Source organism: Chlorocebus sabaeus, chromosome 12 (genome assembly GCF_047675955.1).
Source record: "Chlorocebus sabaeus isolate Y175 chromosome 12, mChlSab1.0.hap1, whole genome shotgun sequence".
Classification (NCBI taxonomy): domain Eukaryota; kingdom Metazoa; phylum Chordata; class Mammalia; order Primates; family Cercopithecidae; genus Chlorocebus; species Chlorocebus sabaeus.
In genome coordinates, this window is record NC_132915.1 from 8,478,430 (window position 1) to 8,722,222 (window position 243,793).

The window sequence follows — 243,793 nt, forward strand, 5'->3', positions numbered from 1 at the left end:
GCCCACACCTTGTGTCATTCCCTTCCCTTCCATGTCAGCAGGACCTGCAGCTCACTTGTAACTGGTAAAGCTGTGCAGAGGGGACAGGCTGTCCCTCTGAGATTAGGTGCGGGGTGTGGAAGGCTCTCTCCGGCTTGCATCATCAGGAAGCTCCTCCAGGTGGCCTTTCAGAATGAGCTGTGCAGTGAACTATCTGCGGAGAAGACCACCTGGCAGAGCGGCCTCCAGCCCACAACCAGTGAGAAGTTGATTAAAAAAAGATGTTTCAAACAGTTTTATTCCCATGAATTTGAAGTAATAGATAAAAGACACAGTCCTGGCCGGGCGCAGTGGCTCATACCTGTAATCCCAGCACTTTGGGAGGCTGAGGGAGGTGGATCACAAGGTCAGGAGTTCAAGACCAGCCTGGCCAAGATGGTAAAACCCCATCTCTACTAAAAACGCAAAAAAAAAAAAAAAAAAAAAAATTAGCTGGACATGGTGGCAAGTACCTGTAATCCCAGCTACTCAGGAGGCTGAGGCAGAGAACTGCTTAAACCCCAGAGGCAGAGGTTGCAGTGAGCTGAGATCACGCCACTGCACTCCAGCCTGGGCGACACAGCAAGATTCTGTCTCAAAAAAAAAAAAAAAAAAAAGACAGTCCTAGGAGAAACAAAATCTGCCAGAGCTCACCCACGCACACCACAAATAGAATCTATGAATAGCCCTATACCTTACAGAGAGATGAAATATATAATTTGAAACCTTCCCACAAAGATTACTCCTTAAGAGAGAAATTCTTCCAGAAAGTGGCAATAGAGGAAACAGTTCCCACTCAGCTCATATGGCCTGCGTGATTGTGATCCCTGAAGCCAACGAGAACGTGAAAGGAAAATTGCAGGCTGATCTGTCTTACAAATAAAGGCACAAAGTCCCCAACAACATATTAGCAACCTGAATCCAGCAATTTATAAAACAGGGATAACAGATCATAACTAAATTGAACTTATTCCAAGAATGCAAAGTTAGTTGAATATTGAAAAATCAAAGTATATTGTCATATTAAAAAGATAAAGAATTTTTAATTATATAAAATCATTTTAATAAAGGCAGAAAAGTATTTGATAAAGTTCCAGCTATTGATAAAGTTCCAGCTATTCACTGAGAAATAAAAATAAAATCCTAAGTCCCGCAACTGAGTGAATGGACCCCTTCTTGGCCAAGGGGACCCCAGGGTTAAAAACTTCAATGTTATAAAGATGTCAATTATCTAGAAGTTGATCTGTAAATTCAATGTGATTCCAGTCAAATTTCCTGTGTGTGCATGGGGTGGGGGGTGGGGGGAATGGGTTGTGTGTGTGTGTGTGTGTGTGTGTGTGTGTGTAAAAACTGAGTTTCCAGACTGGGCACGGTGGTTCACGCCTGTAATCCCAGCACTTTGGGAGGCCGAGGCGAGCGGATCACGAGGTCAGGAGATCGAGACCATCCTAGCTAACACGGTGAAACTCTGTCTCTACTAAAAACACAAAAAATTAGCCGGGCACGGCGGCAGGCGCCTGTAGTCCCAGCTACTCGGGAAGCTGAGGCAGGAGAATGGCGTGAACCCGGGAGGCGGAGCTTGCAGTGAGCTGAGATCCCACCACTGTACTCCAGCCTGGGCGACAGAGCAAGACTCCGTCTCAAAACAAACACACAAACAAACAAACAAACAAAAAAACCTGAGTGTCCAGCCATGACAGGATAAGAGGTCAGACCCACCTCAGTATGCCCCCTTCCTTATTAATCTTTAACCAGCATTATTTCCTAAGGAATAAGCAGAAACCAGCTCTGGAAAACGAGAAACAGACAATCATTAGCCAATCACCTGAGGCCTCAACCAAATGATCTCTTCCTTTTGTGCTTTCCACACAGCTGACAAACGTCCCTTCCTGAAAACCGACCTCCATCTCTTGACTAATTTGGGTCAATTTACGGAGAATTCGCAGTGAGGGTTTTTTTGTTCTCCATTTCACCTTTAGATGTCAGAGGACCTGAAACTCCACCCCTGGACGGCGCTAACACTGCCCATTTTAAATATGTGACCTGTGAAGAGGTGTGAAGCTCCACTGTGTATGTTTCACCTTTCATGAATATTTGTGACTCCTCCCACAGCGTGTTGAATATGCACACTTAGCCAGCCTGTTCAGCATGAATTCCCGACTCACTCTTCCCTCCCTCTAAGCGCTTGCTCTCGGTGTGAAGGCTGTGCTTCCCAGCCTGCAGGACGGCCGATCTACGGGCTGCAACCCTTTATGGAAATAAAGCTCTCCTTCCCAGATTGATGAACCTTGTGATTCTCTTCAGTACACATTCATTATTTTTTTTTTTTTAGAAAATACAGAAAAGTGGAAGTAGAACAGGTTCTTTAACTGATAAAGGGTAGCCATAAATGTTTCTTTAATGGTAAAATGTTGAAATCCCTTCCTCTGGGATTGGGAGGAAGACGGATGCCGCCCTTGGCACTGCGGATCAGCACTGTGCAGAAGCCCATAGCCAGAGAAGGGCAAGAAAAGGAATAAAGGGTGCAAGGATTGGAAAAGAAGAAATGAAACTATCAGTAACATGAATAGTGCAATTGCCTAGGATGAAAATCCAAGAGGGTCGATGGGAAAATTGTTGGAATTAAAAAGTATGTGTAGCAAGTTTTCCAGATAAAGATCAAAATTCAGAAATCAGTTATACATCTGCATACTAGCAACAGACAACTATTTTTAAATATATCATTTATGACTATATCAAAAATATCAAATGCTTGGGAATAAATTTGATGAAAGATGTGCAAGAGTCTATATAGCAAAACATAAAACAACACTGAGAAATTTTTAAAAGACCTAAATAAACGAAGACCTATACCGTGTCTGTGGATGAAAAACTTCAATGTCATAAACATGTCAATTCTCTAGAAGTTCATTCATAAATTCAGTGTGATTCCAGTTAAATTTCAAGTGTGTGTGTGTGTGTGTGTATGTGTGTGAAACTTGACAAGCGGATTTTAATAAAATACATGAAAATGAAAGAGCCAGGACATTCAACAAGATTGGAGGACTTATTCCAGTGGACATCGATTTATGATAAAGGCTCAAGAATTAAGCCAATGTGATATTGGCTCAAGGATAAAAAAGAAAATCAACCAATGGAACAGACTAGAACACTCAGAATGACATCACAAAAACATGCTAGCTGATTTCCGAGGAAGGTAATCCCACAAAGCGGTGGGATCTTTCCAAGGAGTCCTGTGGAAACGTTGAGATCAGACATGACCCTTGGCCACTGCCTCCCACAATTCCAGGTACGCTGAGAATCTATTTGCAAAAGGCAAAACCCTAGAGCTTTGGGGCACTTTTAGAAAGTAATGTAAAATGTCTTTGAGACCTTGGGGTCGGCAAAGACTTCTTAAACTGGATGTAAAAAATTCTAACCATCAAAGAAAATACTGAGATATAAATATTTCTGATAAATACTACATTGAAATGAAAAGCTGTATGCCTCAAAAGAGACTATGAAGAAAGCAAAATGGGCAAAACTAAATGGTAGTGTTTAGAGATGGTGCTGAGAGGGTAGGGTGATAAGGGAAGTGGGGGGGTGACCATGACCAGCTGAGCAGCTGGAGGGCGATGAGGAGCTCGACAGGCAGGGGGCACCGGAGAGCAGGAGAGGTCTCCAGGCTGGCCACTCATTTCTTGAACTGAGTGGTGTTTATATGAAGGTTTGGTTTATAACATTAAGCCATAACTCATATGTTTTCTGAGCTTTTCTAAATAGGTAGCATATTTCACGACAGAAAGAAGTAAAAATACATACATAAATATTTAATTATTTCAAAAATCCACTTGGATAGTTTAAGTGGGTTGGTTTTTTGAAATGGATGGTAATGATATGTGAGCTGTGTATTTTTTATTTATCATTTTTTGTGAGGAGACAGGATTTCACTCTGTCACCCAGGCTGGAGGGCAATGCCATGATCTCGGCCCAATGCAACCTCCACCTGCTGGGTTCAAGTGATTCTTCTGCCTCAGCCTCCGAGTAGCCGGGACTATAAGCATGTGCCACCCCACACCAGTTAATTTTTCTGCTTTTAGTAGAGACAAGGTTTTGCCATGTTGGCCAGGCTGGTCTCGAACTCCTGGCCTCAAGTGGTCTGCCCACCTCAGCTTCCCAAAGTGCAGGGATTATAGGCATGAGCCACTGTGCCTGGCCTGTGAGCTGTATTTCTTTAAAAAGAAAAGGCTCTGCAGAAGCTCACAGAGGAGAATGTGCTGTTTCTCCAGGCTACCCTATTACACTCAGGAAAGGTGCTCACGCAGCAACTCAGATTCAGCACCTGCAGTTAAAATCCTCTTGCCTCATTTATGTCTGTCTGCCTGGTCTCTGCAATGACTTTGCCGAAATAAACGTCAGCTCATAAAGTCAAACATGCCTATTCATGACTGCTCCACCCTGCGCTGTGCAGACTACGATGAGACACCCATGTGTCCTGGAGACACAGCTCAGCAAGACACAGTGACAGGGAAAGTCATCGGACCAGGGGAGTTCTTTTCCTTCATGTCTAATTATTCCAGTCAGGTGGCAAAATAGTCAGTGAAGAGGAACAACACAAAATGAAAAATTCCATTCTGCACAGTGGAAAAACCCAGTGTTTTCAAGGACACTGTGACCAAGCAGGCCAAAGGGTGCTTAGCAGAAGCAGAAGAGCCCGTGGGAGCTGGGAATAGCCAGGTTGGTGAACCAGTGGACACCCACGTCTCTGCATGGAGACCAGCCTTCTAGGAACTGGTCCAGTTGTTTACCGTTTGTGATAGTCAGATGTCCTTGAAAGTAGCTCTAAAGCTGAGATAAAAGTCCCAGAGCAAAGTACTCCGTGAAGAACCCCCTGAAAAATTAACATGGAGAACAGCCTTGCTCAGCCCGCTATGTGCAAAATGACTTGGTGAGCTTCAAGAGCAAGGGGTTGCAAGGACTCAGCTGATGGTTCCATGATACTTTCATCATCTCCAAAAGCCCAATGGCACACACAACCACAATGCTCAAAGAACAAAGCCAACATTTACTTGGCTCTGAGTTCAAATTATTTTCCAAGCATTGGGCAGGGGATGGAAAATAAATATTTAATTTTCCTTTATATTTTAAGGGAAATAAGCATTCATGAAAATTACTAGAACTTGAGATAAGAATGCATTATGGGCCATGTGCGGTCATTTCTGCCTGTAATCTCAGCACTTTGGGAGGCCAAGGCAGGTGGATCACCTGAGATCAAGAGTTTGAGACCAGCCTGACCAACATGGTAAAACCCCATATCTACTAAAAATACAAAAAATTATTTCGTGGTGGCAGGTGCCTGTAATCCCAGCTACTCAGGAGGCCGAGGCAGGAGAATCACTTGAACCTGGGAGGTGGAGGTTGCAGTGAGCCGAGATTGCGCCATTGCACTCCAGCCTGAGCAACAAGAGCAAAACTCCAACTCAAAAAAATAAAAATAAAAAGATTGCATTATGTAGGGAAATCATTGTTTAGATTTCCCTTGCTATAGAAGAAATTTACATCATAGTTCCTTTTAAAGTGTAACCCTGAAAAAGACTGGCATCTGTAACAATTTAAAATATAAAAAAGAAGCACGTGTAACTTTTTTTAAAAGACATACAATAACAAGTGTTGGTGAGGATACAGGGCAACTAGAAACATCATACATTGCTGATGAGAATGCAAACTGGTGCAGCCACTTTGGAAACCCGTTTGGTAGTTTCTCTAAAAAGTTAAATATAAACTTACCATATGAGCCAGGAATTTCACTCCAGGGACTCTATCCCCAAAAAATAAAAACATTCATCCACACAAATATTTGTACATGAATATTCATGGCTTCATTATTCATAATATTATTCATAATACCCAAAAGGTAGAAACAATCCAATGTCCATCAGCTGATGAATGGATAAATAAAATCTGGTATATCCATAACACAGAACATTGTTCAGCAATAAAAAAGAATAAGACTACTGAACACATGCTGCACCATAGCTGAAGCTGAAAAACATGCTCAGTGAAAGAAGCTGGAGACAAAAGAACATGCATGGTGTGATTGCATTAATACAAAATGCCCAGAAAGATCAAATCCATAGAGACAGAAGCAGATCAGTGGTTGCCCAGGTCTGGGGGACAGGGAAGCAGTGAGGATTGAGGGCAAATGCTCCAAAGTTGTTTTGGGGGGTGATGAAAATATTCTAAAACTGGATTGTAGTGATGGTTGCATAACCCCATGTATTTACTGAAATTTATTGAATTGTACACTTAAAGTGGGTGAATTTTATGGCATGTAAAGTAAAACTCAATAAAGCTGTATTTTGGGGAAAAAGAAGCAGAATACACAAATGAATAAGGAATGGATTATTCAGCAAGAAGTGTTGGGAATATTGACTAAGTGTTTGGGGGAAAAAATCAATTTACATGCTGACTCATACTGCACACACTAAAATAAGCCAAGTTTGATATTAGCCAAACCATAAAAAATGATTAAATGAGAAATATGGCTAATAGGTGACTAATTCCAGTGTGGGGAAGTCTCTTTAAGTATAAAAGCAGTGGAAAAAAAACATGAAGGAAAAGATATGCTGATAGTTGTGAAAAAGCCAAATATCAGCATATCTGTATAAAAATATATATAATATAAATATATATAAGAAATATATATTTATATATTATATATAATTTATATATAACAAATATATAATAAAGTTACAAGATAAAGAATGAACCAAAAATATATGTTTGCTACAAATATGACAGGGTTCAGGTCTTTGATATTCACATACAGAAATTAAAAAGAAAAATACTGGCCAGGCACGGTGGTTCACACCTGAAGTCCCAGCACTTTGGGAGGCCAAGGCGGGCAGATAATGAGATCAGGCGAGCGAGACTATCCTGGCTAACGCGGTGAAACCCCGTCTCTACTAAAAAAAAAAAAAAAAAATACAAAAAATCCAAAATTTAGCCAGGCGTGGTGGCAGGTGCCTGTGGTCCCAGCTACTCTGGAGGCTGAGGCAGGAGAATGGCGTGAACCCGGGAGATGGAGCTTGCAGTGAACTGAGATCGCGCCACTGCACTCCAGCCTGGATGAAAGAGCGAGACTCTGTCTCAAAAGAAAAAAGAAAAGAAAAGAAAAGAAAAGAAAAGAAAAATACTAACATTGATGATTCCCAGAAGAAAGCTTCCCAATGCAGACTCATGCCCAGAGAGCAAGCTCACTTCTCCAGCTCAACATCTCTGTCTTCTCGGCGACTTGCAAACTGTACGCACACATACTTGTTCTGACCCAGCCTCATGGGAAGACAGAGCTGGCAGGGCATAAGGGCTCTGAACACACCAAATACTCGGTTGCACACAGCTGGTCGGCGCTGTGTCCTCCAAGCTCTGACTTGGCTGGTGGCACCACCCTCGACTTCTCTTCCCACAGACCACCTCCTCCCAAGGAAGGGTTCTGCCCACAACATGCAGAAACCACCCCTTGGTAAAAGAGCTGTCTCGAGCCAGGCACGGTGGCTCACGCCTGTAATCCCAGCACTTTGGGAGGCCAAGGTGGGCGGATCATGAGGTCAGGAGATCAAGACCATCCTGGATAACACGGTGCAACCCCGTCTCTACTAAAAAATACAAAAGAAACTAGCCGGGCGAGGTGGCGGGCGCCTGTAGTCCCAGCTACTCGGGAGGCTGAGGCAGGAGAATGGCGTGAACACAGGAGGCGGAGCTTGCAGTGAGCCCAGATCGCGCCACCCCACTCCAGCCTGGGCGACAAAGCAAGACTCCGTCTCAAAAAAAAAAAAAAGAGCTGTCTCCCTGAAAGAGGAAAGTTTCAAGCAGTTATTGGTTCTCATATTAGCTGGAACGTGTCTATAATATTCTTCCTATCTAAAAGCAGGGAGAAAGCAATGCAAGGTGCTGGGCACTCACCCAGGATTCCTCATTTGGGTGGAGAGAAGCAAGGATCATCTGGTGTGGCTAATGAGGAAGGCAGGAGGCCTGAGACAGCAACTTGGGCTGGCATAAAGTCTGTGTTCACTGTTTCAGATATGCAAGAAAGCTCAGATTCCTTTGTTTTCTCCAGATTACCTTCAATGTGACTGTGAGGGAATTCAGTCTTCCTCCCCCTGCCACACTGGGAGTGCGGAAGTCTCAGTGACTCACAGGCATGGTGTCCCTACAGCAGCACCCGAGACCCTGCCCCAGGGGCCAGCATCCTGTGAGACAGAAGCCATTTCTTGCTGCGGCACCTGGCCGTCATTCCCCTCAGAGACCTTGTCACGCCCCAGGGTTCTGTAGGGCCCTGGTCATAGTCCCCACTAACCCGTGGCACCCTAAATTCTCCCGACCCCTTTCCTTCCTGGAATTGCTCTCCTCCTATCAGTACACCCAGCATCATGTCTTCAATGAGCTCAGGACTGAAAACACGCACACCACACACACACACCACACGCACCGTGGACATATCACACACACAACACAGCACACACACATACACATACACTACACACACACACATACAGCATACACCTGCACACCACACGCACACATACCACACACACCACATGCACCATGGACACACCACACATGCCACACAGCACACACACATACACACACCACACACACACAGCATACACATACACACCACACACACACATATACCACACACACACCACACGCACCATGGACACATCACACATGCCACACAGCACACACACATACACACCACACACACCATGGACACATCACACACACCACACAGCACACACACATACACATACACCACACACACACATACAGCATACACCTGCACACCACACACACACACCACACACACACCACATGCACCGTGGACATATCACACATGCCACACAGCACACATACATACACACACACCACCCACACATACAGCATACACATACACATCATACACACACATATACCACACGCACCATGGACAAATCACACACACCACACAGCACACACACACACACATACAGTATACACCTGCACACCACACACTCATATACCACACACACACCACATGCACCGTGGACACATCACACACGCCAAACAGCACACACACATACACACCACACACACATACAGCATACACATACACACCACACACACACATATACCACACACACACCACACACACATACACATACACCACACACACACATACAGCATACACCTGCACACCACACACACTCATATACCACACACACACCACACACACCATGGACACATCACACATATCACACAGCACACACACATACACATACACCACAGACACATACACCGTACACATACACACCACACACACACATATACCACACACACCATGGACACATCACTCACGCCACACAGCACACACACACATATACACCACACACACACATATAACATACACATACACACCACACAGCACACACATATACACACACCACACACACATACAGCATACATATACACACCACACAGCACACACACATACACACACTACACACACACATACAGCGTAAACATACACACCACACAGCACACACACATACACATACACACGCCACACACACACACAGCATACACATACACACCACGCACACCACATGCACCATGGACACACCACACATGCTACACAGCACACACACATACACACACCACACATACACAGCATACACACACCACACACACACATATACCACACACATACCACATGCACAGCACACACATACACACACACCACACACACACATACAGCATACACCTGCACACCACACACACATATACCACACACACACCACACACACTGTGGACACATCACACACACCACACAGCACACACATACACACACACCACACACACACATACAGCATACACCTGCACACCACACACACATATACCACACACACACCACACACACTGTGGACACATCACACACACCACACAGCACACACACGTACACCACACACACATACAGCATACACATACACACCATACACACACATATACTACACACACCATGGACAGATCACACACACCTACACCACACACATACATACAGCATACACATACACACCACACACACACATATACCACACACACACCACATGCACCATGGACACATCACACATACCACACAGCACACACACATACATATATACCACAGACACAACACCATACACATACACACCACACACACTACACACATATATATGACACACACACACACACCATATACATACACAACACGTATATATATGCCATACACACACACCGTGGACACATCACACATGCCACATAGCACATACACATACACATACACACCACTCATACACACCACACACACACACCACACACACAAACATACCACACACACACACCACACACACTGTGGACACATCACAAACACCACACAGCACACACACATATACATACACCACATACACCCCACACACGTCACACACCACACTATGCACCCCCCCCCCACACACACACACACACACATGCTAACCCATTGACGTAGCAGTGCCTGCTTTCCATCTCACAAAAGCTGATAAGGAAGCACACGGACTTGGTGCTCCGTTTAGAACCCGGGGAGGGAAGCATGGAATGAATGAAAATGAAGCTCTGTGCACGGTGGCTCACGCCTGTAATTCCAGCACTTTGGGAAGCCAAGGCAGGAGGACCACCTGAGGTCAGGAGTTCAACACCAGCCTGGCCAACATGGCGAAACCCTGTCTCTACTAAAAGTACACTGCTGGACGCGGTGGCGGGCACCTGTAATCCCAGGTACTTAGGAGGCTGAGGCAGGAGAATCACTGGAACCCAGGAGGCGGATGTTGCCGTGACCCCAGATCGCCCCCCGCTGCACTCCAGCCTGGGCAACAGAGCGAGACTCCAAAAAAAAAAAAAAAAGAAAGGAAGGAAGGAAGGGAGGGGAGGGAAAGGAGGGGAGGGGAGGGGAGGGGGAGGGGAGGGGGAGGGGAGGGGGGGGAGGGGAGGGGGAGGGGAGGGGGAGGGGAGGGGGAGGGGAGGGGAGGGGGGGGAGGGGGGGGGAGGGGAGGGAAGGGAAGGGAAGGGAAGGGAAGGGAAGGGAAGGGAAGGGAAGGGAAGGGAAGGGAAGGGAAGGGAAGGGAAGGGAAGGGAAAGGAAGGGAAGGGAAAAAACGAAGCTGAACTCGATGATCCTGGCACCTCTACTGCCGTTACTCATGGCAGATTTCAGCCACGGAGCTCCAATTCCCAAACCTAGAGAGGAGACAGTGCATGTGTTTGATGACTCCATCCTGGACTGTATGAATTTATGTATGTATGTATTTCTTTATTTATTTATCTGTTTGTTTATTTTGAGACGGACTCTTACTCTGTCGTCTAGGCTGAGTGCAATGGCGCGGTCTTGGCTCACTGCAACCTCTGCCTCCCAGGTTCAAGCAATTCTCCTGCCTCAGCCTCCTAAGTAGCTGGGATTACAGGTGCAAACCCCACAGGTGCGTGCCACCACACCCAGCTAATTTTTTGTATTTTTAGTAGAGACAGGGTTTCACCATGTTGGTCAGGCTGGTGTTGGAACTCCTGACCTCGTGATCCGCCCGCCTCAGCCTCCCAAAGTGCTGGGATTACAGGTGTAAGCCACTGTGCCGGCCTCGTCCTGGACTTTAAAACAGAAAGGAAGACGGAAGGGCTGGAGAACAAAGGTTTAGGAAAGCTCCAGACAACTGTTGGCAGACTCCTTAAGGTCCAAAATATTTGCTCATTGAAAAAAATGCCCAGGAATCTGGAACTTTGTCTAATATTCAATTTCCTTAAGTGATTAAGATTCCCCCTAGAGAGCACTGGTTCTCAAATAAGCACTCTTGGGAACCTCTGGGGCAGTTCATTAAGACACATTCGCTGGCCAGACACGGTGGCTCACGCCTGTAATCCCAGTACTTTGGGAGGCAGAGGCGGGTGGATCACGAGATCAGGAGATTGAGACCATCCTGGCTAACATGGTGAAATCCCGTCTCTACTAAAAATACAAAAAATTAGCCAGACGTGGTGGCACACACCTGTAGTCCCAGCTACTCAGGAGGCTGAGGCAGAAGAATTGCTCGAACCTGGGAGGCAGAGGTTGCAGTGAGCCAAGATCACACCACTGCACTCCAGCCTGGGTAACAGAGCGGGACTCTGTCTCAAAACAAACAAAAAAAAAACCACACTTTTGCTGGGCCCACCCCTAGAGTTCCTGCTCAGCAGGTCTGGGGTAGAACCTGAGAATGTGCATTTCTAATGAGTCCCCAGGCTGTGCTGCTGTGCGAGCCAGAGTGAGAACCGCTGCTGTAATCACACACTACTCTCATAGCTGGTAAATCAAAAATGTTCGAAATTCAACCAGATGCCCTTACGTTGAAACACTGATTGCCAACTCAAAACTCTTCTAAAGATTTCATTAAAATTATGAGACTAATAGATCAGTTGTTCTTGAATGTTTTAAACACTTTAAACAGCAGGTGAACACTTGCACACATTATAATTATTACAAATATTATCGGTACATGCAAAGTAAACATTTACAGAAGTGGCAACATTGTGGATCTTAAATGGCTTTTTCAAGATCTCTATTTCAATTCTGATTTCTGTTTCTGTTACCTTCATTCCCCATGTTCTCCCAGGGGCACAATGTCACTCCCCTAATTAGAGAGACGGGTCACGGTCTCAAGAGGCGGGAGCCGACAGAGTTTTCAGTTATTGCCTGAAACTCAGTGACTCACGACCAGGGACATACGCCTTGGGTGCACCTTCCTGGACGATTCCCCCTGCATCATTTCCCAGCTGGGCAAGCCTGTTTTAGTAGTTCTACTTCCTGTGTTACAGTAGAAACTATCCAAATGACAAGCCTTCACCAGCTGGATTGGCGTAGGATTTTGTAACATAGTCTTTTATTCAGCATCTACTTAGTTTGAGCAACTCGTCCAACTGTGTGCTGGAACAAACACATACTGGTTTACGGGAGTCAATTGTTGAATTTTTAAGAATCTCACAAGCTGATTATTAAACACAGCCATTATTAAACGTTAAATTATATAAACTTAGAATTAATGTGTTATATTAAGAACAAAGGGGCTGGGCGTGGTGACTCACACCTGTAATCCCTGCACTTTGGGAGGCTGAGGCAGGTGGATCCCCTGAGGTCAGGAGTTTGAGACCAGCCTGGCCAAGATGGCAAAACCCCATCTCTACTATAAATACAAAATTAGCCAGGCATGGTGGCGTTCACCTGTAGTCCCAGCTACTCGGGAGGCTGAGGCAGGAGAATCACTTGAACCTGGGAGGTGGAGGTTGCAGTGAGCCGAGATCGCACCGCTGTGCTCCAGTCTGGAAGGCAGAGCGAGACTCCATCTAAAAAAAAAAAAAAGAACAAAAGAACAAAGGTAATAAATACTCAAAACTTGTCACTTCCTATTTATTTTACTAACATCTATGCCCTTGACAATATTTACATCTAATATATCCGCATGATAGAAACACTATACAATAACCGGTTCCTGTGCGTCTCCTCCCAACTCCAGGAATGTTCAGTGATGGTAGCCTGGCATCAGCCACGGTGGGAGTTTTCGTTCCACAGAAATCAGCATGCCCTACAAATCGGTGCCCCCCGACCCAGGCAATTATTAAACAACTGACATTGATGCCACCTTCACAAAAGAATGTGGCCGTAAGCGTACTTTAAAACTACACATCCTGAGAGTCTTTTGTGCAAAACATCGACAAGTATCAAGCTCTAGATGGGAACTGCCTTGTTCTGGATGGGTCAGTTACAGTTATAGCCTGGGATCAGTCTGATTCACTGAAACTTGGACTTCTTCCTCATCAACCGTAAAGACCTGTAGGAGAGACAGACAAGAGATGCAGAGCCTTCCATCCCATGCCACCACTGAGCCGCGGGGCAGCCCTGAGCACAGCCTCTTCCTATCTATAAACCCCAACTTTCTCAACTGTACAATAGAGATAATGACACCTATCTCATAATGTACTTGTCAAGTCCAAGCAAAGGAAGTCATGTGTAAATTATAAGATGATTATAATTATAAATTATAAAGTGATTATGATCTATTCAAAATGTAATTTTTAACAAGGATACAAACATGGAAAGGGAAACTGGCCATTGATTATAACTGAAGTGATGCCCAAGAAGGAGGTCCTCCGTGAATACAGATGGCAAAATCATATTTAGGAATGCCAAAATGTGATTTAGAAAATCAGACAGGAAATATACCGGAGAAGAGTTAAAATAAGTAAGCAACCACCTCTCTGGGGATAAATAATCTGAAAGCTGATATTTCATGGAAATGCTTGGGAACTTCTCTGGCCAATAAAATCTTGAGACAGCAATGACCGTGGTGACATGACTGGCTATGTTTCCTAGGAAAGAAAGAAGAGTAGACTGACATATTAGGAAGGGAGAAGGAGTAAAGGAGGCAAGACAAAGAAAGAAAGAAAAGACAGGTTTAAAAAGAGAGAAAGAAAGAAAAGACAGGTTTAAAAAGAGAGAAAGAAAGAAAAGACAGGTTTAAAAAGAGAGAAAGAAAGAAAAGACAGGTTTAAAAAGAGAGAAAGAAAGAAAAGACAGGTTTGAAAAGAGAGAAAGAAAGAAAAGACAGGTTTGAAAAGAGAGAAAGAAGGATAAAGGAGAGGAATGGGAGCAGTGAGTCACACCTATAATCTCAGGACTTTGGGGGACTGAGGCAGGAGGATCACTTGAGGCCAGGAGTCCGAGACCACTTTGGACAAAAGGACAAGACCCCATCTCTTCAAAAATAAAATAAAATAGCCAGGAGTAATGGAGTGTGCCTGTGGTGCCAGCTACTCTGGAGGCTAAGGCAAGAGAACTGCTTAAGGCCAGAAGTTTGAGGCTGCAGTGAACTGCCTCCGCTATTCACTGTGATTGCACCACTGCACTCTAGCCTGGGCAACGAAGCAAGACCCTGTCTCTTAAAAAAAATAAATAAGGAGCAGAAGGGGAAAATGTAAAAAGAAAAATAAACCCTCTACAGAAGTTTCCAGCAGCAAAATAAGTGATTGCAATAGCACAAGAGACAGCAGGGTTAAGGTAGATGGAATGAGACTATATTCACGTCTTATACTTTATGTGACATGGCACACCATCACTTTATGTGGACTGTCTCTCCAGGATGCCATGTACAGGCACACGAAGCCCTTGGTTGAAGGTGAAGATGTGTATACTAATTATAATGTCTGTATCCCCTGCAGGTCTATTTCTGTTTTGGGTTGTTTCTGCTTGTTCTGATTAATGTTACCTTGTCTCCTCCTGTGTTTGACTAAATTTCTTTACCAGACATTGTATTTGAAGTTATTTGTAGAAATACTTTGAGGCCTAAAAAATTTTCATGACTTCTGTAAGGCTCCTGGCCACCAAGCAATCTATCTAACTTTTTTTTTTTTTTTTTTCAGAATGATAGTTTCTGAGTTTCCAGATGTCTCAACACCAGGCCACAGTCTATCAAAGCAGGCTTTGGTTTTTTGTTTTGTTTTATCTTTACCTCTGATTCACTGTTACTCCAACAGTGTAGCCTTTTGGGATTCTAATCCACAGCACAGGAGACCACCATGGGCACCCCTAGGCTCTGGCACTCCAAATTCCCCCCACATTCTTCTAGCATGTCAAATGCATTGCTGGGCCACTCAGCCATTTCCATAGCAAAAGTGACCCAAGTTCCAGGCTCATGTCTCTGAACTTCTGTCTTCTTTTGCATCTCAGTCTTGGAATTCTTCACATCCTGGCTAGCTTTCTGATGCTTTCAAGCAAACTTTAAAACATGCCTTTTCGGGCTTTCTACTTGCCTTCAGCAGAAGACTTGGGTTGAATTACTTAGTGGAACATTGTCAGAAAGTCTCCAAATCAAATCTTAATGTTTTAAATATTGGGGGTCTGTTATGGCGGAAAAACACCCACATGAGGAGATCATAGAATTTAATTAGTAAATATAAATTAATAATGTGTTTAAATACATATAAGTGTAAGTTACTAAATATGTAAAATCTAGGCTGATGGTGCAGATGTATTTATTCATTGATTCATTCATTTATTCAGCCCCTCACTATGAGCCAGGTAGTGTTCAAGGGTTTTTGAGCATATATCAGTGAGCAAAGCAGTTGAGGACCCTCTCAGGACTGCATGTCACTGGGACAGGACATAACCTGAACAATCACCTTTAAAATGTACTTTGGATATGTTCTCCAAGACACAGACTCACATGCATGCTTCCTAAGGTGCACTAAAGCTATGACCAGAGCGCAGGTGTTTCCAGCTGTGGGATCTGGAGAGGGAGGCAGATAGGGAGGGGGCAGGGCTGAGGGCAGGCTGGGCTCTATCCCTGCAGCTGTGGCAATCCCTTCTGCACTGGCGAGGAGCAGCCTGGCCCTGTTTCTTTTTCCTCCTTGGTTAATATGCTAATGTGTCCCCGTGTGCGGGAGCCTGACTGGCTCAGGAGATTGGCAAACCCCGTCGAATGCCCGCCCTCACAGGCTCCATGAGAACGCTCGGCGCTTTCAGCAGGAAGTGTTACCCTACACTCACATGCCAAGGGGCCACCCTCTCTGACTCAACTATCTCTCCCAAGTGTTTTCTGGAACACAGGCACTGCCTTCAGCAGCAACCCTGAGCTTTCTCCATCTTGAAAATGCCTTCAAATGTTCATAGGCTGCAGCAGTTCCGTTGTTCATGTTCTCCTCAGTGAGAGCAAAGGGCATGTGATTGGCCGGAAGTGGGGAAAGAAGCTCTCAGTCCATGAGGAGCTCCAGGTGGCTGACTGCCCTCAGTGTCCCCATGTGCCACGGCCCAGCCAACAGCATGTTCTCCTGGTGATATCAGTTGAGTCCAAGGGCAGGCCGCCGGCTGCCTCCTCTGCAGCCCCCTCCCATCCTGTCCTCCAAGAATCTTCCCCTCAGTCCTGCCTGCTGTGCCTGGGTATCTTTAACTGTGCACTGGGTATTATTTGAAAACCTGCTTGTAGACATGCTCAGAGCCGAAGATAATAACACTTTCCTGAAGAGGGGACTTATGTTTGCCTCTGTGCTGGCCTCGGTTCAGTTCAGAGACTGCAATGTTTGGGCCGTGCAGGCGATGGAGAGCTGGGCTGCAGGTGTGGAGGGGGCCCTTGACTTAGTGAAGTTTTGGAGTTCCTTTTCTGCACCCACCAGCCTTTAACCAGGTCTGGTTACTGCTGACTCCAGGAGTCAAGGCCACAGTGGAAAAGCAGATCCAAGGGCTACATGAGCTTTCTGGGTTCCAACCTTCTTCCAGACCTTGGCTGGGTAATTTTCACCAACCTGTTCACTTCCTCATGCCCTTGAGCAGCACACTGTATTTTATATTGTGTGAGCTTTTCTAGTTCTCCTCTGTAGGACGGTTGATCTAAATTACTGCATCCACCACTATCAGAGGCAGAAGCTGTTCTTTATGGATAAAGCTTTCAAATAATGCAGAAGTGTGCCTACAGGAAAAGTGAACATGGGCCCTTCCGGCTCACTGCCAACCCATTTCTATGGGGAGCGGCTGCTGCAGTTGGTGTGGAGTCCGTGTGTGTGCATACATGCATAGGTTTTTGTTCCTCGACCGCCCGATCTTCTCACCATGGGAGGAGCAGGGGGCTTGACGGTTCCGCTCTGGGAGTTGCCACTCCCTGATGATCATGAGCACTCCCAGCCTCTCTCACGACCGTCCCCGTCCCGTGTGGCTCGCCATCCCGGGTGGCCATGCCCCCGCCCCTTCTCCAGAGGGTCTGGCAGCTGTATTTTCGTTCCAAGGTACCCGACCTAGAAGTGCATTGGCCGCATGTTGGCATCTGTCCTGACACAAGGAAGTCTGTTGGGGGAGAAACAGACTTGTCCACACTGCGTGATCATCCTCTGTGTTGTTCCATTTTGGTTGCTGAGGACAGGAAGGCAGGCAGACGTGCCACCTCCACAGGGATTTCTTACCGCAAGGCCTGAGGGCTCCAGCGCCTCTTCGGCTGGCTGAGGCATGCAGAGGGATTTCCAGGCACAGCGTGTTTTCCAGTGCGTGAACAGGAGCAAACGCTGCCTCAGATGGGCGGCCAGCGATGGGGGGAGCCTGTCATGCCCTGTGCACCTGCCTCCTGTCTGGCCCCATTTAACAAGCACAGGTATTAATGGCTTGGCCTTAGCAGGTGCCCTGGGAGGCTGGGGCAAGTTGAGGTCTGGGCAGTGCAGCCAGCCTGTCACCTGACTCAACTCACAGCCCCCATCAGCTCTGCTTTCAGAGCAGGGACAGTGGCTGTCACACACATTGCAGAGCACAGGCCAGCACTGTCTTGCTCTTGGGACGCTTAAGGCTTACACCAACAGTAGAATTGTCTCTTCACTTGGGATGGATTTGTGCCCATTTCTCTCTCCATCGTCAGACACGCTGGAAACACACACATCAAACAGGGCCAACTGAGCCGTCTGTCCCCATCTTCACTACTGAAAGAGCTTTTTGGCTTATTTTTTAAAAATTCTTCACTATCACACACATGCATTCACACATTTTTTGTGGATCTGGGAAGTGTTGGCCGTATGTAGCTGTAATTTGAGAGAAGGATATCAAAACACAAGTCCGTGGTTTTCTCCATATTGCCTCATGAAAAATTATGTGTTACACATATTTTGTGAACTTCCTTAAATCCTTCCTGGAATGAAGCAGGTGTCTTAATCTGCACTCCTCCAAAAGCAGGCCTGATGCAGGTAGCTTTTTGGAAGGTGGGTCCAAGAAGCACAAGTGAGAGATTAGGGGGCTGAGCCAGGGAGAGGTGAATGGCTTCCGGGATGCATTCACGGGCAGGGGACTTTGGGCGATTGGACTCAGTCCCACCACAGATACTCTGAGGACTTGCACGGAGCACTCCACTGAATTGTCCCTGTGGGTGACAAGGCAGCCTGCCCAGGGTCGCCAACTGCCCTGCACTTCTCTGTCACACCAGCCTGCATGGGATGTCCCCGGGGACCAGGAAAGCTCTCAAGCAAAGAGGCTGCTGCAGTGCTGAGATGCAATGCTGCCCAGCTGCTGCAGCTGCAGAACCCAGGCAGGTTGCAGGGATTTGGGGAGGGGCACCAGCAACATTGGCGTGCTGGGTTTTATAGAAAGAAATGAGACCACAAATCAATGATCCTTTGAAATGACCTGTTTGTTTAAGTATGTGAGTAATTGATGCCAGTCTTGTCTCTGGGGCACAATAAGGGCATTCAGGAAGTCCCTCCTCACATTCGCACTACCAGGTGAGAAGGAGGCAGGGCTCACCTCCAGCAGGGTCTGCTGTCAAGCAGGGAGTCTTCAGGTGTCTGGGAAGATGGGCTCCAAGAGCAAAGGCAGCAGCCACCCCCTACACAGTGAGAGATGGGAAAGGGTAAGATGACCTTCCGCGAGAAAAGCAAGACAACTCCAGCCAAGAAAGGAAGCCACAGCTTCTCCCTTCTGTGGTGTCAAGGTTGGCAGGTGTGAAGCGGGGCTCTCAAAATCTTAGCATGTTAAGATAGACTTCCAGTTAAAAGTCGTAGGATAACCATTGGCTCCCTCTCCAAATGTCCCTAAAATAAGCACACAAGATGAAAAGATAAAAACCTACCTATACCCAACCAAGGACGTGGATTCCAATATGTGAAGAACTCCTGCAAGTCAGTAAGAAAAGGGCAGACGTGCTGATAGAAAAATGGGCAAAATATTTGGATAGTGCAATGGGTTTTTTTGTTTGTTTGTTTGGTTGGTTGATTTTTTGAGATGGAGTCTCACTCTGTCACCCAGGCTGGAGTGCAGTGGCACTATCTCGGCTCATTGCAACCTCTGCCTCGTGGGTTCAAGAGATTCTCCTGCCTCAGCCTCCCAAGTAGCTGGGACTACAGGCGCCCGCCACCACGCCCAGCTAATTTTTTGTATTTTTAGTAGAGACAGAGTTTCACCATGTTAGCCAGGATGGTCTTGATCTCCTGACCTCGTGATCCACCTGCCTCGGCCTCCCAAAGTGCTGGGATTACAGGTGTGAGCCACCACGCCTGGCCTGCAATGGGTATTTTTATGGCTCCACTTGACTGAACCTCGGGGTACCCAGATATGTGGTCAGGCATTATTTCCAGGTGTGTCTGTGAGGGTATCTGGAAGAGTATTTAAACTGATGGACTGAGGAAGGCAAGTGCCCCCCCCCCGCCAGTGTGGGTGGGCAGCACCCAATCCATTGAAAGCATTGAAAGCCCAAATGGAACAAAAAGGTGGAGGAGGGTTGAATTTACTCTGCCCGTTTGAGCTGGAATATTGATCTTCTCCTGCTCTCAGTGCTCCTGGCTCTCAGGCATTCAGTATCTTCTGAAATTCTTCTGAAATTCCTTCTGGAATCTACACCATCAACTCCCAGGCCCTCAAACCGTACCATCAGTTTTCCTGGGTCACCAGCTTGCAGATGACAGATTGTGGGATTTATCAACCCCTATAATCGTGCAAGCCAGTTCCTCATAATAAATTTCTTGTAAAAGACTTGTGTGAGGCTGTGCAGAGTACCACTGTGCATAATGGCTACAAACTGAAGCAATTCAAATTCCACCCTCAGTAGAATAGATAAGATATATTGAAATACATAATTAAATATAATCACATATTAGATAAATTATATACTATTAATTATATATAAACCATGTATACAAATTATGAACAATATATGCATGAATAAATTATACATTATATAGAATATATGATATATCACACAGCTACATCATTACATTGTGTTGTACAGTACATAAATACATTATTATACATATCTATATATATTTAAGTGACACTTACATCATGCACATGGCATATTACACAATGGAATCCAATGTGGCAATAAGAATGGATGGACCATGCTCACGAGCACCTGGGCAAATCTCACAGTGTGATCATAGCATGGTGCTGGGGGTGAGTCAGACACAGAAGGGACACTTTGATCCAGGGACAGAATCAGAGACCGTCCACACTAAGCTCGGGGGCCACACTCTGCCACCCTGAGGGTGTCTTCAGGCTCATTCTCAGGAGGAGTTAAACTGCAGGAGTGGGCCAGGGCCTGCTTGTTCTCCTCGCAAGTCTCTGGTTCCATTTGGCTTTTTCAGCTCTGTGCATCCATTACCTTGATGAAAACAAACATTAGTTTAAAAAAAAAAAAAAAACTAAGCGAATCAACTCAGGGAGTGCAGGACACCCAGGAGTATTTGAGCAGAGCTGTCTGCATGTCAAGCAGCCCCAGGGAAGACCCAGGGAAGGCAGCCCTCAGGGGCAGGGATGGGGCAGAGAACACCCTCCCAGGCACCCACACTGCAGGGGTGCTGCCACTGCCCTCATGTGGGTCCCATCCTTTAAACCTCATTTTCACAGTTCAAATGAGGGAGCCTGGCAACACATACTTGAGATGCACGTGTCAGCCAAGGGGCCACTCTGGGAAATCCATCTCCTGGGAGGCTTGAGGACATGAAGTTTATGTTTTCACAGAAAAAGGAGAATCAAGCTCTTCCCCAACAAACACAGGCACACATATGCAAGCATATATACCCACAGACATGCACACACACACATGCAGAGGCATGTGCACACATGTGTATGCATACATGTGAGCACACATGCACACGGGCCCACAGTGTGCACGCTCATACACACATGCACAAATGAGAACAGGCACACAGCACATGCAGGCACACACACATGCCCATGTGCACACATGCTGGCTGCATCATGCATGTACTCTAAAGGGCAACGTGGTGGTGAGGCACTGCAGTGACCATGGCAGAGCAAAGAGGAGGGAGAGAAACTGGTGACCCAGGTCCTGAGCAGGGCGTGGTGCTGTGGCACTGCCCTTCCTTCTAAGACATCATCCTTTCTGGTTACTGAGGGGGCAATGGAGGCCCCTTAAAGTGACCTCAGGCCTTACCTCAACCCCAACAGCTAAGAGGACTGGGGACCAACACGGCACTTTCTCATTTTTCTCCCCCAGCACGCTGTCTAACCAGCCTCTGCCCGCCCCGACACCAGCTCCTGCATGCTGACGCCCACCCCTGTGGTCCACCAGAGCCAGGAGAGGCAGCCAGGGAAGCAAGGGGGGTAGGTGACAAGGACAGGCAGCTGCCTGGCGTTGACAGGCAAGACAGGGGAAGGAGCCACCCTGCCCCACCCACCTGGCTTTCAGGACCAGGTAAACATCTGCCTCGCTTGACAACCCCCTTCAACCCCAGCCGCTGTGAGGCACTGAGAACGTTAGAAAGCCAGGGCCCTGCCAACACAAAGGGCTTGTGACTATGGAGCCCCTCCCTCTGCTGGAGACCTGCAGACACTGGGTAGTCCCTGCACCTTCCCTGCTTGCTTGGGGAAGCCCTCACCCCCATGCCCATCACCCCCGCTGCACACACTGAGGCTCAGGCTCCCCAACATTCAGGCGAGGGGGCACCCCAGTTGGTGGAACCGAGCCTAAAATCGTCCCCACCCGGTCACTCAGCCATCTCTGACCACAGCTCTCCACAGGACCCCATCCCCTAAGGCTTTCCCTGGCACCAGGCCCTGCTCTTCTCGGGTCCCCACACTCACCCTTTAGAGTGTAGAAGGGACCAGCAGGGAGAGTCTGCACAGAGGGAGCCCCACTGGACACAGGTCCACATATGCACTTGGACGTAGGCCCACTTATGCGTCTGGACAGAGGCCCGCGTATGCGTCTGGAAACAGGCCTACGTATGCACCTGGACAGAGGCCCACCTATGCGTCTGGACAGAGGCCCACATATGCACCTGAACACAGGCCCACGTACGCACCTGAACACAGGCCCACGTATGCACCTGAACACAGGCCCATGTACGCACCTGGACATAGGCCCATGCATGCATCTGGGCCCTCCATGCGGCAAATATAGCATCGTTGCCATTTAAGGATGCGAGAACTGGAAATGACAATTGTTCAGGAATTTGCCAAGAGACTGGAAAGGAGACCAAGGCTCAGCTCTGCCTGCAAAGCGCATTACCCCAGGGACGAGGAGGGCAGTGCTCCTGGCTTGCCGGTGAGTCTCAGGACAGTTTTCCTTTATTTTACAGGTGACTACTCCTCAGGAGGCTACTGCCAGACACTCAGTGTTACATCAATGTGTCATAATAATATTAAGTCAGGAGAGACCGGACTTACTGTGCCTGCAGCCTGGGCACAACAAACAGGCTCGCAGGGCCGTGGAGCGGGGACTGCTTTAAAAGGAGCAGTGTGTACAGGCAGCGGGGATGCTGAGGGTGTTTTTGCACACCTACTACACTCAGGAAAGCGTCTTGTGGGATAAGACAGGAAAATCTAAGACCTCTGCCTCCGAAGAGCTTCATGTCTAGAAGAAGGTAAGGAAGGCCCTCAGGCAACAGCAGCAGCTACCTGGGCCCAACCTGGTTGCTCCTGGTTACTTGAGGAGTCCCAGCTCCCTTGGGCTCACAATGGCTGCAGGTGAGGGGCTGCTCCTGTCAGGTCACTGCAGCTACCTGCGCAAGGTCCTGTGCATCTTGGTGCTTGGTGCTGACTGAATTTAGCAAGATGGTCTCACTTGGTTCCAAATGGCCCACCCCTGTTAATGACCACTCCCCAGAGGGCTCTGAGACGCCTCTACTAACTATGAAATTCATAGTTCAAGGGCAAAAACAGGTGTCCATGTGGAATGCTCTGAGCACGAAGGTTGAGAGCCAGTTTTCATCTTGGTCATGAGCCACTGCAATGTTAGGGACCAAGTAAAAAGGTATGCCCAAGTTATTTTTCCTGCCATAGGTGATAAATGACATCAGGGCATGAAAACACACTGTGTGCTTTTAGGAGAGCAGGAATTGCATTTTCCACCCCCTCAACATGATGAATCCCATAATAAAGAACAGCCGGCCCTGAGAACAGCCTGGAGGAATTTGGTTGCCAGGCACAACCCAACGACATGTGTCTTTCTGGTCTTGATCAAATGTCACTTATTTACAACGAAAGTACCTGGGCTCCTCCTGGGCTCTGAAGACAGGAGTGCCTGGATTATGGCTCAGCACTCTGCAAAAGCCTGTCCTGCCCTTGACATAGCAGCACCTCTAGAGAGCTTTCTCCCGGTTGGGGACCTCACCGGGAACAGTCCCCAGACGCCCTTCCAGCAGGCATACTGAGCCAAGGCAAAGGCCCAGCGGCCATCAGCGTCACCTTCCTGCATCGAAGGTCTTGCTAGTCACTTGCTGATGTTCTCTACAGAGACTCCATGAGTCTTCTGAAACCCACATGGGGAGGCACAGCCTGCAGGGCACTTGGCTTCCAGATTAACTGGATAATCAGGCAGTCCAGGGCACAGAAATGTTCACAGAACTGAGATGAGCTCTCCCCACTGACCTGGGCCAGGGCGGAAAGGCTGCCAGGCCGCGCCCTGCCTTCATGGTGGAGGGGCAGTGAAACCAACGCAACCCGACCAGGAGAGGAGGCCCGCCACCTACACGCTGGTTGCCTGGGCACAGACAGCTCAAGCCTCTGAGCCTGGGGAGAGACCTCTCAAACCTCTGAGCCTGGGGCCTACACACTGATAAGAATAGTTACCAGTTTTCAGAGAACTGTTGAACACGTTAGATAAGGTAACTGATACGGCCCTGGACCATGCGTAAGTCAACATACAGTAGACATTTCTCAAACGTCTTTTCTTATGTTGCTTTCCTTATTTACAACATGCACATACACATATGTATATATGTGTTGTTTTACATAGTTTTACATATATATATTCATTGTAAAAAAAAAAAAAAAGCAAAAGGCAAACACAGAGAAGCAAAACCAAAAGAAAAAGAACAGAGAGGAAAAAAAGGAGGCCACTTTGTGTTCCTGCCTCCCACATCTAATCGTTTCTAGCAAGTTTGCCCACTTCCTTCCTGTCTTTTTTCTGCACGTAGACACACCTACATATGTGAAGGGCGATGTGGGCTCCACCTTCCATATTTTCATGTAGTATTATGCCACGGATACCTTCTGATGCCATTATGTCTTACCATCCAGTATTATGTTAAATGCCTGTATTTTAAAATCCATTTGCTACAGATGCACCCAAGCAACTTAGTTCACACCAGTGCCGGGATCTCCTTTTCTTTTCCTGTTTGTTCACTCTGAAACCCATCTTTCAAAATCACCTTCTCTCTGATGAAATCACACCATGCACTGAGGACTTTACTCAGATGATTGAGTAGTTTGTTTTATTTTGCTTGCGATTTTTTAATTCCTTCTTCTGAATTGTAACACCAAATGGGATAAATAACAATGTCTTCAAAATTGTATGTGGATTCCTCCACAACTGAGAGCCCTCTCCTTCCTGCACGCTCGTCAGGCCTGCATCGTGGGGCCCCAACGTTATCTCCCAGACCTGCTATCTCCCACCCTCTACCCCTTCCTCTCGGCCCCACTTGGGACTTCAGACCTCCTCAAGACCCTGCACCTGTCTTTGGGCTCTTTGAAGTCAACCACTTTATGACATCTTCAGCCCCTGGAGGTGGTGCCCTGCTTCAAGGACTTTCTTTTCTGGCAGCTGAGGGACAATTGGTGCCTCTCCTCACCTGCTGGCCATTTGTGATCCCCTGGCAGGTGTGGGTGTCCACAGGGCTGGGACAACAAGGGGTCCCTAGGGGCTCATAGGGTGCGAAGCAGGGCAGGGTCTCCTCGCTGCCATGGGGCACCATGAGCACATCCTATACCTGAGGGCAAGGTAAGGCAAGGCCAGAATGCCAGTGCAGCCCCAAGTATGCCAGGTGGAACTTGACAGCTGTCAACAGAAAAACAGATGCACGGAAACTGGGACATTTATCACATTTCCACTTGCCTGACAAGGTAAAGATTGCAATTTTTCATCTAAAAAGGAAATTAGAACTCACTGCCTTGATTAAATATTCTGCACTTATTTCCACCCACAATCCCAATAAAACTCAGACACGCACAGGGTCCTACACACACACACAGTCTTACACACGTGTACACTCAGCCCTAAACACACAGGCCTACACACATGCACACACACACACAACTCTACACACACACACACACCCCGCCCTACACACATACACACACAGCCCTACACACACACACACACACAAACCTACACACACACAGGCCTACACACACACACAGCCCTAAACACACACCAAGCACACAACCCTACACACACACACACACACAACCCTACATACACACACATAGGCCTACACACATACACACACAGTTCTATACACACACACACACACACACTGCCCTACACACATACACACACACACACTGCCCTACACACATACACACACACAGTCCTACACAAACACAGCCCTACACACGCACACACACAGCCCTACACATACACACACACAGCCCTAAATACACGTACACACAGTCTCACACACAGCTCTCCATGTGCGTGTATGCACATACACCCTGGAACTATGTAAGCGGGAGTGTGGCATGCAAAAGGCAATGGTTTTTCCATCTCCCATGTCCTTTTTAGTGCTGTCCATTTCAGCTGTCATAAATTACGACCTGAGCTAACACATGCAAAGTTATTAGGTTACCATGTGTTCATATATGTCCTGTGAGAGCCGGAGCCATCCAGCCCCCACCACACAGACACCTCCACACCCTCGTCTGCAGGCAGGGCTGGCTCTCCGCCCCCTGCTGTTGGCATCACAGCTCCTTCCGCAGACTCTGGTGCAAGCAAGCAGCTTAATTATTTATGACAGGAACTTCCCGAAAGAGTCATCAACCCTTCCATGGAAAACTTCCACAGACGACTGGCCCCTGGGAGGCTGCACATCCCTCACTTCAACTCTTCACCTGGCTGCCCCATCAACCCAGACTGTGACCCCATCCTCGCTAAGCCCCACCTCAAATCAGACATAAGCCCCTCATAGACTCTGCCCTTGCTGGCCCCTCCCCACATACTCTGGGTCCCCCTTCCCACGTGAGCAGAAAACACAGCTTTCAGCATCCCGGCGGTGGAGGGTAGAGCGGGGCAAGATCTGGGGCCTGGCGTTCGACACCTGGATGGAAATCATGAGTGATTCTGAATATTCCTCTATGAGTTTCTTATTTTCTAGTTTAGAAATATTATTTTTAAAATTATTAAACTACAATGGGTAAACATTACAAAACAGAGACCAATGTAGCTATGGCACCAAAAATAAGGACCCAGTTAACTAGTAGAAGGCATTTCTTTCTTTTTTCTTTTTTTTCAGTGAGATGGAGATTTCATTCTTGTTGCCCAGGCTGGAGTGCAGTGGTGCGATCTCGGCTCACTGCATCCTCCGCCGCCCAGGTTCAAGCAGTTCTCCTGCCTCAGCTTCCTGAGTAGCTGGGATTACAGGCATGTGCCACCACGCCTAACTAATTTTGTATTTTTAGTAGAGACGGGATTTCACCGTATTGCCCAGGCTGATCTCGAACTCCTGACCTCAGGTGATCTGACCGCCTCTGCCTCCCACAGTGCTAGGATTACAGACGTGAGCCACTGTGCCCAGCAGCATTTCTTACAAGTAGCTCCAAATGCACATTGCACAGGTGGGCACGTGGCAGCTGGTAAGACTCTCACTGGACTGGGTCACTCCCAAGGCCCATGTTGTCCTCTAAGGCAATTTACGTTTCTCTCCATCATCAGCCATGTGGATTTTTCATTAAAACAATGGCTGCTGTTCCTGGATGACCTGTTACAAACCATAATAAATCAACCTCCTGCCTAATGTCACAAACTGCCACTCAGCAGCGTCACTGCCATGGCATTACACACACCAGGAGAGATGCCAGGTTTAACTGGCACAGTTCCAGGCAAAGCTGTCTGCTTGGCCCAGGAGAATCCTCTCCAACCCTGCATGATCCTCTCCTCAAGCCCACCCTTCCCAGCACCAAGCCACAGACACTGAATCAGAGGGACATCAGCCTGCAGCATGCTGTCCCAGATTCTGTGTCTTGCCAACCACCTGAAATATCACCATGATTTTGACTGTCACCATAGCAACTGGAAAGTTCCAGGGAAGTTGGCCCGAAGGCATCTCCCAGGATGCACCCCCAGCCTCCTGATGTGCAGCGCTGTCTCCTGTGTCTGTTCAGGCTGAGGACTGGGTGCAGGGCTAAGGATGCCCATGCTGGACTGGAGTCCACCAGCCTCGTGGGAAACAGTGTGCCCTCCTGCCATGAAGCCGTGGGTGAGTTTCCCTAGGGGTGAAGACTAGATGATGTCCCTATGTCAGGAGTGAGGAGCATGCCTGGGAGACTATAAGAAAGGCTTTGTATTAGTTGGAGTTCTCCAGAGGGACAGAACCAATATGAGATATATATATATATATATATACATATGGGAGTTTATTAGGGAGAATTGGCTCACACAGTTACAAAGGCCAAGTCCTACGCTGGACCATCTGCAGGCTGGGTTATGAAAAAAGTCAGTCCAAGTCTGAAAGGCTCAAAACCAGGGAAGCCAATAGTGCAGCCCCCAGTCCTAGGTCAAAGGTCTGAGAGCAACCGGGAGGCTGCTGATGCAAATCCCAGAGTCCAAAGGCCAAAGAACCTGGAGTCTGATGTCCAAGGACAGGAAGAGAAAGTCTCCTGCTCGAGAAGGGTGACAGGGAGAGAGAGAGAGGGAGAGTTCTGGATATCTATCCTCCTTCTTCCACCTGCCTTGTCCACCTGTCCACCCCCAGCTGACAGGAGGGTGCCCATCCACATTGAGAGGGGGTCTTCCTCTCAGTCCTCTGACTCACAGACACACCCAGCAACTGCTTCACCAGTCATCCAGGCATTCCTCAATCCAGTCAAGTTGACCCCTTTTAACCATCAAAGTCTTCATGCCATCATTGTGAACTGCTGGGCCTGGAGCCATAGTCCGCCCAACACCATGGTGACTCCATCCCTATGCAGTATGGTGAGAGACAGAGTGACCTGGGAGTGATAAAGCAGCTCTCATCAAACGGTAACTATTGATTCACTGGCGCTCCCAGGGTCTTTCAAGCCAGAGAGCCGATGGTGGCAATGACAGAGTGTGGACTGCACCCAGCACTTATGAAGGGACTATTGTGTGCTGAATGGAAACCTCGGTCAGGAATTCCAATTATAAACGGCAGCCTTTGTCATGAGCATCATTACAAGCCATCCTTGTTCCACTGGAGTTCTCCTCGCACATGGAGCTGGGCAGCTGCATTCCCCTGCACAACATAAGAGATAGGTGGGCCAAGACCCCAGCCACTCAGCTGGAAGGTTCTCTCCCATCTCGCATATTGCCACATGGATAGCTCAGAGAGGTGGCATTGTCCTTCCCATTCTACAGACTACAAAACTAAGACTCAGAGAGCTCAGGCAGCTCTCCGGTCACTAAATAGGAGAACTCAGATTCAAAGCCCTTGTCATTAGCGTTGTTGAATAAAATACAGATGGCCCAGTTAAGTTTGCATTTCAGATAAACAGCAAATAAACTTTAGTATAACTATATCCCCAATATTGCATAGGACAGTATTTTTGTTGACTAAGCCTGGCAACCCTATTGCAACTGATGTGTGCTCCCATCACACTGAAAGCAGGTGGCCACTCATAGGCTAGGATGCCCGTGCTGGTTGCTGATTGGGGCCCAGCCATGGAGATGTGGAGGCCCCAAATCCTGGCCATTTTCAGGCCATCTGCACCACCATGGAAAATCTGCCAGCTCTGGGAAGAGATGGCACTCAGCAGAGGGGCTGTGAGGCTGTGAGCCTGCCACATGAATGGCTACCCCTTCTGGGCACCAGGTCCTGCTGCACCCCAAGCGGGGACCATGGAAGCAGTTCACGATGCCTGTAGGGACTCCAGGCCCCAGAGGGATGCAGGCTGACTCTCACCACTCAGGAACAGTGCTGTTCTCGTAGCTAAATTGAAGGATGATTCTTCTTCTGACTCAAGTCTGGTCCAAGTACATTCAGACACCTAAGCCCACCATGTCCAGCAGAAAGCATGGCCCCAGAGATAAACAGGATTGAACCCCCGGCTCTGTGTGCACCCATTTTTGTCCTTCAAGCCCTGAAAGTAGAAGCTTCCTGGATGCATGAGGGAAGGATGGCTCCCAGCTAGGAGCAGAGATCCACCCAGGGGCCCCCAGAGTTGCTTTTCTTGTTTCATGGATTCCTGGTTCAGTTCCATTCCTGGCAGGATAAAGTGATTTTTTCTTTTTCTTTTTCTTTTTTTTTTTTTTTTTTTTTGAGTGGAGTCTTGCTCAGTCACTCAGACTGGAGTGCAATGGCGCAATCTCAGCTCACTGCAACCTCCTCTCCTGGGTTCAAGCCATTCTCCTGTCTCAGTCTCCCGAGTAGCTGGGATTACAGGCACCCGCCATCATGCCCAGCTAATTTTTTGTATTTTTTTACAGACGGGGTTTTACCATGTTTAGGAGGTTGGTTAGAGTGATGAGAGAAACTACAGGGAAAGGAGCAGGCCTTCTGAAAGGTCAGAAGGCTCTGCATAGTTTCAGGGGAGAATAGCTGAAGACAGTTGTTCTCTAACCCTGAGACAGAGGGCAAGGAGTAGGTACAAGGGAGTATAGGGGAATTTATCTTAAACAGGCTTGTTTACGTATGTTGACCAGGAGCTGACCTTTGATCATCTGCCATAAGTTCCATAAGTTCCCTGAAAGAGGAACAATATATGTTAATTACCCACAGATTGTGTATTGCTTCAGGCTTTTAGCATTGTGCCTGCACTTAATAAAAGCAAGCAGCTCCAGCTTCTCGAGGCTGCTGCACTTTGGCCATTAAAGCCTGGCAGTCCCCCAGCTGCTCTTCCACTGCATACCTGTGTCTGAGTACCCCATTCATCCATTGGTTGGCCAGGGTCTGTGGGACAGACCTGGCAAGTATGCTGACCATGCTGGTCTTGAACTCCTGACCTCAGGTGATCTACCTGCCTCAGCCTCCCAAAGTGTTGGGATTACAGGCATGAGCCACTGTGCCCGGCCCAGATAACATTTTTAAGGTCTGTTACTAGGAAGTTTTTCACTGTGTTGCCTGCTAATGAGAAAACTTCCATTCCACAAAGACCTCCAAGCATAGAGATTAGCAGATAAAAAACAAACTCTCCAGGACAATCTATTCAGCACAGAAAAGAGCATAAAGCTGGCTTTCAGGGTCAGTGATACAGGAATGGCCTTACCGGCTGCATCTCAAGCACTATGTCACTGCAGCTGCCTTCGACCTGTGCTCTGGAGGAGGTGATGAGGGGCAGTTGTCTCAGTGGGCCAGCAAGAAATTAGACAGTTATCCACCTGGTCATTCAACCTAACACCTGAGACAGAACAGTCACCCAAACAGGGCATCTCATTTTCTGAACTACATCACTGTTAAATGTAAAAAGTCAACATACATATATCTGTGTGTGTTTACTATATACACATAACTACTGTATTTATGTATTATACACATCACAAAACTTATACACCAAAACTTTTAAAAGATAAGATAAACCTGAAAGACTATTTCCAAATGTTCTGCTAAAAATGCTAGCTTAACTATTTGCAATAGCCAAGAGATGAAATCAACTTGTGTCCATCAAGGACACATAGGATAAAGAAAATGTGGTACATATCCACAATGGGATACTATTCAGCCATGAAAAAAGAATGAAATCCTGTCATTTGCAGCAACATGGATGAACCTGGAGGATGTTATATAAAGCAAAATAAGCCAGGCACAGAAAAGAAATACCACATGATCTCACTCATATGTGGGAGTTAAAAGAAAGTTGAGCTCATAGAAGTAGAGAGTAGAATTGTGGTTACCAGAGGACAGGAAGGCTAGTGGGGAGAGGAAGATGGGGAGATGTTGGTTAACGGGTACAGAGATACAGTTAAAAGGAAGAATAAGCTCTGGTGTCTACTGCACAGTAGGGTGACTGTAGCTAACAATAAGTTCTTGTATATCTCCAAATAGATAGAAGAGAGGCATTGTGAATGTTCCCACCACAAAGAAGTAATGAGGTTGTAATGGTTATGCTAATTACCCTGATTTGATCATTACATAATATATACATGTAATGAAATATCACATTGTATCCCATAAATACATACAACTATTATGTGTCAATTAAAATAAAAAGATAAGTTTTTTAAAATGCTGGCTTAATACTGCATTAGCTAACACTCCATGAGCAGCATATTCAGGGCATAGTTTGTGTTGACAGTGCTGGTGTCAGGCTCTCTTTCAAACAGTTTCTTGCTCTTGTCATGTGCATGGGGCTCCAGTGAGATCTACAGTGTTGGCTCTGCCAGCTCTGCTGTTGTCCCATTGCCAGAGAAATGATTAATAGAATCTTTATTCTGCAGTCTCTTGGCGGGAGTCTTATTAAGCTATCTGTCCCTTACGTGATGGGGAGAGTAGTTGCAGGACTTGGGAAGAAAACAGGGGCTGCTGGAGAGCAGGTGCACACTCAGTGTCAGCACAGGGCAGGGTTTCTGGTTTTTAGAGAGAAAATGGAAATGCTGACGTTTTCTCCTGCACATCACTTCCCAACCCGGGGATCATGAACCCTTCACTTGGGGGGTCCTCGAACCCAGCAGGTAGCAGGTACCTGAATCTCCAAAGCCTAGAGGAGGACTCACTCAGACATGAGTGCAAGTCTAAAGAAGCAGCAGCCTCTTTCTCCTTCCACATGATACCTGAGAGTGAGACCCACCATCCACATCACAAATACACCATTGGTTTCTGCTCCAGCTCCCTGGAGATAAAGGGAGGATCATTCCCAAATCACTCAGCGGGCTTGCTGTCCTGGTCATCTCCGTGCTAGGCTCCTGCTTCTGCAGTGCCATCTCTGGCCTTCACTGAGCAGCCCTGAGACTCACTCTGTCACCGTGTCCACAGATGTCCACCACAGCCTTGCTGACCTCTGCAACCCTCCTTGTGGTTCCTCTCCCTGTGTGACTTCACTCAGTGGACAAAAGCCTGCATCGCCACTCCCGTCAAGAGCAGTTGAGCCTGTTCTTCACTTTGTTTATTTTGCTTAAACCTTTCAGTTTCCATGCCCCACCCTGAGATTCTGATCAAGGTGTTTTTCTATTGTGACCTCCCTATGGTAGCCAGCCTCTCCCTCTTCATGTTCTGTGTAGTCCTGTCCCGCATTGAATAGAGCTGACCTGTATCATCAACAGACATCACAAACATGATTGTGCCTGACTTCCAAGGCTAGCTCATAAAACATTGAGTCTTCTGCTTTACTCTCTCTGGGATTGCTCACTCTAGAGGAAGCCAGCTGCCATGCCGTAAGGATGCTCAAGCAGCCCTGCGGAGAGGTCTGCATGCCTCCCACACACAAGCAGCACCAACTGCCCAGCTGTATAAGGAGTTGCTTGGGAGGTGGAACCTCCAGCCCCATTCATACCTTCAGATGAGACAGCAACCCCAACCACCCAGCTAATTGCTTTCAAATTCCTGACCCACAGCAACTGTGAGAGATCAGAAATGCTTATTATTTATGATTCTAAGTTTTGATATAGTTTGTTATGCAGACACATTGAAGAATTCTGACTACCCAATTAAGAGATTGAAAAGTACATATGGCAACATATATCTATAACTGCATACACTCATACGCAGATTTTTGAACCAGATTATACTAAACCATACATACTATTGAAGGTATACTAGCTACTGTGATAACTAAATCCTAGCCTGCACAGCTAAACAAAACAAAAGTTTATCTCTTGTACGTATCTCCATCCATGTGGGTGCTCCTGTTTGGGTGATTCACTTCCCAGCAGGGATTCCTGGACCCACTCACTAGGCAGCTCCACATCTTCAATGGTGACTCTCTTCAATTCAATGAGCAGATGGCAAAAGAGACTGTGGGGAGTCACATCCACTTCTTAATCCTCTGGACCAGAAGTGACACTCGCCCCATCCACTCATGTTCCATTGGTGAGAACCAGACACTTGGTCCTCCCTAGATCACAGTCCATGGGTGCTGAGGAATGGGGTCCTGGCTGGGAGCCACTCCCAGCATTAACTCAATGCTGTAAAATCTTTGGTAGTTAGCTACCCATCCCTTCGATGACCTGATTCATTTGCCTTTTATTAATTAAAAATATATTCTGGATACATTATGGACAACCTTTATGATGGTCACCTTTCCCATGATCTCTGCCTCCTAATATGCACTCCCTTGCATAATCTCTTCCCCTTCTAATCCATAGAAAATGACAAAGGTGATGCAATGTACATGATTATGCTCCATAAGATGATCACATCAGTCTTCTTAGGAGACATACTCCCTAGTTACCTTGGAGGAAGCAAGTGGCCACTTGAAGAGGGCCCCTGTGACAAGGAGTTGAGGGCAGCCTCTGGGCAACAGCCAGCAGGAAATAAGGCCCTCAGTCCCACAGCACACAAGGAATTGAATGTTGCTGACAACCATGTGAGTGAGGAAGCAGGTCCTTCCTCAGTCAAGCCTCAGATATGACTGCAGCCCCAGCCCACACCTTGGTTGTGAAGGGCTAGTTAAGTTGTACCTGAACTCCTGACCCACAGAAACTGGGAGACAATAAATGCTGGTCGTTTCAAGTTGCTTAGCTTACAGTGATACTGTTATATAGCATTCAATTACTCATTTAGGCATCTTCCCATGTCTGGGCATACTTACCTACTTCTCTTTAAAGCTACATGTATCCCAGAGTGGCTGGGTCACACTGTATTTAACTTGGGACATGTAGATGGCCTCCTTTATTTTCTACCATTGTATACAACATGAAGGCACATTCGTGGATCTTGCACTCCTGTAAATATAGAAATGACTCATAAATGTTCTCAGCTACTGGGGCTGCACCTGTAAAATTGTGACACACCTATTGCCAAATTGCCCCCCAAAAGGAATATCATGGTGGTAGGTTGAGTTTTAACCAGAAAAAAATGCTGAGCAGAACATTCCAGTTGGAGGAGGGTGACTGGGCCCAGGCAGATGCCTGAAAAGACCCAGGGCCCCTCTGGGAGAACAAACCGCTCAGGCTGCCTCAGAGAGAGAGCAAAGAGGAGGCAAAAGGCCTAAATGGTTTCACTCAGGAGCCCTTGAAAACAGGCTGAGAAGTTGGAAAATAAAAGTGGGGGCCGTGAGGGACTGGTGAAAGATTTCCTCAAAGTTGGAAAATTAAAAGTTGATGCCTTTGCCCCTCTCTCTCACCAGGTACAGATTCCTGTCCCTGGAGCTGGTAATGAGGGTAGAAGCTCTCCACTGGACCTTCTGATTTATTTTCCTTTTATACTCTCTCTGGGGGAATCATCTAGGTGTAGAAAGATGAAACTATTGGGTCAAAAATCATGTAAAATGCAAGTAGCACATCCATACAAATATATTCAAGGAGTTTCGTGGAAGGCTTTGGAATCGCAAAATTCCAGTTTTTCTTCTTGGTCGAATCCTCCCGCGAAGCCAGCCAGTCCTGGGTCGTGCACTTTGAAACTCAGGGCAAACCAGCAGCATTGGAAGCAGGCCCTCATCTCCCGCCCTTGTGCTTCCCACCCCAGCTGGGTGAGGCACCGCCTGGGGCTCCGGCCCGGCTAGTCTCCTTCACCATGCGTCCGGCTTTGCCCTCCCTGCTGCACAGCCCGGGGACCTACTGTCTTGCCATCTCCTCCATGTCCTCTCCTCTGCCTCATGGCTCATGAAGTCATGAACACTGAGAAATGGAAGAAATGGTTAAATCTTTGGAACCAACTACTTCTGCTTTTATTTTTGTCTCCTCAGAAATGACAGATAACAATTCATAAGGCAAATGTGTCATTAAAGGAAATGGCCACGGGAACCCAAACCGCTGTGAACTTGAGTCACCAGTCACAATTACACTGCCTGGGGCTTAATGGCCCCACTTTCCACAGGGACTTTCACACCTAAGCTTTGAAGTCACCCCTCCACCTGGACAAATGGGAAGGCGCCTGTTTGTCCAACACCCTGTGCCCTGGAAGGCGTGTTAAGAGCAGGCCTTCTGAAGAGAGCCATTTTTCAAAAACACAAGTGACTGTGTGCCTCCAGCAGCGCTCCTCCTCCAGTCTTCACACCTGCATCCCCACCTTCTCCACTTTCCGGTGTCTCTTATGGCTTTCTCCTTCCATCTGTCCTTAGCCTTCCTGTCAGTCCTACAGCAGCGAAACCCAGGCTCAGGAGGGAAGGCACTGAATGTTAGGAGGCTGCAGCATTTTCCCCCCAAAGCAAAAAGACAGCCTAGCTTCCTGGATGCATCCCAGCCTTTTGCTGATGTTAAGGGGATTGCTTGAGTCTTCAATATCTTAAAACATCAGTAGCTGGAGTGGAGATTTTGGGGACACAAATGGAAAGGCCAAACACACAGCAGCAGTGCGTGTCACACACGCAGTCAGAGTTGGATGGCCAGACTCTGAATCCCACTCAAATGAGGCTGTCTTTCTCCCTCTAGTGACTCCAGGTAACCATGGAGACATCAGCAACCCAATCAGCCTGAGCTCTTCCATTCCCAGAACGAATCTGACCCTGCCAGAGTCTCCATCCAATCAGGCGGAGCTCAGCCAGGCATTCTCTCAGGGGGCTGCAGCAAAGACTGGGGCCGGGTGGGGGCCATCTCAGTGACCTCTTCACTCACAGGTCCAGCCCCAGGCGGTGGGGACAGGACAGCTGAGCCAGCTCCCTCTCTCTCGCCTTTCTCTCTCTCTCTGTCTCTCTTTTCTCTCTGTCTGTGTCTGTCTCTGTCTCTTTTTCTATCACTTTCTGTCTCTCTCTGCCTCACTTTGTATCTCTCTGTCTCTAACTCTCAATCTTTCCTTTCTCTGTGTCTCTGTCTCTGTTTCTCCCTCTCCACTCTCCCTCGTCTCTCTCTACAACTCTGTCTCTCCTTTCTCTCTGTGTGTATCTCTGTTTCACTGTCTCTCTCTTCCCTCTCCTCCTGTCCGTCTCTCTCTTCTCCCTCTCTCTGTCTCTCTCTCTGGGTATGTCTGTCTTTCTCTCCTCTGCCTATCTGTCTATCTGTCCGCCTCTCTCTCTGGTCTTTCCATGTGGTTTCTCCACTTGGAGTCCTCTGAATTCTGACTTTTTACATGGAGGCTCCTAGAGCAAGTGTTCCAAGGGCATTGAACACAGAAGTGTGGGCTCTTTTATCTGAGCCTCAGAACTCACACAAAGACCCATCCAGGTTCAAGGACAGGGAGCACAGGCTACACTTCTTGGCCAGAGGACTGTCAAAGAATTTGCAAACATGTTTTAAAAGCACCACGCTGCCCACCCTCCCAGCGAGCCTGAGGAGTAGTGGGAGTCCCCAGAGAGGAGGTATCTTTCTGAGACCCAAGATGCTGACTGTCCAAAAGCCTCCCCACCCTTTGCTCTTGGCTGACACGGAAAGACCCTCGGCCCAGGATGCAGCCCAGAAGGGGAGGGCAGAACAAGCTGCTTCCCCACATCCTTCCTCCCAGCACACCTCCCTCCACAACCCACAGAGCCCAACGGGCGGCTTTCAACCTCCAATCTGTCTGTCTGCGACCTATGTGGAGGTGACACCCTCCAGCTGCCCTTCCTGTCTCTGCTGACAGATGAGATCATCAGTGAAAGGAATGAAAACAGGGGTTTAGGTTGGTTGAAAAGGAATCAATATGTCTGTGTAAAGTATCACTGAGGCTGATTTTTGTAAAAATATTTCCAAAATCACTTTTATGGTTTTGGCAACAAATATGAGAATACCCATCTCGGAGGGGCTTAAATAATTGTGACACTTACGGATGTCACAGAAGTGGCCTGGACATGGAAAATCAGAGCTGGTGCCATTGCTCAGTGATGTCCTGCAAGCCAGGCATGGCCTGTCCTTCAGTTTTCACTCTCAGCACAAGAGCTTTAGGCCACGCACTGCTCACCTCCTAGTTACAAAATAGCTACGAGAGCTCCAGGCATCATATGAGCATCCCAAACCAGAAGGAAGCCATAAAGAAAAAGACCTGGAGGCTTTATCTGACTTCTATTTACCTCTCCATGTGCGGAATAGGGTTCTGTGCCACCCCATAACAGTCGGTAGCAAAGGAAAGGGGGGTGCTGCAGTTAAATTGCTTAAACCAAAGGGACTGCAGGAAGCCTAGTTTCTCTGAGATTTAGGGCTCTTTGCCTGCAACTTTAATGCAAAATTGGATTCTTTTGGCAAGAAAGGAAAGGAGGAAATTCCATTAAGTAGGAAAAGGACAGTGTCTTCCATGAGTATAATCAGAGGGTTCCAGATGTTAGACTGGCTTCCTATTTCAGGCAGGGTCTGTGTTTGGAGTTCTAAATAAAGTCAAGTCACTATTATCTTTGGAATTAGACAAAGAAAGAGCATGAATAAAAGACTGGTAAAGCTAATTGTACCCCAACATTCCAACCCCTTATCCCATTATTCCACTGACATCTCCATCCCTTATCACATTTTTTAAAAAATCTAATAACAAAGAAAAATGATCTGATGAATATCTACCCAGGAGCTACTAACAGAATCCTGCTGAGTCACTGACCACCTCCACGTCCTCACCTGCTATCATGCTAGAGTGAGGACGATCAGGTGGATGGACTTGAGGCCAGCAGCAGGACGAGGAGTGAGCAAGCCAAGGCCTGAGTGATCAACTAGCTACACTAAGAGCTCCAGCAGTTCAGAGAAGTAGCTCGAGTCACTGCAGGTGGTCAAAAGTTTTCCTCACTGAGTCTATGGGTTTCACAGGCCTTGGATTTCTTTTGACATCGGGGAGAATTGCACATCATCCGTAGGCTGCAGACTTTCTTCCTATTCTTGCGTGACCATCCTGTGAAAGCTTGCTGGTCTGCACAGCACTTCTCAGATGGCCCTGTGGTGAGGTGTCTGTGTCCATGTCCCGCTAAACACTGAGCCCCTGGGGAAGGCCTGCACACATCAGTGTGCTCCACACACCGGACATGAACAGAACACACGTCTACCCCTCTGAAGCCACTCCGTTAACTGGCTCGAAGCCTGCAGACTTTGTTTCCAAGCCATATGGTTTTACTCCAGGTGCAGGATGAGTAGTTCTTGCAGGCCTCTGATTCTTCTACAAAGAGGAAGTGCCTAAGCTGGGGCAAAGGCAAACCACTTCCTGCACCTGAAAAGCACTGCCACAAAACAGCACTGAGGTCACCAGAGAAGTCACCAAGTCTAAAACACTCTTTTCTGCTCCCACCCTGTAAACGTCTCCATTATTCCTGCCACACCCCTCCTCTCTCTCCGACCCCTTCAACCTCAGGATTCAACAAAGACAACTGAGTGCCTGCCACGCATAAGACACTGAATTCAGTCTGAGCAGGAGGCAGAGGAGGGTGAGAAACACCCGTCTGTCTCCCGTGGGTCACACCCCCTGCAGACTGAGGCATCATTTTGTACTCAGTCTCAGCCACTTTTTATTTGAAAATGTTGTTATTTTCCAGATCGTTGTTCCTTTTATCCCCAGTAGTTAAAATCATGGAACATCTTTCAGCCAAAATATTGGACACCTCAGCAACACATCCAGAATTTCTATAAGGTTTTTTTTTTTTTTTTTTTGAGGTGGAGTCTTGCTCTGTTGTCCAGGCTGGAGTGTGATGGCACAATTACAGCACACTGCAACCTCTACCTCCCAGGTTCAAGTGATTCTCCTGCCTCAACCTTCCGAGTAGCTGGGATTACAAGCATGCACCACCATGCCCGGCTACTTTTGTATTTTAGTAGAGACAGGGCTTCACCAGGTTGGTCAGGCTGGTCTCGAACTCCTGACCTCAGGTGATCCACCTGTCTCGGCCTCCCAAAGCGCTGGGATTACAGGCGTGAGCCACCACACTTGGCCTATAAGTTTCTTTTTTATAATTTCTATTTCTTTATTGATAGCCTCCATTCAGTGAAACATTATTTTATACTTTGCTTTGGTTCTTTAAACATATATATGTGTGTGTGTGTGTGTGTATATATATGGTATTTTATTTTGTTTTTTAGTTTTTGAGATAGGGTCTTGCTCTGTCACCCAGGCTAGAGTGCTGTGGTGTGATCATAGCTCACTGCAGCCTCAAAGTCTTGGGCGCAAGCAATCACAAAATTCAGGGCCTGCCTCAGCCTTCTGAGTAGTTGGGACTATAGGCACACACCATGCCCAGCTCATTTTTAAGAATTTTGTAGAGATGGGGTCTTGCTGTGTTGCCTAGGCATATCTTGAACTCCTGGGCTCAAGCAATCCTCCTGACTGAGCCTCCCAAAGTGCTGGGACTACAGTAAACGTATTTTAAATAGCTGACCTAAAATATTCGTCCACTAAGTTTGGCCAATACTTGGGCTTCCCCAGGACCATTTCTACTGTCTGCTTTTTTCCCTGTGTCTGACAACAGTCATCCTTTCTTGTTTCTTTGCATATTTCTTAACTTTTTGCTGAAAACTGGCATTTTAAATAATGAAATGTGGCAACTTTGGAAATCAGATTCTCCCCGCTGCCCAGGGTTTTTTGTTGTTGTTGTTATTTGTTCAGAGACTTTTCTGAGCTGATTGTGTGAAGCCTGCACTCTTTGTCAGGTGTGGTCACTGAAGTTTCTGCTCAATTAGCATAGTGGTCAGCTAGCAATTGGACAGAGATGTCCTTGAATGCCTGTGTGATGGTTAATTTTCAGTACAACTTGACCAGGCTAAGGGATGCCCAAAAAGCTGGTAAAACATTATTTCTGGGTGTGTCTATGAGAACATTTCCGGGAGAAATTCGCATTTGAATCAGTAGACTGGGTAAAGAAGTTCAACCTTGCTGTGGTTTAAATGTGTCCCCCCAAAATGCATATGTCAGACATTTAAGCCCTAGTGCAACAGTGTTGAGAGGTGGGCTCTTCACAGGGTGATTAGGCCATGAGGACTCTGTTTTCATGGATGGATTAATTTGGTTATCATGGGAGCGAGGTCCTGATAAAAGGATGAGTGTAGCCATCTTCCCTCTCTCTCGCCCACTCTTGCCATTCTGTGCTCTGACATGGGATGACACAGCAGGAAGACCCTCACCAGAGATGGATCCCTTGACCCTGAACTTCCCAGTCTCCAGAACCGTAGGAAGTAAATGTCTGTTCTTTATTAATTACTCAGTTGCAGGTATTCTCTTGTATAGCAGCACAAAACAGACTAAGACAACCCCTCATCAATGTGTGTGGGCACCATCTAATCCACTGATGGTGAATTTTGTCCAGATAGAACAAAAAAGTGAGGAAGCGTAAATTTGCTCCCTCTGCATGAGCTGAGACATCCATCTCTTCCTGCCCGCGAACATCAGCACTCCCCGTTCTTGGAGCTATAGACTTGGAGTGAGACTGACGGCACTGGCTCCCTGGGTTCTCAGGCCTTTGGATTTGGACTGAATGATTCTGTGGGATTACACCAATGGCTGGTTCTCCAGCTCGCAGACAGTAGATCATGGAACTTTTTAGCTTCCATAATTGGGTGAAACAATCCATCCTATAAATATCTATCTATCTGTCTATCCATCTATCTATCTATCTATCTATCTATCTATCTATCTATCTATCTACCTATCTATCCTATTGGTTCTGTTTCTCTAGAAAATCCTGACTAATGCAGCCTGAAGCCAGTATGTCCCCTGATCTTTGCCACGGGGCTCTGTGTATGTGTGTCTGGCATGCCTTCAACACTCAGCCAGCCAGTGAATTGACAACTCTGCTTTGGCCTTCACTTCCTGCTGGCACAGGGCCTCAAGGTCAGCCAGAAGTAACAGCTCTGGGCCTTCTTAGGTCTTTCTTAAGCCTGCACACACCTCTTAGCATGTGCACAACCTTATGAATGCATTGTAAATCACCCAAAGCTAGTAGCTTAAGATGATACCATTGTATCATATGACATCTCACAATTGTAGGGTCAAGAATATGGGGAGGACTCGGCTGTGTGAGTTGTTGTGTAGGGTCTTTCATGTGGTAATAGTCAGATATCAGCAGGGCTGGAGTCATTAGAAGGCTTGACTGGGCCAGCAATCCAGGTGACTCACCTACCTGGCTGGACACTGATGCTGGCTGCCAGCTGGCAGCCCAGGGTTGCTGAATGGATCCTCTCCATGTAGCCTCTTGCTGCAGCCTGGGCTTCCCATGGCATGGTGGGCTGAGGCGGCTCAGACTTCTTATTTGGTGGCTCAGATCTGCAAGAATGAGGGCTTCAGCAAGCCCAGCAGGAGGCAGCTCTCAGCCTTTGATGACCTGGCCTTAGAAGTCACAGATACCATTTGGTTGTACTCTTTGTTGGTTCATACTCCTGGTTAAAGCAGTCTGAAAACCTCCTTTTGCTTCTCATACCACCCTGGGGGCTTTTCTGGGACATGCCCTGGCTGCATGAGGACTGGACCATCCACTCGTGAGAAGAGAAGTGAAGATTTCAGTCCAGGAGGGCAGGGCCTTCTAGAGTTTGCTTCTTGACCTGCTGCAGACCACACAGCTGAGCCCTCCCAGGTCTGGTGAAGGGAACGAAGCTCACTCCTTGCCCAGGTTCCTGTTCTGACCTAGTTTCTCTGCATCCCTGAGGCTACAGTTTCCAAGAAGGCCAATTTCTTCCAAAACCAGACTCAAGGCTGCATTTAATGCCACGGACTTTCAGTTATTTCTGTGCATCTGACAATCTGGGGACCCCTTCCTTCCCCGTCCCCAGGAAGGACTTGGGTTAAGATTTGCCAAGACTCAACAAAGCACAAAAAGGAAGTGATTCCTCTGTGAAAGGTCCCACTCAGGTGCTGGGGTGTGCCATCTCCCAGCTCCAGCCCCACTCTCATGTACAGACCATCAGGGCCGGGAGAGTGGCTGTGCCTCGCACTGGGGACAGATGTGCTGGGGCCTCATTTGTCACCCTCCTGGCAGGGGTCACCGGGTTTTCTTGAAGTCCCCTCAAGCTGAGATTCAGACTCATTTTCCAAAGGTCTAGCAGCAGATATGCAAAGATCGACTACATGCTTGTCAGGAACAGGCAGCATTTTCTGCTGTTAAGGGCAAAGAGATACTATCCCGTGGGCTGGTATCCGGGAGGCAGAGGATCCAGGATACGTCCATCTCTCCTTCCTCCAAGCCCGTGACAGGTGGCTTGCTGTGTGCAGCGCCCTTACCTGGGTGGCACAGAGGCAGTCTCTGACCTCCCCTACCCTCTCTGTCCCTTTTCAGGCTTCTTTCCTAGGCACCTGACCACAGCCATGGAGGCTAAAGGCCCTTGATGGACATCAGTGAGCCTTCAGCACCTTGAACACAGTCTGTTAGCATAGTGATGCATCTGCAGCCCCGCCGGGGTGTCAAGGGCACCAGGGCCACAAACAGAAGGCCTGCAAGGTGTGTAGGCTGCTGTTCCTGCCCCGGACAAAGAGACAACCTCCAGGCCCCCAACCTTCTGTTCATGGAGATGGTCTACTTTGCTTGTGTTAGATGTTGGGAAACACATATGCTTTTGTTTGTTTAAAAAAAAAAAAAAAGACTGGCTAAAAAAGGCTTAAAGACATACACGTGGCCCATAAGCATATGAAAAGATGCTCAATATCACTAATCATTAAGAAAATGCAAATCAAAACCACAACGAGATACCATCTCACACCAGTCAGAATGGTTATTATTAAAAAGTCAGAAAATAACAGATACTGGTGAGGTTGTGGAGAAAAGGAAAGGCTTACACACTGCTGTCAGGAATGTAGATTCGTTCAGCCACTGTGGAAAGCAGTCTGGAGCATTCTCAAAGAACCTACAATAGAAGCATGATTTGACCCAGCAATTCCACTACTGAGTGCATACCTAAAGGACCATAAATGGTTTACCAGGAAGACACATGCACCTGTATGCTCATTGCAGCACTATTCACAATAACAAAGACGTGGAATCAACCTAGATGCTCATCAGTGGTAGACTGGATAAAGCAGATGTGACACATACACATAATACTACACAGCTATTAAAACAAACAAAAAAAACGAGATCATGGCTTTTGCAGCAACATAGATAGAACCGGAGGCCATCATCCAAAGCGAATTAACACAAGAGAAAATCAAATACCGCATGTTCTCACTTATAAGCAAGGGCAGGCGCATCAGCTCACACCTGTAATCTCAGCACTTCCATAGGCCAAGGTAGGCAGATCGCTTGAGCTCAGAAGTTCAAGACAAGCCTGGGCAACATGGAAAAATGCTGTCTCTACAAAAATTATGAAAATTAGCCAGGCTGGATGGCCTGCTCCTGTAGTTCTAGCAACTTGGGAAGCTGCTGTGGGAGGATGGCTTGAACCTGGGAGGTGGAGGTTGCAGTGAGTCGAGATTGTGCCACTGCATTTCAGCCTGGGCAACAGAGCCAGACCCTGTCTCAATAAATAAATAAATGGAAGATAAACTTTGAGTACACATGGACACAAAGAAGGGAACAATAGACACTGAGGCCTATTTGAGGGTGGAGGGTGGAAGGAGGGTGAGGACTGAAAAACCACCTATCTGGTACTCTGCTTATGACCTGGGTGGCAAAATAATCCATGCACCAAACTCTCATGACATGTAATTTACCCATGTCACCAACCCACGCATGTACCCCCTGAACCTAAAATAAAAATTGGAAAGAAACAAATTAAAACTTAAAAAAAATAGAATTAAAAATTTAAAAAATAGAAAGAAAAATATATCCCAGATAACAAGCATGCATCCTAGTGGACCCCCAGGGGCACGATTCCTTAACCAAGGCTTGGCCTCCCTGAGCAGGCTTTCTTTCTTCCAGTGCTCGAGGTTCCTGTGGGGAAGACAGTTGTAGGTGAGGGCTCATACCCACCCCTGCAGTCAGCTCTGGACATACTCCCTGGACCTTTTCAAGGCCCCTTCTCCACTACCACAGCCTTTCTCTCCTCTCCTCATCCCACTCTTTCATCCCCGAAAGTGTCAAAGCCTCTTAGGGCATTTGATCCAGAGAAGCCGAGAGCAGCCCAAGGGCTGGGATGAGGGTGGAGATGAAGACCCAGAGCTGAGTGGGAGCCCTAGGCCAGGCCACCTAGAGCCCCATCTCTCCTGCTCCTTCCTCACTGACTGGTGAGATGCAAAGATGCTCACCTCCCTCTGTCCAGCCATCCCCCGCCCCTGATGCTCCTAGAACATCTGTCAGCCCTACTCTGTTCCCAAACATCCTTCTTCTCTCATTTGGCCACCACCTACATCCAAAGACAGTGGTAGTAAGATTCAAGCTCAGATACTCTTAGAAGGACCAGCACTATTGAAGACCTGAGCCCTAAAGAAATTAGAAATTCTCACGGTGGAGTGGCAGACACTGTGGTGGGGAAGAGGCCTTCCTGGTGCCCCTAAAATTTGCTGCTCCAAAGCCAGTTCTATCATTGAGACCAATTGCTACTCCATGGGCTCACTGGCGCTGAGCCACCTGGGCAGAAGGTTCCCTGGCAGCCTCCCGCCAAGGTTTCTCAGCCCCAGTCGGCGCTGAGGATGAAGGGGAAATGTTTTTCCAGATCAAGGATTTTGTATTATGATATTAGAAAGAGTAAGTCACCAGCTTGGTGACCTATAACCCCAGTGATTTTGGAGGCCAAGGCAGATGGATCGCTTGAACCCGGAAGTTCAAGATCAGCCTGGGCAACATAGCAAGACCTCATCATTACAGAAAAATTTAAAAATTAGCCAGGTCTACTGGCGTATGCCTGTAGTCCCAGCTACTTGGGATGCTGAGGTGGGAGGATCACCTGAGCCCAGGAGGTGGAGGCTGTAATAAGCTGTGGTCATGCCACTGCACTGCAGCCCGGGTGACAGAGTGTCTCTAAAAACAAAAACAAAAAGAAAGAGTAAGTCACAAGCAGCACAAGCAGTGGGCCATTTACAGGGCAGCCACGGTCCTTCATCACGGTCTGTCATTCATCCAGCCTTTTAGGAACAGCAGATGCCTTTGGATATCCAAGGGGGAGGGGCAGGGAGAACCAAGAGACGTGATTGTAATGTGGGCTAGCTGCCGTTTCACACAATTTAATGAAAGTGAGAGTCGATAATTGCACAAGGAAAATAAAAGCGTAAAACATATGAATAAGTTCACAAAAAAGCATGCTTTTTACAAACCAACAATGAATCTGTTATCTGTTCTGAAAGGCAAAGTAATAAATTACTTCAAGTTGATACTGACAAAGGGGACCAGCACCACATGTGGTAGCATCATGGGGATCCTCTCTGCCTCAGGGCTGAAGTCAGGTTGTGGCGGCGGGCGGCACGAAAACATGACCCCAATATGGGGGCATCCTGGAGTGGGGCCAGTATGCAATCCCACAACGGAGGCTCACCCTTTGTCTCTCCTGGAAAATACATTTCGACTGATGGTTTCTGTCTTTCTCTCTCAACTGGGTTTTCCCGGTACAATGTTTTGCTGCATTCTGTGTCTGCTGCAGTGAATAGAGACACCATTGCATCCCTAATATAAAAAAAAAATACCAGTAGGCTTTGTCAAGGCCCCCTTTTTCCTGGGCTTCACTTCAGTCTCCAACCTTGAGCTGCCAATGGCCCCTCGGTCCTAATACCATTAGCACATGGCTATGATGCTGGAGCTTTGCAAACCACTTTACTTAATGAAGAAGGAACCACAGCTTTCTGCTTCACAGGAGCAGCGTAGCAAGGAATGAGTCCACTCTGCCCACGTGAAATGCTTTCAAGAAGAGGACTTTTTCCTTCCAATTCACTTAGAGCCTTTGAAATAAAAGATAGGGGCTTCAATTTTCCCTCTGAGTTGAGAGTATTTGTAGTTGAAGAGGAACGGGCTGGGCCTGGAGCACTTCTTTATTAAATATTGTTACATTACGGGGCAAGAATATTGTGAGAGTTTCTGCTTATGTCTCAGCACTGCTTTTGTGTTACTGCTGGCACCAGAGAAAATAGCAATTTTCAAGAAGATTTCAAATATCGTATTCCACACCAAAACCCTGTCCATATTAAGTCTGGCTGAAGCACATTGATTTCTCTTTTGGCTGATACAATTTCCTGCAGGTTCACCGAGAGTGATGGTTTGAACAGATTGTGGCAACAGATGGAAAAAATAACCATCTGATTCTGACATAATGCTGAGAAATAGATTTGATGAGCAATAATTAGAAGAAGCCATACACAGTCAGAGAAGACAATGTCAAAACAGTGAGATTTGCTATAGGTCAGAAGAGGTTTGAACACAGAATGGGAAGGAAAAAAACTCCTATAAGAGAGTGTGGAAAATGAATTATGAAATAGAGAAAACACCTATTTCCAAGGCTGTGCTGTATTTCTAGGAGGTCAGTGCTCATTTGTAACCCTCTGGCTCCCAAGAAATCCTTGAGCTAGGCATATTAACCGTTTTCATAAAGTTAAAGTCTGTAAAATGAGGCAGGGAAATGCCTCACGGTACATACATGTGTGGTTACAATGACGACACAGCAGCACAGGAGACTAAGAAACACCGACCTCTGTGCGGCACCTGTCAGGGCGAGCGGAGGCTGAGCTGGCGGGGGCTGCAGGAGGCTGCTCTGCGCTGGTCATCTCCGTCCTTCAGACTGGTGTTCGCTGCATTTATTTTCAGTTCTTTTCAACACACCATGAAAAAGTTTCAACATTTAAATACAGTGTTGAACCCAATGTAGGGCCCACAGTAAGCACTTAGTCGGGACACCGTATCTTTAGACATCGTTAAGTGTCTGCGGTGAGATGATTGTCCTGGTAACCTGTAAATGAATGGATATCCGAAGCCTCCTAAACTCTTCCAGACTCTTAAGAAGACCTTGTTTCAGTGTCCATGACTCCAGGCTCTGGACTGAGCCTGGACAGAGCCAAGCCAGGAGGAGGAAGGAGCTGAGATGCACAGAGAAATAATGTCTCCATGTACAGGAGTCTCTTGACTTGTATGAGCTTGGAGCCCAAGACTCCTATTTTTTAAGTATGATGGAGGGTGATAACTATTATAACTAAACAAACAGATCTCCATTTTCACCTGGCAGGCAAATGCTTCCAGTCATTAAACAGTACTAGGTATATTTAATTTAATTATAAACACAATGACACCATCTATATTATGTCTAAAGAAGAATACGCTGAAACCATGAACATAAATACAAGTACCCCCATTTTTAAAATTTTTAAACTTCCTAAGTGGTCCAGTTGCTCTAGTGGGCACGTGGGGCTAGCGCGAGTTCCATCGGGGATGCAGAACCATGAGGTGTGACGCCCACCACAGTTCCCAGCCTGTGGAAGGCTGTTGTTTCAGAAGCCCGGGGCAGTGTTGGGAAGGGGACATAGGTATAAAGAGGAGTAAGGACAAGTCACATCCCCAAGGTGGGCTGGCTTGCAGCGTGTGCTCCTTAGCTCTGGGCCACCAACCTCGATGATGATCTGTGTGGCCTGGGGGAGAAGGGGACATCCTTATCACAGAGTGAATTATGCACCTGGCCCAGGGGAAGGAGAAGCTTGGGGTGGAGGGATCTGGCTATTTCTGGAGCAGCCACAGGCCCAGCCACTGCCCACCCCAGCCTGTGCAACAGCAGACCAGCCAAGACATGTGAACTGCAGCAGCATCTAGTGGACCTGGCCCCACCTTCAAAGCATAAAAGAAACGTTTCTATGTTTCCCTTCTGCCTTCCAAAAAGCATGGTCCACGCTAACTCTGAACAACGTGGGGAAGCTTCACTAAGGTGACTCCATAGCAGTCCACCAAATTGCTCCATTCCACAGTTTGCCGATGCCCAGCCTAAGAGCCATCTCTCCCGACCCCCATACCTGCACCCAACCCGCAGCCCTCAACCTGCACCACACGCCTTCATAAACCTAGGTGTAGGAGCCGTTTCTGATGGCGAGCAGACCTACAAGCCCAAAGGCCGAGGGAGGCTATCTTGGACCATTCCTGCCACCATAATAAAACACCTGAGACCAGGGAATGTATAAAGAATAGAAATTTATTTCTCAAAGTTCTGGAGGCTGGGAAGTCCCAGATCAAGGTGCTGGCAGGCTGGGCATCTGTGAGGGTTGTTCTCTGCTTTCCAGAGGGCACTTCATTGCTGCATCCTCACAAAGGCAAAAGGGAGGAATGCTCGTCCTCACATGGCAGAGAGATAGAAGAGGGCAAACCCACTCCCTCAAGCCGTTTTAGAAGGGCCCTGGTCCCATCTAAGCAGGCTGGGTCCTCATGACTTCATCACCTTGTAAAAGATCCACTTCTCAACACCACAATATTGGCAGTAAAATTTCAACATACGAATTTGGGGACACATTTTCAGACCACAGCATAGGCCAACCCAGTCACCCAAATCAGCCAACCCAGGTCTTTAATCTTAAACATCAACAGATAACCAAGAATTACTGGACACTTGGGAAAACTCACAAGGAGAGAGAGGAACTTGCCAAAGAAGCAGAATAGCCGACCAGGAAGAAACTCTTGATAACTGCAGGCACAGAAGAGCATGTCATGTAATTCCAACTAGTTTCCTCAGACATCAGGGAAGGAGTTGAAGCCATAAAGAGAACAATGCTATTTAAAGTATTAAGTCTTAAGGGAGAAGTGTCCTGATGTCTGCAGTCAGACTGTATTGTTTAAAATGAGATGGATTAATGGCTGGGTGCGTGGATCGCCAGGTGCACGGATGTGAGATAAAGCAAGTGTAGCCACCTGCTAATGGGGGAATTAGTGGTAGGTATCTGGGCATTCACCATCCAATTGTTGCACCATTTCTGTTTGGAAATTTCCCTAGTAAAATGTGTGTGGAGGCGAATGAGCACTCAAGAGAATGGGAGAAGAGATGACAGTAGTTGAAAGATGTCAACACAATTTTGGGAGCTAAAAAGCAGATGGATACGTGGTTCTGACCTAGCAGACAAGAGAGAGCTAAAAGCCGGCAGGGCAAGAGCTGAGAACCCAAACAGTCTTGTGCGGGACTCAGGGAAGGCTCAGGAATTGGAGGTCTCTGAAGGTGGAGATGAGGAGGACTTCCTCATCCATTTCCCATTGTGTGCAGCTAGGTACAAGCTGTTACTTTCTGTCTTCAGAGATGCCAGGGGCAGGGGAGGGCAGGGGTCTGGCAATGAAAGTCTATCATGGTAGACAAAGAAACCCTCCAGCCCCATGCTCAATTCAGCCTGAGAGCAAGGCAGCCAGGCAGATCCCCACCCCTCCCTCACCCCTCTCTAGACAGGAGAGTGGAGGATTCTTTCCCAGGGGAATGGACAGCCAAGTAGAAAAGGTTTATTGATACAGAAAGACGGGTGCCGAAGAAGTATCTGGTCCCTGCCCAAACACTCTGCAGTGAAGTTCTCAATGAGTGATCACTAATTAGCAGCTCCTACTTGCTTTTGAGCGTGTAGCCAGGATCACCATGGGGGAAGCCTCACCGCCAGAAGACAGAAATGAGTGCATTGACCCACCCAGGAGAAGGAACTCAAAGGAAGCAGAGGAAATGGAAAGGAGTTCAAAATTTCCCCCCAAATTAAAATTAAGATCCTCAGTGAAAACAGATACTGTTTCCATTAAATGAAAACAACATACTACCAAAAGGTAACCTTTTTAAAATAAAAAAGAGCTCTTGGAAATTAAAATTTATATTGCAGAATTTAAAAAGGTAATAGAATTAGAAGAGAAAGTGATGGGATTCTAAAAGTAGAAGAAAAAGACCAAAATGGCCAGGTGCTGTGGCTCACGCTTATAATCCCAACACTTTGGGAAGCTAAGACAAGAGGATGGATTGAGTCCAGGAGTTCAATACTAGCCTGGGCAACATAGCGAGACTCCATCTCTACAAAAAATTTAAAAACCAGCTGGGCAAGGTGATGCACATCTGTAGTCCCAGCTGCTTGGGAGGTTGAGGCGGGAGGATTGCTTGAGCCTGAGAGTTCGAGGGTGCTGTGAGCCGTGATTGCACCACTGCATTCCAGCCTGGGCAACAGACTGAGACCCTGTCTAAAACAAAACAAAAGATGAATAGCAGCTAAGAAAAAAGTTAAGAAAATTAAAGCATCAATTCACAAAGACCAACGTCTGAATATCAGGAGCTACAGAAAGAAAAAATATCAGAGAAAAGAAAATTATTAAAGTAGTCCATAAAGTTTTCCTAGAGAAAGGAAACAAGGATGAAAAATCACCCACACCAAGGTATATCACAAAACTTTAGAACGTCAGAGATGAAGATAAGATTCCAGAAGTTCCAGAGAGAAAAACAGGTCACTAGCCAAGGTCTGAGAATCAGAATGGTCAGGAGTCTCTCAACAGTAGCATTGTCAGAGAGGGAAGCCATGCCTTGCATGCAGCCAACCTGGAGTCCTACTTGGACCATGCACCTTGTTGGGGGCCAGTGAGGGATGTGCTCCATCAAAATGATAGTGTCAACTAGGAAGGGCAAGATGTACATCTAGAGAACAGGGCATCTAAGCAAAAGAGGAAGTTGGGATGTGGACAGGAAGATAACAGGCCTCAAGGTCCTGCCTCCATGTCTGAATGGAGCAGGAAGGCAGTCAGCACTGAGAAGCACACCTTCAAGAAGAAATGGGGTTCCAAGCCATGAACAGCATCCACCTAACAGAATGGAAACCTCAGTGTTACAATGGAGGTGTGTGCTAAGGAAAATGCATTAGAAGTCTCAGAAAAACAAACATGAAAATAGCAAAGCTGTGGCCCAATGATGAAGCAAACTAAGTGGTGGCGTGATTTTGGGGAACTGATAAATGATAACAGCAGAGTTTGCTTGTCCTTGGCACAGGGAGCGTTCTCCTTAAAGGGCACCAAGTCGGTGACTCAGAATGCCACGTCCTTCCCTAGGACGTGGTTCAGTCACATTTTTCATTCTGCAGGGAATGCTAGTTGTGAAATTATAGACATGTAAATATTCTTTGGGGTTGCTCTGTGTTTAAAATCAACCTATATGGAGTACAATATAGAAAATTCAAAACATAAAAAACGAATGCCACGACAGGTGGATGAAGGAAAAAGGGAGGTGGACTAGCAGCAGAAAGGGCAAGATGCACAAGGATGGGTTTCTCCTCTCACTTATGGGGTGTGAGGGTAACTCCACGTGTCCACTTGACTAGGCCTTGGGGTGCCCAGGTTGCACATTCTCTCGGGTGTGTCTGTGAGGGTGCTTCTGGAGGAGACTGGCATCACGAACTGGTGGACTCAGTAATGCAGTTCCCCTCCCCAGTGTGCCTGGGCCTCCTCCAAACCATTAAGGGCCTGAATAGACCAAACAGAGCATGAAGGGATGATGTGTCCCCTTCCTACCTGCCTACTTGTGTTGGGGCATTGGCCTTGTCTTGCCCTTGGACTGGGATTTACCCCATTGTGTCCCCTGGTTCTCAAGCATTCAGACTCAAATGAATTACACCACTTGCTTTTCTGGGTCTCCAGCTTGCAGAAAGCAGGCTGTGGGACTTCTCTGCCTCCATAACTACTGAAGTCAATCCCTTATAATAAATGTCTATATAGGAAGGTAGGTAGGTAGATTGATATAGAGATGTATCACCTATTGGTTCTGTTCTCTGCAGATCACTAATACAGCAGGGAGTCAGATGAAACTACCTAAAACTACCTACAGTAAGTGGAAAAAATAAACCCTCAAGCTCAGTATTTGACAATATATAGGAGACAAACAGGAAATCTAGTAATACTTCAAATGACCCTTGAACAACAAGAGTTTGAACTGCATGGGCCCACCTATACACGGAATTTTTTCAACCAAACACAGATGGAAAATACAGTATTCACTGAATGCAAAACCCTAATATAGAGAGGGGCCGACTTTTCCTACATGTGAGTTCTGTGGGCCGACTTCCAGATGTGCGTATGCATGGATTTTGGCATACCCAGGAGTCCAGGAACCTATCCCTCATGTATAGCAAGGAATGATTATATTAGTATTTTCAAGAATTTAGAAGTTGTAAACCAAAAATAAAGTTTGAAGGACCCCTCCCCCTGCAACCACCTGAATGAACTTCCTCCTCTGCCAGGGCACTCTAAAATCTAACCCGAAAGACTGGTTCAGGCTAGGACAGGAAGTAGGGGTTAGATATGCCTCATTATACCCCTCCAGCATTAACATCAACACAGACCTCAAGTCTGTTAAGACACATTTACAATCTATTTTTTCTGAAGCCTGCTACCTGGAGGCTCCATCTGCATAATAAGAATCCTGGTTTCTACAACGCTTTATCTTAACCCACACATTCCCTTCTACTGATAATAACTTTTTCATCCAACTGCCAGTCAGAATATGTTTAAATCTACCCATGACCTGGAAGCCCCCACTCCCACTTCAAGTTGCCCCGCCCTTCCAGATGGAACCAATGAACAGTTTACATGTATCGATTGACATATTACGTCTCCCTAAAATGTATAAAAGCAAGCTGTAGCTTAACCACCTGTTGTCAGGACCTCCTAAGGCTGTGTCACATGGGCATGTCCTTAACCTTGGCAAAATAAACTTCCTTTTATTGTTTTTGATTTTTTTGTTTTTTTGTTTGAGACAGAGTCTCACTCTGTCACTAGACTGGAGTGGAGTGGCATGATCTCAGCTCACTGCAACCTCCACCTCCTGAGTTCAAGTCATTCTCCTGCCTCAGCCTCCCAGGTAGCTGGGACTACAGGCACATGCCACCATGCCCAGCTAATTTTTGTAGTTTTATTAGAGACAGGGTTTCACTATGTTGGCCAGGCTGGTCTCAAACTCCTGACCTCAGGTGATCCCAGCCTTCCAAAGTGCTGGGATTACAAGTGAGAGCCACTACATCCAGCCTGGCAAAATAAACTTTCTAAATTGACTGAGACCTGTCTCAGATATTTTGGGTTCACAAAGGGACCAGGAGATGTGGGGCCAAGTGGATGCCAAATCCTCATCTTTCATCCCAAGAAGTTGTTAGCTACTATCTAATGCTGATAAATCAGGAAACAGAGTACCTTATTTTAGAGTTACAGAGGTAATTACCAGAATCAAAAAACGCTTTCTTTTGAGATTGGGATAGGAAATAGGGTGCGAAATAATGTTTAATGTACTTCTCGACTGTTGGATTTGTCTTTACTTTGTACATGTGTTACTTTGATAATAGTATTAAATTAATGTTTAAATGAATGAAGTAGAGCTGTATAGATGCATACTGAAGGGTATTTCTGAGATTGCAAAATAAAATTTAAGTCATGCACACTTTTAAAATAAATAACAGAGATAGAAAGAGAGAGAGACTGAGTGATAGCTACTGGGCCTTTTAAGACAGTACATGCATATTTATGTATTTGAGGGGCACAAGGCCTGGAATAAAGCATATCCAACACTAGGACTGATTGTCCCAGAAGTGGGGGAGGAAGAAGAGTTGTCATCTTTTCTTTCGTTTACTTCTGTTTTATGTGGCTACTTTTGATATGTAACCTAAATTGATAAATGTCTACATTTATCAATTTTCTGTTGAAACTAAGGTTTTCACTAATACCTAATATTTTTCCAATATCTTATTTTTACTCTTGTATTTTGCCTCAATCATAGGAAATTCTACCTTTATTTTGCTTACAACTCAATCTTTGCAAACATACTCTCTTCCCGAACGATTCTGGCTCTGTTGAATAAAGTAACAGTCGAGTGCTTCCCAGGCAGGCATGAAGTGCTGGCCTTGAAGAGGGCTGTCTGGCTCTGGGGGCGTGGTCAGGAAAGCAGCAGGTCTGGGCGTCTGATTATGCTTGGACAACGGCCTGATTTGAACATACTTTTAATTTCTGCTGGCAAGTTCCAGAGTTCTTAGAGCAGAATCTTTCCATTTGGCTACTCCATACAATGGCTTTTCCAAACTGAATGCTAACCAGGTGGGGCTATTGTTGTTTGCGGCAGGCGGTGCCTTCATTCAAAGCCTACAATTTCCTCCTCTGTGCCAGGGAAATACACAGCATGAGAACACTCTGTGTCCGGTCAGTGCCTCCAATCCAACGGGATGAAGGGTCCCGAGTAAAGGAGAAGGCAGATGCAGAGACTCGTGGAACAGAGAATAGGCAAAACTCAGTGCCACGAGGAGATGGCTGGCAGCCACCTGACAGTCACAGAGAAAGGAGAAAACCATGGGGTCATAAGAATAGCAATGAGGCTCTCAATGTTTCTCTTTGAAAAATCCAATTCTTTGTACACTCCAAATTCCCGAATAATCAAAAGGGAATCAGAACCATTGAGTTCCCCCATGCCCAGGTTCACAGCACCTTTCCTGATAACAAATAACTGGGTGGGAGGCAGGCGTGAGGCGCCCTTTCCCTTTTGAGGGGCTGGCCTGCAGTTCCTCGGGCAGGGGCTACTCCTGCACCTGCTCAGCATCCCTGTGTGGTCTGCGCACAGCATTGGTGGTGGCCTCTTACTGCCTGTTGGAAGTTGTAACACACATTAAAATGTGTGTAGAGACTCTATTGGAAAGTCCAAACACGAGGTGAATATCGTGTCCAGAAAGGGCACATCCAGTGAAGAATAAACTTCACTGACCTGCCCTGTTTCCTCCTCTGTAAAATGAGGACAGCATGGTCTGCCCTGCATCTTTCTACGGGAAACTCAAGCTCTGGTGTTGCCAAGGACAGAACTCAGCCTGCAGGCAGCATCTGCCCATCAGGAAGCCTCCCCCAGGACTTTTGCTATGTTTGATATACAGTGTAGAGAGCAGGGTGGGGGACGGCTCTCCCAAGCCGGAGCAGGGGCCCTACTGAAAGCTGAACACACCATCATTTTTAATTACAGATATTTCCCTTTACTTCTTTGTATTTTCAAATTTTCTATTGAGGATAAATTCTAAACATTAAAGTGCAGAGCTCCGTGAATTTTGACATATGTATACACTCAGGTAACCATCATCCAGGTCCATATACTCAACACTTTCAGCCTCCCACTGTGCCTTCTCTAATTCAGAACCTAACTGAGAGTACTGCTATTCCGACATTGATCCCTTTATTATGTTTGCCTGCTCTAGAACTTCTTATGGGCAGAATTGTGTAGTAGGGGCTCGTCTGTGTGCGTCTGACTTCTTTCAGAATTATGTCTAAGATACTCACCCATGTTGTCACGTAGAGTTCTTTCCCTTTTTCATTACTTTGCAGTATTCCATAGGGTGACTATACCACTATTTATTTTGTCTTTTTTTTTTTTTTTTAGATGGAGTCTTGCTGTGTTGCCCAGGCTGGAGTGCAGTGGCGAGATCTCGGCTCACTGCAAGCTCCACCTCCCGAGTTCATGCCATTCTCCTGCCTCAGCCTCCAGAGTAGCTGGGACTACAGGCGCCCGCCACCACGCCTGGCTAATTTTTGTATTTTTAGTAGAGACGCGGTTTCACCGTAGTCTTGATCTCCTGACTTTGTGATCCGCCCGCCTTGGCCTCCCAAAGTGCTGGGATTACAGGTGTGAGCCACTGTGCCCGGCCTATTTGTCTTTCTACTACTGATAGACACTGGGGTTGTTTCTAGTTTGGAGTCACAACAAATGAAGTTATCATGAGCATTCTTATATATGTGTTTTGGTAAACATATGCACTTAATTTTGTGCATTCTATCCAGAAGAGGAATTGCTGGGTTATAGAGCATATGAATATTTAGCTTTAGTTATACTGCTCTGTATTGTGTATGGAAGTGGCCATACTATTTTACACTCCCAGCGAAGATGTATGAGAATTCTAGCTGCTCCACATCCTTGCCAACACTTGCTATTTTCATTTTTAGACATTCTAGTAGGTGAGCAATTTTCCACTTAAATGTATAATAGCACTAATTACACTATAGTGAGTATGGCACTCACCCAGTTGTCCATGAATATCTGTTTTTCCATTCCTTAATATATTAATTATAGGCTTTTAGCTGGTTACATAGTCACTCAACTAGCAGCTATATTTCCAACTCCCCCTTGCAGCTACATGTGGGCCCAGGACTAAGTTCTGGTCAATGGTATGTGACAGAAATGATGTGTGCTACTTCCTGGTATTGCACTGAAATCTGTTGATCACACTCGTCCTGGCCTATGAAATCTATTGATCATACTCTTCCTCTTTCCAGCTAGATGGATGGTAACATCCAAATGGGAGACAGCAAAGCTCCCCACCAGTCCTGGTCCACATGTCTATCTCTGAAAATGTTATTCAAGAAATGAATAAACTTCTGCCTTGGTCAAACCACTGAATTTTTATCATAGCAGGGAATCGTGCATCCAAATAAACACTCTGTGATTGCTCATTTGCCCTCTGGCTTGAACACACCTGGGCACATGTTGTTCCTATTTGCTTAGCACTCATCTGTGCATTGGGAACTGCTCCCCCACAGCCCTGCAGTTCTGTGAGATTGTGAACTGTATCTGCTGCAGGCATATGCATGTGGCCCAGGTCTGACTGGTTGTGGTTTCTCATCCTTGCCTGGAATTTTGGGTAAATGGGTTTGGCATGAGAGCCAACAGAACCAATCAAAGTCCTTCCATGAGATTTGCAACACAAAAAGAAAGAGTCTTTGTCATCATTTTAGAGTTTGGTGGCCAGGAGCCTTGTGACAGGAGAGGATAAAACCAACACCCAAACAGAGCTAGGGCCAATCAGAGAGAAAGAAGGAAAGAGCCAGAAAGCCGAGGGAAGAGGGAGATTTAATAATGGCATCCAGAGTCCCTGGATCTAACTGTAACTGGAGCACCTTTAGATGCAAGTGAGCCAATAGTATGAGCTGAATTTCTGTCATTTACAACCAAGAGTCCTGTCTCCTTCATCAATACCATAAACATGTTTGATGGCAATTTTATAAAGCACTGTGCAAGATGCTGGAGATACAAGCACCTTTCCTTTAAAATAGTAATTCTTAGTCTGATCAACTTTGAAGGGTCCATCCAGATGGAACGGATGATAAGAGAAGAATTACATTTTTTTCCCACTAACCTCTAACTGAAAGGAAGCATTTCCTTCGGATGTATATGCAGGCAACAAATACAGCCGCATCAGCAGTATGTATGGACTTCTCCCCAGCAGAAATCACAGCGATTCTCACATCACACCATGCTTGTCACAGACCTTAAAATATCGGCTGACTTATCATGACTTGGAAACTACAGCTATCAGATCTGCTGCTAGAGCATGTTATTGAAAAAGAAGCAAGTAGATCACATTTTAAAGTATTTTGGTAGCTGTATTTTGGTATAATTCGTTTCCTTTTGAATCCTGTATTTGACTTTATGCATTTAAACACATTACTCTGAAAGGAGTTCTATAGACTTCATCACTCTGTGTAAGTTCAAAATGTAGACCGGAGGAGAAAGAAGACTATCAACAAACAATGATAATGGAAGCTGGTGCAGGCACCAAGGAAGGGATGTGTAAGGTGACATTATAGCTGCAGAGCAGGGTGGGGGATGTTAGCTCTGCCCAGGGTGTGTGGGTTTGTGTAGGAGGCAGTGATGCCAGGCGGAGCCTTGACACATAAGTGGGTGTCTGCCATCCAGCCAGGGATGCGGGGAGGTCCGTGGTCTGGCATTTGGTGACAGGAGTCACTGTAAAGGTCAGAAAGGCATTGCTGGGGCAAGTTCATCCGGCAGACACCAGCACTGATTAGATCTATGGTTAGCTGGGGCACACACCAGCGTCCTGTACACTCCCCAGTATGATGAAGGATGGCTTAGTAACCCATGCTGCATGTTCAGTGATGTGGGAAGTGCTGCCATGAGTGTATGCACCAAGGGTGGATTACACCCCTTCACCAGATTTATCTAGCACTTAGTGGTTTGACAGCTGAACACGGTGCAGAAGCACAGAGCAATGACAGCCTCTCAGCATGGCCTTCATTCCTATGCTTCTGCCGATGTGACCCCACATTTCCAACTGTGGCTTTAACAAAAAGAGCTCTGCGGGTCCTGTGGGGGTCACAGTGGTAATAAAGACATAGGAGGGTGCTGGAGGAGCCTAGGGGTCTCAGAGCCTTCAAAATCCCTTTCGGCTTCGTTCATTAACCTGTTCTAACAATCAGCGTGCCTGACAGAGACCGGTGCGGACTCTATTTTGGAGAGGCTGGCCAGGAAGGCCACACTCTTACCAGCCTTTTCTGGGGTGGAGGGAGGGACAGAGATAGGAGTAGGAGTCACAGCATGGTCTCAGCAGCCACTGCATGGTAACAGTGGAGGTGTGGCTCACCCACGTCTCTGCAGAGTGTGGTCACATTCAAAGGACATCTCCCCAGACTTTTCTGGAAGCTGCTGGCAGGCCCCAGACCCAACCTTCCCACAGCCCCTCAGAGGACCCCGTTTCTCCACTTGCTGTGCTGACTCTCTCTCTAAGCTTAGCCTGGACACTCCGCCCACCACCACAGGTGAGAGGTGTCAGGCCAGCTCTTTCTGAAGACACCTCCTTCACTGCGTAAGGCTTCGCACTGGGCAATCTGGAAACGGCTCCCAGCCCAGTACGTGTCCGTTCCCTCCTGCACTGCAAAGTGGAAGCAGAGGAGCCTCTCTCCTTATATCCACCTGGGCCGTGTTGGAAACTGAGTATTATTTGTGCTGCCATACTTGAGTTTTTTTCTCATATGGGACTTAACTATTATCGATCCAGTTACCATGCTCATCTGCATATAGATGGTGTCAACATTCTGGCTGGGAAATGCAGAGAAAATTTCCAAAGCATGGTCTCAGTATCCAAACACTCAGCATTTCTGGGGAAACTAGAAAATACATTGGTTAATATGATCTTTGATATGCTTGAAATTAACATTGGAGGGGAAAGTAAGGGGGTCAGAGGTAAGGCAAGATTGGAGTTCATTTAGCTCCTTTTATTTTTATTTTTTGAGACTGAGTTTTGCCGGGTGCGGTGGCTCAAGCCTGTAATCCCAGCACTTTGGGAGGCCGAGACGGGCAGATCACGAGGTCAGGAGATCAAGACCATCCTGGCTAACACGGTGAAACCCCGTCTCTACTAAAAAAATACAAAAAAACTAGCCGGGCGAGGTGGCGGGCGCCTGTAGTCCCAGCTACTCGGGAGGCTGAGGCAGGAGAATGGCGTAAACCCGGGAGGCGGAGCTTGCAGTGAGCTGAGATCCGGCCACTGTACTCCAGCCTGGGCGACAGAGCGAGACTCCGTCTCAAAAAAAAAAAAAAAAAAAAAAAAGAAAAGAGACTGAGTTTTGCTCTGTCGCCCAAGCTGGAATGCAGTGGTATGATCTTGGCTCACTGCAACCTCTGCCTCCCGGGTTCAAGTGATTCTCCTGCCTCAGCCTCCTGAGTAGCTGGGATTACAGGTGTGTGCCACCACGCCCAGCCAATTTTTGTATTTTTAGTAGAAACGGGGTTTTGCCATGTTGACGAGGCTGGTCTCGAACTCCTGACCTCAGGTGATCCGCCTGTCTTGGCCTCCCAAAGTGCTGGGATTACAGGCGTGAGCCACTGCGCCTGGCCTGCTACTTTTATGTCTATGTTTGAAATGTTCCATGACAAAGTGTAAAACAAGAACAAAAAGGCAAGCGTGGTCACTTTGGGAGACATGGGCAATCATGCTGAGAGAAGGGAACAGGGAAGAGGGTCAGAGAGGAGGGAAGAGGAAGACCTCATAATGGCATCCAAGTCCCGGTTCTAATAGTACCCGGAGCATCTTTGGATGCAAGTGAGCCAATAGTACGAGCTGAAGTTCTGTCACTTACAACCAAGAGTCCTGTCTCCTTCATGGATGCAATAAACATGTTTGAGGGCAATTTTATATAAGCACTGTGCAAAGAAGCCCTTGCATTTGCTGCCTGGGCACTGTAGAAAGCTTTTCGGAATTTTTATTGAATTCTCTCACATCCTTCTGTATGCATTAGGAAACAGGCTAGAGAGGACAGGATTCTGGAAGGTCATGATGCCAGAAATGTGGGTCCCAGGACAGCCATGCAAAGCCTCTTCTTTGCCCTGGGCTGCCCTCTATCAGATTCTGAGCATGTGGGTCTAAAAGCCAGGAGAGGATTCAGCAGTTGCTGAGAAGCCCACCCTTCTGCTGCCGGTCCCCGCCCTGCAGTGTGTTCCCAAGGTGGCCCCAGGCCTGTCTAGACGCTGGCCCTGAAGGGCACGCTCCAGTGGGGACAGCCGGCTCCTCCGCAGTGAGGTCTGTCAGAAAAGGCCCGCAATGGGCAGAAATCCACTTTCTCATCTAATTTCCACCCATCTGTCCTCATTCTGCCCTTCATCACACCACAGAGTAATCCTTCTTCCCTGGACAGTTTTGCAAATATTGGGGTTCTGCTGTCTTGCGCTCCACACATTGATTTTCTAGGCTGAAGACTCCCAGTGCGTCAACTCCCCTCCCACGGGACACTGCTGGCTGCCTTAGACACCAAGCAAGGGCACGGTATTCTAGGTGTGTCTGACTAGTGAGGAATAAAACAGAGTCCCCCACCCCCTGATCTGTGCAATGCTTGCATGTGTAGATCCTAAGCGTGCATCCCTCCTTGGGCATAGAATGCTGTTAAACCAGTTCTGTCCTAATCCATTTCCGTTATGTTTCCATCCAAATGGGATGTGGAACATGGATTCGTGGACCCATACAATTGGAAAAGAGCTTGGAAAAGACTTCTCCTCTAGCTTTGTCTTGTAATAGTCACCAGCACTGAACCTGAGCACACAGTGCAGTGGGCTTTACCTGCCATTCTCTTTCCATGCTCCCCAAACCTTCCAGGATGACCACACTGACCGTTGCGGGGTACAGAGGGCTGAGGCCTGAGGTTACCTTGGAAACTGCAGAGCTGTGAGTCAAGGGAGTCTATCAGATTCCAGGCCCTGACTCTTCAGCGGAGGGTGGTGGCTGCCACGTGGTAGAGGGAGGAGGGGGTGCATGCTGCACCCCACCCTGCTTGACACCAGCTTTGCCATCTTAGTCTTTGCTGGGCCCAAGCCCTGTTGTCAGAGCTCCGGCACTGAACCACAGGAACCACAGGAGGCCCCTGAAGGGAACTCTGTGACTGTTGGGTCTTTAACTCTGTGACTGTTGGGCCTGGGACGGGCTTCATTTGTAAACTCTGGCTCTCAGAGCAGTGCTCAGCAGGAAAACAGCTTCAGGACCCCTGCCCCTCAACAGCAGTCTGTAGTCCAGGGAGGTATCACTTGGCCTGGAGAGGGGGTCCCGAACCCCTCACATTTAGGGGAAATCCTAGCCGGTTCCATTAGGAACGGAGTCCCCTTCTCAGGACTGTGTTCCTCAATAGGCCTGCTGGCCTGGCCAGTCACTGTGCGAGCCCTGTCACCTCTCCTGGGGGCAGAGGGAGGTCTGGATGGAGGAGCACCATCTCTGAGGGCCCCCAGATCCCCAAACCCATGGGCTAATCACAAGCACGCCTCACCAGCAACCTCACAGGAGGACCATTTGCCATCTAGAGTGGAAAACGAACGTTTAGCAAAAGGCTAGCATGGGGGTTCAGGGAAACCAAGACTCCAGGTGGTGCCAGCCCCTCCTCTTGGGGAATGGGAGCAGTCTGGTGTGAAATATTCTTGCCCAAAGTCAGCAGCCAAGTGTTCTGGGTGCCACATGCCACAACCACACTGCAGGTCAGGTTCTCAGAAGAGCTGGCTCAGGGTCTGGGGATGAAAAAAACCTGGGGGATCTGGGGGAGGCCTGGAAAGGGTGGGGTTCATCCAGGACCCCAGAAGGGGCAAGCTTGTCTATTAACAGCTGGTGAGGAAGAGGGTGACAGGGCACCTCTTGGTTCTGGGAGGGTGCTTGACTCAGCACAGACCAAGCCAGGGCTGAGGGATAACCCTCTGGGCCTGGCGGGGAGGCAAGAGAGATGGGAGGTGAGGAGGAAGGAGTGGGAAGCAAAAGTGGGAAGAAGGGGAGAGAGGTGGAAGAGTGTTACGAAGGTGAAGAAAGACTAGGAAAAAGAGAAGGGAGGAAAAGAGAGGTTGGGGGAGGGGAAGGAGGGAGGTGAACAGGGGCAAGGAGGAGGGAGGAGGAAGAAAGGGGCGGGGCCAGGGGAGGGAAGAGAAGAAGGGGGAGGGGAAGGGAAAGGGGAGGAGGCGGGAAGGGAGGGGGAGCGGAGGAGGGGCCTGCGCGCCCGCCCCGCGCCCTCCGTCCCCGCGCCGGCCTCCGCGCCCTCGCGCGCCGCAGCATCCCAGTCGCCGCCGCCGGGCCTCCCTGCTGCCCCTTCCCCGGCCCGGCCGCCTCCCGCCGCCGCCGCCGCCATTCCTGGCGCCCGAACTCGCCCGGCTGGGAGCCGCCGAGAGCAGGAGGCGCGCTCCAGGTAAGCGGCTGGGCTGGCGCGGGAGGGAGGGCGCGCGAGGCTGGGCAGGTGCGCTGGGGGAGGCCTGGACCCTCCGCGGAGCCCCTGCTCCACACCCCTAGGCTCCTCCCCGGACCCTCGGGGCCCTCCTCGAACCCCTGCAGGAGCCCCCGTCTGGGATCCCCCGGACCTCTGGACTCCTTCCTGGATTCCCCCCGGGGCCCCTCCCGGGACGCCTCCCGGAGACACCTACCCGGACCCCTCCCTGAACCCCTCCGACCCCCTGAACCCCTCTGAGATCCCTCCCCGATCCCTCCCCGGCCTTCTCCCCTTCCCGGTTGGCTCCCCAGCCCCTGCGCGCAGGTGGCTCCCCTGGGCGCGGGGGAGCGGGGGCGCGCTGCAGACCCGGGCCAGGGAGGGGGCGGCGCGCTCGGCCAGGCCCCGTCGCGCCCCGGCCCGCCCGGTCTGGCCCCGCCAGGTCAGGCCTCGCTCCGGCCAGCCCGGGCTCCGGCCGGGCCCCCGCGGGTTTCTATTTTGGTTGCGGAGGCCGCGGCCGGTGTGCACTGGACCCGGCGCCGCGCACTCAGACAGGTGGGGCAGGTTGGGCCGCAGTGGTCAGGTCGCCGCCTTGGCAGTGAGTGCTTGCAGCTGCAGGCCTCGGTTTCCTTTAGGGTTTTGGCTGCATTATTGTAGAACAACCCAGGAGAACCACAAGCCTTAGCTTGGGCTGCACCTGTTGCAGCCGCCTGGTGAGCTGCAAGGGGCTGGCTCTACTGGGGTTATGCCAGTAAAAACATGTAAAGGAGAATTGAGCTCGTGGTTGTCCTCTTTATTTATCTGGCTTCGTATTTTGGGGGATAGGTGCGGGCGTGGGTGAATGGGAGTCTGTAGGTGGGCAGTTTGCGTCAAAAGAGGCCTGGTATTGAGGGCTGTGTCCTGCTTTCCGGAGCGTCTGCCACATGAAGTTGCTTTGCTTGTGTTTGGAAAACCTCACTCTGTGTTGAGCACATCCCAGGCTCGTGGGTGGCCAGGCCCCCGAAGGCCAAGCTGGACGTGGGGCCTGGGGCCAAGCATCTCACCCTGCTGCTCTGAGTCTTTTCAAATCCACCAGGCGCCACTGAACGGAAGTTTCCTTTCCTGGGGGTGAAGTGACACCAGTGGCCTGTCACCTCATACGTGTCCTAGGCCTGGGGCCTGCCTGCTGGCTGCCCAGGCGAGGTTATTTGGTAATGTTTACTGTGTCCCAGAAACAGGCAGCTCTGGCCAGTGCAGGGGCAGGATTCTGGTAGAGATGATAATGCCCTGATTGTCATTTTGACAGTTGGTGTCTGTGTATATCATGTCTCGGTAGTCGTCAGCCAGAAGAAGAAAGCAGGCGGGCTCAGCATACCCTCCAGGGAGGCTGGGGTGGGAGGATGAGGGGTGCGTTGGCCTGTTTCTGTGGGCAAAGACTGCCCCCCAAGAAGGCCAGACCTTCAGACTGAGAAAAGTGTACGTGGTACACTCAGCAACTCAAACAAAGAAATAAAAACACGTCACTGGTGCCAGGAGCAGCCCTGGGGTCCCAGGAGTGTGGGCTGCTCAGGAGTTGGTAGACGGAGGAGCTCAGTGGCTGTATGTCAGAGTGCAGACAGGCAAAGGCCACCGTGGGGAAGCCGAGCCCCGGCTGCCATGCTAGCCGAGGGTCTTGCAGCACAGCACAAGGGAGGGACTCCATGGGAGGGGACCCAGCTCCTGACAAGCACACCCAGAGTCTGCTGAAAATGCAGCCTTGCACAGACCCTCTCTGAGAGCCGGGGGTCCTGGGCACTCAGCATTTGGAGTGCAAGACCAGCGACCATGTTGCACTAGCTGTCCAGTGGGTCTGGGGCCAGGGAGATGTCCTTGGTGACATCATCCACTTGCGGACAGTCCTTTCCATGCGGACCACTGGAGGCAGGTGTTATCTAGAGCCACTTTCCCCACACCAAGCGGGTGCGCCCAGGCCAAAGCTTGGGAGTGCGCGCTAATGGCCGGCTTTGACTGAGGAGGGAGGGAACGTCCGCTGCTGCCAGCACAACAGCAAAATCAATAATGCATTGCAAAGATCAATGATTTTCTCTATCTTCTGTGCTTCTGGATTGAGCCTGTTCAGGCTTCTGCCTCTCTTGGTTCCATTTCTGGTGGGGAGGGAGGGACGGGCGGGTCCAGGAGGTTGGTTGCAGATTCTCCTCCTGATCCCCTGGAGCCAGAGCTCCGGGGTTGGAGCTAGGACCCATGGGGGTGAAACTTGCCATGTGGAAATATAGGAATAAACGTGCCATAGGCTGACTATTGAGCTTAGTTGCTGAGAGAAAGGCTGCTGCCTGCTGTTCCCAACCAGGGCAGTTATTTCTTCTTTGAACTTGGACAATTCCAGGAAGAAAACTGGAAGGTGAGAAGGGAGGTGGCAGAGGCACCTGGGATGGGTCCTCTCTTCCCTGGGCCAGGGTCCGCCCTGGGCTTCAGGTGCAGCTCCTCAGCCCTGCCCATTGCATCCCCATCCCCATCCCCATCACCATTGCCATCCAGGGTCTGGGGCTGTCCTGGACGTCTCAGGGTGTCACTCAAGAGCTGAGCTTGTAGAGCAGGGGAGGAGCAGGCTCCCCTGCACACGACAGGGAGAGGTTTGCTGGGGACTTTGCTGTTGGGAGATGACATGGGAAAGCAGAGATGTATTAGGAGGAGATAGCTGCTGATTCAGTCAGGTGGAGAGGGTGTGCCAGGGCCTTCCCTGGAAGCTGGGTGGTGTTTTCGGCACGCTAATTAAGGCGATCCTTAGGATAAGCAAATTGCTTTGCTGCTTGTGGCTCACTTTCCAGCTTCTGTGACCCTCCCTGAGTGAATTTGCTTTTACCTGGGGGTGTCGCAGCAGGGGCCCCAGCTTTCCACTGCCTTGCTGCTACCCCTGGAGCATCAACAACAGTCTGAGGGTGTAGAACCTCACAGCCACCTTCCCACAGCACCTGTGCAAGCCTCAGTGGGGGGTAGGCAGGGTCCTGTTATTTGGTCCAGAAGTTTCAGATGCTGCCCATGAAAGCAATGACTGCATCCCTGCCCTGGGTCACGTCTAAGTGGCATCCCAGGATTTCTGGCTTTGATCAAAGCCTGATCCAGAGCTGTCACTTGGATCAGCATTTGATCCAAGAATCACTCCTTTGAAAATTAGGCTATTGTTGTGTCTCATGGACGTCTGTGGAGTGAATGATGATTTTAAGGAATTCCTTAATCACTGCATTGTGGTTAGGTTAGAATAATCTTCATCCTTTAGCGATAGATACTGGGCGTTCATAGATGAGATGGTGTTTGGGATCTGCCTCAGATTAGTGTGAGGTGGGGAAGCAGAGGGGATGAAGAGGGGCGAGATGGTCTGAGTGGACAGTTTGGGGTCTGGATGAGAGTGCCTGGGTTCTTTGTTCTGTTCTGGCTACTTCCGTGCACTTTGAAAATTCTCCATCATAAAAAGTTAATAATAATCGGAGATCTCCAATTCCTCCCTGTAAAACGTGCCATTGGATTCTTTACTTCATGATGGCATCATTCAAAGGTTTACTTTAAAAGATGTGCCAATATATTAAGTAGAGACATCACTCCTTAGTGTAGAGTATAGAGAATGTACCCTCTCCATGCACAAGTGCAGGCACTCAGCACAGAAGCCCATCTGGAAGGACACACACCTGGCATTCAGCAGATCATTATGGGGTATGTGTGGACCTGGTGCCAGGCACTGCCCCAGGCTCTAGGGACATAGCCCTGAGTGGAAGCAGCACTTCACAGTTAGCAAAGGGTGGGGCGTGTGTGAATGTGAGTGAGTGTGTGTTGGGGGAGGAGAGGGAAGAGGAAGAGGGAACCTGTACTTTGTCTTCTTTTTGCACTTATGTGTGGTTTGTTTCTGTTACAAAGAATTATTTTTATAATTACAAAATGAATTTTTAAAAAGTGGTCTTCATTAGGTCATATACTTTCCTCCGGCATTTTAAATAGAATTTGATTTGTGGAAGTTCATGTTTCTACATATCTTAATAACAGATACATTGGCCTCCATGAGGCAATCAATGAATCAATAGTTATTGACCCTCTGAATATGTGCTTTGTGGGCTATGAAAGATAGAAATCAATACGCTACTATCAGCATTAGGGGAGACAAGATGAAGACCCTGACAATTAAATAATAGTACAGTCCAGCCACAGAAGCGTCATCCTTACACTCAGTACAGAAATGAAGGCCGAGTCTGGTCTGGAGCCTGTGCCAGGGGGGTCCCCATTGCCGGCTGGCTAACCTGGACCTGGGTCTTGTTCCAGCATTTTCCATGGTGCCTTTGTTTTCTCTTTCCGTTTAGTAGAGAATATGTTAAGTAACCTAAAGCTATAGCAGAAATGTAAGTGGTGCGTGCTGCATGGAAGTCTACAAAGTAAAAAGTATAAGTTGCTTAGAATTGTAACAGTTTTTGTGTTTTCCCGATCTGTTGCAAGAAATTAGAGTTGCTTGAGCAGCCAGAACCTAATTTGCCTTGATGTAGAATTTGGGTGTTTGCTGGGCCCTCTGATTTGTATGTGTGTTTTGATTTTGTTTGGAAGGACGGAAAGTTTCCCGTTAGGCCTGCAGTTCTCACTGTGAGTTTGGGAGCTTTTGTTTGTTGTTGCTCCTGACTGGTGTGTCCCATGTGCTGTGAGGGCACAGCTGGGTGCTGCAGCAGGGCTGTGGCGGGGCTCTGAGCCCTGGGCCATCTTTGAGGGCTGAGGGTCTTGGCACACATTCATTGTTGTGCTGCCAGGAGCCGCCTGCCTTCACGCCTGCACAGAACCACCCAGTGGGTGGATGCACATTCTTTTCCTCCATCTGGATCACTCTTATCCTGTATAGCCCCCTCCTTCTGAGAGCCCACAAGGAGTTGAGCCATCTGGGCGGGTCACAGTGCTGGCACCTTTGGGCCCTGGTGGGTGACGCTCCTGTGTCTTGGGTTCTCGACGTGAAGAAACTGCTTACCTTTCAGGGCCCTCCCAACTCTTCCACTTGTCCTTGTGATGAAGTTTCACTGCTTCCCCAGAAAACATGTATTGAATGTCAGTGATGGCTGGGGGTGCCGGGGGATATGGTCAAGTGGAGGGAGATGGGAGGCTAACGAGAGGGGAGATAGATAGTTCCAGGTCCAGCCGCTTGAGGGGCCAGTGGTTTGTTGAGAGGGTGGTTGTGATTTAAAATCAGGTGGCCCCTGCGCCCTGCTGAGCCCTAGATGTAGAGGAGGTGAGGAGTGGTGAGGGGACACTTAGGCACACATGAGCAATGGCAGGAGGGCAGTGCGGGGCGGGCCTTGCGGGAGCTTGGGCAGCCTCCTCAGGTGGGAGGCAGGCTGATTCCAGGTGTTCTGCGAAGATGGAGCCAATAGGCTGTGATGGATCCCATGAGGGCTGTTGCAGCAAGAGAGGGGTCCAGGATGGCCCAAGAGTCTTGGATGGGGTGTTGGAAGGGTAGAGTTGCCATCGCTCTGAGGCTCGGGTCTGCAGGGGAGCAGTTGTGAGGATTCAGAGGGATTCAGAGGGATGGTGTGGCTCTCAGGAAAGTACAGGTGGGAGCCCTACTGAAGTGTCCCAGTGGAGGTGGGGAGGAGGAAGGTGGAGGAAGGGGTCCTGAGTTTGGGGGAGTGCTCTGAACTGGGACCCTAATCTATCTTGGCAATATATTATAGCTATAGAGATGATATTTTGAAAGGGAGTTTGGATGAGGCCACTAGGGAGTCGAGGTAGATGGAGAAGAGGTCCAAGGACTGAGCCTGGGACAAGAAACCAAGAAGGTGTGGCCAGCAAGGTAGGGGTCTGAGGGTGTCCTGGAGGCCACATGCAGCTTGCGAGAGAGGGAGGGTGACAGTGGAGGCCACAAAGGTGAGAACCGAGGACAACCTGGGGTTTATCCACATGGTCTGGGATGGTGGGCTGAAGTATGGGTGAGTTTCTTGAGAGAAGGAAGGAGGGGAATTTGGGACAGCAGGACCCTATATAGCTTTTTCAAGAATTTTGCTGCCGTGAAGGGGAGTGGGGAAGTAGAGAGGGATCATGGGCAGATAGGGCTGAGGGAGGCCCACTTGGAAGGTTTGCATCCTGAAGGGAAGGATGGAGCAGAGCAGGAGGAAGCCGTGAGGTGGGCAGGAGGGACAGAGGCTGTCTGGGGCTGCCCCGTCGGTGGAGGGTCTCCACGAGCTGCTGTTGACTCTTGGTGTGTTTTGTGCCTCCTCTTGGCCCGGGGCCCACAGATGCATGGGGCTGTCCCGTCACTGGTGGACTGTGAGCATTTTCCTCATCACCTTAGTGAGTGCTGGCATTGTCTCCAGGCCCGGCAGGGATGGCCTGCATTTTGCCCGCAACATGGACTCTCAGTTCCACGTGGACTGAACGCTGGAGGAATGGGAGAGTGCTTCTCTGAGAGTGGTCCCCGCACCAGCAGCATTGCACCCCTGGGAAGTGCAGAGTCTCCCTTGCATCTGGAACTGTGGGGTGGGACCGGCCATCTGTTTTGTTTTTGTTTTTGTTTTTGTTTTTTGAGACAGAGTCTTGTTCTGTCACCAGGCTGGAGTGCAGTGGTGTGATCTCGGCTCACTGCAACCTCTGCCTCCTGGGTTCAAACCATTCCCCTGCCTCAGCCTACTGAGTAGCTGGGACTACAGGCACACACCACCACCCCCGGCTAATTTTTTGTATTTTAGTAGAGACGGCGTTTCACCATGTTGGCCAGGATGGTCTCGATCTCCTGAGCTCAGGTGATCCACCCTCCTCGGCCTCCCAAAGTGCTGGGATTACAGGCGTGAGCCACAGTGACCAGCCTCAGCTGTCTGTTTTAACAGGCTCCCCAGAGGCTTTTGAACTGCTGCCCTAAGATGTAGGCCCGCACTTGGGAGTGAGTGGGACAGGCCCCTGGGGAGAAAGTAGTGGTCCCCAGGTTGGATGCACCTTAGACTCGGGGTGCTTTCCACATGGAGTCCCACTAGAGGCAATGTTGTCTTACTCAGTTTTATTAACATGAATTATGACAAAACATATTCACTTCAAATGCACAGTTAACTGAGTTTTGACACATGTATTTGGCAATGTGACTGACACCGTAATCAGGATATAGACCAGGATTTGGTAAGCTTGGGCCTGCAGGTCAAGGGCGCTGGGCCAGTTTATTTCAGAATCGTCTATGGCTGCTTTTTTGCTATTGCAGCAGAGGTGAGCAGTTGCCACAGAGACTATATGGCCCTAAGAATCCCCCTAAATTCCCCTGTTGCCTCTTTTCGCTCAACCCCCTCTTCCCAGCAATCACAGATCTGCATAGATTAGATTATTATAGATTGGATTGATTTCTTCAGTACTTTCAAAGTGGGAGCATATATTTGACAGTTGTTCCTAGACTTGTGATGGGATTACATCCTAATCATAAACCCATCATTAAGTTGAAGATATCCTAAGTCAAAAATGTGTTTGATACACCTGACCCACCCAACAGCGTCCCTTAGGCTAGCCCACCTTCAGTGTGCACAGAGCACTTCTATTAGCCTACGGTTGGGTAGAGTCATCGAACACAAAGCCTTTTTTATGATAAGTGTTGAATATAATCTATTGAATGCTGCACTGACAGTGAAAAACGGAATGGTTGTGTGGATACTCGCAGTACCGTTTCTACTGGATTCGAATGTCTTTCACACCATTGTAAAGTCGAAAAATCATAAATGAAACCATTGTAAATGGGGGACCATCTGCGTACTCTTTGTGTCTAGCTCCTTTCACTCTGCATAATGTTTTTGAGATTCTTACATGTTGCTGTGCATACCAGCACTTCATATCTTTTTGTTGCTGAATAGTTGGTGGACACTTGAATTGTTTCCTCTTCTGGGTTATTGTGAATCAAAGTGCTGGGAGGTACAGCTCAACAACAAAGACAGCCAGTTAAAACGTGGGTAAATGTGTCAGCACAGGTGATATATACAAACGGCCAATAAACATGTGAGAAGGTGCTTAACATCATTAGTTGTTAGGGAAATGTGAATCAAAGCCACAGTGATATACCACCTCGCACCCTACTAGATTTAACTTAAAAAAAAAAAAGTGGGGAGGGAAATAACAAGCGTAGGTGAAGTTATGGAGAAATGACAACCCTCATACACTCCGGATAAAAATGTAAAATGGTGTAGCTGTTTTGGAAAAAAGTTTGGAGATTCCTCAAAAAGTTAAATACAGAATTACCATATGACCTAGCACTCCCACTCCTAGGTATGTACCTAAAGGAATTGAAATCAGGGACTCACACAAAAACTTATATGTGGCTGTTCATAGTGGCACTATTCCAGTAACCAAAGGACAGAAACCCGAATGTCCAGCAGTGGATGAATGGGTAAGCTAAATGTGGTATATTCATACATGGCCCGTGGTTCAACCATAAAAAGGAATGAAGCACTGGTACTGCTACAATGTGAATTAACCTCAAAAACATTATTCTAAATGAAGGTAGCCAGGCACAGATTAATAGCTGCATATTGTATTATTCCATTGATATGAAATGTTCAGAATGGGCAGATCTTTCCAGACGGAAAACACATTAGTGATTGCCAGGGGCTGGGAGGTGGGGAAATAGGAAGTGGACACTTAATATGCATTGGGGTTCCTTTTGAGGTCCTGGAACTAGATAGTGGTGATGGTTACGTAACATTGCGAATGTACTAAATGCCACTGGATTATACGCTTTACAATGGTAAATTTTATCTTACGAGTATTTTACCACAATAAAAGATGATATAAGAAATGCTGTGAGCATTCATGGGCAAATCTTAGCATGGACATATGTTTTTATTTCTCCTGCGTAATTACCCATAGGTGGAATTACAGGGTTTCATGGTAAGTAGATGTTTAACTTGATTGAAAATCTGGCAAACTGCTTTCCAAAGCGGTTGTATCATTTTACGTTCCCACTGCTAACGTATGAGGGTTGCAGTTGGTTTACATCCGTGCCAACACTTGCTGTTGTCAGTCTTTTTAATTGTAGCTATTCTAGTGGAAATGTGGTAGTGCTGTATCCGTGCAGTTTTAGTTGAGCATCTTTTCACGTGCTTATTAGCTATTTGTGTATATTCTTTTGTGAAGTGTCTGTTCAGATCCTTTGATCACTTTTTAATTGGTTGTCTTCTTGTATGTGAGTTGTAAGTGTTGTTTACATATTCTCGACTCAAACCCTTTGTCAGATACTTGTATTGCAAATATTTTCTCTCAATCTATGGTTTGCCTTTTTATTAGTTATATCTTTCAATGGGCAGACTTTTTGGTTTTAAGTTGTTTTAATGGTTTGTGCTTTTTGTGCCCTATTTAAGAAATCTTTGTCTAACCCATAGCGATAAAGATTTTCTATGTTCTCTTCCAAAAATATGGTAATTGTAACTTTTATGTTTAGATCTGAGATCCATTTCTGTTGGGTGTGGTGGCTCACGCCTGTAATCCCAACACTTTGGGAGGCCGAGGCGAGTGGATCACCTGAGGTCAGGAGTTTGAGACCAGCCTGGCCAACATGGTGAAACCCCGTCTCTACTAAAAAATACAAAAATTAGCCGGTGTTGTGGCGCACATCTGTAATCCCAGCTACTCGGGAGCCTGAGGTAGTAGAATTACTTGAACCTGGGAGGCAGAATTTGCAGTGAGCTGAGATCACGCCACCGCACTCCAGCCTGAGTGACAGAGCACGACTATTCTCAAAAAAAAAAAAAAAAAAAAAAAGACCTGGCCAGGCCCGGTGGCTCATGCCTGTAATCCTAGCACTTTGGGAAGCCGAGGCGGGTGGATCACGAAGTCAGGAGATTGAGACCGTCCTGGCTAACACGGTGAAACCCCATCTCTACTAAAAATACAAAAAAACATGAAAAATTAGCCAGGTGTGGTGGTGGGTGCCTGTAGTCCCAGCTACTTGGGAGGCTGAGGCAGGAGAATGGCATAAACCCGGGAGGCAGAGCTTGCAGTGAGCCAAGATCGCGCCCATGCACTCCAGCCTGGGCAACAGAGTGAGACTCCATCTCAAACACACACACACACAACACAAAAACACCAAAGTTCTATGATTCATTTAGGGTTAATTTTTAATGGAAAGAGCTAAGGAGTGAGGTTCCTTGTTTTACATGTGGACGTCCAATTGTTCTCACACTGTTTGTTTTAAAATAAAAAACAACAAGCCTATTCTTTCTCCAGTGAATTATGTTGGTACCATGTTTGTAAAGTAATTGACCATATCTGTGTGCCTTTGTTTCTGGATTCTGTTCTGTTCCATTATGCTTGTTCCTCATCGGTCCCAGTGCCACACTGTCTCTGTAGTAACTCCTGAAGTCAGGTAGTGTGACAATTTTACTTCATTTTCAGAATTGTAGTGTCGGTTCTAGATCGCTTGCATTTTCTTATATACTTAAGATCAGTTTGTCAGTTTCTACAGCAAGCCTGCTTGGATTTTGGCTAGAATTGTATTAACTCCTTAGATTGTAACAGTATTTGGTCTCTTGACCAGTGAGCATGGAATCTCCCTCTATTTTCATCTTCTATAATTTCTTTTAGCTGTGTTTTATAGTTTTGAGTGTACAGGTCTTGCACATGTTTTACCAGATTTACTCATAGGTATTTCGTATTATTATACGTGGATTTTAAAAATTTTATTTTCCAGTTGTTAATTGTGATATATAGAAATACAATTGATTTTTTAATATTTTTTGTTTATCCTGTGAACTTTGCTAAGTAGCTATTTAAGTAGCGTTTTTCGTAGTCCCTCAAGATCTTTCATATAGATAATTCTGATGATTATGAATAAAGACAAGTTTCTTTCTTTCCAGTTAGAATGCCTTTCACTTCTTTTTCTTCTTCTCTTTCACTTCTAGGACCTTCAGCACAATGATTACTGTAAGTGGTAAAAGTGGACATTCTTGCCTGTTCCCAATCTTAGGAAGGGAGAATTTCAAGTTTTTTGTTGTTGTTGTTGTTGTTAAGTATGATGTTAGGTAAAGATATGAAGTGCCTTTTACCAGGCGGTGGAAGTTTCTTAATTTGTTGAGAGCTTTTATCATGAGTAGGTGTTGAATTTCCACATATACTTTTTCTGTATCTGTTGAGATGATCATGTGGTTTTTCATTTGTTGTTTGTAAATATGGTGAATTACAGTGGTTAACTTTTGAATGTTAAATTATTCTTGCATTTCTGGCACAAATCCCACTTGGTCATGATGTATCCTTTTTATATATTGCTGGATTTGATTTGCGCAATTTTATTAAGGATATTTGTGGCTATATCATGAGGGATATAATTTTCTTTTCTGGTACTATCTTTGGTTTTGGTATCAAAGTAAAGTTTGCCCCACACAATGATTTGGGAAGTGGTTCTTCTTACTATTTTTGAATAGTCTTTGTAGGATTGGGCTTGGCCTGTCCCCTCCCCTCCCCTCCCCTTCTCTTTCTGGAGACAAGTCTTACTATGTTGTCCAGGCTGAAGTGCAGTGGTACAATCATAGCTCAATCATAGCTCACTGCAGCCTGGACTTCCTGGGCTCAAACAATCCTCCTGCCTCAACCTCCAGATTAACTGGGACTACAAGCATGCACCACTATGCCTGGCTAATTTTTCTGAATTTCGCCAGAGACAGGGTCTCACTATGATTCCCAGGCTGACCTCGAACTCCTGACCTCAAGCCATCTTCCTGCTTTGGCCTTCCAAAGTGCTGAGCTTACAGGTGTGAGCTACTGTGCCCAGCCTGTCTGGGGTTTTCTTTATGGAGAGGCTTTTAATTATGAGTTCAATTCCTTAACATAGGACTATGAAGATTTTCTGTTTCTGTTTGAGTCAGTTCTGGTTATTTGTGTGATTTATTGAGCTATAATTTTATATACAGTGAAATCTTTCCTGTTAAATGTACCATTCTGTGAGTTTTGGTTAATGCATGTGGTTTTGGTAAATATAACCATCACCAAGTCAAGGTATGGAAAATTTTCATAACTCCAAAAATTCTCTCTTGTGCTGCTTTGTAGTCAGTTTCCTTTCCCCAGACCTAGCAACCACTGACCTGTTTTCCATCCTTCTAGGCTTTTCCAGAATTTCATATAGAAGGAATTATACAGTTTGTAGCCTTTGAGTCTGGCTTCTTTCACTCAGCATAATTGTGCAGGTATTTGAGCAGTAAATAAAGCGATCAGATCTGTGTCTCAGGAGTAGTAACTCTGGCATTTCAGAGTGATGAATTGGAAAGACAAAGATTGGAGACAAGGGGAAGAAGTTATGGGACAAGAATGCTAGATGATGTTCATGGTGACCTTGTTATAAATGATATGCTAAATGCTTTCTGTCCGTCTCATGGAATTCTGAGCACAGTCCTGTAAGACTGGGTCAGTTCTTCCCTCTCGTTTATAGGTGAGAACAGAGAGAATAAGAATGTTATTCTTGAAGCTGCTCAGCCAAGAAGTGGTGAAGCCAGGAGTTGTGATTCGGTGCTCTGTACTGAGGTCCAGCATCTAATGCAAACACCAGGAGGTGGCAGTTGGTTAGTGTTTTTTTTTGTTTGTTTGGAGACGGAGTTTCGCTGTTGTTGCCCAGGCTGGAGTGCAATGGCGTGATCTCAGCTCACTGCAACCTCTGCTTCCCAGGTTCAAGTGATTCTCCTGCCTCAGCCTCCCGAGTAGCTGGGATTACAGGCATGAGCCGCCATGCCCGGCTAATTTTGTATTTTTAGTACAGACGGGGTTTCTCCATGTTGGTCAGGCTGGTCTCGAACTCCCGACCTCAAGTGATCCACCCGTCTTGGCCTCCCAAAGTGCTAGGATTACAGACGTGAGCCACTGCACCTGGCCTGGTTAGTGTTTTAAAGACTTTAAAGGCGCGTGTACCCTTTGGCCATTGGAGTCTGAATGAACTAGACATTTAGTTTATTTAAAGAATCATGAATGTTAAGAAGCATTTATTGAAAAGGGTATTTCTCAGTGTTTATAAATAGAAAATCCAGATATAACCTGGGCAGCTACTGACAGTGAAATAGGCAGGAGGTGCCATAGTCACACTGGTCACTCTTTAAAAATCTAGTGTAAAATATGCCTAATGGGATGAAAAGTCAGCATAATACATCATGTGCTAAGAACAGTTCGTGAACCAACATGCACGGCAAGAACTTGTAACTGCCTAGAAAACACTAGACTGTCCAAAATGCGACTCAGATGTTTAGGTGGTGACGTGCCTTCTGTTTTCTCCTTGGTGCTTGTCTGCATTTTTCTGATTTTCTGCAACAATACTTGTTATGGAAATCACAAAGGAGAAATACAAAGGAAAAGGTTGAAAAATGTAGCTCTAGAACACACACACACACACACACACACACACAACATACTACACACATATCCCCCCACCACACACCCAGTACACACACACCAAACAACACACACATACATATCACACCACACACCCCATTCCACACACTACACACATACCCCCCACACCACACACACCCTGTATACACACATTACACACACACCCACCACACAATACATCCACACACCATACCACGTACCCCCCATACCACACACTTCACACATACCTGCCACACCACACACACAAAACATACAACACATCCATCCATACACCACATCACATACCACACACACACACCACACTACCTACACACACCACACCACACACACACTACATATACACTGCATACATACACCACACATCACACCATGAGCACCCCATACCAAATATTACACACATACCCCCCATGTATACACACACCATACACGTACCTCCCCACCCCACACACCCAGTCCATATACACCACACACACTACATACACCCACCACGTGGTACATACACATACCATGCCACACACACACACACAAAACACACACAACACACACTGTACGCATGCACACCACACACACCACACACGAAACCCCACACGTAACACCACACAGTCATATGCTGCACGTGCCACAGCACACACGCACCCCGTATGCATCGGAGTCTTGAGAGCCTTGCACACTTTTCCTAGACTGGTCGTGTGTGCTTTGTTCCCAGAACAGGTGGGTGTTTTGCAGCTTGCTCCGCTCCTAGAGGGCACACAGGCAGTGAAGCCAGCCGGCCCCTTGCTTGCCTCTCCCAGACACGGCGCAGCTGAGGGTGGGCGTGCAGGGCGAGGTGACCACAGCGTCCTCTTCAAGGCTCCAGTTCCTGGGGGAGCCTGGAAGTCCTTCTGTGCCTGCCACCTTGTACGTGGCCTCAGTGGGGCCTACCCCCTTCCTTACTGGGGTTGTCCCTCAGTGGTTGTTGGGAGACTGTAGGACTATTAAATGAGATGACTCCTGTAATAGCCCTTCTTGCCCCTGTTTGAATGGAGATGCACATGGAATTCAGTGTCATGTTTGAAACCAAGCCTCAGAGAGGTTTCAGTGCATGGACCATATTACTAAAACATTTTTTATTACAATACAAAAGCTTCCTGACTGTCAGGAAGCCTGGCTGTGTGGGTGTCTCATGCCTGGCTGGCTTCAGACACTGACAGTGACCCACATGTGTTTTATATTGTGAGGCAGCACACACACAAACACACGCACACACATACGCACACACATACACAGAGCACACAGATACACACATACCACTAAAAGTTTTGCTCACAACAGCCACCCTTAACTATCTATGATACCCCCTGCTATTTTTATTTGATTGTATTTGTTGAAAAACTGTGTTTGCAACCCCCAGATTGAGAAATACTGACCCCCATGTGACATCTGGCCCTATGTGTGACTGCATGGAAATGTGAAAATTTTAGCATGAAGTCAATATGTGTACACTATGTATTATTATCTTATTTCTCACGTTGGCTGACTTTGACCGTGTACTCCTGTACCGCTTGATTTTCCTCTCAGTGAGGCTAATCCCCACATTTCTGGGGCTGGGCATGCCTTAGGGCTGGTGTTGGACCGCAAGCCTGAGAACAACAGGGCAGGAAAACTGGGTCAAAGCAAAGCTCTTGAGCAGGCAGAATTGGATATCTGGCTTGTCTTTGAATGCTGAGGGCAGTGGCTTGGGTTTCAGATGTGGAATCCCGTGAAGCCGCCCAGCTCCCTTGGTCTCGCCTGTAAGCAGTCACTGCGTCCTGGATGTTCGGTGGGGCTGAGGTCTCTCCATGCAGGGACCTGCCATCCTCATGTTCCAGTTCCTTCCACAAGAGCACAGTTGGAGCAGGGCTTGGCTTCTGCCAGCTTGGCAAGACCAGAGAGGTGGTGAGAAGGCGATTTTTAAAACAGACGCCAGTCGCTGCAGGACCTGGAAACAAGCCTTTGGGGAGATACAGGCTCCATTTATTTACAGGTAACCGCTCTGTTACTCCAGCCAGCGGGCACAGGTTTCATTTCAACTGGAAGAGAGTGTCATTTAATAATGAGCACATTTAGGGCTGCAGAAGGGGTAGATGGCTTAGCACAGACGTCTCGCGGTGGAAATGAAGGAGCCCTGAGAACACAGACACGCTCTCTCCCCTTTCTCTTTTCTCAGTGAGGAGACCATGCTCAGGCCACAGTGGCATTCTCTAAGTAAGTGGTGGTGTCATCCGGAGACTTCCACTGAGTCGTTTTGTGTCAGGACTACTCTGAAGCCTTTGCCAGCACTTGTGTTGTAGTTACTAAAGACGGAAAAACACTTTGCCAAGCACAGCCTTATTCATGAATTGTGTCAGGCCGGGAGTCCGTTGCTGCTGGTGTCACCCTCCCCAAACTGCTGGGCTGGGGGCCCTCTCCTTGCTGCTGGAGGAGGCAGAGCACGGCTTCTGCTGCACAGGAGATATTTGCTACAGTGCAGTTATCCTGAGCTTTGCAGGGCTTTCCGCTGCTGGGTCTGCGAGGCTTCCCTGAGGATCAGAGCTGTTGCTGAGGCCTGTGTAAATCCTAACAAGTGTGGCCTGTGCTGTTCTTTGCATTGCGACCCTTCCAAGTGCCTGTCTGATCAGAGCTGATATGAAGAGCAGATTCCATGGTCTGAGACTGTGGCCTCGTGGTCATCAGAGTGACCCAGGTGTGGCCTGCTTGCTGGCCTTGCTGGTGCACCTTCTCTGAGGATGTGTCCCAGGAGGGCAGCAGGACACAGCCAGCCAGTGGATGGTGGACATTGCAAGTGCTGTGACCGGTGTGAGCTGGTTGGTCCTCAACTGGCTTCACTGCCTTCTTAGAGCAGCTGAGTCGGCCCCATGGCCCACTGCTTTGCAGTGGATCCCCTCACCCGTCTGGGCGGTGACCCCTCTCCCTGCCTCCTTTCCCCTCTTGGAGTTAAGGGAACGTCATCGACAGGAAGCAGCAGCGGCGAAACCTTCTTGCCCGGTTTGCTGTTTTCATCTTTCCATCTCCTCCTTCCTTCTGCAGTGAGATATTTGCAGAATTTACTGTGAAGCACACCTAGCTTCAGTGCGCAGCCCTTGAATCTTCACAAATGGAGCCAGCTGTGCGATGCCCGGGAAGAGGAGCAGAGCACGGGGCCCTGGGCCCTCCTGCTCACCACTCCCCAGCTGATCACAGCACAGCTTAATCTTGGCTGGCTTAACTCTGTGTGCCTTGGATTCTGCAGCACATCCTCGTGTATGTCACTCAGCATCTGTCTGTGACATTTGGCTTGAGCTCACCCAGGGTCGTCTTCTCTTGCCTTGCCACCTCGTATTCCTGTGTGTGTCTGCCACAATGTAGGCACGTTTATATCTGCCACGGGTGTCTGTGCTGCCTGCTCGGCTTCCAGTTTGAGGCTGTTAGGAATGAGACTTTGAATGTCCTTGTGCACAGGCTGTGTTTTAGCTTTTTATTCTCCTTTCAGGACACCAGGGGCCCTCCAGTTCTTATGGCTCCACTTCCTGGGGCAGGTCTTGTCTCTGTGCTGGCACCTGTGGTTTAATTTTGTTTCAGACTTCCCACGTGGCACCCTGTTTCCAGCCCTGCTCTGAACCCTCTCCTCTGAGAAGGGGCCCCGAACCAGCTCCTGCTGCTTGCTGATAGGCCTCGCCTCCCTCGCTGGACCCTTGGGGGTCTCTCCAGCTGTGCCCTCTGTGCATCCCGCCCCACCGCCACCTGCTCACCCAGGCCAGGTGGGCACGTCCCTGTCATTCCTAACATGGTGTTTCTCAGCTTCACAGTTTCTGTCTCTGGCTGCACAGGGTCCATTCAATCTGCTGCCATCTACCCCTCGGAGAGCGTGCAGTGCCTGCCTAGTATGTCCCAGGTTCTGGGATGGCAGTGAGAGGTTGGGGGTTGGAGGAGAATGGACAGGATGTGTTACTTTTAGCAGGAGAAGGGTGTGTGGATGTACCAATAGGGGATACAGGGGCTTTGAGGGGATCTTGAGGGTGAGGCTGTCCAATGAGGATGGGGCTGAAGTGTTGAAGTCACAAACACGGAGTTAGATCTCAGAGCAAATCGGAAACAGCTGGTGGCTGAGCTGGGCAAAAAGCTGTAGTTGTTTTTAAAACATGGTGGAAAATCTCGCCATTGCTGTCACTGAGATGCAGGGTGTCTGTCCCCTTGCCGTGGATCTGGGTTACCTCCTGACTGCCTTGATTGGTGGAATGTGGTGGGTGTGAGGCTGAGTGACCACCAATGTGGCTTCCCTGTTGTTCACCAGGATGCTGGCTCTGGGAGCCCTGTGATGCCAAGGAAGGAGTTGGCCCTGTGGTAGCCATGCTGTGAGGAAGCCCAAGCTCCATGGGCAGCCATGGGAACTCCAGTGGGCAGCCCTGGTATTCAGTCCCCTCCACTCAGGACCCTGATAAGTGAGGGGCCAGGCCTTCCAAGGACTGTAGCCCTTGGTAATTAGGTGTGTCAGCTTTGGTGGTCCTTGGACATTGGAGCAGAGATGAGCCGACTGAGGCTGGGACCCGCTGAGGCTCCTCACCCACAGAATTGGGAGTGTAGTAACATGTTTCAGGCTGCTGAGTTCAGGGTAACATGCAGCACAGCAGCAGTGACAGGAACAAAAGCGGTGGCTGCCCAAGGAGGAGGAAGGAAGGGCCTTGGGGTGGGGTAGGGGATGAGGGGGCCTAGGACTCAGGTTTTGGGTGGGAGAGTGGAGTGTGAACAAGGGGAAGACCCCTAACAAGGGTGCAGTGAGGATGATTCATTTCATCTCATCCCACACATTTTCGTAGTCTGTCTGTTGGGGGCTTTCTTGCTTCCCCTGTAAATGAACCATGAAGGAAACAATCCGTTTTCATAGGAGCACAGGGGACACAGGGATGAATCTCTTGTAGCTGCCATAAGAAGTACCACACACTGGGTGGTTTCCAACAACAGAAATTTTTCTCCCAGTTCTGGAGGTCAGAAGTAAAAATCAAGGTGTCAGCAGGGCCACGCTCCTCTGAGGTGCTAGGGGGGCCTCCATCCTGCCTTTTCCCTCTTGTGTGTCCCCTGTGTCCCTTGGCTTGTGACACATTGCTCCAGTCTCTGCTCCAACATCACATGATGTCTGCGTCTGTCTTTCCCTCTGAGTGTATCTATGAGGACACTTGTCCCTGGATTTAGGGCCCACTCAGATCTCATCCCGAGATTCTTACTGACATCTAGAAAGACCCTTTTTGCAAACAAGATCGCATCTCTTCGACCTGTTACAGAACACAAGAAGGCGATTGAAGTACGGTGCGGGCTGGGCTGGTGGCCCTGGTGGGCGGAGACGGGGCTGGCAGGCTTTCACCTTCTCCAGGATATATTTCAGCAGGGCTTTATCAGCAGGAAAATGGAAACCACGGCTGCTTTTTGCCTTTGTGGGAAGCTATAGAAATAAGAGTACAGTGGAAACTCTCTGCTTTGTGAAATAACTTCATGTTGACTCAGAGGGGAAACAGGAAAGGTGCCTTCTATCTTTTTTATGCAAGTTTTTCTCTCTGTCGGTGGGACCTTTGCTTTTAAGGAGTGTTTCTACAAGAATACTTGTTGGATATTTAGTGTGAACAGGAAGTAAGATGTGCTGACTAACTTTTCCATTATTTTAATGGCATTTTTATTGCTCAGAAAACGAAGACAGAAAGCAAAGAGTGAACGCTTTCATTGTGCTGGGTAAACGCCATTAACAACCTGCCTTTCTGAGTTTTTTTCTCCGCGATTTTCAGCTGCGTACACATGTGTGCATGCACAAGTACACACACACACATCCGTAGAGGGGGCGTTTCCCCAAAGCTGCGGTCATGCCATGCAGAGGTATGCACCTTGTTTTACTCGCTCACCACTGTGTCATAGATGTGTATGTTCTGCAGTGTGCTGCGAAGCCATGTGTGCCCTTGTGTGTGCCGTGTGTCCCTGGGGCCTTCAGTGGAAGTCTCTCCAGTCAGCCACACCCTTGACGGTTTTCTTTGATGTGCATTACTCCTGTCAAGGCATTGGTTAGCAGGATATGTGATGGCCCCTGTGAATGGTGGAGCCCAGAAAAAGAAATTGGCAGTGTTTGTAGTAGGCCGTGTGTGTGTGTGTGGGGGGGTGTATGCATGTATGTGTGTGAATGTGTGTGGGCATTTGTGTGCATGTGTGTGTGTACATGCATGTACCTTGTGCATGTATGCGTGTGTGTGTGAGTGCCTGCCTGCACGTGTGTGCCCATAGGTTCCAGAAGAGCAGTGCACAGCATGCTGGAGGTCTGCATTCTGGGAGAGTTTCTTGGATCTAGGAGTCTTGTCGTTAGGAGGCTTACTGAACTTATTTTACGGAAGTCTTAGTTGTATTTTTAGCCAAAAGATAAAACTCACCACACTCTCCTGCATGCCTCCAGCTTGTCTAAAGTGAAATGGCCTGGGGAGATTCGACGTGGTAGTACAGTGGTGTGCTGTGTTTCTCTAGGGTCAGATATGTTGGCTTTCCTGTCCCTGGACAGGCCAGCCCAGTGTCCCAACTAGATACTGTGTGTGTGCCCAGACCCTTCACAGGCATGACTTTTTGTTGGTGCCATGTGGTCATGGGAGCTTCCTTCCGCAGTTAGGTTCTGCTCCAAAGTGGGGGTTGGGGGCATCTCTGGAGCCTGGCATGATACCTTTGCCATGTCCCTGATTGTGTCAGTCAGGGTCCTCCAGAGAAATGAAACTAATGGGTATGTGCGTGCGTGTGTGTCTGTGCGTGCGCGCGCATGTGTAGGCATTACAAGGAATTACCTTACCCGACTGTGGAGATGCCACAAGTCTACAATATACAGCAGGCTGGAGACCCAGAGAAGAGTTGCAGCTTGTTGGAAGGCTGTCTAGAGGCAGAACTTTCTGCTCTTCTCCTTGGGTGAGAAGCTTATGCTATTCATGCCTTCAACTGATTGGACGAGGCCCACCCTCATTACAGAGGGTCATTTGCTTTACTCAAAGCCTCTGCTTTAAATGTTGATCTCATTAAAAAATAATACCTCCACAGAAGTATCAAGAATAATGATTGGCCAGATATCTGGGAACTGCGGCCCAGCCAAGTTGACCTGTGACATCAGCCATCACACTGGTCAGCGTCCCCAGTGCACGGGCCCTGTGGCGGGCTGTGTTTTATAAACCAATGTGGGCCCTAGGTAAGGTGTGTGAGCTTGCTCAAGGTGTATGGTACGAAGGTGTTGCCCTGCTTCCAGAAGCCTGCCCCAGAGCAGGCAGGGCTTGTCATTCTTGCCCAGAGATCACCAGGCCAGCATGAGGTGGCCGAAGATTGGCACTTCTCATATTCTAATGGCCTTGTGCAAGCTGCACTCACACCTCAGCCGACCTTCTGCTTCTTAGGACGGTTGCTTCATTCCGGTCACCACTGGTCCCCTATTTAAGCATCAGTAATACCTTAGGTACCTCTGGGGACCATTCCTGTTGTCTTCCTTCCAAAAACGACTTCATTTTCCTGTCAAAGTGTGACATGGCTTGGACATGCCAGAGGCATTTATCAGCAGAAAGCCTGCGAGCTCTGCCTCCCTGATATTTTCTTTTTCTGGGAAAAACAATGTTTGTGCAAGCCGTGGTCATATCATTGTTTGCCGCTGTCTGTGAGCCTGCTGACGTTGGCCTCCTGTGTGCCTGGCGTGCTCTTATCAGACCTCTGTGCCATCCTGTGAATTCTGCCGTCAACAGTCACAGTGAGGCAGGAGAAACACAGCCTGGTGGTCCAGGGCAGGCTTGGTCTGGACTGGATGGGAGCTGCCTGATGGGTCAGGAGGGGAACGCAGAGGAGCGCCAGCTCCAGGACTGGTAAAGGTGGCTCTTCTCTTCCTTTTCCATCAGGTGCAATGTTGGAGTGAATGAATGATTGGTGGGTGAACACGTGAGAGAGTGGAGCTGGTCACAGAGGTAGGAAGGACTCAGGTCACTGGCCATGTGGTGGGAGTGGGGAGCTGAGCCCATGCCAAGGCTGTGACCCATGGACCGGACCTAGTGTGGTTGGGCTGGCAGGAGTGGGTGTTTGTTCCTGGGACTGGTGGTCAGCCTGTGTCCCCTTCCCTGTTTCTCGCTGGCTGAGGCTCAGAGAGGTGACACCACCAGGATCTGGGGACCCAGCAGGCCCCTTCTGGCTCCCAGGTGGGTGGGGACATGAGTCTCAGTCCCGCCCGCTTTCAGGCCCTTGGGGCTTCCTGCCCAGCCTCTGTGACACTGGTTCTCACAAAGCCAGGTCTTTCCTGGCAGCCCAGGATGGCCTCCAGGTTGTGCTAGTCTGTCCTCCGGCTGCAGGTTCTGCACGTTTTCTCATCCTGCACCGCGACCCTTTCCCCCAGGAGAGCCTCCTCCGAGGTGGGCCCGAAGCTGGGGAGAAAGAAGGGTCTGGTGACCACATGGTGCCAGCAGGGCAGCTGTGAAACCCTGCCTGTAGCCCCAGGCACCCTCCTCAGGTTCTAAAACCAGAGCTGCTGCTCTCAGAAGTGCTTTCTGGGACTTTTCAGGGTGGGACACCAGGGGCCTCTGCAGCAGGGACCCCCATTGGAGGGGCCGACAGTCACAGACTGGAGAGCAGAGTCTCCGGTCTTGACCCCAGCTTGGCCTTCCTCTACGGAAAGGCTTGGCCAGGAGGAGCGTGGTGGTGTGGGAAGAATCCGTCTGGCTTTTCTCTCTTCTTTGAGGACATGTGTCTGTCAGGCAGAAGAGGCTTGGGGGACGGTGGCTTAATATTTCATATTTTAGCCATTGTCCTCTTCCAGGGTGGGCTTGAAAATGATAGTGAAGTGTACACACTGAAAAAACAAAAATCACCAGCGGGTTCTGAAGCTCAGTCGGGTTCTGAAGGTGAGTTTTAGTGCTTCTAGTCATAGAGAGAGAAACTCGTGTAAACACAGTTTACGCAGGCTATTTCGTTGCTGCTTTCGTCTGTGTATACAAAGGAACATAGCTAGTAATTAAGAACATGGAGGCATTTGGATCTGTTTATGTTTTATTTGTCCAGTGTAATCTTTGTGATGTTCTTATTTGGATTCGAATACTAGTGATTTCTAAACTCAAGCACAAACACAGGGTTTAAGCGAAGGTTAATTACGGCTAAGATGCTTGCGATACATTTACAGGGCTGGGTAAATGAGTCAGGCTGTGTTTATCTTCGGGGTTTATTGGTGCCAGGTGTCTAGAAGCGGCAGTTTGGATTTGGACATCTTTGGAGGGAGGTTTCTTGGCAATGAAAGGGGGAGGTGGGAGGACTTGAGCCCAGAACGTGGTGCCGCACATCAGCAGAGTGGCTGGAACTCCTTTGGGCTGGGATGGAGATTGTGAAGGCAGCCCTCGGGGGACCCAGAGTGCTGCTTTGGGCGTGTACCCCCTTCTCTCTGTCCCACTTCTCTGGGGGATGCCTGGGGAGGACCTGAGAAAGGGGACTCAAATTTCTGTCACTGATTGACCAGCCTGGAGTCTCTGTAGCCCTCTTGACTGTCTGCCTTCACTTCTTTCCTCTTTTTGTTTTGTTTGTTTTGTTTTGGTTTTTGAGGTGGAGTGCATTGCCCGGGCTGGAGCGCAGTGGTACAGTCTCGGTTCACTGCAACCTCTGCTTCTGAGGTTCAAGTGACTCTCCTGCCTCAGCCTCCCAATAGCTGGGATTACAGTCGTGTGCCACCATGCCTGGCTAATTTTTGTATTTTTAGTAGAGACGGGGTTCACCATGTTGGGCAGGCTGGTCTTGAACTCCTGACCTCAGGTGATCCACCTGCCTCGGCCTCCCAAAGTACTGGGATTACAGTACAGTGAGGCACTGTGCCCAGCCGTTTGTTTTTGAGACAGGGTCTCATTCTGTCACCCAGGCTGACTCCCTGCAACCTCGAACTTCAGTCCTCCCATGTCAGCCTCCTGAGTAGCTGGGACCACAGGTGTGCACCACCATGCCTGGCTAATTTTTAAATGTTTAGTCTACGAAAACCTCATCTAGACCTCTAGATGAGGACTTGCTGTGTTGCCTAGGATGGTCTCAAACTCTGGGGCTCAAGCAGTCCTCCTGCCTTGGCCTCCTAAAGTGCTGGGATTACAGGCATGAGCCACTGCACCCAGCCTTCACTTTTTTTAATGTTTGGGTCAGCTCCGAACGGAGCACTGCTTGCTCAGGACCAGGATGTTTTGTTGTTGTTGTTGTTGTTGTTGTTATAGCACAACTTATATATTTCAAAATGTAGTATCATTTACAATATCTTAGGAAAAGTGGCAGATATCTTACAGTATCTTAAGATAAGTTGAATGAGCGCTTCCTTTCCAATACTTTATTTGTTGAGACAGGGTCTTGCACTGTGGCCCAGGCCAGAGTGCAGTGTCGGCTTACTGCAGCTTCAACCTCGTGGGCTCAAGCGATCCTCCCACCTCAGCCTCCTGGGTAGCTGGGACCACAGGCGTGTGCCACCATGCCTGGCTAATTTTTTTAAAAAATTTTATAGCGATGGGGTCTCACTATGTTGCTCAGGCTGGTCTCAAACCCCTGGGCTCAAGCAAACCTCTCACCTCAGCCTCCCAAAATGCTGGGATTACAGATGTGAGTCACCATGCCCAGCCCTTTCCAGTACTTTGAGGTCTACAAGATGTATCTAGAAAATTTACTACTGTGGGAAGTGAAGACAACTTCAGTTGAATGGGGGAAAAGGGGAGGGGCCTGGGGTTTGTCCTTCACGCAGCTGAGGAAGTTTCATATATTCTGTAGCCATCATTAAGCACTGACATCATTAGGCCCCGAAGCTCTTGCAGGACAACTTTGCTATATGAATTCCGCCATTTTGCTAGCGCTGATTCGGCTCTTGGGTCCACCATGCCGTTAGGATCGTTGAGTCCACTCAGATTAATTTTTGTCACAAATCTTACAGAAGGGGGTGTTTCTCAGTGTTTAGGTCCACGTTCTATTTTAAGGCTGTATATTTGGCTTTCATAAATTGTTCTTGAATGCCCAGGGATCATCCCTGTCCATCTTGTGAGTGTCTTGTCTCCATCATCTTCTCAATCCCAGCTGACTTTGCCATCTCCTCCTCCTTTCTGGAGAACTCCTTCATCGAGTTCTTACAACAGTCAGAAATTGTGAAGGACTTTTACTCCCCAGCCCTTGGTGGCTGCCATCTTGTGTTCTTTACCCCCTACCAGTGCCCTCACCCTTGGGATGTGTTTTACTTACTTTTCAGTTGCCTCTTGTGGGAAGCAAAGAGCATGACTCTCTTAAATTAAGGCAAAAGGATTGTAGAAATTGACCCAGGACCTCTGTTCCACATTTAATCACAGAATTAGAAGCCCCTATTCCTGTAGGCACCTAAGCCGGCGTGCACCCGAGCTGGTGTGCACCTCAGCTTGTATGCACCTGAGCCGGCGTGCACCCAAGCTGGCGTGCACCTCAGCCTGTATGCACCTGAGCTGGCGTGCACCTGAGCTGGCGTGGACCTCAGCCTGTATGCAGCTGAGCCGGCATGCACCTGAGCCGGCGTGCACCTGAGCTGGCGTGCACCTGAGCCTGTATGCACCTGAGCCGGTGTGCACCTCAGCCTGTATGCAGCTGAGCCAGCATGCACCTGAGCCGGCGTGCACCTGAGCTGGCGTGCACCTGAGCCTGTATGCACCTGAGCCGGTGTGCACCTCAGCTTGTATGCAGCTGAGCCGGTGTGCACCTCAGCCTGTATGCACCTGAGCCGGTGTGCACCTCAGCCTGTATGCAGCTGAGCCGGCATGCACCTGAGCTGGCGTGCACCTGAGCTGGCGTGCACCTGAGTCGGTGTGTATGATAAAGATTGTGAACATCTGACACGAAGCACAGCAAGCTATTGACAGTGATGTTATCTAGAGAGTGTGGTGGGAACGACTTTAGCTTTTTGCTTTTTGAACTCCTTCTATTTTATTTTTAAACAAATACAATTTTCTAAATCTATTCTTGTGGAAGAACATGAGTTTTTAAAATTGTGGTAAAATAAACATTAAATTGATCATTTTAACCATGTTTAAGGGTATAGTTTAGTGGCATTAAGTACATCCTTATTGTTGGGAAGCCATCACCACCCTTCATCTCCTGAGGTTTTTCATCATCCCAAATGGAAACTCTGTACCCGTTAGATAATAACCCCCCAGCCCTGATTCCCCTGTCTGTCTGTGTGACTGACTACTCCAGGGACCTCCTATAAGTGGAATCATGCAGTGTTTGCCCTTTTGTGTTTGGCTAAAAATAAAGGTGTTTTGAAAGACATTTCAATCAAAGTGGTGCAGTCATTTTATTTTGTTTTTCCTTTGCCTCTTAAAATTAATACACGGTAAGAATGATTATTTCAGTATGCATTTCTGTGAGTTTTAAGACATGTGCAGATGGTGTAACCACCACCACAGTTGGAATACAGAGAAATTCTGTCCTCCAAAAAAACTCCCTGTACCTTCCCTGTATAGTCACACCCACCCCGCCCTCCTGCCCAATTACTTAGAACTGCTGAGCTACTCTTTGTTCCTATAGTTTACCTTTTCGAGAATGTTATATAATGGAGCCACGCAGTACACAGCCTTTTGAGATTGGCTTCTTTCACTCACCACAGTGCCTTTGAGGCTCCTTCAAGCTGATGCAGGTATCAGTAGTTTTTTTTTTTTTTTTTTTTTTTTTTTTGTCCCTCAGTAAGTCCATTGTCTGTTTGAACAGAGCTGCTGCAAACATTTGTGTATGAGCTTTTCTATGAACACGCGGTTTCATTTCCTTTTGATAAATGTCCAGAAGTGGGATTGCTGGGTCGTATGGTCCGTGTGTGTTTGTCCTTATAAGAAACTGCCCAAATCTTTTCTAGTGTGGCAGTACCGTATTACAGTCTCATCAACCACGTCACTCTGTATCCTTACCAGCACCTGGTATTGTTAAGTTTTTTTCTTAAGCCATTCTAATGTGTATTTAATGTGCTCATTGTGGTTTTAATTGCATTTCCTAGTGGCTAATGATGTAAAACATCTTTTCATGTGCTAATTTGCCATCTGTGTATCCTCTTTGGTGAAGTATCTGTTGAAGTCTTGCTCATATTTTAATTGAGTTGTTTATTTTCTTGATATTGAGTTTTGAGACTTCTTTATATATTCTAAATACAAGTTCTTTGTCAGATATGTGATTTGCAAATATTTTCTCTCAATCTTTAGCTTGTCTTTTAATTCTTTTAACAGCATCTTTCACAGAGCCAAACATTTTAATTTTGATGCAGTTCACTTTGTCAATTTCCCAAATATTGATAGAGTCCTTAGAAATATGACCAGTTTTATGTTGATCTTGGACCCTCTGACTTTGCTTAACCTCACTTACTAGTTCTAAGAACTTTTTTGTACGAAAAGAAATCCTTGGAATTTTCTACATAGGCAATCATACTGTCTGTGAATAGCCCATTTTATTTCATTCTTTTCAATTTGTGTGCCTTTCCTTTCTTTTCTGGTGCAATGTTGAGAAGTAGTGAGAGCACATCCTTGCCTTGCTTCCGACTTTTGGTGAAGGCATCTATCTGTCACCATGAAGTATGATGTTAGCTGTGAGTTTTCCATAGATGCCCTTTTTCAGGCTGAGAGAGTTCCCTTCTAGGTTTAGTTTGCTGAGAGCTTTTCATCATGAATGGATGTTGAATTTTTTAAATGTGTTTTCTATATAAATTGATATGCCTGTGTGCGTTTTCTTCTGTGAATAGGTGGCTTACATTTATTGCTTTTTGAACACTGAGTCAATCTTGTGTTTTGGAATCAACTCCCTTGGGCTGTGGTGCATTATTTTTACATATTACTGGATTCAGTTTGCTAATATTTGGTTGAAGATTTTTGCATCTGTGTTCATGAAGGGTATTGTCCTATAATCTTCTTGTACTGTCTTTTTCTGGATTTGCTATCAGGGTAGTGCTGGCCTCATTTAAGTTGGGAAATGTTTTTTTCCTCCTCTGTTTTCTGGAAGAGAGTGTATGTAACTGTTGTTAGGTTCCTTACATGTTTGGTAGAATTTGCCAGTAAAACTATCTGGGCCTTTTCAGATGTCTTTTTCAGAAGGTATTTAACTACATATTCTGTTTCTTTCCTGTTTATAGTTTTGCTCAGGTATCTATTTCATCTTGTGTGAATTTTGGTGGTTTGTTGTTGTGGAGAAATTTGATCATTTCCTCTAAGCTGTTGCTCTGTGCACGGAGTTGTTTGCAGTGTTCCTTTTTAATGTCTGTGGGGTTTGCAGTGATAACATTTCCTTCTTTCCTGATATTGGGAATTGGGAATGTATTAACATATGAGGACTTCAGAGCTAGTGTTTAAAATGCAGCCTCTGTGTGGAACCAGTCTAATCAGGACTGTAATCTGTAGTCCTAGGTATTACCAAATTCTCATGGGGCTGGATTACCTTGGGTTGCATGGTACCCCTCGGGGAGTAGCACATGAGGTGCCTTCGGAGGGACATTAAGGCTTTTAAGCCCTGGGGTAGCCTTTGGTGCCTGAGTGGTAAGTTAATAGGAGTTACCCCAGTGACCTGCGGGACTTCAGTGTCTCTAGAAGTTTGACTTTGCTGCCGCCGAGCATTCCACAAGCATTACATGCTGGGAGAATCTAGGCAGCCTTATACCAGAGTGAGAAGAAACCCGCAGTCACTGCTTAGAGGGGGGATGAGATTTTCACTACTTTCCCAGGGTGTTTGAGGTGATTATGCTGAGTGGCAGGTTAATAGGTACTACTTGATGTATGTTTTGTTTATTTCCAATAAAGGCCACAAATTAGCCTGTTGGATAAACCCAGGAAAAGTAAGGCCAAATGGAGTGGTATGTTTTAGTGTGATGTTGAAGCAGAGATTGCTTTGCTGTCACTTTTCATTTGGTGGGTCAGGGACTGAAGGTAGTTGACGGCGTGCCCTTCTGAATGCTCTGTTGTCAGCTTTCGTCTTAGGTCGTAAAGTAGACATTTTTTCATTGATGGACTTTGGGGAATTCGGTTCCTGACCCGGATATTGTAGCATCTTCCTATGTGAGGGAAAAAGTCACAGTTTTGTAGTGATTCTTCAAGTGAGATTAATTTTGCTTCCTTTAATTAAAAAATCTGTGTCATGCTGGGGTTTAAAATAGAGTGATTTATGAGCAATAAAAAGAAAATAGGTTTCTGCAAATGCGGAGGGTTTGGAAATACCTGTTGCAGGTGGAGTGGAGTGGGGTTCTCTGCAACCCCTGGAGCCATCCTACGGCGCCGAGTTTTCTCAGTGATCAAAGTTGTTTGGATGAGCAGGCCTGACACGACGACTACCCTAGTCTCTCGGTGTCTTCTTGCAAATGATTCTCTTTGGACAGGCGGGCTCTCTTTCTGCTGCAGGGATGTGTAACGTAGGCATAAATGGCTAGCCCTGGGAGAGCCCTTTGGGAGGGCTGCTGTCCAAGCCCAAGGCTGTAGGGTGTGTTATTGCCAGCTTTCCCTGCTTCTGCTGTGGGCATATCCTTGCAGCAATTTGTAAGAATCATGAGGCTGGGCACAATGACTCACGCCTGTAATCCCAGCAATTTGGGAGGCTGAGGCAGGCGGATCACAGGTCAGGTGTTCGAGACCAGCCTGACCAACATGGTGAAATCCTGTCTCTACTAAAAATACAAAAATTAGCTGGGCGTGGTGGTGTGCGCCTATAATCCCAGCTACTCGGGAGGCTGAGGCAGGAGAATTGCTAAACCTGGGAGGCAGAGGTTACAGTGAGCTGAGATGGTGCCACAGCACTCCAGCCTGGGCAACAGAGTGAGATTCTGTCTCAAAAAAAAAAAAGAAAAAGAAAAGAATCATGTGCTCCCAGGTGTGGTTCCCCCCCTGTATTAAACAAGTAACACATTTACTGTAAAAAGTTCAGGTAACTCAAAGGAGGAGAATGAAATCAACTCCTCCGCCATGTATATTCTTATGTAACTGATGGCCTTAGTCTCCTTTGGGGCCAAACTGTAGGAACCGGATGGCTGTGAGCTCTAAGGATGCTGTGGTATAGGGACCTCGGAGGGAGCATTAGATGTGTGTGTTTTCACAAGGTCATCCAGGTTCTGCGGTGTCAGGAGCCGGGAAGCTGGGGATGTGAGGACGTGAGGAGAATGGTGGGCATGTGGTCATACCAGAGCAAGGGCTGTGTACCTGTGTCCTTGTGTGGCCACCAGGAAGGAGGCAGGCATGATGTACAAGCTGGGACAGGAGTGCCCACATCTAGTCATGGAAACTTTTCAGGTTGTTCCCCTCATTGTTTCTTCACACGTGGGGCTGTGAATGCTGCAGATGAATAATTCAGTTTCTTTCGGGGAGGTTGGTGACATTTTTGTTTCTGCTTTGGTTGCTTGTAAAAGAGTAACAGGGCCCTTTTGGGGCCTTGCCTTCTGGAGCTGGTGGCTCAGAACCTTCTAGTTATAGAGTAACAAGACCGCTGTGGGGAGGGAGCAGCATCCTCGAAGGAAGCTCTGACAGTGACATCGAGCTCGTGTTGGTCATAGTCTTGTGTGCTCCGAGGTGAATGCTTGTGACCTGGTAGCTGCCTCCCAGCTGCACACAAGGACAGAACTCACCAAAACACAGTGCATGTAGGCTGCAGACTACGTTCCCACGTGCTGGGTTTGGGTAATAATTACTGTGTACTTGTTGCAGTGGAAAAGTGCGGTTGGCTGTGCTTTGAGAGTGTGCACATGTGGGTGGGTGATGCTTCTGGAGCATGACCTGGTGCACACAGGGGCCGCGTGCTCCCTCGATGATGCACCACGTATGGTCCGGATGGAAAGGTCGCTCATGGAGGTCATGGGCAGCCCTCGGTACATGTGGAGAGCAGTCAAGCATGTGTTCACCTGGTCTGTGAGTGTTAGCGTGTCCCAGGTGTTGTAGGTGTGGACACCTGGGGCAAGCCGGAAGGGAAAGGCCCCAGGCAGACCCCTCTCTGAGGCTGTGGTTTCTTAGAGGTGTTCGAGGAACCCAGAAAGAATTCCAGATTGGCGGAAAGAAAAGGTGTTTCTGAAAAGGAGTCCACATCACTGCATGGAAACTCAGAGCGGAGTGATCACCCTATTTTTTGTACAAGTCAGGGGAAATTATGTTTGTGTGTGTCACTGAGTGTTTTGTGTGCCTGGTCCCTTGGTGTGTGTCCCAGCAGCTGCGGCACTGTGCTGCAGAAGCCCCTAGCCAGCCCAGGGCTGCAAACTGCCCGGGGTGCACGCTGTGTGGCCCTGCTCCTCCATGGTGCCTTGGCCACCTCAGATTCTCACTCTGTCACATAGTAGACCATCTCCTCAAGCCCCAGTGCTCCAGTGAGCCCACCTTCCCCGCTGCCTCCAAGAAATGCAGGAGTCACTCCTGACACCATCTCCAGACTCGCCTCATTCCACAGGATCACCTTTGCCATCGGCTGAAGCCGGTTTCCTCCTAAACTTGTGGATTCCATCTTCTCCTCATTCCACCTTGGACTTGGGCATAAGCAGCCTTTGAATGGAGCACTGGGGCCACCCAGGGCTCACCTGTCTTTGTACAGCTCTGTAAGTCATAGGTATCTGAAGGCAAAGCAAATAATCCTTGTCCCTAAATGTGCAAATGGGTTCAGCCTCCTAGAGAGACAATTGACTCCCCATGGAAAAAGCTGGTATCGTGTCCATTGGAAATCCATGTCAATATTCTTTTACTCTGTATTATTTTTTTCTTGAGGTGAAATTCACATAACATAAAGTTGATCATATTAAAGTGAATGTGAATAGTTCCATGACAGTACTTTCGCAATGTTGTGCAACCTCTAGCTCCAAGACATTTCCAGCACCCCAAAAGGAAGCCCCCTAATTATCAATCCATCATGGCCCAATCCATCCCCATTCCCCCAGCCAACTCCATGTCTTTTTGTGATTCTTTAACTTCTCCTCTGAAGGGATCGTGACACCTCCTTGGTTCTCTTGTGAGCGATGATTTAACAATGTTTTTAACGCATGGCCATTTTTTTAAGTGACCCGTTAGCAGCCATCACCCCTGGGCTGAGCCTCCAGCATTCTCACCGGATGGATGGTGCTGGTTCCTGGGGACTTAGGCCCCTCTTGTCTGTTCTCCACGGGATGCACCAGGCTAGGGGCTCTTTTTAAAGTGAGAATCTGGTCATGGAGGGCAAGAAGGAACATTCCGTGGGTGGATCTTCCCAGTCTTGTCTGTGGCTCTGAGCCAGCATGAGAGGTTCTTGGGTGATATGTGGAAATGTACCCCATTCCTGGGCTGACCCTCTTTGCCCCTGACAGGTTGGTCAGTGAGTATGGGGTTAATTACTGTGTGCTCAGTGCTCTGTAAAGCATGCGAGATGTTTACAGCTATAGAGAGGACATGGTGTCAAAAACAGAGATGCATCCAAATAAAGCAAACAAGCTAATATAATTTAGAGCCAGCATATACTTGTGTTAGAGATGTCACCATGAGCTGAGCAGAAAGCAGGACCCTCGCCCTGGGGGTGCTCTCCGCACCTCCACCCCACTGCCCCGTAGTAACTCAGGCTTATCCAGCCCTGTCCAGGAGGCTGAGGATTCCTGCAACCCCGCCCATTTCCTAATGGACCCAAAGAATGAGGATGTGGTTTTTGTCTGGTTCTCACCTCTCTCTCTGTGATAGTTGACCTCCGGGACTTACTGAGTTGCTGTCAGTTTCCCCTAGGGGCGCTTCACTCTGGGGAGACCAGTGGGTTTCGAACCCTGTCCTCAGTGTCCCTGTCCTCTCCTTTGTTCCCATGATCTTGCAGGGAGAGGACCCCTTGCTGCCCTTCCTAGCTGGGGTGTTGCACCCCACATCTGAGGGGTCTCTCCTTATTGATGAACTCCTTTTCCTGTCCAGATCCTGGGCATTGGAGAGGTGGCCAGAGGCAGCCTGGCTGCACCCTGCTGCTGGACTTGTAATGTGTTGCCCCTCCTCGGCCCCCCAACTGTGGCTGCCCTGCCCCTGAGGGCCTCAGCCCCACCCCAGCTGTTTATAATCATCCGAAACCCAGATCAGAAGGCAGGATTTCCAGTCATTCCTTTTTTCTTTTTTCTCACAGGTAGCATCTTGGTGAAATAATTCAATTTATAATTAAGTATTTTTATTTTACATCTTCAACATGATTAGAACAAACTGTCCTTGGTCCCTGAGAGCATAGTGCATCTGAGAGAAGAGAGGAAGAAATAGGCTAACAGTGTGGTTTTGTGGCAGTTTTCTTGAGGGTGGGGGAAGGTGAGTCACACTCTCCGTTTTTGACTGGTGTTCTGATTCTGAAATTTAAGAAAAGCACATAGAACCCCAAAAGCATGTGTCTAAGGTGGAAAGTGAAGAAAGTGCCCCCATGACTGCAAGGGTTGAAGTTAAGCCTTTGGGTCTACTTGGTACCATTTGGTTCTTTTTTTTTTTCCTGAGACGGAGTCTTGCTCTGTCACCCAGGCTGGAGTGCAGTGGCACCATCTCAGCTCACCGCAACCTCCGCCTCCTGGATTCAAGCAAGTCTCCTGCCTCAGCCTCCCAAGTAGCTGGGATTACAGGTGCCCGCTGCCACACCCAGCTAATTTTTGTATTTTTAGTAGAGACGGGGTTTCACCATGTTGGCCAAGCTGATCTTGAACTCCTGACCTCGTGATCTGCCTGCCTTGGCCTCCCAAAGTGCTGGGATTACAGGCATGAGCTACCATGCCCGGCCCACCATTTGATCCTTTAAACACAACATAGAGAGACGTGTTGTGAATACACTTTGGAGACGGGTTGACACTAATTAGTTTAGTACGTCCCCACCTCTGCTGCAAAAGTGAAAAAGCAGCAGCAACAAAGGGCTGGTCATGACCTGGATGAGAAAGAGAGAGGTTGGGACTCGACCATGGAAAGCCCTCAAGTGGCCCTGCTGAACAGATTTAGCACCAGGGAATGGACCCCTGTCTATAAAGAGGACCAGATGGATCATGAAAAGATCGCTGATGTGAGCCTCAAGTAGATTTTTAGCTCAGAAATGGGCTTGGTTGATAAGATGGGTTAAGCATGTTCCACTGTGGCTTTCCCACTGCAAATGCAGGGAGTAGCTATTCAAAGATTCTGAAAAGAATATAGCAGCAGGTGGTTTGGGGAGGAAGATTAGAATTGCAAGTATTCCTCTATTGAGCATGAGTCTGCCGTTTTTCCCCATCTGGTATTCCCCAGGCTGAACTCAAGACGTTGGAAACCTGGAAGTGGGTATGGGGATGCAGAGAAGAGAGTGCTAGAAGCCTTCTTTCTCTCTCTCTTTCTTTCCTTCCTTCCTTCCTTCCTTCCTTCCTTCCTTCCTTCCTTCCTTCCTTCCTTCCTTCCTTCCTTCCTTCCCTCCCTCCCTCCCTCCCTCCCTCTCTTTCCCTCCCTTTCTCTCGCTTTCTTCTCTCCCCTCCTCTCCTGCCCTCCCCTCTCCTCCCCTCCTTTCTTTCCAGCAGCCTTGATCTTTTTCCCAGCTGGAGTGCAGTGACATGATCACAGCTCTCTGCAGCCTCAAACTCCCAGGCTCATGTGATCCACCTGCCTCACCCTCCCAAGTAGCTGGGACTACACGTGCATGCCACCACACCCAGCTAATTTTTTTTTAATTTGTAGAGACAGGCACTCGCTTTGTTGCCTTGGCTGGTCTTGAACTCCTGGCTTCAAGTGATCCTCCCGCCTTGGCCTCCTAAAATACTGGGATTACAGGCATGAGCCACTGCCTCTGGCTGGAACAGCTCTAAATAGGAGGTGGTGTTGGCTTCTTGTTGTTTTGAGTTGTTTGCTGTAGACTGGTATTGGGGAATTTTTACTCCTTCAAATTGAAAACATTCCATCATTTTGCCAAAAACAACCCCACCTATTTTGTAAAGAAAACACGGCTCTCCTTATGTGGGTATGGCACAGGGAAAAAACATTTCCACATTTTATCATTTTATCACATTTCCACATTTTATCAGTCGCTTGCCTGCTGCTGCTCACATCAGTGTGATAAAGGGAGCGCGCTGGTGGCCACTTCCCTGGGAGCCTGCTTCTCTGTGGAAGCTGGCCTTGTGGACTTTCGTGCCATACATTAATGTGTAGATGATAGTCTTAGTTACTGTGAATTATAATAGCACCATATTTAAATTTTGGACTGAGTTAGCCAGACGATCTATACCTGTGAGAAATCAAGTTTCAAGAATCTGCAACACACTCACGCCAAGTGATTTCTGGCATTTCTTTCTGGGTGTGCAGACCGCTCCGGGCAGAGAGGGAGTGGCGTTAGCCCCACTTCAGCAAAGTCTGAGAATTTCCCTTCTTAACCCAAACCATGTTTAATAAATCACTAGGAAAAGCAGGTTGGTAAAACTCATTCTAGCCTTCTTAAAATTATCCATTTGTTGTTCCAGAAATACACATCAGGCCAGCCACAGTGGCTCACACCTGTAATCCCAGCACTTTGGGAGACCAAGGCAGGCGGATCATGAGGTCAGTAGTTCGAGACCAGCCTGACCAACATGGTGAAACCCCGTCTCTACTAAAAATTCAAAAATTAGCCGGGCATAGTGGCACGTGCCTGTAACCCCAGCTACTCAGGAGGCTGAGGCAGGAGAATCGCTTGAACCCAGAAGGTGGAGGTTGCAGTGAGCTGAGATCATACCACTACACTCCAGCCTGGGAGGCAGAGTGAGACTCCGTCTCAAAAAAAAAAAAAAAAGAAAGAAATACACATTGGCCCTAGGATTCAGGCTTCCCAGGACTCTGGGGGTTTAGGATGTCCAGGACACCATGATTTCTATCCATATGCTACTCTCCTAGTATAGAAGAAAAATGTTTGGAGGTTTATTCTGGCAGCCTTCCTGTGGTGCCCACACCTGTCCTGGGAGGGCGATGAGTCACGATTGCCTCCTCAGTGGTCAGGACTCAGAACTGCAGCCATTTGCTCGCGGCCATCCATGTGAAAGACGCACACATACAATTTGGAGCCAGACTGCTGCTTTACCTATTGATGTGCTCCTCTCTATGGGGGACTTTTCAGTTTCACAGAGTCAAGCGTATATGGGGTGAAACGTTTTGTTGGGATTACTGGTCCCAATGTCTGCTCGTTGCCCATAGCTAAGAGGTGCCCTTGTAAGGTTCCTGATATCCCTGGCATGCTGCTTGCTAGAAAAGTCATTGACAGCAGGGAGGGGCTCACACTTGCACACCACCTCAAGCCTTGTGATTATTTTCTCTGGTCATTTTGTAGGAGGAGAGTGGCTTCCTGCTTTAATCTGCATTTTTCTGACCTCCAGTGAGATACACATTTTCTTTCCTGCGTTCAGTTGCAGTTTGCAGTAATCTTAGAAGAGAGACCTTGGGGCTTCATGAGCGTGCTGAGGGGCCCGGCAGAGTCCCCGAGCGTGACTGTAGGATTAGGTGGTGGGGTTGTCTGCCTTGGGAGACCTCTCTCTCCTGCAGGGTGTATGGGACAGCAGGTCATCCTCCCCCTCGGTGTGCGTGGTGGCCACATATGAGGCTGGGTGTCATTTTCAGCTGGCCCTGCCAAGCCCTGCCTGTCTGCAGGAGGAGGGCAGCTTACACAAAATGCCCAGTGTGCTGAGTTCCACGCTGGAGGGCATGGGTTCTCCCGGGCGTGTAGGATGCCCATGTCTGTGAGGCGTGTGGTTCACCTTCAGTGTTGCTTCTCCCCTTTTTCCTTGCTCTGCGGCCTCCAGGACCAGCTGTGCATGTGAGGCTGGGGTATCTCTGACATATTCCTGAACCATCTCATGAGCTGTTGGGCTGAACCGGCGGAACCTCAGTTAAACCTGTGAGTACCGGTCTCACAGGAGGCAGAATCAAAGCTCTCACCTGTGCCTCCAGTACACGGGTGTGTGACACGGTTGGGAGTCTCACGTTGTTTGTAATCAGTAAGCAGTTGTCAAATAAAAAATCCAGACTTAGTAAGAAAAGGCTTTCTTAGGAGTATGCAAAGGAGGGAATGGACTATCACAGTAGGGGCCGGGGCCTGGCCACACGCTGACCATGAGATCACGCGTGTCTCAAAGGTTACGCCAAAGCGCTTTTCTTTGTAGGGTGGTGTAGATGAGGCTTAGAAGAACCAGAGATGGGATATGGGATGAGGGTGGCAGGGTCAGAGGATGCGTTACTGTTTCTCAGGCCAGCTGTTTCTCAGGAAGGGCTGCGCTGGCTCCGTGGGGCCCAAGGGGCCTGAAGGAGGACAGAATGAAGCAAGGTTTGGTTATGAGCATTTTGTTGTGAGTGATCGGGAGCGGGTGGGGGATGCACGGTGCCACTGGTCATGGAGAGACGCAGAGCAGGCATTGGCGGGTTTCTGTGTCTGGCCTCGTCCTGGGTGGATGGGGTTATCGTGAGCCTTGGCTCGGTCCTGTGGGGAGGGGTTTTTTTGTAGTGGTTGTTTCTGGAGCACAGTGGGCAGGGGATTTCTTACCTCCTGCTGTTTTCTAGGAGCACATGGCATTGTTGCAGGTGTCACCCAGAGTTTTACACAGAATAGAGCGTGTTATTTGGTAACTGGATGCTGGCCTGGGCTCCCTCGTGTTAGCCACATAGGCCCTCAAATCTCAGCCTAGGTCTTGTGGCGTGTGGGCCTTTCTGATCAGCTGAGGACCTTGGTCCCTGCTTCTAGGTAGGGCATTTGAGCCAGGTGGAGACAGGAAGGAAGGTGCCTGCCACACAGGGGCAGCCCCCAAGGCTTGCAGGGAGGACGAGGGTCAGCCCCCTTTGGGACCCAGGGCTGAGCAGGGACAGCTGCAGGGAAGAGGCTCTGGGTCTGCAGGGGGCTTCTCATCCCTCCAGGAGGATAAGACCCTCAGGAGTGTTAATAAGACTCCCCTGCAACACCCTTGCGGGCTCTTCCTCACCTTGATGTGCTCCTGCCTTATCAGCATCTCACTCCCTGAAATGACTCTCCAGTTATTTCTTTGCATCCTCAGGAGGGCCAGGGACTTTTGATGCAGCTTGGCACACAGAAGGAGCAAAAAGCATTCACTGATGGAATGAATGAGCCACATCCAAACCCTGACTCCCTTAAGATGCCCCAGGGACCAGACGCTGTTCACTGGAACTGCAGCAGCATCACCTGAGGACCCATTAGAAATGCATGTTCTTGGGCCCCCCCAGAGCACTACCAGGCTTGGGCTCCAACTGGGGCCCAGAGATCTGGCATGCAGATCCTTGCCTGGGGCTCTGCTCCAGGCTGCAGTATGAGAACCACTGACCAGAGGCCCATGGGGTCTCCAGGAGGCTGCGATGGCTCAGAACCTGCCTCTGAGCTGCTGAGGAGGAAGGAGGTGATTCTTTCCCCAGCGTGTGAGTGGGTGGGGATGCTGGGCTGCCGCTCCCTCGGGAAGAGAATAAGGACCATGTGCAGTGTGTGTGTGAGTGTGCGTGTGTGGGCAGGCACATGTGTGTAGGTAGGTGTGTACATGAGTACATGTGGGTGTGTGTAGTATGTCTATATGAGTGTGCATGTAGGTACATATGTTTGTGCATGTGTTTGTGTGTGTGTGTATCCATGTGGGCATATGTATCCATGTGTGTATATGAGTGTGTGTTTAGGTGTATAGGTGTGCATGTATGTGTGTGCATATACGTGTATGCATGTGTGTGTGCTTGAGTGTGTATGGATGTGCGTGTTTGGATGTATATATGTGCATATGTACATATGTGTGTCTCTGTAGGTTTGTGTGTGATTTTGTATGTGAATATACATGTGTGCTTACAGGGGTGGGTGTTTGTGTGGTGTACCTGTGTGGATGGGTGTATACGTGTGTGCATGTAAGTGTGGGTAGATGTGTGTCTGCATGGATGGGTGTCTGTGTGCCTGTGTGCCTGCATGTAATGCATGTTTGTGGCATGTGTGTGGCGTGTGTGGCAGGCAGTCTTTTAGGTGGGCCCAGGAAGGGAACTGTGTGACCTGCCGTGAGTTGACCTTCCTTAGACTGTATGCACCGTGTGGAATTTGTAGGTTCCACTAAAGAAAAGGGGTGGTGCTCAGTGGGTGACTGTGGTACGTGTCTGTTGCAGTGTGCAGGGTACAAATGGCAGTAATACGGAAACTCAGAAATGTAGGGACCAAGTTGCCTTCGGATCCCTGGGCCGCTGCACAGCATGAAAAACCTGTTACTGCTCTCTGGACTGTCCTCCCAAAAGCCCGTGTTTCCTGTGCAGCCACGCACACGCATACATAAGGCCACCATGGAGTGGTGGGCTTGCCCTGGCCGCCCCTCCACGGCCTGCCTTTTTATTCTGGCTTGGGCAGTTCCCTTTCCACACAAGGTAACCTCCTCAGGGTTTCTTTTTTGTTTTTTCTTGTTTGTTTGTTTGTTTGAGATCCAGTCTTGCTCTGTCGACCAGGCTGGAGTGCAGTGGCACGATCTCAGCTCACTGCAGCCTCCGGCTCCTGGGTTCTAGCGATTCTCCTGCCTCAGTCTCCCAAGTAGCTGGGACTACAGGCGTGTACCACCATGCCCAGCTATTTTTTTGTATTTTTAGTAGAGATGGGGTTTCACCGTGTTAGCCAGGATGGTCTCGATCTCCTGACCTAGTGATCCGCCCACCTTGGCCTCCCAAAGGGCTGGGATTACAGGCATGAGCCGCTGCACCTGGCCTGTTTTTTTGTTTATTTGCTTTTTTTGAGACAGGGCCTCACTGTGTTGCACAGGCTGGAGTACGGTGGCACAGTCATAGCTCACTGCAGCTTGACATCCTGGGCTCAAGCAATCCTCCCACCTCAGCCTCTTGTGTAGCTGGGACTACAGGCATATGTCACCATGCCTGGCTAACTTAATGTTTTGTAGGGATGGGGTCTCACTCTGTTGTCCAGGCTGGTCTTGAACTTCTGGGCACAGGCGATCCTCCCATGTTGGCCTCCCAAAGTGCTGGGATTACAGGCGTGAGCCACTGTGCCCGGCTGACCTCCTTGTTCTTTGTAATGGGTGCACAGACTTCAGTGTTTGGATAGACCATTTATTTGATTCTGGCCGGCTGCTGATGGACTTTGAAGGTTTCCATGGCTTTGCTGTGATGCGGGAAGCACCCTCGCGGTGTAGCTTTGTGTCCGAGTGGAATGTGATTCAGGAGCATCCCGAGTGTCACAGTCAGGTCACACTGGGTCTGCTACCCCACTGTCGGGCGCCGGTTTCCCCGCCTCATCGTGGGCTCTGGTTGCTCAGCTCTGTAGGTTGCTGCTCATCAGAAAGATGAAAACAACCGTCCTGCTTCAGTTGGTTTCTTTCATCGTTAATGACATCGAACAGCTTGTCCCTTCACTTGCCATTTGCGGCTCTGTGCCCTGTGGGTGGGGACTTTGCGATGCTCACTCCCTGCTTCAGGAGGCCAGTGACGAAGGAAGGAGCCCTTTACGTTTTCTCAGCGTGTTGACTCAGGTTTCTCCTTTATGCAGGGGCATTAGTAAGCCTTCCCCTACTTTTAAGATTGTTTTTTAAAAAAAAACAAATCCTCCCAGCTGGACGTGGTGGCTCACGCCTGTAATCCCAGCACTTTGGGCCGAGGCGGGCGGATCACTTTAGGTCAGGAGTTCAAGCCTGGCTAACATGGTGAAACCCCATCTCTACTAAAAAAAATACAAAAATCAACCGGGTGTGGTGGCATGCGCCTGTAAGCTCAGCTACTCAGGAGGCTAAGGCAGGAGAATCGCTGAACCCGGGAGGCAGAGGTTGCAGTGAGTTGAGATTGCACCACTGCACTCCAGCCTGGAGACACAGCAAGACTGTCTCAAAAAGAAAAACCCTCCCAAATTCTGGTTCCTGTTTGGATTCTTCTTTTCTTCTCTCTCTCTTCCTTGCCCTCTTTCTCCTCCCCTTCTTCTTCTCCTGATTTTGGTTTTTAAGTATGTAATTAATTTTAAAACTTAAAAAGTGTTAGAATATTGAGTACTAACACTGACATTGCCTTCATATGTGATTTTAAATTAGGGACTGATTTGGAGCTTTGTGCTACAGTGTCCTTCTTGACTACGCCTTCACTGGGGGTCACAGGGTTTCTGGGTAAGGCCTTGGCGCACCCTGGCTGCCTCCTGCACTAGAGCTCACGCTCAGCGATTGTGTGCTGTGCCAAGGAAAGGCTCTCTGCCAAGTTGGTGCCTGGCCAGGAGCAGAGGGGAGGAGAGAGATGGGTAGGGTGAAGGAAGGTGCAGATGATGGCTCCCTCCCAGTTCTTGCTAATCCTTGTCCGTTAGCTGTGATGCCTCCCCTGGTCTCACCTGGCCAGGTAAGCTGTACCCTGTGACTGACGGTTCTCTAGGATGATGCTCTTGCAGTCCTTGGGAGACATTTTTGGCACAGTGTTGGGGTATGGAATTGTGTGTATGTATATTGTAAAGGAATCTGGTAGTTTATCCTGCTAAAATGCACCCTTTTCTAACTCTGTTTCAGACTCTGCTAACACCAGATAGTAGAAAGAAACTGTGTGCTGAAATGTGTGACGACACTGACGGTTTGGTAAGTGATGGCGTCTGCCTGAGAGCCATGGTTCCTTTTGGGATTGGCTCTTCAGAAGGTCTTGTCCTGGTGTTCCAGCCCTCAGTCAGCAGCGATGCCTGTTCACCGTGTGACCTGCCGGGCAGGTGTCTGGAGAGTGAGGGAGGAAGGCCTGTCTCCGGAAGCTCAGGTGGTTCTGCCTGGAGTGGTCAGGGTCTGTTTAGGGGATGCGGCTGTAGAGGAATTCAGAGTGGGTGGGGGCAGGGGAGGCAATGAGCAAGGTGGTGCTGGGTGTGGCTTGTTTGGTGGTGAGCCCAGTGCCCAGCCTCAGCACCGGCTTCCCTGGCAGGAAGGGAAGGGCCCCAGTTGAGGAGGTGCCCCTGCCTAGACTGTCCCCTGAAGACTGGTACGCCTAGGAGTTCATATTGGGTTGTTGAAGATGGTCTTTCACCCTACCCTAGGGGTCTTCGGGAGCTGGTGGGCAGTTGCTCTACTTCTGTCCACTAATTCATACCCCCCATGCCCCATGTTCAGGGAGGTCTGGGGAAGACAGTAGCTTGGGCTGGGGTGAGGTGGACAGGGACAGCTCCCCAGGCTGCCGCACCCTGCTCCCACCCCTTCCCTTCAAATGTTCAGAGTGGAAGAAGGGTCTCCTTGTTGTCTGAGATTCCAGAGCACCAGGCCACACGGGCCCTGCCACAGGCAGCATGTGGGTGTGAGTCCGCATGTCATGGCAACCCTAGAGGGCACTGGGCCCTCCCTGTCATGGATGAGGCCATGGAGGCACAGCGTGATGAACTGATGTGGTTGTAGGCTATGACCCAGGCCACCCATTTTCTCTGGCCCCATCCCCACCCCCTCCCAACTGTTGGGATGGGGCTGCCCGCCCTGCAGGGCTGCTGGGCCACAGGCTGGCCCGCCACTTCATGGGTTCAGTTTCCTTCTCTGTAAATGTGAAGAGGCATAGCCACCCTGGTAGCTTCCTCGAGGGGCGGGGCTTCCTCACCTGTGCTGGGCACACGCCTGGGCGGAGTCCTGTGCCAGGGCCCCACTGGGTCAGCTCGGGGCTGGGGGTGCTGTGGCATGGCTGTGCCTTTCTGCCACCCCGAGGGTGGCCTGGGCTGGCACAGGACATGTCCTTGTGCTGTGCAGGATTGTAGGCTCCGGGGGCTCACCCTGTGCAGAATGCCACCCTCAGCCTCACACCCTGCCGTCACCATGGGGCACCGACTTCAGTTTGACACTCTCACTGGGCGTGGGAGGTGCCCTCGGTAGCCCCAGAGGGACTGTCTTTGGCTCAGCAGCCACCTGTGCAGGTCTCTCATTTCCAGCTTGTTTACATGCTCAGATGGAACCAGAAGAGAAGAGGTCATCAGAAGAAGCTGCTCTGTTTGATTTGGTGGAGGGCCCACCTGTCCAGGGCCCCCAAGGCCCACTCCTGCTAGATCTGGTGTGGAAATAGAGTAGGAAGTGAAAATCTTGGGGGGCTGACCCCGTCAGGCACACCAAGCGGGGGAGCCTCTGCTACTTCTACGCCACCTTCCGTGGCCACTCCTGGAGATGTGGATTAAAGGTTGATGCAGGTGTGTCTGTGTTAGAAGGTGTTTCCAGATGTGACTTTAGCTGTAAGAAGCAGGATATGTAAGTCCTTGTGTCCCCTTTAGAAAGCCAGGTTGTGACTCCTACTGCCTCAGGGGTGCCTCGGCCCTCCTGGTCTTGCCCAGGCTGGGATCTTCCTGGCTGCAGCTTTCACATCATAGATAGTCTACATACACAAGACCATTTGCAAAGGACATACTGAAGATTAAGACATATATCCTATCGAGACCATCCTGGCTAACATGGTGAAACCCCATCTCTACTACAAATACAAAAAATTAGCAGGGCGTGGTGGCAGGCACCTGTAGTCCCAGCTACTTGGGAGGCTGAGGCAGGAGAATGGCATGAACCTGGGAGGTGGAGCTTGCAGTGAGCCGAGATCACGCCACTGCACTGCAGCCTGGGTGACAGAGCGAGACTCCGTCTCAAAAAAAAAAAAAAAGACATGTATTCTAGAACTTGGGTTGAAGTGGAAGCAAAAATAACTTTTAAGGGACTTTTCCCAGTGTGAAGTGGCTCATATAAGCAGCTTTGCCGCCCTTTGGGTGGGGACAAAGCAGGCACTGTGGTTCCCAGTGTCACTGTGAGCCAGGCCCTCTGATGCTGGCTCCTGGAGAGAGGACAGTCTCCACAGGAACCTGACCGTCAGGGCTGTGTGTCCACCCAGCGAGGGCTGGGACTAGGTGGTTCCAGGAATCCTGGCTTAGATTGGTCTGGGGTGCTGGGGTCCTTACTGCAGGCCTGTTGGACATGACTGGGAACACAGCCTGGGGGCCATCAGCTTCCAGCAGCTTCCCCCAGAAGCATATAACAGGCAGCAAAGGGCTCTGCATCCTCAGAGGAGGGAGCACAGGTTGGCTTGGACATCTGTAGCGGGGAGCCAGAGAGCCACAGGATACAATGCTATGTCTTGCTTGTGACTTCTTAGACCCAAACTCTTACACTTGCATGTGCTTATGGGGAGTTGAGTGCAGAAAGTGAATTCCTTTGGGTTTGGTTGTTGTTTTAATACCACCTGCATTTAAGCTCTTCCTTCTTAATTTCAAACAACCCTGTAGTCTTTATAAAGTGCACTGTGTGGGTGCTGCCCAGCCTCCCTAGGGTCTGAGTGTGCCCCACTGCTTGGAGGCAGGGCTGCTTCACCTGCGCTGGGATGGAGCCCTGTTCACAGGAGCTGGGCTTTATTTTTAGCAGGTACAGTTCCACGTCTCACAGAGCTGAGAGCAGAAAGACTGTAGATTTAATTAAATGACACTGAAAGGGGAGGTAATTACTTCTGCATGTTTCAGGAGGCCCAGGAGGGTGTCCCAGGTCCTCTGCTGCAGCCCTGTGAGGCTGTTACCTGGAAAACGCCCAGGACCCCATCCCTGATGGGCACTCAGGGTCCTGGGCATTGCTCTGACTAATGATGAACGATGTGAGCTTTCTTCTCTGAAGCCTGGCTTTGGAGATAAGCCATGCAGTCTAGAGACAGTGCAGCAGGTCACTGCAGAGGAAGCATGGTCAGGCTCTGCATCCCAAAGCTGCTTTAACAGGACAGGACACCGGGCGTGGTGGCTCATGCCTGTAATCCCAGCACTTTGGGAGGCTGAGACGGGTGGATCATCTGAGGTCGGGAGTTCGAGACCAATCTGGCCAACATAGCAAAACCCCCGTCTCTACCAGCCGGGCATGATGGCTCATGTCTGTAATCTCAGCCACTTGGGAGGCTGAGGCAGGAGAATCGCTTGAAACCAGTAGGCGGAGGTGGTTGTGAGCTGAGATCGCGCCATGGCACTCCAGCCTGGGCGACAGACCGAAAAGACTGGGCATGGTGGCTCATGCCTGTAATTCCAGCACTTTGGGAGGCTGAGGCTGGCGGATCACAAGGTCAGGAGATCAAGACCATCATGGCTAACATGGTGAAACCTCATCTCTACTAAAAATACAAAAAATTAGCCGGGCGTGGTAGCGGATGCCTGTAGTCCCAGCTACTCAGGAAGCTGAGGCAGGAGAATGATGTGAACCCGGGAGGCAGAGCTTGTAGTGCCGAGATCCCGCCACTGCACTCCAGCCTGGGCAACAGCGAGACTCTGTCTCAAAAAACAAGAAAACAAAACAAAACAAAAAAACAAGTCAGGACATGTAGGGTACTAGCACCATCCAGCTGCCTCTTGCACAGAGGAGGGGCCAGCGGCCAAGGGTTCATTTATAGTAACCAGAAGCTTCCACACCCTCAACACACTCAGATCCATAGCACCTCCTCCTACCAGTGGCTGTGTGGGTGGTACTGCCTCCCTAGGCCTCATAGGGTCCCTGTTCAGTATCCTAGCTGGACACCACGCCTGACACGGAGCACCAGAAGTGTGACTGATCAGAGCCGAGATACTTCGAGCAGTTAAAGAGAGTTTGCACACAGAAGGCAAGATGCACTCCCTTGTTCATGACCTGCGTGCATGACGCGCAGAAGGAGTGTATTTTGGATGTGTATTGGGTTAGATAAAATATATGACTAAAGCAAACTTAGTCTTTTTTTTAATGAGCAAATCCAGATTTATTTTAATGTCGTGTCATTGTCAATGTGTTTAAAAACCTCATAAGTTAGTGGGAGCCCTAGTTTCCTGGGACGGCATGCCAGAGGTACTGAAATTTGTCGCCTTTCTCTACAAACCCCCAGCAATCCAATCCAAGTCCGTAGCTTCAGAAAGCCAGGAGTCGTATCTTCAGTCAGTCTACTCCTCTGGTTCTCGGTTTTTCTTTCAAGGGAGGGAGATCACAGTGTTTCAAACAGGGAACAAAACCAGTTGAGCTTCCAGCTCGGGTTTGTGTAAGATGGAGCGAGGGGAGACCCACTCCAGAGAAAAGGGTAAGGTGGAGATGGATTATTTCTTTACAGCTTTGTGAAAATGGAAGAAAAAAGATTGACAAATGAGGATCCATTTCACAGATGAGAATCGCTTCATAAATGAAGGCTCCAGCTCCTAAAATGGTAGGGGCCTGACTGGACAGCCTGAATCAGATGAGGAGTCGGCCACACTGAATAAAAACAATCGGAGAAATAATCCTCCTAATTTTGAAGCCAGATAAAATACTTGAGGAGAATGGAAAAGAGAGGAAAAAGTTCCAAACAGATGAAAAAATGCTGACGTCAGAGTAGTATAAAAAAATTCGACCGAGTTTTCGGTGGTGGTGGCTAATTTAGTCCTGTTCTGTTGTAGGGTCACAAACTTTGACCAAACAGAGAGTAGTAGAAAAGGCTAGAAAGAGGGGCTTGAAGACGATGAATTTTGACTCCTGATTTTATTATTTAATTTCTTTTTTTCATTTAAAGTAGTCTTCTGTGGTTGGGAAGCCTCGCCTCCCAAGACCAGAGTCAGATGCTGGTTGTTGTTGGAAGGGGGTGGGTTGGGGAACTGGGGTGGGGGCAGGGAGACCCCTGCTCTGCTGGTGGTCCTAGGTGGAGAAGAACTGCACTTAACAGAGTCTGGGGTGTGGTGGGACGGGGATGAGGCAGGAGCAGCAAGCTGGGGAGATGGGACCCACCTCAGTCCCCAGCTTCATTTTCTTCTAATGTTTCCCCAGTGGTGGCATTCTCTGCAGTCTTGGAGGCCTTCTTTTTTTTCTTTTTCTGGGTTTTTCGACTTGCAGAATTCTGGAGGAGGGTCTTTAGCTCTGCATCCTGGACCTCCATCTCAGACTTATGGGGGTCAGGCTGGAAGGGACCACTGGTTATCCGCATGGGGCCACTGGGCATGAGCAGAACTGTAAATTTAAACTGGGCAGCACATTCCCCCTCCTTCTCATAGAGAACATTAAAGGGTTGCAGCAGTCCATGCTTGGGGTACTCCACCACACCCATCCGAGCCTTCTTCTCATCTTCACATGCTTGGAAAGTAAACAGCGTAGTATCAAAATGCCTTTCCACCTCACTGAAGAAGGCACGTCAGGTTTTCATTTTCAGTCCATACTGTTTGGAGGGGTCATGTTTGTAAATAGTGGTTCTGTGTCCTGCATCCTTGGCCTTTCCCTCTCCTGAGCTGACGAGAACATCCACAGCATATGCTTCATGTACCTCAAATTCAGCTTTTTCACGGTCCTTCTTCTGCTGGTCTGTGGGATTCTGGGTAATGTTTTTTTCTCCATCGATGACATACTGCTTCAACTGGTGTGACAGGCATACCTTTTGTTGGCGTGCAGTTAAATGAGTGGGCAGCTTTGTTCCCGGCTTCTGTCACTTGTGTGTTCTGATTTCCAGGTTTGACCAGGCACAGGGCAGCTTCAGCACAATGGTGAGCTGCCTTAATAACATCTGCTTTCCTCCCTGTTATTTGGGTCCCCTGAGCTACGTCAACCACAGAAGTATGAGCTACATTAGTGGTGAAGCCGTCCGCAGGGACCCCGAGGTAAATTTTTACCAAGTCACCTTTCTTGAGAATATAATCCTGGCCACTCTTCAAAGGGGAGAAGTGACATACACAGTTATTTACCGAAATGCTGGTGGGAAAAGCAGTACCTTTCTTCGTTTCCTTTTTTTTTTTTTTTTTTTGAGACGAAGTCTGTCTCTCCCAGTCTGGAGTGCAGTGCAGCGGCACCGTCTCAGCTCACTGCAAGCTCTGCCTCCAGGGTTCACGCCATTCTCCTACCTCAGCCTCCCGAGTAGCTGGAACTACAGGTGTCTGCCACCACGCCTGGCTAATTTTTTTGTATTTTTAGTAGAGATGAGGTTTGACCGTGTTAGCCAGGATGGTCTCGATCTCCTGACCTTGTGATCCACCCATCTCGGCCTCCCAAAGTGCTGGGATTACAGGCTTGAGCCACCGCGCCCGGTTCTTCATATCCTTTTCTTTCTTGAAGATGTTCCCTGTTTCTTGCATAATGATGGCATCACTTTTCTCACCGAGGCTCAGCACTGGCACACCTGAGCTGGATGCTTCCACCAAGGACCAAGTGCCCTGTTGGTGATGTCGCCCCCCATCTTCTACCTGGTCATGACCAGGTCCTTGGCGATAGTTTGCTCCTGCTGCTTGTCCTCACCCGACATCTTCCTGCCACCACCACTGCAGCCTCGTTTCCCCTGAGCCGCTGCTCTGCCTCCCTTCCCAGTCGCAAGCTGTGGTTAGAGCTCCCTCAATCCTCGAGGAGAGGGTGAGCAAAAGCCACAAACTTAGTGTTTTAGCGTGACTTCTGGGAACATCTGAAATTATACCTGTGGCTTGCCTGGTAGGTGTAGGATCTAAACTGTTCTTTGGTGCCCTTGGATTTGACTTCCTCTCCTGTCCAGGCCCCGCCCCGGTAGTTGGGAGCTAGTGACTTGTAACAACCTTATCAGGCTTTGAGAGTGTTTTTAGCCAGCTTTAAGTGCTATTATTTTGCATTTATGCAGACAATTACAAAATGGCCTGCTGGGCCTTACCAAATAGCCCGGTTTCACCACTGAGATTGTACGTCTGCAGGGCTCCCTGGCCTGTGCTTTCAGTGAGCACACCCATCCCCAAAAGGCCCCGCGCTGTCCAGGCTTCTGTCTCCCTTGTTTTCTGTGGGTAAGACTTACACAGTGGATTTGCTGCTGATTTTCCGTGTCCCAGCTGTACCCTGAATGCATCAACGGGCATGCTCAGCCTGCAGGTCAGTGATGGCTTGTGATGAGCCCCATCCTGCCTTCCTGTGGAAGGAGGGTCCCCACGTAACCCTTTCATGTCCTGACCTGCACTTGCTTTGGCAGCCCCTGGGGTCCCACTGAGGGGCTGCTATTTATGCAGCTGCAGGACACACGCTAGAGTCCTGGGAAAAGCCCCTCAGGCACTCCCACATCTGGCCAGGCTATTTATATCCCTCAAAAGGGCCCATTTTTCTTTGCAGAGAGTGAACATGTGGGCAATGCTGTCATGCCCGCCAGTGGAGCCCGTGAAACAAGCCCTTTCATTGAATAGCTTTCTGGGTGCGTCTGACACGTTCTCATCCATGTGCAGAGGCCTCGCAGTTTTACGCCTTCTCTGCTGCCATTGTGTGGATCACTGCTCCTCAGAGTGCAGGCGGGCTGTGGCCCCCATAGCAGCCTGTTCCTGGTGCTGGGGGGGCCTGGCTGGTCTGGATAGGCATACCTTGCCTCCCTGTCCCTATCCCACATCGCCCAGGGGAGGGTGGGTCCTCCATGGCCTGCCATGCCACAGGTCACTGAGCTCCTGCCCTGGGTCCCATATGCCTGGGCAGTGGGGCGTCAGCAGAGGAAATAGTAGTCTACTATGGGGGCAGACCCCAAAGGAGATCAATGGGTCAGGTATGATTGAAGTTATAAGAGGGAAAAATAAAGCAGAAAAAGATGCCAGGGGCAATGGCTTACTCTTGTCATCCCAGCACTTTGATAGGCCGAGATGGGAGGATCACTTGAGGCCAGGAGTTTGGGACCAGCCTGGGCAACATAGTGAGACCCCCATCTCTATAAAAATATAGAAAATTAGCCAGGCATGGTGAAATGCACCTGTAGTCCCAGCTACTCAGGAGGCTGAGGTGGGAGCATGACTTAAGCCTAGGAATTCTAGGCTGCAGTGAGCTATGATCACACCACTGCACACCAGCCTAGGTGACAGAGCAAGACCTGATGCAAATAAATACATCCAAATAAAATACAAATAAATAAATACATAAAGCAGAGAAAGAGATAAGATAGGCTCTATAAGGGGAGTTGGGCTGATTGATGGAGCCAAGGCTGGCGCCATGCCTGTGCCTGGGGAGGAGCACCGTATGCATGGGGAGCACTGAAGTGGAGGTGGGGAGGGCAGTGGGCCGAGGCAGAATCAGGAAGGACAGGGGCAGGAGAGGAGGTGGTGGGTTGGGGAGGTTGAGGGGGGTTGGGGAAGACCCCTGGCTTCTGAGGAAAATGGGCCATGGTGGGGGTGCTGGGCACCCGGTTAGGAGGCCGTGAGGTGGTCTGGGAGAGCAGTGCTGGTGCGGGCATGGTGCGGCAGTGCCGACGAGGAGTGGCTCCCGTTGGTGCTTATTTGGAGGTGCACCAGGAGGACTTGCTGCCAGCTTGGATCTGGGGTGGGATGGTGTGGGTCGGGGGCACAGAATGCCCTGGGGTTTGGCCTGAGCCGTAGGAAAGATGGAGGCTCCACGTGGGCTTCTGCCTGGGCTCTCTCGGAGACGTCTCAGCTTTGGGGAGGTGAGGAGCATGGTTTGGGGACACGGGAAGCTTGAGGTGCTTATTAGTGGGGAGGAGGCTGTGGGGTACCTAAGCCTGGAGTTGAGGAGACATCTGAGGACTAGCCTGGGGGTTAGTCCTGACTGGAGCTGGGGCATGGAGCTCTCCCAGGGCAGGCCCCCTCAGAATGCCCTCGCTCCTTCGCTGTCAGGTAGGGACATGTCTGAATCTGCTCCTGCCGCCTGCTGGCCTGCAAGGGTCACAAGGAGAGACCAGCCTTCGGGGGCCTCTGTCGAGATTGGAAGGACAGATAGGCAGCGTGCGAGGGAGGGTCGGGATTCGGACTGGCTGTCGGCTGCGGTGGGAGAGATGGTCTGGGCCTGGGAGGTGAGAGGGACAGACCCACAAGGATAGGACACATGGCAGGGCTCGGAAGGGAAGGCATCTGGGGAATTGAGGGTCTCCTCTTATCTCTGCAGTCTTTGGGGGCAGCGCCTATTCCACAGGGGCACGCCCAGCTGAGACTTCGAGTCCTCTGAGCTGGACGTAGTGTGAGCAGGGAGCCTGCCTGAGGCCTGGGTGCAGTGTGGCATGGGGAGTGGAAGGTGCATCCTGAGGGGAGACACCTTCCTCCCCTGCCAGCATGCCTGGCGCATAACCCCCCTCCCACGCCTCAGTCTCCTGCTGCTGCTGCCTTGTTTTAGAAGGTGCGGCCGCCAGGGTCCGGGATGGCCCACGCCCCTGCCGAGGGGAAGTGGCTGCTCCTTTGTGCAGGGAGCCTTGGAGCCCTGGAGAAGTCCTGGGAGGCAGCCCACCCTCTCTGCCCTCCTTGGTGGCCCGAGAGAGGCCCCGTGGTGTTCATCATGGGGACAGGATGGTGTGTCTTGTTTTCTTTAGCCCATGTTGAGTAGGGTGGGGTCATAGCCTTGTAGCAGGCCCTGTTCAGAGCCACTCAGTCAGTCTCAGGGTGTTTTTGTTCTTTGGTTTTGCCCCTTGTGGTAGGACAAATGATGGCCCCCGAAAATGACAGGTTCTAGCCCCTGGAGCCTGAGAGGGTGACTTTAGATAGAGAGTTAGAGTCTGCAGATGGGACCAAGTTGAGGATCTCGAGGTGGGGAGATGATTCTGGATTATCTGCTGGGCCTCAAGTACACTCAAAAGTGTTCTTCTCAGAGGCAGCAGAGGGAGATTAGACACAGAGGGCACAGAGGCCACAGTAGTGGTGGGTGTGGGGTGGATTTTATCTGCCAATTGGGCTGGGCCTCGGGGTGCCCAGATAAGTGGTCAGGTGCCATTCTGGGTGTTTGTGTGGGTATTTCTGGGTGAGGTTGACATGAGAATCGGTAGACTAAGGAAAGCCGTGGCCCGGGAGGCAGGATGGACAGACCCGCAGGGATAGAATACGTGGCAAGACCTGGAAGGGAGGGGGTCCGGGACATGAGGGTCTCGTCTCATCTGCTGGGGGTGCAGTGCTTGTCCTGCATGGCACCCCCAGCTGAGCCTATGGAGACCTCTGAGTTGGACGCAGAGGCTGGGAGCATGGGTAGGGAACTCGCCTGAGGCCTGGGTATGGCGTGCAAAGTAGAAGGTGAGGTAGGAGGGGCTCTTCCCAAAGTGAGTCGGCCTCACCCAATCCGTCGAAGTCCTCCGTAGAACAAAAAGACCTAGCTCCCCGAGTCAGAGGGGAGTTCGCCTGCCTGACTGCCTGTGAACGGAAGCTTCACAGGGTCTCCAGCTTGTGGATGACAGATCCATAATCACGTGAGCCGAGCGCATAATAAATCTCTCTCTCTCCCTGTGCACATGCTGTTGGTTCTGCTTCTCTGGAGAACGCTGACTAACCAAGGAACCACAAACCAAGCAACGCTGCTGCCACCAGAAGCTGGAAGAGGCCAGGAAGGGAGTCTCCCCTGGGGCCTCCAGAGAGCCATGGCCCTGCTGACACCCTGATTTTGGTCAGTGAAACTGATCTCAGAATTCTGGCCTGCAGAACGTGAGGGAATACACTTCTGTTGTAAGCTGTCCAGTTTGTGGTCACTGGTGAGAGCTGCCGCCCGAAAACCATACAGGCAGTGTAAACAGTGCTTCCGTGAATACCTTGGCCGTGCTCTGGAGCTGTCATTCAGTGCACGGGTTTCAGGGAGCAGCACTCACGGTCCAAAGAGCTGTGTCTCTTCATTGTAATAGATCTTGCCAGATCCGTTTCTGAAAAGATCCAACAGTTCATCCTTCCCTGTGAGTGCGGGGAGCTCCCTGTTCCAGCACCCTCTCTCGGCGGTGGCATGAGACACTGTAGACCGACTTGTCAGTGTTCGGGGCAGAGTGACAGCTTTGTGGCCTTGATGGTGTCCCCCCAGATCATGGTGAGTGTCACGTCCTTGTTGGATGTTCTGTGGCCATTTGGATCTTCTGTGAATCGCCTGTTGTGTGTTGTGACCCTGTTCTGTCAGGACGTTCAGTCCTCTCTTGCCAATCTATAGGAGCTCTGGATTTGTTATAGATATTGATCTTCTTTCTTCTGCTTGGAACATATTTATTCCTAATTCTCCTCTGTGCCAGTTTCTTTTATGAATGTATCATTTGCTGTCCAGGTTAACTCATTTGATGGTCGAATGTGTCTCTCTCTTCTCTAAGGGCTCGTGGGTACCAGCGTTTGTTAAGAAGATTACGTGGGTTGTTTGGGGATTTTCTGGCAGGGGTTTTCTTGTTTTGTGTGTTTGAATTAAACTCTTGAACGTGTCTAGAATGCTTTTAACAGGAAATAATATGCTTGGGGTGGGGGAGGACAATTTTGTTTCCTTCCAGTGTGCCAGCACTAATTAGTCAGTAATCCGTCCTTTGACCAGTGAATTGAACGACAACTCTGTGGTCTGTTAGGGCCTCATGTAAACTGGGTTCCGTCTGGGGATCCTCCTTCCCACTCGCTGGCCCGCTTGTCTCTTCACGTGCCCACATCCCGTCAGTAGCGGCTGCAGAGCACCTGCTGACAGCTGGGAGGGGTCCCCCTTCGTGCTCCGTGTGTGATGACGTGCTTTGTGAGCCGTGATGGCAGGAGCGCTCCTGCGTATGCCTGTATGTGTTGGCCTGTGTTTCTCCTTGTGACTACTGGGCAGAGCATGATAAGGGTGGGTACACTGTAGCTGTGCTGGAGGGGCAGCCGGGAAAGAGGCCGTGAAGGTGGTGAGGGAGGCCCAGGTGAAGCAGGAAAACAGAGACCACCAGGTGTACGCAGAATTATGTCTATGGTAGGTAGGTATAATTTCTAAAAGGCAAAGTGTCCAGGACAATAAATGTAAAGCAGGTTTATTATGTGGGGAGCAGTGAAAAGAGAACCCTTCGTGTCAGGGACCTGCCCACTGCTTGGATTTCCTTTGGGCATGAGTGCCCTGACTCTGCCCGTGGTGGGGGGATGCATGGGCATGCAGTGGGGTGAGCTGTTACTGCACCTTAGGCGTCTGTGCCTGGCCCAGGGCTGCCTGACCCTGGGCACCTCTGGCAGCTGGCACCTTACAGTCCCCAAATGCTCTATGTGCCCCATCTTCTATGGCACAGCTCTAGCAGGGCAGGGCACACCCATGCAGGGAGCCCAGGAGGTCAGGGCCTGCAGTTACCCACTGGTGACCTCAGCCCCACCCATGCTGTGGAGGGAGGGTAGAGAGTTTCAGGTGCTGGCCCATACAGGACTTACAGCCAGGACAGGAGGCAGCCGGGTCCTGGCCACCAGCTCAGAGGCAGGCATGGGGTGGGGTGCGGGTGAGGTGCTGCAGGGCCAGGGCTGTCCGCCACCCGCCTACCCCGGGCAGATCCTCCTCTGGCGGCGGCTGCTGGCCCGACCTGCTTCCCAGGTGGCTATTATGGGCGGGTGGAGTCCACGCCACGCTTTACTGGGAGGGCTCATTTTCTGTCAGACAGCTGAAGGCTCCACTCTGCAGGGACAACAGGACCGTGGTACACCCGCTTCGAGGTCAGTGAGAAGGTGGACAGGGCAGCCAGGCCCCATGGGAAGGTGGCTGGAGACTGGGCCCATGGGCATCCCGGTGGCCCTGATTAAGCTCCTTGTTTAGCCCACACACAACTTGTGGCTGGACTGTGTGTCCAGTTGAGCACTGGCATCTGTTCTTCTCCAGGGCACCTTGCGACCTGGCCTGCTTCCAGGGGGTAGTGTGGGTGGTCATCATCCCGCCACTGACCGGGAAGTCTCACTCTTGAAGCTGTGGAGAAGTCCCTAGGGGATCTGATGGGGCTGGGCTCTGGGCTGTGAGTCACCTCGTGGGGAAAAGAGCTGCCTTCCTCCTGGGCGGCTTCAGTTCCAGGTCAGGCAGAGGCTGTGCAGGCGTGCTGTAGGGGTGCAGGGGGCCTTCGTGCTGCTGAGCACGGTCCTGGTGGGCATCGGAGGTTGCTGTAGCCCAGTGAAGGTCCTTCCAGTCTCTCAGACTGTGTGATGACAGGCTTGTCCAAGCCCAGGCCCAGGGCCCGGGTTTGCAGACGACACTGGCACATGTGTGAACCAGGGTCCCCAGCATTGACTGACATCTGCCCAAGTCTGGTGTTTCCTCGCTGGGAAATGGTGAGAAGGATGGGGAGGACCGCAGCCATGCCAGACACTGTCTGGTGCTGATCCCTCTCCGGGATGGTTGTAGTTATGAACCCCAGGAACCCTCCGCTCCCCATGCATGTGTCCTGCCAGCCCAGGGTGAGTAGGTCTGATTCTCTGCTAGCTGTTGGGGCCTGTGGAAGTGAAACTCACTGTCTTTTCCATTTTTACCTTGAACTCTGTGTTTCTAGCAAGTAGAGGAAGAGGACCCCGGCCAGGCAGATGGTTTATTTTTATGCATGGTTTCAGATGGTGGCCGCCCCTCCTCCCCCCCTTGCTGCTGACCATCTCACTTTTTTGAGATGTTGCTGCTGCCTGGTTTTCTTACAATTTTTTCTGCTCTACTGCATTTTGACAGATGAGGTCCGTATTCTTCCTGCAAAGCCACCATGTTTAACAGAGGACTCTGGAACCTGGCAAGCTTGGGAAGAGCAGGTGGCTTCCTCCTCTTCTGGCAGGTGGGCCAGTGGGGCTGGAGGAGTAGGGGGGCGCCAGCAGCCTCTACCATCCTTGTGGCAGCCGTGGTGCCCAGGGCCAACCCACTGAGCTCCTCCCGGTGCTTTGGCCACTGAACTTGACCCAGGCCACATGGGGCAGCAAACCGTGTCTCTGGCCTGAAGATGTGGCCTGGGCCAGGGGAAAGAGAAGGAAACAGCCCCAGCTCACTGGGTGTTGATGATGGGGAGGGGTGATCAGGAGCATGCTGAGCTCACCAGCCTGGCCATTGCTGGTCTACACATCTATAAACTGTACAAGATTTCCAGCACGTTAAATAACAGAGCCTTACGGTCCGATGGGAAAGAGAAGTGTTTAAACACAGCCATGGGAAGGGTGCCTAGTGAGGGACTGTCAAAGGTGGACATGGCTGTGAGCCCCTCTTGCCAGCCTCTAGCCCTCTGTCCACACGGTGGGGCCTGGAGTTGCTGGGCTTCCCTTTCACTTAGATCAGAAGCTGAAGTTGAACAGTGTGGGGTGGGACGGGAGTGTAGGAGGGGAGTTAGGGCCCAGGCAGGAAAGCTGGACGCAGAGTGGTTAGATAGGTATTAGGGGCTGAAACGACAAAGAGGGTACTGAGGACACCCAGGGACAGAGCAGGCACAGCCTCCAATGAGGACACCCAGGGACAGAGCAGCCACAGCCTCCAGGCAGGTCCCAGGAGCCCTGAGGAGGACACGTGGGGTGGTGGGGAATTGGTCCCCTCCCTACCTGCTACCTCCAGGCTGCCCTTGCTTCCTTCCCGTGGTCTGGGGCATTCTGATCCTGACACAGTGATCTGGGGGTGGCCCATCATGTGGGAACGGGGACCTGGCTCATGCAGACATCTCCAGCCAGAGCTCAGGGTTGCCTCTGCTATCATCACCTCGGCCACATCCCCTTTCCTTCTGATCCCAGACACACTGGGCTCTGTCTTGCCTGCTGTTCTGTCTGCCTGGGAAGCTAATGTTGTTGGTGCCCAATTCCTGAAGAGTTCTCCCTGATGGCCCGTCCGCCACGCGAAGCCGTGGAATGCCCGCTGCTGGGAGGAACAGTGCCACCCGGCCGAGTCCTGCACGTGTGTGGACGCGGAGGCCAAGGGCTGGTATTCGTAAGGTCTGGGAGTTTGGTTTAAGGCAGATCTTTCCATGTGGGTAGCTGGTCTGATTTGGATTGGGACATGTTTACAGTGTGTAATAAGACTTTAAGATCAGTGGACACAGCAGAGGGCGTGAAGCCAGCCTGATGGTGGTTTGCTGAGGGAGCGACTTGCCCAGGGGAGTGGCTTGTTCTTAGAAGGACTCCCTGGGTGAGCAGGTCAAACGACTTTCAGGAGCTCTGATCAGTCAAGTTGCATGCTGCTTTGCCTGCTTGGGTGGAAATTTGCTGCAGTGGTCCAGTTAAAGTGTACTTGTGCAGTTCTGACACCTCACCCTCCAGGTCCAGCTCAGCCTCCTCACCAGTCCAGCTTGTCTCCTGTAGTTCTCTTGGCACCCTGTGTGTTTCTGCTCAGGACTTGTCACAGTGTGTCATCACACACACGCGAGCACATGCCGTGGGACACTGATGTCCTGCCCACTGGATGGGTTCCATAGGGTGGAGCCAGCCCCACTTTGCTCTGCTGGTACTTAGCACGGTGCCTGGCACGTAGCAGGTAGTTAGGAAATATTTGCAGAGGAACATGAATAAGTCTTGCATGAGGTGCCAGGGAGCTCAGAGGAGGAAGCGGCCTCCCTTTTTTCCAGGAGACCAGGGGATGCTTTACCCAGAAGGGTCCTGCTGCTGTGGAGAACGCAGCCTCCCTGGGGGCTGAGTGTGGAGGGCAAGCAGAGGGCAGGGCCCGGGGGCCAGGGTGATGGGAACATGGGTGTGGGTGGCAGCTGGATCAGATGGCATTATGAGAGGAAAGGGTTGGGATTTTAAGCAAAAGGCAGCGGAGAGCTGTTGAAGGGTTTTTGGCAGAGGCGTGTCAAGACCAGATTTGGAATTTTGACATACTCATGTAGCTATACCATCGGGGTGGGTGAAAATGTGGGTGGAAGAAAGCGCAGGGGCTGGAGAGGAATGGGAGGGAAGGCGGTGTGGTCACTGCTTCCTGGCAGGGGCGGGGAGGGAGCCTCAACTGGGTCTGTGGGGCAGAGGAGCCAGCACCACTCCAGGGCTCGTCCCGGGTGGGTGTGGATGGAGGTGCTGCAGCCCGGGTGGCTCCCAGGGTGAGGGAGTTCGAGACCACCAGCCTGGCCAACATGGTGAAACCTTGTCTCTAATAAAAATACAAAAATTAGCCGGGTGTAGTGGTGGGCACCTGTAATCCCAGCTACTCAGGAGGCGGAGGCAGGAGGATCGCTGGAACCCGAGAGGCAGAGGTTGCAGTGAGCAGAGATCAAGCCGTTGTATTCCAGCCTGGGCGACAGAGCGAGACTCCATCTTAAAAAAAAAGAAAAAGAAAAAGAAAAAGTAAAAATATACATTGTATTTGATTCTAGTCAAAGAATATAAAGAATTCTTTGATTTATTGCCTCAAATATCCCTAATACTAGAAATGTTCTTTGTCTCAGGAATGACAGAATAAAGCAGTTCATAATGTGGGTTTGACAGGCATAGCTTTCAGCCCATGATGTACTGGATTAATATTTTATCTAATTGCATGACCCCAGCTCTGTCGTGAGCAGGAGTTGCAGTCACCAGGCGCCCGTGGTGAATGTCGTCCTGCTCATGTTGTTGTTCCATTCTGCAATGCAGCCATCATGAGCTGCCATGGGAGGTGCTCCGCCCTGAAAGCTCTCTCCAGGCCAGCCTGAGTGTGGCATCCACATGAGCACAAGTCCAGCACCAGCTGACCCTCAGCCCTTCACTCTTCCCCTTCCTGGGTCTCCAGTTTCTCATCTCCAAACTTAAAGCTTGCGTTCATGGTCACAAAAGGCTCCCGGGAGAGAAGGAGGGCGCTTGGCTTGACTGTTGTCTACAGTGCGCCTTTGTTGCTTCCCTCTTCCCTCTTCCACACTCAGCCCCCAGGGAGGCTGCCCACTCCATAGCAGCTGGGTGCCCTTCTGGGTACGGTGTCCTCTGCTTCCTCTCTGCATCTTGCTGAGATGGCCCTGCCCCTCTATCCCTACCCCATAGGTTATTAGAATTCTTCTAGTGAGAAGGGTGCAAAGCCTGGTGCCGGGTGGCACTGTGCATGTTAGCAGGTTGGATGGCTCATCCTTGCGACTGAGTTGCTCAGTTTAAGGAATTTTATAGACTTGGCATCTGGGTTCAAGCATATCCCTGTCCTGACTATGTCCCGAGCTGCGGGCCAGGGCAGAGCACCACATCTTTCATACAGTGTCCCTGTCTTGTTCATTTCTGAGACTCAGAGACCTAATTTGTGTGGCTGTCACCTGTGCCCGCTCAAGTCACATTGCTACCTTCCTTTAGCGCTTGGACACGTCAGCCAGACCTCCCTCCCTGGGACCCCTTTACCAGAGGCAGTACCGGGAACCTGTGCCCCTTGCTGCTGGCGCACATGGGCAGGTGCCCGTGTCACTGAGCCCAGCCATGTCCCAGGCCTGCACCCTCCCCTCTCAGGGCGCACTGCAGCAGTAGGAGTGCCTGTCGCTGCCACCTGCTAGGGTTGGTGCTGGGCGGGGTTGGGTGCAGAGGCTGGGATCTGGAAGCCGCACCTGCAGTGTCGGAGACTCAGGGCGAGCCTCACACCTGCCCTGCTGCTTGTCCTGTGGTTGTTTGTTTATTCAATACCAAGTGTGGGCGACCAAGATTGGGCAATACTCACTGCATCGTGCTTCCTTACAGGCTGAGGACAGGTGCCTGCTGCTGTGGGAGGAAAACCTGGCCTGCAGAAAAATAAAAACTGCCAGAGCTGCACGAGCCACTCTTCACTGCACTGTGCAATGCCCACTAGTATCAGGCCACTCATGGGGGTGGACATGCTGGACGACAGAGCAGCCAGGGCCTTGTAGCCCCTAACAGAAGAGGCCACGTGCTTCCCAGTTCAGGGTCATCTGCCCAGCTGGGAGCAGGCCGTCTGGCTGCAGCACTGTCCAGCAGCTCTGTGCATGCTCACCTCCCAAATTTGCCCTCATTGCTACCTTTTGACTGAGCTGCCTTCATGATTCCTGAGTCCAAGGCTGGGCATGAGAGCTCAGAGGGCCTGAGTGACTTGCCCAGGGCTACAGCTGCTTCCTTGGGACTTCCCCTCTGGCCCCATTGTCCCGTGGCCCTAGGCAGCTCGCCTGTCCTGCCATGGAGCCCCCAGATGACTGCAGTAGTGGCCAGGCCTGCAGGGTCCTCAGGCACTGAGGAGCTTGCCCTTGCCAGGCGCCCTGCTGCTCCGTGGGTGGACACTGGTGTGCATGGCTCGGGTGCTGGGCCACAACCCCCCACACCCTCCTCTAAGGCAGGCTTTCTCTTCCTTCCTCAGCCCTGGGACTGGTCCCTGCCCCACGAGCCCCTGAATTAGCCCACACAGGAAAACAATCGGGTCCACATCGCTGAACAGTCCCGCTGTTTAAAAGGCAGAGAATGGGACAGGCTTGTTCCACAACCTGCGGAGAAGGCTCACCACGGGACCTTGTCCCTGTGCTGAAGGGCGCCTTGTTATGGCTGGAGCAGTCCTGGCCTGAGCCCCGACTAATAACAGAGCCCTTGAAACCCCTGCAGTCAGGACAGACGTCCCAGGCGGGCAGAGGCCCTGCGTGAGGATGGGACGGCTGGACCAGATGGTGTCCTGAGTATCCATCCTCCGTGGTGGCTGGGGACATGCTGACCAGCGTGGGACCAGGAGCATGGCTCCCGGAAAGGTGAGGCCAGCCGGGCAGGGGCAGGGGCTTGGGTTTTCTTTGTCATTTGGTAAGTGGTCTTGTGTTCCCATTTCTCACCGCGCATTGGGGTTGAGAGAATGGGCTGACTAAGTGGCCTTCTTTCTAATATGAGGGGACCAAATGACCTGCTGCCCTTCTGGACAACCAGATGAAAAACACACTTGAGTGGACCTTACAGGCTTCACCCCAGAGCTTTGCACTTCTGTGCTTTGAAGGCAACAGAAGTGCAGGATGTTGTCTGAGAATTCCGTCCATCTGTAGGTGGCCAGAGAGCATCTGAGAAGCCAAGGCTGAGGCTGTGATTCTGGAGCGGGGGTTGGGGGGCGAGGGGGGAGTTGCGGGGAGCGCTTCCTTGGCCTGGGGCTATCCCTGCTTTCTTTACCTGGGCAACTGATTGGGACGCGGCACTGCAGATATGAACACTGAGCAGTGTTTATGTCCTTCCTTTATTTAAATTTCATGTATCTCTAAGTTTCTCTGTTTTGCACAGCCTCTGTAAGGAAAGGCTGGGCCTGCAACCTGTGGGCGTGGCCCTGGGAGGGGTGCACCCAGACCAGGTTGTCCAGGAGCAGGCAGGCTGGTCAGGAGCAAGCAGGCTGGTCGGGGGCCGGGTGGGGCGTGGGTGGAGCCTGTAGGACTTGCTCTGCATAAAGCCGTGGGTGCCGTGGGTGTGGCTGCTGTTCAGGATCTTTGCTGACACAGAGACCTGGGTGGCCTGTTGTCACTGGGTTCTGTAAATCGAAGTACATGCCCAGCACTGTGTCTAGTATGGTCCAGGTGTGTGAAAGTCAGAGAGCCCTGGGAGTCTGCCGGCTCCGTCTCTGGGATTTGGGGAAGGGAGGAGGGGCCAGAAACAAACCAGAAACTCCACAGCTCCTGCTTAGGAGCCTCAAGGAAAGAAACAGGGCAAAACAGCCAGAAGGCTGGGAACTGGAGGGCCAGTCCTGGGACTAGAATTTACATCGGAATGGGGGCTGTGAATGGGGATGCTTGTAATCCTTCCAGAATTGGGGTAAAATTTGCATCTGAATGACTCATCAAGTTAAGATTCCCATGGAATGTACTGGTGTTCTGGTTATTTTCCAGGTCCTGTTAATGGTCATTTGCATGTTTACTCAACCAGCATTCTTAAAATTAATATTACCTTACGACTGCCTTTATCATGACTCTCTTAGTAGGGATTTCTGTCCTCTACATGCTCTGGGGGATGTGTAGCCCCTGTGCGCTCCCTGCCTTGGCCGGCCCCTTCCCCCATGCAAGGGGCCCAGGTAGACTCTGAGCTCTTAGACCAGCAACTCAGCCCTCAGATGTGTTTGGCTGGAACTTCCCAGTATTAAAAATGTATGGATTAGTTACCTCGCAGCATTTGAAGGTTTCTTCTTTCAGGAGAAAAAAATCAAGAACTATTGCACACACTAGGCCACATTGCAGAAGGCTGGGAGGTGCAGTGGCCTCTTCAGACAGGGCCTGGCCCAGCTGCCCTGCCTCCCCTTTACATTCCCTGACAGGGCCCTGGAGACTCCACTCAAAGGTTCATGGCTGCACATGCCAGGGGTCTGCAGGAGGATGAATGGTGCCCCAGTACCTTGGGGCATCCCTCATGCCTGGAACCTGTGAACATTTCCTTACATAGTAAAGGGATTTTGCAGGTATGATTCAGTTAAGAACCTTGAGATAGGGAAATTCTCCTGGATTTTCCAGGGTGATCCCTAAATGTCATCACGTTTCTTATGAGAGAGAGGCAGGAGAGCAGAGAGGAGAGAAGGTGCTACACTGCTGGTCGGAGGAAGAAAAGCTTTCACTCTGCTTTCTCAGGTTCTGTTTCTAAGGCCTGCGAATTAAACTGATGAATGACATTAACAGGAGAAAAGACACACTAACATTTTTACATGCACGAAGCTTCACGAAAGAAAGTGAAAACCCAAAGAAGCAGTAGATTTGGGGGTCTGCATACCGTTTTGACAAAGGTCTCAGTGGAGATTGAGAAGGTGCCCAATGCCATTATGCTGACATCTTCCCTTCTAGAGGTTTCTAGGGGCCTGGATGGCTCATAGACCGAGACCCCGCCCTCCTCTACCTACCCGTGTGCTGGATGGGGACAGCATGCATTGTGGAGACAGTGGATGGGCCCTACTGGCTGGCAGTGGGTGACTGGGGAGACTGGGTGGGCCTTGTTGCACGTTACTGCTGCTCTGGGGCCAAAGTCTGGCTGGTCTTAAAACATGAACAGCTGGAGACACTGTGGTATGCGTGGTCCACGTCATTGGCACTCCTGGTGTACTCCATGTGTTACGGCATCTCTCCCCAGAGCGGGGTAGTCCTCGCATGCCAAGTGCTATGTGTGAGTCATGCACAGATTCCTGCCCAAGTCTGCGTGGGGGCTTCTGCAGCTCATCATAGCGTCATGTCACCCAGTCCAGAGGGGAGTGGTGGCACTCTGGCTGGAGCTGCCCAGTGTGACCCGCACTTAGTGCAGAGCTGCTGGGGTTCACTGATACCAGCATCCAGAGACTTTGAGAGATACTGTCTTAGCCTCGGGACAGTCTGCACCTAGGGCCATGCTCTTGTGTGTAGTGGGACAGCAGAGGGCTTTGTGTCTCCGTGTTGCCCCCAGACCCTGTGACCCTCTGGGCTTCTGCCCTGGATGGTGTCCACCCTGTACTTGGGCAGACCTGATGGCTTTGGTGGAAGCCCGTGCTCAGCCACATGCAGCGGCGGGAGGCCCCTCCCAGAGGGGGTTAAGCAAAATGCCAAGAGGCGGATGCATGTAACCTGCTGTGCTTGTGCACAGTCCCTATCCAGGACACACACCATGGGCTCAGAAGCCATAGCATGTGGCACCAGCTGTGTTCACAGTCTGCAGTCACTGCTGGTTAGACAGAGGTCATGGGAGCCCCTCTCTGCTGATTGGAGACCCCTCCCCGCCGATTGGAGACCCCTCCCCACTATCAAGGACTCCATCAGTGCTGACCATGCTGCAGTGGCCCACTGGCCGCCTGGCCCCCTGGAAGTGGGTGAGTCCCCTGGTGGCCTCGCACTCAGTCCGTCTGCTGCAGGCTGCCGTCTCTGCAGTTGCACTCATGGGGGACTCGTGGCAGCCTCAGAGGGTCACTGCTACATCCGTGCCCCTATCGCAGGGGCACGCACACATCCGTGCTCCAGCCTGCTGTAGACAGCGAGGTGAGAAGTTCCTGTGAAGAGCTGGCTTTTGCCCTCTGCCCAGGAGGCACCAGCAGCACTTGGCAAGCCCTAGAGCCAGTTCTGCTATGTTCCCGACCATCGTGTGCACCGTGATGCTTCTGTGTTCGCACCGTGGTAACAGAGGTCCCCTTCAGGTTGTCCTTATAAAGGTGGGGTCACTATCCGGACCTGACTGGCTGCAGAAGAGATTTCTGGCCCTGGTGAGTAGTGCTGTCGAGAACACGGGTGTGCATATGTCTCTGGGACTTCTTTGTGTACATACAGAGTGGGATCTCAGGATCACATGGTTATTCTCATGTTTTAAGGGACCTTTGTGATTCCCACAGTGGCTAGCCTATATTGCATTCCCACAGCAAAGTGCAAGGGTTCCAGCTTCTCCACATCCTCACCGACACTTGTTGTGTTCTGTTTTTTTTTGGTAGTGGCCACCCTGATTGGTGTGAGGAGGTTGGGAGGTTGTTTTTGCTTTTTAACCTCATTTTCACATGGGTGTTACGTATCATTTGCCTGCAGCACCAAATCTATTTTTATCATTGAGGGCCCGTAGATCCCCAGAGGGTGTACCCGCTGCACTGGTGACCAGAGATAGAGGCAGGGCACTCAGAGGAGGAAGAGCCGTGCAGCCAGTGGTCTTATTGCTGCCCTTAGGACAGAGTGCTGGAGGGTGCCCCTCACACTTGCCTCAGACAGTTTCAGGACCTCACTGTGGCCACCCTGATCATCCTGAATTTTCAGATCTCAGCTCCCAACTCCCAAGGGTCCTGTCCTCAGATCTCCAGGCTTAGTCAGGGTTACAATGCCACTGTCTAGTAAAAATGACCCAGTCCATTCCATGGTAGTACATTTACATACTATTACTTATATTAGTAGTTAACATTTATTGTGCCAAGCGGTGTTATAAATGATCCAAGTACCTTTTGTGGCCAACTCTGTCTTATGGATGGAAGCCAAGGGGCAGAGGGCTAAGTGGCCAGTCCAGGACTTTACAGTTGGTAAGGGTGGGCGCAGAGGGTGCAGCTGGGCCGCCAGGCTCCTGTGCCATGTAAACATGCCTCTCCTGGGGGAACAGATGGACAGGTCAGGGCTTGTCATGGCAGAGCAGTACAGAAGGGAAGGTGCACTGAGGTATGGACACAGAGAGATGAGGACAGCATAGATGAACCAGAGCTTGTATTGGGGCTTTGACTCTACGGATCCCAGTCTGGCCAAGGGAGGGGCTGGGAACATGTCCTTGAGGAGGCTGGAATGTGCTCTAGGGGCTTCAGGGCCACCTTCTTTTTTGCTGAGGTGAAACCATCAAAAGAGAGAATCTTGCTGGGTACGGTGGCTCACACCTGTAATCACAGTGCTTTGGGAGGCCGAGGTGGGAGGACCACTTGAGCCTAGGAATTCAAGTTCAGCCTGGCCTACATAGCAAGACCCCATCTCTACAAAAAAATAAAAATAAAAAATTAGCTGGGCATGATGGCTCACACCTGTAGTCCTCGCTATCAGGAGGCTGAGGTGGGAGGATCACTTCAGCCCAGGAGTTCGAGGCTGTAGTGAGCTGTGATTGCGCCATTGCATTGCAGCCTTAGTGACAGGGTGAGACCCTGTCTCCAAAAAAAAAAAAAAAAAAGGGAGATTCTGGGAAAACTGCTCTTGTTTGGGAGAACAATACTGAAAAATGCCTCCAGTAAAAAAATTTCGAAGATACAGGAAAGTTCCAAGAAGATATTTAAAATTCCACCTCCCAGAATTAGTTCTGACATTTTGGTGTCCCTCCTCCTGCAGGTCACTCTACCTGCATTTGTGGGTGGTGTTTTAGCCAGCCCTGGGTGTGCCCTGGGTGGCTCACCCGCAAGAGCAGGAGCAGGAGCCGCCAGGGTTAGGAGTCAGCCTGGGAGTGAGCTTGGAACGTGCCAGCCAGGCCATTCCCTGGGTGTGACCTTTTATGACTGGTTTTTTTACATGAGTAAGCTCGCACTTAAGTGCTGTTTTATCTTCTCCTCTTTGCATTTAATAGAATGTTTATCTGTACTTGTCAATAAACATTGACTTGCGTGGATTGTACTGCTGCATAGCATCCTATAATATTATTATTAATTTAACCTGTTTCTGATGGGTGCCTATTTCTTTTTTGGTATTTTTCCACCCGAGATGGACTTTTGCTCTGTCGCCCAGGCTGGAGTGCAGTGGCTTGATCTTGGCTCACTGCAGCCTCTGCCTCCTGGGTTCAAGCGATTCTCCTGCCTCAGCCTTTTGAGTAACTGGGATTACAGGTGCGAGCCACCACACCCAGCTAATTTTTGTGTTTTTAGTAGAGATGGGGTTTTGACATGTAGGCCATCCTGATCTTGAACTCCTGACCTCAGGTGATCTGCCTGCCTCAGCCTCCCAAAGTGCTGGGATTACAGGCTTGGGCCACCGCTCCCGGCCCATCTAATGGTGCCTATTTGGATTGACAGATTTTTACTGATAAGGCACTATGGAGATGAGAACATCCCTGGGCGGGACATCTCTCTGAGCTTGTGGGGTTGCTGAGGCCCCGGAAATACCCCTGTTAGACTCTGTAGACATCAGAGGCCAGTTTCCCTCTCCCCAGTGACTGTGGCTGGTCCTCTTCCCTGCCTGGGAAGATGTTGGCTGTTCGTCCTCCCAGCCCGGCTGCTGCCCCTGTGCAGGCTCGTGGCCTGGGTGGGTTTTGCAGCTGGACAGTAGCCACCCCTAGAGTCATAGTCAGTTGTCTCCCACTAAAGCTTGGAGGGCATCTGACTCACCCAGTAAGTGGGGTCCAGGCCCCTCGTCACAGTGTGTATGTGGTTGGGGGCTGTCTGGAGGGTTTGCTCTTTGGCTGTTGGGGAGCAGGGCGGATGCTTGAAGTTTTTGGCTCGCAAGTGGGAGAGTATTGCTGAAAACGTCCTCTAGTTCTGAAATGTTGTGGTGTATGTTCTGAGTGTCCAGTAATTCCCCTCCCTGTGTGAAATAGTTCCAGAACTTTCTGTCACTTGCAGATGCTTTGGGCATGACTTGCCATCCCAGCCCGAGGCCTGCCTTCCTCAGCCAGGCTTGTGACCGCTCCCGCCCACAGAGCTGCCCGTCAGGGTTAAGCAGCAGCTTTGGAGGCTTTGATATAGTTTTTAGGGTTACAGAGTTTTTAATGAGTTTTCTTGTTATGTGCATTTTCAGAGTGCTACCATTTGGCACAGCTTGACCCCAAACAGAAACCCACAACTGCATTCTTCTGAGCACGTAACTGGCCACTTCTCATCCACTATGTAGACTTCAGTTTGCAAACTGCTTAATTTCTTTCTTGTGCTTTTTAAAGCTGGCAAAAAATTATTGCACCATGCGCTCTGGAATGAGCTGTTAGCAGCATGCACTTCTATGAACAGCATGCTTCCCGGGCTTCCAGAGGTCGGATATGTCCCTCGGCCACTGTCACCCGACTGGGGCCCAGGAACCTGCTCTTTATGAAGCGCTCACCAGGCTCCAAGCTTGAGGTGAACTTGAGATTCTGTTAAGAAAACGATTTGAATGAGCACAGCTCAGCCCAGGTGTGCTCAGGAGCTTGCTGTGGCCACTTGGGTTTGCCTCTGATGCAGGGTGGGGAACTTTGCTTTCCATACCTGTAGTATCAGACACTGCCCCCTACCCCCCGACACTGGTATGACTTCTGGAAGTTTCCAAGCCTTGCTTTCTTATCTGCAAAAGAGGGATGGTGACAGCAGTGGGTCCTGGCTCCTAGAGCAGCGAGAAGGGTTCCTGTAAGAAGCTGGCACCTGCCTGGGGTATGGTGTGCTCAGTAGACAGCAGCTGCCGCCCCCGCCAGCCCCTGCCACTGCTGTTGGTGGTGTCGCTGGGTGATCTGAGTTACTGTCTTCACGGCCCCCTCTCCTGGCCTCAAGAAGGCACTCGCCCTGATGGGGATGTCGATGCTCCCCTAGATGTCGTCTGCTTTGGGTGAAGCTAGGATTAGAGGCTTCTTGGCATCCAGAGTCAGCTGAGGTGGCCGCCAGCCTGGTACAGCTCCTGGCAGTGGGTCTGGGAAGGCTGACTGGGCAGGGAGGATAGGAGAGCCAGGCCACATGCCACTTCTGTCCAGTGCCCATGCCCAGGCTGCCCTCCCAGACCCACCACCAGGTAACCTGCATTTGGGGAAGGAGCTGGGGGTTATACTTGACTCTCTGTACTCTTAGACGAACCGCTTAGTGCCCTGTGACCCAAGGCCAGGAGTGAGCATGGAAAGGGAGACCCCCGCCCCAGGGACCTATGTCCATCCTCTCTGTGTTCTGGACCTCTGGAGCAGTCACACGGAGCCTGCAGTGGTGTGGCTGGCAGGGTCCAGGGGCCCTGAGGGACTGAGAGGCGGAGCGCTAGAGAAGCCTGGCGCTGGCTGCTGACACGGTGGAGATGAGGACCTAGTGGCTGCTTTGTTGTGTTCTTCCCCATGGCCAGCCCATACTGGGATCTGGTTTTCTGCTCTTCTGGGGGGTGTCTGTCACCCTGCCCCTGGAGGTGGGTTGGCCGTGTGCAGCATGGTCCTGTAGGTGGGGCTGGGTGCCATTGCCCTGGTGCAGGAGAAAGCGCTGTCTTGGAGATGGTGGGCCAGGCCATATGCAGAGTGTCTGGGAGCTGGCCTGCGCTGTGTGACCTTGAGCAGGATCCATGCCTGTGCCGCATTCTCCTCCTGACTCTGATGAAGGGGCTGGTTCCTCTTGGTTCTGAGTTCCTGCGACTGGATATCTGTAGCCCTGAGGTCCATGCTGGCTGCAATGGAGGATGTGTGCCTCCCCTCTGCTGCCCGCCTGGCGCCCTCTCTGGTGGCTGGGGCGTAGCACTGGGCTCTCGGCAGGTTGTATGGGTCTTGACCTCGTCTCTCCGGTTCAGGTTCTCCTGCAGGGCCAGGGACTGTGTTTGGGCAGTGCTGGGCAGCATCAAATGTGAGGCCCAGAAAGAAGCTGCATGGGCCATGGCAGGGGCCGGCTGGAGCTGGTGGCCAGTGGTGGTCCTCAACTTGTGACCACTGAGATGCTTGGGAAGAGCCTGCCCAGGAAATTGTTCAGTGTGGGGGCCGTATCCCTCCATGACATGTCAGCTGTGGTCAGATGGCAGCAGCGTGCTGTCAGTGACACATGCAGGTGAGAAGGGCCTGGGTGTTGGAGCCAGTGTCTCAGGTCAGCTGTAAGCCACCCACGCCTGCAGGGTGGAGCCCACCCCTCAGGGTTAGGCAGGCCCTCTACAGTGGTCACCCTAGTGGTGAGTGTATCCCTGGGGGAAACACATCTCCTTTCTGGGCCCTACAAGAGACAGAGCAATGGCCAGGTAACGCCCATCCTGGAGCTTTCAGACCTGGAAGATGACTGTGTGGGGGGCAGTGAGTGATGATGACTCACCAGCTCCTCCCCACGTGTGACCCATGTTGCACACATTCTGAATCATCTGGAAGGTGACACACTGCTGGGAAAATGCGAACCCCCACATGCTGTGGAACTGGCTGCTTGCTGGAAGGACAGACACCAGGATGGGGCTTTGTGGGGCCATAGACCCTTAGGCTTGGGTACTTTGAAGTCAGTCCCACGAAATTGCACTTGCAGATGCTGCTGACCAGGGTTGGAGAGGGGGTTCCAGGTTAATAGGACCAGGTTCCTGTTAGCAGTGCAGTGAAACGTGAGTGAGGTCTGTTCCCATTTGGGGGCTGCAGAGTGAATCCTGAAATTGGGGGTTTGCTTGACTACTTCAGTGGGGAATTCCTACCTGGGCTCCTTTCACTCTGAGAGGGCAGCCGAGGTCACTCCCCAGGCGGCAGTCTCGGGGAGGCAGGGGCTGTGGTTTTCTGATACAGGCACCTCACGGGGATCACACTGCCTCCTTAGTCCATATGCACTTGACCCTCTTCCAGCATCTACGGCAATTTGGGGTTGGATGGACCTGAGTGACTGTATCATTTTAGGCTGCCGCCCTCTTCTGACTCCCCAGGAAGGGGATTGAGGAACCGCCTCACTTGGGCTGGAAGCATCTGGAAGAGAGGAGAAGAAATATCATTTTCCTTGCACTGCAAGGGAGGAAGAATTTAGTGAGTTGAACGTGGGGATTGACTAAAATTCATTAGAGTAGAGTGAATCAACCTCTGACCCAGTACTGGGCTCGTGGCATTCAGCTAGAGGGTCATTTGGTGATTTAGAAATAGAAATTGATTGAAATTCTGGCCATCCGCATGGGCAGTAATTGTCTTAGTGGCAAAGAGGAAACTCACTGGGGACAGGCTTAGGGCACAGGTGTGGCCTGCAGTGTTTGCTCCTTACCATCATAGCCGGGTGTTGTGGTTGTCACATTGTCTATTTTTAGCACTTTTATGGCGCTGGTCACCTGCCCACAGTGACCACTTGGTCTGCTGTTGATGGGAAGTGAGTTGGTTTGGTTTAAATATGGTTAAGAAGTAGCAGAGTCTCAAAATAATGAGCTTAGTTAAAGTTGCTTCCTCTGATACTGAGGTCGAGGGAGGTTCTCATGGCCTCTGAGGGGCTTTGGGGGCTGGTGGATCAGGTCGAGGCTGCGTGCACCTGGTGTCTGCACACGATGGTAGGACAGAGTTTAAGGTCAGTACTGAGATGGGAACTGACAGCCCCAGATGATGAAATGACGAACGTCCTTTTGTTTTCCGCCAGGAGTGAGGCAAAGCTGGGGCCTTCGCAGAGCTGTGGCTGGAGCTTGGGGTTCTTTGGTGGGTTTGCCACGCTGGAGCTGAGGCTGGCAAAAGCCATGTCATGGGGAGGAGGCCCGGATAGTGAGGGAGAGCCCCCTGTTGACTCGGTCCCCTGTTGACTCTATTCTGGTTACGAGCTGTGGTCATGCTGGCCTAACTTTGTAATTGAGTGTATATATTTAAGGAATCATTCAAGATGAAAGCAAGGAAAGTAGCATTTTGTGGTTTTGAGTCTTAAAAAAGAAATTCCCACTTGGACTGGGGCCTGTCCCGAGGCTCCTGGGCCTATCCCCTCATGCCGTACCTGCACTGTGGCACAGCGGGCATGGGCCTATCCCCTCATACTGCACCTGCACCGTGGCAGAGCGGGCATGGACCTATCCCCTCATGCCGTGCCTGCACTGTGGCACAGCGGGCAGGCCTCTGGCGCCTTTGCAGCTAGGCTGAGTCTGGGGGCAGCAGGGGAGGAAGATCCGGCCTGGAGGGGGTCCAGTCCCCTGGAGAAGCTGCATGCGCTCCCCCTGTGGACACTTGGTGAGGACCAGGGATGCCTCTGAGTGCAGGGCACCTCCGCAGGCTGCCTGGAGACCAGAACCAGCTCAGGGTTCCAGGTGGTTCTGGTAGATTTTTTGATGCCTTCACTGCTAGCAGATGGCAAAGAGAAGGAGCCATTGTTTCTGAAGGGCCTGTCTCTGCCCTGGTGTCCCTGGGGGAGGAAGCTGTTGGCCCAGGGCAGGCGGAGCCTCAGCACAGCTGGAGAGCACCGTGCCAGTCATGGTCCTGGGGTCACTGCGGGACCCAGGAGGGCGTCTCAGCTCTCCCAGTGGATCTAGATGGTTGTTGCATTTTTCTGAGCCTGTTTTTCCTCTTCCCAGCAGTGCTGTAAAACCTGTCTCCAGTGGGGCACGCTGGGGGAGGGGGTGGATGCACAGCTAGTAGGGCCACAGGGTCATGCTTTCAGGACTCCCGCCCCTGATGTCAAGGCAGCAGGCCTGTAGGCTGCCCTTGCCCAGGCCTCTTGAACACTGGGATTCAGTCAGATGTCAGATACGAGGGTTAGTGAGGAGCCCGCCAGGGAGCTGTGAACATGGGAGATGTGAGCAGCCCTGTCCCAGCTGTCAGGGCCGTGTGCTGCTTCCAGGTGACTCATAGCCTGACCCTTGCAGAACCCAGTAGAACAGTCACTTCCTCACCCTTGCCTTATGGAGGGTGTTAGTTATTCTTCTTGCTTACGTTTTCCCCCGAGAGTCCCCCAGAGTGAAGACCTGCTGAGGGGAGGCATCTGTTCCCAGAGGGAGGGTTCGAGGTTGCCCTGGCCTTCGAGCTGAGCCACAGTGGACAGCCAGGATTTCAGTGCGTGGGTGTCAGGGATGGACTGAGGACATACCTGGGGGAGGTGACAAGGCCTGGGTAACACTGGGAAAGGCAGGAAATCTGGTGGATGCAGGCCAGTTCTCAGTCCTGGCTACTGGTTACATGGGCTGCTCTAAAACCGGACAGACCCTGGCCTCGCTGGGAAGCTGCTGAATCAGAATATTTGGGGGCTGGGTCTAGATAGGTGGTGTGTTCTCGATGTTCCACAGAAAGGGGAAAAATGCACACCTAGCAAGTTGTAGGGCTTCCTTTGGGGATACTAGATTGGGGGGTGGGACCTGCCTCTGCAAGCCCTGGGGAGAAAGAGGAGGCTTTGGAGCAAGATAGTAGTATGATGTGAACTGCCTTGTAAGAAATCAGCATGACAGCTGTGTGTAGGAGGACCAAGGGCCGAGGTGGCACAGGGACCTTAAGAAGGTGGAGCTCTTCGAATGTGGTGTCATTCCCTTCCGGGGCGCGGGAGCCAGGTGGAGGCCTCACAGGAGGGATCGTGGTATGAACCGTGGGTGTGAGGGAAGTGGGAGACACTGGGCAGAGGTAGGAGGAGGACAGAAAGAGGATGCCCGGAGGGCCAAAGTCAGGCAGGACACAGTGAGGAAGGCAATTAGTAGGGTTCGAGAAGGGTCCTGGTCAGAGAAAGGAAATGCTCAGGAATTAAGGGGGTAGGGCTCTGAAAAAAAAGGGCTTGAAGGAATTTGGAGTGAGTGGATGGAAGCATCTTGGATTTAAATCATTTCAGACTCATTGAACTGAGGTTAGTAGTAAAAGCTAACGTGGTGGTCGTGGACTTTAGAAAGAAACTTCAATTTAGGAATAAATCATGGAGTTAAACCACCATAGTTTAATGGGGATTGATGTTGATTGAGGAAAACCTATTTGCCCCCACACCTTGGTGTGGGTTGCCATTGTGGGGATAGTGCCATTTTGTTGCTTGTTTGTAACATTGTGTTTAACGCCCATGCCTTAAAGTCCTCATTTGTGCAGTCTCATCTCTGGTGGTAGGGTTGTGTCCTGTCCTCTCCCAGGGAGGTAGCTAGGGGGAGGAGGAAGTGCTGAGGAAGTAGTGGAGGGAGGGGAGTTGCTGAGGGAGTAGCTGGGGAAGGTGAAGTACTGAGGGAGTAGCTAAGAAAGGGGAGGTGCTGAGGGAGTAGCTGAGGGAGGAGACAAACTGAGGGAATAGGGAGGGAGGGGAGGTGCTGAGGGAGTAGTTAAGGGAGGAGAGGTGCTGAGGGAGTAGTGGAGGGAGGGGAGGTGCTGAAGGAGTAGCTGAGGGAGGGGAGGTGCTGAGGGAGTAGTGGAGGGAGTGGAGGTGCTGAGAGAGTAGCTGAGGAAGAGAAGGTGCTGATGGAGTAGCTGAGGGAGGGGAGGTGCTGAGGGAGTAGCTGGGGAGATGAAGTACTGAGGGAGTAGCAGAGGGAGGGGAGGTGCTGAGGAAGTAGCTGAGGGATAGGAAGGGGCAGAGGCCTGTTCTAGGTCACACAGCTGGGATGTGGCAGCATGGGAATCTGAACCAGGCAGGCTGGCCTCACAGCCGGCACTGTAATCATCACAATATGCTTCCTCTATAGTTGGGGGAGAAATTAAGAAGCAATTAAGGTTTCTAATAGACTTGAAAGAAACATAAAAAATGTTTTAGCTGGCCGGGCACAGTGGCTCATGCGTGTAATCCCAGCACTTTGAGAGGCCGAGGCGGACGGATCACCTGAGGTCAGGAGTTTGAGACCAGACTGACCAACATGGAGAAACCCTGTCTGTACTAAAAATACAAAATTAGCCAGGCATAGTGGCACATGCCTGTAATCCCAACTACTTGGGAGGCTGAGGCAGGAGAATCGCTTGAACCTGGGAGGTGGAGGTTGCAGTGAGCCAAGATCACGCCATTGCACTCCAGTCTGGGCAACAAGAGTGAAACTCCGTCCCCCGCTCAAAAAAAAAAAAAAAATTTGAGCTCGGTGACTTGTATTTTATAGCAAAGATCGTATTACTTTGCAAAAATGACTTCAGCTCAACTAACTGAGAACTTTAGAAGCAAGTCAAATGAAGATAAATCATGGAAATTATGTGTGATTAATTCCCAGTAAAAGGAAGCAAAGCTGTCAGCGTGATCAGTAGATGCCCTGAGCCTCTGTTTAAGAAAGGCAGGAGAAGAACACATTGCTGACAGTCTCTAAAATGGTTATACAGGTTGTAATGACTATTACAGTAAGATCCCAGCACTCGTGTCTTCTGTACTAACTTTATTAAGAGATTTCATCAAAATGGAGATTTTCAAGAACAGCAGACAGACATGATGGAACCGTGGAATCTCCCTGTGCCTGTTTCCCAGTGTCCTCTGTGTGGTGCCTAGACCTCTGTAACATCACTGTGAACATCCCAGACAGAAAAGGTTCTTGGCCAGGCACTGCTGGTGGTTAAAGAAAACTGAACTGTAAGTGGAAAATTGGAAAGGATTTGAATGTCCCACATTATGATATTTAATGATGGAATATTGCACAGCCGTGACAGGCTGCTGAGTGCACCGTGTAATAAACAGCACGGGGATGCGCTCGCATGGTCCTCAGGGCAGAGACGCACGGGACCAGGACGTGACCCGCACGGGCCCTCTCCCTCCACCAGCCCATAGGCTCCAACCTCTCTCTTGAACTTCAGGTCTCCTCTTGCATGGCTGCCAGCCTGCCTCTCCTACCTCCCGTGTTACAGAGCCAGCAGGGCACCCCCTTCCCCGCTGTCCTGTGCAGTTGCTGTGGCCTGCCCTCCCCAAGCCAGAAACCAGGGACTGGGAGTCTATAGTCTTTATCTGACTCACACCTTCACCCCACACCCTCCAGTAGTGACTGTTGAGTGAATGAGTCAGAGTTCCTTAGAATGAGGAATTCCAACAAAATGCCAAAAAGACCAGAAATGTATGTCATGTCTGTCAGCTGTTCTCAAACATTTCCATTTTGATGAAATCTTCGTCTTAGTAAAGTTAGTACAGAAGACAGCTGAGCTGGAATCTTACTTTAACCAGTGTTATAACCTGTATAACCTTTTTAGAGATTGTCAGGAATGTGTTCTCTTGCCTTTCTTGAATTTTTCAAATTTTCTACAATTACTGTATTTTACTTTTGATATCAGATTTAAAATATTTTAGTTAGAAAACCACATGATTAAGGAAATCATTCAAATAGTTCTAAAGAATCCAAATAGTGAAAAATGAAGCACACTCCTTTCGCAGATCAAATTCTCTCCATAGGCATCCCCTGCCAGCAGGTTCTTGATTAAATTGTGATCTCTTCAATCATCCCTCTGATGAACCTGTGTGCACACCCATTCACACACACACACGGTCACACACCATGTGCCTGCACAGGTGGAAACACTACACACATTTTTGGGAACCTTACTTTTTAGTGAACAATGGATCTGGGGTGCCGTTTCATACAATTGCAGCTTTATTCTTTTTAACGGTTGCGTAGTATTCCATCCTCTGGAATGTGCTGTAATTTGTATAGAAAACGTTCTGTGCTATGTCTGCGTGTACCGATGTACATAGACGCACACACATGGATGGACTTCTGGGTGTCTTTGGAGTTTACGTGTTGAGTGGCCTCGTACCAGTCATCTTGCACACATGGGGGTATATCCACACTGAGTTCTTGGTAGAGAACTGCTGGGTCAGAGGTTCTGAATGGAGCTTCTTGGCAGATATTGCCCCGCAGGGCACGGGAACGTGTCCTCCAGGCCCTCTCTGTGCACTTTGTAGCCAGTCTTTCTCATGGGTGCCCTGCTCAGCAGAGTGTAATGGTATTGTGTTGTAATACGCATGCCCACGCCATCGGGGTGTGTGCTGGACTGCCAATATCAGTGGAAGGTCCCCCATTGCTCTCTGCCCCTGGAACTTCTTTACTTGCTTCTGGGCCAGGATGAGGAGATTGAGCAGAAGAGGCTCACAGCCCCCTCCGCGTCCACAACCACAGCAGTGCTGCCTGTCACAGTGTTCCTAAGCTCTGCTCCCAGGAGTCTATGTGGACCTGGGGAAGCCCCGATCCCCCGTGTGTGCAGGAGGAGGCTGGTGGAACCCACAGTCCCTGGCAGTAGGGTGTGTTAGATGTGCTAATAGCTGCACCATGCTTGTTATATCTCTCGAGTCTTCTTAGCTAGGCAGGTGTAACTAGCTTCATTTCATAGGTGGTAAGAATGATAGTTAATGCCTCCTAGTGCTTAAATAGCATCTGGCACCTCACCTAGGAAAGCACTAGGAAACATTAACTATGATTAGTCATGGATCCTCAGAACCAGATGAGGTAGGCAGTATTAGTGTGCCCACTTTTTGGATGAGGAAACAGGCCCAGAGAGGCTCAGTAACTTCTCCCAGGAACACACAGCTTGGAGAAGCTGGGACTGGAATCCAGGTTCCTCTGATTGCAGAGCCCCTTGCTCTTGCTTCATCCCACTTGTCTCCTCTGTGTGCTGAAGAACACCAGGTCCCTGCTTAGGGAGGACGCCCAGAAGGTGAGGTCATGTCTGCAGGATGGAGGCCAGATGAAGGCACTGCCCGTGGCTCTGTGCTGCTGCCATCAACGACCGCTAAATACCTGTTCGCAAGGCCTGGGCGTTGGAGCCCCACACTCTCCTGCGCTATTGGGGGTGCACCAGGAGAGGGTGTGAAGTCCATGAGAGGGAAATGCTTCTCTCTCTTCTAGTTAATTTCATTGCTTTTTCGTGAACAGGCCATTGGATTCTTTTTACCTGTGCTGTCAGGAGTTGGGAGGTATGAGATAAGACAGCACGATGAGTAATTACATGAGAAGTGTGGGTTTGCATTTTTCAGCCAGGTCACTCATAACTGTGGGGTTGCATGCTGAGGAAGAAGAAACAAACCCTGATCATGTAGGGTGAAGGCAACGTGGGACTGGGGCCTGGGCAGTTCACTAAGAAAGGAAGTGTGTTCCCACTCAGCCGCCTTGGGGCTGGCAGCTGTTTTTGGAGGCTAGATGTGAACCCCCAGCAGGGAGGCAGGACGCGAGGATGCCGATGTTCAGGTGGAGTTGTTGGAGGCGATTGAGATGAGACGCCAGACCTGCTGACATTTGTTGTTGGATGCCACAAAATTACCATGAATATGATACATGTCTTAAACCGCAGGATGAGCAGTTCTGGGTCTTTATTAAAGTGACAAAGGCTTATTTCGTTTCTAGAAAATACGAGTTTTTCAGGTTTTTTTTTTTTTTTTTTTTTTTTTTTTGAGACAGAGTCTTTTTCTGTCACCCAGGCTGGAGTGCAATGGCGTGATCTCAGCTCACTCCAGCCTCCACCTCCTGAGTTCAAGTGATTCTCCTGCCACAGCCTCCCAAGTAGCTAGGATTACAGGCATGCATCACCACACCCGGCTAATTTTTGTATTTTTTTTTAATAGAGATGGGGTTTTGCCATGTTGGTCAAGCTGGTCTTGAACTCCTGACCTCAAGTGATCCACCTGCCTTGGCCTCCCAAAGTGTCAGGATTACAGATGTGAGCCACAGTGCCCAGCCAGTTTTTCAGTTTTAAAATCCTTGATATTCACATTATTTACCTAAACCTCTTATTTTTGTATGAATCTCTGCCTTTGTTGCCTTGAACTGTTTTTTTTTTTTGGCACAGTCCCTGGGTGGCCGCTGTCCCCTCTCCCTCCTGTGTGACAGGAAAGCCTCGTGGGAACAAGCGATGTGGCACTTTGCAGGTGCCCACAGCAGCGTGGGCTTTCCCTCTTTGCTTGTCCAGCAGTTGTGCCCACATGCCCAGCCCTACCCCGAGAGTTTCAACAGGAAATGTCAGCGTCAGGTCCTGGGTGGATGTGGCCTTTCCCAGGATTCTCATAGCTGCTCATGTGAACATACTTTTGCTTATAAAATTGGCCATAAGAGCCATCCACTGCTGGAGGGAAGACCCCAGTGTCAGTCTCTGGAAGCTCCGCTACGGTGGGGCCTGATGAATTGTGGTCATTTCTGATCACTGCCCGCACAGTTCATTTGCTAACCTCAGGTGCCTGCTCAGGGTTCAGAGGATGTGTCGGCCCCAAGGGGCTGGGGGACCGGATGTTGTGTGCCAGGATGGCCGTGTCTAAGGTTCTGCTCCCGGGGGAGGGGTGTGCAGGGCGTCTGGAGAGGAGGGAGCTGTCCAGTGAGGGGCCTGGGTGGGAGGGACCGGGGCTTTACACCTGCGTTTCCAGGGAGAGCCGCCTCCTTCCCAGCTGGCTTCAAAAAAAGAGCTGTGATCATATAAGCTCTGAAAGCACAAGGCAAACAAAAAAGAAATCCTCCTCACCACAGAATATGCTGGAGTCTGATTCCAAGGTTTAACAATTACGTGGCTCCTGTATTAATAGAATCATGGAGGGATCAGCGTCGGCTCCTGAGCGTCTGCAGTCCTGCACGTGGCTCTGGTTTTGTGATTCTGATTCTCTTGATCTAACTGTTGGTGCTGTTACTGCGCCCCATGATTGCTGTCTTGAGGCTGATCTCCCACACTGCAAAGGAGCGACAGCCATGCTATGGAACCTTGCCACACCACAGTGGACGTCGTTCTGTTTGGCTGAAAATCAACCATCCAAAAATAAAGGAAGATGAACAGCTCTTTGGTTCTTGTAATTATGCCATATGTGTTTCTGCTTTTTCCTTCTTTGCCTCATGAAGATGAATTTTATAGAATACATATCTGGAGCTAATAGACAATTAGATGGTACTTTTTTGGTTCACGGACTCTGCTAACTGAAATGGCTTATTTTGCAAGAAAGTGCACCTGGTCAGGTCGTGGGGCTCATCTCCAGCCCCCGGGTGACGGGCTGGGCTGCACTTCCCCTCTGTTCGTGGGTGGGCGGTTTCACAGCCCCTCCTCCTGTCTTCCCCAGCACGTACAAGCCAAGCTGATCCTGCACCTAAGGAAGTCTAGAAGGTTTAAACTCACAATCATTTGTTTTCAGTGCCTTTCTAGGAGTGTTGCTGAGTTTAAGTGGCTGGACAATTTAAGGGCTTAAATAGCCTTGTTTCCCGTTATTTTCACAGCAAAGATTTCTGAAGACTTCTTTCTAGAAACGACTGGGAAGTTTCAAGAGGTGTAAGATACAGGTAAAACCGCTTTATTCATGATCTGTAATTTCAGTGGAGCAGAGTTGGTAATGTGTAGAGGCCTCAGCTGGATCTGGCAGGTGATTGGTTGCTTGGTCCCTTGGTCCCTGGATATCCCGTGGGGCAAAGCTTCAGACTTGGCTGCCGTCCCTTGGGCCCGGCATGGGGAGGTGGCTGCTGGGCACCTGCAGTGATGGTCTGCCTCTGTTCTTGCTCTGCCGCTGCTTGTCCCTGCTCCCCGTATTCTTCCCTGCTCTCTCGGCCTCTCCTCCCACTGGGTCTTGGGCCTGTGGCAGCTCTGTGGCTGATGGCCCCTGGTGCCCACACCAGAAAGCTTCCTTTCTTCTTTTGGAGGGTGCAGGGAGGTGGCTGGTAAGGTGTGGTGTAATGAGAGGGCTCTCCAGGTCACCCTCCTCAGATTTGGGTCATTTTGTGATTAATCTTAATTTTGGTCCATTCCAAGCCATGCAATTTCCGTTTCAGAGGAGAGAGAAATAACCAGCTTAATTTGTAAAAACAAAAGTAAAACCCCCATCTTTCCTTCATCGTTTTCATACTACTCAAGTATCGTGAATGGGCCCCCACAAGGTTTTTTATTCTGCTGGCTTTTAAGAGTCCTGCTGCCAGCGTAGATTCATGGTTCCTGTGTGGCACCGTGATGAGAGCACATCTTGCCAGTTAGATGGGGCGGCTTTAATGAGCACAGTGACACTGCCAGGCAGACAGCACTTTCTGTGCTTATTGGCTGGATATCTTATCTGGTCCACTGGGGTGGGAGCTCTTGTTTTCTTACATTTGTTAAATCACTTTATTTATTAGGAGTTGGCACTTGTCTTACAAGTATTTTTTTTGCTAGTTTCTTTTTCCTCCCTTAAGTCATTTGTCTTTGAGTTTTGCTTTTTGTTGGTCTCTTCATAAAAAAATATTTTGGAATCTTTAGTTATAAGGTAATTGAAAGCAGGGACAATTTTATCTGCTCTGTGCTGTATTAAGCAGTAAGAGAATTCCATTGTGAGAGTCCAGGAGGACTGGCTCCTTCTGTTATTTTTTACTTTGCTGTCACAAAAAGCATGAAGTATATATGGGGAAAGGAAGCCACTTCTCATTTTTTATGTGAATAAAAAAAGGGTCAAAGGTATGGCAAGAAATAGTCGCCCAAGCCAAGTGGATTAGCATGTGAAAAATTGCATTATACACAGCTCCACATACTAATGTGGTGGGTTTCAATTTTTGGTCCTACTGACTTGAGTGTAGCATGGATGAAACAGTCTCTTAATGAATTAAATTTTTTTACAGAAGCAGTATAAAAGTGTGATTCATTTTTTAAAAAACAAAGAAAACGAGTTCCTGGTTGTTCTCCTCCTCCTCCTCCTTCTCCTTACAAGCGACATTGTTAACAGTTTGGCTGTCTGTCCACATTCATATGTGTGCATGTGTGTCTGGTATCCGTGTGTCCCTGTGTGTGGGAAGGTGTGTTCTTATGAGTCTGTATCTGGTGGTTGTGCCTGTCCATGTGTGCCCATGGCTGTGTGTGTGTGTGTGTGTGTGTGTGTATTGTGTGTAGACTGACGCATCCTCTATTGACACGGGTGGGTCGTGCCTTGTGTGGTGTTGCTCTGCACCTGTCTTTGGTGTGATGTGCTCACGGGCAGTTCGTGTAGACCAGCTTTAGTCTTTGTAATGGTGGTGTCTTCCTTGCCTGACTGTTAACCAGCCCCTCATTGAGGAGCATCCTCTTCGGTTGCACATTTTACTGTCACAGCACAGCAGGGTGGTCCTCCCACACATCGCTTTGCACATCTGCAGCTGTGCACACATCGTTTGCTGCCCAAGAGTGGCCAGGGGATCAGAGTGTGCAGACATCTGGATAGTTCAGAATTGCACCGAGAAGTCCTTTACCCCACACCTTCCCAGCCCTGGCTAGCAGCAGACTTCTAAATTTCAGCCTGCTTTGTGGACAATACATGGGTATTTTATTTTAATTTACATTTGTTTTGTGGAGTTAAACACCCTTGGAATTATTTTTGAAGTTAGAAAAGTTTTATAAGAGGTGGGGAGATTAAGAATACAAATAAAGTCCACCTAAAGCACAACTTTTCTATATAGTGTCTTTTATGTAATTTTGCCCTCCCTGCAAGTCAAGCTCTGGGGGACTGAAGCACCAGTTTTAGTGTCATATCAAAGGCTCTACCAGTGTAAATGGTGACCTTTGGCATTCTGGAAGCATCTCTGCCGGCTGGGTTCTATCTGGTGCTGAGGTGACATAAAAACAGACTTTTCTATTCTGGAGGTAGGGAAGTCCAAGATCAAGGTGCTGGCAGATTTGGTGTCTGGTGAAGGCCCTCCTCCTGGTTCATAGACAGCGTCTTCTCACATGGTTGAGGGCTGAGGGAGCTCTCTGGGACTCCTTTTATAGGGGCACTACTTCCATTCATGAAGACTCTGCCCTCCTGACCCAGTCACCTCCCAAAGGCTGCCTCTCCAGAAGCCATCACATTGGTGGTTAGGATTTCAACATGTGAATGTGAGGGTAGTCCAGACATTCAGACCATAGTATCACCCTTGAAAGACATGACATCAGGCATCCCTTTAGGGCTGCAGGGTTAACACAGTCCTCCCTGAGGGGCTGGCCAGCCACTTCCCAGAACAACCCCATATGGTCCCTGGGAGCCAGTGTCCAGTAGAGAAACCGTTGGCCCCCTTGGAGGTGGCAGCAGGTCAACATAAGGCCAGTGGAAGATGATTATTTTTTCTAGCACTAACCTGCTTGGGCCCAAGGACGCATGCACATACCACAGACCCTCCAGAAAAGACGATATTGTCTGCATCCAAGTCTGAAGAGTAGAGTGATGTCACCCAACTGGCATGACAGTCTGCATCTCTGCCATGCTGGCTGATACTTAGAGGGGTCTCCACTCTTCCTTTGAAGGGCCCTATTCCTGCCGCCACTCTGCGTGCATCCTCACAGCACTTGCCCTGCCGACATTTCTGGTAGATGGGTTTGTGTGTCCCTCACTCCCACCGCCCTCTGTCTCTCTCCCTGGGTTTCCCGTTCTGTACATGCCACACCCAGGGGTTTGCGAAGTGGGTGAGGGTTAGAGCATGTCTGAGACATCCTCACTTGCCCCTGAAGGGATGTGGCTTGAGGGTGAAATGGACCGGTCCTGGCAGCTGCCCTGCTGGGTGTGTCCAGCCCGACATAGGTCCAGGGCCACGCACGTCCCTGTAGAGCTGGAGTGCTGGTCTCCAGGGATCAATTTTAAACTCTAGGAAAACTGAAGTTGGAACAATAAGTTGTTTATTATGCTTGTGACCTAGACAGCTCCTGAAACCCATTCCTGATTCCTGTTGGGGTAAGGCCATTTTATCCTCAGTTTGTAAGGCGGTGACATCAGCATCCCAACTGGAGGTGGGAGAGGGGTTTCTGGGGGCAGAGGACATCCCAGGGTGGAGACGTTAGGTGGCCAGGCACTGGCAAGGCATGGCCGGGGAGGGCTGTGGTGTCTTCTGTTTCCCAGCATCTGGCTGCCCGCTGCCAGCTGGGAGGGGAGATGTGGTGAGTGCGTGTCCTCCACTGTCCTGGTTGCGGGGCCTGGAGAGGCTCTAAGCTTTACCTGCCCCATCTGGGCAAACCCCTGAGATAAGAAATAAGCGAGAACACACTCCCCCAGGCAGTGGTTTGCAGTGAGGTCAGGGGTCCAGGTAATGACTGCCTGTGTTAGATTGGCCAGTCCACAGCTGTCACCAGAGATCCCCTTTCAGTTTCCCTGGGATGCCAGCCAGGGCATTTTAATGCCAGTGTTGCATCCTGTTGCTGGCAGAAGCACTGACACCTTCTATGTGGTAGTGACTGGTGTCCCTTCTGTAATCTGCCCTAGCTGCCAGACAGCTGATCCCAGGAAGGAGCCGAGACATGGGTGACTGGACAGTCCCCAGATGGCATTTTGGTCCGTGGTTTCTGCCTTACAGGACACTTGCCAACAGTCACTATTCACATCTAAGATGCAACACTAGGTCAGAATGTATGTTCTGCAACAGAGTGACACATGCACAGATGCACATACACACATGCACACACAGATGCACACATGTCTGCATACACATACACAGATGCACACACAGATGCATGCACATATGTGCACATATAGCTGTGCACACGTTCATGTATATGCATACACAGATACATATATATGGATATATATACACAAACATGCACAGGTGCACACATGCACACACACACAGATGCTCATGCATACACATATGTATACACATGCAGAGATCCAAGCAGATGCGCATGCACACACACGGATGTACTTATGTCTGCACATAGGCATACACATGCATGCACAGACATACACATGTACGCACATGCAGAGATCCAAGCAGATGCACATGCACACACACAGATGCATATGCGTATGCATGCAGGTGCACATGTGTATGCACACAGGCATACACATGCATGTGCAGACATGCAGACATACACATGTATACAGCACACCTGTAAAGATGTGTACAAATATACAAACATGGATAGGTGCACATATCAATGCGTGTTCACGTGCACACATACAGAAATACAGATGCACATGCATGCACATATACAGATGCATACACACAGATGTACATGCATCCACATATATGTACCTACACACAGACATATATGCACAGTGGTTGCTGAGTACTCCCATTTTCTCTGCTGTGATCTCCTGCCTTGATTTGAAGGCCCCTGGGGATGGGAGAGCTGCCTTCTGACAAGTACTGACAGGCAAGAGTGTGGGGCTCAGAGCCCCCTCGGAGTTTCATTCTGCTGACATTTAAAGTGGGCTCGTGCACCCTCACGAACAGCCCCAATTACGTGTAAGTAATGGGAGTGACATTTCATAACCCTGTCTTTCTAATGGGCTCCTGTGTCAAGTCATTCTTCCTGAATGCAAAGGGCAGCAATTTCACACTGTCAGGGCAAAATGCACGTGCATACAGCTCAACTCCCAGCAGGATACCTTTGCTTCTCAGAAATGGTGAAGAAAGCCAGCAAAATGGGCTTTTTTTCCTTTTGTTTTAATTTAACTATTTAGAGTGAGGTCCTTCATGTAACGCCCATCGGTGATTTTGGAGCCACTGTTCTGAAAGAACTCGCGGGGCCGGCAGATCTGTGTGAGTGTGGTGTGTGCTTTGCTTAAAGCAACTTTAAAATTATATGAAACAATGCATTCTTGTTGAAAAAGGAAAAAGAAAAAAACCCTCCAATGTCACAAAGACAATGGCAGCTCCTCCCCCTCCCTGGGAGGAGCAGTGTGTGTGGCATGGGCCTTCTGTCCTGACCTTTGGCTACTCATGTGGATTGTTTTAAAGGCCGTTTGAGAAGAGCAGCAGGGTCTGATTTATGCCATTAAGAATCTGGTGTCTGCTGATGAGATCAATACACTGCAGACCTGGGTACAAATCCATACCAGGAGGCCTGGTGGTCAATCATTGTTCTCCAGGCAGGGCCTGGCTGGAAGCCAGGTAGGTGTGCCCATGCCCTGCTGAGCTCTATATGACAGTGTCTGGATTGGTCCAAGGTAAACGCAATTAAGAAAAAAGTTTCTTTTCAACATAATCAGTTTGAATAACCACATACACAGCGCCAGTCCTGACAGTTCTTCGTAACCATTTAAAGCCACCCAGGAGAACCCGCTGGCTTCCAGCTGGTCACCTGCTGATGCTCCTGGAATACCTTCTCTCAGCCACATTCGTCCAGGGATGACTTTGCCATCCCTGGGTTTGGTTGTGGATACTATTAAAAGATTTGTTTTAAATCTCTCTTCACTGGGGATTTTGCTTTTTGGGACTTTCCACTCTTGGCGCCGTACCTTTGTCCTCTCCAGGTCTGGCCCGAGTCTTCTCACTGGGATGTTTGTGTTTCTCTCGTTCTGCCTCAACTAAGTCAGGGAGGCATTTTCAGGTCCTTAGGCCAAGTGCTATGAAACAATACTGCAAGAGGGGGATGGAGTGTGGGGCTCAGGGGAGGCAAAGAGTGACTGTGGGATGGAGCCAGCCACTAGCCGCTCCTGGGGGAAGAACAGTCTGGAAGAGGAAGCAGCAGGTGCCAAGGCTGCTAGGCAGCCTGGGAGGGGTGGGGTGCATCAGAGGAAGCAGGCAGGAGTGGAGTGGAAGAGGCTGGCCACGTTAGGAGCCGGCATTCTGCATTAAATCCTGTGCCACTGCCCGGTGCTTCTGCTTTGCGGTGAACAATCCTATTTTTACAACGTGTTTGAGCCCCGAAATGTGGCTGGTCTCGGGACCCAGGCTCTGCAGAGGCAGCTCACTCTTCCTGTCCTTGGGAGCCTATCTTCAGGGGGTCATGTCTTCTGCTTCTGGATCCACTGGGCTGCTTTCCCCAGGCTGTGAGGAACCAGCACATGGATGTCTTTTTAAGGTTAATTCATTTTATGAAGGTAATTAATGCATGTAATTTTAAAGTGAAATAGTTCTTATTTTACTTGAGAGAGAAAGCAGCACTTGCTTTCTTGTCCCTTTGTCCCTTCGCTGCTGCCCTGAGACAGTGAGTTTCAACTGTTTTAGTCATTTTGGTATTTTCCTTCAAACTAGATACGCCTACATTTCCTGACTTTTCCATCTTAGATGTTGTATTACGCTGGAAGACAGGATTGTGTTCTCCGACTCTCGTCCCCTCCCCTTCCCTCTCTTTCTTCCCCCAGAGCCCCAGTGGAGTTAGTTGTAATTTTTGTCATGGGGGCTGTGCTACTGGGCAGCATTAAGTACGCTCCGGTTATGTTTCCATTCATGGGTCACTTGCTTCCCCTAGGGTTAGTAACTTCATTTTCTAATCTGTGTATCTGTTCTAATTCATCTTCAGACTCTTTGCCAGAGCCTTAAAATGCATTTCTGAGAACAAAGCCGCAGGTGCAATCAGTAATCTACTGTGCCTTCTCCTGCCCCACCCCGTTGGAGCCTCTGCCTCCTCCCCAGCTCCCCACTCTGACTGCCTCTCCTCCACTCACTTCCTAAGAAAGAAGACCTGGGAAGTAGCTCCCTTGTTTTGGTGGAGCAAATCCTAGAGTAGCTTTCTGAGAAAGAAGCTGAGGGAGGTAAAACATTTGAGAACTTGTAGGTTTGAAGCAATGTTCTGTACTGCACTCATACTGGTTGATAATTTGACTAGATGGGGAAATCTAGGTGTGAAGTCATCTTCCCTGGGATTCAGAGGCATTGCTTTGCTGCCTCCAGTGGGGCACTCAAAGGTAATTTCTTTGTGGCCTGTTTCTTTCTGGATGCGTCATGTAACCCTCATTTCAGGATGATGTGTCTGGTGTGGGTGGGTTCTTTTCATTCACTGTGCTCCTGGGCACTGTCATTCCAAAAGCTCAGGCCCTTCCGTTCTAGATATTTTCTTTTTATTACTGCTTTAATAATTCCTCATTTTTTTTCCCGAAGCTCCTGCCAGTTCCGTGTGGGACTCCTGAATGGATCCTCCAGTCGTCTGTTCCCCCTTTTTTCATCTCTATTACATGTGTAACTTCTAGGAAACCTCTTTAATTTACTTTCCAGCCTTTCATTTCTTTCACCACATTTTACTTTTAAGCTTGCTTCCGTTTTCCAGGTTGTGTTTCTTTGTGACTTCTTCCAGGCCTTGGCTCAACTCTGGTCTGAAATTCAAATCAGTCAGCACTGGTGGTGTGTGACAGGGCTGGGTATGTGACAGGGCTGGGTGTGTGACAGGGGGTGTGTGACAGGGCTGGGTGTGTGACGGGGCGTGTGACAGGGCTGGGTGTGTGACGGGGCTGGGTGTGTGACGGGGTGTGTGACAGGGCTGGGTGTGTGACGGGGTGTGTGACAGGGCTGGGTGTGTGACAGGGCTGGGTGTGTGACGGGGTGTGTGACAGGGCTGGGTATGTGACAGGGCTGGGTGTGTGACGGGGCGTGTGACAGGGCTGGGTGTGTGACGGGGTGTGTGACAGGGCTGGGTGTGTGACAGGGCTGGGTGTGTGACAGGGTGTGTGACAGGGCTGGGTGTGTGACAGGGCTGGGTGTGTGACAGGGCTGCGTGTGTGACAGGGCTGGGTGTGTGACAGGGCTGCGTGTGTGACAGGGCTGGGTGTGTGACGGGGTGTGTGACAGGGCTGGGTGTGTGACAGGGCTGCGTGTGTGACAGGGCTGGGTGTGTGACAGGGCTGCGTGTGTGACAGGGCTGGGTGTGTGACGGGGTGTGTGACAGGGCTGCGTGTGTGACAGGGCTGGGTGTGTGACGGGGTGTGTGACAGGGCTGCGTGTGTGACAGGGGGTGTGTGACAGGGCTGGGTGTGTGACAGGGCTGGGCATGTGTGGCAGGGCTGGGTGTGTGACAGGGCTGGGTGTGTGACAGGGCTGGGCATGTGTGACAGGGCTGGGTGTGTGACAGGGCTGGGTGTGTGACAAGGCTGGGCGTGTGTGACAGGGCTGGGTGTGTGACAGGGCTGCGTGTGTGACAGGGCTGCGTGTGTGACAGGGCTGGGTGTGTGACGGGGTGTGTGACAGGGCTGGGTGTGTGACAGGGCTGCGTGTGTGACAGGGCTGGGTGTGTGACGGGGTGTGTGACAGGGCTGGGTGTGTGACAGGGCTGGGCATGTGTGGCAGGGCTGGGTATGTGACAGGGGGTGTGTGACAGGGCTGGGCGTGTGTGACAGGGCTGGGTGTGTGACAAGGCTGGGCGTGTGTGACAGGGCTGGGTGTGTGACAGGGCTGGGTGTGTGACAGGGCTGCGTGTGTGACGGGGTGTGTGACAGGGCTGCGTGTGTGACAGGGCTGCGTGTGTGATGGGGGTGTGTGACAGGGCTGGGTGTGTGACAGGGCTGGGGGTGTGACAGGGCTGGGGATGTGACAGGGCTGGGTTTGTGACAGGGCTGGGGGTGTGACAGGGCTGGTGGTAATTTTTAACAGTGGTAACAGCCACTGTTAAAAATTAAATATATGGACTTAAAATGAAACAAATTATATTTAAAGAGGTAAAATACTCAGAACTCATTCCTTTCTAGTATCGTGTGCATTCTGCTGTTATCTGTGTGGTTGCGGTTACTCGTCTCTTGTATCTGAGGTGGCAGCACTGTGTGCTGGGTGCTGCTGTGCACCTCTCCCCAGTTCAACAGCATCATTCTGGGAGCTCGAAAGCAACATTTACACCAAAGAAATCAGCATGTGCTACAAGCTGAGCACCCCCCACCTTACCCCACCACCCACCCCCACTGCCCACCCTGTGGAGAGCCAGTAGTAACAGCTTGCCAGCACACCATTGGTTACTACTCACCTATTAATAGATACCAAAGTCACCTCCTCCCTCCATTTTTATCCTTAAAGTTCATATCCTTTTAGAGTCATTTCACTGGGTTTCCAGAGAGAGTTGAGATAAACCTCTGTGTTCTCCCATCTCCTGGCTCTGGACTCTTAGCCTGGCCTGCCCGTAGCGTGCTTATTGGGATACGCAGAGGACTGACTGCAGTTGGGGATCTAGATAGGAATTAGATCCTATGCAAACCGTATCTCTCCAATAGTGACCCAGCATCTTTGGTATTTGACGTGGAATGAACTGGGTCCTGTGGGCCTTGCGTCTCTGCTCCCAGCCCTCTGGTGTGGACACTCACCTCCTTAACGTGTCCAGGCCACAAACCCTAACAGAGGCTTCTTTTGTGACTGGCAAGGAACTCCTAGGCCTGTTCCTCGTTGTTACTGATTTTAGTAGACTTTATTGTTTAGATCAGTTTTAGGTTCATAGAAACATTGAGAAGGTGGTACAGAGATTTCCCATACGCTCCTTCCCCACACATACACAGCCCCCTCACTTTCAGAATCACCCCAGAGTGATGCCTTTGCTACAGTCAGTGAACCCACATAGGTACCTTATCACCCGACATCTGTACCTGGACATTAGGATTGCCAGTTGGTGTTGTACGTTCTGTAGGCTTGGACAAATGCATACTGACATGTGTCCACTGTGGTCTCCCCCCAACCCCTGGGAACCACTGATCTTTTTACTGTCTTCATGGTTTTGCCTTTCCCAGAATGTCCTATAGTTGGGATCACGCAGTATGTACTTTTACAGATTGACTTTAATGATAAGCTTTTAAAGTTCCTCCATGTCTTTTCATGGCCTAATGGCTCATTTATTTTTAATGCTGAGTAACATTCCCCTGTCTGGATGTTGCGGTTTGTATACCCACTCGCCTGCCCCTGGGCTGTCCCCACTGCTGCCTTCCTGTGTGGTTGGCACGCCTTATCTCTGCAGCCTCCGCATCCGTCTTCAGAGTGCCTTCTCCCGTCCCCTGGCAGCTCATTGCTGTTTCTTTTGTGTGTATGGACCTTTGCCCAGCTGGGGGACATGCCACCAGGGCGGGTGCTTCTGCTTTATCCTTGCTGTGCACAGCTTGGCATTGGCTGGGAACTGGGGCTAGGTGTGGCTTGGAGGAGCTAGTGTCAGTTCATTGGGTTTCACTGGGCTGGGACTGCAGCACATGGACCAGGCCACTGGTGTCCTTGCTGCATGTATGACTAGAACCCTCTCTGAGACCCTGCCTGCCGCAGGCTTGCCTCCTCCTCCTCCTCCTCCGGTGGTGCGGGAGCCAGCGTAAAGTCTCTCACGGTGCGAGTGTGCCGTCCTCTTCTGCTTTAAGGGATGGGGCAGCCTGGCCACGTTGTCACTTCTGGCTCTCACTGGCTGTGTGACGTTTGTCACACGGAACGGGAGAAAGAAAGCATCCTGAAAATACCAGGGGATCATTGCTCCAAAAGGAGGAGTGGATGGTTTTTAATGGGAGCTTTTCTCTTGAGGGACTGTGGACAGCTTGTCACCACTGTTACCATCCTTTCCCATGTCGTCGCATGCAATGAGGACTGAGAAGAGCAAGGGCAGCAGGACCCTGGAGGGGCATAGGATGTTTCTGTGTGCCAGGCCCTGGGCTGGTTGCTTTCACACAGTCCCACTCCAGGATGTGGGTTCCGTGGGGCCAGGACTGGTTTGTTCCAGACGTAGCATGAGCTCCATTTGTATTTGTCAGAGCAATAACATTATTACTATAATAAACATTATTATCGGATGCTAATTGATTAATTATATATTAATATGATTTTCTGCTCAATAATCATTTAGCAGATATTTCTCACAACAACTTTGTAGGCCAAGTAGGTCTACTTCTGGTTTGCAAACAAAAAGTGACACCATTATGGCAAGGAACTGCAAATGTGCCTGGAATTCAGAAGAGCTGAGCCTATAATTTGTTGAGTCTTCTTCATTGGGAGCCTGTGTAGAAGCTGGTTTGGGAGCTCAAAGTGGAGCAGCTTTTGGGAGCCACTGCTAATTACCGATCAGTTATACAGAGGAAAAGCCTCTTAGATGAATGAGACTGTGCAGTGGGATTTAGACCGGCAACTTCAGAACAGACACATCTGGAAATGTTCTAAGTGGTGTTGACAGGCAGGAGAGACAGCTGTTGCACAGCCTTGCAGAGGGGCCGAGCTCTGTGTTCACGTGTAGCCAGGACAGCGCAGTGGAGGGAATGTGGATGAGGAGCAGTTGGATGGAGGTGGAGCAGGGTTGTCCATGGCCTTGCTGGCTATGATGAAAAATGTGGGCCTTGTTCTGAGTGATGAGAAGCTGTTGAAACATTTCACATGGGGAAAGGATATGATTTGATTTATGATAAGAGCATGACTCTGACCACTGCTACTTTGTGGCAGTGGATTGGAGGGAGGTTGTGTCAGTTTAGAATGGTATTTGTTGGTAACAAAACTCTGCAAGCAAGTAATTTAAAGTCTATGTAGACTTGCTAATAAATGGACAGCAGAAAGCAAGTGCAAAGTTTCCATTATGTTATCAGGGTCACACAGGCTCTTGTGGGTTTCACTTGGCCATTCTTAGAATGAGACTTTTATCTTCATGTTCATAGCATGGCTGCCAGAGCTCCAGCCATCACATTCTAGTTCCAGGCAGCAGCAGGAAGGACTGAGGGAATTGCTAGCTGAATCAGCCTCCTTCCTGGAATTGCCATCTAATAAATTCACGTACAGTTCTTTGGCCAGAACTATCACCAGAGAAGCTGGGAGATGTAGTGAGCTGGGCACACTGCCAACCCAAGTAACCTCGGGATTCTGTTAGTGAGAGTGTAGGAACATGGATGCTGGGGCAGGAAGCCAGTGATCTCTACCACGGAAGCAAGAACGAAAGTGAGGTAAGGGAGTAGGAGGCTGCTGAAGATGCCAGGATGAGAGGTGAGCATTGCTCAGATGAGTGATGGTGGTGGAGATGGACAGGAGGAGACAAGCCCCAGATGTGTTTGAGGCTGAGCAGCAGCACCGTCTATGGACTGGGGGTGGGGATGGGGTTAGAGGTAGATGTGGTTGGCCCCTGACTACTGGTGCTTTTTTTAGGTGAGGACACGGACTGCAGGAATTGGCCGGAAGCAGAGTGAGGTTCCGTTTCGGCTGTGTCTGGCTGGGTGTGGAAGGTGGCATGTAGAGGTGGTGGGGAGGAGTGGGGTTCTGGAGTCTGGAGCTCAGGGGTGTGGTTGTTCCATGACCCTCACAGGACTCCTGGATAGAAGGGGGAGCAAGGGACTCAGGGGTCCCAGGGTGCTGTTGTGAGTGAACTTTTTATAGAAGTGTAATGTGAAAGTGCCCAGTCACTGGGCCCAGCTCAGAACTTTCTCATAGAGTGAACCCAGGGGTGCAGCTGGCCCCAGATCAAGGTGCTAGACCCCCTTGGGCCAGTCCTATGGCGGGCTAGGCTGTGGGGACCAGCAAAGGTACACCACAACAGGAGCCATGCAGTCATCAGAGAAAGTTGGGGACATGAGAGATGGGGCCAGGAGGCCTGTGCACACCTCCTCCACCACCAGCTCCACAATTCCACTAAGCAGCGTTAAGCCTGTTCTTTTACTAAGGGCCACTTCTTCCTGGGCAAATCCGAGTGCGTCACCATTGTTTCTGTGGTGCACAGACTTCTTTAAGTGAGACTGGAAGAGCCAGCAGGGTCCCATTTGGGGCAGGAGGTCAGACACTCCTGCATGGTGAGGCCTCACGTGCGTGTGTTTGTATAGGTGTACATCCGTGCATGTGTGTGCGCACATGTGTATGCATAGGTTGTGTGTGTGCATGCGTGTGCACTCACATGTACATCTTAACTCTCTCTGCAGCCTCTGGTTTTTCTGGCCGTTTCCTCACTGAGCGTTACAAAGGCAGAGTCTCTAAGGGAAACTGAAACCTGAGTTCTCTTCCTTCATTTTCATCTCATTACCAGCTGGACACAGCAGCCACACAGGAAGGAAGCTCGGCAGCCAGCCGGCCATGTGTGTCTGCCGGGTGCCCCCCACCAGGTCCCCTCCGTGTGTCTCTCCTGCGTTCTGGGCTGGGAGCTGGAGGAGCAGGAAGCACTGACTCCTGAAGACCCCGGCTTCACTTTCCTGTGTCCGTGTGGGCTATCCACTTCTGAGACCCTCTTTGTCCCCCGCCGCCTTCCATGTTCCTCAGCAGATGGACCCGGGTGCGGACCCAGGGCAAGCAGAGGGGCTACAGAGCGGTGAGAAACGGGTCATCACTCACCACGGGTCCTGTCTCTTCTTTCCCATGTCCTTCCAGCATTTCTTCTGAGGCCCTGAAGAAGTATCCAGTGGACGCTGACACTGCGGTGGTGACAGCGACCCTTCCTCTCCTGGAGAACTGGGAAATGTGGATTCTCAGGGACCGCGCTGTTCACCAGCTCCAGGCTGTGCTGCTGGCCCTGGTCCTGGGGCGCTGAGCCGCATCTGCAATAGCACACTTGCCCGGCCACCTGCTGCCGTGAGCCTTTGCTGCTGAAGCCCCTGGGGTCGCCCCTACCTGATGAGGATGTGCATCCCCATTAGGGGGCTGCTCATGGCCCTTGCAGTGATGTTTGGGACAGCGATGGCTTTTGCACCCATACCCCGGATCACCTGGGAGCACAGAGGTGAGCGATGAAGCCTGCAGGGGTGCTGATGGCATGGGTTGGGGAACCTCACTGCCTGGGGTGCTGAGGCTGGGGTGGGACAGGGACCCCACTTCCTGAGATGCTGAGGTGAGTGGCTGGGGACGGGATGGGGACCCCACTTCCTGGGATGTGGAGGCAGGTGGCTGGGGATGGGACGGGGACCCCACTGCCCAGGATGCTGAGGCAGGTGGCTGGGAACGGGATGGGGACCCCGCTGCCTAGGATGCTGAGGCAGGTGGCTTTTGGAGAATATATGTGATCTGTTGGATTCTCTGCTCTGAGAACTTTGAGCAGACAGGCCTATGCCGCTGATCTAAGGGAGAGGCTGTGACAACTGTAGATTCCCAGCAGGGCTCGTGCAGACCTCCTGATTTGGTTTCTGAATTTGGGGACCCCTGACAGGAAGCTTCCCTCTCTCGTACCTGGTAACATTTGCGGTGCGCTGCCAGAGCACCTGCCCCGCTGAGTGTCTGCCCAGGCGCCTGAGAACAGTGGGGCATCATGAGGACGCTGGTCCTACGTGCAGCTGAGCCTCATGCCAGCTACTTTCCTTTGCTGCTGTTTAGTTTTTGTTTTAGTTGTTTCTTCTCTTGGGGGATGTGTCTGGGGACCCGGGTTTCTGACTCAGTGGAGTGAGAGCTTATACCCTGGGTCCTGAACAAGGTGTTGCTTGCAGGCGGCTAAGAGCTGTCAGCAATATAGGTCATTGTTGTGCCAAGAGAGGACCTGCTGCCTGTGTGCATCTCTCTTCCACATGGGAAAATTAGAACAGAAAGCATGAACGCCTGACTCTCTTTGTTTTTTCTCGAAGTCAGGGTCTAGCTCTGTTGCCCAGGCTAGAGTGCAGTGGGACAGTCATAGCTTACTGCAGCCTCGATCTCCTGGATGCAAGCAGTCCTCCCACCTTGGCCTCCCAAAGTGCTGGGGCTACAGGCGCCCGCCTCCACACCTGGCCCACCTGACTCTTAAATAAAGCAGACTCTTGGTAATATGTAAAAAGCCAAGGTCAGAATGCTCAAATTGTTGTCAAGACAGTTGAAGAAACAGGTCCTAAAAAAAATAATGCTGATACATGTATATTATTCTTAAGCAGCTATTGCTCAAATCTTCATATTCCTAAGTAGCTATTGATACAGTAACCTAATAAGCAAAGAGACGTTGCTTGTTTCTCTGTCTATAAGTTGGTGGTGGTGATCACTGAGAATTGCGTGGGTTGATGGATATATTCTCCAAAAGAAATTTTGTAAAGATTTTGAAGTAAAACATTCTTTTTCTGAATAAGAAAATCCTAAATCATTGTATTCCTGTGCACCTCATCTGTGGATGACAAGGCGTGTAGACCAGAGTTGGGTGGGCAGAGGGTGATGACAAGGCGTGTAGACCAGAGTTGGGTGGGCAGAGGGTGATGACAAGGCGTGTAGACCAGAGTTGGGTGGGCAGAGGGTGATGACAAGGCGTGTAGACCAGAGTTGGGTGGGCAGAGGGTGGGAGCCATCACAGGAAGCACCTGGCAGAGCAGGGTTTGGGACTCTGTGGGGTGTGAGGGAGTAGGAAGGGATGTCCGACTCGTAGTCTCAAAGTGAGCACACAAGCCCCGGGCTCGAGCTCGGGCTGTGGTTCCTGTGTGCACACTTGATGGCTGCCGTTGACTGAGGCCGCCTCCACTGCAGCAGTGCCTGTTGCAGCAACACGTGGCCTCCGAGACATGACTACACCCAGATGTGCTCATTGTCACTGAGACAGGGACCTAGGATGTGCCCAGGTTTAAAAATGATTCCATCGCTCTTTTCTTCCTCCCGCTCTGACCCTACCCTTGCATCCCAGAGGTGCGCCTGGTGCAGTTTCACGAGCCGGACATCTACAACTACTCAGCCTTGCTGCTGAGCGAGGACAAGGACACCTTGTACATAGGCGCCCGGGAGGCGGTCTTCGCTGTGAACGCACTCAACATCTCCGAGAAGCAGCATGAGGTACGTCCTGGGCTCCCCTGCATGTCCACACAGCCTGGCTTGAGTGGGCAGCCTCCTGGCCCCACCGTGGGACTGGGGGCTGACTTACCTGGAGCCTGTGTCCTGTAGCTGTGACCATGCAGCCCCATGTTTGGGTGTCCACCAGCAGTTCACCCAGGGACCACCTTGTTTTTTTTTGTTTTTGAACTTTTTATTCTGAAGAAATCTCAAACGTACTTATGAGCAGAGACAGCTACTCCATGAACCCTGTACCCACTGCAACTTATGCAAGGCCAGGTGTTCAGTCCTGCCCACAGTGCCCTCCACCTCCTGGGGCATTGAGGCAGATCCCGACACCACATTCTTCATCTGGGTATCTCTTATCAGAAAGGGCCCCTTGTCATGCAAATAACCAAAAATAGCTTCTCCAAAATTTACGTCATCATCCATTCAGCCAGTGTTCATATTTCACCGACTCTCTCGTGGGTGATGCTTGTTTAGTTGGTTCAAATGTTTAGGTTGAGTCAGGTTGCAGCCAGACTGTCCCAATCCATTGCAGCTGGTCACCCTGTCCATTCAGTCTCCGCTTCTAGGAGCCAGCCTCGGTTTCCTTCCTGAGAAGGCTACTCTGCACAGCCCATCCCATGTCCCACCCTTCACATTGCTCCTGAGTCCTCAGTGTCTTTAAACATTTTTTTTAAATCAAACTGAATTTAAAATTTGATTGTAGCTCACTGCGGCCTCAAATTCCTGGGCTCAAGTGATCCTCTTGCCTCAGCCTCCTGAGTTGCTGGGAATATAAGTATGTGCCACCACACCCAGTTCCACTCACGGTATCTATAGCATGCACCTCTGTCTTCACATCCCCAGCTGGGTTTCAGGTCCAGGCTCACCCCACTCGGGGCCATGAGAGGCGGGCTTCTCCATGGAGGCAGGTGTTCCTCCTCCTGAGTCTCAGGGGCCTTTCACCATCGAAATCTAGATCCTCTTCTCATCAAAGATTGCAAAACGCAATATTCTGATGCTGCCTCTCTTTCTCCACTTGCTAGCTGGAAATCGGATAAAAGGGGAAGTGCCCATCACCAGCTTTTTCGGTCCGTAGAGGTCCCAGTTCCTTTGGGAAATGCAGAATTGATGCTTGGAATCTTTGCCTTTGTTTACCAGTTTTCAATGAGTTAATGAGTCAGTTTCCCCTCTGAAGGGCAAGAATGAGTTTTTTGATTGATTTTTCGTGTCACAGTGAAGCCATAGATTTAAACATATTTGCTCTGCTTTGACCCATCGCAGTGAAATCCCTGCTGCACGCTCAAATTGTCGCATCCACGGCCAACAGCAGCCTGTTTGGGTTGGCTCCTGAGACCTCGCGGTGTGGGGTCATTTTCTCGCTCTCTGGAATCTGTTCCAGGTTCTTGTTGGACATTTTCTGCCCAGATCTCTTTTTGTTTTCATCTCCAGGGTCTAGCTTATTTCTCCATTTCTGTCTGACACATAAATGAGCTCTGAGCATTATGCTCTGAAAACAAGTATTTGGCTGGGTGCTGTGACTCACCCTTGTAATCTTAACACTGTAGGGAGGCCGAGGTAGACGGATTACTTGAGCTCAAGAGTTCGAGACCAGCCTGGGCAACACGGCGAAACCCGTCTCTACAAAAACTACAAAAAATAGCCAGGCATAGTGGCTCAGATCTTGGGAGTCTGCTGCTTGGGAGTCTGAGGTGCTTGGGAGTCTGAAGTGGGAGGATCACTTGAGCCCAGGAGGTCGAGGCTGCAGTGAGCTAAGATCATGCCACTGCAGTCCAGCCTGGGCAACAGAGCGAGACCCTGTCTCAAAAAACCAAAAACAAAGTATTTAGCACTGTGAGGCGCTCTGAGCAGAAGGATGTGGTGGTCTCACCTCACTCAGCTCTTACGCTTCGCGTGTCTGTTAAATTCTCTTCCTCTGAGCGCCTTCCTGACCACACAGACTCACACTCAGTCTTGGGGGAAATGTGGACAGTGTGTTTGTGCTGGCCCCACAGGTGTTCAGTGACAGCCAGCCATTGCTCTGTGAATGACACCATAGTGGTCCGTCAGGGTTGGGAAGAGTCTTGGGGACCTCTTATACTTAAAAGAAAAAATAAAGGGACCCCCATCAGTGAAAATCCCTGCAAACGTGATCAAGGGTCTGTTGAAGTGTACGTTCCCTTGTCCTTATGCATTTCCTGCGAGTTGATGAAATCATGTGTACTTTAAATGCTGAAGGAAGTTGCTATTTTAAATGGGACTCTGTTCCGCTTTTGTGTACCCCATCAGGACTTCCACTGCTATGAAATGACACTCCCTTAGTACTGTGTCTGCTGCCTGGGTACTGTGCAGGAAGCCACTGAGTTAGTTAGAAACCTAAAGTGGGGTTCCTCTCCTCATACTCTCCCTCCTAGAAGCCCTAACCTCTGCTTCCTAACCTCTGAGTCCTGACACCCACTACAAGCCTCTTGGTGGAGAAAAATGAATGGTTACTGGTTTCTTTTGTCTTAGTTATGGAACGTCACACAGAGAGATGGGGCATTTTGTGGAAGGTGCGGCAGGGATAGATATAGAAGCCTCCGTTCTTTTCCTTTTGTCTTTCTATCCTGTGGGGGCTTTGGAGGGCAAGGGGCTAAGACCCCCACCCCCTGGCAGTTTGTGATCACGAATTGTCCCTGGTTTGAAAGAAGAGGTGGTAGGAACCTCTTCTTTCAAACCGTGGATCTTACTAAGATCCTCTTCTTTCAAACTTAGTGGATCTTACTAAGACGGTGCCTGAGCTGAGCTGGTGGTGTTAGTTCATCACTTCCTCCTGCTGCTGACAGGCAAGTTTAAGGAGTTGTAATTCTCCCTTTCCACTGATACAGTGAATATTGAGGCTTTTTTTTTTTTTTTAAATGGACTGTAGAGTCCCCCTTTTTTTTTTTTTTTGAGATGGAGTCTCACTCTGTTGCCTAGGCACATAAGGCTGGAGTGCAGTGGTGCGATCTCAGCTCACTGCAACCTTTGCCTCCTGAGTTCAAGAGATTCTCCTGCCTCAGCCTCCTGAGTAGCTGGGATTACAGGCGCATGCCACCACTCCCAAATAATTTTTGTATTTTTAGTAAAGACGGAGTTTCACCATGTTGGCCAGGCTGGTCTCGAACTCCTGACCTCAGATGATCCGCCTGCCTCAGCCTCCCAAAGTGCTGGGATCACAGGTGTGAGCCACCACACCTGGCCTGTAGAGTCACTTTGAATGGATGGAAAAAAGCCCACTTTGGGGCTGGGCGCAGTGGCTCATGCCTGTAATCCCAGTACTTTGGGAGGCTGAGGTGAGCGGATCATGAGGTCAGGAGATCGAGACCATCCTGGCTAACACGGTGAAACCCCGTCTCTACTAAAAATACAAAAAACTAGCCGGGCGTGGCGGTGGGCGCCTGTAGTCCCAGCTACTTGGGAGGCTGAGGCAGGAGAATGGCGTGAACCTGGGAGGCGGGGCTTGCAGTGAGCCAAGATTGCGCTACTGCACTCCAGCCTGGGCAAAAGAGCGAGACTCCGTCTCAAAAAAAAAAAAAAAAAAAAAAAAAAAGCCCACTTTGATGTTTGAAAATACTTACGGTTTAGGTTTTTGACAGTTTTATTTTCTCCACTTTCACTAGCTTGATTTTTGCTGCTGTTTTATGGTAAGTGATGGAAATTTTGGAGCTGGTTTTCCAGACTCCACGGGTTTCAGGATAAGGATCACAGTGAGGATGTTCTGAAGGGCCCAGGCCGCTCCCCTGCTCTCTGAACTTCCTTTGCAGTCTGAGAATTGATCCTCTCAGGAGAAACCTCTAGGCTCTAAACTCTATCATGTGCTTTTAAATTTGTGCATTTTCATACTAGTATCTCTTTAAAAGAATATGCACTGAAGTGGACTCTCTCCCAACAGGTGTATTGGAAGGTCTCAGAAGACAAAAAAGCAAAATGTGCAGAAAAGGGGAAATCAAAACAGGTAATTTCTTTTGCAAGCTACAAAAAATCCCATTCAAGTATTTCTTGGTTGGTTTAATCCACTGAATGCCAGGATTCCTGCAGTGCAGGCCTGCCTTTTCTCCAGGCTCTGTTCATTCTCCTGGGCTTGGTTTTGTTGTGATGCATCTTGGAGCTTATCCCTCTATTCCTGAGTATCGGGATTGGGTTTCTCAAATCAGGTGCCAAACATAGCTGGCCTTTGAGAAATACTTTTTAAAAGTTTATATGAATTGAATGTATTCAGATAGCCTGAAACTTTGACTACAGAACACGACTTCTGAAGCCCACTGGTGAATGGTGTAGCAGTTCAGGGTTTGTTCTGCTTCCCTGCACCCAGAGGCCTTGGTTTGGAGGAGTTGCTAGTCATGCAGTTTTTCTCAACCCCTTCATTGGACTTGCGACAGAGGTCCCCCATTTATTCGGCCTGCTGTGCTCAACTTCTTGCAGGAGGGAGCACGTGAGCGAGCGAGTGTGGGATCTGGCCAGCTGTTATGGGTGCCAGCAGGAGCAGGCTTTGTGTGGGCCCTGCTGGTGGCACCCAGGGTGGGGTGCCTGTGACCCCCGCCAACCCCAGAGGGCATGTTACAGTGCTCTTTTATCTCTGCTCTCCATGGACAGTGGCGTGTTATAAGCTCAGTGGGCCCCTTGCCTCATTGCATGGGACAGTTGCCCTCTGCCAGTGAGGGCAAAGGGCCAGTATGACAGCCTTTTCTGGGTACACACACTCAGGGTCCTGAGCTCTTGTCCAGCATCCAAGAAGAATGAGGTCGCATGGACCCTTGAATGCTGGTGGAGTCAGATAATTTTGTTTAGCGATGGAAGTGGCTGTCAGCAGAGAGGGGAGCTGGAGAGGGAACAGAACGAGCAAATAATCTTCCCTGAAGTCTGGCCGGCTCAGGCCAGCTCTTCTCCAAAGTTAAGCCATTTCTCCAAAGTCCAGCCATCCCTCTGAAGTCAAGTCGCCTCTCTCTAGTCCAGCACCTTCTCTTCTCCACCAGCTGAGTCTGGGGTCTTTATAGGCACAGGATGAGGGGCAGGGTAGGCTGTAGGTGGTTTTGGAAAAGGCCACATTTCATTGTAAAAAGATATTATTCAGAAAGAATCAATCAGGAGAGAGCGGGAAAACAGGGATAGAAGTTCTCACTGGGCCGCAGGTTTTAGGCCTTTTGACTCGCAGGTGGGGTTTTGCCAGGGACCTGCCCCTGTCTGCCTAGACTTTCTCTGGCTCCTTTCTCTATCACTGGGACTTTTGGATTCTTGGCACACGTCCGTCCCTTTGGTCCCTCAGGCCTCTCGGTGTGGTGCTCATTCAGGGAGCCCTGGACCGAGTGCTCATTCTCGTCTGCAGCTCTAGGTTGTCCTCGCCACCCTCTGAGCCGTCATGTCCCTACGTGGCGCTGGGTAGTCTTCCCCAGTGACGGTCAAGACAAGCTGAGTTAACGGCAAGAAAAGAAAGAAAACCCAAGGAAGTCTTTGCTAAACTTTCTTAGCAAAATGCCAAACACTTGCACTGAAGTGTTTGTCTCTAAATCCAAAGTTAGTTTAGGAAATGAGAGGAAAAGCAGGCAGCGCAGTGTAGCTCCTGTTTCCGGGGCTGTGCAGGTGCGTTGGGGTGAATAGTGAATTACTTCCAACCACTTTAAAAAACAGTCAAGCAAAAAGAGATCTCCTAATCTGGGATAATTTCAGACTATATAGCACATGTAATGCAAGTACTTTTAGCTTAAAATAGTGAGTTCTGAAATGGTATCTTTGTTTTCCTGCTTGGGCCTTTCTGATGCCAAGCCAGGCTCCAGGCTCTCCTAGTTTAGCCTCTCCCCTGGGGGCTGGAATGGGACCCTGGGTTGGGTAGACCTAGAATCACTGTTCCTAGTTCTGTGCAAGTGGGAGGCAGGGTGGGGTCTCCAGAAACAAAGAGGAAATTCTGTAGGGTAGACACTGCTCCAGGCCTGGCAACAGAACAAGTGGTCCATGTACTTAGCAAGAGTGAAATATATTGCTCTCAACAGTGGGTGTCCCAGTAAGATTTGAGGTAAGCATTCATTGAGTTTTTTTTTCAGTCACCACATCTTTGCTGAGTATCAATTAGGGACTGAAACAAAATCCTGCTTGGCACCTGAACAGCCTGTGGACACTGCAGAGACACAATTACTCAGGCCACTTTCAGCTTTAGGTTTGCCTAGGGGTGGGGTTGGGGTCTCAGTGAACCTCCCACTGTACGGGAACAGGCCAGTGTGTGAAGAGGAGCTGCAGAGGGTCTAGATGACAAGACAAGGCTGAGAATGCACACACGTCTCGTTGGCCTGGGGCCACGTGTGAGCTGGTGTTGGTGAATGTGGGTCTGTGCCCCTGAGATGAACGAGGTAGCAGTTTGAATAGTGGATGGCGTCTGGGCTGGACGGTTGCTAATGGTACATTTCTCTTCCCTGCAGACAGAGTGCCTCAACTACATCCGGGTGCTGCAGCCGCTCAGCGCCACTTCCCTTTACGTGTGTGGGACCAACGCATTCCAGCCGGCCTGTGACCACCTGGTAAGGCTGATGGGCACCTCCCTGTGCTCACGCCAGCCTGGTCAACAGTTAAAGTAGAAGGGGATTCAAAGCAGGCATAAAACTGTCTCCACCCTAAAACACAATAGGATTTCCTCAGAGCCAGCTGCAGAAAACGGAGGCAGCTTGTGGCCCCTCTGAAAGCCTTGTACGGCTGCTGTCAGGGGCACACAGCCCACTTGGCTCCTCTAAGTTTCGGTGTCCATGGCCAAGGGCGAGGCCTGGGGTGCAGCTCAAGGTGCTGGGAGCCCTTGGTGCTAGCGCAGAGCATGCCATGAAGGGGCGTGCTGGGAAGGACAGACAGCCTGAACATGCCATGAAGGGGCGTGCTGGGAAGGACAGACAGCCTGAACATGCCATGAGGGGGTGTGCTGGGAAGGACAGACAGCCTGGACATGCCATGGGGGGGTGGTGTGCTGGGAAGGACAGACAGCCTGAACATGCCATGGGGGGGTGTGCTGGGAAGGACAGACAGCCTGAACATGCCATGAAGGGGCGTGTTGGGAAGGACAGACAGCCTGAACGTGCCATGGCGGGGTGTGCTGGGAAGGACAGACAGCCTGAACATGCCATGGGGGGGGGGTGTGCTGGGAAGGACAGACAGCCTGAACATGCCATGAAGGGGCGTGCTGGGAAGGACAGACAGCCTGAACGTGCCATGGCGGGGTGTGCTGGGAAGGACAGACAGCCTGGACATGCCATGGGGGGGGTGTGCTGGGAAGGACAGACAGCCTGGCAGCTCTGGGCATCTGGGTCAGGTGGAAAAGTCAGGACTTTCTCCTGGCTTGTGTGCTCTTGGTTGGTGCACCCGTGCTCTGGCTGTGGGAGCCCCCCTTCGGGTCGACTGTGGTGTGCAGCCTGCTCACTGAACCACTCCTGGGTCCACCCACTGAGGGGCAGCAGGTCAAGTGTGCTGAGCTCCTCGAGAAGCAAGACCGGCCTGTGTCCCTCACCGGGTCACATCCTTGACTGCCCAGCCTGGTGTCTGGCACCTCCCGCTGTGTGAGGGTCCTTTCTATCCAGATAATCTGATGAGCAATGTGATGATCATCAGAGAGGGAGAAGTAGCATTTTAAATAAGTGGAATACATGGAAAATGAAGCACATTTTCTACTGTGTGTCCCTGGATTTTAATGAGTCCTGATAAATGTAAAATATGCCACAGTGAAAAGCATCATTTGCTAGAACCCTAAATTAATTGGAATTAAAATATTTTCCAATCTTGAGTCAGAGATAAATGACAAGACAACGTATGGCCTCATTAGAGACTAGATAAGGAAGCCTGGTATTTGCACACAGACGTCTGGGGTGAGATTCGTAGTCGGGGTCTACCCAGCTGCCTGTACCACAGATGCTGGCAACGAAAGCGGATAGGGGGTGGGGGTGCTTTGGGGATGGTAAGACCTTCAGTCTTCAGAGACAGTCGTTTGTGTTTGCTTTTGTGCCCAAAGTGCAGTTGGACCAGAAACATTTTGCACAACAAGGGATTTTTCTGGCTAAACTCAATCAGAAGCTTAAAGTTCTGTCATTTAAACTTACATTCTATGGACAGGTTAGTTGTTGAGATTAGAGGATACTGTATTTGGTTTAAATTTAGACCTATAATTTTTCCTAATTTTTTTTTTTTTGAGACAGAGTTTCACTCTTGTTGCCCAGGCTAGAGTAGAATGGCACGATCTTGGCTCACTGCAACCTCCATCTCCGGGGTTCAAGGGATTCTGCTGCCTCAGCCTCCCAAGTAGCTGGGATTACAGGCATGTACCACCACGCCTGGCTAATTTTGTATTTTTAGTAGAGATGGGGTTTCTCCATGTTGGTCAGGCTGGTCTCGAACTCCTGACCTCAGGTGATCCACCCGCCTTGGCCTCCCAAATTTCGGGGATTACAGCCGTGAGCTACCATGCCCCACCAATTTTTCCTAATATTTTTAATAAAAGTTTTCACAGCTGCAGAAAAGATGTATCACTTGTGTATCCTGGCAACCTAGATTGCACAATTGGGAGTGTGTGTGTGCACATGTCTGTGTGCCTGTGCATGTCTGTGTCTACATGTGTGTCTGTGTGTGCACGTATGTGTTCCTGCTGAACTATGACCCGTGACTCCCAAATGCCTTCACAGGCATCTCCTAAGAATAGTGACATTTTCTTACGTAACTCCAGTTTTGTCATTATAGCTAAGAAAATGTTCAATCATTCCCCAGTATCATCCTGTCTCCAGTCCCTGTTCAGATTTTCCCAACAGCCCCCAAACCTCCTTTCAAGGTATGATAAATGGTCATATCCAGTGGGGTTCACATTTCCTAACCTAACAGGTGAAGAACCGTATGCTGCTTTAACTGGCCTTTCAGAGGTGTCAGCTGTGGCCTTCCACGTGGTCTGAGCCTTCCCGCTCTGCTTCCGAGAGCATGTTTCCAGCCAGCCTCCTGCGGCAGAGGTGCTGGGTGCCCTCACCCTGCGGTGGGCCCTACCTGTCTTCTTCAGCATCCCCAGGCTATTGGCTGCCAAGTGGCATCCCCACGTGTGTTCTGTGTGCTCTCTGGTTCCCGGCAGGCTCAGCCCCTCTCTCGTCTGTGCTGTCCAGATGAGTTTCTTCTGTCACTTGTTGGGTTTTGCCTGTTTTTGTCCTGGATGCCCTTTCTCACTCATTTGTCCACACTTCTCACATGTTCAGGGATGGAGACACCTCATCTGCCATTCTGTTGGCATTCCCCCCAGTTCGTCACCTATTTAACCTTGCTGTGTTATTTCCCTGTGTGGAACTTTCCAGTTCTCTCTGTGGTTTGCTCTGTGCATTTTTTTCCTCATGTGGCTGTGGGCACTCTGGCCAGGTAAAGAGATGACCCCCAGATGGAAACGCCAGCCACTGCTTTGTTTTAGTACAGTGCGGTTCTGTTTTAGTATTCAGATCGTTGATCCATCCAGAATGCGTTTTGATGGGTGGAGTGAGGTAGGGATTCTGCCCGTTTATGTTTTTCTGTTTCCTATTTATTGGGTCACCTAGCTGCTTAGAATGCCATCTTTATTGATGTTAAAGTTCTGCTCATGGGCTTCCGATCACATACTGAGCAGGTCCTGTATTTGGTTTGTCCTGGTGGCTTTCCAGCCCTAGAGCCATCAGCATTGCCATTTCTATTTTGCAGATGAGTAAATTGAGGGTCTGAGATCTTGAGAAGCTTGGCCACAGCTTCTACACCCATCTTCTTGGTCCTGTTGGTCTTCTGAGAATAGCAAATTTGTAAAATGAAATGGTACAAAGACTCAGTATTACTACAGAAATTCAGCCATCTGATGATGTGCTTTCTTTTTATTCAATTGTAGAACTTAACATCCTTTAAGTTTCTGGGGAAAAACGAAGATGGCAAAGGAAGATGTCCCTTTGATCCAGCGCACAGCTACACATCCGTCATGGTTGGTGAGTCCTGCCCCTCCGGTTCCTTCACCCTGAAGATTATAGTGGCATGTTAATTACCAAACGGGATATTTGAATCTTCTCTGAAGTGCTGTCTTTCTTGGCTTTGTTTAAATGGGAGCTATCCTTACAAAAGGCACATGTGACTGCATAGACCCTTTAACTTTTGAATTCATTGTTTGCAAGGATAGTAGCCTCCATGGTAAATGTCACTTTGTATCTATTGCTGGCTCATGTCATTTGGATAATCCCCTCATGCTGAGCAAATGCTCCTGTTTGAGAGTAAGGTTTTGACTGAGCCACATGCTGTCTGCGGTGGTCTTGCACCCCTGAGCAAGTGGTCATAGCCTCGTGTGCACCCACTGTTGCATCTGCCAGCATTTTCCTGGCTGCGGGAATTACTTGCTCATGTTGACTTATTGCCCCATGACTCTTAAAATGCAGCTAAACATGGAGCATAAAATTATTCCCATCAAAGTGAGAGCACGCCTGTGGTCCTAGCTACTTGGGAGGCTCAGGCAGGAGGATAGGAGTTTGAGACCAGCCTGGGAAACAGCAAGAACTCATCTCAAGCCAGGTGCGGTGGCTCACGCCTGGATCACTTGAGGTCAAGAGTTCGAGACCAGCTGGCCAACAGGGTGAAACCCCATCTCTACCAAAAAAATATAAAAATTAGCCAGACATGGTGGTGCGTGCCTGTAGTCCAAGCTACTTGGGAGACTGAGGCGGGAGAATCGCTTGAACTGGGAGGCGGACGTGGCAGTGAGATCATACCACTGCACTCCAGCTTGGGTGACAGAGTGAGACTCCGTCTCAAAACAAACAAAACAAAACAAAAAACCTCATCTCGAAAAAGAAATAACTAGAAGACACAGGACACCCCAAAAGTTGAGTAGACTGTCTTTCCGCTTCCCTGGGGGCACTTAATTGGGTTATAAAGGAAAACACTGTATTGAATGTTTTTCCCAGTGCTGGTGCCATAGCCTGAGAGGTTGGTTCCCTTTTCCTCTTTTCTCCTGGGCCCCTGCAGATGGAGAACTTTATTCAGGGACGTCGTATAATTTTTTGGGAAGTGAACCCATCATCTCCCGAAATTCTTCCCACAGTCCTCTGAGGACGGAATACGCAATCCCTTGGCTGAACGGTAAGGAGGGGCAGTGCACCGTAGTGGGAGGTGCATGTCCCCTCATGAGCACACACCCGTTGATCTCTCCTTTTGCTGTCTCTGAGCCCTGGGGGCCCCCCAGCTTATGTCAGCCCGTGTTTGTGGGGGACACTTCCCAAACTGCCCAGCAATGGCCAGAGTCCCAGGACACCTTGTTTGGTGTTCTCTCTGCTAACTGTCTTAAGATGGCTCACCACCAACCCCCCAAAAATGGATTTGGGAGACTGTCATAAAAGTGAGAATCTGATAGTAAATGGCAAACTCAAACTAATCAGATGGGGACATGGTGTAATTTCCGGAGTGGTATTAAAGTGTGGTGCCAACACTGGTGTGGGCCCTGCCTCCAGGCCCAGCCTCTAGTGCCTGGTCATTTGGGCTCTGGGTGCCTTGTTGCTGCCAGTGGCACGTGTCTGATGTCCGTCTTCAATGTGCAGGGAGAAGCTGGTGGCTGTTCATGGAGCCTTTTCTTGTGGATGCCAGCCAGTAGAGCCCTGGGATTTGAACCCCTTGACCTCAGGGCAGATCCCAAGACCCAAGATTCAGGGACACTCGGCTCTTCCTCGGGGTGGGGCAGGATCTGGTGGTTAGAGTTTGTTGATTTGAAGCATGTGTTGTTTAAACCAGCAAATGCATACCTTACATAGGTCTCGGATGCTGGTACGATCTGGCTCCCTGCCTTCCAGTCAGGAGGCCCAGCCTCAGTTCTTTGGGTGGGCCTGGGTGGAATGCACTGCAGAACCACCGCTGGGGGCACCTCTCTGAGGCCGAGGAGGTGGGGGTAAGGCACCCTCTGGGCTCAGTGCTGTCCTCATCCGCGGACCCTGGAGTTTCTGCTTGGGCTGTGGCATGTGCACACTCCAGACATCCTTGCAGGGAAGCCCTCAGGCCCCCAAGGCAGTGCAGGCTGGCCTCGTGACCTCGCGGGTACAGGCAGGCCCCCAGCTCTGTGTTCCGGGATAATCACTGTCCTCTCTCTGCAGAGCCTAGTTTTGTGTTTGCCGACGTGATTCGAAAAAGCCCAGACAGCCCCGACGGTGAGGATGACAGGGTCTACTTCTTCTTCACAGAGGTGTCTGTGGAGTATGAGTTTGTGTTCAGGGTGCTGATCCCACGGATAGCAAGAGTGTGCAAGGTGAGTGCCAGGCACTCTGGCTTCGCTTGGCCCCTGCCATGGCAGTAGTGTGCCTTGATGATGGGTGGCTCCTGACCTTTGTCTGAAATGTCACTTTCCCTAGCACTTTATTCCCTTGGGCCTCAGATGCGGCTCTCAATGGATCTTATTTCTGGTGGTTATGGGGACCGAGGGAGTGAGAGTTCTGGTGGTTATGGGGACCGAAGGAGTGAGAGAGTTATGGGGACCGAGGGCCCCCATGTGTGACTCATTAGCCTCCTGTTCTCAGGAGGTTCTGTCTTTTAACGTACCCTCTTCAAACCTCCTCAGCTTATGAAAAGCAAGGCTTTGTGGAATGTATTCAGCAGAGTCTGTTGGAATTTCACCATTTGTCTCTTAATCTACCTAAGAGTGAAACATTAACCGATGGCTTAAGATTAAGGAGAGACATCCAATACCAAAGTTTGTCAAAACACAAATCTTTAAGTATCTAAAAAGTAGAGGGGGATTGCCTTTAAAATGACACACTGTAGGCACAGTGCTCCGCACAGGAGAGCGGCCTGTGGGCTTGATTCTAGGAAATCTCAAGGTTGCTCAGTGGCAGTTTCTGGGAGGTGAATTGACAGGTCTCGGGAGCTGGGGGAAACCACATGAGACACAGCCGCCGTGTCCCTGGCCGGGCGCTCATCTCGAAGCAGGTAGCCATTCATCTCTTGTGGAAATTGGTAGACAGTTCCTGCATGGCCCTTTTTCATCTAGTGATGACCATCAGGACATCAGAGAAGCAGGGTTCCTTTCATGCTTATGGCGCACAAAAGTGAGTGCTTTCGACACTGTTCCCTTAACAACCATTGCATAAGGAAGAAGGTGGGTGATGCACACACCTGAGTATCCACCTCCTGCTTTGCTAGCTGCCCAGGCCTTCTGTAGCCAGGGCTCACTGACCATATCTTCCGGCTATCCCCCAACCATCGCTGCCATGCTCCTGTCTCACAGACCAGGAAACCATCCTATCAACAGTGTGAGTGTCGGGGGCAAGCCAGTGCCCCTTGAGATGGGGAGGGTGCTGCAGTTCCAGGGCTCTTGGCAGGTGTGCGAAGTGCTCAGAATGCCCTCAGAGCAGCACTGGCCAGGGGACTCGAGCCCTCCCCTGCCATTGGGAAGCCAAGGATCAGACTTGCCTTGACCTTGACTTATTACCCAGCACTGAGGGTTTGCAGCGGGATCAGTGAGCAGATCCAGTGATGCACAGTGCAGCCACCGTGACCCCTCACAAGCCTCTGCAAGTCGTAGGCACACTGCTGTTGTCCCCACTGATCGCATTTTCCCCCACGATTGTTTGAGCTCCTGGACTGGGGTGGTTTGAGCTTAGCCCCCATAGCTCCTGCCTACCGCCCAGGCACACATGAACGCTTCACCTGCTGCCCATGACCTGAAAGCCAAATGAAACCCTGACGAGAAATGCGCTGGAAATTATTCTTTGCTAAAACATCAAGGAGGAAAATGAAGTCCTTTTATCAAAAAGAGAATTTGGGCTGCTGTAGTCACACAGCAGAGATGAAGAGGGAACATTTTCCCTGTGTCCAAAATAAGTAAGGCTGCTTCTATCTCACATTCTTCTGCCTCAGGTTTCGTGATTTCAGTATTTCTCTCCAGACCACACACAGTCATGCGTAGTTTATAATTGTGTCTTGGTTATTGGATCCCTGAAAAGCGTTTATAAAGAACTTAGTAGGCTCAAAGCACTTTAGCAGATACTTTGGGTAGAAAGGAAGTGAAGGCTCTGTTCCCTCAAATGGAGGAAGGTTCACACATTTGCCCAAGACAGGCTGCAGGGCTGGTGGCTGTCCCCTGGAAGGAGGCTGCTGCCACCTGCCCCACCCAGAGCGTGTTCATTGATGGGTCCTGTGTCAGGAAAGCCACACAATGCCAGGGGCCTTGGCAGTTGGAAGTGTGTGGGCGTGGCGGCGCCTCTGCGGTTGCAGGACTGAGCGCTGGGCACAGGTAGGCACGGACGGTCAAAGGAGCTTTCGGTGAGAGGGCTTCTGTCCTTTTTGTTTTGTGTGTTAACCCGGGAGCATTCTGGGATCCAAGCTGGAACCTGGGTGCGGTGCTGCGGGCCACACGCATCACTGCGGCCTCTGTGCCCTGTGGCCTGAGCTTTGTTTCCGTCAGGCACGGCTGCATTGCGCTGGGCCATGGAGGGTGCACCTCTGACCTCAGTGCCTGCCCACAGGGGATCTGCTCTCGGCCCACCACGTCTTGTTGTTGGGGTTTTAGGGGGACCAGGGCGGCCTGAGGACCTTGCAGAAGAAATGGACCTCCTTCCTGAAAGCCCGACTCATCTGCTCCCGGCCAGACAGCAGCTTGGTCTTCAATGTGCTGCGGGACGTCTTCGTGCTCAGGTCCCCGGGCCTGAAGGTGCCTGTGTTCTACGCACTCTTCACCCCACAGCTGTAAGTGCTCTGGGGGGAGTCTCCCTCCTTGCTGCCTCGATGCCCGCCAGGAGGTCCCATCACCTCTTTCCCCTCCCCAGGAACAACGTGGGGCTGTCGGCAGTGTGCGCCTACAACCTGTCCACAGCCGAGGAGGTCTTCTCCCACGGGAAGTACATGCAGAGCGCCACGGTGGAGCAGTCCCACACCAAGTGGGTGCGCTACAACGGCCCGGTACCCAAGCCACGGCCTGGAGCGGTGAGCTGGGGCATTGGGGGCGGGCCATGCTTTCCCTTCAAGGCCCAGGGCATGGAATCCGGTACAGGCAGTGGGGCCTGCTCATGGACTGGGTACTTGGCCACGCCAAGGCTCTCTGCACTGGGACTAGGATGGCCGAGGAGCACAGCTGGATATCCTTCTTCCCTTTTGCGTGTTATGTAGCAGCCGTTGCTACACTATTGCACAAACAAGAAGGCTGGGGCAGCTGTTTTGCACAATTGATGTTGCGTAACAATTAGGCCTGTTTCATTTTCAGTTTCCTACAGAGAAACACGTGATTCCTTGGAAAAGGCCTATGCACCATCCACTAGTCAACAGGAGTCACATTTTTTTTCTCCTAAATACAGTGAACTTTATGTAGACATTGGGAATTTCCAGGCCGATTCCCTCCCTCACATGGTGAAATGGGTGTGGCAGACGTGTGAGCAGCCCTCTGGGGGGCTGTGACCTGGCCCTCAGAGCTCACTGCAGCACCAGCTCCCTCCCAAGGGCCGCTGTCCCTGACACCATCGTGGCTCCTTCTGTGCATAGCTTAGTAAAATGTGTTCACTCGTGGTCACAAATTTTGATTTACACACATCAGGGAGCTAGAACAGGAAAAAATAATCCCTTGGGGTCTTATACCATTTAAGATTGGCCTGGTTTTAGCCATGTTTAGCATTCTTTTCATGAGAAAGCTGCAAATCAGTGTTCTGTTTTTCAATTTCAAAAGCTCAATCAGTGTTTTTCACTTACAAATAGATGAAAATTCCTTTCCTGAGTATGTATCGTGAGTGCAGTTCTCTCTCGCAGATGGGTTTTATAACTGTATCCTCTGCCGGCTGGGGAGAGGCCACCTTTCCGCATAGTAAAGTTATTCACTGCTACCCTCATTTCAAGGAATGCATTGTGTGGTTTCCAGGTTTTGCAGCCTGCCTGCGTTGGCTGCTTGTGTGGAAGCACCCGTTGGGTGGTGGGAGCACGAGCACGTTAACAGTAGGGGATTTCCTCCCTGCAGTGCATCGACAGCGAGGCACGGGCAGCCAACTACACCAGCTCCTTGAATTTGCCGGACAAGACGCTGCAGTTCGTCAAAGACCACCCTTTGATGGATGACTCGGTAACCCCCATAGACAACAGGCCCAGGTTAATCAAGAAAGATGTAAACTACACCCAGATCGTGGTGGACCGGACCCAGGCCCTGGATGGGACTGTCTATGATGTCATGTTTGTCAGCACAGGTGGGTTCCAAGGGCTTGGCAGGCTTGACAGTGACAGCACATCTGTGTCCTTTGGTGGGAAAGCTGGCAAATCCAATTATTCTTTTGGGAGTAGCTCTGTTGCCTCCCTCGAGGTAACCCGGGAGGTTTGTGGGAACGTAAAAAGATTCCTGAGAAGTCACCACACCAGGTGGCTTTCAGATCTGGGACCACCAGGCTGCTGGGGATACTCGTTCGAAATAAAAATGCAAGTCCTGGCCTGCGGCGGGGCTGGGCTGGTGCAGAGGAGTACTGGCCGCTGAGGAGTTGGGGCAATGCCCGTGCAGGGGGCAGGTGTGAGCCACCTGGGAGGAGGCGTCAGCCTGGCGTTTCCTAACTGCTGGCAGAAGACCACATCCCTGCTTCCTGGCTGAGGAGCCAGATTTTCGATGTGCCCTGGCATGTGGACTCTGAAATAAGCACTTTTGGAACAGGGACAGGGGCCAGGAGCCACAGTGGCTGGCAGTATATTGTGGCTTGCCCTCGGAGCCTCCCAGCCGACCTCACATGCCCCCTGCCCTCACCGCCTGCCTAGGGCCCTCACCAGTGACACCCCACGGGCTGGTGGAGCGTGGGAGCTGCCTCATGGGGCACCCAGCCGATGAGGATTATTGGGGTCAACAATGGAACAGTTTATTTTCCTTGGAAAAAAACCAGAATCACCCGTAACACTTGGGTTTCCGGGTGTTTATTTTGCCAAAGGCTTTTCCTTTTTTTGTTTCTAATGTGAAATCATCATTGTTTCCTAAGTATCTTGTGGAGGGAATGACTTGAGAGTGAAGAGTGTGAAGTTTGCCGCTGTGGTCACTGTCCTTGGTTTCTGTGTCTGGGTTAGTGTCACTGACCTGTAGCTTTGACCCTGCAGACCGGGGAGCTCTGCACAAAGCCATCAGCCTCGAGCATGCTGTTCACATCATCGAGGAGACCCAGCTCTTCCAGGACTTTGAGCCGGTCCAGACCCTGCTGCTGTCTTCAAAGAAGGTAAAGTGACGCAGGCAGCCGGACGGGGGGCTTCCCGGCTTGGTGACTTTGATTCTAGGTGACAGGAGAGTTGCCAAGCTGGGGTCGGGCTCCTAGGCAGGCCCCTCTGTCAGTCTGCCCTGGATGAGCCAACCTTCAGACTTTGACACAAAGCCATTCCGTGAGCTGTGGGATCTGAATTGGGGGAGGCAGGAAGGCAGACCTGGGGAGTCGGGACTTTCTCTTCGAAGTTGCTGGACTGTCATTGAGTTGTTGGTGCAGGTTTACAGGCTGTGGAGAGGTGGGCAGTGCTCCATGAAGACACTTTTTTGTGACCTGAGCTTGGGGGGTGTGCAGACGGCATCTGTGGGATATGATAGTGATACAGCTGACTCGTCAGCGTGGAAAATCCACAAGAGAAGTGGTTCATCTCATCTGTAAAGCTGTGTCCACCTGTGGCTGAGACTCTCCGGTCCGGCCTGCAATACTCCCAAGCAGCCCTTGGCAGGGTTGGGTGGGCATCTACGCTGGCCTTTAGGGGGCTGCCTCCCTGGCCCTGGCTCCTCCCGGGACCTCCACCCACCTTGTGGGGTCCAGGCCCAGTCAGGCCCCTCCTCCCTCAGCCAGGAGCAACAGGCAGAGGAAGGGGGCCCCTGTCTGGCCAGGTAAGATACCTACCCTCAGCAGGTGCATACTTGCAAACGCCCCTCCAGGTCTTCGTCCTCTTCCCTCCCCTGTGTCCACAAAGCTTGGGAGCCTGGGCCCTTTGACTTCCCTTCTCTGCTAATGGAGAGTTCTCCCTCAAATCTGAAAGGAAAAGAGAATGAAGTAGCCTGAGGGAGTTAGAAGCCACCGGGTTCTGGCATCTGTTCACCAGCCTCTCGGTCTCCAGCACACACAGGGAGCCCTGGAGATTGGAAGAGTTGATGCTTTAGCCACGGGCCACCCCCAGGGCCTCACCCCAGCCTCATTGTTGAAAGGAGGGGACCCAGAAGCTGTTGTGGGGCCATCGTGCTGTTTAGTGGCCTCAGCCAGACTGGGCAGGCACCTATAACGCCTCTAAAATGTGGACTTCTTGTTAGAATAAAGATTGGGCCCCTGGTGTGGACATTTGTGAGAATGACTTGCTATTCCAAGGGTCACTTAGGGACCTGGGCTGGTGGAGGCTTCCAGAGCACATGGGCACTGATCCTCAAAGGCAGAAGGGGGTAGGGAGAGGAGGACTGCATAGAGGCGGTTACGGGTCAGTGGCCACCTGCCATCTCCCAGAACTCGGTCACGTGGCCACACCAGGGCAGTTGGCCACAGGGAGCCTCGCGCCCAGGAGGAGGAGCCAGTGGATTTGGGGAAGCGCTTGCTGGTCCTGCTGGACCACCCGACCCGCCTCTCTCTGTAGGAGCGTCCATTGGTGGGGATGTGGCTTAGTTGCCTGGACAGGCAGAAATGCATCCTGCCTGCCGTGGGGTCCTGTGCCTTCTCCTTGGGCCCCAGTAGCCTCCAGGTGGGGGTGCAAGGCCCAGCTCCATGGCCATGGCAGCAGGAAGCGGCTGTTCAGTGGTAAGAAGACTGTGCCCCCCTCCCCATCAGGCTTTCTCAGGGTGATCAGCAAACAGAGAAACGGCCAGTACCACGCCCTCCCCCTGTCCTATGGCTGGGGCGGCGCGCTGTTCCTCCACCCTCACCTCCTCTCCCCGATGACAAGCATGGGGTTTTGCTTTTCATTTTGGTAAATACACTTCAGATGAAACTTGCCGTCGTAACCATTTTTCATTGTGCACGTCATTGGCATTAAGAACATTCACGTCGTTTTGCAGCCATCACCACTGTCTGTCTGCACGGCGCTTTTCATCTTCCCAAAGAGAGCTTTTTACCCATGAAATACAAACTCTTCATTCTCCCCTGCTCCAGCCCTGGGCAGCCGCCATTTTGCTTTCTGTTTCTGTCTGGGTACCTTATATAAGTGGAATCACACCGTATTTATCCTTTTGTGACTGGCTTATTTCACTTAACATACTGTCCTCGAGGTTCCTCCCTGCTGTCTCAGGGGTCAGGGTGTTCCAAGGCTGTGTACTCCTCTGTCGTATGTGAAGACCACATTTTGTGTACGCGTTCATCCCTTGATGGACACGGTTGCTCCCACCTTCTGGCTCCTGTGAGCAGTGCTGCTGTGAACGTGGGTGTGCGGATACCTCAAGTCCTTGCTTTCCGCTCCTTGGGTGCACATAGCGGACTCAGTTTGCTTCACCCTCTCTGAGCCCACTGAGTTGGCTGTGTCTGTATTTTCACCAGGACTCCTTGAGATGCTGAGCTGCTAGTGTGGCAGAGGGCAAGGAAGGCACTTGGACAGCTTGGTTGCTTCTGATCACGTCCACCATCACTCCAACCTGCCCTCAGGGTCCGATGTGCACACACAGCAGCAGGGACCGAGATGGGAGCATGAGAGCTGCCTGCACGGGGACAATCCTCAGGCCTAGGGAAGTGGGAGGCAGGGGGCGTCGACGGGCAGGAGTACACAGGACAGGCTTGCTCTCAGTGTCCCTCACTCATGCTGCCAGGTGCCCGGTCAGGTTTTTTTCTTTGCCTTTAAAAAACGTTTTGTCTTGAAATAATTTTAAATTTACGCATGAGTTTTGATGACTGCACAGAAGGATCTTGAGCGCCCCCACCCAGCTCCGCATGTGCGATGTCTCACATAACCAGTGTGCATTTATCTGAGCCAAGGTGCTGTCATGGTGCAGTGCGTTACCTGAACCCCAGACCCTGGACCCTCTCACCTTCCACCCCCCACCTTCCTGGCTCAGTACCCCGGGTTGCACTGGACACTGCATCTCCTCGGCTTCTACTCTGTTCCTGCCTCCCTGACCTCAGCACTCCTGGAGAGGAGTGGTCCAGTGTTTTGTGGCGGGTCTGGTGTTTTCTTGTGATTATCTTGGGGTAGTGGTTTTACGGGGAGCACCAAAGAAGGCGCTTTCTGGGGAGGTGGCATCTGTATGACTCACACCAGCGCGATGACCTCGGTCATTCGGTCCAAGTCACCACCATCTTTTTCCATGCCAAGTGTGTCAGGGCATGTAGTCCACACTGAGGGGTCGGGGAGAGTGAGCCCCACCCCCTGGGTAGGCATGCGGGAAACCCCCATAGTCATTCATGCTTATTTGCAGGGATAGACTTGGAGGCTACAGAAATGCCCTGTTCTCCTCCCGCCCACTGGCATCCACATCCACCAGCGGGTCATGCCTGCGGCAGTTATAGCTGGCTGTCCTGATGGCCGCTTCCTCCTTCCCTGTCCCCTCTTCCCTTCCACGATCATCCCTTGGTCTCCATGTGGCGTCGTCTAGTTTCATGTGGGCTCCAGCCCAGCCCGATCTGGGAGAAGCGGAAGTTGGGGCTGAGTCTCCTGCAGGATGCACGAGGTGGTCTGGATCCCCTTGGGACGGGCCTTGCTCCCACAGCCCACCCCACCCTCCACAGCCACCCTCGATGCCCTGCCTGGCCATCCAGGGCACCCTGCTCTGCACTGCATGGGGTCCACGCCGCCTCGCAGGTGTCCCCTTCGGGACCCAGCAGGACCAGCTGTCCCTTGGAAGTTACCCAGCTTGGCTTTGCTGCCAGAGAACGTTTCCGCCGCTCCACAAGCTTCGTGGTGCCCGAACTGTGATCCGGGATATTATCCTCAATCCTGCCCACAAACGTGGTGCGCACATGGCCTCATCTGCCCAGGTCTCTGCTGCTGCTGCTGCTGCTGCTGCTGTGAGGCCGGTGCCGGGCCAGGTTCCCTCTGCTGTGTATTGTCACAGTTTCCATCCTTGGAGGCCTTCCCTTTCTCTGGTGGGTCTGTGCCCGCACAGCCGGGTGTGTGGCCTGGGGCCTTCTGTGTTGGCATCAGGGCCTGTGATCTTCCAGCCATTCTCTGAAGTTGACTCCCAGCGTATCCTCTGAGGATGAAGGTCGTGTTTCATCTGACTGTAAACCACTAAGTCCTGTGTAAATTTGAGAATCTTGTATTGTTAACCAAAAGGTGTTCCCAGGCTGTCAAGGCAGATGCCCTGGGCAGAGGCTAGACAGCACACTCCACGGACCACCTCCAGGTCTGTTGCACACCCCTGAGCTTCAGGTGGGTGCAATGTGGGGCACCCTCCTTCCAGCTGAGTTCCGTTCAAAAGCAGTCAGCAGCCCTGGATGCCTGTGTGCTGGGCACTGCTGGTGCCAGGTGGGCTGATGGGATTGGCCTGAAGCTGGTGTCCCTGGGAGCCAAGTGTCCCAGAAGGTGGAGAGTCTCACCTGCCTCTGCTGTGGGTGTGGCTGCTCTGGAGCTCTTCCCTTTTACATATAGACATGTGAAAAGCAAAAGGCATTGTTCCTTCTTTTATGTTATGTATCGCGATCTGCTCATCCTTTGCACGTCGTCCATTTGGCATCCCCGTTATGTTAGGTCCCTGCTGGATCCAGACCCTCACAGGAGGCTCCCCGCCCATAGGTGCTCACATTCTGGCTCGAGGGATAAGGTTGGGCTTCGAGGTGGTGTGTTTCAGCCTCTGGCTGTAGCCCCTTCTCCCCTGTAGTGAGGCCGGGAAGATGACCAGGAGTGCCCGGCTCATGCATCCCCCTCTGCATGGAGGCGGTCTGGAGGTGGGGACTGAACAGCCTCTCCACTGGCTAAGAGAAACACATGCAGAGAAGCGCTCTGCTGGAGGGCAGGACCCAGGCAGTGGATGCCCAGACAGGGGAGAGAGGGATTTGGATCTAAGGCCCAGTGAGCCCTGACATAGCACGTGTATTCTGCCGGAAGGTCACAGGCCTGCGTTGTTCGCCTCTGGTTCTGAGTACCTCTCCCGCTTACTGCAGCGTGCCCTGGTGGTGCACTCTGGCTGCTTCCCACACACTGGTGCCTGCTTGCCTGATGCTAGTTCTCCTGTGTCTCACACACGCAGGGCAGGAGGTTCGTCTATGCTGGCTCTAACTCGGGCGTGGTCCAGGCGCCTCTGGCCTTCTGTGGGAAGCACGGTACCTGCGAGGACTGTGTGCTGGCTCGGGACCCCTACTGCGCCTGGAGCCCACCCACAGCGACGTGTGTGGCTCTGCACCAGACTGAGAGCCCCAGCAGGTACGGGGCAGGACGCGCCGCCGGGGGATGTCCCTGTGTGTGCGGGTGAGTAACACGTGCCGGTTGTTTTGCAGGGGTTTGATTCAGGAGATGAGCGGCGATGCTTCTGTGTGCCCGGGTGAGTGACTCCTCGACGTCCTGTTTCCTGTGGGAGTGGTGAGGTCTTGTAGCCATTTCACGGTGCTTCAGTTCTGTGGTATTTGTGTGTGTTTTGTTTTTCTTTCTCCACTTGGAACAGAGGTCAGGTGTCCTGTAGCAGACTCATGGTCTTCTCTGTCTTTTTTTCTTGCCAAAAGAGTATTTGAAGCCACTTAGAGTGTGTCTGTTTACTGGGAAGCAGTCTCCTTCCAAAACCGTCCTGTTTTCTTTCTGCTTAGCTTGGGGCTCATTAAACAAAACCTAAGTCTGTTATAAATGGGGAGAAAGGAGCCCGTGAGTGATTAATCCTCAGGCAGTGGAAGGGCTGGGGTGGTGTTTCCCCTGGGGCTCCCACCTGAGATTCACCCGCCTGTGGATGTCTGAAATAGTGCCTCGCCCAGAGGGAGGGGTGGCATCAGGCCAGGACTCCCCTTCCCCAGCAGCCACCTTCCAGGGTGCTAAAGGCAGACTTGACCCTCGGTTCTGTGTCCTCCTGTCCCTGACAAGACAGCTGTCATCAGACTAAGAAAAGTTTAGACAGCTGGGCATGGCGGTACACGCCTGTAGTCCCAGCTACTAGGGAGGCTGAGGCAGAAGGATTGCTTGAGCCCAGGGGTTCAAGGCTGCGGTGAGCTTATCATGCCACTGCACTCCAGGCTGCGTGACTAAGTGAGACCCAGACTCTAAAAAGAAAAGAAAAGCTGACCAGGCACAGTGGCTCATGCCTGGAATCCCAGCATTTTGGGAGTCTGAAGCAGGAGGATCACTTGAGCTCATGAGTTCAGGACCACCCTGGGCAATGTGGTGAGACCCTGTCTCTACAAAAAATACAAAAATTAGCCAGACCTGGAGGTAGACACCTGTAGTCCCAGCTACTCTGGAGACTGAGGTGGGAAGATCCCTTGAACTGGGGAGGTTGAGGCTGCAGTGAGCTGTGATTGCACCACTGCACTCCAGGCTGGGCAACAGAACCAGACCCTGTTTCAAGAAAAAAAAAAAAAAAGAAAAAAGTTTAGGCAGGAGGAGAGTGCTGAGATACCCTGAAAGGTCAGCCTTCCTTGTAGCCACTAGCAGAAGCATCTCGTGTCTGATTCAGAGAGCGCCACTAGGCGCAGAACTGGCCTCTGCTCAGCCTCCCCAGCCTGGCGCGTTTTCTTCTGGGACACGGGTGAGAAATGCGATTTCTACTGCTCAGAGCTGCCTCTGATTTCTTTGTCCCTATGGGGTGTCATCCAGGGCTCATCTTTGCTTTTTGGTCACGCATGTCTTTATCTCCTTAGTTGTTCTGGAAGATTCCATGTTGCTCCAGTGGGTGAAACTCTTGCATCATCTTGTGGGTATTTTAAAGAAGTTGTTAAATAGCAAATGGGGATTGTTGACGCTGTGCACATTTATTTTGATGTTCCAGATAAAAGTAAAGGAAGTTACCGGCAGCATTTTTTCAAGCATGGTGGCACAGCGGAACTGAAATGCTCCCAAAAGTCCAACCTGGCCCGGGTGTTTTGGAAGTTCCAGAATGGCGTGTTGAAGGCCGAGAGCCCCAAGTACGGTCTTATGGGCAGAAAAAACTTGCTCATCTTCAACTTATCAGAAGGAGACAGTGGGGTGTACCAGTGCCTGTCAGAGGAGAGGGTTAAGAACAAGACGGTCTTCCAAGTAGTCGCCAAGCACGTCCTGGAAGTGAAGGTGGTTCCAAAGCCCGTGGTGGCCCCCACCTTGTCAGTTGTTCAGACAGAAGGTAGTAGGATTGTCACCAAAGTGTTGGTGGCATCCACCCAAGGGTCTTCTCCCCCGACCCCAGCCGTGCAGGCCACCTCCTCCGGGGCCATCACCCTTCCTCCCAAGCCTGTGCCCACCAGCACATCCTGTGAACCAAAGATTGTCATCAACACGGTCCCCCAGCTCCACTCGGAGAAAACCATGTATCTTAAGTCCAGCGATAACCGCCTCCTCATGTCCCTCTTCCTCTTCTTCTTTGTTCTCTTCCTTTGCCTCTTTTTGTACAACTGCTATAAGGGATACCTGCCCAGACAGTGCTTGAAATTCCGCTCGGCCCTGCTGATCGGGAAGAAGCAGCCCAAGTCAGATTTTTGTGACCGTGAGCAGAGCCTGAAGGAGACGTTAGTGGAGCCAGGGAGCTTCTCCCAGCAGAATGGGGAGCACCCCAAGCCAGCCCTGGACACTGGCTATGAGACCGAGCAAGACACCATCACCAGCAAAGTCCCCACAGACAGGGAGGACTCACAGAGGATCGACGACCTTTCCGCCAGGGACAAGCCCTTCGACGTCAAGTGTGAGCTGAAGTTCGCGGACTCAGACGCAGATGGAGACTGAGGCCGGCTGTGCGTCCCCGCCGGCGCCTCGGCTGCGACGTGTCCAGGCCTGGAGTGTTTTGTGTTTCTCCTGTTCAGTATCCGAGTCTCGTGCAGTGCTGCGTAGGTTAGCCCGCATCGTGCAGACAACCTCAGTCCTCTTGTCTATTTTCTCTTGGGTTGAGCCTGTGACTTGGTTTCTCTTTGTCCTTTTGGAAAAATGACAAGCATTGCATCCCGGTCTCATGTTCTGCAGTCATTTGGAGTACTTGAAGAAGGCCTGCGGGCGGCACAGAGTTCCTGAGCCCTTTCTGTAGTGGGGGAAACATGGCTGGACCTCTGTTGGCTGAGAAGAGCATCCCTTCAGCTTCCCCTCCCTGTAGCAGCCACTAAAAGATAATTTAATTCCAGATTGGAAATGACGTTTTAGTTTATCAGATTGGTAACTTATCGCCTGTTGTCCAGATTGGCACGAACCTTTTCTTCCACTTAATTATTTTTTTAGGATTTTGCTTTGATTGTGTTGATGTCTTGGGTCATTTTTTTTTTTAATTATAGAAGCAGATGTTTTAATATTTAGAAGAAGATGTATATCTTCCAGATTTTGTTATATATTTGGCATAAAATATGGCTTACGTTGCTTAAGATTCTCAGGGATAAACTTCCTTTTGCTAAATGGATTCTTTCTGCTTTTAGAAATGTAGACATGAACACTCCCCGGAACCCACTCACCTTTTTCTTTTTTCTTTTTTTTACTTTATTCCTTGAGGGAAGCGTCGTTTTTGGAGAGATTTTCTTTCTGTACTTTGTTTTACTTTTTCTTTTTTTTAACTTTTACTCTCTTGAAGAGGAGGACCTTCCCACGTCCGCGAGGTGGGTTTTGAGCAAGGGAAGGTGGCTGGGTGAGCTGAGTGGAGCCAGGCTAGCCCCGAGCTGAGATGGGAGCGCGGTACAATCTGGAGCCCACAGCTGTCGGTCAGAACCTCCTGTGAGACAGCTGGAACCTTCACAAGGGCGCCTTTGGTTCTCTGAACATCTCCTTTCTCTTCTTGCTTCAATTTCATACCCACTGCCTGCCCGGACTTTCCATCCAGCCTCACTGAGCTGCCCGCCACTGGAACGGAACTGGGCCTCCGTGGCCGGGGCCGCGAGCTGCGACCACAGCACCCTCAAGCGCAGGCGCTGTTCCTGCCACTGTCCTGAAGATGTGAATGGGTGGTACGACTTCAACACTGGTGAATTTCACACTCCATCTCCCCGCTTTGTAAATACCCATCGGGAAGAGACTTCTTTTTCCATGGCGAAGAGCAATAAACTCTGGATGTTTGTGTGCGTGTGTGGACAGTCTCGTCTTCCAGCATGATAGGATTTGACCATTTTGGTGTAAACATTTGTGTTTTATAAGATTTACCTTGTTTTTATTTTTCTACTTTGAATTGTATACATTTGGAAAGTACCCAAATAAATGAGAAGCTTCTATCCTTGATTTGGGGAAGACATTCCTTAGCGGAGGCCGTGCAGCCTCCCGCCCCTGCATGGCCCAGGTGGCACAAGCTGGGGTCACTCTTTTCTGTCCGTTTCCTGCTGTGTTTTGCCCTCTCTGGCCTGTGACGTGCTCTTGGTGACTTCTTCCTCAGTGCCCTCTCTTTTCTGTCCTCTCTGTCTCACAGCCTCGTCTCCTAAGCCCCTCCCTCCTCCTGGCTCCTCCTCCCTGTCCTGTCTGGGCCATGCGGGGGACAGGAGGCCTTCCTCCCCCTGGACCCCCTGGCCAGCCTCGGGTTCGGGGCCCGACAGCAGCTCGAAGGTCTCCTTGCTGCCGCCCTTCCTGAGTGACCAGGCACAGCACGTGCACGCCCTGGGGACCTTCCACCTCTTCTGCCAGGCGACAGGTGAGTTGGGCCCTCTCTGTCCCCTGTGCCCTGTCCATCTGTCTCCTCCCACAGGTGGGGGGCAGGCGGGGGCATCCTCCACATCCCTCCACGTGTGTTCCTTTGCCTTCTTTATCTGTCCTGGCTGCGTCCCTTGGTTTGAGCCATTTCACGCTTTCATTGTGGGTCCATCCCGAGGGGAAGTGTAGACAGTCAGTGTGAAACCACTTCTAGTATACAGGGGCCAACCAGTGTTTTCTGTAAAGGGCTAGATATTTAGGCTTTGTGGGCCGCAGGCTCTGTCACAGCCACTCTGCTCTGCTGTTGTATTGTAAAAGCAGCCAGTCAATACACAATGAGTGGACAGGGCTGTGTGCCAATAAAACTTTATTTATAAAAATCCATGGTGGGCCAGATTTGCCCCAAAGGCCCCAGTTTCCCAACCCATGATATATAGGATTGCTTATCCCTTAAAAAAAAATATATATATATATTTTTTCCCCAAGAGACAGGGTCTCCCTCTGTCACCCAGGCTGGTGTGCAGTGACACAGTCATAGCTCACTGCAGCCCCTGCCTCCTGGGCTTAAGCCGTCCTCCTGCCTCAGCCTCCAGAGCCGGAGTGCTTCTGTTTCTGCTAACAATTTGGAGGTTGATATATGTGGTATTTGGACATTTTTAAAAATTAAGAGCTTCCAGAATGGGAGTTGCTTTAATGACTTGCTTCATGGTTTTTAAAAGCAGAAAGGATGGGTGGGCATAATCCGCCTGCTTTGGGAAGCCAGGGCAGGAGGATCGCTTGAAGCCAGGAGTTTCACACCAACTTGAGCAACATAGCGAGACCTGATCTCTACCAAAAAATGTGAAAAAAACTAACCAGGCTTGGTGGCACGTGCCTTGAGGATTGTTTGAGCCCGGGAGTTTGAGGTTACAGTGAGGTATGATGGTGCCACTGCACTCTAGCCTGGGCCACAGAGCGAGACCCTGTCTCAAAAATAATCATCATCATAAAATAAAAACAGAAAAGACTGAGAGTCTAGTGTACTCCTCTGGGTCACTGGAGCCATTTGCCCTGGATTGGAAAATATTCGGATGGGATGTCTGCTCTTGAAAGATAATAGAATGTCCAGAACCACACTTCAGAGATGTATCCTGTGCTTCAGGCAGTGCATGGTCACCCTGGTGGCCCCTGTGTTGTCGTCTGACTGATCAGTAGATACAGAAAGGAAGTGGCGTGCTAGAGCCTGCCCGCGGGGAGGAATGAAGTTAATGAAGAGGAAAAGCAAACCCAATTGCTCTCTTTTAAAACATGTTAAACACACTGTCAGTAGCTCCTGAGAGTTTTAAGGTGCTGCCCTCTCCTGTTAAACAAGCTCTGAGAGCCCCAGGTGGCCCGTGTCTGCTGAGCCCGGAATGTCTCTTGGCAGCCAGCACTGGACAGGAGAAGCTGCCAGTGAGCGTGGAGCGCTGTGGAGACGGAGCTTTGGTGGGCTGGCTGGTGTGGTTCCGCCCCTCCACTGGGTGCCATGGACCAAGCCTGTGCCCAGCCGCCTGTGGCTGCTCTCACAGCTGAATGGTGCTCCTCGGCCAGGTGGTTTACCTTGGTGCAGGCATCCCGGAGGACTCCCTGTCTCCATGGAGCCTGTGTCCTGTGGCAGCACTGGAGTCCTTCAGGCAGACCCAGGAAGCTCCTCCTTGGTGGGGAGGCTGGGAAGCGGGCAGTGGGTCTCTATGAACTGGCCGTGGACCCAGGGCTCCTTTGCCAGCAGATGCAGGCAGGCCATATGGTCAGGAGATGTTATTTGTTTATTTATTTATCATTGAGGCGGAGTCTTGCTCTGCTGCCCAGGCTGGAGTGCAGTGGCATGATCTTGGCTCACTGCAACTTCCACCTCCCAGGATCAAGCGATCCTCCTGCCTCAGCCCCCCAGGAGCTGGGATTACAGGCACACCTCACCATGCCTGGCTAATTTTTGTATTTTTAGTAGAGACAGGGTTTCGCCATCTTGGCCAGGCTGGTCTCTAACTCCTGACCTCAGGGGATCCACCGGCCTCGGCCTCCCAAAGTGCTGGGATTACAGGCGTGAGCCACCACGCCCGGCTGCTTTTACAATTTTAAATGTGAGGCTCCAGGTGTGTCCCTGTAGCTAGGCGGGCATATACACAAGCCCCTGGGGTCAGCAGGGAATGAAAGATGGGTGCCCAGGGAGAAGGGATGTCACTGTTACAGCAGCAGAAACCACCCAGGTATTTCAACCACAGGGAATTGGTTACAAAGGTGATAGAAGGGCTGAGAACAAAGTGGGAAGGTGAGGTTTCCATTACCAGCCATGGGCAGGAGGAGTGAAGTGTCAAACACTTACTCAGTCTCGCCGGCTGTGGCCGTGCAATCTGCAGCCGCGCCCTGCCCGTCACACTGCCTTCACCACTGCTGGAGGCCCTACGAGAAGCCACAAAAACGTTTCTCCTTCCACCTTCCTGTCTCCTGTCAATGCCTCCCATGGCCGGACCTAACAAAGCTGGCGGCCACAGATGGATATGGGAATGTAGCCGTGGGCTCGCAGCAGCGTGGCCAGGAGCAGTGTGTGGAGGGTAGGGGAGCTGAGAGAGGAGCGCAGTATTTTTCCAGCGCTCAGGATGGACCCCACCCCCTTTTCACATTCTCTGCAGAGGCATTTGGCCCCATCTGGGACATTCCCATTCCCTTGTTCCACTGAGGCCACAGCCTGCAAGGGCTGTGAGACCTCCCCAGGGAGGACCAGCTTAGGAGAGAGTGGCTTCGGCCTTTTCAAGGGTGGGCCAAAGCCAGGGCGTCCTGGGCATGCCGGGAACTCAGAGGGGCCGTGGTTGTGAATTTCCCGAGTAGGCTCCGGGGTTCTGTTGGGGTCTGTGGATGCTTCCTGCGGCAGAGGTCACAGTGTGGCTTGTAAGTCCAGAGATCCTTTCCTGAGGAGAGTGAGTGCCGTTTTCTGCCTTGTGGGCCAGGAATGAGCCATTGCAGGTGAGGCCCAGGGCCTGGAGATTGCGATACAGTATACTCAGGGCACAGGCCTACCGCTTCCTCCTGTGTCCTCTCCCAGCCACCCAGGGCAGGGCAGCTTTGGAACTTGGCTGGGTTTTTCTTTCCTGTAATGGCTGTTTTCGTGGTAGCTGTCACAGTGGTTTGGGGGCTGTCTGATTAAAGGGCCAGCAAAGTGTCTTTGGAATATGAAGCTTAGAAGACATTGGTGGCATCTTCAGTTCACCATGCTGCGTCCTGGTGCCTGTAGCTCTGCTGGGTGACCCTGTGTGTTGGGGAGCGTCTCACCCCCCAGAGACGGCTGACCGATGGAAGGTCAGTTGGTCAGGGTCGCACTTGGGGACTGGGTCTGCCCCAGAGCTGGTGGAGACTCGTGTGTCTGCCTGCCCCAACACACTCTTGGCCAGTGCTCAGAAAGTGACCCCAGGGACTCGGCCGTCCAGGAGAGGTGAAGGCCCTCTGAGGCCGAAGCACTTCCTGACAGGGGATCAGGGTGGGTCTGCACAGAGGAAAACACAGCCCGTGGTGTGTGTAGAGGCTGCCAGGGCACAAGGGCCCAACGTGGGGTGCGGTGGAGTTGATGTGGCCATGTGGGCAGAGTAGGGCGGAGAGGCGTGTCCTGGGGATGGGAGAGCTTGAGGCCTGGTGGTGGGGTGGAGGCCCACCCTTGTCCTGCACCCAGGGGCCTCGCTGCCCATCCAAGGGAGGGACAGGGCCACACCTGTGAGCCCGTGTCAGGAGCTGGGGTGGGAGATTGGCGGCCAGTGCCCCTCTCCACCTAGACACATTTCGTCCCTTCACCACCACAGTTCTCGCCTCTGGGAAGTGGAATTATCAGTGGAAGATGATATGGAAAGATCTGATGGCCCTGCCACAGGCCAGCCCTGTCCCTGGGACAGGATGGGACGGTCCTGAGAAGGGAGGTTATGACACACCTAGGGTGTCATGCCTTTGCAGTGCCCAGCTGAGACAGCACAGGGTGTCACCCCAAGCGTGGTACCCTGGGCTCAGTGACAAGAGGGGTCACAGGTCAGGACTGCACTTCCTTGGGGCCCATGCCCTGGGAGCCGCTCGTCCTATGATCCTGAGTCCTGGGGGACTGAGTGCACTGGCAGGGCCTGGAGCAGCTGGGAGCAGCCGACTGCCTCAGTGTGCACCGTGGTCGCATGGGAGGGACAGCAGCCTTGAGAGCGTTCACAGCTGTTGCACAGCCATCCTGCCCCACACTGGCCCTGGGATGGACCGCTGTCTAAGCTTTGTCATGCGACTAGCAATGCACGTTTACTGTCGCCAGTCACCCTGGTACCAGCTGTGAAGGACGGGCAGGGACACACACACATTACACCCCCGACACACACCCCACACACGTCACCCCAGACACACACACCCACCCCACACACCACACCCCAGACACATCCCCCGACACACACCACACCCCAGACACACACCACACACCACACCCCCGACACACCACACCCCAGACACACACCACACACCACACCCCCGACACACCACACCCCAGACACACACACCCACCCCACACACCACACCCCAGACACACCCCCCGACACACACCACACCCCAGACACACACCACACACCACACCCCCAACACACCACACCCCAGACACACACCACACACCACACCCCCAACACACCACACCCCAGACACACACACCCACCCCACACACCACACCCCAGACACACCCCCCCGACACACACCACACCCCCTACACACACACTCACACCACATACCACACCCCTGACACACACCACACCCCAGACACACACAATCACCCCACACACCACACCCTAGACACACACCACACCCCACACACCCCACACACCCCACACACCCCACACACACCACACACCCCACACACCCCACACACACCACACACCCCACACACACCACACACCCCACACACACCCCTGACACACGCCAAACCCCTGACACACACACCTCCACACACACCCCACACACCGCACACACACCCCCGACACACCCCACACCCCCCGCATACACCCCCGACACACACCACACCCCAGACATACACATAGCTCCAACACACACCACACTGCACCCCAGATACACACCATACCCCAGACACACACCACACACCACCCGATACACACCACACCCCAGATACACCCCCACACACAATCCCAGTCACACACCACACACCCCACATGCCACACCCCAAACACCCGACACACCACACCCCACACGTGCCACACCCCACCCCAGACACCACCCCTCATACACACCCCACCCCACACACACATCACACCCCCCACAACCACACCCCACAGACACACCACACCCCACACACACACTAGCCACAGACTATGCCAGCCACATACCACACACCAGACACACACACCACACATGAACGTGACACATACTGCACACATGCCACGCACTGTACCCCCAGCACACACATCCCAGACACACACACCACACACACTACACAGACCACACAGCAGACATATCACACCCTGCATACCACACACCAGCACCACACCCCCCACACCACATGCCACACACACCACACACACACCACACACCAGCATCACACATACTACACCATACCCCCTCCATACACACCACACACAACCACACACCACACACCATCACACACACTACACCATACCCCCCCATACACACCACACACACACAACCACACACCACACACCAGCATCACACACACACCATACCCCCTCCATACACACCACACACACACAACCACACACCACACACCAGCATCACACACACACCATACCCCCTCCATACACACCACACACACACAACCACACACCACACACCAGCATCACACACACTACACCATACCCCCTCCATACACACCACACACAACCACACACCACACACCATCACACACACTACACCATACCCCCCCATACACACCACACACACACAACCACACACCACACACCATCACACACACACCATACCCCCTCCATACACACCACACACAACCACACACCACACACCATCACACACACTACACCATACCCCCTCCATACACACCACACACAACCACACACCACACACCACACACCAGCATCACACACACACCATACCCCCTCCATACACACCACACACACACAACCACACACCACACACCATCACACACACTACACCATACCCCCTCCATACACACCACACACACACAACCACACACCACACACCATCACACACACTACACCATACCCCCCCATACACACCACACACACACAACCACACACCACACACCAGCATCACACACACACCATACCCCCTCCATACACACCACACACACACAACCACACACCACACACCAGCATCACACATACTACACCATACCCCCTCCATACACACCACACACAACCACACACCACACACCATCACACACACTACACCATACCCCCTCCATACACACCACACACAACCACACACCACACACCAGCATCACACATACTACACCATACCCCCTCCATACACACCACACACAACCACACACCACACACCATCACACACACTACACCATACCCCCTCCATACACACCACACACACACAACCACACACCACACACCATCACACACACTACACCATACCCCCTCCATACACACCACACACACACAACCACACACCACACACCATCACACACACTACACCATACCCCCCCATACACACCACACACACACAACCACACACCACACACCAGCATCACACACACACCATACCCCCTCCATACACACCACACACAACCACACACCACACACCATCACACCATCACACACACTACACCATACCCCCTCCATACACACCACACACACACAACCACACACCACACACCAGCATCACACACACACCATACCCCCTCCATACACACCACACACAACCACACACCACACACCATCACACACACTACACCATACCCCCCCATACACACCACACACACACAACCACACACCACACACCAGCATCACACACACACCATACCCCCTCCATACACACCACACACAACCACACACCACACACCATCACACACACTACACCATACCCCCTCCATACACACCACACACACACAACCACACACCACACACCAGCATCACACACACACCATACCCCCTCCATACACACCACACACACACAACCACACACCACACACCTACATACCACACACACCACACACCAACCACACATGCCACACACACACATATCAGATACACCACATACATACAGATACATCACAATATGCACCACATGATACATGTACCATAACACACACACCACATAACAGACATGCACACCACACCACAAACACAATCATGTCCACCACACAACAAACACGTACCATGTGCATGCACACAATAAATGCACAGCACAAAACATCACATACACCAAATCATACCACACACACATCAAACACCATACACACAGACCATGCACACTCATTGCACATGTGCACACATACCAACACACACACACACACACTGTACACTATACCTAAAACACAGCCACCCCCATACACACCATACCAAACACAGCCACTCACACATGCGCCACACACAGCACAGCATACCACACACATCACACAAACACCAGTCCTACCACTGTTGACACGCACACACCACCACACATACTGCACACACCAAAGCACATACACACCGGACACATGCATGTTACCCACACCACACCACACACACCATCACGTTCACACATACACAACCATACACACACACACACACACACATTGTCGACTTAGGATCGTTTCAACTCACAGTGGGTTTACTGGGATGCAACCCCGTGGAAAGTGGAGGAGCATGTGTATTGACAAGGAGAGGAAAGCGTTCTGGAGCTGGGGGAATAAAGTTAGCATGTGGCCAAGCTCTGCGCCTCTCAACTGATGAACCCAAGTTCCTCATGGATCACTGGGAATACAGATGGGTGAAAAAATAACCCCACCACCCGTGTGCCAGCACATAGTGCATCTGGCATACAAACATAAGGATCGATAGAGATGAATGGTGGATGGGTTGTGAATACATGCAGATACAAATCATGCACTTGTACATTAGTGTGCACACACAGAAATAGATCGATATAATTTTTTAACCAAAGTGTAGTCTTTACCCTGTCAGGGCCTTGCCTTCACCCCTGCCAGGACTATCTTCCATGTCAAGTTTAGACCCGTGTCATTTTCAAAGCTAACAATGGTTCCCCCATACTTTGGGCAGCATTTGGATATTTGGATTTGGGATGGCCTTTTATGTTTTAACTACAGTGTTAGAAATCAGAGCCCTTGGAAGCACTGGGATCAGAGGGCAGCAGCAGAAGGTGCCCTTGGGCCTCTCTGAGAGGCTCAGGGATCCAGAGAGGGCCCCCGTTCCTAGCGGCCACAGTGGCCTGTTGGCACGCAAGTGTGTGTTCCAGCTGCTCTGTGACATTTCACTTTGTTTCAGACTCTCCTGAAAGGCCACGGCCGTCTTGGGAATTAGTTGACCTTGTGTGTTGGGCCACCCTTGCTGGACAGGACAAGGCAGTGCTATCAACTCCCTGTGATCTGAGGTCCTTAGCATGTTAGATGAGGCAGCTTCACCAGAAGCTGTCCACGTCTCTTCTGTTATCTGTGATAATTCCACGTGCCTTTACAGCACAGCTGTCTGGTTACCTGGGGTCTGGAAATGCCCTCGGTGCCTAGTAGTGCCTTCCCACAGGCCCCCCATGGAGCCAGGCAATGCCTGCAGGTGCCTCAGTGGTACTTGCTCAGATGCCTTTGCAGAGAAGTTCAGAATTCCTGCCCACATTGATAAGGCGACTTGGCCAGTAAGTGGCAGGCATAAACTAGTGCTTTCCAGAAGCACTGGGGCTGGTCCAGTGCCCTGAGTGATCAGAGCGTACCTGAGTGAAACGTTAGGCTGCGTCAGCCTGGTGACTGTCAGGGAGATGAGGACTCAGAGAAGGGAGCTGTCAGAATTGCTACCTGTGTGGCAGGGGTCTCACTCCCTCCTCCCTCCTCTTGGGACCCCTGGCTACTCTCTAACTTCAACAGAGGACAGAAAGGATGACCAACAGGGCCTGAGGGCATACCCCAGCTGCACTGTCTTTGTCCCCAGAAGGGCCCCCAGAGTCTGGGAGGAAGGAGGGGCCAAGGCCAGGATTAGAAAAGACCCTGCCCCAAAGAGAGAGCACAGAGATGGGCCAGGGAAGCAGTGGGATCCTCAGGAAAAGAGGCTGGGAGCGGGAGTCAGGGTGACTCCCTGGGCAGCAGGAACGGGCAGGGACAAGCCAGGAGTCCCGTCATGAAAGACATGATGGCCAGCAGCCAGCACCGTGTGCAGAGAATGGCCCCTCTGGGGAGGTGCCCGGCTGCCCCATTAGCTGCAGGAAGGCCACCTGGATGTGAGTTTGGGAGATGGGCTGGCCCTGAGGCAGCCAGTCCTGAGGTCGGAGTGGGCCACAAGCATGGGGATGGCGGGAGGACACAGAGGACTGCTGCAGGGGATGGCAGTGGGGGCACTTGTCAGGATGGGCCTGGGCAACTCAGTCACTGGGTGGATGCCTCACTACCCCTCCAGGCCTTCCTCAGGGCAAGGCCACTGCTCAAGGGGCACCTGGTTTGTCACAGAGTAGAATGAGCTCCACATTTTGTGATCACATCCACAAAGCTCTGAAGCCATGGTGGTCCTGGCACCAGCTGGCCCTGTTAGAGGCTTGGGGTGGGGGTGAGCAGATGGGAGGTGCCCCAGTGACAGGCTGAGGCGAGTGCTGGAGCCCAGATCGCCGGCAGCCTCCCCCGACTCCTGAGTAGCTGTAATAAACCCAGCCCTGGTGGATAAACCTGGCCCTCGTTTATACCAAGGTGATCAGTCATCTCACGACAGTCCCAGCTGCAGGAGGAAGACTGTTACCTACGGCATCTGCCACAGCAGTTAGTTTATTTGCCTCCAACTTAAGCTAATTCTCTAAAAGTACTGGGTTGCAGCAACAGGCAGGGCCAGGGGGAGCATCCGTCCTCAGGACCTCTACCCTAGATCCTTCTAAGCCACGACAACTTCCCTTCTTTGAGGGTGCGACCAGTGTCACCTGGCTAGCCACTGGGAAGAGCCAAGGCACATCCAGGTTGGTGGCAGCCTCACAGCATCAGACCAGCCTCTTGTCCCCAACCCACAGAGGCCAAGGGGGTGATCTGGGAGTAGCACCCCAGCTTGGCTGCTCTCTTGAGGTAACAGGGTTGGATGGTTAGGGGGCTTGGAACACTGGCCCAAACAAGAAACCAGTGGTGTTTTCAGGGGGCCCTGCTGGGAGATGGAAGACAGCTCCCCACTGGGGGCCCAGGATTCCAGGAGCTCCCCAGCAGGCCTCCATGGGACAGACCTGGGTTTGCAGCTGCTGCCCTGTCCCGCTGAGGGTGCGGTGCTGATGCGGTGGTCCTGCACACTGATGGTAACTCTCACTTTCCCTCTCTCTCATGCATTCAGAAAGAGTTGGATAGTTTAAAAAGGAATACACAGAACGTAAGTACTTCTTTAACATCTTTAATGTCTTATGATGATCAAGCACATATTTAAATAGTATTTACTGATGCCTCATGTTAGCGGTGGTAAGCACATGTGTCTGTTTCTACTCACACCCCAGAGTGTAGAGCTTTGAGGGTTTTGCTGTCAGTGGTCCCATGATGGGGTGTTGGGTGATGAATCCAATCCAGCTCAGGCCATCCAGATGCTTAGTCTCAAGGGCTTGGTCATGAGAACCTTCCAGAGGCTCCTGTGACTCAGTGACTCCAGTCCCCTGGGTGGTTCCTGGTACAGGTCACATGAGGGAGGAGACTGGGCTTTTATGGAACTCACTTCACTGTTCAAAGAAAAGTATTGTTACTTGATCATAACAGCTCAAAAAAATCTGTTTCTTAAAATGAGATTTTACCTGGATGCCCATCAGGTGGGGAAGGGAATATCTATCTAGTTGATGGGCACCTAGATGTATATAGAGACATGTAATATGTACTTATATTTGTAGATAGATATATGGAGTTATCTGTGGTTAGAGTCCAAAACATTTTGAGTGGGGAAAAAACAAATTATAGAGTGTTAAGATTTTTTTTGGTCTTAATTATGCACAAAAACCAAACCTGTTCACAAGGGCTTGTCTACCAGGCGAGGGCCAGATGGGCCGCCAGGCAAAACAGTTGTGGAGCACCTTCCAAATTTCCTTGAGTTTATGGAATGTTTCCTTCAAAATAACACTTTTATAAAAAATTATTATTATAAAAGCAATGCTTGCTTGTTTTAAGGTTGGAAACTCCAGGGAAGTATAAAGAAAAAATTTAAACAATCCCAAATTTAACTATCCAGAGGCAGTTACCACCAGCATCCCAGCCATTTTTAGGTCAAGACTGTATCTGCATTCACACATGTATACACGGGTGTGTACATATATACACATATCTATTCTTTCACGTAACAGTATTTTTCTGTGTTGCTGAATATTCTTCGATGGCACTTGGAATGAGTGACTTGCAGCCCCCTTCTTGGACATTTCCCAACTCCTCACTGATAGAAACAGGGCTTCACTGGGCCCATCATTGCCTTGGGACTCATTTCTAGGATTGTCCAGCTAAAGAGTCTGAGCTTGGTCAAGTCCTTGGGAGGAGCATTCTCTGATGATCCTGGACAGTGGGGAATTGTTGACCAAGAGACTGGACAAAGGTGAGCAGATCTCTGGCCATCACGGTCCTGCCCAGGGAGGGAAGCGTGGGTCCTCCCACACCATTTAATACCTGTGTCTGGACGCACCCCTCCCCCACACCTGAGAACAAGGCCAGCTTTTCTGTGTGTGCAGGTACTTTGGACTCTTTTGGCTCTGGAATTTGTTTTTCCTGCTCAGTGTTCTGAACTCCTTCCTTTTCACTGCTGAACATTCTCCACGAAGCCACACTTCATTGTGTCATTCCAAGGTTGATGGGCATCTAGGGTGAATCTAACTTCTAAAGACCGATTCTTATGAGGTGTCATGGTCAAGCAGAGGCCATGCCCGGCGCTGGTCTAGGTGGCCCATGGCCCACTTGGGGGCCTTGGTGGCCCTTGAGGAAGGGCAGGTGCTGATCAGGGAGCCAGGTCACTAGGCAAGAGGTGGGAGGGTGTCACCCCGGTCCATGCTGCTGGGGTGCCTGGCCTGATGCAGGCTGCACCTGTGGGAGACAGAAGCAGCAGCGTAGGCTGGCCAGCCTCCCCTGCCCCACTGTAAGCAGGAGCTTCGGAGACAGAAGAGCACCTGCACCCCCTCACCTGCCCTCCAGGGCCTGGCCTGGCCCTCCCCACCATCCCAGCTCAGCTCCAGGGTCTGCACCTCTGGGGCTGGAGCTTAGTGGGAGCACGGCCCCCCTCAACCCTTTCTGCATTTGAATGGAAGCCAGTGTGTGAAGCAGATCAAAGTGAATGTGCTTGTTTTTCCTTCAGTAAGGGACAGGGAGTTGAGCCTGTCCCAACATGGCCAGCAGCCCCTGGAGGGCCAACAGACTTCACAAGCAAGGAAGGCCGGGAGGTGACCTGATGACCAGACCTTGCTTGTGGGCACCCTCCCGCCCCACCCCCAACACTCTGATTTTCACAACCCCACCCCAGCCACCTGGAACAAATACGGAGTCTAGGGTTAGCCCTCAGGGTCGGCCATGTAGCCTTCTTGCCCTGGAAGGAGGCTGGCCTCCCCAGGCAAGGCAGCCTGGGCCACAGGGGAACGTCCCTGCCTTGCCCACCCTCCTTGTCTCCCACAGACAAGCTGAGGCTGGCCAGGCTCCACTCTGGCAGGGTGCAATAGACTGAGAATGTGTGAAGTAATTGGCCTACTTTTTTCAGTAAGTAATTAAGCTCAAAAGCCCAAAGAAAAATAACAGAGGTTTGGGGTAGAAGTGGCCAGTGTCAGGCCCAGGGTCCATGCTCAAGGCTGGAAGCCCATCCTGGATGTGCTGCACTTGGCGGTCCTAGTGTAATTCTGCAGGGCCGGGCACCGCCCCCGCCAGGCTCTGAGCCCTCCAGCCTGCGACATGTGCTCCCCTCCAAGCCTGCCACAGGTTCCAGTGTTTCAATTGGAGAGACAGGCCCTCGTGGTCCCCACTCTGGCCCAGCCCCCTCCACACACAGCTGGCCAAGCTCTGGGCCTCTCTGTGCTGTGGCCCTGGTGATGGCAGAACCTTTGGGATGTCTGTCCATGTGGTCACAGGACATGTGTGTGGCAGCAGGGCCAGGGTGAGGTGGGATGCTGTTCCAAAGCCCAGAAGCATTCTGCAGGAAACCAGCACAACGCTGTGGCCACACAGGTGTACTTTGAAAAATGGTAATTAAGGTCAAAGAGCAGGAAGTCCACAGGACAGGGGCCAAGGCCAAGGCTCCCACTGGCCGTGGGGAAGCCACCTCCAGGGGAGTCCCAGGGACTGAATTGGAAGTTGTCCCAAGTCACTTCAGGTCCAGCTGGGACAACAGAAGTAACCCCCCTACCCCCTCGTGGGGTAGCTTCTTTGGGTTCTAAATGTGGACTCAGAGGTAGAAACGGTCTGTGCCCCTAGGTCCTGCAGACATTCACGTTGTCTGGGAGAAGAATGGGCGAGCTCTGGAGACCTGTGTCCCTGTGCAGACCCATGCACTGCCCGATGGCAGGGCCCATGCGCTCAGCTGGCTGCAGGACGCCATCAGGGAAAGCACCGAGTATCGCTGCTCTGTCATCTCCTCAGCAGGGAACAAGACTTCGAAGGTGCAGGTTGCTGTGATGAGACCTGGTAAGTGATTCCCATGCCCACTGGAACCCTCTTAGGAGGTGATTTTTCACTATTTACAATGGCAGTCGAAAAAAACATGCTGGAAAGCACGCCTGCACGGTGGCATTTTGGGTTTGGGATTTATTGGCTTTCCATTGAGAAAGGTGGCCAGTGGGCATCAAGGGTGCCATAAAGGCCCACAGAGCTATGGCCTGGGGACCCTGCTTGTCTTCCAGAAGTGGCCCACCAGGAGAAGTGGAGCAGAGAGCTTTCCGCCTGGAGGGCTGTGGCTGGGGAGCACGACCGGATGATGCAGAGCTGGAGGAAGGCGTGGGTACGTGGCCGCAGCCAGGCAAAGAAAGTAGGGCTGGAGCCGGGGGCAGGGCACCTGCCACATCCGGTGGATCTTTCAAGGGACCCATTCAGCATGGACCCCACTTGCTCCCTCTTAGCCCTGGAGCAGTTTCCTTTATGAAACCTGCAACCCTGCGAGGGGAATCCGATGTCTTGTTGCTGAGGTTGCAGATGAAGGGGCATCTGGCCCCAGCCCTTAAAGGAGACTGAAGAAGGGAGGCAAGATCGGGAGGGACTCACCGGTGGGGGCTGTCTGTCAGATGGGCCCCCACAGCCACCCCACCCACTGTACAGAGCACTCAGCCAGTCACTACTTTGAGGAGAGCAGGAAACCTGGACAGGTGGGGAACCCTCCAGGTAGCTCCTGGCTGGATGCCTCACCTGCAGCACCTGCTGGAGGGGCCCAGGGGAGTGGCTTACTGAGCTAAACCCTGGCAGGGACTGGGCTATGGCATGGAAGTTGCAGGCAGCAGGGCAGAGGCTCCCTAGACAGGCTAGGCTCCCTGTCTCCCCATGGAGACAGAGTTGTCCAGCCCTGGCTCCCAAATAGCTGATACAGAAGGCAAAGGCAGGGATTCATTACTGTGTGTGCTACCACCCAGGGTGGGGTCTGCAGCACTCAAATGTGTGTGTCAAAGTGTGTGGGTTACGTGGCTGCCAGCAGACCCCCGAACTGTTGCCACCAAAGCCTGGGCATTTACAGCTGATCCTCTGTACTTCAGCACACACAGCCTCTCTCTCTCCAGCCCTCCTCCCTCTCAGCACAACCTGGGAGTTGAGTGAATGCGCTGCTGCTCTGTCTTCCCGTCACGTATGGGAGAACCACTCCTGGCATTTGGGTCTTCAGACCCCAAGGAGGGGAACCACAACATGGGGACGAGGCCTTGAGTGCTCTGCCTGGGATGGGCTATGAGACAGACTGGGCTGCAGAGCAGGAAAGGCCCATCCGTTCCGCCGAGGATTCAAAGACCACATTGTTCTTTCAGGAAAGCTGTAGCAAGGACACCCTGTAGCCATCAGGAAGGAGTCCCTGACACCAACCTCAACCCCAACCAGACCCTGCTGCCACTGACCACAGCCACCCCCGGAGAAGGCCTGGTCCCCCGCAACTGTGAGCTGTCTTGCCCAAACCTGTTCTAAACACAGCCACTGGGCTACCACCTGATGCGTACCTCCCAGAGGGAGGAGAAGCCCAGGGGCAGTGGAGAAGCCCTGAACCCAAGTGGGCCTGTGACAGGAACTAAGACTTAAAAAATTAGGTGCTTACCTGGGACAGGAAGTTCTGTCTGGCACAAGCAGGTAACCAGGATGGCTAACAGGTTCGACAGCTGCTCGTGAACTAAAACAGCAGTATGTGTGCAGGCTCCTCCTCTAGGGTCAGGCAGCAGGCTCTGAAGGCTGATCCTACACTGTCCCAGTGACTCCCCTTTACAGAGTGCCCCTACCCCCAACAGCCAACAGGGTTAGCATGGCCAGCACAGATCGCTGCTTTTATTGATGCAAATCAAGCCTGCCGCTTCTCCCACCTGCAGACTTAGCCAAGGAACTCTAAGATGCATAACTGGGACAAGAAAAGGTGAGACTCCACATGAAAATGCCTTGCCTTAAACCCTGAATGACTGTGAGATGCGATCTGGGAGTGCATCTGTCAAGTCTTTGTGTTTTCTTCACTCACCTCAGAATACTGGGCTCTGTTTTATCAAGCGCTGCAGTTTATGCCTCTGTCCCCTGTCAATGCTCAGCTTCTGCAACAGGACACCGAGCTTGTCGCAGAAAGCCAAACAGGTCAATTATGCAAATCTCCTGGTGCCATATTAAATTTCTTGACAATGGAATGAGTGTCATGAGTGTTTTGTTCTACCTGCTTTCAAGTCTCTAATTATTAAAGCTGTATCTCTGAAGACTGTCACTGTGTGTGTGAACTTGTCCTAAACCTGCTCAGCCTTTAATCTTATACACATGTCTCTTCTTGTCTGTGGAATGACAGTTTTCATGTCTCTCATAAAACCAAAGCCTCTGTTAAAAGCAAGCCGCACCCCTCTGGTGATCCTAGCAAATGCTGAGTGTCTTCCCAGCAGTATGACAATGACCTGTTTTGCATCCCCTCTTTCTGGGGCTGGACGAGTTCTCTAACAGCCTTTGTGTGGGATCAGCATACATCGCCTGCTAATTCCTTCAGGATCCATCACGACAGAGGTGTCCTGAACACGCCGGAGACACCCTGGTTGTCTCCACACGTCCCCCCTCCACACCCCGAGTCAAGAGGCCTAGCCGCCTGTGAGGCGTGTGCTTGCCCATCCAGCCAAGGATGCCAGTCTTGCTCACAGAACTATCACACTCATAACCTGAAGTTTTCCTGTAAAATATCCATCAGCTCACTGTGGTTCTTGCTTTGGGTGTGGCTTCAACCACTACAAACTGATGAATGAAATGCTATGGGCTTTGGACTTACATTCTTGGTGCTGTTCTCTGTATCTTCTCCTAAAGTCTGGATTTCGAGCACTTTCACTCTTAACAAAATAATTATATACTTGAAGTTTTCATAATGTGGAGTGTTCTATTGGGAAATGTAGTTATGAGGATGAATTTTTGAGTCTTTGCTCTGCTGGAAAAGTAAAAACAGAGTTGTACATTGTTCAGTTAAATGACTGTACTTGGCGCCCCTGGCCCAGAGCTGTGTGCTTCATGCGGCACCATCTGCACATTGCGGGAGCTGAAGTCACCTGCAGCAGTGGCTTCAGCTGGAGTCCTTCACTGCCAAGAAAATGACAGCATCACCAGGCAACCACGTGGTGAGAGTTTGGTCAGTCCCAGAAGGAAAGCTCTCAGCAGCTGCATGAAATGTTGAAAAGCCTACCTACTCTGTTTAAGCTGCTTTTATCTTAAGATTAGCAAAACATAACATCACAGACCTAGAGAGCTCTAAAAAGGGGCTCTGAGCAGAGGAATTCATCTCTGTAGAGATCTTTAACTTTTTGATTTATCAAATTTTAAAATTCTAGCTGTTGAGTACAGCTGATAGCGATTTTGTCTTTTTCCCCACAAATTAATTTTGGAACTTTCATTCTCAAATAATCTCCTATTTTCAAACTTACCACAACTGACTTGCTACCTACTGATGAGGGGAGGAGGAAGCAGGAAAGCCCTCTCCTTTCCTGCCGGCCCCGCTGACTGCCCTGAAAGATAAATGGGTGGAGATGACTCGCTGCTTTCGGACTACTGATGGCCTGACTGACCACATCTACTTCCCATGTCTAAACAGCTCAGAATGTGTGAAGAACAGCAAGGCTCACACTGGTCACTGTGAGCTCCACAGATGACAGGGCCGACAGTGCCTTCATACACCAACCTCTGGTCACATTTCCAGCCCTACCCATAGCATGCCATTTCTGACTCATTATTCCAATTTTATTTGCTCATCACAGGCCACTTCTCAGAGGTACAATATTGGCATGACTGAATTCAATTAAGAGCACTTTCAAAGCCAAAACAATACCCTGCTTACCTGACAAGCAAAAAGCAGTGAAGACTCTTTCCTGCCATTGGCTGTGGTGAGAAGAACGCAAGCGTAGGTTGGGATGAGCCAGGATCTGGCCCCGGCAGGTCTGTGCGGTGTTGGAGGCTTTTGACAATCACTACTTCCAGACCTAGGAGTGCTGGGGATAGCCGAATCCCCATTACGCAGCCCCCTTTTATTTTAGGGCCTAGACTGTCCAAAGGGGATAAATTAAGACATACGAATGATCAAGTAAGACAGAGACCACTGATAAGCCTAAAATCACCAGAGTCTGAAACAAAATTTAATAATTACTCTTTATTTAAAATAAATAAGCCCTCTTACTTACAGGGAAAATATGAAAGTAAACTCTGTCCTCCTGGCCTAAGACAGAAACCACATTCAGAATATGTTCATTTAAAAAGGAAAGATTTGTTGATTATCAAACAAATCTAGGTACTTCAATACACATTGTTTCTTTGAAAAATAAAGACTGAAAGGAATAATTCATTTCAAAAAGTCACAGGTTAGAAAACCGATTTCCCTTCTGAGGCTCATTTTAGCAAATCCTCCAAGTGTTACCAAACCTTTTAAAAAAGCTACATCCCCTGAGAAAGGGCCCTTGCCCGGTAGCCCTCTTGCTCTGACACCAGCAGCCCTGCATCCTTCTGCCAAGTGGCTCCCTGCAGGACGGTGCTGTTGCCAGGCGGGAATGGCCCTCCACGGCCACCTCCAGCAAGCAGGAGCTCACCACCTGCTATCTGCAAACTCACTCACTTGGCTCAGCTATTCTGCAATGGAGAAGAAGTTTCCTTAGCAGCCGAAGTATTCTAAGTATCACATTTTCCAGTACTTTCCAGATCCACAGTATGCTCGGAAAGCCAGAGCTGTGTCACCAGGCTTTTAGAAGAGATTAACACCTGCACATCACATCTGAGTGACCTTTAACAGGCTCCGCAGCACTGAATGCCTGCAGACACTGCTTCATGTGCCCTTTAATGCTGATCAATTTCCAGATTCAACAGTTACACAAATTACATTGTCATGAAAAACTGAGAAGAAAAAGCCCCAAAGTCTTTTTCAGACCTCCCCTCCTTACCCAAAATACAGATACACAGGCAAGAACTCTCATAAATTCAAATTCATCATTTGAGAGGTTGAAGCCTCCAAGGATTCCTCTAGCTCCAGGGCACATGGACTGTATGCTTCCAGATGTTTTTTCCAGATTTCAACTAAAATGAGAAAACAGCACGAGTGAGGAAGAGGCATCAACCAGTAGGAAGACTCCTGTCAGAAAACCAGCAGCATGGACAAGGGAGCCTGTGGCCACTGCCCAGCAGCTCACGGTGCTCAGAGGTGTCCTAGCAGGCATTCACTCACTGTTCTCAGCCTGCTGGGCCAGGCTGCCCCTTAGTGAACAGAAGCTAGGGGGCCATCTTCTACAGGGCAGCTGGGGCCTTGTGTGGGTGGGCTAGGAGAGGACTGAACCTTTACTTGGCCTTCCAAGCCTGTCTTGGGTATAGCTATCCTTAAGGCCACCCATTGTCAAGAGACATCTGACTTGAAGTCTGAGACAGTCACTGACAAGCAAAAGTCTGATAATACCTCTTAGGCAATGGACTGGCCTTATTACAGCCAGTCTCAGGTGGACTTACTGGGTCCTGCTACTCAGCTGGTCTTGCAGCATTATCAAGCTGCTCTCCTGGGGACTCTAATTAAAGTCGATAAATAACGTAGAGGACACTCGACCTGACACGACTCTCCCTTAAGCACTCACTGTAGTGTGGCTCTTCTTTTTCTGTCAGGGCTGGGGGGCCATCTTCTGCAGGGCAGCTGGGGCCCTGTGTGGGCGGGCTGGGAGGTGCCTGAGGCCTGGGTTCTCCCGCCAGCTCCTGCTGCACATTCTCCAGCATGGTCTTGTACGCCTGTCGGGCCGCCATTGTCAGCTCAACCATCTTGTGGAACTGATCCTTAGGCACAAGTGAGAGCACACAGGTAACAGCCCAGCGACAGAGGACACGGGTCCCTCCAACTCAGCAATGGCACCCTCCACAGAGAAGCAGGGCTGACACGGGGTCATGTGGACCTTATGCTTATGGATGGCTACCAGGGATGCTGCCCCAGAGGGAAGAGTGGGCTAGGCCGATTTCTTGGGCCTGCCTGAGGTGCCACTATGTCAGCAGCAAGCCCAGAACAGAGCTCAATTCAGAACCAGACACCCCATGCTGTCAAGGAGACAAAGGCTATCTTTTTATAAGAAGGTTCTGCCTAAGTGGTGGCTTCTCCTCAATGACAGCCTACTGGAGGTTCTGGAGCTGCTCTGTGGGCAAGCCCACACTGACCACCTGCCCCCACTTCCTCCCACGGGTAGTGACTGAAGAGGCCTGTGCCCTGTGCGCTCACCTGGGCCCCATCGTAGCTGAAGATCCCTACCACGCTGACAGGAACTGCCTTATTCAAACTGCGCCCCAGAGCTTTGCGGTTGAGAGCAAACACAAAGGGAATGTTCTGCTCACAGGCATAATCAATAATTGTGTGCAAAGTGTCATCCAGCCCACCTGGTCAAAGGACAATAAAAAATGACAGGAAGACACGTCACATGGAGTGTGGTATTAATACTGGTTGCCAAGAGCTTTTTCTTAGCAACACACCCATCTATGATTTTATACCCAAGGCAGAGGTCCCTGAAAATATGAAGAGAAAGCAAGTTGCAGAATCAACTCTCCAAAAATATGGGGAAAAAATGGGAAAGAAAACACACAGCTGGTATTGTCTTAACAGGAAAAGTTAACTATTAGTATTACTGAAACTTACCACATGCCAGACTACTCATCAACTGCTTCACACCTATTAGCTCCTGTGTCCTCCCCCAAATCCCAAAAGGCAGACAGATGCTGTGTCCTCACCGACAGATGGAGAACCAGAGGCACAGAAAGGTTAAGTTCCTTATCCCACATTGTACCCCTGGTCAAGGCACAGGTCTGGCTCCTGAGGGCTCACCACCCTCTACTCCCTGACCCTGCTTCTGGGCCAGGGAACAGCCAAGGCTGTTGCATCAGAGAGAGGAAGGAGGTGAAATGAGTACCATGTGCAGGTGATGCACCTGGAAAACGCAACAGCACCTGAGAAGTACTCCTAACAGCATGAGAAGTACAGAAGGGGGTGTGGCACAAGTCTCTATACACACTCACTCAGCAGCCAGCTGGCATATATCAAAGAGATGACTCCATTTACAACAGCAGCACAAGATTATAGTCAGTAGGAATGAATTTTTCAAGAAACATGAAAAGATTTACAGGCAACTTCAATACGCTATTAACACAATACTGGCCTGGGCAACATAGTAAGATCCCATCTCTTAAAAAAAAAAAAAAAAGTGCCCAATGTGGTGGTATGTGCCTGTAGTCCAGGAAGCTGAGGCAAGCTCAGTAACTTGAGCCCAGGAGTTCAAGGCTGTAATGAGCCATGATCATGCCACTGCACTCCAGCCTGGGCAACAGAGCAAGACCCTGTCTTTTAAACCACCCCCACAACAGAAAATCTCAACAAATGAAAAGGCACCTATGATCCTGGATAGAATGATCCAAAATGATGAAGTGTCAACTCCACATTAATCTAATACTTTAAAACAGTGGTCCCCAACCTTTTTGGCACCAGGGACTGGTTTCGTGGAGGACAATTTTTCCACGGACAGGGGAAGATGGTTTTGGGATGAAACCGTTCTACCTCAGATCATCAGGCATTAGATTCTCATAAGGAGCACGGAACCTAGATCCCTCACATGCGCAGTTTACAACAGAGTTTGTGCTTCTATGAGAATCCAACGCTGCTGCTGCTGCTCTGACAGAAGGCAGAGCTCAGGCAGTAATGCTCACCTCCTGCTGTGCTGCCCGGTTCCCAACAGGCCCCAGACAATACTGGTCCGCAGCCCAGGTGTTGGGGACCCCTGCTTTAAAACACTGTAAGTTACTATAGACAGGATTTCATTGAGAAATAAAAAATACAGAAAAAATATAAAAAGATGTCAGGCTAACATGGTCAGGTATTAAAGTTTACTATAAAGGTACCATAGTGTAAACAAGGTGATGCAGATGAACAGAATGGATGCCAGAAACAACCGGAGTTTAATGGGAACAGCATTTCGGGTAAGTCAGGGAGAAAATGCTAGAGGACTGGGTGGGCCCATCCTGTTCATCTCAGACCACGATAAATCCTACCTAAACATATACAAATGAAAGAACCAGGAGACATACAGATTTTTAAAAGCAAACTTTTTAAACACTGGAGTGGGAAGGCTGAGAAATAACACAATACCTAGATGCAATTAAAAAATTCAATACCAAAATATATAACATCTAAAGTCTCTGCATGGCCACTTTTTTTGTGTGTGTGTGGCAAAACTGACAAACCAGAAAAAACACTTGCAACTCTTACCCAAAGGACTCTTTAAAAAAGGTACGAATCAATCTAAAAGAGGTCAACATCCCAAAAGCAAATGGGCAACAAATAAGAACAATTCACAGAAAATGTCAAGCTCCTCATGCTGACCCTCCCTCATAAGAAAACTGCTAATAAAAACTCCTGGAGAGGATGCCCATACCGCCCTGGGAGGGAATACAGTGGTCTCTGGAGGAAGGCACAGCATATGCCTTCGAGTTACCAATGCACACAGCATTGTAGGCCAGGCACCTGGCCTACAGGATACTCACCCAGTCCTTACAGAGCAACTGTAAGAAACAACAACTGTTTACAATTAGCATAGTATCACCTGGAACCTAATTACATATCCATCCTCTCATTTCAACAGAGAAACTTCTCCAATGCACGTCCTACCATACTGTGGAAACTGGGAACTCATTCTGCATCTAGTTGGATGGGAGATTAATTTCTAAGCCCACAGCCCTTATTCTGCCCACCCCCTGCCCCTGATCTACCCAAAGCATTTGCAAAGTGATGAGGAGGTAGCTGCCTGGGATAGAAACTCTGAAGAAATAGACCAGTTCCGGATGGGTTGGGAAAAGCGGAGATGGGGCAGAGGTGGGGTGGAGTGTTTTGTGTTCCTTAGATATACTTACAGTGAAATCTATATTCAGTTTGTCAGGGAAGACATATGAAGTCCCCCTAACATCAGATGCACGTCTCCACTGGAGGGTCTCTGCCTGGTGTCCACCCCAGCTTCTGGGAGTGGATCTGAAAATTTATTTGAGCAGTGTGCAGAAACACCCTAACAGAGCAGGCCTGGCTATTATCCTCTCAAGACTGCCTGCCAGGTTGGCCCTTGGCTGTGGTCTGTGAACTTGGATTTTGGGAGGGTTCCCACCACCCTAACTGGTAAGAGTAACTCACTGCGTCTCCATGGTGTGCAAACACTGTGGTTCTGCTTTCCTTCTGGAGTCTGGAACTTTGTATGTGCTATGCAGAGGATGCCTGTGTGACTGGCCCCCAACAGAACCCTAGGCACTGAGTCTCTAATGTACATCCCAGGTAGACAACACTTCCCACGGGCTCTTAACTCATTTCTGGGATAGTACGAGTCTCCTATGTGATGTCACTAAAAGTGACTTTTGGAAGCTGGAGCCTGGTTTCACCCACATTTAACCCCATGTGCCTCTTTGCTACTTTTGCTTTGTGCCTTTTCACTGTAGTAAGTCACAGCTGAAAGTACCACTCTATGTTGAGTCGTGTGAGTCCTCCTGGCACATCACTGAGCCTGGTGGTAGCCTTGGGAACACCCAATGCAAGCAGCAAAGTCCAGACTGTTTTGCTCAAACAACCTCTAACCTGTTATTAGTGAGCTGAAAGCACGCGTGGCAAGGGCCAACTACTGAAGTTCCACAAGAAAGCCTATGTCAAGCAAGATGCTTGGCTCAGATCATTTCCATTTCAAAGTTTAAGTTCAGAATTATTAGGCAAAATGCCACTCAGAGCAAATACAGTACTTCAACGTAATTCAAGGCTATAACATCAATTTTTATCTTTAAGATGATTGCAAGCCATTGGCTATCTTATCTGGCAAGTATTTATAAAATATACCATCAAGTCCCTTATGCCTCAAAGCAAGCACGTGTTGGAACCACAAAACAAATGCATTTTAAGTACACAACAAATCCTTATGATGCTGACCAAGTAAAAACCTAGCCCCATGATCTGGCAAAGGCAGAGAAGGGGAATGACGTCTTCCAAGAAAGTGGGGTGACTGCAGGCTGAGTACATACATTTCCACCTTTTTGTTTTTTAAAGACACAAATCCACGGGAGAACGTGAGAGACAACAGTGAAAAGTTTCAGAAGCTGAAATGCAAATGGGCAACTAGGCTAGCCAACCTAAGCCAACAGTGAGAAAAGCCTAGAACAGCCTGGACCCCAGAATCCCCCAAAGGTCGGGAATAGGCAGCACAGGGTGAGGCACAGGTGAAGAGGGCTGGTTGAACACTCGCAAAGAGGCAAGTCGGCGTCCAGTCCCTCAGCTGCAGCCCTCTGGTGAGGCACAGCACAGGTAGCAGGACATGACAAACCACACATCTAATGGTGGTGAGAGGATGAGTTCACAAGGTGAAGTTCGCCTATCCCTCCAGGTAGGCAGTGAGAAGTCTTCCTTGGGGATGTGACCAGCCCTAGGGGAGACAGAGACACCTGGGGGCACTTCCAACATGGAAGCAGCCCAACCACATCATCCTACAGCAGAAGTTCTCAGTGCACTCCCTGGAGAAACAGAAGCAGCACTTGGGAACTTGCAGGAAGTACAAATTCTTGGGCCCACTGGACCTTTTGAAGCAGAAACTCTGGAATCTGTGTTTCCCCCAGCTCTCTGGGTGATTCTGATGCTGGCTACAGTTTTGAGAATCATAACCCTCAATACTGCTCACAGCCTTGAACACCAGCCACACACCTGGATTTCTAGTCGGCTATTTAGTGGCTCTTAACTAGGCGCAGAAAACCAGGACACAGAGGACATCTGTGGAAACCTCCACCATGAGAGGTCAAAACAAACAGACTGAATTACTTGGAGGAAACAGAGGCACTGGAGGGAGAGGAACTCGACACCATTAAAATTCCCAGAGAGGCGACCATGAGGCAACAGCAATGTGACTAAAAAAAGGAATCTTCAGAGGACAAAAACAGCTCCCAAAAAATAAAAATAATATCAGAAGTAAAAAATTATACAGAAAGTTTACAAGATATGGTTGAGAAATCCTAACAGAAAATGAAACCAAAAGAAAGAGATGAAAAGAAGCAGGAAACAAATAATGTGAGGACACCAGTCCAGGAGTCCCAACCCTGACATAGTTCCAAGAAAAGCTGGCAGGGACTGGAGGAGAGGATTCAAAGCAAAAATTCAACATGTCCCAGAGCCAAAGACACTGGATGCAAACTGTCTCACATCCTGTAACCCCAGGAACAAGGCACTTCCAGTGAACCCCCAGAGAGCGGGGGGTGCAAAATGATCAAAAAGGATCAAGAATCAGAGACTCTAGATTTCAAGCAAGAGCTTCAAAATATGCCTCCCATGAATCCTTTTCTCCTAAACCACTGGAGGATGCACTCCAACAAAACAAGAGTGCAGCCCAAGAAGGAGTCCATAAACAACACCTTATCAAGAGCAGGGTGGGAGCCAAGGGTATCCCTGGGTGGCAACTGCATGAGGTGCAGCGAGCTGGGAATGAAGGTTTCTTCAGCAGATGAATCTGCAGAATGCCTGGTGTAACCAACTGTCTTAGAGGAGACTGAGGCATCTGGCTGAGGGCATGAGGTTTCATTAATACTAAGTATATAGACAATTAAGCAACCACCACAAAACAAGAACAATAACTCAAACTACACATTGGGGTAAGTAACAGCGAAGCCTTTTTGCTCTATTGGGAAGATGACAAATACTTAAAACTGAAAACATGTGAAGCTGTAGCTCACAAGCCTGTTATATGGAGACATGGAGGAAATATCCCACAATGTGGCCAAGAGCTGATAGGTGGAGTTGCTAGGAAAGGGAGAGAGCCCAAACCTGCCTCTCCCTTAACAAACCCTATAGGACTACTTGAACCTTTAGCTGTGGACATGTACAACACTGACAAAAACAGACAGGGAAGCATGTGGCCTGTCCTCTCCAATGACCAGGAAAGGCCTCTGGGCACACAATCAGATGGGTGGGTCACTGAGATCCCTTCTGTCATATTCTGGTCAGTGGTGATGCTGGACCCATACTGAGTTAGGACAGGGACAAGCTGCTGGCTGGGGGCCTCAGACATGTCACAAAACTTCCAGGCTTTAGATATGAAATGGTAACTGGAAAACATCATCTCTGAGGGTTCAGCCCCAGGATGTGGATGCATTATCTCAAAGTGGGACTCTATAAAGCTGAATTTGACGCTGCAGGAGAAAGGAATGGGGTCAGGGAGGGGCTTGTGAGTGTTCCCTAGCCTAGACGGAGATGAAGGACAGGCGTCCATGAGCGATGCCACTCTGCTCTTATCAGTTCTCCTATTGCTCAATTCAAGAAGGACACAACACAGACAGGCAAGTCCTCCAGAAGCCAAGAGAGCATAAGCAGGGGGTCATGAGATGTCACAGGTGAGGGTTCACTGTTACCTGACCCAGCATATCACATCCAACAAAACAAAAACACACATTCCAGTTTAAGTAAAATGGCAAAGTATTTAGACAAAGCCACATCTGTAACAAGCAAACAGATGAGTCAACCCCAGACTGAACAACTAAATGTCAAGTACACGAAAGCCCTAGGTAGGTACTACCTGGCTGCCAGGCACAGCATCTCTGTGGTGCAAGTCACCAGTGACAAGCCCAGCCCCAGGGTAGTGGCCTGCACAACAGAGGCATGTCTTTCCCTGACGCCAGAGGCCTGTGTGGGCTGGCTGGCCCCCTGGCGTGTAGGTCCACAGGACCCACCTGCCCTACAGAGGTACTTAGTAATGGTCAATGTAATTGGGAAACAGTTACTCAATAAAAACAAAAACCACAAAGAAAACGAGTTGTCTAGGCCTGTGGCATGGGCCACCCAGGAGGGCACGCTAGGCACTCGCACAGGGGCTCACATGTCACAGGACCCCACGGTGCCTTTACCTTTTGACTGTATCTTCTCACAGTTGGGAGAAATAATGACACATTTCAGTTTTTTGAGCTTCAGGTGTTTGAGAACTTCCCTCAACCCCAACACAAGTCGACGTTTAGTCTTGGCCTTGACTGGATCTTTCTGGTACATACGGTCTTGGAAACGGACCAGTTCTTTGAGTAGGTCGGTAACACAAGCATCCACTTCTTTACTAAGCATCTGGCTGCAGTAACTGAAAGAAAGAGACATCAGGAATTGTGCCACTGGCTGTGACACTGCAGCACTGCTCCCACCCCACCCCAAGGAGAAGAGATGTAGACTGCATCAGACAAGAAGTCACGTTTCGACAAGTACTACGAACCAGAACTGTGGAATTACTGACGATTTAACTTCACGGAAGGTAAATACTGGGGCATCTTCCCCCATTCCCAACTACAAGGGACAAATTTATCTGGTCCCTGACCCCCAACCATAGTTTGCCACAGGTCCCCATCTCAGCCACTACCCTGTGCATCAACCTGTCATAAAGACAAATACTGGGAGACTACCCTGGAAGAAAAGTGGGCAGGGGAGAAGGCAGAGTGAGCACACAAGGTTAAAGGAATCCTGCCGCCTAAGAAATTACACAGAGATTAAACCATGAAAAAGGGCCCAAAGATGATGCGTGGTCACTTCACTATCCATTCCCCCGACTTCAAACCTGGACTGAGGGCCCCTCTTCCATCATTAATACCCCAAGAAACTCAGTAGAAGCAGAATCAGACACAACGGTTAGGCTCTCCCTGAATGTGTGTAATCAGGTACCCGGCTTATTTCAACCATGAGGGTTAAAGCACAGTGTGGTCCAGCAACAAGCATTTATGGGAGGTATCAATGCCACACTGAACCGAAGCACTTCCATCTTCCCCCAGTCCCTGGCAGGCAGGGGCTCACTCACTCCCTGAATCTGCGGCTGTGGATCTTAGGGAAGGTGGCGTGATTGGGAGCAAGGTGGGAGGCCTCTGTGTCCCTCTGGAGTTCTGTGCCTGGTGGCTCTTCAGACTTGCCCACAATCGCAGAAGTGGAGATCGGTTCGTCCATCCCCTCTGGCCCTTCATGGAGGAAAAACTCATCATAAGCATCTGTGAGGCCCACTGCACACACTGAGGGGCTGGCCCAATACAGTCTCACCGATGCAACCAGACCGTCCCCGCACAACCACCACATCCACAGACAACATGCAGACAGGTTTACAGAAGGCAGCAAAAACAGACGAGGATGCCTGGGGAAACCAGAAAACCTGGAGGTGTGCCTCCCTGCAATTTACTTACACATTCACTTTTATTAGGGTAAAATATACATTAATATTACCATTCTAACCACTTTTAAGTGTGCAGTTAAGTGGCCAAATTTATTTTTTGACTTTGAAATTTAACCTGAAGAATCTCTTATCAGGGAGTTTTAAAAAACAGGCTTTTAGTTCTAAGTTTTTTCTCAAATGCTTGAGGCCATTTCTTTTTGAAATAATCCTTTAGAAAGAGTTGAACTCCAACATCTAAACTATGACAAACTCAAGAGGTGTGTGTTTAAACACACCAGATCTGATGCAGCAATAGCCTGCTGTCCCCAACTAGTTACTTCGACTATCAAAATGCAATTGCAGTAACAGATTACCAAATGAAGGAATGAAAAAACATATACCACACCCACAAGAATGGCAAGGTTGAAAAAGATAGTGCCCTGTGGTCTGGTGGAGATGGGGAGCACCTGCAACTCTCAGCCTCCCCCAGCCTTAACTGGTAGAACACTCAGAAACCCATTGGGCAGGAGCTACTCAAGTAATTCTACTCCCAGGTTATGCCCCACAGGAATGAGTGCTTGTGTCCTTTAAGACACATACAACACTGTCCACAGCAACCCTATTTCTAATTACCCAAACTGGAAAATGACTGAATGCCCATCTGCAACCCTGTACATTCGTCCAACTGAATTTTACACAGTAATGAAAATAAACAACATCTCCATGTTGCCAACAAGGCTGAAGGAGAGGGGACAAAGAGAGCAGCACACAATACACAGCTGCACCAGAGCCACATGGACAGCCCTTGGTGGGGCTGCCATGGGGCACCATCTCCTAGGGAGGCCTCTGACAAGAGGGCACAGGCAATTGCTGGGCTCCGTTTTGCTTCTTGATCTGAATGCGGTGGTCACTGTGAAAAGTCCTCAAGCTGTACACTGATGATTTGTGCACTTTTCTGAATGTATAACTGAGTAAGAAGTTTACTTAAAAACACACAATTGTGTTCATGCCCCCATGTCTCCTATACCTGCTGGTAAGCAGCTGTGCAGCTAGTGGTGTTAATTCTCATGACCACTTCAAGTTAGAGGACCTTCCAGCGTCACACAGATCAAACTTGGTGGGAAGGGAGGATCCTCACCTCTGTCCCTCACAGACCCCGGAACCAGAGGGACTAGAAACATGCCCCCATCCATGGGGACCTCCCTTCCCTGTAAAGTTGGAAGCTCAGTGCTGACCCACTTTCCCCACAAAAGCAAGAGTCGTCAGCCAAGTCCTGGAGAGTTTGCTCAGCACAGCTCATCCTTTTCATAGTTGCTCCCATTTAAATTATTCTTAAGGCACAAACAAAAGTTGGTACCTGAGGCCTCTGCCTGCTCGGGAACCTGGTCATCACCACCACTCTCTCCATCTTGTGTGTCATCACTGGTAAAAGCTGGACTCACAGCATTTTCTTGGAGACGCTGCTGCTTTCTCTCTTGCCGTTCTTTCAAAATAATCTTAAAAATTCAATAAACAAATTAAAATGCCTAAATACTTGTACTTAAAAGATAAGCTCTTCTGCAAATTAAACTGCCTAAGTTCAACTTGTTGGCAATATACCTATTTGTGCCCTGAGAGCAGCCAAGTGCCCCCCAGACTCCAGGGAGCTGACCCAACCCTCCCCGCTGGTTTTGGAGTGGCACGTTCCTCCTGAGGTATGCAGAGCAGCCACACAGGACAGCCCTGAGCTCTGAAGACAATTCTGTAGCTCAGCACTCGCCTGAGCACCCACACCACAGGGCTGCTGTGAGAATTCACTGGAAGGAGGCTGGGCGAGATGGCTCATGCCTATAATCCCAGCACTTTGGGAGGCCAAGGCAGGTGGATCACCTGAGGTCAGGAGTTTGAGACTAGCCTGGTCAACATGGTGAGACCTCATCTCTACTAAAAATACAAAAATTAGTCGGGCATGATAGCATGCACCTGTAATCCCAGCTACTCGGGAGGCTGAGGCAGGAGAGTTGTTTGAACCTGGGAGGCGGAGGTTGCAGTGAGCTGAGATCGCGCCATCACTGCATTCCAGCCTGGGCGACAACAGCAAAACTCCGTCTCAAAAAAAAAAAAAAAAAAAAAAAAAAGAATTCACCGGAGGAGCCTGTGACTGTCCTCCTGGAAGGTCTGCAAGGAAGTGTGCATTATTTACTGACTCTGAACATCAGAGAGATGTTCAGACAGCTAGGGTAGGATGAAAGCGGATCATAAGAAGAAAAATGCAGCTCCTCCCATTTCTGGTTTTCTATCCATCCACTGCAAAGTTAAAAAAATAAAAGATGTTTCTTTCTTCTCAGGTAGCTAAAGCATTTCCCACATCACATTTCCCTCACGTGTCAGGCTGGGAGGCTGAGGGATCATTTGTTAAAAGTATCATTAACATGTTTTACTACAACATATTCAAATAATGTAAGTCGTAAAATCTAAAAATCTAAGAGCTGGGAGAATAACTATGGAAATGTGAAACTAAGTTTTCTGGTGCCTCGCTTCGGCTGAAACACCCCACACACCTTCTTCAGTGAGGTTGGCTTCTTGGCCTTGGGGATCTCCCTCTGCTTCCCTTTCTTCATCAGCGGGGCGCTGGAGTCCAAGGGATTGTGTGGGGTCTTCATTTGACTCACACGGCGGCCTCTCTCCCCTGACGCACATTCTTTGGAAAGGACTGGCACTGCTCCAACTGAAACACAGTGGAACAAAGGCCTCGAGGTCACCTCCCAGATGCTCCACCCAGCTCTTGGACCACAGCTCGCCCAGAGGCTGCCTCAGGGTATCTGACAGAGCTTGCCAAGTCACCCCCAGCCTGTCCCCACAACCCTTCTCATCTTTGTCAAACAATCTCTTACACATTCTTTTCGTTGGCAGTAATTCCAAATGAAATTTAGTATCTTTTGGATGAGATTCCCAAAAAGTATCAAGTAATTCAGGAACACCTACCTTCCTATCCATGTAATCAGATCTCCCATGTTTCTCAGTACAGTCTAATACTACATGGATCCCATTTTTTGACTCAGGACAGTTCTAGGTGGTCTGCACTCACTGTTGCTACTGTGAACACGTCCCTCTCCACCACCTTTTCTAGTTGACACTGCCTTTGTGGAAGCTGGCCCTATTGGTTTCTGTATGTGTAGCTTGTATCTAGCTACCTTATAAGGCCACTATAAGATTCTAGTAATATTTCTAGTTAATTCTCCTGAGTTTTCCAGACATGTTTTCTGAAATCCCATCATGGGCAGCTGGTAATCCCTCCATATAGTCAATAAATTATTGTGATTACTACTGAACAGTTCAATTTTATTCTCCTTTTCTGTTCTATTTCCCATCTCAGTAATTATTTCAAGTAAACAGTTAATTTCTATATAGTTTTATTCTCACCTTTTGATCTGGAAAATTTCCATACGCCAAAGAAAAAAGAATGGTTCCCTGTGCCCACTGTCCAGCTTTAACAATCATCAGTATTTTTCCAAATGTATTTTACCTGCCCTCCTTTAATTTTGGAACACGTTTTTAAAGTAATTGGTGCTTGTCAATCAGGCAGTCCCAGTTAAGTCTCACCTGTCTGATTCACTGCTGCAACACAGAACGTAACCTGCACAGGTCAACCAAGACAACTATACCTGCCTCCCAGGCTGCTCTGGCCTTAGTGACCACAGCTGCTTGCATCTTTGGAGCCTTGTTTCCACATGGTGTTTAAAACATACACGTGACTATGTGACTGGTTCAATTCTTTTTCTCAGCTCTACTTGGAAAACCCTGTATGGCTCAAAGGTGCTCACTCACCCAGTCCCCAATGACACCAAGTTCAGCATCTCACTTGGGCTCCTGAAAAACCTGCCACAAGCCCTCTAGCTCTACACACACCTCCTGCACCCCACTGCCAGGCAATTCTTCACAAAGCACTGACAATAGGCCTGAGGAGGGTCCTTCCTACAACAGAGGAAGATCAACCATTCCCTCCCACAAAAACAACCACGAAGTTCAACAGAACTGCCAAACACAATCATATCAGTCCTCTAGAAAGTGACCAAAAGGTTCCAACAAACCAAAGAGTACTTACTCCTTAGATGACTAGCCTTCAGGTGAGAACAGTATGAGTCTGGACATTCCTGTCTGAGACATTTCCCAGTCTCTCCCTGCTCTGCTTTGGCTCATTCAATAGGTGCCAAGGCTATGAAAACCAGCAGCTTCCCTGTCAGTGCCATAAGGGGCTTGCTGAATTGAGAGTGTGATCATTTAAATTAGTGATTTCAGCAAATGGGGAAGGCAAGGCAGCATGGCCAGTCTGAGGCTGCCGTTTTGTATAGTCAAGCAACAGACATGAACAGGCCAGCAGGGACTTACACGGAGTCCAGGGGAAGACTCGCTACAGAGATGAGCTATGGGGTGGTCAACCAAGAATTCTACATCCAGTAAAACTAAAAGTGGATGCAAAATAAAGACATTCCTAGACAAACAAAGACCGTGAGAATTTGTTGCCAGTATGGCTTGTGCCACTAATACTAAAGTAAGTCCTCCAGAAGAAATAGTACCAGAAGGGATACAAGATGGCAACTGAGTCCAGAGGAATAACACCTAAAATCATAAATATGAAACTGGGAAATACACATTTTTTTCCTTATTCCTTCTCTTCTTTAAAAGATATGGCTGTATAAAGTAGTAGTTCCAACACTGTAGTGTTTGGTTTATAATCTATTTAGATGTACCATATGACAGTAGCATAAAGGGGGAGGAAGAAAATGGAGACATATTGGAGTAAAGTTTCTCCAGTATATAAACTAACATGTATATTGTAATCCCTATAGCAACCACTAACAAAGTAGTTTTTCAAACTAGAGTTAGAAAAGATCAACAAAGAAATCAAAAGTGTACTCTAAAAACATTTAACACCAAAGGCAGTAAAGGAGGAAGCGAGGAACAAATGACAAAGTTGGCAAAAACAAGCAATGGGGAAAGGACTTCCTATTCAATAAACGGTGCTGGGATAACTGGCTAGCCATATGCAGAAAATTGAAACTGGACCCCTTCCTTACACTGTATACAAAAATCAACTCAAGATGGATTTAAGACTTAAATGTAACAGCCAGAACTATAAAAACACTGAAAGACAACCCAGGCAATACCATTATGGACACAGGAACTGGCAAAGATTTCATGACAAAGACATCAAAAGCAATTGCAACAAAAGCAAAAGTTGACAAATGGGATCTAATTAAACTAAAGAGCTTCTGCATTGCAAAACAATCATCAGAGTGAACAGACAACCTACAGAATGGGAGAAATTTTTGCAATCTATCCGTCTGACAAAGGTCTAATATCCAACATCTATAAGGAACTTAAACAAATTTACAAGAAAAAAAAACCCCATTAAAAAGTGGGCAAAGGACATGAACAGACACTTTTCAAGAGACATACACGTGGCCAACAAGCATATGAGAAAAAGCTCAACATCCCTGAATCATTAGAGAAATGCAAATCAAAACCACAATGAGATACCATCTCACATCAGTCAGAATGGCTATAACATGCTGGCAAGGTTGCGGAGAAAAAGAAATGCTTATACACTGTTGCTGGGAGTGTAAATTAGTTCAACCACTGTGGAAAGCAGTATGGTGATTCCTCAGATCTAAAAACAGAAATATCATTTGACCCAGCAATCCCATTACTGGGTACATATCCAAAGGAATATAAATCATTCTACTATAAAGACACATGCACGTGAATGTTCACTGCAGTACTATTCACAATAGCAGAGACATGAAATCAACCTAAATGCCCAGCAACGGTAGACTGGATAAAGAAAATGTCATACATATACACCATGGAATACTAAGCAGTCATAAAAGAGAATGAGATCACATCCTTTGTAGGAACATGGATGGAGCTGGAGGCCATCATCCTTAGCAAACCAGTGCAGGAACAGAAAACCAAATACCACACGTTCTCACTTACAAGTGGGAGCTAAATGAGAACACATGGACACAGAGGGGGAACAACAGACACTGTGGCCTACTTGAGGGTGTGAGGAGGGAAAAGATCAGAAAAAATAACTATTGGTTACTAGGCTTAGTACCTTAGTGATAAAATAATCTGTACAACAAACTCCCATGACACAAGTTTACCTGTATAACAAACCTGCATGTGTACCCCTGAACCTAAAATAAAAGTTTTAAAAAAAGGAAGATCCACAGATTAAAAAAAAAAAAAAAAAAGTAGTGTTTTTTGAAATAATAAACTACTTCAAAAGGAAGAAACATATCTAAAAGCCTATGGTGGAAAATTTTCAAGTTGCTTTTTGACATATTGTGTGTTTTAACTGTCTTGGCTCTTAAGAGAAGATGTGTCAGAGGAAACAGGCAGCCATCAGCACTACTCGACACTGTTTCCAGTGGTGCCCCATGCACAGGTAGTAAACCATTTCCATGGAATGCAGCTTCCTCACCCAGGCGGTAAAGATCTTCAGGAACTCAGGGCACTTCTACAGATAAGATTTTCAGCTATACAATGTCATCATATCAAGTGGAAAGCTCATCTTTTAATCAGATCAATTTTTTTTTTTTTTTTTGAGACGGAGTCTCGCTCTATCTCCCAGGCTGGAGTGCAGTGGCCGGATCTCAGCTCACTGCAAGCTCCGCCTCCCGGGTTTACGCCATTCTCCTGCCTCAGCCTCCCGAGTAGCTGAGACTACAGGCACCCGCCACCTCGCCCGGCTAATTTTTTTGTATTTTTAGTAGAGACGGGGTTTCACCGTGTTCGCCAGGATGGTCTCGATCTCCTGGCCTCGTGATCCGCCCGTCTCGGCCTCCCAAAGTGCTGGGATTACAGGCTTGAGCCACCGCGCCCGGCCAATCAGATCAATTTTTAAAAATCATCCTATTTTAATAACTTAAAAATGTTTTAATTGTGGTAATATATGACATAAAATGTACCATTTTTAACTGTTTTTAAGTGCACAATTCAGTGGCATAAATTAGATTCACAATGTTGTGCAACCATCACTATTATCCATTTTCAAGACTTTTTCATGCTCCAATGAATACTCTGTCCCCGTTAATAACAACTCACTATTCCTTTTCCCCTCAGCCCCAGGTATCCTCTAATCTATGCTGTTATGAATTTGCCTATTCCACATATTTCTTTTAAGTGGAATCACAAAGTAGTTGTGTTTCTGTGTCTGGCTAATTTTATATGGTATAACGTTTTCAGGTTTCATTCATGTTGCATCACGTATAGGAATTCATTCTCTTTTTAAGGTTGCATATTACATTGTGTAGGTATACCACATTTGTTTACACCGTCAAGTGGTAACGAACATTTGCACTGTTTCTACCTTTTGTTTATTGTGAATAATGCCATAACAAACCCCAGTGTAAAAGTGTCTAAGTCTATTTTCTTTTGGGTAAATACTGAGGAGTGAAATCGCTGAGTCATGTAGTAACTGCATTGAGCATTTTAAGAAGCCACCAGATTGTCTTTCACAGTGGCTGCACCATTTTACATTCCCACCGGCAGTGTACGGGGTTCCAATGTTTCCACATCTTCACCGACACTTGTTATTTTCTACTTTTGGATTATAATCATCCCACTAGGTGGGAAGTAGTATTTCACTGTACTTTTGATTAATATGTATTTCCCTGATGACTAATGATGTCGAGTATCTTTTCATGCACTTATTGACCACTTGTGTACCTTTTTTGGAGAAATGTCTTTGCCCGTTTTTTTTTTTTTCCTGTTGTTTTTTTTGAGACGGAGTCTTGCTCTGTCACCCTGGCTGGAGTGCAGTGGCACGATCTCAGGTCACTCCTTTGCCCATTTTTAAATTGGATTGTTTGCTATACAGCTGGAGTTCCTAAATATTTGTATATTAATCACCTATCAGATATATGATTTGAAAATATTTTCTCCCATTCTGTAAGTTGTCTTTTTGCTTTCTTGATAACGTCCTTCGGTATGCAAAAATTTTTAATTTTAATGAAGTCCAAAGTTTATTTTTCTTTTGTTGCTCATCTTTTTGGTGCCTTATCTAAAAATCCAATGTCTAATAAAAGGTCATAAACATTTACCCGTTTTCTTTTAAGAGTTTTACAGTTTTAGCTCTTATATTTAGCTCATTGATCCATTCTGAGTTCATTTGGATCTACGCTGTGAGGTAAGAGGTATGATTATTCTTTAGGATGTGGAAATCCAGATGTTCTAGTACCATTTCAAAGAGACTGTTCTTTGTTCTTTTCATGGAGTTGGCATACTCATGAAAAATCAATTAGTTACAGATACATGAATTTATTTCTGGACTCTTTAATTCTATTCCACAGTTCCGTATCTATGCTTATTCCAGCATCACACTGTTTTACCTATAAATAACTTTTGATAACAAGAGAAAATGTTAACACAATAATCTAGCTGAAAAAGACTTCAACCACTTGCCTAAGATGGAAAGACTATCTTACCTGAGACTACCACTGGTTTGGAGGACTGCTTTGCATGCTGAGAGTGCTGCTTCTTCTCCAGGGCTGTCAGCACGCCCCCCAAATCCAGCTGCACTGGAAGCTGGCTCTTCTTTACATTGTTTCTAAAATTATCCTGAAAGTTCAAAATTCGTCAGTTTATTTATAAAACTATACAAACTGTGCTTTTCATTTTACAAAAAATTGATATAAAGATAAAATGAAATAGATTTAGAGACTATAAAAAAGAATTTTCAAAAATTCAAGTAATGAAAGGAAAAACAATCAATCCCACATTATCTGCCAGTATTACCATGGTTGTTTATAAATATCTTCCTTCTTTCAGAACATTGGGTTTATATTAAATCACCTACGCGACTGTCTTTATCTATATCTCCACTGTGAGTAGTCAACAATACACGTCTACAGACAAGACACTAGCACTTGTATAAAGTCTTTGGCCACAAAGTCTGTGTGTGAGGCTACTTGGTTAGTGCTATTGCCTCATTAGCCCATTCTCTCTCCAAATGCCTCTATAAACCAACAAAATGGCATGAAATTATAGTGATACAAACTCTACATAAGCCCAAATCAAACTCAGCAAATAATATTAAATGCAGGCTCAAAGTCTGATATGCTTAAAACAAGTGTTATTTTTGAAACTGTTGTGATTTGGGTTTTGAGACTATATAAAAAGTTGTACAAGGAAGCCCAGTGATACGTTCTAAGGCATGGTGTCCCATTTGCTTTAGTGCCTCTGCTCCGCTCTCCTGCCAACTGTTCTCTTCCCGGACACCAAAAACCCTACTGGCTGAGGGCTCCCATCAGGGGAATGTACCAAGTGCAACAAAGGACAGGCAAGGAGGCCTACTGCATGGAAGGAAGATGAGCAAATTATAACATTGAATTGAAAGTTAACTCACACAAAGGCTTAGAATTTTATTTTTCATGAATGCGAAAACAAGTCTCCCTTTAAAAGGCAAAATGACAATGAATATCCTAGCGAATACATGTCTACAAGTACACAAGTTCCCCATCTAAATTATGACTCACAAGCTCCCTCCTGAATCTGTGGGATAGATGGCGGAGTATGAAAGGGGAATCACCTCCACTTTAGCGTCTGTTTTGACTGCATAGAGTAACCACTTTAGCGTCTGTTTTGACTGCATAGAGTAAAATTGTGGTGCCTCTCTTATTTTTCTTTTTTTTTTTTTTTTCTTTTTTTTTTTTTTTTTTTTTTTTTGAGACGGAGTCTCGCTCTGTCGCCCAGGCTGGAGTGCAGTGGCCGGATCTCAGCTCACTGCAAGCTCCGCCTCCCGGGTTTACGCCATTCTCCTGCCTCAGCCTCCCGAGTAGCTGGGACTACAGGCGCCCGCCACCTCGCCCGGCTATTTTTTTTGTATTTTTTAGTAGAGACAGGGTTTCACCGTGTTAGCCAGGATGGTCTCAATCTCCTGACCTTTTCTTCTGTCAGACATTACTGACTTGCAAAAACATTCTTCTGTTTCCCAAATAAACTAAATCAACTTTTTCCCTTTAAAGTTTCATAAGGCAGTATGATCCCCCTCCTTTCTGACCTAGCAACTACAGTTACTAACAATCTTATTATAAAATCACAATCTTATAAAATAATAGTCATTATAAAATAATAAAATGTTATTTAGGAGCAATTCTATTTCAACATGCTGGGTGCAGTTCTCTCATGAAGGAATGAATCAAAACAAAACCACCTGTCTCTATACAGAGATGTCTGGAAAGCAGTTTTTCTCAAGCACTTAGTTGAGCCAGAAAAGTCAAGCCTAAAGCAATTGTGGTTTCAATCTAAAAATTACCTGTGGTTGCTGTTTAGACTGAAATTTCGGTGTTTCTATTCTGTCTCTTCTTTCAGATGCAACTGCCAGGTTGGGAAATTCCTCGGCATCCTAAGTAAACCACACACCCCTTTAGCTCTTTGTTAATGCAAACATGCCAAGTGCAACCTTTCCCTTGCTTATATTTTCATTCTTCAGTAAGGTCCCACAAAAGTTCTTAAAAGTGATTAAAAAAAAGAAAAGCTGCAAAACTCTCACATAAGAGCTTCTGCTTTATTTAACATACAGCAAATTTAGAGGCCACCGTTCTAATACCCCCAGACCCAACAAAGAGAGTGCCACCAATGATCTTGGTACACCAAGGGGTCTACAGAACTGACCTTGGACCACCTTGGCATGAGAGTATTCAACTACCTGTTCTTCAAAGGATTTTCATTAGAGAAACCATCTAGATTCAGTAGATTTACATGTTATCTCTGCTGAACCCAGGCTAATAAATGGAGTCAAAGGCAACAGGCCTGCTAAAAAACAATTTTTTAATCACTTAAAAATGCCTATGTCATTTTGTCAATATTTTAGGTGCCTTGGAAAAAGATGGGAAACATGGGGCAGAAATATAAATTATTCACTTGCCTAAACCATAATGCTCTGCCATGGTAGGTTTTCAAACATGTAACCCCGCTACTCTTAAATGATGTTCTAAGAGCCTTGGGAACCCCCACCCCAAGTCTGTGGGAATGCCCTGGGCTTGACCCTAAGCTGGGCACCGGGGCAGCACCTCTGAGAGAGCCTTCAGCCTGCACAAGCAGCCAGGCCACCTGGGTCTGGTACAGCAATATAAAGAAAACAACCAGGCACACGAGAAATTAAGTCAGAACCCAGGCTGGCTCCTTAGAGTACATGAAATACTTGGAGTATCGAGACAATTAAAGCATGCTTTTGGAAGTTCCTGAAATCTTCCTGACTTGGGCCCTCAATGGTTCTATAGTATTCTACATTTCTCTCTATAATGAAGCACTTATTATAATAAGACTTCTGGATAGAAAAGGAGGCCCTGCAAAAGCCAGCATTCTAAAGCAAGAAAAAAAAAAAAAAAAAACTAAAAAAACAAAAACAGGTAAAGCAGATAACTGAGGGGAAATATTAGTAATATGGCACACAAACTATTCAACTCTGATACAAGTAGTTTTGTCTCCAGACCATTCATTCATTCATTCATTCATTCATTCATTCAGGTGTTCACTGAGTGGCTGCTCTGAGAAAACTGGGAAGCCAAAATGAAGAGGTGAGAAGAGTGGCTGGTTACTCTTTTCTTTAGCACTAAGAAAATGATCATTAAAAAGCCCTGGAGATTTTCACTTAGGAAACCAATATGAACCCAAGTTTCTCTTAAGAAATACCCACTTATTATATCACACAATGTGAGTAATAAATATAAATGTACTTCAATCCTTGGAGGCTCTTGAACTGTCAGGACTTCATATTTTGATATAGATTTTTCTTTCTTTTTCTTACTCTTTCTTGAGGCTTCATTTTGTTCAAGGTCGCTACCTTGTGATGCTTTAGACTAAAACAAAAAAATCAAAGCAAAAATCCTCAGTTTTTAGGGCGGTCAATAGAATGTTTAATACTATGTATCAGCAAAATTAAGATATCAAGTCCTATAATCACATGGCAATTTTATTCAGAGTTAGGTTCCTCATCCCTGTTTTTTAAAAAGACAGCATTCACTAGAATAGTTCTGAAGGAAAAAAAAGTTTGTTCAAATAGTTGTAATGCCCAATTCCTTTTGAAAACTGGTGGATTTGGACAGAACCCAGTTTTCAGCCTGAGGAGATCATGGTGTTCATGACCTTCCTGATCCCAGTCTAAGCTCTCCATGTAATTCTAGGCAGGCCATTTCCATCAGCACAGCCCAGTGGTTCCTCATTTGCACATCACACCTGTCTGCACAGCAGAATCCACCCATGGAACCTTCAAATCAGACAAACACCTGGGACCATCCAAGGACTGCTAAATGTGACCTCATCATTACTACAGGCCCCTAACCCCCCGGGCCTCTCCTTATCCAAGGTCAAATGCGCTTTGGCCATAGGGCCTTCGCACTGAAGCCCCTTCACTAGAATTTGGCTAGGCTGGGGCCGCTCCTCATCTCTATCTAGCCGTTGCTTTCTACCCTTGGAATTTCCATGGTTTTCTCTTCAGAGCACTGATCACTCTCTGACGTGTCCTACATCTGTCTGCATGTTGTCAGCCTCCCTCCATCAGAATGGAGGCTCTAAAAGGGCAGGGAACTTTTTGTTTTAGGCCCTGCTACACCCAGTGGGAATTTAGACTTCAGAAGTAAAAGTCTCAGCAGCTACTAAAAAGAGTGTATTTATCTACTGACCCACAGGAGCTGTCCATGATATTTTTCCAAGTGAAAAAGACAGGTTTAGGGGTAATGTGTATAAAATGATCACATTTTAAGAAAAACAAAACAAAACAAAATGAAACAGAGAAACTCCTCCCTCTTTGTTCATATTTTCATGAGCCTGAGGCAGGACATATGCCAGATTGCTAATGCAGGTTTCTCTGAAGGTAGGCATCAAAAGTATGGGAGAGATGACCTGAGAGATGACCTTTTCCATAAGTAGATCCTTGAAGTGTTACATTTATCATTTCTGTAATAAAATTTCACAATACAGAAAGTTTCTTAAAAAACCATTTTGATCACTATCACTCCAGCTATGTAAAATGCAAAGTTACTTGGGTTAGAAGATAACAGGAGATGTTTTCTTCTTATCTTTTAGAATTTTTCTAAAATAAGCTTTTCTTAGACCTATAATTAAGAAAATTTTTAAAAAAGATCTTGGGAAAATAAAACAAAATCTGTTAACTCTCAGAATGCTAACTGCATATTAGGAAAACTGGCTCTGAGAGTGACTTGGCAGTTGCAACGAAGAATTAGACGGTCGGAGGGCCACGTGTGGTGGCTCACGCCTGTAATGCCAGCACTTTGGGAGGCTGAGGTGGGTGGATCACCTGAGGTCAGGAGTTCGGGCCAGCCTGACCAACATGGTGAAACTCCATCTCTACTAAAACAATACAAAAATTAGCCAGGCATGGTAGCGGGCACCTGTAATCCCAGCTACTTGGGAGGCTAAGACAGGAGAATCCCTTGAACCCGGGAGGCGGAGGCTGCAGTGAGCCGAGATCATGCCATTGCACTCCAGCCTGGGTGACAGAGCAAGACTCCATCTCAAAGAGAAAAAAAAAAAAATTAGCCAGTGGGCTGTTGTCCAGCTTGCGCCTGGCCACCCAGAGGAGCCATGGAGACAGGCGGGAGGCTTCACTGAGAGTCAAGTTCAGTGTGCACACAAAAGGAAGGGTCTCTCCCTTACATATACTGCTTTCTCTCAAATACATGCACAGAGCAACAAGGAACAAGCATACATCTACCTTCACTCTAATTGTCACCACTGTAAATACACAGCTACCATTTATGTGGAATGGGCTAATTACATTTTTGGAAATCAAAAAGTATCCCCATACTCAAAAAGAAAGGAAACCGTTATGCTAAACAAGACCACATTTCAACCCAAAATAATGTATCCATACACAATGAAAATGAAGAACCGTATCTAGACCAATAAAAAAAAGGCTCTTGAAGAAACAGTTCTAGGAAACAATAAAAATGTAACTTAAAGTTGGTGTGGTGGCTCATGCCTGTAATCTCAGCACTTTAGGAGGCTGAGGCAGGACTGCTTGAGCCCAGGAGTTCAAGACCAGCCTGGGAAACATGGCAAAACCCTGCCTCTATAAAAAATACAAATACTAGCTGGACGTGTTGGTGCATGCCTATAGTCCCAGTTGTTAGAGAGGCTGAGGTGGAAGGATTGCTTGAGCCAGGGAGGTCACAGCTGCAGTGAAAAAAAAAAAAAAAAAAAAAAAAAAGCACTAAAATTACTTAAGGGAAAAAAAAATCTATCCTGAATGCTATCATATAACAAGTAAATAAATTCCACTAACCAAAAATCAGTAACATGTACCACATGATCATAAAATGTGGAATTCAATTATTTTGCTTCTAGTACTCTTATGCTGGTAAAAGTCATTTAAATTCAACAAAGACTGAGGGAAAAAGAAGCAGAAACTTTACACACCAGAGCATAAACTTATGCCAACATTTCTTTTTTAAAGAATTCAAAATGGCTCACAGATATTTTAAGTCGATAGGTCCAAAATGTACATTCTCACTCATAAAGAAAAGCTATCACTTGTATTCCTTGACTCACAACCTATTCTTTATTCAACATGCAAGTATGACAAACTCAGACTAGTGACTACAGTATAGAATGAAACCCCCTTACAGTTAGGATTTGGAGGGATTAAAAAAAAAAAAAAAAAGACTATCCTGGCCAGGCACAGTGGCTCATGCCTGTAATCCCAGCACTTTGGGAGGTCGAGGTTCACGGATCACCTGAGGTCAGGAGTGAGATTAGCCTGGCCAACATGGTGAAGCCCCATCTCTATGAAAAATACAAAAATGAGCCAGGCATGGTGGCAAGCACCTGTAATCTCAGCTATTCAGGAGGCAGAGGCAGGAGAATCGCTTGAGCCTGGGAGGCGGAGGTTGCAATGAGTCAAGATCATGCCACTGCACTCCAGCCTGGGCAACAGAGTGAGACTCCATCTCAAAAACAAAGACTATGCAGTAGCACAGAAAATCAAAGTAATCAAAATGTGATGCACATCTCCTTTTCCCTAATCTTTTTTTTAAATAGTACCATATATACGTATGTATATATAACATAAAACACACCATCTTAACTTTATTTACTTTTTTTTTTTGACGGAGTCTCACTCTGTCGCCCAGGCCGCAGTGCAGTGGCACGATCTCGGCTCATTGCAAGCTCCGCCTCCCGGGTTCATGCCATTCTCCTGCCTCAGCCTCCCAAGTAGCTGGGACTATAGGCACTTGCCACCATGCCCAGCTAATTTTTTTGTATTTTTTAGTAGAGACGAGGTTTCACCATGTTAAACAGGATGGTCTCAATCTCCTGACCTCGTGATCCGCCCGCCTTGGCCTCCCAAAATGCTGGGATTACAGGCCTGAGCCACCGCACGCGGCCCATCTTAACTATTTTTAAGTGAACATTTCAATGGCATTAAGTACACTCACGCTTTGTGCAACCATTATCACCATCCATCTTCAGAAACTCATTTCCTCTTGCAAAACTGAAACTCTGTACCCATTAATACATAATTTCTCATTCCCCACTCAACTGAGCCCCTGGCAACCACCATCCTACTTTCTGTCTCTAGTGACACGTACCTTTTGGGTAGGATGAACAATGTGTTTTTCTTTGTTGTAGGAACGATCCGAAGATAAAGCTTCAGAAGATGGTATACTAACATTTTTAGGATCTGCTGATGAAGCAATGGTCTTTAAGTTTATCATAGAAGTAACATTTTTAGGGGCTGGTGACAGTTCTGTAGATAATGTCTGTCGAACAACATAACCCATTGGTGTCCAAGATAACTCTGCTCAAAGATAACCAAAATTGTTGAACAATCTCAACAGTAAAACAGAAATTCCTTAGTTACTCAAACATGCATTACATGAGGTAACTGCTCAGAGCATCATTAAATGTAGGCTATCATTGAAAACATCCTCTTGGAAACTATAGTAGTCACTAAACTTGTTTTTCTTCTTGGGGCATGCATGCTGCATTTTTTCCCTTTTAACTTGTAAGGTTAATTTTCCTGGAAACTGGTTTTTTAACCTGGGGGTTGGAGATGGGTAGACAAACAGTAGTTTTAGTCAAAAAACAACAATCCACAATAAATGTCCACGTGGCAAGCACACAAAATTAACGAACTAAAGATCAAATTTTGTCCCTACTAACCTTGAAGTGTACCTTTAACATCAGAAGTCAAAGATCACTAGACTTCAGCTATCACAATAACTGGTAATTTATTTCTTTTAGAACAGAGGCATAAGTACAGCAACACTACTCCTTTAGGTGCCCATGAAACTCTATATACAGACAAAACAAAAAGACATCTATCAGGACACAGGCAGGTGAACACCTGTCAGCAGCCTGTGGCTACCCCCAAGGGTAAGACAGACTGTTCTCCTCACTACAGAACTACACATCCTCACAGCAGCCTGTGAAGTACAGACCATCACTCAACCACATACATATCAAACATGAGAACACAGAAGAAAACACCCTATGAATAAATTTGGAATCATTTTGTAAAAGTGTCTGTTAGGACAAGCTACTGTAAAAATTTCAAAGCAGGGTACTTGGAACTCTCTCTGAGTATATTACTTCTTGGCCAGGACAGGACAGATGAGCAGTCCTTACAGTGTGACAGGAGGCTCCCATGACCCCTGCAGGTGTCTATGGATTCAAAACCGTTCTTCTGGAGTACAAATGCGTTAGTTGCCTTCCCTACTCTCCCTCTCTCATGAGACCACCTGGGAGTCTTCCAAATGCTGTATGAGGCAGGACTGTGAGGCAGGTGAATGCCATGGCAAATCTACAGAGCCAGATGGCAGAGCTGCACAAGTGGAAAGCAAGGCTGCTCTCTGCACTACAGCTTTTTAATTTTGAAAAATGGTTTTCATAAAAATATGCTATCTTAAAATGCAATATGCTTATTGTTTATTTTAAGCAAATTTGTTTGAACTTTGAATAGGGCAAATGTTGACAGGTATCACCCAAATAAACAACAGCTCTTTGGGGTTCTCAATTTTTAACAGTCTCAAAAACTTTTGAGAATAGGCAATACTAAAGGAAGTAGTCACTGCTGAGTTCATAAAATTTCTCACCGAATTGGATGTATACTTCATTTAGAATTCCTGTCTCTTATTTTATACTCCTTGTGTGTGGATGTGGGATCTCATTTACTTACTTTAACTTTCTAAACTAACATTGATGTTAGGTTACTCACAAGTCATTAGCTGTCTTAAGGTTTTACAACAAAAACCATTTCAATTGCACTAGAGTTAAAAATGAACTTAGAAAATATATGACATTTAAAAAATTAGTATTTTTGTAGCCACTTTTACCTCTTGTACATGAAGAAGAATTGGTAGCAGCATTAGCAGTTACAGATTCATTTGGGTTATTATTTTTCACCACTATTTCACCCTAAAAAGCAAACACATTAGATGTCATCAGAGAAATGCAAATTAAAACAAGGAGATAACACTACATATCAAAATCCAGAACACTTTGACAACAGAAATTCTTATTCATTGCTGGTAAGAATGAAAAATGATACAGTCACTTTGGGAGATATTTAATAGTTCAGCAATTTCTTACAAAACTAACCATACTGTTACCGTATCATCTAGCCACTGCACTCCTTGGTAATTATCCAAAGGAGGTGAAAACTTATGTCCACACAAAAACCTGCACATGGATGTTTATAGCAGCTTTACTCGTAACTGCCACAACTTGGAAGCAGCCAAGATGTCCTTGAGTAGGTGAATGTGTAAACTGTGGTATATCCAGATGATGAACTATTATGGACCCCTAAACGCAATGAACTATCAAAGCCATGAAAAAACATGGAAGAAACTTAAATGCACATTTCTAAGCGAAAGAAGCCAATCTAAAAGGGCTACATACTACATGATTCCAGCTATATGACATTCTAGAAAAGACAAAACTGTGGAGACCATAAAAAGATAGTAGTTAGCAGGGGTTGAGGGGAGGGAAGGATAAACAGGTGGAGCACAGAAGATTTTTAAGGCAGTGAAACCACTCTGTACCATACTACTACGGTAGACACACATCATTATGTATTTCCCCAAACTCTTAGAAGACACATCATCAACTGTGAACCCTAATGCAAACGATGGGCTTTGGGTGATGATGATGTCAATGCAGGTCACCAATTGTAACAAATGCATCACTCTAGTACAAGATGTTGATAATGAAGGAAGCTCTGTGTGTGTGTGTGTGTGTGTGTGTGTGTGCAGGCAAGGCGCATATGGGAAATCTCTGTACTTTCTTTTCAACTTTGCTATGAACCTAAAACTGCTCTCAAAAATAAAATCTATTTTTTTAAAAAAGCCAAAGCAGTTACTTTCCATTTCAAATTCCAAGTAATCATTTAATTTTAAAATATAGCTTCCCTTGCCATTCTTAAAATCTGCAAAATATATGCTAATTAAAATTTCCAAATATATAAGTACACAAAGTGAAGTTAAATTACTTCCTTCAACTAAATCTCACTCCCTAGAGGAAAACACCACCCACATCTATAGCTTCATTAGTATCCTTCTATTTCTTTGCCTATGATATAAACATTTGTGTATCATATTTTTATATGAATTCCCATAATGGAATCACACCACACATAATATTGTGGCAACTTTTAAAGAAACTTTACCATACCACTGACAAACTTTCCAAGTTGGCACAGATGCACCACACAACTCTTAAAGCTGCAATGATCCCATGTAAATGCAAAAGCCATCATTCACTAGGCCCACACACCGAAGTCCAATAGTCCATCAAAATATCTACAAAGATAACAAATGTAAGCCTGCAATGTATGCCCTGTTTTTTGACAACAAATGTGAACCTGCAATGTATGCCGTTTTATGACAACAAATGTGAACCTGCAATGTATGCCCTGTTTTATGACAACAAATGTGAACCTGCAATGTACGCCCTGTTTTATGACAACAAATGTGAACCTGCAATGTATGCCCTGTTTTTTGACAACAAATGTGAACCTGCAATGTATGCCCTGTTTTTTGACAACAAATGTAAGCCTGCAATGTACGCCCTGTTTTATGACAACAAATGTGAGCCTGCAATGTATGCCCTGTTTTATGAAGACAGAAAGCTGTCTCACATATTAAACATAAGATATACAATGACACTATGTGTATGGGGGGATCGAGTATATTAAAAGGCTCCTCCAAGTGACTAATACCAGAGGTAAAAGTAAATTAAAAGATTCAAAGTTGAATTCATTAAGTAGATAATGGATTTAAAATAATTTTTAAAATTCATATGCTTCACAAATTTACCCATTTGCCAATTCACAACATGAGTCCAGGAATAAAAAATAATATTAAAACACAGCCTGTTCTTTTAGTAAACATAACTTTTATGCTCACCAAGGCCAGTAAAAAATTAGAAATAGCCTACCTGTTCAAGAATGGTAAATACATTATACATATCAGTATGAGAGATCCAATGCAACAGCTGTTTTTAAAAAATACTTAATGACATGGAAAAAATACCAACAAAGTTTTAAAAAATTCAAATGTAAGACTGTACATATTTATAATCGTACAGTGAAGGAAATTCCCACAACAGACCATTTTTAAAAGACTATGTGTCAAGAATGCTTTTCTTTTGGTTGTACAACTTCAGACAAATATATATATTTTTTGTCATTTACAGACATTACTAATATCATCAGGAAAAAGTTTCTTTTAGAAGGAAAATAAATTTTTAAAAAGCCCAAACGTAATTCAAGAGTGCAAGTGACTATTAATAGAGCAATCAGTATGTGTATCTTCTATCTTACTTCATATGTTCAAATACATTAACAGTCACATGTAACAAGTGGCCTTGATATAAAGTACCAGTCATACTCCTGCTCACTCCACGAGCCGACCCTGAGGCTTACACAGCATCCTGGACTACTTCTGTAGGGTACTCATGAGAGCTGTATGTGATGAAGACCAGGAGCCCTGTGGCTATTCAGTCACTGCACAAACCCAGCCTGGAGCCCGTGGAGCAGGTCAGATGGAACTATGATTTTTAGATAGCCATCAGTTGGCCTGACTTCTCCCAGCTCTTTGACAGTAAAGCACCATGCTACAACAGTGTGAGGTTCAACAGTGTGAGGGTCCTGCACGCAAACTGCTACACAATGGCGTATCTTCTACACATTACCAGCAACTGTCACCAAGCCTTCAGGCCTTAGTGTCCAGGCACCTAACAGAAGTCCAAGGGCAGGAAACAAATCCTTTCTCAACTCAAGAGGTAAAGTGAACAGGTGAGACCTGTTTTCTTTATCTTTCTTCTTTCTGCTTGCCTTGGTACTGGCATGTACTCCACTGCTCCTTCAGTAGAAATTCATCAGAAGCCATTTTAGGAACTACTAACTAGACACCATTTCTTCCTGGAAGTCTCAAATCAATCCATTTGCGAGAAATGCCTCAACTTGGTGGACTAAAACTTTGAGATCAAATGTTTAACAAAGTGAATTAATTACCTGCTGTAATAAGTTTTCCTGAATTTGCTGCATCATTAACAAGACAAAGATGTAGATAAAAGCCTGGAAAATTCAGAAGTTACACTACGCAGTTTTAAATATTACTACAGTTAAGTCCTCACTTAGCACCATGGACAGGTTCTTGGAAACTGTGACTTTAAACAACAACAACATAAAACAAAACCAATTCCTTTTTTTCATCACCATCAAAATGACAGTGAAGAAAATGTTACTGGAGGACCTACTATACGGCCTTTCATTTAAAGTTGCAGTTTCCAAGAACCTATTGACAACATTATGTGAGGACTTAATGTATTTCAATTTTTAAAAAAGCCTTTTTCTTCTGTATTGGAAAAAGTACCACCAGAATGCTAGAAATAGTGTGTTGAAAATGGGTGTCAAAGCAGCTAAACTCCGCTAGAATCTTTTCCTTCTGAGGCACTACAACACCTTTCAGCTACCACATAAAAAGGAGTATACTAGGTTGGGTATGGTGGCTCAATCGTGTAATCCCTGCACTTTGGGAGGCCGAGGCAGGTGGATAACCTGAGGTTAGGAGTTCGAGACCAGCCTGACCAATATGGTGAAACCCCATCCCTCCTAAAAATACAAAAAAATTAGCCAGATGTGGTGGCGTGTACCTGTAGTCCCAGCTACTCAGGAGGCTGAGGCAGGAGAATTGCTTGAACCTGGAAGGCAGGGATTGTAGTGAGCCAAGAAGCCAAGATCGCACCACTGCACTCCAGCCTAGGCGACAGAGTGAGACTCCCTCCCCGCAAAAAAAAAAAGGTATACTAGGTGATTCTTTTAGAACACTAGCTGCAACCGGGCACGGTGGCTCACGCCTGTAATCCCAGCACTTTGGGAGGCCATGGCGGGCAGATTGTCATAGCTCAGGCGTTCAAGACCAGCCTGGGCAACATGATGAAACCCCGTCTCTACTAAAATACAAAAAAAAAATTAGCCGGCCGTGGCAGCGTGCACCTGAAGCGTGTACCTGTAGTCCCAGCTACTCCAGAGGCTGAGGCAGGAGAACTGCTTGAACCCGGGAGGTGGAGGTTGCAGTGAGCCGAGATCGTGCCACTGCATTCCAGCCTGGTGACAGAGCGAGACTCCGTTTCCAAAACAAACAAACAAACAAACAAACAAACAAAAATAAAACAATAGCTGCACTAGATGTTACAGCCTCATTGTAAATTGTTCTAACAAAGGTCATCTAAGTGCACAATGAAAGGTTTCTCCCAATGTATCCTCCCCAGCTCCATGGACATCAAAGCCCACAGCAGGATTTAATGTGTAATGTTTGAAGTGAGACAATTTAAGAAGTGTGTACCAAGGAAAAAGAAAAAGTAAGAGAGAAACCCTCACCTCACCTTTGATAACACTGCAGCTGGTTTTACTACTTCTCTTAGAAGAGAAATGTCGGTAGAGGCAGAGTGGACAGGTCCCCACTTGGGTTGTTTCTGTATCTCTGACATATTGTTCTCTGCACCTTGCAGTTCTGGAAAGTCCAGTGTGGTAAATTCAAACTCAGGTTTGGAGGTAGATACATTTTTTGCAATGATTCTGGATTTCCTGTCTGTTCGCTTATGGTAACCATCTGTAATTACAAAATTAAGAATAAAAATTTAGTTACTGTTTGATGACCAGTACTCAAGCAAAAATTGTTAGAAAGACTATTGCTATCGATGCAACAGGTTGTTGTCAAAACACTGTAATTCTTACCAGTGTTGTTCACCTTCCTTTGTAAAAGTATAAAGGTTATAAATATCAGTCACTCTGGTTGGGCCATTGTGCAGAAAAACCAAAATGCACTGCACATTTTAGGAGTATGTATAGTCACGTGCCACATAGTGATGGTCTGGTCAACAATGGATTACGTATACAACAGCCCCATAAGATTGTAATGAAGCTGAAAAATTCCTATTACCTACTGGTAATGTCATGGTGCAATGCATTACTCACATGTTTGTGGTGATGCTGGTGTAAACAAACCTACTGAGCTAACAGGCATACAAAAGAATAGTACATAGGATGATATACAGTACATAATACTCGATAATGATAATAAACAACTATGTCACCTGTTTATGTATGTATTATACTTTCTATCTTTGGAGTATACATTCCCTCTACTTACAAAAGAAAAATTTGGCCAGGGCAAGGTGGCTCATGCCTTAATCCCAGCACTTCAGAAGGCTGAGGCAGGCAGATCACTTGCAGCCACGAGCTCGAGACCAGCCTGGCCAAGATGGTAAAACCCCAACTCTATTGAAAACACATGCCGGGCGCGGTGGCTCAAGCCTATAATCCTAGCACTTTGGGAGGCCGAGACAGGCAGATTACGAGGTCAGGAGATTGAGACCATCCTGGCTAACACGGTGAAACCCCCATCTCTACCAAAAAAAACACAAAAAAAACTAGCCGGGCAAGATGGCGGGCGCCTGTAGTCCCAGCTACTCGGGAGGCTGAGGCAGGAGAATGGCGTGAGCCGATCTTGCAGAGATCGCACCACTGCACTTGAGCCTGGGCGACAGAGTGAGACTCCGTCTCAAAAAAAAAAAAAAAAAAAAAAAAAAAGAAAATACAAAAATTAGCTGGGTGTGGGGGCACATGCCCCCTAGCTACTTGGGAGGCTGAGGCACAAGAATTGCTTGAACTTGGGAGGCAGAGGTTGGAGTGAGCAAGCCAAGATAGCGCCACTGCACTCCAGCCTGTGTAACACAGCGAGACTATGTCTCAAAAAAAAAACCAAAATGACAAAAGAAAAAGTTAAGTATAAAGCAGCTTCAAGCAGGTGCCTCAGGAGGGATTCCAGAACAAGGCATTGTTATCACAGGACATGACAGCTCCATGCATGTTACTGTCCCTGAAGACCTTCCAGTGGGACGAGATGTGGAGGTGGAAGACAGTGGTGATACACATGATCCTGACCCTGTACAGGCCGAGGCTAATGTGTGTGGTTATGTCTTCGTTTTTAATTAAAAAGTGTAGAAAGTTAAAAAAAAAAAATTCAATAGAAAATTATAGAATAAGGATGTAAAGAAAGAATTTTTTGTCCAAGTCAAATATTTTTGGTTTTTCTGCATGTTTGTGTTTTATTACAAAAGGTAAGTATCATTACAAGAGTCAGAAAGTTAAAAAAATTAAAAATTCATAAAGTAAAAAAGTTACAATAAGCTAAGATTAATTAGTGAAAAAAAATACTTTCATAAATTTCATGTAGCCTAAGTGTACAATGTTTAGAAAGTCTACAATAGTGTACAGTAATGCCCTAGGCCTTCACATTCACACACCACTCACTCACTGAATCACCCAGAGCAACTTCCAGTTCTGCCAGCTCCATTCACAGTAAGTGCCCTATACAGGTAAAATATTTTGTATCTTTTTACTATATTTTTACTATACTTTTTCTATATTTTGATACACAAATACTTACCACTATGTTACCGTTGCCTACAGTATTCAGTACAGTAATATGGTATAAAGGTTTACAACCTAGGAACAATAGGCTATATCATATAGCCTAGCTAGGTAGTCAGCTATACCATCTAGGTCTGTGTAAGTACATTCTAAATGCTCCCACAATGACGAAATCACCTAAGGGCACACTTCTCAGAACGTGTCCCCATCAGTAAGTGAGGCATAACTGTAATGCTAAGGCTGATGAAATAGTTACCTTAACCTGACTGTGCAGCTGGGCATTTTAATTTTTCTTAATATACATTTTAGAGTATTGCATATTTAAAGGGACTCTAACGAATTTTCTTTGCTAGTAAACTTTCCATCTTTCAGTTTGCTAGAATAAACTAGAGGGAAGCAGGTAGCATAAAACGCATAACCTCTTTCCCATCTTTCTCCTGAAATGCAATGGATAAGGTAGGCTGCAGCTTCATGAAGCCCCTCATTTAACTATAAGACCAGAGTTATTACAGTTAAAACATCCCTTGTACCAGATGGTTTATGAGTGAAGTCAATGAAAAGAGAAAAATGTATATACCAAATAATACAAATTATAGGCACTTAAGATCCCACAATGCAACAGGTACCAAATAATAATCCCATCCCTGGGAAGAAAGACCTCTAGAATTGCTTAGGAAGTCGGACGCCCTAAGCTGTGTCAGGCCCAGTTCTCATTTCTTGGAGTAGTCATAATGAACAAGCCCACAGAAACAGCTGTATACACAGCAGGAATGTCTCTGGGGCACATAGGGTAGGCTGGCATTATACTACATAGTTGGTTATTTTTACCTGATTTCAAACTACTCTCAGCATAAATGGACAAATGATGTGAACCTCCAGCTGATTTTATCTCGGATGATATAGTTCCGTCAGTTCTTTCACTGTCAAACTTTTGCTGATCATACGTTTTTTTCTCATCATAGGTTTTTTTCTGCAGGAAAGATTAAAAAGCAACATGAAATAAAACCACCACTATAAAAAGTTTAAAGTACCAAAATCTTAAGTATTCATAATTCAACCATTTTTAAAAGGTTAAATACAAAAAAATACACAGTGCTTAAATATGATGTATAAATTTACCATTTCTTTACATTTTAAACATTAAAGCAACCAACTAAAGGACACAACAAAATGACATCATTACTCACCTTAAACAGAGCTTTCATTTCTTGTGGGAGAGGGCACACGTTCTCATTTCGATGCTTCACTGTCTGAAAACTTCGGTAACAACTGGGTTGGTTATAATGATACTGGGAGCCAGGCACTGAGTAAACATTCTGTGTGGAGTCAAGGGTATAAGGAGAATAGGCATATGGATGAAGAGTTACCTCAGAAGATAAATACTGAGGTGGAAAAGTTGAAGCTCCAAAGGCCATGTCTTCAGTATATATTTTCTGCCTAAGTAAAAAGTGTAAACTTTAGTTGCAGATTTCATACTGCAAACCAACAAGCTTTTCTGTAATAAACTAATTCAAACTTAACATTTAATATTTTTGAGACCATTCACTCTAGCGTTGAAATATCCTGAATTAAAAGACAAATAAAATCTCTGAGTGTTTCTTTCCTACAAAGAAAGATGTTGACTCTATTTTTTTCACTAATGAGCTGGAAGTCCGTAAGAAACATCAACAGGGCCAGAAGATGCTCCAGCAGCTTTTTGCTCAGCTGCTACCAAGTATTTGGGGAAGCCCTTCCAGCAACCCTGGCCAAAATGCCCCAAAAGACCATTCTCTCGCTGAGGGAGGACGCAATAGCCTGCAATATCTCCATCAGGCCTCCTGCAAATGGTTTTCTCCAGACTTTCCCTGCTCCAAACCCACCATGACATCCTGCGCTTTGCTGACTGTCAGGGCCAGAGTGCAAAGGAGACACTGCATGGCACCGTGGATGGAAACTACACATTTTACTAACAAGATGGATGCCAGCTTTGAAAGTTGCTATTGCCTCAATTTATCCCAAGCTGCTAGACTGAACCAAAATATAATTTAACACTAATTTTTCTTTTTTAGCCAATTTGATACAAGGCTACAGGTTTCAACCTTTTTCCCATGAAAGCTAATACAATGACAAAATGCTAAGCAACTGATTTAAAATACAAATAGTGACCTCCTCATTCCAGCAAATGTTTCTGTTAATTTCCAGAGCGATTCCAAAATGTACCAGTACACTGAAAGGCAGAAAAATCCAAACCTAATCATGATACACCCTGTAAGACCTTCAAACTGTTACGCGGTCAGGAGCTACGAACATAAGCACTGCTTACTAGAAATCATATTTCTAATGCGCTGCAAGTAAGAGACTATACTAAGAAAGGAAGACTACAGGCTCTACCTATAATGTAATAATGTTTACTGCTTTCACTTCTATCCAGAACTTAATCATGTATTACCTCATCTCACTGTGTACTATTTCATGATATGTTAACTTAGATTTTCTAAGATCTTTTACTTACAAGTAAGTAACTTTAACATGAAATATTCCCAATTAAAAATCAAATAAAACCCTTTTTACTGACCTTTGTCTGTCCCACAAAACAACTGGCCTAGCACCGCTCCAAACATACAGCACTGAGGACTAGCTCTTTGTAGAAAAGAGGCTCAAAGCCTCATCCCACTGCCTACATGTTCCTGTGAATTCTGTGCTGTATTTTGTTTGTAGTTCAGAAAAATAGTGGGGTGCAAGTGTCAGGGAAGGTGGATAATCTGTTCTTCATAAAAGAAGATGGGTTGACAGAAAAAAGAAATGTGAAAAAGACTATTCCCGAGTCCAACAAATAGATACATGAACAGATAAATGAAATGTAGCTAAAAAGGAAAGCAGGGACAGGGTCCATTGGTTTTGACGACTGCTGCCATCCAGGAAATTTTCAGCCAGGAGTCAGCAGACCTTGGTTGGGGTCCTAGCTCAATCACAATCCAGTTTTCCATTCTGGATAAGTCATCTGGGTTTCTGTCCCCTCACTGGTCCTTCCTCCTCTGGAAAGTTGGTATTTTCCATTTCCATCCAGTGCAAACACAATTACATGCAGAAAACAACACAAAATACAGAATATCAAAGCAGTAACTCACAGCATCTGGTGTGGCTTCAAATGGCACATGTGGGAAATTCCAGATGCCAGGAGTGGTCCAGATGACCCTAAACCCACAGTAACACACCTGTTTCTCATTCACTGTCCTACGCTGCCCCATCTGCACTAAAATCAAAATGTCTGAGTACCTGTGTAATATCTGCTGGTCTCCTGGCTCCACTTCCCTTTGCCCCTTTCCTACCAATGGCTTCCAGGTCTCCCAGGACCTCCTTCTTGCCTCTTCCTCCAGGCACCCGTTGGGTCTGGCTTGACCATCACATGACTTGAAAAGCTCCCTGGCCTGGACTTTGCTTGCCTGGCTCTCACCTGCCCTCCAAGGCTCTATCGCTGTCTTCTTCCCTGGTGCAGTCTCCTCTGCACCCTTCTTATGTCACCCATCAGACACATTCTGAGTCAGAACCTCTTATCTTTCTGCTTACAACACCCACAGATGTTGTATACCACTAGTTCTTCTCATAGCTGATCTGCTTTAACTCAAAAACATCATTTGGTGCTAAAATTTTCACAGTATATTGACAGATGGTGAAAATGCTCAACTACCTCTTGTCAACAGCAGTAGCAGTTTTGGAGAACAGCATGTTAATTCTGGTTCTGGTGCCATCTATTTGAATTAGTATGAACAAACATTTCTAGCTTCAGTTTCCCATGTGCAAAAATAACATTACATCTGCCTGCCACCTCACGGATTGTGGTAACCATGAAAGAAGTGAAAGTATACAATAATACCCAAACAAAAGGCACACATCCTCATACATGGGTTACACAGGACTTGTCACAAAGGATATACGATGACAACGGACATTACTTGGAACAAACTTGTTTGCATAGGCAAATTTGATTATCAGTAAATACTCAGTATTTTCCAAACATGGCAAATGTTATCTGTCAGACTACTTCTAATTTCTTTGTCTTGCCCTATAACATAAATATGGAAGAGTCTGGTATGTTCATTTTCATCTCCATCACTTCAAAACTATGGAAGACTTTCAATAATTAATTCCAAACGAATAAATAAGTATCCTTGAGTGCACTGTGAAAGGTACTGGAGGACAGATTCTGGAAAAGGTTACTATACTTTCTTTAAGAAAAGATGAGGGAAGGGGACATACAAAGATGACTTAGGATGCTATGTAGTTGAATAAGTAAAAAAAAAAAAAAGGAAATAGTTGTTTCAGAAACTTCTATTCCTTTTGTCACAGCAGCAAGATTACATTTACATGTAATCTTGACTATAGCAATGCAATTTTTAATCTATATTAGAATTGCCCAGATAACCAATTCTCAACTATGTGAAGTCTCATTATTTCATCCCCACTTTAAAGGCTCTTTTCCTTTCTAACTCTTCCTCTTCAACTTAATGCCTTCCTTATCCTTGTGTTCTTGCCAGGCATGAATACTTTTCCTTGGTCACAAATCAAAGCTAAAAAAAAAAAAAGAGTTAAGAAAACTTTTTTTTTTTTTTTTTTTTTTTGAGACAGAGTCATGCTCTGTTTCCCAAGCTGGAGTGCAGTGGCGTAGTCTCAGTTCACTGCAACCTCCATCTCTCAGGTTCAAGCAATTCTCTGCCTCAGCCTTCTGAGTAACTGGGATTACAGGCGCCTGCCACCACAACTGGCTAATTTTTGTATTTTTGTAGTAGAGATGGTGCTTCACCATCTTGGCCAGGCTGGTCTTGAACTCCTGACCTCGCGATCCACCCGCCTCAGCCTCCCAAAGCGCTGGGATTACTGGCGTGAGCCACCACACCCGGCCAAAAAAACTAATTTTTAAATTCAGCACTGCCCATTCTTGAGTCTCTGATTAGTCTCCACTCATGTTACTGCCAAAATGTTGCTTCAGCCATGTGAATGTTTTCCACTACCATTTTGAGTAACTGGAATACCACCTAGCAGATGGCTTTGAGCTCTTATCACTGACATATATTTTTGTATTTTGTTATGTGAGACACTCAAGGTAGGGAACAACTCAGGTGAGACCCATGCCAAACTCCCCTTTCTAATGGATGAAATGCAGTGGAAAAATAGGGTATTCCTACCAAAGACCAAATTCCAGCACATAAAGGTAGTGTTTCAACTTTTGTCAAAAAAACACAACTTTCAGTATTTCCTAAATACACCAGACAGCTCAATGATTTTCTTATTCATTATAATTCTCATTCTTGCAAATATAATTCTAGAATTTATATACAGTACAAACTATTTTCAATCACACCATGCAGGCACAAATAAAAGGAAACAAGTTTGAATCATATCAAAGAAGAACAAAGCACAAGGATTCTTAGATTAGAACTACACCTGATGCAAATCTTAAAAATAGGTCTACAAATAAATCTACACAATTATGTGAAAGATTAATATATGTTTTTTGTCTAAATTCAGCTACAAGAGGAAGCCATTTTGTAAACACCTAGAGAATGAATCTTGAGAATGAAAAAGAAAATGTAAGGAAAAATGTAAGCCTTCTTTCAACTCAAATTTAGATGAACTTAAACCTGAAATGTGTAAAATTCATCTCCATATAACAGATATAAAGTAAAACGGTGGAAAGCAAAAGTCAACAATTTCCAAAAAATTATCCACACAGAGGCAACTATGGTTGCTAGTCCCCTCCCCTTCCCTGAACAAGATTTTAAAATGTTAACCTTAAAAATGAGGAGTATGTTTATCTGGTCCTTCCTTTGCCCTTCCTTCCACATTTCATCTCCCATTAGATACATGATATATTTTTAAACCATATGAACAAATGAACACTGAAACGGGATTTTTTTTTTTTTTTTTTTTTTTTTTAGACAGAGCCTTGCTCTGTCAACAAGGTTTGAGTGTAGTGGTACAATCTCGGCCCACTGCAATATCCGCCTCCCGCGTTCAAGGGATACTCCTGCCCCAGTCTCCAGAATAGCTGGCATTACAGGTGTCCACCACCACAGCTGGCATTACAGGTGTCTGCCACCACACCTGGTTAATTTTTGTATTTTTGTGGAGACAGGGTTTCACCATATTGGCCAGGCTGGTCTTGAACTCCTGACCTCAGGTGATCGATCCACCCACCTCGGCCTCCCAAAGTGCTAGGATTACAGGCGTGAGTCACAGCGCCTGGCCTGAAACTGCATTTCTTACTAACAAATGCAATGCAGTCTCTATCACTTCTTTGCTGAAAATAACAATGAGTATGAAGGAAAAAAAGGGGAATTAAAGCTTCTGTTTTTTGGCACAGTTCACAGTTAAGTTGTGCTACTGGCTCAGACTCTTCTTGACTGAAGAGCATTCTCTGCCATCTGCAGAACTTTCGTGCAGTAACTGCCGAGTACTTGAAAGTCTAATCACCATTAAATCGAAAAAGCAAGTCCCAGGCAAGACATTTAGAAAGATACATACTCGGTCACTGGTGGTTCCTGAACAAACGGATAGTATGTGGCTGCAGAGCTGGGGAAGACACATGCTTCTGAGGACTCTAACCATGCCACATTGAGCCCGGCAAATCTGGGGACAAATGGTTTGACATCTGCTGATAACTTGATGCCCTGAGGAAAAAAATGAGGTTTTGGCTACAAACATTCAGAGATCAAGCAAATGTAAACAAACAAAAAACCCAAGAGGTGTTCCTAATAGCCCCAGAAGTGTTCCCGATGTTGTTTAAACACTTCTGCCTCGTAAAGACAAGCACCTGCTTGCTAACGATTTCTCCCCAATGCTTTTTTAGAAAAGGCAGTAGTCCACAAACATTAAGAGTGAAAAATAAGGACAATCAGTTCAAGTGGAAATAAAATTTAACCCAGGTTATATAGTTAAGATCACACCTGATAACGTTTCTGCAATTTTAATCTTGGAATAAGGGTGTTTTACCAGAGATTCACTTAGAAATAACAGAACTGTAGAAGGCACACAGTACAACTACTGCAGTCAAACATACACGTGGAATGTTTAACTACAGCACCCAAAACACACTGCAGGCGTTTATTTCCATTATATTTTCTTGAAAAAGTTGCACAAAAGCATATGCATTTTACTCATGAACCCCTAAGTCTTGCTTTATTGAAATACCCAACCTTGCTTTGCCAGAAAATATTATCACCACGAGCCTTTGAAATTTGAATTCAATAGATTTCTTTCTTTAGTTTTTAGTTACTTCGTAAGACATTGACTTTCACCGAGAATTTTATGGGTCTGAAAATAATGCATGCGATCGCCAGGGCGCCTTCTAGTGGTAAGGCTGAGTACGTAGACCGGAGAACGACGTTCAGAAAAACGCAGGGTCCTTTAAAACAATCTCTCCGTTCCCAAGAGCGCGGGAAGCTCGCCAGAGTCCCCCCGCCCCGACTGCGGGGGGCGCGGCGCTGGGCCGCAGTCACTGCGCTTGGTGACATCGCACCGTAGACGCAGCGCTAACTGTGGGCGGGGTCTGCGGCCGCTGACCGCCACCCCAAGGCGGACCCTGGGCGGGGCGCGAAGATCGTGGCCACCCGGTAGGGCGCTCCCGTGCCGTCACCAGCATCCGACCCACGCCCGTTGGACCAGCCCAGTCACCGCCCGACCGAGGCCCCAGTGCGAGGCAGGCCGACAGGCTGAGGCTGCCGAGAGAGTCCCCGTCGGCCTGGGCGGCCCTTACCTCGCTTTCGGGCTCCCGCGGCCCCTCCGACGCCATGGCGCGAGGCGCGGAGGAGGCCGCGTTAGGGAGACCAGCAGCCGGCTGTCGGCTGGCCTGACAGACAAAGCGTTTCCGCCCTCGCAGGCGACGCCAGGAAGTGCGTCACAGAAAAGCGACAGAGCCTCCCCTTCCTTCCGGCCGGAAGTACGCGGCGGCCGCGGCACTGGACCTGCGCGGGCTGCACGTGGAGGGCTATGGGGAGCTTGCGGGAAATGCGGATCCTCGAGTGCTCTGGGCTGGGGACTCATAGTAGCTTACGGGAGTCTCAGATCTGCCTTTTATTGCTGGGATATTCGAGATAGTCTCCACCAAGGCAGCAGCGACTAGAAACTGAGAGGCCGTGATTTACTCTTGTTCCCTGGGCCTCAAGAGTCTAGCGTTAGGACGGGATGGGCTAGTCCGGAAAGGCCTCTCGCTGAGGTACCTTTGAGCAGTCACCTGAAGAGGAGGATTTACTAATAAGGAAACTGAGGAGGCCGACATTACTCCCACCCCCGCCACTGCATTTCCCTAAAATTTCCTTAAGATTGGTGACTTACAGGAATTGCATACCCTGTAGGTCCTGCAAACCTGGAAAGCCTACAAGACTCTATTGGTATCCTAAATTTCCAGAAACGTTAAGTTTGTAAGTAGCCACAGAAAATAATTTAAATCGCCGCTCGGTTTCTTTCGAAAATTAAAAAAAGTGCTAAGACATGGTCAAGAGATAGAATAGTATAATTTTCACAAGGAAAA

General features: G+C 49.0%; 2 protein-coding genes and 1 pseudogene across 16 annotated transcripts; 1 reads left to right on the plus strand and 2 right to left on the minus strand.

The window, feature by feature from the left end:
• The first annotated feature begins 62,990 nt into the window (after nt 1–62,990).
• On the plus strand, nt 62,991–182,999 carry SEMA4D (semaphorin 4D). Of its 7 annotated transcripts, XM_073021452.1 has the most exons (18): nt 62,991–63,171; nt 97,880–97,958; nt 103,892–103,957; nt 140,829–140,891; nt 154,497–154,845; nt 156,691–156,836; nt 160,732–160,794; nt 163,247–163,345; nt 166,681–166,774; nt 167,802–167,915; nt 168,917–169,068; nt 171,328–171,503; nt 171,584–171,740; nt 172,759–172,981; nt 173,865–173,980; nt 178,891–179,063; nt 179,138–179,181; nt 180,610–182,999. In XM_073021452.1, the coding sequence occupies exons 5-18, from the start codon at nt 154,740–154,742 to the stop codon at nt 181,533–181,535; spliced, it is 2,589 nt and encodes an 862-aa protein (XP_072877553.1). In that variant the 5' UTR covers nt 62,991–63,171; nt 97,880–97,958; nt 103,892–103,957; nt 140,829–140,891; nt 154,497–154,739; the 3' UTR covers nt 181,536–182,999. The 7 variants fall into 7 exon arrangements, with proteins under 7 accessions (XP_072877553.1, XP_072877551.1, XP_037854537.2 ...); XM_073021450.1 differs by lacking the exon at nt 140,829–140,891; XM_037998609.2 differs by lacking the exon at nt 97,880–97,958.
• Nucleotides 108,669–110,679, minus strand: LOC103219726 (proliferation-associated protein 2G4-like; annotated as a pseudogene).
• A 16,613-nt stretch (nt 183,000–199,612) lies between the features above and the next one.
• Nucleotides 199,613–243,159, minus strand: SECISBP2 (SECIS binding protein 2). 9 transcript variants are annotated; one of them, XR_005240482.2, is made up of 19 exons: nt 243,020–243,159; nt 241,789–241,934; nt 236,475–236,724; nt 236,116–236,257; nt 233,238–233,464; nt 228,686–228,767; nt 226,940–227,148; nt 223,067–223,189; nt 221,644–221,733; nt 219,815–219,947; nt 213,884–214,050; nt 212,701–212,839; nt 211,002–211,155; nt 210,076–210,296; nt 203,405–203,559; nt 202,779–202,971; nt 202,101–202,233; nt 201,011–201,214; nt 199,613–200,107 (listed from the first exon to the last, which is right to left on the minus strand). XR_005240482.2 is itself a non-coding variant. In XM_037998610.2 (18 exons), exons 1-17 carry the CDS (start codon nt 243,053–243,055, stop codon nt 202,130–202,132), a joined length of 2,571 nt encoding a protein of 856 aa, XP_037854538.1. In that variant the 5' UTR covers nt 243,056–243,159; the 3' UTR covers nt 199,613–201,214; nt 202,101–202,129. The 9 variants fall into 9 exon arrangements, 6 of the variants coding, with proteins under 6 accessions (XP_037854538.1, XP_007967892.1, XP_007967891.1 ...); XR_012094733.1 differs by having other exon boundaries at nt 199,613–200,110; XR_005240481.2 differs by having other exon boundaries at nt 199,613–200,681.
• Nucleotides 243,160–243,793: the final 634 nt, after the last annotated feature.

Excerpts from the sequence above, each read along its gene's own strand:
- SEMA4D (XM_073021452.1), top strand. The coding sequence starts at position 154,740 with ATGAGGATGTGCATCCCCATTAGGGGGCTGCTCATGGCCCTTGCAGTG. Across the intron at positions 160,795-163,246 it reads AAAAGGGGAAATCAAAACAG|ACAGAGTGCCTCAACTACAT; the intron begins GTAATTTCTTTT and ends TCTTCCCTGCAG. Across the intron at positions 171,741-172,758 it reads CCAAGCCACGGCCTGGAGCG|TGCATCGACAGCGAGGCACG; the intron begins GTGAGCTGGGGC and ends TCCTCCCTGCAG.
- SECISBP2 (XM_037998610.2), bottom strand. The coding sequence starts at position 243,055 with ATGGCGTCGGAGGGGCCGCGGGAGCCCGAAAGCGAG. Across the intron at positions 228,768-233,237 it reads CAGCTGCAGTGTTATCAAAG|GGTGAAATAGTGGTGAAAAA; the intron begins GTGAGGTGAGGG and ends TTTGCTTTTTAG. Across the intron at positions 211,156-212,700 it reads CGAGCAGGCAGAGGCCTCAG|GGCCAGAGGGGATGGACGAA; the intron begins GTACCAACTTTT and ends TCCTCCATGAAG.